This window comes from Choloepus didactylus, chromosome 14 (genome assembly GCF_015220235.1).
Source record: "Choloepus didactylus isolate mChoDid1 chromosome 14, mChoDid1.pri, whole genome shotgun sequence".
NCBI lineage: Eukaryota > Metazoa > Chordata > Mammalia > Pilosa > Megalonychidae > Choloepus > Choloepus didactylus.
Window position 1 is genome coordinate 47,602,633 of NC_051320.1, and position 288,358 is coordinate 47,890,990.

The following is a 288,358-nucleotide window of genomic DNA, read 5'->3' on the forward strand; positions in this document are numbered from 1 at the left end:
CCAAAAATATTTTGACTTTAAGATGCAGAATTAAGCCATATCAGAGCTGATATTATATCCATTGAAAAGGCCAGTCCCAAAATAAATGCTATTCTTTTAAAATAATGCATTTATCCATTCATCCATCAATCAAGTATTCATTGGCTACCTACCATGTGCTGGCACTGTTTTGAGTACTGGAGAACAAAACAGATAAGGCTCATATTCTCAGGAAACTTTTATTCTAGTCCAACTATAATAATAACAATTCCCTGTATTGAATGTCTATGCTACTCCAAGGGGCTTTCGCCCTAGAGAGATCTAGGGTTTAATCTCTAAATACTGCCATCTTTGCATGATGATGAGCAGGATATATACTGCTGCTTAATATTTTTTTTTTTTTTAAAATCATCATTTTATTGAGATATATTCACATACCACGCAGTCATACAAAACAAATCATACTTTCGATTGTTTACAGTACCATTACATAGTTGTACATTCATCACCTAAATCAATCCCTGACACCTTCATTAGCACACACACAAAAATAACAAGAATAATAATTAGAGTGAAAAAGAGCAATTGAAGTAAAAAAGAACACTGGGTACCTTTGTCTGTTTGTTTCCTTCCCCTACTTTTCTACACATCCATCCATAAACTAGACAAAGTGGAGTTTGGTCCTTATGGCATTCCCAATCCCACTGTCACCCCTCATAAGCTACATTTTTATACAACTGTCTTCGAGATTCATGGGTTCTGGGTTGTAGTTTAATAGTTTCAGGTATCCACCACCAGCTACCCCAATTCTTTAGAACCTAAAAAAGGTTGTCTAAAGTGTGCGTAAGAGTGTCCACCAGAGTGATCTCTCGGCTCGTTTTGGAATCTCTCTGCCACTGAAGCTTATTTCATTTCCTTTCACATCCCCCTTTTGGTCAAGAAGATGTTCTCCGTCCCACGATGCCGGGTCTACATTCCTCCCCGGGAGTCATATTCCACGTTGCCAGGGAGATTCACTCCCCTGGGTGTCTGATCCCACGTAGGGGGGAGGGCAGTGATTTCACCTTTCAAGTTGGCTTAGCCAGAGAGAGAGGGCCACATCTGAGCAACAAAGAGGCATTCAGGAGGAGACTCTTAGGCACAAATATAGGGAGGCCTAGCCTCTCCTTTGCAGCAACCGTCTTCCCAAGGGTAAAACTTATGGTAGAGGGCTCAACCCATCAAACCACCAGTCCCCTATGTCTGTGGTCATGCTAGCAACCATGGAGGTGGGGTAGGCGAATACCCCTGCATTCTCCACAGGCTCCTCAAGGGGGCACTACATCTTTTTTTTTTTTTTCCTTGTTTGTCTTTTTTCTTTTTTTTTTTTTTTAACTTTCCCTTCTTTTTTAAATCAACTGTATGAAAAAAAAAGTTAAAAAGAAAACAAACATACAATAAAAGAACATTTCAAAGAGACCATAACAAGGGAGTAAGAAAAAGACAACTAACCTAAGATAACTGCTTAACTTCCAACATGTTCCTACTTTACCCCAAGAAAGTTACATAATATAGCAACATTTCAGTGAACTTGTTCCTACTACATCCATCAGAAATTAACAGACCATAGTCATTTCTGGGCATCCCCAGAACGTTAAATAGCTTATCTGTTCTTCTTGGATTATTGTTCCCCCTTCCTTAATTGCTCTCTACTGCTAGTTCCCCTACATTCTACATTATAAACAATTTGTTTTACATTTTTCAAAGTTCACATTAGTGGTAGCATATAATATTTCTCTTTCTGTGCCTGGATTATTTCGCTCAGCATTATGTCTTCAAGGTTCATCCATGTTGTCATATGTTTCACCAGATCGTTCCTTCTTACTGCCGCGTAGTATTCCATCGTGTGTATATACCACATTTTATTTATCCACTCATCTGTTGAAGGACATTTGGGTTGTTTCCATCTCTTGGCAATTGTGAATAATGCTGCTATGAACATTGGCGTGCAGATACCTGTTCGTGTCACTGCTTTCCGATCTTCCGGGTATATACCGAGAAGTGCAATCGCTGGATCGAATGGTAGCTCTATATCTAGTTTTCTAAGGAACCGCCAGACTGACTTCCAGAGTGGCTGAACCATTATACAGTCCCACCAACAATGAATAAGACTTCCAATTTCTCCACATCCCCTCCAGCATTTGTAGTTTCCTGTTTGTTTAATGGCAGCCATTCTAACCGGTGTTAGATGGTATCTCATTGTGGTCTTAATTTGCATCTCTCTAATAGCTAGTGAAGCTGAACATTTTTTCATGTGTTTCTTGGCCATTTGTATTTCCTCTTCAGAGAACTGTCTTTTCATATCTTTTGCCCATTTTATAATTGGGCTGTCTGTACTATTGTCATTGAGTTGTAGGATTTCTTTGTATATGCAAGATATCAGTCTTTTGTCAGATACATGGTTTCCAAAAATTTTTTCCCATTGAGTTGGCTGCCTCTTTACCTTTTTGAGAAATTCCTTTGAGGTGCAGAAACTTCTAAGCTTGAGGAGTTCCCATTTATCTATTTTCTCTTTTGTTGCTTGTGCTTTGGGTGTAAAGTCTAGGAAGTGGCCTCCTAATACAAGGTCTTGAAGATGTTTTCCTACATTATCTTCTAGGAGTTTTATGGTACTTTCTTTTATATTGAGATCTTTGGTCCATTTTGAGTTAATTTTTGTGTAGGGGGTGAGGTAGGGGTCCTCTTTCATTCTTTTGGATGTGGATATCCAACTCTCCCAGCCCCATTTGTTGAAAAGACCATTATGGCTCAGTTCGGTGACTTTGGGGGCCTTATCAAAGATCAGTCGGCCATAGATCTGAGGGTCTATCTCTGAATTCTCAATTCGATTCCATTGATCTATATGTCTATCTTTGTGCCAGTACCATGCTGTTTTGGCAACTGTGGCTTTATACTAAGCTTCAAAGTCAGGGAGTGTAAGTCCTCCCACTTCGTTTTTCTTTTTTAGAGTGTCTTTAGCAATTCGAGGCATCTTCCCTTTCCAAATAAATTTTATAACTAGCTTTTCCAAGTCTGCAAAGTAGGTTGTTGGAATTTTGATTGGGATTGCATTGAATCTGTAGATGAGTTTGGGTAGAATTGACATCTTAATGACATTTAGCCTTCCTATCCATGAACATGGAATATTTTTCCATCTTTTAAGGTCCCCTTCTATTTCTTTTAGTAGAGTTATGTAGTTTTCTTTGTATAGGTCTTTTACATCTTTGGTTAAGTTTATTCCTAGGTACTTGATTTTTTTAGTTGCTATTGAAAATGGTATCTTTTTCTTGAGTGTCTCTTCAGTTTGTTCATTTCTAGCATATAGAAACATTACTGACTTATGTGCATTAATCTTGTATCCCGCTACTTTGCTAAACTTGTTTATTAGCTCTAGTAGCTGTATCGTCGATTCCTCAGGGTTTTCTAGATATAAGATCATATCATCTGCAAACAATGACAGTTTTACTTCTTCTTTTCCAATTTGGATGCCTTTTATTTCTTTGTCTTGCCGGATTGCCCTGGCTAGCACTTCCAGCACAATGTTGAATAACAGTGGTGACAGCGGGCATCCTTGTCTTGTTCCTGATCTTAGAGGGAAGGCTTTCAGTCTCTCACCATTGAGTACTATGCTGGCTGTGGGTTTTTCATATATGCTCTTTATCATGTTGAGGAAGTTTCCTTCAATTCCTACCTTTTGAAGTGTTTTTATCAAAAAGGGATGTTGGATTTCGTCAAATGCTTTTTCAGCATCTATTGAGATGATCAATTGATTTTTCCCTTTCGAGTTTTTAATGTGCTGTAATACATTGATTGTTTTTCTTATGTTGAACCATCCTTGCATGCCTGGAATGAACCCCACTTGGTCATGGTGTATGATTTTTTTAATGTGCCTTTGGATTCGATTTGCAAGTATTTTGTTGAGGATTTTTGCATCTATATTCATTAGGGAGATTGGCCGGTAGTTTTCCTTTTTTGTAGCATCTTTGCCTGGTTTTGGTATTAGATTGATGTTAGCTTCATAAAATGAGTTATGTAGTGTTCCATTTTTTTCAATGTTTTGAAAGAGTTTGAGTAAGATTGGTGTCAGTTCTTTCTGGAAAGTTTGGTAGAATTCCCCTGTGAAGCCATCTGGCCCTGGGCATTTATTTGTGGGAAGATTTTTGATGACTGATTGGATCTCTTTGCTTGTGATGGGTTGGTTGAGGTCTTCTATTTCTTCTCTGGTCAGTCTAGGTTGTTCATATGTTTCCAGGAAATTGTCCATTTCTTCTACATTATCCAGTTTGTTGCCATACAGTTGTTCATAATATCCTCTTATAATTTTTTTAATTTCTTCAGGATCTGCAGTTATGTCACCTTTTTCATTCATTATTTTGTTTATATGGGTCTTCTCTCTTTTTGATTTTGTCAGTCTAGCTAGGGGCTTGTCAATCTTGTTGATCTTCTCAAAGAACCAACTTTTGGTGATATTTATCCTCTCTATTGTTTTTTTGTTCTCTATGTCATTTATTTCTGCTTTAATCCTTGTTATTTCTTTTCTTCTACTTGGTTTAGGATTGGTTTGCTGTTCATTTTCTAGCTTCTGCAGTTGATCCGTTAGTTCTTTGATTTTGGCTCTTTCTTCCTTTTTAATATATGCGTTTAGTGCTATAAATTTCCCCCTTAGCACTGCTTTTGCTGCATCCCATAGGTTTTGGTATGTTGTGTTCTCATTTTCATTCGTCTCTATATATTTAGCAATTTCTCTTGCTATTTCTTCTTTAACCCACTGATTGTTTAGGAGTGTGTTGTTTAACCTCCAGGTATTTGTGAATTTTCTAAGTCTCTGATGGTTATTGACTTCTAATTGTATTCCATTGTGGTCAGAGAATGTGCTTTGAATAATTTCAATCTTTTTAAATTTATTGAGGCTTGTTTTATGTCCTAGCATATGATCTATTCTGGAGAAAGTTCCGTGAGCACTAGAAAAGTATGTGTATCCTGGTGATTTGGGATGTAATGTCCTGTAGATGTCTGTTAAATCTAATTCATTTATCAGATTGTTTAGGTTTTTAATTTCCTTATTGGTCTTCTGTCTGGTTGATCTATCTATAGGAGAGAGTGATGTGTTGAAGTCTCCCACAATTATTGTGGAAACATCAATTGCTTCCTTTAGTTTTGCCAGTGTTTCTCTCATGTATTTTGTGGCACCTTGATTGGGTGCATAGACATTTACGATTGTTATTTCTTCTTGCTGAATTGCCCCTTTTATTAGTATGTAGTGGCCTTCTTTGTCTCTCAAAACATCCCTGCATTTGAAGTCTATTCTATCTGAGATTAATATTGCTACACCTGCTTTCTTTTGGCTGTAGCTTGCATGAAATATTTTTTTCCATCCTTTCACTTTCAGTTTCTTTGTGTCCCTGTGTCTAAGATGAGTCTCTTGTATGCAACACATTGATGGTTCATTTTTTTTTATCCATTCTGCGAATCTATATCTTTTAATTGGGGAGTTTAATCCATTTACATTCAACGTTAAAACCGTGAAGGCATTTCTTGAATCAGCCATCTTATCCTTTGGTTTATGTTTGCCATATTTTTCCCTCTCTCTATTAATATCCTTTATTGTACCCATACCGAATCTCTTTAGTACTGAACCTTTCTCCAAGTCTCTCTGTCCTGTCTTTGTTTCTCTGTCTGTAGGGCTCTCTTTAGTATCTCCAGTAGGGCAGGTCTCTTGTTAGCAAATTCTCTCAGCATTTCTTTGTCTGTGAAAAATTTAAGCTCTCCCTCAAATTTGAAGGAGAGCTTTGCTGGATAAAGTATTCTTGGCTGGAAATTCCTCTCACTCAGAATTTTAAATATATCGTGCCACTGCCTTCTTGCCTCCATGGTGGCTGCTGAGTAGTCACTACTTAGTCTTATGCTGTTTCCTTTGTATGTGGTGAATTGCTTTTCTCTTGCTGCTTTCAGAACTTGCCCCTTCTCTTCTATGTTTGACAGTGTGATCAGTATATGTCTCGGAGTGGGTTTTTTTGGATTTATTCTGTTAGGAGTTCACCGAGCATTTATGATTTGTGTATTTATGTTGTTTAGAAGATTTGGGAAGTTTTCCCCAACAATTTCTTTGAATACTCTTCCTAGACCTTTACCCTTTTCTTCCCCTTCTGGGACACCAATGAGTCTTATATTCGGACGTTTCATATTATCTATCATATCCCTGAGGTCCATTTCGAGTTTTTCAATTTTTTTCCCCATTCTTTCTTTTATGCTTTCATTTTCCATTCTGTCATCTTCCATGTCACTGATTCATTGTTCAACTTCCTCTAGTCTTGTACTATGAGTGTCCAGAATCTTTTTAATTTGGTCAACAGTTTCTTTAATTTCCATAAGATCATCCATTTTTTTATTTAGTCTTGCAATGTCTTCTTTATGCTCTTCTAGGGTCTTCTTGATTTCCTTCATATCCCATACTATGGTCTCATTGTTCATCTTTAGTTCTTTGAGTAGCTGCTCTAGGTGTTGTGTCTCTTGTGGTCTTTTGATTTGGGTGCTTGGGCTTGGGTTATCCATATCATCTGGTTTTTTCATATGCTTTATAATTTTCTGTTGTTTTTGGCCTCGTGGCATTTGCTGAACTTGATAGGGTTCTTTTAGGGTTTGTAGACCTATTGGAGTCCTTTTCTCTAATTTATCAGATCTACAGCTTCGTGGAGTACACTTTCTCTAACTAACCAGCAGGTGGCGTCCACGAGCCACCTGTTCTCCACAAGCCAGTTCTCCCCTGCTTAGCCTTTTTGGTGAGTGGGGGAGTGAGTCTTGTGGGGCCCAATTGGTGTACCAAGCTTGCGTGTGTAGTTGGTGTTGCCTGCCCTGTATGTGGGGCGTGTTTCTGGGCAGTCGGGGAGGGGGGGTGGCCCTAACAATGAAATCTCCCTGATGATCCTAGAGTTTTAAAGCTGCTGCAATAGTCTAATCCTTCAGTTCAGTCCTGCCACAGTTTGTCTCTGCCACTGACCCACAAGTCTTTGGTATTGGCGTATGGCTCCTGAGACTTGCAAGTGGGCCCCTCTTCCAGGCCGTGCACCCCGGGTCCTCTGTTGAGGGATGACTGTGCTATGTCACAGGTGAGTGCCGTCCCCCCAGGGCAGTTCTGGGCTGCTGGGCTGTGTAGGGAGGCTCCCAGTCTGCTCAAATGATGGCTGAATGGGGCTTTGTTAATTCACACTGCTCCACCTTCCCAGCTCTGGGACATTCAGCTGAGGTTGCAGGGAAGGCTAATGTCCACGCCCAGTTTTGTGGTGTGTGCCTGTTATTTGAAGCACTTCCGTCACACTGGGTTGTCTGGGGCAGCTCTGGGCTATGGGGCTTGCGATGGGCAGGAGTGTTTCCTGTCCACCAGGATGGTGGCTGTGAGCGGACACCCCCCTTTTCTTGGGAAGTTGTGTTGTTTAGTGAATTTTCTCAGCCACTGGATTATTGCCTTTTGTCTCAGAGCTCTCTTAGCTCTGCTCTTGACTTGACGTGTCCAAATTGCAATTCTTTGAAGCTTTCTGTATTGGGCTTCTTAGAGTAATTGTTTTAGAAAAAGAAAAAAGGATTTAAAAAAAAAAAAAAAAAAACGGCCCTCCTCAGAGATCTAATGGGTTATTGAAATGCTAATAGACAAAGCAACCAGGGCCATTAAGGAAAGGTCCACAGGGCAGAGAGATCAGCTTTGCTTCGGGATTTGCATATGCGTCTCAAGGCCTGAGCTCCGCCCTTCCCCTTTCTGTGTTCACCAGAACTCCAAAAATCCTCTGCTTTTATTTTGGAGTTTTTCGTGATGTTTTTTTTCTATGCCTGTCTCCTCTCTGCGGGGCTGGCTGCTCTCAGAGTCTCTGGTGTCTGGTCTCAGTCTATCTATGGTTGGAGTTTGAATCAGTAGAATGAGTTTCCGATAAGAGCAGCCACTGCAGTTCTCCCTTCTCCTTCCCGGAGCTGACAGCCCCTCCTCCCCCGGGACTGAGCCTGGCAGGGAGGGGCGCGGGTCCCCTGGCCGCAAAAACTTACAGATTTCGCTGATCTCAGCAGTTCCACGTTTTCATGAGTGTTGTATGTAGTATGCCCAAAGACAGATTGCTCTGTGGTGTCCAGTCCACGCAGTTCCTGGCTTTTTACCTACTTTCCTGGAGGAGTAACTAAACCTTACAGCTCACCAGTCTGCCATCTTGCCCCGCCTCTCCTGCTTAATATTTTGATGATACACATTGCTACTGCCAGCATCATGACTATTACTTCATGTGGCAATATAATCTCTGAAACTCCGGGAGGATGAAGAAGAGGTTCAGCTCAATTCAGCCATTCTGAAGGTTCTGAGAGGAGATGGACATAATTAAGTACATCTTATCCTATGAATTTTTCCCTCTATGCTACATTTATTTTGTTGAAGAATAGGACCATGCCTTGTTCCCTTTTTCACTTTCAATAAATATTTATAAAAATGCCTACTAAATGCCAGGCACTGTGTGGGGTGCTGGAGATGAAATTGTGTCTGAGATAGGTATTTTAATATTTTAAAAATTTTATCAGTGTAATATATGCACATGGTTCAAAAAGACAAATAATGCTACAAAGGTTATAATAAAGTATAGTGGTTCTCTGTGCTTTCGTCCCCATTCACAACCAGACATCTTCCAACTAGCAACCACTTTTGAATCCTAGCTTTTTCTTCCATCAGACATCCTCATATTTCTACATAATATTTATCAACTACTCTTTGTTTTACATCCGAGTTATTGCTTCCTAAGACTTAGCTTTTTCCCATCCTGCCAATATAGTTGCATTATAATTTTGATTAAATCATTATCCATTGTTTATTATGTATTACTGTGCTGATGCAAATATTACTCGTAGCTGAGCATTGTCATACGATTATGTTTCCTTTACTATTTTCTATTGTTTCTAAAGTTAATCATTTTTCCATTTGCAGTTATTCTTCCCTTACCTTCCATTAGCCTTAGCATCATTTTCCTTAAATTCAAAGACATTAGGAAATTGATAGCTACATTTTTTTCTTAACAAGTTATTCTTTGAGCGATCCTTTCATCTGAGCTTCCCAGCTAATATCTTGGTTTTTCCCTTCACTCTCATTCTTGAGATATCCTTTATATTTCTCCTGAGATGGATTACCTATTTCTTGGATATTATACCTTCCTCCTTCATGTCTCCTTTCAGTAGCTGAGTCAGTTTAAAAAGAGGACACAAATGCAGGGGGTATGGTGATTCCTTCTGCCTATTTCTGGAGTCACGCTACTCCTGTCTGAATGAGTCGCCAACCCCTGGAATCTCCCTTCACTAGCACCCTGAAGATATTCTTTCTTTCTCTCCATTTTTGAATTTTCTCTCTCTGTATGTATATATTCTCATGCCTTGGCTTCCTTCTATATTTTGGTGAAGGACATTCTTCTACTCTGTCCTTTAGAAAACATGCATGGAGGTACATTCTTTCCTTCCTTCCTTCCTTCCTTCCTTCCTTTCTTTCTTTCACATTTAGCCTATCTAAAAATATCATTATTCTATCTAACCCAACACATGACTGATTTTTTGGCTATCCTATTTCTAGGTTAGAGATAATTTCCCTTCAGAATTTTTAAGACATTGCTGCACTGCCTTCTTGCTTCCAGTGTGCCACTGAGATTACTGACCTTTTATATGTGCTCTGGTTTTTCTCTTGAGAAGTTTATAGAAACTTCTCTTTGTTCCCAAGGTCCTGAAATTTCACAATGATTTCCCTTGGTATGGATCTATTTTGCTGGGCACTCAGTGGAACTTTTTTAATCTGGAAACTTACAATTTGCAGTTCTGGGATGTTTTCTTGCACTCTTTCTTTAATGATATCCTGCCCTCTGTTTTCTTTATACTTTCATTCTAAGCACCTATTATTTGAGTGTGGAACCTGACCTCTGGACATAATATTCTCATCTTTTGTCTCCTGTTTTCCATCTCTTCTGCTTTGGCTCTACTTTCATGGCAATTACCCCAACATTATCTTTCACCCTCTATTGAGTTTTTCATGTTTACTGTGATGTCACTGAGTTTCAAAGCCTTTTTGTTCTCAGTATGCTCTTTTATATGGCATCTGTGTCTTAGTTTGTGAGTTAAATATATTTTCCTATCTCTAAGAATATTAATGATAGTTTTTGTTGCTATTATTGTTATTACTGATTTTTTTCTCCCTGCATAGTTTCTGTGTCCTCCAAGTTGCTCTTTTGTTTGCTTGCTTGCTTGCTGTTTTGTTTTTCGTCTCTAGCCTCCATATTAGAGGTTTCTTTAGGATGTTTAGCTGTTCTTGATTATCTGCTTATGATTAGATTGGAGCATTAAAAAGCAAATAGGAAGGTCTGAGGGCTATCAGACTTTGAGCTTTACCATTAGATGATCTGGGTAAGATATTTCTTTGGGAACTCCTGACATCAGTATCTGTAGCTCCTTTTAGTGGGGTAGGGGTGAGGGCACTGGTTAGAACTTCTAAAGAAGTCACCTCCTCTCTCTTGCCAAGAGAGTAAAAGTCTAGCTGCAAAGGCTCTTGGAGCTAAGTGGGGGAAGAAGGCTGGAGGTTTCTTCACTTAGCACTGAGCACCTATATGGACTTCTAACTTCTCTCTATTCAGTATGGTACCCATATGTTTTTACTATGCCAGAGACCCTCTACTCTCTTCAGAGAATAAACTTCAAGTCTTCTTGGGGAGTAGGGTGAGAGGATGGAGATGAAGAGGGAGCTAATCATTTCCCCAAAGCGTTCGGTAATTTTCCTGAGGAGAGAAAGATCTTTGGTCTTACTGGCACCCTTTCTTTCTCCTTTCTGATGACTGGGCAGGGAGCTGGTCCTAACGGCTGATTCAACTCCGTAAAGCACGGAGAGGGCTCAAGCTGTTTCAGCAGGCTGGGTGTGGAAATCCTAAGCAACGTTCCAGGGTCAGGACACTCCTTTGTTTCAAAAAAAAGAGGTGTCTTCTCCCTCTTTTCAGCCAAGCTTATAAATATGTTTGTTCATGCTTTATTTGGGATATAAACTGTGAGTAGAGGGATCTTGCATATATTGGGGTTTTCTTAGTCTCCCCATTGTCAGTTCAGGATTTTGCTTTCTCTTGTCTCCTATATTCTTTCTAGCTTCTAAAATTTTACTGCAGATATCTCCCTTCTTGGTTTTCTCATTTTTGTGGCTTATACCTATTTACAAAAACTTTTTTGCTATAGTTTTAGTGGGATTTGAAGTGTGTATATGATCAATATGCCATCTCAACCCAGAATCGGGGAGTTTTTCCTTATTACAGTATCCCCAGCACCTCCTATAGAGTATGGTACACAATAGGTGCTCAATAAAGGTTTGTTGACCTCAACACATATTACCTTTAAGGCTAGTAGTACAGTCACATTCCTAGCTGTCTACACAGAATTGTTATTAGTCTTAAATGAAGTGAGATACTGAATTTGAAAGTGCCTTGTAAGTTGAATGTACAATTATGAAAGAAATGAAGGTGATACCTTTCCTTTATTTCTTGCTTCTTTTCCTAACTAGAGCTTAAATGCCCACTGCTATATTATCAGCTTTATACATATCATCTCTAATGTTTGTTAAAAACTTGTGCATTTATCAGTTTCCATTTTGTTTCCTTTCTCTCCTCATTCCGTATTCTCACTGTTCCTCTTGCCAATCTCAAGAAAAGTATTTTGTTTATTAAAAGAGTAAGCCACATAAAGGTCTTGATTTCTTGCTAAGATACATCACTTTTCTCTGTGTAGACATGGCTACTGAGATGACAGGGTCAGCTGCTAAATGACAACAACTCAACCTACACTAAATTTTCCTCTTCATTAAAAAAAAAAAAAAGAAGAAGAAAACAAAAAACATTATTTCTCTAGTGGTCCTGGCCTGAAACTTTATCCTCCTGGTAAAGAATGCTTGTGTCATTGAGCACCAGCCATGGGCTATTAATCAAAATCTTTGGGTCTCATTTTGGCCGAATATTCACATTACTTGATTCAATTTCTATTTTTAAAACAAAGCTAGCCCTAAACTGAATTAGATTTGAAGACTATATGGGAATTCACAAGGCCTCTAGGCAGGCCAAATAGGGCAAAAACTGGGAAAGAAAGCATAGTGTTCATGAACCTCTACACTATAAAATAAACATGCAAGTCCTCCAATATGGAGCAACTGTGGGGTTCTAGATGCACATAGCTTTCCCCACACTGCCTTGGTTGATTATAACTGATGAAACCAGGCAGAATTCTGGTATCGGGCAAAAAGTGTCTTCACCATTCAGGAAGCTTCCTTCCTCCAGTGAGGCTGCATTAGCATGCATTTCTTACGTTTCCAGGTGAATAGTGTCGATGTAATTACATTTTTTGCATGTAATCTTAGGAAAACTGAAAGAGCAATGTAGTCAATTCAAACGCAATGGGAAAATGCTTTGCTTTCTGATAACACAGGGCTTTGTTCCTCTTCAGAGACGCTTTCATCCCCTGCATCAGAAGAGAGAGGTGAGATTTCAGCAGAATACATCTGCTGCTCAGAGAGGTAGTTGCAAGAGGTCATACTCTTGCTGTAATGGGCCTCTTTTCAAACCCCAATCAATAGTACCTTGAAGCTTCCTCCTTAAACAATTCCTAAATAACCCAGCTTAGGTTGTACTGATGAATATTTTTGCTTAGTTCCTGCAAGACCAAAAGGAAGCTCAGTCCAATACAAGCAGGTTGCTTCTGCCCTTTAATACGTAAAAAGCAAAACCCAACAAAATGGTGCCTATGTTAATTGCTCCTCCCAATGGGGTGAGCTGGGGACAAGGAAATAAGAGAGCTTTTAAACCGAAGTCAGAGCAAAGACCTTGACTGGAAAGGTTAGCTGAGAAAGAAAAAACTCATCTAGTTAAAAACCTTACCAGTTCAATGGAATGACGGATGAATGATGGATGCAGGTGGGAAATAGGATTCCCTCCAAAGAAAAGAGTGTGATATGCAAGGCATTGGGGAAACTCAAGGTCCTGGGGTGTGTGTGGATGGGTGGGCGGGTGGGGGTAACTGGACAGATAATCCCTATTGTATGTGGCTCTTTGCATTGCTAGGAGCTGCTGGAATAAATCCTCTGGGAACTGCTATAAAAGAAGACAAAATCGACAGCAGTTTCCCATTTCGATATAAATGTAACGGAATTACAATTGTCATTGTGTGATTCTCTATGGTCAAGATTTTTTGAAAGGAGGAACAAAATAAGGAAAACTCTAAAGAACATGGGTTTTTGAACCAGACTTGTTTAGTCCCTGGCTTCACTCTTAACTAGTTATGAAACAGTTTTTAACCTCACCATGCCGTTGTGGTTTTTTTTTTTTTTAAATACAGTTTTATTGAGATATATTCATACACCTTACAGTCATCCACAGTGTACAATCGATTATTCACAGCACCATCATACAGTTGTGTGTTCATCACCAAAATCAATTTTTGAACCTTTTCCTTATTCCAAAAATAAAAAATAAAAGAAAAAAAGAACACCTAGATCTTTCCATCCCCTTCATCCCACCCTATTCTTCATCTAATTTTTGTCCCCATTTTTCCACTCATCTGTCCACACACTGGATAAAGGGAATGCAGCCACAAGATTTTCACAATCACAGAATCACACTGTGCAAGCTACAAAGTTATATAATCATCTTCAAGAATCAAGGTCACTGGGTTGCAGTTCAACAGTTTCAGGTATTTCCCTCTAGCCACTCCAACACACTAAAATCTAAAAGTTGGTATCTATATAACACATAAGAATACCCTTCAGAGTGACCTCTTGACTCCATTTGAAATCTCTCAGCCACTGGAACCTTATTTTGTTTCATCTCTTTTCCCCCTTTTGGTCAAGAAGATCCTCTCATTCCCACAGAGCTGGGTCCAGGCTCATCCCCAGGAGTTGTTTCCCATGTTGCCAGGGGAATTTACACCTCTGGGAGTCATGTCCCACATAGGGGGGAGGGTAGTGCGTTTACCTGCCGAGTGGGCTTAGAGAGAGAGGAGGCCACATCTGAGCAACAAAGAAACTCTCTTGGGGGAGACTCCTAGGTACAATCTAAGTGGGCTTAGCCTCTCCCTTGCAGCATCTAGCCTCACAAGGAAGAGCCCCCAGATGGAGGGCTCATGTGCCTTAGTTTTTTAATCTGTAAAATAGGAACAGTAACCATCTTCTTTCTGGTCTGCTATAAAGAGCTGTGATATTGGCTATAAAATAACTAAAACAGTAACAGAAATTTAGTAGGTGCTCCATCAATGGTAGCTATTATTTGGGAACTAGAAATAATAATAAAAGTAATATAACCTTGGATGAAGTCTTCAAAATATGTCTTAACTTGGGAATAGCCAATGATTCCTATTGATCTTAAGGATGTAAGGGTGGGCCTTTTTGTATGGATGAGTGCAACTCTACTGATCACACCCAATAAACAAACAAATAGTTGAAAACACACAAACAACAACAAAACAAAACAAAACAAACCAGCAACAAATCAAAACTAAAACCAAAACCAAACCAACCAAATAAACAAACAAAAATCCTTTCAGGTTTAACAAAAGAATTTGTGGTAATAAGGAAGATAGAGCCACTATTCTGATTCAAATCTTCATTCTTTCAAACTGAATTGGTCTCCCAATCTAATACGTGATAGAGTGCCTGGCACTCTATATATTTGTTGAATTGATGGATGAGTGAATGGATGAATGAATAAATGGATGATTGATGGATGATTGATACATGATTGAATACATGTATTCAGTGAATGAGAACTAAGGAATACTCATGCCACCACATTAGCTTCCCTGAATTTTTTATCATCACACCATCTTATCCTTGCTCTGGAACCAAGTGCTGTCTCTCTCCAGTGACACATGAAAGTCTCCTATAGTCAAAGCAATGATATGACATTTACAGCAGAGTGAAGTAAAACTTCCACATCTAATGAGTTTCAGCTACTTTTCTTCACCAATAAGACACTCTCAAACATCTCTTAATATTTCAGTGTCTCAGAACATCTGTGTCATAGAAGTAAACAGACAACCGATAGAATGGGAGAAATTATTTGGAAATCACATATCTGATAAGGTTTAAATATCCAGAATATATATAGAAATCTTAACACTCAACAACAAAAAGACAAACAACCCAATTTAAAAATGGGCAAAAGCCTTGAATACATTTCTCCAAAGAAGATATACAAATGGCCAATAAGCAATGAAAAGATTCTCAACATCATTAGCCATTAGGGAAATGCAAATTAAATCCACAATGAGATACCATTTTACACCCTCTAGGGTATCTACTGTGGTTATTTGAAGCTATATGTACCTCAGAAAAACATGTTCTTAAACTTAATCCATTCCTGTGGGTGTGGACCCATTGTAAGTAGGACCTTTTGATAAGATTACTTCAGTTAAGCTGTGGCCCAGCCCAAACAGGATGGATCTTCATCTTATTACTGGAGTCATTTATAATTGGAGTGAAATTCAGACACAGAGAGAGAAAGCCACGGAGGGAGCCCCCAGATGCTGACCTGGAAGAGAAGGGAGAGAATAGGAGATGCCGCCGTGTGCCTTGACATGTGACATAGGACCAAGAATTGCAGGCAGCCAGCCCTGGAATGCCACAGTCTTCAGGGAGAAAGCATCGCCTTGATGATGCCTTGATTGGGACATTCTTTAAGCTTCAAAACTGTGAGCAAATAAATTCCCATTTTTTAACCCAACCCCATTCATTTGAAGTTCTATGCATGCCACAACATGGATGTATCTTGAAAACATCATGTTGAGTGCAATAAGCCGGATAGAAAAGGACAAGTATTGTACGATGTCATGTGATGGTTTGCAGGTTTTAGGAACTCCAGAAAAGATCATGTTCTTAAAGCTAATCCATTCCTGTAGGTATAGACTTGTTGTGGATGGGCTCTTCCGATCAGGTTTTTTTAGTTGAGGCATGCCCCAGGTGGGTTTTAATAAGAGCATGAAATAGAGAGAAAGCATAGGAAACAGAGAGGAAACAACTGAAGTCAGAAGGTGGACGCAACGAAACCCAGAAGAGAAGGGCAAGAACAGCAGACGCCATGTGCCCAGCCATCTGACAGAGGAGTCCAGGTACTGTCTGATGATGCCTTGATTTGGGTCATTTACCCAGAAATGTTAGTTTGTAAGCTAATAAATCCCCATTGTTAAAAGCCAGTCCATTTCTGATATATTGCAGTTTGGCAACTTTAGCTAACTAAAACATGTCCCTTATATGAAATAATTAGAATATGCAAATTCATAGAGTCAGAAACTAGAATATAATTACCAGGTGACAAGAAGCTTTAAGAAATTAACGCTTAATTGATACAGAACTTCTGTTTGGTTTGATGGAAAAATTCTGGCAATAGGTGGTACTGATGGTAACACAACATTATGAATGTAATTAACACCAATGAATTGTATATTTGAAAGTGGTTAAAGTGGGAAATATTGGATTGTGTATATGTTACCAGAATAAAAACTTTAAAAAACCACAGAAATGTGCAACATAAGCAATGAGCCCTAATGTAAACCATGGAGTATAATTAATAGTAAATTAAAATAATATTGTTTTATCAATTGTAACTAAAGTATCACACTAATGCAGAATGTTAACAGTAGGGAAAACTGCATGTTAGGGTGGGGGTGTCTATGGGAACTCTACTTTCTACATGGTTTTTCTGTAAACCTACAAGTCTAATTAAAACAAAATCTCTTAGGAAAAAGGACAAATTGTGACATTAGCATCACTTTTCATTTTTATTTGCAATCATCCTCCTTAAATAAAATTATTTATAATTTGCCTCTATAAGGTTCACAATCAGTAAGCTATTTGCACAGTAGTCCCACCAGACGTCAGTGCTTTGCCCTCCTGCTTCTTAACGTATAAACTAGACTGTCAGTAGAAGCAGCTGAATGAGAAGCTGTCAAGAATTTTCACAAATAATTAAAGCATAAAAATAAATAATAAATGACTAGAGCCAGAGAATGCTCCTTTTCTCTCTATAATCCACTTGGTAGAGAAAGAACACTGGAGAGCCAAGGTAATCAAAAGCCCACAGCTGGTTTTCTCATACACATTTACATTGCTTCTTCATTTTTCTGCTGAAGCATCTATTGTCTCAAAAACAGTAACATTTTTATTTCACATTTGTACAGACACTGGGGTTTGGCTTGCTTTCCTTTAAAGGAGGAATGAGGCGTGTATGTTAAAGTAATTAAAATTCAGTTTTAGAATTAAAAAAAAAAAGTTCAATCCCATAAATATTCTGGCTCAACCCAGGTCTCTCTCTCTCTGTCCCTCTTTTTCTTTCAGAAACATTTTCCTCTCTATCTTTCTCTCCTGTTTACATGTATTTGTTATTCACAACAATAGAGAGAAAATAAACGTATGGGAGAAGGAGAGTGCCAGTAGGACGGTGTGGCATTAGCTGTTTCCAAACAGGACTTGGAAGGCATTTGCTGTTCTCCATGCTCATTTCCAAATAGCATAAAACTCCAGACTGGGGGACATCATCTTTTTTGGGGACCTTTAGTTGCCAGTTCACGTACTCCCTAGGGAGGTATAGCGGGAGGGAATCATACAACTTCCAGAGAAAATGAACAGCTCCCCCATTATAAAACAAAAATGAAAACACAAACAGTAATTTATCTGGGAATAGCTCATGCTTGCTTAATATTATTAGCCTGGTCCTTGTGTACTTAAAACTCGATGAGGGCAGTGATCATATTTGTTTTGCCCATTGATGTATTCCAAATGCTTAATATATATTTGATGGGTGAATAATAAAAGCTAACATTATTGATCAATTTCTATGTGCCAGGCCCAGCTGTAAGAACTCTGCACACATTAACCTATTCCATCCTTTTGTCAACCCTATTAAGTAGGTGGTGTTCTCACTGCTGCTCTAACACTTTCCATGAGAGATGTGCAGAGGTGGATAACTTACTAAGGTGTTGGCTTGTGAGCGGCAGAGCTGCGTGAGATTCAGTCTCAGGCTGGCACCAGAGCCTGTCCCCAAACGCCTACAATAGGCTTCTTCTCCTGACTGCAGAATGTTTGTTTTGAAAGTTTCTTGAAGGCAGGGGTCTTCTCCAGACTTAGTGTCTTATCCTATTTTAATTGGTAGTTAATAAGTATCTGTTCTGTGGTTAGATTATTAAGATCATATTTAGATGACGAGCTATTTCATATGTATCTTCAGCTGAGGGGAAGAGGCCTTATGATTTCTATCTCCCCTCGACAGAATCAATGATCTAGACCAAGCCACCATTCGGATCACAGAGCCAATATCTATTCCCAAAGTGACTTAGACTATTTCAATCTCCCTATGTGAGTACTAGGTTAGTCAAATCTTGGGAATCCTTGGGAATTCTTGCCCAAGTACTAGAGCTGTGTTCTGAACTATGTGTTGGTGGACCCACTAGACTGTAAATACCTTGAGGATATAATGATGAATGAATTCATTCACTTAATTAACTTCTGTTGCATACCTACTGCACACCAAGTCCTTTGCTAGGGTAAGGGAAACATGTCTTATGCATCTCTTTATATCTTTAGGGCTTAGCAGCATGTTTGGAATAGTGGTGTATTGGTTTCCTGTGGCTGCTGTAACAAATTGCCACAAACTTGGTGTCCTGAAAAAACAGACATTTACTCTTTCCCAGTCTGGAGACCAACTATCTGAAATCAACGTGTCTGCAGGGCCACTCTCCCTCTGTAGGATCTAGGGGAGAAAATGCTCCTTGAGTTCTGCAGCTTCTGGCAGCTGCAAGCATTCCTTGGATTATGGCTGCATCACTCCAATGTCTGGCTCTATCATCACATCTTCTTCTTCTCTGTGTGGGTATGTGTTGAACCTCCCTCTGTCTCTGTCTTATATGGATACATGTAATTGTATTTAGGCCTTATCCAGACAACCAGAATAAGCTCCTCCTCTAAAGAGCCTGAACTTTATCACATGTTTTGCCATATAGGGTAATATTCACAGGTTCCTGGGATTAGTATGTTGATGCATCTTTGGGGCCACCATTCAGCCAACTACAAGTTGGTACTCAATACAACTTTATAGTGAATGAATGAAATGAGGTGGGTATATAGGAAGAGAGGGAAGTTTGGGGGTGGGAGATAATGAGTTCAGCTTGAACTCTTTGGTTTTTGGTGGATCTATGGGACACTGACAGCTGTGTGAGATTTCCTATGAGAGCTCATAGAATCACAATAGAAGAGGCACAAGGTAAAACCCTGAGGCTTAACAAAATTTAAGGGAGAGGTGGAGGAGGCCAAAGAAAACTGCCTGGAAGAGTTGGAGGAACATCAAGAGAGAATGTTATTTCATAAGCACAGTTTTGTATTTCCCTGATTACCCTTGATGAGCATCCCCTTTACAGGTGTTTGTTAACCTTAATGGGTATCCTTAATATATGAAGTGGTCAATAGTGTCATTTTGGCAGTGAGGTCTTTGTGAGAAACATTTCTTACTTTAATTTTATCTTAAAATTCAAAAAATTGTGAAATATAACATATACACAGAAAAATGCAGAAAACATAGTGTATACCTTAATAAAACATTACAAACAATCATGTAGCCACCTAGCAGGTTGAGATGTAACATGTTGCTAGCATCCCAGAAGCCTTCTGCATGCCCCATCTCAATCAGAACCCACATCTTTTTCTCCCAAATGGTATTCCCTATTCTGACTTTTATGATAATTGCTTCCTTGCTTTTCTTTTCACTTTTTAAACTCTATATAAATAATATAATATATTTTTGTGTCTGGCTTCTCTTGCTCAACGTCATATTTGTGAGATCCACTTGTGACATCATATACTGCTGTAGTTACTTTTCTCTGCTGGGTGGTATTCCATTTTATGAATACAGCACCTTTTATCTATCCATTTTATTGTTGGACATTTAGCAGTTGTGAATAATCCTGTTGTAAACATTTTTATCAATGCCTCTTGGTACGCATGTATACATATTTCCTTAGGTAAATACCAGCGGTGGAATTGCTAGTTCACGAGGCTTATGTATACTAAACTTTAGGAGATATTGCTCAACTCTTTTCCAAGGCAGTTTTAGCAATTTATACTTTCACCTGCAATGTAGGAGAGTCCCTGTGGCTTCACAATTTCTCCAATGCTTGTTATTGTCTGCCTTTTCAATATTAGCTTTTCTAGTGGGTACAACATGGTATCTCATGGTATTGATTTACATTTCCCTGATTACTAATAAAATTCAGCAACTTCACATATTTTTACCAACCATATGACTATCCAATCTCTTGCTTGTTTGTTTTTAAACAGAACTGCCTTTCTTTTAAAAACAATTTATACAAAAAAAAAAGTTTTTTTTTTTTGGATTGTGCTCCTTATTAAATATATATATTGCATGTATCTTTTTCCACCCCATAGTTTGTTTTTTCATTCTCAGTGGTGCCTTTGGATGAACAGACATTTTTTAATGTAGGCAGACTTATCAATGTTTTTCTTTATAGCAAGTATTTTTTTTATTAGAGAAGTTGTAGGTTTATAAAAAATCATGCAGAAAATATAGCATTCCCATCTACCTCCCCTATTGTTAACAGTTCACATTCTATAGTACATTTGTTACAATTGATGAAAGAATATTATTATAATTGTGCTATTAACTATAGTCCATGGCTTACATAAGGGTTCCCTGTTTGTTTTGTACAGTTCTATGCTTATTTTAAAATTTTTATTCCATTAACATAAATAAAACCTAAAATTTCCTTCTTCTCTTAACCATGTTCAAACATTTAAGTCAATTACATTTATAATGTTGTGCTACCATCACCATCATCCATTACCCAAACTTTTCCATCCCCCTAAATATAAACTCTGTTCAATTCAAGCATTAAGTCCCCCATTCCCTACCCCTCTGCCCCTGGTAATATTTATTCTAGTTTCTGACTCTATGAATTTGTTTATTCTAATTTTTTTCATAAGAGTGAGATCATAGAATATTTGTTCTTTTGTGTTGGGGAGTGGTGTTTTTTAAAATACCCTTTACTGTGTCTCATCTGCTTCAATAGGTTTGGATAGGGTCTTTGTATATCTATTATGAAAAATTTCCCAAATGATGTAAAAACCTGGTTGTGAACTGCTGTTCTATACCAATGAAATAATGTGAAATACAAATCAATATTCAGTATAATTCAAGTCCTAAATACATTTCACTTTCAACTGTCTGAATAACTGAGACAAAAACATTTATTGTTTTGGACATGTTTGCTTGAATTTCCTTTTACCCTTGATTTGATAAGGGTGCACTATAAAAATACAATGAATAGAAATTTAAATGTTAAATTTGTTTGTGAGAAGAAAAAGGGATTTAAAGAAAAACTCCTTTGAATCTTTCACAAAAGATCCTGGCAGAGCAAGCCAAGAAATGGATGTCTGGAGAAGAAGTGGCTGGATGTTTTCTCCATTAGCTGAAATATCAACAAACAACAAGCTACAATGAGTAAATCATTTTTTAAATGGATAAGACTAGGAATCCACATGTTTGGAAGCAAGATACTAGCTGGTAATGTGCTGTAGCCATCATCCAGGCCCTTCCTGAGGGAAATGATAGCAAAGCCAGACTCTTTGCTTTCTAAATATCCTCTAGAAACCAATCTTGTTGTCACCAACATCACAACTTTGTTTCAGCTGGCAATTTACCAACATTTGTTTGGCAAGGACTTTTTCCCTCGACTCTCAGATATATATTTTCCCATTTTTAAGCTCTGAACCCAACACACAGCAAGAAAAGAGTATTAAAAATTGCAAAGGCTATATTCCAAGCCATTTGTAGGAAACCTTCCAATCTTCTTATTCAGTTTTCTATCTTCAACAATTTGGCAACATAAGTTATCAGTGTGTAGGTCACTGCTCAGAGTAATCCAAAGGAGTGAAAGCATATATGTACATACAACTATACAGGTAGCTCTCCACAGTGATTTTGAGTTTTGTAAAGAAAAGTGGTCAGGTGTAGCAGTTTTAAATTACAGAACATCAAAGCTGCATATTACTAGCATTTCAACTCCCAGGCCCTATGGATTTTAAAAATGAAATGAAATGGTTGGCAGAGGGAGTTTTACTAAGCATACAAAATCATCAACAAAGTCCATTACCCTTTGACTGCAATGTGGTCAAGTACACTTTTTCAGTTCTTTGACCACTTTTGTGATTGCCACATTTATCTGATCATTTGTTGAGTACAAAATTGTATATATTAGGAAGGAGACAGAGCCTCTTCTTTGGCTTCTCACAGTCCAAGTTGGACTGATAAATCATTTCAGCATTGCACAAGTCAGCTAGGAGATAATTAAGTCATTTGAATGTGAGGCTTCTTGGCTTCCCTTTCTCATTTTTTTTTCCTCGTCTCTTCTTGGAAACAAAAAACATGGCTCTTGTCCCATGTCCTTCCCCCAACTCTTCTTAATGTTTCCTCCTTCTCTCTGAGATCAGACCAAGAGATCTCCTCTTTTTGAGGAAAAGGTATTCAGAAAAATTACTAGTAAAGATTCATAAAATATAACTTTGATCCCTATAGAACTCTGTAAATATAATCTCTTAACTCACATTATCTTGCAATCATCTACTTATGTACCACTTCTTTAAACTGTAAATTTCTACAGGACAAGGCTATGTCTGATTCATCTTTGCGCCCCTAGCACCTAATGTAATAGGTGATGAAGAAATGCTCCTTAAACCAAACTGAACTGAAGGTCATCTAATCCACCTTCTTTATTTTATGGATACAGGAAGCGGACCCAGAGGGCAAAGTGATTTTCCCAAGTTTCCAATTTAATCAATGGTGATGTCCTACTTGGCTGAGGAGTAATTAAAAAAAAAAAAAATAAAGCCCCCCCCCCATCTTTTTTTCCCTACCACAAAAGATTTGCTCACTCTGTGTTGTGCAGACTCAGCCAGAGAGGAACACATTAAGCATATGAGGCCACTTAGAGACATCATAAGAGGTTTGGGGCAGTAGCTCCACCACTTGGCTGGTGATCCTTGGCACTCTATGCTTTGTTCTCTTAGCCCCAGATGGTAGCATGATTCCACATGCCCAGTGCCTGACTGAATGATTTTGCCTAAACTCAATAACAAGCAGATAAAATGATGCAATTTGGGTGGGACAAATAATTTGTAACTGCAACATAAATAATCTGGGCTCCTTCAATTAATGAAAAACTTTCATATCTTGCTACATAGAGGCTACATGTAGATCAATGTTATAATTTTATATCTTCAAATCTAAGTAACTTTGATTTTTTTTAACCTTTTCTCTTTAACCTCCAATTCTGTCTCTTCCCCATACCCTGCCAAAATAAATAGAGAGAGAGAGAGAAAGAGAGAGAGAGAGAGAGAGAGGGAGAGAGGGAGAGAGAGAGGAAAAATGTTAATTGTATTAAGATTGTTAAAGGTCTTTAAATTGAACTATCTTCTAGGAAATTTTTTGGAGTATTTTAGTACAAGTAAATTCCCCTTGAGTATTTGAAATGGTTTTTCTACATAACTAAAGGTTTGACTTACTTTCTATAAAAATAGGGTGTATTATTTGAAATAAAAGACATTGGTTGTTTTCCAAAAAATTAGAATCAACTGTTTAGTTCACATCCAAGCTATAATACAGCATTGTTCCTGTTTTGACTGCTGTTTTGACTTAAACAGAATCACTCTCTATTTAATGGCCAACAAATGTTGAATTTGGTGATAGAATTACATATATTGGATTAAATGCAGTATACAAATAAATACAGTATGCTGCTGTTTAAGGACTGCTGGTGCAATCTGCTGCCAATTCTTGAAACACTAAATCCTACTACTCCTCTACTAAATAATAATACAAGCTTGAGGTGTGCAGGAGAACAGGAGGTGATGCAGCTATTGAAATCAACAGAATCAGGCATCCAGTCACCAATTTGGACTGGAAACTTGCCAAGGTAGATTTTATTTTATTTTTTGTTAACTGCCGTTAAAGCTGGAAGAATTACAATACACACACACACACACACACACACACACACACACACACACACTCAACAAACAGGGATAGAATGAATATCCATCGAGTAGTCTAAGACATTGGGATTCCAGATGCTTCTCATACAATCCATCCTACATTTCCCTTTGGATGATTTTCTTGTGCCTCACACAGAGATACTGATTTAGAAGTATTGGAACTATCTTTAAAGATTTTATGCAATGCTTCTTTTTTTGGCTAAAGGCCAGTATGTGTACTCAGGTCTATATTATAGGTTACATATTGGTGAAGCTCAACTTCAAAATTTGACAATTAAAAAGCAGGAAAAACAATTGTAGAAATTAAAAAGTTACAAAAATATTACCTTTTTTTTTAAATAAAGATATAGGAGACTAGAAAGGTGTACCCCCTGGTACTTTATGCTATTTGGGTAGGTTAGCAAAGCATGAAACTTTTGTCATTCCGATGAGCTTTTGTTTCTATTATTTCCAATAGTTTCAGGTTTCAAAGAACAGTTTTCATGCTAATTACCAGATATTGACTTTTATAAAAACCCCATATGTCCTGATTTTATACCCAGTTGCATGTGGAATCTGAAATGTGGTTTTATCAAAATAAACTCTCACTTTGATGCGTAGAATTTCACTTGTAGAGATCATAATTTCAAAAACAAACACAATTCGCACTTGGTATTGCCTAACAAGATAAAATGCTTGGCTGTGATCAGTTGAAAAATGTTTTACTCAAGTACTGGTTTTTTTCTGAAAAGCATCTCTGTCTGGAGCCACGTGATCATGAACAGCATTATTTCCTGTGCTGCCAAGTACTTTGACTTCTCCTTATGTAATTAATATTTTGGAAAAAAAATTTTTCCTTAAAATTATTTTTCTTCTTTAGAATCCACACAACCATTTCAACATTTCCTATTTGTTTGTAAAAGGGCAGTGTTGGTTAGGACCAGTGATGGGAAGAAAAGATTTTTGAATTCTTAAGTGAAAGAAAAGAACTGAATGTATGGTTTTTTAATGCAGAAATATCCAGTTATTTCCCTGGGAAGCAGTTAGAGTAGTGGAAGCCTTTAGCATCAGACAGAACTGTTTTTGAATTCTAGTTCTGCCACCTACTAACTCTTTTACCTTGACCAAGTTACATATCTTCTCAAAGTCCAAGCTTCCTGACAATGACTACTTTAACAGAATAATTTTGAAAATTAAGTGAGGTACAAGACATGTAGCATCACTAGAAGTGCCTAGCTCATAGTAGATACTCAGTGAAGTTGCTGGTGCTTTTGATGGCACTGAATGCCCTCAGAAAGTAAACAAATCCTATCAGAACACTTGAGATACTTAAATTAAAAAAAAAACACAGCTTTCTATTGTTGTAACATATGTGGCATTAATTCTATTCACAGTGTTGTGGAATCTTCACCATCATCCATTACCAAAACTTTTTCATCACTCAAAACAAAAACTCTGCACCCATTAAATAATAACTCCCCATTTCACCCTTCACCCAGTCCCTGGTAACCCCTAATATTCTTTCTGTTTCTATGAATCTGCTTATTCTAGAGCTTTCATATAAAAGGAATGTGATAGAAAGAATTACGTACTACGATTTAGACATGTTCTTAACCTTAAATTGCATTCCTGTGGATATGAACCCATTGTAAATAGGATGTTTTGGAGATGTAATTTTAGTTAAGGTGTGGCCCAACTGAATGAGGTGGGCCTTAATCCAGATTAGTGGAGTGTTTTATAAACAGAAGAAATTCAGACATTATAAGAGAAAGCCACTGGAGCTAGAAGCCAGAAGTCAAGGGAACCTGAAAGAGGTGGGAGAGAACATCACCATGCAACATGACATGAGGCAGAGATGCAAGCCAAGGAACCCCAAGGATTGTGGCAAGCCAGCACCAGAACCAGGCTGAACATGCTAGCAAATTTTCTAGCCTCCAAAAATGTAAGCCATTAAATTCCCATTAAGCCAACCCATTGTGTGGTAATTAACATAACAGTCGGTTAACTAAGACATAGACTACTATATTTGCTTTTTTGTGTCAGGTTTATTTCACTCAGCATAATGTCTTCAAGGTTCATCCATCTTGTAGCATGTATCAGAACTTCATTCCTTCTTATGGCTGAAAAATGTTCCATTGTATATGGATACCACATTTTATTTATCCATTCTTCCATCGATGGACACTTGGGTAACTTCTACCTTTTGGCTATAATGCTGCTGTGAACATTGTTGTACAAATATCTAGTCAAATCCCTATTTTCAATCATTTTAGATACCTAGAAGTGGAGAGTTACTTAGATTTTTAAGTTTTTAAATGTGAAATTGAGAAAAGAGTTTGTGCTAATTTTACCTATAACCAACTCTATCAAAAATTTTTGATTGTGTTAAGCATTAAACCTATTCCAAAAGAATTAGCCTAGTGATACAAAGGATCCATACCCAGTGAGACAAGAATGCAAGAAAGGTTCTTGCAAGAAAGGACCATGCATTTCAGATTTGTTTTGTAATTTACAAGGTCCACAGGATATCCCTGGAAGCCTCTGAGGGGAGTATAGAGAGGATGGAGGTGTAGAGCTTGGTCCTGCTGTCAACAAAGGGCTGGGTTCAGAGCCAGTTCTACCACTTATTGCAGTTAGGCTTTCAGCAGGTTGATGAACTCCAAAGATGAATAGTAGTATTTTTCTCAAAGAGTTATTGTGAGAATCAAATGAGATCATATGCATAAAGCCTTAACAAGGTCCCTGACATGATAAATATTCAAAAGATAGTTTAGTTTTCAACACAATTATTGGTCCTTCTGTCCTTTGTAGGGCCATTTCTTACAGGCATCTACTTACCTTTTTGGAAGGAAGACAAAATGGAATAGAATATACAATTATGCTTTTAAAGTTTCTCTTTCTATCCAAGACCTTTATCATTTTATATTAGCATTGTTCTAGAAGGCTCAAGGCTATATAAAGAGCTAAGTTCCATTTCAAGAAGAATTATTGGGACTTAATTCAATGAATGATGTGAACATGATAATCCACCCCAGTTTCTTTAATTCTTCATCCTGAGCATTCTGCAGTAACGTGTACACAAGTAGCCATTGGCCTTTGGACTTCATCATGAACAACATTTTTATGACTCTGTTGTTAAACTCTTTATCTTTATGAGATTCATCAAAGGGAGTAACACAGCTAGTCCTGTAAGAATCTCTCACCCCATGAATGATTTATAACAAAGAGGGGCTATTTTATTAAAAGGTTCTTGTGCTCCAGAGGCTCTTGTGAACTCAAGGAGCTAAGAGTTGCCATTATTGCATTAGAAGAAACATGTGTTTATTCATGAGAAGTAAAGAATCTATGGGAAGTTTATCAATTTGTTGGGCTGCCCCAATTTTTCTTATCCTTCTCTCCCTTCCTTTCTTTTTCTTTATATTTTTCATTTACTCATTCAAAATATATTTCTTGACTGTTATAATGTCCTAGGCCCTGACAGAGAGGTGAATAAGAGACGTAGAGACCCTGCACTCAAGGATCTGTTAGTGGTTATCAAACTGGGCTGCACATTTGAATCACTGGGGATTTGTTTTAAAAGGACCCATACCTTACCAATTACATCAGAGTCTTGTGGGGATGGGTGAAGACCCTGAGCAGAAGGAGTCTACTACTTTGGAGGGTCTGAAAAGAAGACTACAGTGATTAGGACATGGAGGGTAGGAGATGGGTGTGTTGGGGAAGCAGGGTCCTGACCTCAGGAGAATCTTCCCGCTTTCAGAAACTCTTACTAAAACTTAAAACTGGGTTTCATAAGGCATTTTTTTAAATTATCAAGTGCAACCCTTTTTCAATTTTATAATAGTGGGATATTAAAAAGAGATTTTTGAAAGACTTGTGTCTCATTTCAAATATATGCTACAATTTGAAATCTGCCTAATGATGTCTTTGCATTAACTTTTCAAAGAGGGGAAAAGGTAGCTTCAATCTCTTGAACTACAAATGTCAATTCTTTCATCTCCTTTCTCTTGCAACTTTCTGCTAGTAGAATATTTCATATATCCAAATGCCATCAATTATTAACTAATTAAAGGTTATGAACATACACTTCTCTTTTACTTGGCTCTTTATATGTAGTTGTCCAAGTCCATTGGTTAATTTATCATTGTGAACTCACAATCATCACTTAGCTACTACAAAAATGAGATGACAAAATAAAGGAACATGAGAGTAGAGTGTGGGATTTTTAGTATTTGTCAGTATTGTTTTGGAGGCACATTTCCTGACTCCTATTTAAAATAATATCTGGATAAAGTTATGAGTTGTGATGCTTTTAATTGGTAGTCATGCCGTGGATTAGGTTTTACTTGATTGCATGCTTAGAAGGATGGATGGATGCAGGAAAAAGGGATCTAATGGTCTATTGATTCATTAATACATAATGAAATGTTTATTGTAAGGAACTACTGAAACATATTTCTTTGGCTATAATTCAAGAATGCCTATACAATTGGAGAGAATTATTTTTCCAGGGGAATAAAGTAAAATAATAATCAGAAGTTCATTCAGGAAGCACAAGGTTAGTAATAATATTGTTGGAAATCATATTCAAATGTTTGCCTTATATTCAGCCTGTTGTTTCTCCTGATGCAGAACTGACACTTTTGTTATAGGCTAAATCTCCAGAGTACAAGGAAGGGTAAAGCTTTCTTTTTCTGTGTCTTGCTTTTTCATCAAACTTCTTCCTGGGGTCTGAGTGTCAGCTCTAGAAGCCAGAATGAAGTTCCAGAGGAAAGTACAAGGAAGTCATGATATAACCTGCTCACCATTCTTGCAGGCTACCTCCACCTGAATCCAGGTGTAGGACTGCTGAGTTATACTACCCCATCAATCTGTATTTGAGTGATGCCCAGTTGTGTGTGCAACTCAGCAGCATTACTTAAGGAAAGGCACTTGGTGTCTGTGGCCTATTCAAACCTATGCTATTTCACACACTACTGAGGAGAGTGTTTCTAATTTTTTAAACTGTTGTACCACAGTCAAGGGGCTATCAGGTAAATCCACAAGCCGTTTTTCTTCCATTTAACTGGAGGAAAGATAAAGACAGAGGCATATGTGATAGTACACTGGTAGGTTTAGAAAAATACATGGAAGAGAAAGTCAAGGAATAGAATGTCCTGAGCTGGAAACTGACAGAAAGAAGGAGAATGCATTAAGACCTGCCAGTTTTATCTCCTTAAATCTCTTGACTTCCTCAGTCTCCTTCTGTACCTCCTTACTGCCACCCCTCTTAGTTCTTTCTTAGCTTCAACATTTCTGTAATTGTTCTTCAACCTCTAGTCTTAAACCAGTCTTATTTACTCTGCACTCTGTTTCCAGAGTGGTCGTTCAAGATAAAATACAAATACTTAGTTGTGCGTTGTGTCCTTGAGGACCTGACTCTGGTTGTCATTTGAACTTCATTCTGTTCTTGTCCTTCTAGGCTTCAAGCATATGACTTGTATTTTCCCCAACACAGGATGCTTTTCCTTTCCCACAGTCCTTTTCAACCCCCCTACCTAGTTATTATGACTAAAACTTTAGCACCTGGCTCTGACATCACCTCCTCCAGGAAGCGTTCCCTGTACCTAATTCTACCCTACCTCAAATAAAGGACTATTTTAACTTACTAAAAGGCTTTAATCACCTGTTCATCTGTAAGACTCACCTCACTGGATTTAGTCTCCTGAGGACTGTTTTATTTTTCTTATGTTAGCAGGAATGACACAGGGTTTGACACTATTCCTTGCTTAAAACTCATTTGTAGAATGAATGAGTGGTGAGTGAATAAAGAAATAATTAAATTAAAGAGTGAATGAAGGCAGGGGACAGGGTAGGGGTAGGGAATAGGAAGTTAATGCTTAAATTGTTCAGAGTTTCTATTTGAAAGATGGAAAAGTTTTGGTAAGGGATGGTGGTGATAGTGTGACATCAGTGTGAAGGTAATGAACAGCACTGAATTATATATTTGAATTTGCTTAAAAGAAGAAATGCTAGGTTGTATATACGTTGCTAGAATAAAAAATTTAAAAAATCCATGGGATGGTTCAACACAAACTGTGAAGCCTAAGGTAAACCATGGACTATAATTAATTGTACAATTATTAAAATGTGCTATCAACAATTGTAACAAATGTACCACACTAATGCAAGGTGTTAATAATAAGGTGGTACAGGGGAACTCTGTATTTTATGCATGATTTTTCTGTAAATCCATCATTTTTCCAATTAAAAAAAAGAGTGAATGAAGGAGTCTTACAGGAAAGAAAAGATTCTGGAAAGCAAAAGAGAAAAAAGAATCATTTTTCAGAGATTTAATTTTTCTCAACTTCTGAGTTTAGAATTTTTTAATAGTTTTGATTATTCTGTCAGTTTCAATATCTTCTTCCTTGTCTTAAGCTAGTAAATAAAATGTAGGTTATGTATATTTTTGCTTGTGATCAGAGACTTAGCCTGTGAGTATAATAATAAGAAAAGTATTGATTTCATTGCTTTCTTCTGAAATAATTAATTCTTTTTTTCATATTAATATTCTAGGACTTCTTCTATTTCTTAGCTCCAGGAGAAGTATAATTCATAAAGTTCCCAGATAGCAAATTACTTCCAAATGGCAAATCAAGTACCTTATGAAAAACTAGTGTGTCTCTATGTTGGGGTGGGAGTAGGGTGGAGGAGACAGAGGTCCCAAACTAACAATGAGGAATTGTAAGAAGTGACAATCAGCATCCCACACTTTTATCTTGTTCTGTCAGAATCCTGCAGTATCTACATATCAATTTTTTTTGTCTACATGAACCTTAGTATAGAATTGTTGTTCAAAAGAATATTATTAAATCTTTACTGGCGGAATTATATTATGGGGCTAGCATCCTGTGAAAGGATAGAAGAAGTTGCTAAGCTTGGTGAAAGATAATCCTGAGATGCAAGTCAAAATATTATCTACCTGGTCACCAAAGAGTGCTTCTTAAAAGGACTCTTAAAAAGCTAGGATTAAGAAAGACCCTGCTGATAAGAGCATGCAGCAGATCCATATATTGGAAGATGCATAATATGAATATGTTTATGTTGAACTACAAAAGCTCCACAAATGGTAGAGTAGTGCATTGCTGGAACCATGATCATGAATTTCACCTCAATGAGGTTCAATTGGCATTGCTAGATTGTGAAATTTTGCATGTGCTGAGCTAGGCATACTGTTAAGGATGGGTCCTAATATAAAGGTTGGCAAGAATGCACTCAGACTCAGATGAAAGTTGCTTCACCTCAATTTACTGTTAATCCAATAAACAAGAAGTATAAAATATATGAGGATATACAAAAGATGTACAAAAGGTAATGGATGCATGGGAGTGGAGATAGCTCTTCAATGGCTCCCTGGCTCCTTTCAGAGGAGCAGCTAAAATTCAGAGATCAGGGCATACAGCACAGAGAGGGAATTCACTTCAAAGCTTGGGATAAAGGATTGGATGCCTCTACTACTTATAGGCTGGGGGCACATTGCAGTTATACATTTTTGGGTCTAGTTCTTGCTGTATCACTAAGACTGAGGTAGGTTGACCATGGCTACATACCAGATTGGGTATTTCATTAATATATTTTATTGTTCAAAAATTAGCCCCAGGCCAGCAAGTAGGACAGTTAAGAAGAAATTGACCTCAGTTCCTAAAATGGGGAAACAGTACTTATTATGTTGTCATTTTTACTCCTTTTTTTTCTTTTTGGCCACCTAGCATCCTTCCTTCCTGTATGGTTCCTAATGTTCATTTGGATATCTTGCTTTTCCCAAATCTTGCCCTTTGCTCTGTGGTGATTGCTTTAGGAAGGGGCCCATGACTTACATTTGGTCAGTCTCAGAACTGGCCCCCTCTCACTCACACTTCCTTACTGACCTTGAAGAGGGGGTTGATGGAAGGTTGGAGATGTGATGGCCAACTTGGCACCAAGACAAGCCTCTTTTGAGAATGAAGCCAGAACACTGGAAGAAAAGTCCAATGGTAGAGGCAGAAAAATGTGACCTGGTGATGTCATTTGAGTCTTTATCAAGATTGCCCTACTTTGTGCTTGAATCTAGCCCACACTATGGCTTGAGCCATACTCGAGCTTATAAATCCTGTTGGCCTCAGGAAGTTTAGATTGGGTTTTTTGTCTCTTGAACCTGAATAGAACCCTAATTGGTACCACATGCCTGACTGAATCGGTAGGTCTGGTTCATGTATGAAAGAGTTGTAGGCATGCACCAGGTATACACCATGTTAGCCAGGACCTTCTCCATGGCCATCCACCCAAGCCAGCAACTTTGTACTCCCTCCAACCATAATCATATACATGGACCTCTCATATTAATGTTTCTCACGAGTCTTTCTGGTCTGCTGCCAGATAAGAGGTGGCTCTCCCTCCCATTAGTGCTGCTGTGGCCAGCGATCAAGGCCTCAAATATATCACTGCAGAGGCAGCGTAAGTGCTGGTGTGTGAAGACTCCAGCAAGCACATTCTGTGAGAGTCAGAGATGATCCAAGTCATCTGAACAGTCCTCCAGTGCATCTGTCTCATATGCCGCATGCGATTTGCGAGAAGTATCCCTCCAGTTTTCCTATAAAACTAACATCAGTGTTTACCTATAAACAGACACAGAAGTCATTGCCGACTGTACTCTGCTTTGTATACAATCCTATTATATAAAGAGCTCAAGCAGCATGTCTGTCTGCCTAGATGTGTGTGTTCTCCTTCTCCAGCTGCCAACCACCTAAATTATTCAGCAAGTCCTGATCATGCCAAGTTTTTAGTCAACAATGGAGATCCTGCCAAAGAGCTAATAATGTTAAAAAAAAAAAAAAAGGCAATGTTTGTGACAATTAACAGAGCCTGCAGCCTGCAACACGCGTTGGACTCATTTGTAAAGGAAAATTTAAATGATATGCTTCATTATAAATGGTCCCATGCTGCACATTGCTAATCAACCAAAGCAGCCTCATGTTCCCCCTCCCCTCCTCCCTGTTTCCTATCTGATAAACCCAAATGACAGCACTGACTCAAGGCTCTTGGCCACTGCTTGCTGTAGCTCTAAATGTGGTGTAGTTATCTATCAGTATTATAATCAGCTTAGATCAAACTGAATAATTAGCTCTAACGTGGATGAATAGAGCACCGGCCTCTTTATCTTGTCTATTAATAATCACAAGTATAACTTCACAGCCAAATCAAGAGGTATGTTACTGTTCCCCTGAGAGGCTGTTTGGGTAAAACCCCCTGTGACTGCACCAATCTAAGTAGTGCAGATGGGACAGTGAGCCCATAATGATGGGCTGACAGCTGCCAAACCCAGCAATTCCTCCCCCACTCTTGGCAGAGGGAAAGAGAAAAAGAGATTGATTGGGGAAGTGGGGCTGACTCTCCATGCTAAATAACCATTATTTCTCAAATAATGGTTTGAGATAAAAGGAGAGGGAGAAGGAGGAAAGAGGACAGAAGACTGTTGCTGGATCCCAAAGCCCCAGACTCAGGCAGACGAGGGCCCACCATCTAGCCCAGCCCAGCCCAGACTTATGTAGCTCAGGGACTGCATGTGAGCACATTGTGCCTTCATTGTAAAACAGGCCACTGTTCCTTCTGCTAAGGTACCTCACATCACTGTGGTCTTTCACTTATAGAAGTAATCCACCTGCTAGCTTGCATATTTAACACAAAGAGCCGAAATATTTTACAGGAAACACCACCATAATATTTTTAGTATCTTATACTTTTAAAACCAAGCTCTCACTCGCACTGTAGTACCTCCCCAGCTTTGCTTTAGTTCATATATTTCAATTTGTTGAAAGCTATGGGCCTTTTCCCCAGAAAAAATAATACACATATGTAAATTTAGACAACACTTTGCATAAGAATTTAGAGGGATTTATAGTCTCTCTTTTAAAGCCCATCTGTGAATTTTTGAGGGTGAATTTTTAGGCTCCAGCTTAAGAACACCTGGCTTAACCAAAGAAACTAAACCACAAAGACATCAAGAATAGAATTTGAGCTCCTAATTACTGTTTTGGAAATTGGGAAAATAATTTTCCACTGGAACACTATTGATGAAAGTTCATTCATTCAACAAATTTTATTTTCCTCCACCCCTTCCCATCTGCTTCCTTCTTCCAACTTCCCACTGCATGTCAAATATTGGGTTATGTGCTGGGAATACAGAGCTGAAAGTCTGGGTCCTCTAGAAACTCACAGTCCAGTGGAGTTCAGCAATATTGTTAAAAAATGTCTACAACCTAACATGAGAAGTACAGTGATACTGGTAGTGACTACCTGTTGTGACATGGAGGAAGAATTAATTAATTCAGCTTGGTGGTGAGGAGAGAGAAAGAGAAAGAGTGGAGATAGGAAGAGAGAAAGAGGAAAAAAAAAAAGAGAGAGAAGAAGCATCATCAGGTAAGGATTTCAAAGAAAAGCTAACAATTGAGTTGCCTTTTAAAGGGTGGACAGGAGTTTTCCAGGCAGACCAATAGTATTCCACACAGAAGGAGCTCAAAGACATGCACAAAGATGTGGGGACATGGTACAGCACGACATGCTTAAAGAGCCATAGGGAGATCAGTATTGCCGAGATGTGTGGCACAGAGCAGAGTGCTGCATAATGAAGCAGGTAGCAAGGCTTAGACTGCAAAGGATCCCATATGCTTTGTTATCCCAGGAGGTGACTGAGGGCTGCTGAAGGGTTTTTAACACAGGAATGACATGGTTAGGTTTGTCTAAGATTAATTTGAGAACTTCATGGAGAGTATTTTGGAGGCTGTGGGCCGCCTAAGAGATTATTGCTCCAGGTTATCTCTCCAGAGGTCTGTTTAACCCCTGTGGACCCTAGTCATGTTTGTTAGGCAATATAGTATAGTGTGAAGAGGGGAGAGATGATTGGATTTGCTAAGATGGAAGTGGCTGAAGGTCTTGGCAGGGGAGTTTTCAGTGAATTGCTAAAGGAATAACCTGACTTAAGTGGGTTGAGGAGAGAAAAGAAGGTGACGAAGTGGTTTCAGAGGGAGGAAAAATGGAAGTTTGCACATTGGTGAAGGCGTGAACCAGTTGTAAGGGGAAAATAATGATGTAGAAAAGGAATGTATATTAGAAAGGGCAAAAGCCTTGACCAGAAGAGGCACAGATAGAATCCAGTGCAGAAGTAGAGGGATTGGTTCTAAGTAGGAGCAAATGCATTTTGTTCATCCCTTGTAATTAATAGGAGAAAAATCCTGTCTGGAATTATAAATGTGGACACAGAGAGAGAAACAGCCAGGTCTTAAGAAAAACAGAGGCTAGCAAGAAGGCAATCCAGAAAGCAGAAGCTACTCTGACCTCAGCAGTGCTTTCCTAATACTTCAAACTCCCATGCTATCGCCACAAACTCCTGGGCCCTTCCCCAGGTTAGGAAAATCATCATCAATTGGTGGGATTACTCTTTATCTGAGAATTTAGAGGTTTTATTCCACTCTTTTTCAGGTTGTAGTTTACTGTGCAGAAATAGACTAATCTGAATTTCTCCCCCTATAAGTGATTTGGTCTTTTTGCCTTGATATTTAATGGATTCTTTCCTTATATTTGATGACCAGTAACTTTGCCAGGCTACGACCATTTGTGTCATTTTTTCCTCCTGGAACACAGTGTGCTTTTTCAATCTAAAAATTCAATCTCTCTCTCTGTCTTTCTCTCTCCCTTTCTCTCTGTGTGTGTGTAACATTTTCCTGTATTATATCTTTTCCTGTATTATGTATTTTTTTATTATATCTTTGAAAAATTTATTCAGATCTCTAGGAACACCAATTATACGTATATTGAATCTCTTTTATCAGCCTTTGACTCTACTATTTTTCCTTTAATAATTTTAAAGTTTTGGTTCGCTTTCATTTAATTTGTTTAGATTCCTCATTTCTGACTTACATATATACAACTGCATCACCAGCAGAGTTTATTTATTTTTGAGTTGCCTATAATGTTACATTTATTTCTATGATGAGTTTAGCTCTTCTTTCCAAATTTTCATCCTAGCCTTTACTGCATTGTGTTTGTCTTTCCTGTATATAGTGTCTTCTTATATCTTTCCTAAGTTCTTCTACTGAGTTCATGGCTATATATTTAGTCATGATTTTTATCTGCTCAATGGCAATGTTTTTTGCTTTTTTTTTTTTCCTCCTGTTGAGTGTAAATCTGCCATTTGTTTGCCCTTTTATTTGTGATTTTTTTTAGATTTTGTACTGGCAAGTTTGAGATAATTAGGCACCTTTGAATTTTAAGAATTCTTCCTGAATCAGTTGTTTACAGGAGCCGCATGAGGCAGAGTGTTTAATGGACTTTTTGGGCTAGTGTCCTTGGCTCACAATGAAAACTCTTTGTGTGTGTGTGTGAGAGAGAGAGAGAGAGAGAGTATGTGTATGTTTTAGGGCAGTGAGGGTTTACCTTACCCTTTACATTTTCCCAGTCAACAAACATCTGCAGCTCTGAGACTGCTCACAATTTGGAATCACTCTCCTCTATGAAGTCTTATGTATAGACAGCTTTCTGAAAAACACAGTCTGACTGTACATTTCCTCATTCTGGCTAGCACTACCTGCTACTTTTTGTGTAAGTAGGGTTCTAGTAAGCTACTGATTTCAACCATGCACTCACTCTCGTTGCTCCAAGAGGCATTTTTGTTTGCTTACTTTGATCCTCAGAGTACATCGACTATTTGGGAGAACTATGCTCTTTTTTCTTTGTTTGGGATCTGTAGTCATAAATATTTGTCTGCAACCCTACTTGATCTTTACCTTTCCCATTTAGTGTAATTTGGGGTTACAGATGACACTTAATTTTGTTTAAGATAGAGCCTTGTTTCCACCCTCCCTCCCAGAGAACCTTAACCTTATAGAATTAAAAATTTCTTTGTACACACAAGTAAAACAACTTTTAATTATTTGGGGGGGAATTTCCAAAAGGAAAAGAACATAAAGTTGTATTTAGTCTGATATCTTCAAACCAGAAGTCAAAAATAATGTCTTAATATTTGTTTCTTGTAGGAGACATCTGTTTTTGAATTGGAATGTCAGGGTTTATCTACCACCATGGCAAACTGATCAGAGAGAGAGTTGAGCTAGGGACAATTTCAATCTTTCCATCTGACATCTGGCAGAGACTACTAATTCTATTCATTCATCAGCTGTATTGGTCAGGATATTTTTTTTTTTTTGTCTTTGTTACATTTATTGGAAACATATTACAATGTTACTGTTGACCATAGACTTCAGTTTGCTTTGATTATAGTTCAGCATAATTTTTGCTGTAAGAGAGAAAAGCCTGTCAAGAAGGTATTTAGCAAACATGAGGGATTTGTTGCCTAACATGGTCAAATTATGGGAAGAGCAGGAGTGGAGCTGGCTTTGAGAAAAAGTGGAATTAGGGACTTAAATGCCATCAGACCTTCTCTTGCTTCATCTCTCATCTTTGTTCTCCTTTACACTGGTTACAATTGCTCAGATGGGCTGAAACTACTGTGGAGGATAAGGTGATTGGTAGCTTCAAATTCACAACCTTACAGCATTTTGAGAATTAAGGAGAAGACAGTTTTCCTTTGTCAGCATCAGTGTGAAAAATTCCAGGGGAGCAATTCTGCTCAACCTGATTGACACAAGCCCATCCCTTGGTGTTATCATTCTGGCCTTGTTTGCCTTGTTCATGTGTCCAATACATGCCCAAGTGAAGAGTGTCTATTACTGGAAGAAGATAGTGGAGGAAGAGCTGAGAAGAGCAACACAATAGCCATTGCACAAGTCTAATTGTGGTTGTAAGATGCTGTAAGGGCATTTTTCATGTTGCGTTTCCAGGATCCATTTTGTATCACTTGTAAAATATTATAGCCAAACTTCCTTTGCATACACAGATAAATACACATGCATTTGCAGGAGCATACTTTATGGTTATTTCACACAAAAGTGACATAGCTATTTTATTTTGAGCTGATAGGAAAAGCATAGACACATCAAATATGCATTCATTCCTCTACTTCTCTATTCCCTTTTAAGTCCATTTAGTTGGGGTTGTTTCTGACTGGACTGACCAATAGTTAGTTGAGACAAGGCTTAAGGGGCCCTTCTCTGAAATGACCACTTGGTTTCTGGAAACATACGGAAGTCTTTGGTTAAGTACATAAGCGTCATTAAGCTTATCTCAATAGACAAGAATTCAACAGAAGTGAAATGATTATATCCCTGGAGAGGGAGAAACCCACTCTGTTCAATAATCCTGGACAGTTGCATTTCACTAACAGCTCAGAGGGTGTCTTCACTTTTTATACTAAAAAAGCAAAAGCAAAAGGCAACAGGGAATTGATAAACCATCTTATTTTTCATCTGTTTAAATATATTTCTAAACTATCAATAGTTATAGAGAATACTCTCACTTCAAAGTGAGTGACAAGTTAGTTGCGAAAAGAAGGCAAGATGGTTGCTAGCTCTCAAAAGAAAGAAATACTTGAATTTTATTTTATTTTGCTTTTTTTTTTTTTTGCTAGCAGTGTACCTTCTTCCCAGTCAGTCATGGAGAAGTTTCATTCTATTTATCGAGGTAATGAAATTCTAAAAATTTCTTCTTTCTGTGAAAAGCAGCTGGAAAGAAGTAAAGTGAGCAATGTTTTCTTTTTCCTTTGTGAATTTTACAGAGATAGCACCTTGGCACAGAATCCACGTTTCCAACAATTTACCCCTAAGGAGCTAGTTAGTGTAAAAAAAGAGAAAAAGAAGAAGAAAAAAAACCCACTTGGGCAAATGTAAGCTTCAATTCCCTCTCTCAAAAACAAGAGGAGGGAAAAGTAATCCATTTTTTATGGTATATTACCTACAAGTGCAGGCATGACTTTGGTAATCATGCTTTTGTTGCACACAGACTGTAAAATATTTATGGAGACAATGTGATTTGGGTCAAGACATTAAATAAAGTAAAAGTCACTTTATTCAATATGTGATGAACAGTATCCATATTAAAAACCATTGGGAAAAGTGTTCAAATGAAAAAATATGCTTAAAACAAATTCATCTGTTCAATGTTCATAAATGTTTTAAGAAATGCAGACAAACAAGTCTTGAAATCCATATTTACCACTCACAGTTGCAAAAATAATAGTATTTATTTAATCCAGAGGGGGAAGTGACTCAAAATTTGGCTTTTAATGATCAACAGGAAATACTTTCCTGAGAAATTACCAAAGTGCTTGTTGTCAACTAAGCTACAATGAGGTTATCACTCTTCTCTTGGCAGATTGCTAATGCTGTTAGACTAACATTGATTCATAAAGGGAAGGTTTCTTCCAGACCTGCAGAAAATCTTAAATTCTGACTCAAAAATTCTGTCTAGATTGAAGGAATGTGTGTGTGAAGAATGCATAGCTGAGTGTTTATTTGAGAGTTGGGTATTGCTCAGTGACTATAATGCAGTGAATTAAGTAAATTATTCACTCAGGAATATTATCTAGTGCTGATTAGGGTCAAACTGCGGGGTTTTCTTCTGCTGGGTCATCCTTTCAAGTGCGTTCAGGATGAGAAAACACTCTACAATTTGGAAAGAGATGTAAAATGCAGCTACCCAGTGTTACTCTTTTTATGAAAGCTGCCCTCTGGACCCTGCCTTCTGGGCTAGCCAGTGAAATTTAAGGTCAAGTTGATTGTAAAGTTTTCACTTATTTGGTGTTTGATATATATTTATAAATTCCAAATTCGAGAAGGAACAGAATCATCCATTTCCACTGCAGCAAACCTCATGCAAGTGTGAATCCAAATTCAGCTTTAAGCATTATGCAAATTGGTGCATACTTTGCTTTCTTGTTCATGTAAATAAATGAAAGCTGTGGAACAGCTGATTTGACTTGGTTCGGGTGAATTGGGGCCAAATATGAGAAAAATACTGTTACCAGTTAAAGTATGCTCCCCAGAAAGACATGTTTAAGTCCTAACCTCCTCTGAATGTGACCTTATTTGGGAGCAGAGTCTTAACTCATAGTTAAGGTATGGCCACACTGGATTAGGGTGGGCCTTAATTCAATATGAATGGTGTCCTTATAAGAATGGGAGAACTGGACACAAACAGAGAGAGAGAGACATGGAGAGAGATGGCAGCCCTATAAGAATGGTGACAGAGACTGAATTATGCCACAGGCCAAAGAATGCCAAGGACTGCCAGCCGCCGCTCCAAGCCAGGAGAGAAGCAGGGAACAGAGCTCCCTACAGCCTTCAGAGGGAGTGTAGACTTGCCAACACTTTGATTTCAGACTCCTTGGCCTACAGAACTGTGAGCTGTATTTCTATTGTCCTAAGCCATCCAGTTTGTGGTACTGTGTTACGGCATTCCTAGGAAAATAAGACAAATACCAGGAAATAATAATATTATTAATAATAATAGCCAACACTTATTGGGGCCATGCTCTCTGCCAGGCACTGTTCTAGGGTCTTCCTTTAAGTTATTAAAGTGATTCAAACAATCTTCAGCTGTGGGTAAGTCTTTCATGAAATGTAATGTAATGTAAAATTGCAAAGCAATCTTCTCAGTTTTTTTTTTTTTTTTTTATTGTGCTCTTTATAAGCACGAAGCTTTGTGGAGTATTGTGAACTATTCATAGGGGTCATGCCTATCTGTAAGAAGGTTTCATGGAAGATGAGGATAAAAGGAGTTCTAAAGAATGTATACAAAATAATGCAAAAAATTGAAATTAATACTGCTTAAAGGCAATCTAAACATTCAGTGCTGAGAAGGTGTTTTAAGTTGGTAAGTGTCCCTTTAGCATGACATTTCCTTAGTGTTCACACAGCAGTCCTGACTGTTAAACAACAGGCAAACTGTTTGAACACCACAAGAATTTAAAGTTGAAGAGTGAAGGGTCCAGAGACAGAAAATTTCTATATTCTTTATACAACAATATTTCTGATCTCAAATATTTCAATTGCCTAGGGTTCTTCCAGACCAATTAGAACAGAAAGAGCAAAAAATAAACTAACAGGTTTATTTTTTTTCCTGGAAAGCATTTCCTAAGCCAGGGGTTGGCAAAGTATGGTCTGCAGGTCGCAACTGACCTGCTGCTTGCTTTTGTGCAGCCTGCAAGCTAAGAATGGTTTTTAAATTTTTAAAGGCTTGGAAAAAAAATCAAAAGAATTGTATTTTGTTATACATGAAAACTATATGAAATCCAAATTTCAGAGTCCATAAATAGTTTTATGGGATCACAGCTATGCTCAATCATGTATTTAATGTCACTGGCTGTTCTTGCACTAACTGCAGAGTTGAGTGGTTGCAACAGAGAATGTATGGCTTGCAAAGCCTCAAATGTTTACTGTCTGGCCCTTTAAGGAAGAGTTTGCCAATCTCTGTTCCAACCCAATAAAGTGGAAGGTTCATTACTAACCTGAACTAAGTCCAACTGATTGTTCAAGACTCATCCTTAATATGATACAATATGTCAACAACTGTGAAGGGTCTGAGATTTTACCCTCCTTGCAAGCTAATGAATTTGGCTGACACTGTTTCATGGATGCTGGTAGAAGGCATGAAATTCCTGGATCAGGGTCAGAGAACAGTTTGTTTCTCACAGCTATAGCAATAGCTTGAGTATCAGTGTCTCTGCACTGGTTTCCCAAGTCCTGGTCCCACAGGGTGAGAAGAAAAGGCCAGGAGACCTCTGTACACACAGTGTATTGCATTGCTGCAAAGGAACTCTGAGTCTAAGGACCTGGAATCTTTTATAATGGGCAGTAAGCATTCCTGCACCCTGGAGGCAACACTATCTCTATCTTCCAAGGATCAAAGGAAGGAGTCAGTACCTCACTTGCAAGACATGGAGAAACACAGAAGGTCTGAATTGTTTCCCAGCCCTGATTATTTTTTTTTTCTTTAGAGATAAACCTACATGGTGAGAAAAAAAAATTGCAAAACTGTTTAGGGAAATAGCTAAAAAATCAGAATTGTACTTGACTAAATTTCAACAGTGCAAATACTTTAATTTTTCTATCAGTATTTCAAGTTTGCTTAATTAGATAAAGCAAACTGGAAAGTGGATATTTTTAATCCATATAATTTGGGTTACACAGTCAAGCCTGTATAGCAAAATCAAATACCTCACTTTTTCTAATGAGTAGTGAGCTTTACTGCTGACATCGGAGTGGAGTTGTCTGCACTCTCTATGGTTTAATTTTCAGAATGGAATGTTATTATTTGGTATAGCTTAGAAGTCTGCCAAAAAATGTGGATTATTTAAACTGTATGTTTCCCTGTGACTATGAGACTCTTCACAGAAAAGTTTCAGTCTCTCATCTATTAAGGAGAAATTTGTTGTTGGCTCAGTGTTCACCAGAAGTCTGGGAAGGAACTACACTAGAGTTACAGTCTGGAATCCATGAGTAGGGGAGTCAGAGTGGCAAAGGGGTTGCATCTGAATCATAAATTGCAGGAAAAATGTTTAAAGAGTACACATACACCCCTTCACAAGTACACACCTCCTTCTACCAGTTTCTTTCTTAAAAAGGAAATAGTCTTGAACCTAGAGAGGTAGAAGATATTGAGAGTTTGCAAATGAAACTCCTCTGGGAACCCAAATCCATTTAAAGGAAATAACTATTGATTCCTACATATTTTCAAAAAATAATTTTAAAACTAAAATATAACAGAATGTGACTCTGCTGAACAGGTGAATGTTCTCTACTTGGTGTGTCCAGGGAGCAGACCTTCTTGGCTGGACCAAGTTGGCCAACAAATTTTGAGCATACTTCCATTGGGCTAAGACTTTTCTAAATGACTGACAACTTTGGGATAGCTAAGACAAAGCTCTTTTGCCTTCCTTGAACAGACACCATCAGGGTGTAATCCCAAGCCATTTTTGTTATTGATATATATATACACATATACATATACATACACATTTATATACATGTGCATATACATACACACATTTTCAAATAGTTGATTTTTTTTTTTTTTTTTTGGCCAGGATTGTCTTTTGTGGTTAATTCCTACTATAACTAACAAAAATAAAATGGTTTATTAAGACAGGTCAGTCTCAATCATCTCAATCATAAATAATATACTACACAATTTGTCCTTTTTATATGGCTGTTTTACTTCATTCTTCCTGCAGTTTGTTTTTTTTTAAACATGTTAAGTACTGAAACAGCCTGAAGTCAGATACTTTGTGATTCAAATACATTTCCTTTCTTATCACTCCTACTGGAGGGAAGGCAAGTTTTGAGATGCCTTAAATCACAAAGGATTTTAGGATACGATAAATTACATTTTGGGATCACCTTGGTGACAGTGTTCTGAAATGAGTTTCATACAATAAGACACAAGAAATTTAGTGGTAGGCATGGCTTTGGATCGGCTCTTTGGACATTGCCAGGTGAAGGGGGGAAGTGAGAAGTCTGGGACAACAGAGTATCTGTCTATTTGGGTAGGTTCTTCCTCTTGAAGTTGAGGGGTGTCATTTGTATATATCATCTTGTCTTTTGTGGCAACAAGAATTTGTGGTAGTATTTTTCAGCTAAATATATTGACCTCCTCCACTTCCAGAAACATGTTCCTGCCTGACTGACAGAGAGCAGAGGGTGGATGACTGTAGCTTCATGCATTTCCGCGTTGTAAAGATAGAGGCTATTCTACCTGGAGCTTGCTGTTGGCACCTGCAACTTCTTCCTCATTCATTGGAAGGGATGTCATCTTGAAATCAGTGGTGATATGGAGAGACTGTCAGCAATTTTATGGAATCAGAATTTTTTTTTCCAATATTCATTTTGCCTTGGGTGTTAAGTAGCACACATTATTTCCATCCAAAAGACAATACACTGGTAAATTGTGATATAAGGGAGCTTAGCCATTCCAGATGGAGCCTACTTTAGCCTTAAAATTTTTGCCATTCATTAGAGTTTAAGAGTAACTTGTAGTTTCCGTTTTCAAGTTTTCATTAGAAACTCTAAGATGAACAATGATTAAAAAATATTAGAGCTAACAGGGATACAGATAACATTTTTCCTATTAAAACTTGAGTTGATGGATTTTCCTTCCCTTCCTAGCTGACTTTTCAGGAGGAATCAACATACCCTCCAAGAAAGCAGCTAAAACTGTTTGATTATCTTCAGAATACTCCAGTGCTGGGAACTTGACACACAGATGTTTGAAAAGGAAGTCAGAAAAGAGAAAATGAAATAGTTAATAAGTGCATTGAAGAGTTATGCTCCTTGTAACTTTTTTGATTTCCTCTGACTCATATTGCTGGTTTTACTGTTAAATACTGTTGAACTGAACTTAAAATATGGTTATTTTAACTAGCCATCTATTCCTTCTGAGTGATTAATTACTAGGGATATGAACATTAATCAGAGATGGCTCTTATTATTGATGGGCTTATAGTTTAGCAAAGTAGACAGATACACAAATGAATAATTGCAATATATTCTTTTGTTTTTTTAAATATCACAGATGCACATTAGTAGGCATTCAAAAATACTTGTTTAAGGACTGTTTGGGAACACAGAAAAGAAATTGCCTAACTCTCCAGGGGTTGGGGAGTGGTCCAAACAGGCTTCAGAGAGGAGCAGCTAACTGAGTCCAATCTTGAGGGCTGAGTACAAGCTGGAAAATAGATAAAGAGGATGAGGTGGGGAGTGGGAGAGGATTACAGGCAGAGAGCAGAGCACAGTAAAAGGCATTAAACTGGGAAATAGCAGGGCATATTCACCCAAGCAGTTTAGCACCATTATAGCACAGAGTCTGTGAGGAAGTAAAGAGAGATAAGGTTTGAAAGACTTCCAGAGGCAAGAGCTTTAGGAGCCTCACATACCATCTAAACCTTTGGATTTCCCCCTTTGAATAAAAATGGAAAACACTGAATCATTTTAGGTTGGGGATGATATGTCAGCCTTATGTTTTAGGAAGCTTTATTATGCTGTTATTGTTGAAGGATGGATTGGAGGGGTGGCAAACTGAAGAACGGGAAATGAACTGGGAAGGATTTGCAATTGCTATGTCATGAAGAAAAGCAACACCAAAGAAAGTGGAGTTTGAAGGTCACATTAGGGTTTTTAGGAGCTAGAATGAATGGAGTTTATGATTAACTAGATGTGGGTGTGTGAGGACCCAGGGCCCCGCCGCCTCCTCTATTTGGAAAGCAGGTCACACACACAGATGCCTACATGACTTTGACAGACCCCTCAGGGGGGAAAGAATGAATCATCAAAGTCTTAAAATTCCCCTCCCCTGATCACTGTTAATAACCAAATCTCGCGCGCGAGACCCTGCTGAAACTCCGTTTTCACATCCTATGGACCTAAGGCTTTATAAGCCACCCCTGGGCATTCTCCACTTTGTTTTTTGCACTGTTTACTTTTCATGGTCGGCTATTACTGTGGGACCATCTCCTGTTAGTAAGCCCCAGTTAAACCCATGTCCACCTCCATGCCTGGTGTGTTCTTCTATCTTAGGGCTAAGCTAGGTTGGAACAGGGTGTGAAAGAAAAAGAAGAACCTAAGGTGAATCCTAAGACAACTAATTGCAGAGTGATTCCATCTATAAATATGGAGAACACTGGAGTATAATTTTGGGGGTGAAATTAAATTATACTTTTTTGAGCATCAAAATGCAGTGTCTGGGTAGAGTCCAAAATTGGAATTGAAGCAGTGTTGGTAATACAATAAAAAACAACCTTAAAAGCACAGTTTAAACTTCAAAGGACTGAGGAAGCACAATTCTACCATATATATGCCTAGAAGAAAAGTTGAGAACCAAATTATAGATGTATAGTCATAATGATTATCCATTGGCCTAAATTTGGGAATCATCAGTAATGATAAGTGGTGTTTGAAGATATTACAGTAGATAAAATTAACTCATGAATTATATATGGTGTGAAAATAAAAGAAGGCCAAGAACAGAATCCTGGGGTACATCAACGTTTAAATACAAGAAGAGTCCCTAACAAAGGCGACTAAAGAGGGGATGTGAAAGAGCTGGATGAAGAATCAATCACCAATACTTAATAAAATCAACCACTAGAATTTACAAAGTGATTTCTTATACAATCTCACTTTTAAATTCCCATTAAGACACTTCAGACTTTATGAGCTTGAGTGAGTCTTGCTCTATGGAACTGAAATTATTTTGCATTTTAATAATATTCAAGTGATTTATTCTTTAGGGAAGTGGGTAATCATTAATCGGGCAATGAAACTTTTTCCCTTAATAATATAAATAAGAAGCTTAATAGAGGGAAGAATGCATTGCAAAACATGTGTCTTGAAGAAAAGAACTCTCAAGAAATAAAGGAAAAACATGAGAAAGGGAAGGCTCTGCCACTGTGTTACTTGCATAATGCATGTTGGGCTGCTTAGCACGGCCATTGTAGGTGCAAAGCAGGCTCTGGGTGGCACGCCATGGTTGTGCAGGTAGGAGAAGCTTCTGGTACAATTTCCTAACAATAACCTTTCAGAAGTGGAATTGTAAGGTCAAACAGTTGCACTTTTTTAAAAAAATACATTTGATATACATGTCCATGAAGCTTCCAGAAAGTTTATATCCATTTATGCTTTTGTCAGCAATGTGTGACAGTGCCCATTCCTGAGTAGTTGATAACCATGGTTTTCATTTTTTAAAAAGTCTAAACAATAGTATATTATGTTTTACATAATGTTAGAATGCTTATTTCTATGCTTTTGGTTGTCTATATTTCTATTTTTATAAATCAAATTGCTTATTAATGTTCTTGTCTGATTTTCTATAGGGCTGTTCATCTTTTTTTCTCATTGAATTTTTTAAAAGCTTTGATAAATATGTGGTATTTTTGGCAAACATGTACATATATCCAATAACAGAAGATTGTTTTAATCAATTATGATAAAAACTTTCATACATTCAGCCAGAATATGTTGAGTCATATATTAGGGATATAATGGTGAACAAAATAGACATGGTCCCTGTTCTCACTGATTTTATTAGGTAGATAGACAAGAAATTGGTCAGCAAGCAAATAAATGACATGATTATTATTGTGACAAGTGCTGAGAGGGAAATAATAAAGTATCTGACAATGAGAGTAACTGTCGAGATGGGGACTCTACTTTAGATAGTATACTTTGTGAAGGATGCTTTTCAGAGGTGACATCTAAAATTAGGGCTAGAAGGTAGAAGAACAGATAAAGAACAGTCCAAATTGAGTGAGTGCCCTGTGAAAAGGCTCTGGAGCAGGGAAGAGATGTTTAAAAAAGGCTGATGTGACTGGATTGTGGCTCGTGAGAGGGAAGAGCCAAGAGACGAATCTGGGCAAGTGGCAGGAACCAGATCATCTAGGGTTTAGAGACCAAGCTGAGTTGCTTGAATTTTATTCCCAAATAAATGAGGAAGCCATGAAAGTGCTTTAAGCAGAGAAAAACATGATTTTATGTCCATTGTAAGACTATCAATCTGGTATATATATGTGTAGAATAGAGGAGTCACGAGTGAATTTGGCCTATGTGTGGGTGTATAAGAGAATATTGTGTCAGTCAACTCTTGTTCCATAGTAAACAGCCCCCAAATCTACTGACTTAAAACAACTTGAGCCAGGTCCTGCCGATCATCTAGTCTTGCTTTGGCTCACTTCCTATATCTGGTGGGCTGGTGGCTATTGGCTGGGATGAAAGGAGTGTCTGGGCCATGTGCCTCTCATCCTCTACCAGGCTAGCTTGGGCACATTCTCATGAACGTGTCAGGGTCTTTGAGGGAGAAAAAAAGAAATGTGCTTTTTCAGGCCTCTGCTTGCTTCAAATTCACTCCTGTGCTACTGTCCTAGGCAAGTCACATGGCCAAGCCTGGAGTCCATGTGTGAGGCTACAACCAAAGAGCACAGATAGAGCAAGGCATGGAAAGTTAGGGCCATATATTCAATCAATTTATCAATAAGCAAAAGGTACTTTATATATTACTAAGTGAAAATGACAATATGTATAATGTGACATTTTCAATGATATCATTTTGATTATCTTTGGGTAGTGGAATACAGGGTGGTTTGTGTAGTTTGTATTTGTTTTTCTATATTTGAAAATTTTTCTGCATTGTTTTCATTAACTTTGCAGAAGAATACTATTTCAAAATTTTAAAAATCTATTTTATCATAAAGAGTGAATGTAAGGGAATAAAGAGGAAGAAAAGAGAGGATTTGAATTCATTTCTCACACCAGTCTCAGAGGTAAGTCTGTACCCTGGTCAAATTCAGTGCCCTTATCTGTGAAAGAAAGCTACCTGGTGTTTGGTTCTACTTTGACATGTCAGCTTCTTATTTCTTCCAGGCAGCCCAGAGGAACTTGCTCAACCAATATATTCCCCGTGAAGCAAAAAAAGCACCAAACCTGCATGCCGTCTTCTATCCTTCTACTTTCCTCTAGCAGAACCATATCAGCCTCCGATCTAGCTACCTTCAGATTTCAGTGGAATGAAGTGACTCTTGTACGGATACTCCAAAGATGAAATAACGTAAATTTCTCCACTGTTGGTGAATCAATCTCTTCATGCTCTAGTTCTCAAGTTCTTCCCCTGTTCCTCACCCATTAGTGTCTGGAAGTGGGGGGTGGGGATTCACAAGAGGTAAGGCTGGTCAGTTATATAGTGAGAAAAGTATGGCCTTTGGTATGAGAAGACCTGTGTTTGAACTGTTTGACCACATAGACAACTCTTCTTACCTCTGAGATCTCAGTAGGCTTATTTAGAAAAAAGGGGGTAAAGAAACAATAATAATGCCATCTATACATGATTACCCAGAGAAATCAATGCAATACTCTATGTAAAAATTCTTTTTAAACTCTAATGCTTTCAAAACCATTAGTTTCTTTTGGTGCCAGTCATTCTTTGGATTAAGTATAGATCTTTTTGTTGCCCTCTTTTAAAAGTCAAATAGACCTGCAAGGAGTAAATGGTGAGTGTTCCTACACAACAATAAAGACCTGGCTACCAGGGAAGGAAAAATATGTCATGCACATGGAGTTCAAAAAGGAGAGGAGAAGAATGCTAAAGTCAAACTTTACTTGCTTTGACGTTTGCCTAAGGCTGACTTCCATTTCTTTGACAAAAACGCTTGGAGTATTGGTGGGAGCACATTCAATAGAGAGGTCCATCAATGTTAAATCCTTTCTGAAAATTTGCTCTCAATCAAGGTTGTCTTGCCTTGTGGTTAAAAAATAATGTAAACTTCATTGAGTTTAGCAACAAATAAATAATCTTTTAAAATAATCAGTGTGGGAGTTTGAAGCTGTATGTACCTCAGAAAAGCATGTTCTTAAAGTTAATCCATTCCTGTGGGTGTGGACCCATTTTAAGTAGGATCTTCTGGTGAGTAGGATCTTAACTCAAGTTAAGATCTTATTCTGGGTGGGTTTTAATCCTCTTATTGGAGTCCTTTATAAGAGGATAAAAGACAGAAGACACAGACAAAAGCCCCAGAGAAGCTGAGAGAGAAGGACACGAACAGAAACTCAGAAAAAAGCCACAGATGGAACAGCCAGAAATTGAAAGCAACACAAACTGAGAGAGGAGAGACCAGTAGACGTCGCCATGTGCCTGGCCATGTGACATGAGTTGAGGATCACCAGTAGCAGTCTTCGGAGAGAAGGTATCATCCTGTTGATGCCTTAATTTGGACATTTTTCATGGTCTCAGAACTGTAAGCTTGTAAGTTAATAAATCCCCATTGTAAAAGCCAACCCATTTCTGATATATTGCATTTCATCAGCTTTTGCAAACTAAAAACAATTGACAACTGGATTCTGACAAGAACATACAATGCATTTTGGAGTCTGAGCCACACAAACAGAAAGGGGATGCAGTATACACAGTTTCGCTAAATATATTTGAAGACAGTTAAGTCTAAAGCAAGGACAATTCATATTTTGAGTTTGCTTTACATATAAAGGAAACTTATGGAGCCCTACTATTCCCTATCAGCTCAGATGAAACGATTGATTTCTTTTCGGATGAAAGGAAAGCTTGTTTTAATTATTTTTAAAAAATTGTCCAGACAATCATAACTTTCACGTTATCAGAGAACACAGAATTGTGACAAGAAAAGTAATAATTCAGTTGTTCTGATGTACGTGTGTGCATGCACTTTTGTTGTCATGGGGCAGAAGGGAGAACAGAAGTAATACTGGCAAACATGTGAACTATTGATTGACAGCCAAATTAAAACATCTCAGGAAGATTGTAGGAGATTGCACTTTTGGCAAAAATTAAAGCTCCAAGTGAAAAATTCACAACAAACAGAAACAGTGTCAGCACGTTTTTCCTGGTCACTTGTTAAAGACTTGGTCTCTTTCTGGCTCCATCATTTATTAGATTGGTGGCCCAGATCAAGTATTTAATTTCTGAAAAATTCAGTTTCCTCTTTTGCAAAATTTACTCTAGAGAATTTTAAAAAATACCGTTTATTGAATAATTATGTACCAGGCACATAACATGCATTATCTCTTTTGATTCTCACAACAGTCCTATCTAATGAGTATTGAAACTGGGGCAGAATAGATGTTAAACTTACCCCAGATTATGCAGCTGATAGGTAGCCAAACTGGATCAATGTGACTCCAAATCGTACGGTACTCCTGCTACACCACAGTGTCCCTCAGGGCATGGTACAAAATAGGCACTTCCCAAATGTTAAATCTCCTCTCTTCATTCCCTTTTGCCAGGTACTACTGTTACTGGGGTGAGATTCACAACAAGATTCCTGAGGAGAAAGGCTGTAAGAGTGAGAAAAGATCAAGAATTCCCAGTGGTCTCCATGGGCTTTTTTCCATAATAATTGGTGCAAAGGGTGTTGGTTGGAGGAGTCATAAGATATTCCAGGTATCAGAGTGATCTGCCAGGCTGGTGGGTGGGTGAAAAAGAAATTTAGAAAGGGTAAGGAATGACAGGAGAGAAGGAGGATGTAAAGGGGTAGAAAGCAGGACAATAAAAATGCAGTGTGGAGAATTGGGGGAATGGGGCACGATACTAAGAGAAAGAAGGAGATTTCAGCAGAAGCTTTGAATTATTGGCTTATTGGAACTTTGAGGTAAGGGAGTTGTGTATAAGGAAAAATTATAAGAAGCCTTTCTATGTGAAAAGTTGTGTGAAACCCTTACAGCTCCCTTAAGGAAACGCAGAACCAACATCTAATTTGACAGGGAGTATGGATTTGAATTGTTTTTTTGAATAAGATGTCGTGCAGAACTGGATCAGCCTATTTATGCAATCTTCCTGTCCCAGAAGAGGGTCACTGCATGGAATAACCATTATCTGCCGTACCCAAAGAGGTGTGGTACAGAATGAGCCAGGGGGTAGTGGAAGACCAGTGAGAAAGAAGAGACGGGGTCAGGTTCCGTGACTTAATAGTAAAAGCTTAGTAACATACTCATTTACAAACAAGGATAATGATATCTGTCTCAAACAGATGTGAGGGTCAGACTAGATGATAGTACTTTATAAACTATAACTTCTCCATGAATGTAAACTATGACTATTACACAAACCCTAGATTTGCTAGTTCCCAGACTGGTCTATGATGGGCAAGGAACACCTTACTTAAAGGTGTATTTGGATTTTTCTTTCTTACAATTTAGTGGCTTCCTGTACATTACCAGCTGTTACATCCTTCTGTCTTACATGGGACTTGGAGAGGCAGGGATCACGGGGAATTATACCTTAGGGATATGTTCTGATGATGTCGGGTTGTAATGATGATAGTTTCCAAATCAAAATTAAAGACATATGGTCAGACCACAGGACAGAATATTTGAAATAGGATGTATCTGGAAACATCTAGGATACTTGATCACCAGAGTTATAAACTGGCATAGCCAACAAGGACCCTACAAACCCTTCATTTTCAAGGCCTGCTGGAGGGCAAAATGCCAAGTTTACTGAGAAGTGCAGTACAAGGCTTTCAATTTCCTCTTCTGCACCCAGGGGGACACATAATTAGTGCTTGCTTTCCTAGGTCTAAAGAGGAGACCAGAACCCAGAAATTCTACAATCAATGCTTGCTTACTAGGAAAAGACATGGTTGCGCCATGCATCACTGAGGATTATAACAGATTAGCAACTAAATTTGGGTTAATTAAAAATAATCAACTATAATAAGAAGAGAGTTTCCAGAAAATTACCATATTGATCAAGTTTCTGTCTAAACAATTTGGAAAATAAATAACAAATTTTGGAAGCTCAATGCCAAGTGTCAAAAGTAGGGAGCTCATTAAAATTTGCTTTAAAAAAATGATACTATTCAATTAATTTTATTAAAAAAAATCATTAAAATAGTTATCAATAAATTGTTTGGGGAAGGAAGTTTAACCTTAAATGTCTAGGTAACTAGGAAAAACTTAAAACATAAGATGTAACATGATTTTAAGAGGTTTGGATTGAAAGTGTAAGCTGAAGATTTTTTTTAATGAAAATAATAATGGTTGACAGTAAATATAACTGTATGAAATATTATGAAATCCTTGAATGCTGGCCTACATTTTGAAATAGGTAATCCTGTATTTTGGAAAATAGATGCTCTTAAGTTAGAGGGAACAGAAAGTTTATTTAGGGGGAAAAATGCATAAAAATGCATTTTAATTTCTTGTGTAGTTATACCCTGGTTGAGTTTAGAACTAGTTATGATCCGTGTACAATTTTTTAAAGGCTTCTCTGAAATTTCTTCTAATTTATCATAGTAGTATCTTGGCAAAATAAAGTGTCTGTTGCATGAATCTTTCAGTCTTCAGATGAAAAAGAGGTAGGCTTAATAATGTGGATTACCTGGTCTGGTTTTCAAAATTGTCATTAAAATTTTGGATTACACAAATTAACCAACTTGATAGTGTTTCTGTTGGTGTAAAATTTATTAATCTAAATTTCATTTATTGGCTTTACTCATACCCACATATTTCCTAAAAGAATTTATGATGGTTGTTTGTTTCCTTTACAGGTATTTCCTGAATATTGTTCTCTGTGCCCCCGTTTTATTTTTGTAACTCTAGTTCTGTTCTTCAATAAAAGTAAACATGGAAAACGTTGATTGAGAAAACAACCTGTTAGGTAAGAAAGGAAGAATCCAGACTTGGAGGATCACCTCTGCCAAAAGTCATAAGCAAAACTTTCTTTTGCCCCAGCGGCTCCGAGCTCACTCATAACCCATAAAGTGAAGATATCCATCACTTAGCCAGGCAGTACCTACACCAGTGGGAGGGTGAGAGCCAGCGGATACTGTGCTGGCTGATGAGCTCATAACTATAATGGGAGTTAGGTGCCCAAAGGAGAAAAAGACAAATACTGGCCCAGGGCTCCTTAGTAAGTTATTTCTGAGATATGAGGAAGAGTTCTAAGAAATTAGAACCCAATAATATGAACAGATAAACTGTCAGCTCTCATTCCTTCCAGGTTGTAGAAGACTGGTAATTGCTTGATTCCCCTTTACTTTCAGAAATAGATGAAGTAATTAAAAATCTCCCCCAAGAGAAAGTTCTTGGCCCTGGCGGAGCTACAGGAGATTTCTATAAACCTTTGGCTTAGCCTTCTCTGTACATTTTCTTGATGAGTGCAATCACTTGAGGGACTCAGGTGTATTATTCCTCCCTGCCAGCCCTTACATCCAGATTATCTTAATTGCTAAAAGGGATAAAGATACCAAAAAAAAAAAAAAAAAAAAAAAAAAGAAAAAGAAAACTGTACCATATTTAGGTTCAAACCCCTGATGAGAGTGGGTATCAACTCTTGGAAAAGATCCTGGCAGTTCTGATCATCTGGGACCTGCAGCACTGTAAATGAGCAGTTGTTTGGAGATGGATCATTCTTTGCATAAAACGATTGCTTTTACCTTGACCCCAGTTGTTAGAATGTTGGAATCACAGGCACTAGAAACCTAATTTCTTTTTTTTTTTTTTTGGCAGAGCAGTGAGTAGCAAGGACATACTATGGGACAAGCAACCCAAGACCTTAATTATTTACTAATACCTCTTTTGCTGGTGCTCCAAAGAGCAGGACATTCTAAATTTCTCTATTCCTCAGTATCTTCAGGGGTAAAGTGGGGAGGCTGATGTTTGTTTTATACAATTAGCCTGTTGCTAGACAGACAGACAGAAAGAAAGAAAGAAAGAAAGAAAGAAAGAAAGAAAGAGAAAGAAAGAAAGGAAAACAAAAGGTGTGGGGGAGGGATAATTGAAAATCACCTTGCAGAAGAAAACCTTGGTCCTTAGAGGTGAGATTTAGAGAGAAAGTGAAATGGTGGTAGCCAAAGCATACAATGTATGGAGAAGGCAGCACAGAATATAGCTGAGTCGAGTCAACAACAGACACTTGAGATCATTAAATTTCAGACACTGATGGGATGACAAAATAATCAGATGACTAGTTATGCTGATTTGTAATCATCTTCTAGTCCCCAAAATGTGTCTAGGTTTTGATGAGACGTGGTGATGCCACAGTTCTTGTTCTTCTGTTTTTAAACTGATTTTTTCGATGATGTTTAATGAATAAAAGAGAAAAACAGAAATAATTTATATAGAAAGTAATTTTCAGTTCAAGAAAAAGTAAATATGCCCGTATTGGAAGTGGGCTCAACAACGCAGTCTTGTACTTTTCACTCCAAAGATTATACTCTTTCCCCATAACATAAAAAAAAAGCAGCTTCTTAGAGAAGTTCTAAATTTGAAGAAAAATCACGCAGAAAATACAAGTTCACATATACCGCCCCTTCACACATGCAGTTTTCCTTATTATTAACAATGTTCAATAGTGTGATAATTGTCACAATTGATGAAACAATATCATTATAATTATTCTATTAACTATAGTCCATAGTTTACATTAGGGTTCACTGTGTTGTATGGTCTGATGATTTTTTAAAACTGTTTATTCTAGCAATAGCTATACAACTTAAAATTTCCCTTTTTAACCTCCTTCAAATATCTAATTTAGTGGTGTTAATTACATTCAAACTGTTAGGCTGCCATCACCACTACCCATTAACAAAACTTTTTAATTCCCCAAACAGAAACTCTGCACCTATTAAGCATTAACTCCCCATTTCCTACCCCACCCTGGGCTTGGTAACCCATATTCTAGTTTCTGACTCTATGAATTAGCTTATTCTAATTATTCCATATCAGTGAGATCATACAATATTTGTGTCTGGCTTATTTCACTGAACTTGATGACTTCAGGGTTTACCTATGTTGTTGCACACATCAGAACTTCAGTCTTTTTACAGCTAAATAATATTCCATTGTATGTATTCACCACATTTTGTTTATTCGTTCATCTCTTGATGGGCGCTTGGGTTGCTTCCATCTTTTGGCAATTGTGAATAAAGCTGCTGTGAACATTGGTGTGCAAATATCTGTTCGGATCGCTGCTTTCAGTTCTTTTGGATATATACCTAGAAGTGGGATTGCCAGGTCATACAGTAATTCCGTACTTCATTTTCTGAGGAACCGCCAAACTGTTTCCCACAGCAGCTGTACCATTTTACATTCTCACCGAGAGTGAATGAGTGTCCCTATTTCTCCACATCCTCATAAACATTTGTTATTTTGTGTTTGTTGGAGAGTAACTATTCTGGTGGGTATGAAATAGCATATCACCATGGTTTTGATTTGCTTTTCCCTAAGGGCTAATGATATTGAGCATCTTTTCATGTGCTTATTAGCATTTTTGTGTATTTTCTTTGATGAAATGTCTATTCAAGTCTTTTGCCCATTTTTAAATTGAGTTCTTTGTCTTTTTGTTGTTAAATTGTAGGATTTCTTTGTTTATTATGGATATGAAAACTTTATTGGATATGGGGTTCCCAAATTTTTTCTCCCACTCTGCAGGTTGTCTTTTCACTTTCATGATAAAGCCCTTTTATGCACAAAAATTTTTAATTTTGATGAAGTCACAATTTATCTGTTTTGTTTTTGTTTTTTTTTTTGTCTTATGTGCTTTTGGTGTAAAGTCTAAGAAACCATTGCCTAATATAATGCCCAGAAGAAGCATTCTTATATTTTCCTCTAGGGGTTTTAGAGAGTTGTTTTTTATAGCTTGGTCTTTGATCCATTTTGAGTTAATTTTTTATATGGTGTGGGGTATGGATCCAGTTCATTCTTTTGTGTGTGGATACTCAGTTTTCCAAGCACTGTTTGTTGAAGAGACTATTCTTTCCCAATTGACTGTACTTCGCACTCTTATCAAAAATCAATTGGCCATAAATGTGAGGTTGATTTCTGAACTCTAAATTTGATTCCATTGGTCTATATGTCTGGTTTGTGCCAGTACCATTCTGTGCTGACCACTGTGGCTTTTAAATGAGTTTTAAAGTCAGGAAGTGTGAGTCCTCCAACTTCATTCTTCTTTTTCAAGAAGCTTTTGGCTATTTGGGGCCCCTTACCCTTCCATAAAAATTTTTTTAAATGCAACTTTATTGAGATATATTCACATACCATGCAGTCATCCAAAGTGTCCAATCAATTGCTCACAGTATTATAATATAGTTGTGCATTCATCACCACAATCAATTTTTGAACATTTTCGCTACTCTAAAAAAATAATAAAAATAAAAGTAAAAAAGTACCAAAAAATCCCTTAAACCCCTTATCTCCCCCACACATTATTTATTCACTTTTTGTCCCCCTTTTTCTACTCATCTCCCCATACACTGGATAAAGGGAGTGTGAGCCACAAGGTTTTCACAATGACATGGTCACACCACATAAGCTATATAGTTATACAATCATCTTCAAGAATCAAAGCTATTGGGTTGCAGTTCAACAGTTTCAGGTATTTCCTTCTAGCTATTCCAATACACTAAAAACTACAAAGGGATATCTATATAATGCATAAGAATAACCTCCAGAATGTCTGCTTGACTCCATTTGAAATCTCTCAACCACTGAAACTTTATTTTGTTTCATTTCTCCTTCACCTTTGGTGAAGTAGGCTTTCTCAATCCCATGATGCCAGGATCTGGCTCATCCTTGAGAGTCATGTCCCACATTGTCAGGAGATTTACACCCCTGAGAGTCATGTCCCACATAGGGGAGAGGGCAGTGAGCTCACCTGCTGAGTTGGCTTAAAGAGAGAGGCCACATCTGAGCAACAAAAGAGGTTCTCTGGGGGTGACTCTTAGGCACTATTATAAGTAAGCTGAGTCTCTCCTTTGCCGTTACATGCTTCATAAGGGCAAGCCCCGAGATTGAGGACTTGGCCTTCTAAATTAGTAGTCCCTAATGCTTGTGAGAATATAAGGAATTCCCAGGTAGGGAAGTTTAATATATCCACATTTTCCCCCAGTTCCTCAAGGGGGCCTTGAAAATACTTTTTTTATTCTCTTCCTGAATTACTCTGAAATGTATTGGGGATTCACACTAACCTGTAAAAATCAACCAGATCTCACTCCCTATTCAAGTTTCCGTGTAATTATGGTGTTTGAATAAACTGACCATACAAGTTGTTTTATAGAGTGCTACAGAAAATATAGATTTTGCACCAAATAAACATCTCTTCCTTTGGTCTCATGCAGAAGTTGAAGTTTTAAAACACAATTGATATCATCCTCTACCCTTTAGTCTGATTCACCCCAGTCCTAACCAAGTCTATTTCACTCATATCTCTAACTGAAGTCTGATCTCTCTTTCAGCCTCTTCAACAGTTGCAGTATGGGGCAATGCTGACATTCACAGCTGCCAGACTCTGGCTCTGAGTCTCAGGTGCCACACAGAAACCCAAAGCTCCAGGGACAACCAGGTCATACACAAAGAGCTCAGCATCTCAGAATTTAGAAATAACCATTACAACTTAGGAATAGATGTGAACTGCTGTAAGAATTTACAATCTAGGAACCTTTACAATAAGCCTTACTCTGATCTATGCTCTCAGATTCAATTCTCAGAGTTTGCACATTATAGTGCAATATTAGTGAGGAATTATAATGTTTGTCTTTTTGTTTCTGGCATATTTCATTCAACACACTGTCCTCAAAGTTCATTCACCTAGTTGCAATGTCTCACAAATTCATTCCTTCTCATAGCCACTCAATATTCCATCGTATGTATACACCACAGTTTACCATTCTGTTCATCAGTCGATGTATCCTTAGGCCACCTCAGTCCATTGCAAATTGTGAATACTGCTGCCATAAACACCAGAGTGCAAATGTCCATTTGTGCCCCTGCTCTCAGTTCTTCCAAGTATATACCCAATAATGGGGCTGCAGGACTGTATGGCAACCCCACACTTAGCTTCATGTGGAACCACCACACTGCCTTCCAGATGGGCTGTACCATTCTACTTCCCCACTAACAGTGAATAGGTACATCCCTGTCTCCACATTTTCTCCAGCACTTGTATACCTCTTTTTATTTTTAAACAGTTTTATTCACACAACATACAATCCATCCTATTTAAACAATCATTGGTTCCCAGTAAAATCACATAGTCATGCATTCACCACCACAATCTATATGAAGACATTTCCATTTCTGATATTTATCTTCTGTCTTCAATTTGACATTTATAGGGAACTTCTTCAATCTGTATCTTCCTCCAAAGTTCTGAACGATTCAGAATTGTCCTTTTTATTTCATTGATTTTCTTGGGAGAGATTTTCAGTAGCTGTTTACATCGCCATGTTAATGAAGTCACCCTCCTTCCATTTAAATTTGATGGTTGTTTTTTCTATTTGTGCCAAGGCGGCAGCTGGACTTTTGACTGGGATTGCATTGAATCTGTAAATTGCTTTGGGTAGAATTGACATCTTAACAATGTTTAATTTTCCAGTCCATGAATGTGAAACATCTTTCAAGTTATTTAAGTCTTCTTTGATTTCTTTTAGTAATGTTTTGTAGGTCTCCATGTATACATCCTTTATATCCTTGGTTAAATTTATTCTCATATATTTCTATGAACCAAATTTTGGTTTCATTGACTCTCTTTGTATTGATTTTTTATTCTCCATTTAATTTATCTCTGCTGTAATCTTTTTCATTTCCTCCCCTTTGCTCACTTTGGGTTTAGTTTGTTCTTCTTTTTGAAGATCTTCCAGTTTTAAGGTTTAGGTCTCTGATTTGAGATCTTTATTTTTTTAATGCAAGTATTTAAAGTTTTAAATTTCCCTCTCAGCACTTTCTTTGCCACATCCCATATGTTTTGGTATATTGTGTTTTCATTTTAATTTGCCTCATGATATTTCCTCATTTCCCTTGTGATTTCTTCTTTGACTCCTTGGTTGTTTAAATGTACTGTTTAATTTCCACAAATTTGTGAATTTTCCGGTTCTCCCTCTATTATTGATTTTTTGCTTCATTTCATTGCGGCCAGAGAATATACCTTGTATGATTTCAATATTTTTGAATTTTTTGAAACTTGTTTTGAAACTAATGTATGATCTATCCTAGAGAATGATCCATGTGCATGAAGAATGTGTATTCTGTTGCTGTTGGGTGAAGTGTTCTATATATGTCTGTTAGATCAGATTGGTTTATAGTATCATTCAAGTCTTCTAATTCCTCATTGATTTTCTGCCTTGGTATTCTATCCATTATTGAAAGTGGTGTATTAAAGTCTCCTACTATTAATGTAGAACCATATATTTCTCCTTTAAAATCTGAAAACATTTGCTTTACATATTTTGGGGTTCTTCCCTTAGGTGCATATATATTTATAATTTATTGCTATGCCTTCTTGTTGAATTGACCGCTTTTTTAAGATGTAATGATCTTTGTTGTCCCTCATACCATTTTTGACTTAATATCTATATTATCTGATATAAGTATAGGTAACCCAGCTCTATTGGCTGTTATTTGCATGGTTAATTTTTTCCATCATTGTACTTTCAGTTGTGTTTTTGAATTTAAGAAGTCTCTTGTAAACAGCATATAGTTGGATCATGCTTTTCATTCATTCTGCCAATTTCTGCCTTATGATTGGAAAATTTAATTCTTTTACATTTAAAGTGACAACTTATAATGCAGAACTTTGGTCTTTGTAAGTTTTATACCTTTTATGTGCCTCAATTTTTCCATTAATGCCTACTTTTATACTTATTTGATTGTTAATATTGTGCCGTTTGTCTGGGCATGGTTCTCCTCTAATTTATCCTGTTTGTGGTTCATTGGCCTTTTTGAATGTGCATATTCATGTCTTTCACTAAATTTATGAAGTTTTCTGCCACTATCTCTTCCAATATTTCTCTGCCCCCTTCTCTCTGGGCACTCCCATAATGTGTATATTGGTATGCTTGAAGGTGTTCCACTGGTGTCTTAGGCTCTGTTTGCTTTTTAAAAAATTCTTTTATCTTTCTGCTCCTCAGCCTGAAATCATTTCAATTGTTTTGTCTTTGAGGTCACTGACTCTTTCTTCTGCCAGCTCCAATCGGCCGTTAAAACTTTCTAGGGAATTTTTCTTTTCAATTACTGTGGTCTTCAACTTCAATAATTCTGTTTGGTTCCTTTTTAATATTTGTTTAATCAAATATTAAAAATGGTAAACTCCATATATAACTCTCCTTACTTGTCTGCCTGAATTCAGTAATTGACTATTGTAAAGAAAAAAAAACAAAAAACAAACAAAAAACAAAAAAAAACTTCAGTATGATGCTTCTTCAAAAAATTCAAAAAAAATCTCTTTATTGAGATCCTTCTGTTGTTTATTCCTGACTTTCCTCATACAATTTAGTTCTTCCTCTGTGTTTTCCTTTATCTCCTTGAGCACACCGAGTATCATTTTTTAAAGTCTTTGCCCATTATCTACAAAGTCTGCTCCTCTTTGTTGGTGGTTTCTGGGTTTTTAACTAGCTACTTTGGACGGGCCATCATTTCCTGTTCTTTTTTTGTTGTTTGTCATGTTATCTTTAATTGCACACTGTACATTTTAATCTTTTAAAGTGCTAAGTCTGGGGTTTAGTCCCTTAGCTCTCATTCCTTAAGTTTGTATCTATGTAGTGATGACAGAGATTTCCTTGAGTACCAGGAGCTAACAAAAACAAACAAATGGGGAAAAAAAAAACCAAACAAAAAACTCTTTCAAAGTCTTTGTAAATTGGCTCTGTGTTGGCTGGTGCTCGCCTTCAGAGTTTAGCCTTCTTATCAGGATGATCAGGCTAAGGTGATGGTGAAGTGCAGGGCCCTCTCTTTTCTCAGCCGCCATCTTGTCCTGGGCTTGTGCTTTCTTGCAGCCTTAGGAATTCCCCTAGTTTCAGGAATCCAAATGCCCCCCTTCTACTCCCTATGAAATAGACTTTCTCCCCCTCTTGGATGTTCTATTTTATGAATTTAAAGCAGATAATCCTTTGCCCCAGACTGCTACAACTTAAATTGTTTCCTAGACTGCTTTAGCTGTCTGCAAACTGCTTTTGCCTGCAGGGTGGATTCTGGGAAGGCAAGCTGGAGAGGAGTGTCCTGGATTAGTCTTTCAGGCTGCTACCATCAGATGGGCACTGACATACAGGCACCACCGTATGCACATACGAGCGACTCTGCTCCCTCCAGAACCAGGCCAGGGCCCCACATAGAAGCAGAGGCCATCTCCACACCATGCCAGGGGGGAGGAGAGGGGCCTTGAGCTCTCTCTACCACTATTTCAAGGCTGTATTTTCTTGCTTCAACATTATTCCAGTTACTGCAACCCTTTAAATGTTTTCTGGAGTTCTGAGGAAGGTGGCTCTGTCAGTTTTCACTAGTTGTTCAATGATTCTGTGGGGAAATTGTCACCCTGGAGCATCTTATGCTGCTACCTTGGTCAAAGGGAACTCCATTTTCATTTTTGAGGTCAGTCTGTGTGGCTGTCCTAAGAGCCTATGTGGTCTGTTCATTCATTAGGTCATTTATTCAACCCATTATTACTGAATATCTACTTCATCCTGGGCACTTTGCTAGCAGCTGTGAGAACAGCACAGAGCAAAGCACACAAGGTTCCTCTCTCATGGAATTTATAGTCCAGCAAAGTTTAATAAGACACATCATCAAGCAGTAGATTTAGAGAGGTGCTAGAAGGAGAACTACAGGTACTATGAGACTTTTGAATAGTATGTGCTAGCCTAGCAATAGGACAAAGGGTAGGTGGTCCTGAAGGTCTTCCTTGAGGTTGAGATTATTGTTTCTTTCATTTCCATGAGATCGTTAGACTAGAAAAATCCCTCCATATCCCGAGTGTCTACAAACAAAGCACACCATTGCACCTGTGAATAAAATTATCAATTAATATAAAAAAGTGCAAATTTGCATTTTAAATGACTTGGCAGGAATACCTCTGAGGATATCCAGTGTGGAAATGTGAGAGGACTCTTTGTACTGTACATTTGCTTCCATGCTCTTCAAGTCAACATGAGCTCATCTTAAATGGAATAATTATTTTCCCTTTAAATAGTACTTCAAGTTCTGTTTTAGGAAACACATCAGTAACATCACCATTCCCTAATACTTCAAATATAATGTTTCTATAATATACCATACTCATTTTAGACTCTGTCTTCTCACCCTCACTAAACCAGGTGGATTCCACCTCAGACAAGCCTTGTCTCACCATTTTCTTTGTTATTATCTTAGGCTAGATCAGAAGTCAACAAGCTATAACCCAAATCTGGCCCAATGCCTGTTTTGTAAATAAAGTTTTATTAGAATAGAGCCACATCATTTATTTTCCTATTGTCTATGGCTGCTTTCATGCTCTAACAGCAGAGTTGAGTAGTGGAGACAGTGGCCATATGGCTTATGACTCCTAAGGTGCTTACTCTCTGGCCCTTTACAGAGAAGTTTCTGGACCCCTAGTCTAGACTAAGATATAGGACCTGTTTTCAAGAAGTTAATGATCTGTTTGCAAAAATGATATGGATATATATGGACACAGAGAAAATAATGTAAAAGAGAACTCAAATAAGAGAGGGAGGAAATTAAGAAGTGTAGGGGTTTCAGTGAGTACTGTGTCAGACAAAATGGTTTTGCAGAGGAGATAGGACTAGTTTTTAAGCCTCTTAAATTATCGATAGTATTTGGGGAAAGATTTAGCTAAGAAAATGCTCCACCTTTCTTTCTTTCATTCATTCTTTCTCTGCCTTCACTTTCCCACACCTCCAGCCTCCTCTTGCTTTGCACACCCAGAAAGAGTCTCGTTCTTCTTTGGCCCTGGGCCTTTGCATCCACTCTTCTTTCAGCCTAAATCCCAGTGGGTCCCTCTCCTTTCAACCTGACTTACCTCACATGCTTTCCATGTCAACACTTTCTACTTAGAGTGCCCTGACCCCAAGTTTGGCTTTGTTGTACCTCTCCTTTCACATACAGTGATACAGACAAACAAGTACCTGCTTACTTGGTTATAATCTCTCCAAATTGTTCACCTAGTATAGTAACTGGCCCATAGTATGCACACTAGTCATTTGCTTTTACTATATTTGACACACATTTTACTGTATTTGACACCTGTTAGAGATGAGGTACTAGAGTTAACATAGGTAAAGATTTAGGGTAAAAGCTGAGGGTACTCAAGATGAGTAAGAGATGTAGAAAAGCATTTAATTCAGTAGCTGAGACACAATTCATACTTGCAATATACTCCTCTTTAAGTCAAGAAGAAACAGATCTGGCACCATGTAACCTTACTTATCTCTGTGTACTCTGTGGTGGGGTGTAATAGGAAGAGACAGTGATGGCAAATGAATGAATGAATAAATGAGGGTAAGTTCTCAGCTTTCAGAATTCCTGGCCCTAATGTGGTATCTAGAGACCTGTGTTTTATAGCCACTCTTGGTGGAATTGTATCCCTTCATCTAAGATTTTAAACTTCATCTACCATCTAGCATGTTTAAACAAGGGGGTAGAGAGGAGCTTCTGCTAGTTTCTTCTGGGTACCAAGTGGCCAAATGTTTCCACATCTGCTTCTAAAAGTTTTGATGTCTTGAAAATAGAGTTAAGAGTATGGCATAGACAAGTGAGCAGGAGGGGAAAAGAATAGGCTAGAAACAACAACAAAAAGCCTACAGCTGTCAGGAAAAGTATTAAAAATTCATAACTCTTCCCAGAATTTGTCAAGAGCCTATAGCCCTACTGCCTGGAGTTAAGACTTCACAGATCACAGCATCTAAAAAGTACCTGGCCTTATGAGTATTTGGGGGTGGGGGTGGGAATTCTCCAAGGAAAAGCACAAAATGCTAGGGGAAAGTCTTGCTTGATGAATCTTTCCTTAAGAATTAGGACAGTGAGCCAAGTGATGTTCTTAAAGAAACTGCCCTTTACGTTGATGCCAAATCGCAAGTCAAGTAGGTGGGTTTGGTAATAATCTCAATCTTCTGCACGATTACCAAACTCTCCAAATTTTTGCTTGCCATTGTCATAGGCAATGGCCTGAATTCCAAAAGCCGAGGGCTTTGCCCAAGGCTCTGTGGTTTAATAAATTTGTGTTCTAGTTTGCTAATGCTGCAGAATGCAAAAACCAGAGATGGATTGGCTTTTATAAAAAGGGGGTTTATTTGGCTACACAGTTACAGTCTTAAGGCTATAAAGTGTCCAAGGTGACACACCTGTAATCAGGTACCTTCACTGGAGGATGGCCAATGGTGTCTAGAAAACCTCTGTTAGCTGGGAAGGCACGTGGCTGGAGTTTGCTCCAAAGTTGTGGTTTCAAAATAGCTTTCTCCCAGGACGTTCCTCTCTAGCAAGCTTGCTCCTCTTCAAAACGTCACTCACAGCTGCACTGAGTTCCTTCTCTTTGAGTCAGCTCATTTATACGGCTCCACTGATCAAGGCCCACCCTGAATGGGCGGAGCCATGCCTCCATGGGAATATCTCATCAGAGTCATCACCCACAGCTGGGTGGAGCACATTCCAAGCAAATCTAATCAGCACCAAAATGTCTGCCCCACAAGACTATATCAAAGATAATGGCATTTGGGGGACACAATACATTCAAACTGGCACAATTTGGCTCAGAAAACTGTACAACTTTTCTAGCTTAAGGATGTAGGACAGTAGAGTGATGAATAACATATCTATATTTTTAAGAAGTGGATTTGGTAGCACAGTCAGTCTAAATTCCCCCTTTGCTATAATTTTAATTAGTTGTATGAAGTCAGACGGATATAATTGGCAACGAGATAGACAATCTAATCTCAGGAAGTGCAGAACTTGAAGTCAGCTTCCAACTAAGGGAGAGGCATTAAGGTAAGAGCTGGGATGATAAGATCAAAATTCCAGCACTAATCCAGACAGCCATTCAGGGAGTGGGAGCCAAGATAAAAACTTAAAATGGGGGTTGCAGCTGGGTCCAGGTGGAGGGAACCAAGAAAGGAGGAGTAGTGTAATTAGAATGGGATATAAGTCCTGATGCATTTTGAAGGTTCAGGGCAAGTGGAGTACTTACCTCATTTAAACATCCAAAATATGGTGAAAAGCAGACTTATAAATTGCTAAGCAATATTGTAAGGATATTCATGTTTGAGAATGGTCCTGTCTGGTTACTCTCTCTTGCAAGCTCCCTATTCTTTTCTCTCAGGACTTGGTAAAGTAGTTCACTCCATGTGTTCATCTGTGAATGAATGGAAACCAAGGGGTCTTGCCTACGAACTTAAGGGCAAGAAAGGATCATCTTGCCTCATGCCTCTTATATATTTGATCTCTTTCTACTTGACTGGTTTGTATTTGTTGCCAGGAGCTTTTCTGCCAAGGGCTCCTTAGCTCATGAACAGCAATATTCAGATATCCAAGGATCTTGATTAGCTCTGTTGTATACTCCCAATTCACCTTTCACTATTACCTCATAGGGACTTTTATTCTAACAAGGGAAGTCATTTTCTCTTCTCTAGTGCCTCCCCTTTCTCTTCAGTCCAAAGCCTCCACTTCTTTCAAAGCTTGTGTCAAGTTTCATCTTGTCCAAGCAGCATTTCCTGAGTAAGTTTACCTTACAGTGCTTTTAAAAACTTTCTATAATACATACTCAATTTAACTTACATGTAACTTTAGAATTATTTTCAAGTTGGCCCATGTAGTGAAACGTTTTGCTCTAATTACACTAAATTCCTGACAACATCCTTTACTTCTTTTATATTATTTTTGAGCTTCTAATAAGAAGTTGAATACCTAGAAGGCATTCCAGTAATGTGTATGGAACAGATGAAGATACCCCTACACTACCATGACACCCTAGTGTATAGTCACATAAATTGGTTTCATAATAAAACATATACTCAATTTTTATGATCCCTAGTTAATAAGGCAAATGAACACCAATTATATAATTTATATTGCCCTAAGTTACAATGTATTATGTATTAATTTGGGAATTTTAAGATAAAATCATTGCATCTTTACCAGAATTTCAGCTCTAAATGCCTGACCTCCCAATTCCATATATTTTTGGGTGAAAAAGAGTTGGGCAGCTGCTTTGGTGATAGTGTGGTACCACAGATTTGAATGAAACTGGACGGTGTATCACACAAATCCATTGTATGTTTATTCAGTGGAGCATCATTTTCCAAAGCTTTGTCCACAGGCGGAAGGAGCAGTTGTTAATCTATGGGATGCTATTACAGGCATGTGTATGTGTTTGTGTGTGTGTGTGGGGGGTGTATACACAGATGGACATAGAGTTATATAGGTATAAACTCCCATAATTGCCTATGAATGGAACCCTTTTTTATATAGAGCTGTCTTCTTTGTGTCAAATCTTTGGTTAAGCAAAAGGTTGTTGTGTGATCCTTTATCACTGTCACTGGGACTCTAATAACTTTTTAAGGATGACTTGTTTCTGTGCCCCAGATCTTATTTCCTGTGTTTCAACCCAACAGTGAGTATTCTATTAATGACTGCTCTGCATATTGAATGGAGAATGTTTTGTTGAGAAGAACGTATTTTTCTTTTAAACCAGTAGGGATATCACGTGCCAGATGGTTAATTCCCATGGGTTAATGAGTATACTCACACACTTCATGATTTAAAATATCCTGCAGACATTTCTTTTGGTGAAAGGATTGCTAGATTTTAATTTACATTTGCATGAACTACTTATTCGCTTTCTTTTCCTGCTAATATCTAGAAAAGTAGATTTTTATTCATAATATGTGAAATATATTCCACTTTGGTTATATACTCTTTTCATGTTTGGAATTTAAATAATTTACAGAATATAAGTTCTGGTCAAATTTAAGATTACACTTTAATTATCAATGTGTTTAAATTAGAGAGTAAGAATATAGCTTTCTGATGAATGTGTAGAGGGCAGTAGTTGGAAGTATTCAAATGAATCATTCTTGCATCCCTGGTCCAAAAAGATTTATATTTTTAACTGATGGAAGTTTTTACTTTGTCATGTCCAATTAATAGGCTAATAATTTACAGCTATTTAAGAGAAAGGAGATGCTTATAAAGCAGTAATGCTAAAATGCCCAAAGATTGGCATAGGTAGAAAATTAAATTTGAAACTGCTTTGGGAAAAAGCCAAAATAAAAGCATGGGGATTTCAGATATTTTCACATAATTTGGTAACAGCTTTTTATTCAAATAGCTGAGTTTATGTAATAGTTTATGCTTTAGGGATTTTAGCATATGATGAATGAATAAAAAATCCAAATAAACTCATAACACACATTATTAGTACTAACAAACAATACATACATAGGTTTTTAACATAAATAATAAAATAATATTTTTACAGTACCCTATAAAGGATGGTAATTTGTATATGCACACAATTGTATGAACCATAGGTGGCCTGCAATTGATGGTATATGACATGACCTCAATAGCTCAGCAAATTCTCAAAAGCTGCAGACCTTTAAGAACAGCTCATTTCTAGGTGCAAGGGTTGCTTCAGGGTTTATACCCGGATGCAATTCCAGGCAACTTGGGCCAGCATAGTTCTGTCTTCTGTTAGATGAGAACTAAGAAGGTGACATCCTCTCCCTGGACAAGTAGTGGGTGAGCAACACACCTCAGTTCATTCCGGGAATGATGGATCTGTCCTTGGGGCTGCTAGTGGGGGATTTCAGGTGACCAAGTAAAGGGTCGGGTCAATTGAGGCAATAGCTGAAGAGACAGAGATAAAAAAAACTTGGGTGTTTCTTAGCTAAGTAGTTGTGAAGTTCCTCCAGCATTTTGCATATGCAGAACAAGACGAACTCAAACTGATAAAAAAAACAAACATTGCATCCCATGTCTTCCATATAGAAAGAAAATGATAATATGAAAGGGAGAGTTTAGGGACAAAATCTAAGTGAGAAAACTTAAATGCAATATATTATGCCTTTTTTTTTTCCTGGTGAGAAAAATAGCTAAATGATAAAATTAAGTGGTTCTTCTAAGCATTTTAACATAGACACATTAAAGGGTGTACTATGAGTATTTAATAAGAAAAATAAAATAAAATAACATTTGGACTAAAGCACAAGAAAAATACTTCAAGTTAGGGAACTTTAAAGTCATGGAATGTGATACAGAGAAAAAGGAATGAAACTAGGTGTTTGGTATCTATTTAATGTTGTACTTTTTTAAAAAAAGATTAGTTAATAACTGGTTAAGGAGATAAAACTAGAAGTCCATATGTTTTTGTTTTTTTTTTTGACTCATTCATATATGTCATATCATGTAAGAATCAATTCATATATCTGTAAAGAGAACATATGCTTTTCTCATATTTTTACTTTGCATTTAAAACCAAAATCAGATTATGGATATATTGCATTAAAGAATCCATTTCCCATTGATGTCTGGCTATTTCAACTCTAATATTTTCAACCACTTTATTCCTCCCATATTACATTTTACTTTTCCTTTATCTTTTTTTTTTCATCTGAACATTTCTTTGCTTCATTCAGTTCAATTTACTCTGCTAATGTTTAGAAAGAATATTGTAACTTAATCTTCATGTACTGGTTTATAACCTCCTGATTTTGTGATCTCTTTAAAGGCTGTTATATTGACAAGTAAATTATATCTACTTCTGCCAATTGTATGTACTTATGTCAAATTCTCTTCCATGGCCTTTTTAATGTTTCGATGCATTTGGCAATATATTTTTTTATTGACATTTCCATTTTGTTTTGCAGTGTGCTAAAGTTACAAGAAAACAAATGACTAAAAGTTAAACCTGAGTCAACACAGGCTAATGTTAAGTTTTAGGAATCTTTAGGAAGACTTTACATCTGTTGAATGCTTAGACTTTCGGAGCCACTAAGACCCAGAATCATTCAATCAAGATCTGAATGCTGAGTTCTTTTTGGTAGGGTATAAAATAGGAACAAGAGATCATCATGAATTAAGTCCAGGACTTAGATTTCCTTGCTAGATTTATGTCTTTGTTTTTGTTTTGTGGTGAGTGAAAGAAATCCCAGCTCATTTAAAAATTTTGGTGTGTTAGTACTTATCCTCTGTTACTGCATTAATTATTACTTTGCTTAATTGTTTTGCTCCTTATTTCATTTATCCCAGATGCCTATAACTTGCTTTTCACAGTCTTATCTATCTCAATCTCTGCTATTTTCTCCCACACTTACTCCCATGCAGTGTGCCTACTAGATGCATGCCTGACATATGTGTGATGACCTACGGTTACTATGTCTCTCACACAGATACTCACACATGAACATTACAGGGAACAGAAACATGGATTGCAGACTAGAGGGTACGATTTATATGGTTTTCCCATAATTTTATTAATTTTGGAAATCAAAAGCAATTAACCCTTTTGATTGGATACTTTTATTGGCTAACTATTCTCCAAACTCCTCTGACCTGCCTAGTACATTAGACACTAGCTACTAGCCACATGTATATATTTAAATTTAATTAAAATTAAATCAAACTAAAAATTCCGTTCTTCCACCACAGCAGCCACATTTCAAATACTCAATAGCTACCTGTGGCTTTTGACTGCCAAATTGGACAGTACAGATGACAGAACATTTCCGTTATTGCAGAAAGTCCTTTTGGACTTGTGCTCCCTTAGAATGTTCTTTTAGAAGAGCACTCAAGTGGATTATTGTAGAATGATAACAATTCTTTCCTTTATCCTTTATGATTTCAAATCAGTTTAGGAAATGTCTACTAGTTCAGACTGCAGTGGCATAGCAGGACCATTCCTGGTCCTAAGCTGATAAAAATGGCATTACATTGACTGCCACCAAAAGTCACAAAGATGAAAATGTCAGGTACCATTTTTGTCAACTGACTTTGTAGTTGTTTTCTATGTCCTTTTTCTAACAGTCTCAACTGTGCATCAACATCATTAGAGACCGGCTTAGCCTATCTCTAGGTAGGAATTGCTGTTGAATAATGGAGAATTTGTACATATGGCATAAGTTTTCCCAGATATTCAAAAGAGACAGAATGATTGGGAATATTGGAAATAGATCCCTCATCTCTCACCTTACATTTGTCACCTGCTACAGTCAGATGTTCAAAAGGAAGTGTCTTGGCATCTTTTACATAAAAAGGGACTGACTTTCCAGTTTAGATCCGTATCAGGAAGTTCCCCTTCCTGCCAAAAGGAGTTTTAAGTACTGAGTCTCTCTTCCTTGCAAAGAGAAAACACATTACCCAGAACCTAGACAGCAGATCACAAACAGATCACCCTAATTAGAGAAAAAGAGATGCTGCAGCCAACAAACAGCCCAACCACCCCTGGGCAGTAAGAAGAGTGAGCCTTTAAGGGACCTCTTTTTAATGCCTTTAAAATAAACTTTTATAAAATTGTACATGGAGACTAAGGTTAAGGGTCTCCCTATGAAAAAGTGACTTCCAACACAGACCACCAAAGAACTAGGAAGTGTGAGACGTGAAAAACAAACAAACAAAAAAACAAAACTCTTCTTTTTGCTATCCTAGCTAAAGGAGTTTCACCAGAGTTTGGTGAGAAGGATCTATAAGTTTGTTTCTGGTTTTTTGTTTCTTTGTTGTTTATACTTACATTGCCATTTCCAAAATGTGTTCTGCAGAACTGTTAACTTGCTATAGGCAAAGCTACCATTGTAAAAAAGTTTAGGAATTACTAAATTGAATAAGATTAGATATGTTACAAAAAAATAACTGACTTGTCAAAACTTTTATTATGTTAATGCATGATTTAATTCCCTAAAAGGTGAGGGAGGAACAAAGTATTTTTTGGTTTTTGTAATAAATAGTTGGAATTGTAGTTAATGCTCCAAGGTAGAGACAAATCGATATAAGTAGCTTCATATTATAAAGAGTATCTACTGTAGCTTTATATTATAAAGAATATCTACTAAGCACATTGCCACAGGACTTAACAATAGATGAAAACATGATGATGATGATGACAATGAGGTGAACATTCAGTGAGTAAATACATGTAAAACTACTAGATCAGTGCTTTGCATATAGGAAGGGCTAAAAAGAGTGATGGCTATTATTATTTGGGGGCTTGATGGTGCTGCCTGGTGGGAAAGTCCAGGCCAAGCGGAAGCAAGGATGCTGCATAAACGCATGTGACTTGAGGTTCAAAGATTGTAGAGTACCCTCAGCTGGCCTGGAGGGTTACTCTTGCCTTATTTGGTAATCGTGCAAATGTCCCCAACCAAGTCAAGTGACAGTCATGGTTCACTTGAAGTATAAAGTGTAGAATCACTGTGGCAGGGCGAGGGTGGAAGCAGAGAGCTGGCTGGAGAGGAAACAAGCCAAAGCTGTAACCAGAGTTGAGCTAAGGGCCTACGGAAATGGTAAACATTGAAATCAAAATTGAATTCACACCTTGGCAGCAGTGAACAAGCTCTCACTTAGTGATTCCAATACTGAAGCAAAATGAGCATGCAGTATTTTGGTATTTATTTTATCCAATGCTGAAAGAGCAGGACAAAACCGGACAGTCTCCATAATTTCTATCTCTGATGTCTCAGTTATGACTGCATTGATTAGGGGACTGTGTAGAACCCATTCTTTTATGCCTGAGTCTACCTAGGTGAGTGTCCCAGGGTAGGATAGTTGGGGAATAAAGTCTTGGTCAAGATAAATGTTATTCAGGGAGGAGTGGGCCAGACCATAAGAGATGGTCCTGAAGGGAAAAAATGAGTGAAGCAGAAGGACTTCAAGGGAATCCAGCTCTGGGGGAAGGGAGAAGTTGAGACAAAGAACCAACCTCTCCTCTTCCCTCCTCTTCTGTGTCTAAACTATCAACCATATTCTCCTCCTGCTTTCAGTATGGTCTCCCTCCCCCATTCTAGGATTCCATCAGACACCTGTGGAATTGATGGTAGCCCAAATTGACTCTGGGGAAAAGAAATGAATTATACACATAAAAGAGAAAAATTTCCTACCTCCAAAATGGAAATTAGAATAATGAGATAACCTGAAAAAAATTTAAACAAGTGAGAAATATGGTCAGAACACTGTCTAGATGAAGGCAGATTTGTTGGAATAAAAATTTTAAGGTAGCATTGATTCTCTGGGTAAGGCTCAAGGCATAAATGATTTGTTTTAATTTTTTTTAATACTCATAAAATACATGGCATGGCACCAGTAAAAATAGCAATAATTTGGTATTTAAAAATGCATGCATACAGGACAATAAAAATGAATGTTGCAGGTACTTTTATCACTGTGAGTGATAAAAGGATGATGGCAGCGTGGATCCTAGAATAAAGGTGTTAAGTCCTCCAGAGTATCCTCTGTCATATTCTTGACCCCTGTATCAGCTATCTATTGCTGCATAACAAACTAACCCAAAACTTAGTGGCATAAAACATTAACAAATTATTACTTGTGTTGACTGGATAGATCTTTGCTGTTCTCACCTAGATCACTCATGAGGCTACAGTCAGCTGGGGGATCAGCTGGGATAGCTAAGTGGCTGGGATTGTTGCAAGGTCATTCATCTCTGGATTTTCCAAAGCATTATGGTCTCATGTTCCAAGACAGCAAGCACAGAACCTGCAAGGTCTTGTCAGGGTGAAGCTCAGAAGTCACATGGCATCACTTCCACCATATTCCATTACTCAAAGCTAGTTCAATGCCAGAGCAGATTCCAGGCGAGGGGAAATAGACCCCACCTCTCGATGAGAGGGGTGGCAAAGAAAACATTGCAAAGAGGCGCATGTCTAAGGGAGAGAGGAATTTGGGGACCATCTTTGCAAATAAGCTACCACAGTCCCTAAGGCACTACTGAAGGATAAGTTGGGGCATCAAAAGGGAAGGGTGTTAGTCAGAAAGCTTTTTATAAAGAATAATGTTGCATCTGTTCATCGTTAAAATCTGGGGCTTTCAACCTTCAGACTTCCACGGAGCCATCTGTCTGATAATGTTGACTGTAATATTTATACTGATGTGTAAGTGGCAGAACTCTATTATACAACTGTATCCAGGAGGTAGATGATTTTCTTTCAAGATTGGTGCTTATTTTTATTCTTAAGTTGACTTTCAACCTTGTAATTTATAAGCTTAAAAGTAATAGTCTCCATCTAGCTTTCCTCCTTTCCAAAATACAATCTTTGTAATCATCAGAGAAGCCTGCATATTTTAATTCTAAAATTATGTTTTACATTATAGTCAACATTGTTGACATTGTGAGCTTTTAAATTGTGAGTTCGATAAAGCATAATACAGTTGATGTTTATATTTTAATTCCTTTTATCATTTGTATTACAAATGGCTAAGCAGGCTGCAATCCTGACAAGTTTCTTGTGCCTGAGTCTGCATTTCTTTGGATGTCAGGACAACGAATAGAATAATTTGTTGAAAAATAGAAGGCCTTATTAGTTCAGACTACATTTCTGGATTTCTAAGGGAAAAGAAAAGACCCTATAAATCTGAAGGCCTTCTGCTAATGGGTGATATCACCTGTCCCTTCTTTTAGATCCCCACCTCCTTCTTTGCTATCTTTTGATGACAAATAGGAAGAAATCAAGTTGTGGTGTGTGAGTGTATGTGCATGTCTATAAATGCCTGAGAAAGACAGAGAGAGAGAGAAAAAATGAGAAAGAATGAAAATGCCTTATTTCTCCAACATGTACCAATTCCATACCTGTTTTGTTTACATTCTTCTCCTTGCTTTCTGGAGACCATCAGGCCTAACTCAATTATTTAACTGTGAGTATGCAAAATCCTCAATAAAACCAGTTCAATGGCTTTCATTGTCCTTTCCAGAAACAACTCTGATTATTTTAAAACATTTTGGTAAATAGTACAGCAATATTTAAAGGTATGATGTGATAAGAAGAATAATGATGGTGATGAAATTGTGTCTTACTCATCAGTTCAACAAATATTTATTGTTAAGTATTAAGGATACAAAAAAAAAATGTGTCAATTTCTCTCAAAGAATTCTCTGTATCAGGAGTCAGAAAACTTTTTTTGTAAAGGGCCAGACAGTAAATATTTTAGACTTTGCTGGCCTTGAGATCTCTGTTGTAACTACTCAGCTCTGTGGATACAGTACTAAAGCGACCAATGATCCATAAATGAATGTACATGTCTATCTCCCAATAAAACTGCATTTACAAAAACAGATAGTGAACTGTATTTTCCCCTGGACTATGGTTTGTTGACCCCTGTTCTATATAATTGAAGGGCATAAAATTTAAAAGCAGTAAATTGTTATAAATAATATGTGAGTAATAGATATTGGGGCATTAAGAAGAAAGTGGCAGTTCTCAGGGTAGGAGGTGGTCAGGAAAAGCATGACTTGAAAGATGAGTAGGTGTCTGACAAGTGGACTAAGAACAGATATCCTAATGTTTCCATGGAATTACAAGTAATTTGGGAATGACTGGTCTATGGGTGTAACTACCATGTTATACTGTCAGTCATGGAATTAATTTTTAAGCCCAAAGAATCTTAGAGGTCCTCTAGCTCAATTATCCATCTATCCAGTGATTGTTTTATAACACCCCAGAGAGAATTTGTGAAAATAAGTTGTAGAGATCAGTAGCCCTGGATACTTTAAACCTCATGCACATCAAATATCTATTAAAAGAAATGTCTTCATATCAAACATAACTGAATCACATTGATAACTCACTTATTCCAAGCGACCACCAATACAAAACATTTCCTCCAAGACTTCTTTACTTTTTACCCTCTCCACACAGCTCTGTGAAGCACAACTCTCTTCACAGGTTCAGACTTACATGATAATTTGCCTATTAGGAAGGGGATGTCCAGGTTTATAGAGGCTGAAGCTTATATTTTTGGGTTTTCTTTCTAAAAAGTATTACTTTGAATACACATTTGCTAGGTCTGCTTTTCGTTTTTGTGTTTGCTTTTCTGTTTTCTTTTTTAATTTTTTTTCCTTTTTTTTTAAATAGAGAAGTTGTAGGTTTACAGAAAAATCATGTAAAAAATACAGAGCTCCTACATACCACCCTATGATTAACACCTTGCATCGTTGTGGTACATTTGTTACAATTCACGAAAGAACATTTTTATAACTGCACTATTTACTATAGTACATCGTTTATAATAGGGTTTACTGTTTGTGTTGTACGGTCCTATATTTGTTGCTTTTAAATTTTTATTCTAGTAACATATATAAAACCTCAAATTTTCCCCCTTTAAACCCATTCAAATATTTGATGCAATGCCGTTAATTACAATCACAATGTTGTGCATGGGAGTTAATGCTTAAATTGTATGGAGTTTCTATTTGGGTTGATCATAAAGTTTTGGTAATCGATGGTGGTGATGGTAGCTAAGTTTGCTTTGTGGCAAATCTGCTTCTATCTAATAGATAGCTATCTAAATTTTCAGGTCACATTGAATTCTACAAGTCTCAAAAAATAATCCATACTCTCCCTTCATAATGTGAGCCTACATTTGACCCATGGCTCCCCATAACCTGAAATCTATGGATTCTAGGAGTGATCCTATACTAGACCTCTCAATTACACTCAGACATTTCCAAGCAAGGTCTGGGGGATTTTATTTTACAAACAGCTCAAGCATCACCACCCTGATTGTTCCCATTTCAAGCCACTGTACCCATCTCCCTGCTCCAGTCCTGTCACCTTAAATTCATTCTAAGATGCAAACCTATTAAGATTATTTATGTGTTTAAAACCTTTCAGTAGCTCTCCATGATCTCATGGAAAACTTTATACTGACACACTGTCTTTCATGATCAGTCTTTGTCTGCTTCTCATTCTGGTTTAGGCTTTCTCCACACTTTCACTAGAAAAATCCTTGTAACCCCAAAATACAATAATGTCATTCAGTGCTTAAAATTTGTTTGGCGTCTCTCCATTCTCACAGGAAAAACATTTAAACTCCTTTGCAGAGTGTGCAAAAATTTCCATGAGCTGGTCTCTACTTATTTGTCCATCCTCATCTCTCTGCAATTCCTCAAACACATTAGTTCTCTCTGGCCTCACTGGTCTGCACATGCTGTTCTATTTGTGCTGTCCAGCATACCTTTTCCCTTCCTGCCCTCCTGGCTAATTACACAGAATTATCAAAGTTTTACATCATTATACTCCCACTTTCCTTGAGTTCTTCTAGGCAAACTGAGGTGGTGATTCCTACTATACTCTTTCTAAGTCTCCAATAATATTACTCTGTTGTCTTATAATTATTTGCTTTAAAAAATCTGTCTTTTGTATAATCTAGATATAAGGTTTATTAGGAGGAACAATACTTTTCATTTTTAAATTCCTCTTTCCCTGAACAATATTTGATACAAAGCAGCACACTATATACATTCCTTCGATGAATGAATGAATGAATGAATGAATTGATTTGAACTGAATAAAGTACACACAGATCAACTCACTCATAACAATATAAATCTCTCTGTAACAAAAAGTATCCTAGTCCGTGCATGTTAAAATAATTAAAAGAATGCCTTGTCATTTGAATATGAAACTTGGCACATATACAGTCCTTCTAGATCACTTATAATCTCCCATAATTTGTTCCAGAAGGAGCCGGTGTCACTTGAATGCTGAAGCCCTAATCAAGGACGTCCCTTCATTATGTTAGTATTAGTTCAACAATTAGTCTCTGAAATCAGTGCCACTGGAACACATTTCACCAGCTCCTGATCTGCATTTATTTGCTTTTCATTCTAGGGTTGAGGAATAAAGGAAAGATGGGGATTCTACACATATCAGGCCTTACCTCTTGGTGATCCATCTCACATTCAAAGGGACATGGGTCTGTCTCCTTACTGGGATAGCCGTTGACTCCAGCCAGTCCTCATCCTTATTTCCTAATGACAACTTGCTTCTTTCACTTTGAATGTGTTCCTAACTTCTTCCTATTATTATCATCTTTACACTAGAGTCTCCCATCTTAAAATAAAACTCTTCCCTCCTGTGACCTCCTGTAATTGGTGCTTCCTCGGCATCTGTGCAAGTGCTATAAGCAGGGGCTGAGACTCTGGCCACCTACCTCTTATCTGAGTTAACAGCAGGGTCAGAGCTTGAGAATGAGGGAAGATAAAGGCAGTGCTTCTCAGAGTGGGGCCCTCATCACAAGCATCAGAGTCATCTGGATGCTTGTTCTGGACCCCACTCCAGACCTACTAAATCAGAACCTCAATTAACCCACCTGCCTCTGAGACTCTCAAGCAGACAAAAATCTGGGAATACATGCATGATGATCATTTTAAAGTGTAATATTGAGAGGATTTTTATATTTGGTGTAATTTTTGGTTAAGCAGAATTTGCAAAACAATGAGCACCATGAAGGTGCCTGTAAACCTGCAGGTTAGTGAATTTCATTAGACTGTATATTCCTCGAAGGATGGACAAAAACCTGAGCACCACTAAGTTCAACAACACCTAGGAAAATATCCTGCCTATGATAGGAGCTCAGAATTAAATAGAATCTGAATTAAGTTGCATTTTGATTTAGTAACTCTGAAATATATTAAATTTTAATTCTGGCCCTAAAGCAATCCCCATAATCAATTAGTGATGCTAACAACACAGAAATTCCATCAAGTTCAAGGCCTAAGTTTAATTACATGTGGTGTTAATCAATTTTCTAATATCCCTGGGCCTCAAGGTTTTCTTCTGTCAAATGGGAAGCATACCTTTGGAATTTCCTGTCCGAGGTTTTGTTGTCAATATGAAATATGGCATGATACGGAAGAACAGTTTGGAAAAAGTAGCCTTTCCTCAAATAGATTTTACAATAAAATCTGCACCAAAGTGTCATTTACTTGTTTATCTCTTACATAGCAGCATTTGGTTACATGTTTATTTGTTTAAAATCTGTAAATCTTTTCTTCCCTTTTAAGCTTTCAATAAATTTCTACTTAATGAGTGAATGATGTGATGTTGGACCCATTTCCTGCAGTATGTGCAGTTTTCATGGTACCTAATAACCTTTCAAAACTGATATTTTAGGAATTACTTCAAGTTTTAGAGAAAAATATTTTTACTTTACCAGTATGTTGCGAATTTGTTTTATCATCACAGTAGCAACATTAAAAAGCTTTTCCACCCCCACTAGGATTTAGAATAGGACTTTTGATCTTATAGTTATTCTATTAATGAGTGCTAGAGATACTCATCATCCTGCAGTTTAAAATTTCAATTATCTTACATTTTCATGTTCTATGGGTGTTTGTTGTCTTCCTCTGCTCTGTCCCCACCTCCCTTTCCCAGGATAAAACTGAGGAGGATCAGATATCATGTCTTGTGTTCCGCGAGGATCACAGTTTGTCTGGAGTTCGGACCCTGTCCTTTCTCTCTTTTCCCAATGCCTCCGCACTCCCAGGTTTCCGAGATGGAAAAGAAAGGAGAGAGAAAGGATGAGTAAGGAGGATGGGAAAGCATAGGTACAGTTTCCATTTAACTCCTACTTTTGGGTTCCCTTGCTAATTCAAAGATGCTGCCTTCTGAGATCATCCCCAGGCATGAGGAAGAGAGGAGTCTAGCAGGCAGTTTCCTTTCTTGCCTCTTCTGGGGCCCCTCGCTGTTGGAGCACAGGCACCTGGGGCACTGCACCCCCACCCATGCCAGTAGGGGCTTGATTGACAGGCAACTGATAAGCAATTGAGCAAGGTGTCCTGCTACTATGCTGCTCTGGACTGAGAGAAAAGAAAGGAAAACTAACTTTTCTGACTCTTCTATTGAATAGAGACTCTATCAAGGACTTCACATATTTTTGCCACAATCCTGTGAAGTGGTTATTGGTACTTTTTCATTGGTAGAGAGATCATTTAAGCTCAGAGTTTAATCTACTTGCCTAAGTCACAAAGTTACTAAGGAATAGAACTGGAATTAAAGAAAATTAAGAACGGAATTAAACAGTGCTAAATGACTCCAAAATCCATGGTGTCCGTTATAAACATACATTTGTATATATGAAACATAACATAATATATAATATTATGTATATTTAGAATACATAGTAAATATAATAATTATATAAGGTTCAGGTGAACAAACTTTTAGAATTGTGCATAATTAAGCATTGATAGGCATTGATAGGAGGCTTAGGGTCCCTCCTATGAGTAACACTCATGTGTTTTACTCATCAGAATTTGTGATATTTATCTTGGCTCCAATCTATCTTTTCTTTTTACTCCTTGGCTGTGTCTGTAAAACAGAGCATCTAAGGCTACTGGCCTTTGGATTACTAAACAAATTTTCTGTTTCAGGGAGGTCACAAATTATACTTTTGTTCAAATTATATTTTTGTATTATGCATACTTAAGTATTATCAAGCTTATTTTTGACTACTCCTAGTGAATACTGAAGAGCAAGTTTGGTTAAATCCCCTTGCTACCCACCCCCACCCCCACCCCGCCACCTCCAAACTATGTTCCTTTCTCTGTATGGCTATGGAGGAATTCAGTTTCAAAATCTGTGCCAGTGGAGACACTGCTTTTGTTTCATGTCTCCTGATTTCTCTGCTCATCAGTTCTATAGTTAGCAGTGTGTATTTAATGATTCATATAAAGCAAGAATAGCATTTGTGAAATGGAAGAAAATATTTCATCCTATACACATTTAAGTCCTACACAAAGAAAACTATACAGTGTAGAGTGCTACATAATTTTGTACATATATGTTCAGGGCTGATGCTTGGGAAAATAATAAAGAGATGAAACTTGTCTTCCAATACCTTCAACTCCTACATTCTGAATTATTTGTAGCATTCTATATCAGATATCCTTATTCCTAATTTAAACAGCCAAATGAATGAATCCCTAATTGTTGAAATCTATGAATAAGGGGACAAATGAAGGAGATATTTGGGGGCTGGTTGATTTGTTCTGAAGTCACAGCATGGAGGCTGATTTCTACACCATCTATGAGAAAGAGCAACCTCCAGCATTTGCTGCACACAATCCTAGAGGTAAGGTCCTACATTTAAGTGACCAGAGTATAAACTGAAACACTGTTCAGAAACAGCGAAATCATTCTTTGAAAAATGGAGCCAGGCTAATAGAATGGCTGGTGTTCACTTCCAGCAGGGCTGAAGAGACAAAGGCTCCTCCCACATTGGTTCTGGTTGTCAAGATGCTCAGAGCTATTCCTTTACAGTATAAGTCAGTCATGCTGTAAGAAATGCAAGAAGACAAACTCCTGCTTTTCCCCCAAATTTGTTTGCTCCTACCAAGATAAGAACAGAAATCTTAGTTCAAAGTCTTCTATTAATATTCTGGAATAAGCAGGCAGAATTGTGAAAGGTTCTAGAAACCTTTAAATTGCCATTAGCTAATCAAAATCATTGTTCAGTGATCATTATCTTTTATTAAAAATGACCACTGAATCAGAATGTTCATACTGCTTTTCAATTAAAATGTAGAATAGCCAGAAATGACTCAATAGCACACAGAGCAGCAAGCCATTACCCAGAGGTAATTGGCCACTTAAGAACTTAAGTTAACTTCTTGATGCAGCCAGTTATTTCTGCCAATGTCATTTCTAAAGGCTTTTCCTACAGAAAGAGCACTTTTGTAAACAATATACCCTGTAACAGGGTGTTCAAGATAAAAAATGCTCATGATCTTCAAAATTCCATCCAAAGCATGATGCTTTTTTTTTCCCTGTCATTTGTTAGGGAAACACTCAGTATCGTAAGGTGAGGACGTGAAGAAGGGTGAAGGCAAAATAGAGGTGACATGGTAACTAAGAATATGATTGGTAAAGGATTTTGTTTTGAATTAAAATACATTTACATACATGCTCAGACACACAGAGGTAATCACAAACTGTCCAAAAGATCAAAGCAATTGATGGCAAAATGAAAAATCTAGTCCATCATTTAACTCTTTTACACATCACAGTAGACAGTATTTCACTATTTATTTATTTCTCACAAAATTGACATAATTGTCCTTTTTTTTTTGTCTCCATGAAATGTAGGAAGAACCTAAATACACCAAGACACGATGAAGTAGAAGCTACTAAAGAGTTAAGTTTTCCATAGGAAAGAGAAACACAGTTAAATACTACATCACAAATTACCATTTTTATGTCACCACCCCACCATGACTTTAGCACTAAGCCTGCTACATCTTCACACTCTCATTAGGATATAATGCATATTCATGGTCCTGATTATATAGCCACTTTCTTGACTTGTTTTAATTGTGCATAAAGACACTGTGACAGGAGACCTGACCTTTTCAAGATCATTTTCTCTCCATTGCTTTTCACAAAGCTATTAACTTGTCTCCTTCCCAAAGATTGCAATAATTTATTTCCCATTAATAAAAAATTCCTGGTGCCATGCAAATTAAAATTTATTCAGCAAATAGAATTCTTGGATTATTTTCTAATGGCTTTAAATACTTCCAGCTTAGGAAGAAAAATAAAATTAATGGGTACAGGCTGAGTGGATAATTGCATACATTGGTGAAAAATGAATATATAACCGATCTGTAGCTTACCTCACATCAGTTAGCTTTAGTTCTTTTATCAAAAAATATATTAAATAATTTATTTCAGGGGGGTATCATTATGGTCTTGAAATTATCCCCAATGTATGAAAAGCTCAGCAACTTACATGGATAAACAACACATGTTGGTATAAGAAAACCAGACCAAGTTAAACAAAAAACGTGTGTAGGTGTAAATGAGATTATTTAAGGGGGTCACTTAGCTAATGTGGCAACTGAATTGCAATATAATGTGAGCAAGGGCATAAATGAAAGGCAGGGAGCTGGATTTCTTTCCTTGCTAAGTGGCACCTGTCTTTCCCTTTGTAATCAAGTATCCCATGAGAGAACCAAATTTCCAGAGGATGTTGCTTTTGGATCTCATCATCCCGAGAGAATTTAAGTGGATCTTCTTCATGCTATGCCTTTTTGTGTTTTTCTTTGCATTTTATGTTAATGTGATGAAACTCAGGTGTTAAAATGTTTATACACAAAATGCTTTAGACTTAAACATATAATATTTACTGCCAACCTAGTTGCTCCATACTAAAATAATATCAGTGCCTAAAGGATGACATTTAAACTTTAAGCCATCATAAACATAACTTTTTCTGGTTCTTGACATACTAATTGCAGAGGACAAGAGGGATTAGAATGTCCAAGAGAACACCGTGGGTTTAAAGTTTTCCAATGGAAACCAAGCTCTTTGAGTGTTTTCTTCATAGTCTAGGAAATTAGGAAAAAAAAAGGAAAAAAGGAGTGGGTGGACAATCTCGTTAACTTGGCAACTGGGGCAATTTTTTCCTTAAGTGGAAGGCTTCATTGTCTGATTCGATCTAATTTTAAGGAGATTCTTTTGTCCTCTCTCAATGAGCCAAAAAGAAAAGGAAAATTAGAGGAAGGATTGCTATTTTGATGCTATACAGTTTACAGTAAGGTTTCAGACACATTATTTCATTGGATTCTCAAGATAATTCTTTGAGTTTGGAAGTGTATGTTAGCTTCCCATTTTACAGATAAGGAAACTAAGGGCCCATAGAAATGAAACCATGTGTTTAAGGTTATAGGCTAATCAAGATTTGGTGTCCCTTCTTAAGTGCTTGACAAATTAGCTCAAAAAAGCCAGCCTTACCACCCTCCTAGCAATGGCTCTCAACTGGCGGGAGGGGGTGGGTGGGTGACATTAGCCTCCAGGGAATATTTGACAATCTCTGAGGACATTTTTGCTTGTCACAATTCAATTATTGGGGAATGGGTACTACTGGCCTCTAGTGGGTAGAGGCCAGGGAACCTGGCAAACAAAGATCCTACAAGGCACAGCACAGATCTTAACCCAACCCTCATCCCCAAGGCCCAAGGTGTCAACAGTGCTGCTATTGAGAAATCCTTCTCTAGAAACTTGAAATTTAAAAAAAAAAGAGAGAGGAACTAGAGGAAAACAACTTTCTAAATAGAACATGTCATGGACTCTTGCATATTTAGTTTGGAAAGTGTTGATAATAGTGAAAATAAAAGAGGGAGAGAAAACCAAAGGCAAACAGAGCCAGAAAGTAAAAGCAAAAACAAGAGAGAGCAAATCCTAGGAGGAAAAAATACACATAAAGGAGTACAAAGGACATGTTTTGATTAATGATGCCGTAAGGCCCCAGGACACACAGTGGATGGAAAAAAAAAAAAAAAAAAAAAAAATCTAAAATTCCTCCAGAAATAAAGACCAAAGATGATGTGAGTCACTGGGTATCTATATAATCACCTTGACTTCTATGAGGATGGAGATATTGATGAAGCCCCAGACTTACAGGAAGTACTATTGTGTGAACCGATATGATAAATGCATAGAAGGAGAGGAAAGAAACTAGGAAATACTCTTAATGTCCCAAAGCTTGGGAAAGAGAAAAAGAGAAAGAAGGAGGGAAGATAATTGGGATAGTAATAAAAGCAAGGGTGGAAAATCAGCCCAAATTGTAGTTTAAGCTCAGCACAGACCATTCTTGTTGTGGGAGTTGATCTTCCTCATTCTGTAATCTTCCATACACTGTATGTTGTAATCAATTTAGTTAGAGGAGTATACTTTACCCTGTTCAGTTATTTTAATAAAATGAAGTGTTAGAGAATATTCTGATGTTTTGTGAAATTTAAGGTAGTCCTGAGATTTCCAACCCTACTAGGAAATTAAAATTATCAAGGCTCAATAAAATTATGGTATATAGATATGTGTGTGTGTGTTTCAAACATTAAATGAGACAGACTTAGCTTTGTTGAAAGTAAAGATTCTTAACAATGTACAGCCTCAGCTAAACCTGCATTGCCTCTTAGCTATCTTGTTGAATGCGATGGGAAAAGACTGATGAAAGGCTGCCAGTTTCAGAGTCAGACAGACTCTGAAAAGCATATGACACTCATCCCTGCCTGATTTCTGGCTTGTGCATTGCAAAAACTACTTAACCTTTTCAAGTGTCAGTTTTCAAGTGTCAGTTTCCTAGTCAGTAAACTGGGACTAATAGCACCTATCTCAGGGGTGGTATTAAAAAATAATTCACGAAGATCATTGTATGGGCCCTGACCAGACAGAATGGGCACCAGCTGTAAATTACCAATACCACTAGACCAGCCCCTGGATGTCAGCCCTGCCTGATATAGGGTTCTGGGGAGAATCTAAAGATTTTATTTGTTTGTTTATTTATTCATCTATTTATTATGCACATCCTGGGCTCCAGATGCTGTACTGGGCACTGGGGATACAGAGATGATTCAAATGCAATTTCATGTGTTAGAAGGACTAAAAATCTATTGAGGGAAATAAACATATAAATTAGTAATATCAATACATATATGTGATGTATTATTAATATTGTGCTTCATTCAATTTTTACCTCCTTTTGGGTTCCACTCACATCCAAGTCTCCCGCCTTAACCTTTCTTTGGAGGTCTAGTAGTAAAACTGCATTTTCAGCTGTCTGCGAGACATCTTTCAGTGAGCTGCAGGTATCTCAAACCAAATAATGTCCTTGACCAAATTTACCACTTTCTTTGCAAAAGCAGTTCCCTTTACCTCATTTTTCAGAATGACAGTCTTTGTTTTGCCCAAGTCTAAAATTGTGAGATCATCATCAGGTCTTTCCTTTCATTCAGGTCCCATATCCAATTCCTTGCCAATCCTGTTGAGACATCCCCTGGTGATTGTTCCCCATTCCTTTCCTGGCTTACGCTAATGGAGACCCTTAACCACTTACCTGGCTACCTCCAATAGACACTTAACAAGTCTTCCTCCCTACTTAATCCTTCCTCAGTTGACTTCCAGATTAATCATTTTTAAGGGCAGGTCTCTGCTCAACAAATTTCCTTCCCAGTAACCTCTAAACATTCACTGAGTAAGGTCCAAACTCATCACCTTGGCAATGAAGGATGCCCTTGATGCTCAACGTGCACTTCCAAACATGCCTGTCCTCCTCCACACACCACACATACCATCAAATATTTCTCACTGCATGCTGTGTCTCTACTTTTTCTAGGCTCCCTGCTTTTGACCCCACCATCCATCTTCCTGATTCCTAGCTTTTTCAACTGCTAACATCTAAATTTTATCTAGCCTTCAAGACCCATCGTAACATTTTTCCATTTTCTATGCAACAATTACTACTTTCTGAAATTAGCTTGTCCACATATTTGCTTGCAGAATTGTAACTCCCCCTGTCCTCCCTCCGCTTCTGCCTCATCCAGACTATAAGCTACACAAGAGCAAAAGCCTGGCACATAATAGACATTCAATAAACATGTGTTGAATGAATAGACACATGAATGGGTGATTTGCCACATCCTTCCTGAGCCATTCTTAATCCCTTCAGACACAGTTCTGGAATTTCCACACAATTTTATCTGTGCTTCTTTTTTTGTTTTTTGTTTTTTGTTTTTTTGAACCCAGCTCTGGATGTTCACAGTTTAGTGACTTTATCATTTTATCAATCATTGTTCCCAAGAGCAATCAAGAACCATACCAGAAAGTCAGTAGCACAAATATATAGTTCGCCCTATAACTAAAAATTATAATGAAAGTCATTTTGCTTGACCATTATTTTTCCTATTTGGATCATTTAAACATGGCTGCATAAATAAAATGGTGACTTTTAAAAAATATATAGCTTCAACATTAAAAGGCAAAGACGACTCAGGATTAGTCCATTAGCACAATCTACCAAAAACTCATTTCCTTCTTCACCTAGATGAAAGTAAATTAAAGAACATAGATTAACACTGAAAGTCTGTAAACCCTGCTGTTTCTCATTTGCTGTGTTAATCAAGACTGCAGGATGAAGTTTCTGCCTCCATTAGCCAACATTTCCCATTTCTGTTTCTCTCCCTTTCTCCAAGCCGTTGTATTCTAAGCCACACATCTGAGCCTTTGATACCTTCCCAGGATAGAAATCAATCTTATTTAAACATAAACTGTGCAAAACATTTGCATTATAATGCAGGTACAAGACCAAAGAATCATTGTAAGAGGAACACAGAGTAACCTGTTTATTTTTTATTAACTATTTTCCTGAAGTAAAAAATATACATATATGGTCATTTTTTAGCAAATTTGGAGAATATACACAGTGAACTAAACTGGACAGAACACACCAAGTCCATGCCAAGTGCCTAGTTAATGGTGCTGAAAATGGGTGGTCTGGGAATGCGGTAATGTCTGATTTCCCAATGAATTGTGCATGAACTGATGCTCTAAAGTTCAGGCAACAGAGGACTCTGACCTGTGTTTTCCTGAACAAATTTCCTCTGCCCTCACGAATCTTGATTCACCTACATTTTTACTATATTTCAAAAGGATTCCGTTATTCAGCTCCCTTCCTTACTCTGCACTTTCCTAGAGCTTTGACCCATTGCAAAATTTTATATAAGTATTAATTAAAATGCCCCTTATAAAAGACATTGCCATCAGAAAAGCCACAATGACTTAGCAGACTGGTTTGGGGAATCTCTATCAGCAAAGGCAGGGATATCATGAGCCATTATTGATGAAAGTGACTTGGCATAAAGTTTCAGGAGTCAGGATTTTTTTTTTTTTTTTTTCTTCCCCAGAAAGGCTCTTATTGGTGCCCTAATTTTGTGGCCATTTAAAATACTGTCTATTGCCTAGTGGAACTGAAGATATGGATGCTGAAATCAGAATTGAAGTATGGGTTTGGTAGTTGAAAAATTATGTGGTGGCTGCATATCTGTTTAATTCAATAGAAATCAAGCACTCTTAAGCAAGGCTCTGTTTCAGCGTTCCCTTTGAAGCTAGTAATAAAATCGAACCTGTCTGCTTAAGAAGGGAAAGGCAATACATTCAATAACAAGCCTGTAGCCATTGGTCAGCCTTAAGCACAAAAACACTCTATGTAATTCTATGTACCCAGCTGAGTTACTATTGTTTGAGTTCCACTTTTACCTCAGCTGGGAACTGTCTTAGCACTTCCTGACGTACCTGAATAATGAGGTTGTTGCACCTGTGAAATAATCATCCCACAATCCACCACCACCCATGGGATGCTCAGTGCAGCAGATGTTCCAAACGTGCTGTCTGCTGGTGGGCTGTCCTACTTCTTAGACCTTCTTCGGCTGCTTCTCTCTGATACGAACGTGTTATTTAATCAAACGAAGACTAATTCGGCACAAAATTTGTCTGCACCTTCTTCAAACAAACACTGAATACAAATATCCCCATCTCAACTTTTCTGTCTGAAATATGGAATGAGTGTGAGAAGGTCATATTCATGGATAACAAAGTTGCTCTGCTAAGAGGAAGGAGAAGGAAAAAACTGACAGAAAAACTCATGTATCAAAATTGTATTACTTGGAAAGTGAATCCACAAATTATAAAATCATTTTTCTTCCTTACCTGAGAAAATGGCATAATAGAGAGTGATATGCAAATTTCCCACAAGGTGCCATGAAAACTTTCCACATACAAAAGACATGTGTATATTAGGATGTTTTTAGACTCTAGGACATGACAGCCTTCACTGTGAACTTAACTTCACATATCCACACATAGAGAATGGTGATGTTTGATGTTCATGATGATGATTTTAGTACATTAAAAGTAATTGCAATATGTGCAGTAGAGTGTGATTAGTATAAAATATCTGGCTTAGCTTCCTCATCCTCCATTATAACCTTCTTCTGTTGGAGAGGTTAGAAAGTTAAAAACTCTTCTTATGCTTCCTCACAACCATGGTTCTGGTTGCAAATCACTTTCTACCCACCACACTCATAGGAGATTTGGGGGGCAGACGGAACTGGGAGGCCACCTTCCCACACCTCTAGGCCAGTGGTTCTCCAAGTGAGGTCCCTCACCAGCAGCGGCACCATCATCTGGGAACTTGTTAGAAGTGCAAATCCTTGGTTCCATTCCTGACTCCCTGAATCAGCTATCCTGGAGGGGGAACCAACAATCTTTGTTTTAACAAGCCCTTCAGCTGATTCTGTTGCCCCCTGAAGTCTGAAAACCACTCCCTAGGCTATTGGCAGCCAATTGACAAGATGGTGGAAACAGGAGGCTTCCCAGCAGAACTCTCCATCGTCCATTCTCCAGTTCCTGGATGTTGCGAAGCAGTGACAACAGTGGCATCATCTTAATCTGACTTTCTAATCCCTACATGGAAAAGGTGGGTGTCCATTCTCCAGTTTTCTGAGGCAATTGTACCCCCCGCATTGGTGTCTTGTGTTCCAGAGGCAGCCTCCAAGATAGGAGCTCCCCAGTGGATCAGGACAGTGTTGTTCTGGAAGTCATTTCAAGAGGACCTGCCTGGAACTTGCTTCTTAGCCCTTCCTGCAACCACGTAGCATTTGATTCCCTATATTAAACAATGTCAGCTTAAAATATCTAGGGTGGGTTCTGTTTCCTACACGGAACCAGGATTGAAACATTCACTATCTCAAAATTTAAAAAAAAATTTGTTGTAAACATGTTTTACAACACAACCCTCAAATTCTTTCAACTTCCTCCCATAGAGAAGCGGGATCAATACCCCTCCCCTTGAATTTGGGTCTTATGACTGTTTGACCAATAGAATGCAGTAGAAGTGACACTATGCTCAGGTTTTAAGAAATTGGCAGCTTCTACTTCCTGTCTGCTGGGACACTAGCTCTTATAACTCAGACACTGGCCTGTGAGGAAGTCACATGGAGAGGAACAGGGGTGTCCTCACCCCCACCCCACCCACAGGAACAGCCAGCACTGATTTACCACCCACAAGAGTTAGCCACCTTGGAAGTGAATCTTTCAGCCCCAGTCAAGCTGCCCCAGCTGATGGTATGTGGAGCAAAGATGAACCTTCCCTGTTGAGCTCTGCCTAATTAGATTCATGAGATAAAGTGATTAAGTTTACAGCATATGCTATTTATTTGTCTGCTGAAGAAGTTTGACTTTCCTTGATTTACCTTTCTCTATCCCTAATTAAAATTTTTTTTGTAGTGGAAATTTGCACTTAAATAATAAGCTGAAAGTAATTAAATGTGAATATCGGTCCCTTTCAGTTGGACAAAGATATCCTAAGTCCCTGCTGTTGTTTAAGTCACTAGATTTTACTGTGGTTTGTTATGTAACAATAGACATCTGGATATCCTCTAAGCCAGAATTATTTGTAGAATAAGAACGAAGAAGTCAAATCTGGGCCAAAGAGTTGACTTAAATCGGGTTCCTCCAAAGCAGAACCAGATATGAGGTGGCTGAGGTATGAAATTAGGAATAAGAGGAGGGGATTTTGAAGACGAGAGGCCCTTCCACAGCTTTCACACACACCGCAGAGACAGTTCTGATATTTTCCCTATTGAAGTTTGGTTACATAAAAATACCACATTTTCTGCCATGGAAGCACCTTTACAATAGAGGGAATATACTTATTTTTCTAATTTCAGCTTATTTACATGTGAATGTCCATAAAAAAAAAAAATCCTGGAATTAGGGATAATAGAAAGGTAGATGCAGGAATGTCAGACTTCGTAAGCAGACCAGATAGCATTTTCTGTAAACTGAGCCACTTCACAGCATTCAGTTCTGAATATCCTACCTTCCCCTGGTAGGACCCGGTGTTCTCCTACGTTCTTCTTTATATCAAACATCTCACACATTTTGAAGAAGATGCTATTATCCTCTTTTACAACCAAAGAAACAGAAGTGTAGGAAAGTTAGGTAACTCTCATGTATTAAATAAGTGAGTGAAATGACTGGGCACGTAGCCCTGGTTTCTCTGAATCCTAAGCAGTATTCACTCACACAGAACCCAGTGGAGTAGACACTTGGCCATTATGATTGGAACTATAGATTTTTCTTGGTGTGATTAGGAAAATTAGACAACTCAAGATCCAAATAATTAAAACATTTCCTATATTTATATAGTATTATTGATTTAAATAATTCACAAATATAGTATCTGATCTTCACAAAAGCCTTATGAGATGACTAGGATAGGGATTGGGCTTCAGATATTCTTTTACAGTTTAGGATTATAGGGCTTAGAATGTATGAGTGATTTGTCCAAATCAATGTTTGACTTGAATTATCTATTTCGATTATCAACATAGAGCAAATTACCTGCGTAATTTCTAATTTTCCACCAGGAAGACATGACAAATAGGTCATTTTAGTACCCTTTATTAACAACTCATTGTTCTATGTCTTAATGGCCTTTTCCTTTCAAACTCTTCATTTAATTCTGTTATTTATATCTTTAGTCACTGAAAGCAAGGATTAAGCATAATAATGGTTTTACTCTCTTCATTTCTTAAATTTAAAAAAAGTCATAGAAACATAGAACTTTAAACACAGGAAAGACTTCTGAGATCGATTCAAATGCTCCTTTCTACAAATAAAGAGACTAAGGCTCTGAGAAGTGAAATGACCTCTCCAAGGTCATGGCAGGTTGATGTGGAGTGAGACAAGGAACCCGTTTTCTGGCTCCTCCCCCTCCTGCTCCATACACACGCTGTCATCTTAACTGTCATCTGTATCAGCACCCGCCACTGTCTGGGGCCCTGATGTTTACTGAACAAACAGTATGAGAACTATCTTTGCTTCTGTAATAAACCACTTGAAGGCAAAAATGATGCTTTATTCACTTTGTATTTCCCACAATGCTTAGGACAGATTTGAAGCTCAAATCAAATACCCAGAAGGATTGGTTGACTTTGATTTGGGAACAAGGATTATGGCATCAGATGGGTACTTTTCAATAGTAAGCCATTTTCTCTCTTCCTTCCCTCAGGAAATTTGCATTTTAATATACACTCTCTCCACAAGCACTTTCAGTTGTCACAAAATAGTAACAACTAATACTCGTTTGTCTCCCTCCAAAGTGCTTTCACTTACATGCTTTTATTTGATTCTGTCACAACCATGTGAAGACTTATGTGTGAAGGAAGCAGGTTTTAGAGAGGTTAATGGATTTGTTCAAAGCTAGGCAGTGATTAAGTGCCAAGGGTGGGATTTGAACCCAGGCCTCATATAGCAGCATCAGACTCTTGTCAGGTCCTGTCTTCTACCAAGAGACCCCCTAGAAGGTCATCCAGTTAGGACAATGCATAAAGAAATAAGAAGTCACACTTTAGAAACAGTTTTACCAAATATGTTCTGCAGCCTTAGGCAACCTTTGATGTTCCTAATTTGGTTATGGAGAAATTCCACTTAAGACAATCCCAGGAGGAGGAAAAATAGTACAGAATAAATAGACACTCTTTCCCTTTTTATGTAGTAAATACTGCCCTTTGTTCCTGAACACTCCAGTGCAATCCTGGAAATCCTAAGTCCTCTGGAGTGCCCCGATATTTCAAACCTTGTCATTATTGAATACACATATTCAATTCAATATAAAACAGGAGATATTTTCTGTAAAAATATCCAGCCAGATATTTTTCTTCAACAAATTGAAATGTGAGAATACTAGTTCACAGTTAATGTGTTGCAGGAATATTCCTTTCAATTCTTCCAGAGAATAAATAGGTACATGTGCTGTGTTTCATCAACTATGCTGTTATCACTTTATTTGCAGTATATAATAAAACCAGAGGACACATCTCTTTTGTTCACAGTGTGACTCTCTGCAAAAGAGAGAACGTATCTGTTGGCCATTCTGATATTCCAACAGACAAGGGTTATCATTAAAATCTTGCATACTATCAAGTGGGAAAGCAGACTTATATTGCAATTATTTTCCTATTAGCTGCTGCCCATTGCTCCTGACAGGTATAAATTAGATCTCGGTAGGTTGCCTACAGATTAATGAGTTCCAAAATTGGCATTCAATTGTTTGGGAGTGAAAGGCAGAAAAGGGAGGTAGATGCAAAATCTTTATACACCTGTGATTAGAGGATATTTTCTTTCATTTCATATTTTTCTTCCTTCCTTGGTATCGCTTGGGTGATAACTGACACTTCTATCTGAGGATTCCTCTCCGCACAGCAGAAACTTGCAGCTGAGGCGAGGCCAGAATTAATAATTTGCGTGAGCAAACACACAGCTGCTGTTTGTGGAGAGAGATTCTATTAACGAACAGTGAATTCTCATAATTAGCTGAGCGGTTTCTGCAGCTGCCCGCCTGACCCCCAGACTACACAAATTGTGGGTGGTGTTCGGCCTCGAAATCAATCTTACCTAATTACTATAAGCATGTTCCTCCAGTCCTAACGACTGCAAAAAATTAGACATTTCTTACTCATTCAAATGCTCTTCTTATTAGATTTTCCTTTGTACCTAAATTTCTATTTGTCTATTAGCATTTCTAAGAGTGTACAGGTGTAGTTACAAATCAGACACAGGGAAGTATAATTCATGTCCCTGCAAGCATGCACCCGCAAATATCTGCTCTGCAGGCAGAAGCAAGATCCATGCTCCCTGAAAGCATCATTTCCCAAACTGCATTTAAAGAACACATTGCAGGTCGGTAGTCATTCAAAGCCCTGCTTCTTTTACCCTTAGGCCCCTTTCACTCATCTGCCACCCCTCCTCTCTTTCCCCATCCAACTCCCCAAAACTCTATTCAATTAAAACTGGAGAGATTGTGCATGCCACAGTAAGCCCCAACCTCTTGGGAACCAGGCTTCCATTTGTCATTCTGTCATCCTGCAATCAAACCAACTTGTTTGCTATTGATTTGCCTGACAAGGGTGTGGCTAAGGGTCCCACTCTCAATGTTGCCCACACACACTGCAACAATTTAGAAGGCATGCCTAACATTAGTTTGTTCAGGTAACTCACCATGTCTTTACAGAAGCAAATGTCAAACAAAGTCTCGATGCTGCCTTGAATATATTGCTAGTCTTCAGTCAAGAATAACCAGGCACCAGGATTTGTGTTTGTAGCCACAACATGAGCATGAGCCCCTATCCCAGATAAATTTTAGCTATAATAACTGTTCACTGATTCTTAAAGAATCCTTCCTTCCTCCCTTCTTGCCTTCTTGCCTTCCTTCTTCCCTCCCTTTCTCCCTCCCTCCTTCCTTCCTTCCTTCTTTCTTCCCTCCCATGTTAAATGCCTCCTATCTGCCAAACACTGTGCTAGGTATTATGTATACATTAATGAACAGAATCAACATAATCCCTCATCTCATGGAGCTTCAAACAAGTAAATAAATACTAACGTATATAATTACAAAATGCAAGAGGATGTACTATATTATTTGAAGAGCATGAGCTCTGGAACCATGCTTCCTCGGTTCAAATTCTGGCTCTATAACTTACTTGCTATTTGATTGTAGGTAAGATATTAAACCTTTCTGTCCCTCAGTTTTTCCATTTATGATATGTGGATAATAAAAATATGTATAGTCATATGGTTACAATGAGAATTAAATAAAGTGAGAAGCTATAAAAGAGTTGGAACAAAAGGGTCCAGTATGCAGAAATAACATAATACTTACTAGCTACTTTTACAATCATCATGAAGGAAAAGGCAGGTTTCCAGAAGAAACAATGGGGGAAGTTGCTTTAAACTAACTAGAAGGAACGGCTTCTCCTTAGAGGTGACATTAAGTGGAGACTTGAAGGCTGTGAAAGGGCTGGTCACAAGGAAAGGAACTGTATTTTCTAGGCAGTAGAAGCCATGCATGCAAAGGTTCTGAGGTAGACATGCTTGGTGTGTTCCAGGAACTAAATGGAGACCAGTTTGGCAAGGAATCCAACATGGGTAGAAAGTTGAAGACTAAATGCTCCAAAGGGTAAGCATGAGGAGTGCTCTTCAATGTCCTTTTGAGAAACCAGTGTCACAATTTCCTGGTTATAAATTCTATTGGAGACTTTTGGCCTAAAGGTGAGAGACAACAGTCCTCTAAAAAGGTGCTCTGAGAAAAATAGACATGATCTGAAGAAGCAAGTGGTCAAGTTATTTTTTTCTTCTTAATCAAGCCCCAAGTCCATTGTCTTAATGGCAGCTGCATAACAAGAAAGTTTGTATACAGAGCCTTCTTCAAGTCAAGAGTTGAAAACAGCTCATCAGAACTCAAAGGAACTTTGCAAATCAGACCTAGTGAGCTCTGGAGTATGGAAAATAAAACAGCATCCCCATGTCATAGGCTATGTTCACTTTGAGCCCAAGTTTTCAGAGCAGCCTTAATGTACCTTAGGCATAAACGTCTGCAAAAAAGGCTACCTCATTACATCTCAGTTAAGGAAGAGGAGTGCTATGTTCAAGTGGAAGGACAAGAAATAAGGGAGCACTGGCTTCCAGTTACTCAGGGCTACAAAGGCTGGAATGGAATTGCTCTCCAAGGGAAAGGCCATGGTAGTTTAACTACTTAACACATCTGTCTCCCAGCCTTGGTGGTTTGGGGCACCAGGTAAAGTGATTTCCTATGCCCTATGAGCAGAATTAAATACACTTTTAAACAGGCTGAAGTCATTCACTCAAAGTAATTAATTTAGCCTTACATATATAGGCAATGTTATGTAATGTTTTAAACTATATGAACTTGTCAAAATCGTCAATTCATATTTGGCCAGAAGCCAGGACTAGCTCTTAAAAGCAGAAGTTAACTTTTCAGTAAATAGTGGTAAGATAAGGGAAATGGGTCTTGAGGCTCCTCCTCTGTTGTAGGTAATCTGGGATCCAAGTTGGACCATTATCTGGTTCCCTTCTACAAAGAGGGCTGGGCATGAATGAGAGTGAATGCAATAAGGGCTATTATTTGATCCTGGGACATACATTCATATAGGAGAAACCATTTAAAGGGTTTCTCTTGAGAGTTATTTTACCTGGAACTCATGGCTGGTATCTGAGGTTACAGGAATGATTATTAAAATGTGATTCCTCCTATTGCATTGGAATCACTTAAAATGCACAGAGTTAAACTTCAGATTAATAGGTCCACAGCTCACTACCTTAACCATAAACTGAAGAGAGTAGCAGGATGGCTCAAGAATTCCCAGATACTTGATTTGCACTGAAATTCAGGGACTACTGTTCAAGGCTAGAAGACTGGGTTCATAAGATTTACTGCTGGAAATGAAAGACCTTCAAACACAAATTTAAAGGCTGTTTTTTAATGTTATAGAAATTGTTAAATTTTTGGTTTTATTTTAGAGAAACTATTTTATACTAGCATTTTCCAAATTCAAGGTTTGAACTCACCTTAACTTATCTTGCCTGGATGATATTCATAAAGTAACCACCACTGAATAATTGAGTCATTTGGAAATGCTCATTGGGTATTTGCTTCTGGAGGCACTATTTTAGGTCCTGGCTGTGCCTGGCACACTGTACCACCTTCCACTTGAACAGCAGCACCAAATACTGTGCCTGCCCCCAGCTACCCTGTGCAGATATTGGTTAAATTGATATCAAATATTCAAATTCAGTGATTCTTTGAAATCTGAATTAGAAACTGGTATTTCGTTGCTTCACCTAGTATACAAACTGGAAAAGAGCTGTGTAAGCCGAGGTGCTTTCCCGCATTCCTCCAGTCCCGAGCCTGATTCCTCTAGTTTAAATCAAAGATAATGAGAACCTTTACATATGCTGACAACAATAAATAGCAACTTTAGTAAATGTGTTTGAGTTAACATGGTAAACACATCTAATATATAGTTAATATACTTTATATGTATTTGTGAGTCAATTCCACTATGGTAAGTGCCTGTTTGATTTAATTAGGAGAAGTATGTGTACGTATTATTTCCCCCAATATATTAATGGGTTGGTATGAACTAAAATCTAAAACTGAGGTGGAATGTAAATTCCTCAATTTCTTACAAGTAATTTTCCTTAACTATTTAGGGGGAAGAGAGGTAAATCTGATGGAATCTATGAACTCTCTTCCTAGGAAATGCACGCACACGTTCAGGTGGCTCACATACACAGTCCCCTTGAAGTCCCATCCAGGGAGCCCAGGTTAAGAACCTTTGCATAAAAATATAACTCTATTCCTGGAGAAGGGATGCTTTTATTCACCAGTTCAATCATTCACTCTTCCAACATTTATCAAAACCTCTTGAGTACTGTGAATGCTAAATGCAGACTTAAAAGACAATAAGACATGGCCCCACCTTCAAAGAGTCTACAGCTTAGTGAGAAAGATGTTAATGTCTTAGAGTGGAAAGTGCCAAGCCAGAAGGAGAGCTAAGAGGAGTGTGAGGGTTCTGATGAATTGGAAAGTCTGCAAGAGGGGCTAATCCATAAGGGATGTTTTGAACATAAATAGAAGTTGCCCAGAGTGAGGGAAGGTTAGGATAAAACAGAGAGGAAGAAGGAAATTCCAGGGAGACAGAGGCATATTGGCAGAAGGTTGCCAAGGTTTTAGAGGGCAAGAGGAGCAGAAGGGAGAGACCAGGCTGGAAAACTTGGTAGGGGACAGCTCTTGAATGGCCCATTTGCCATGCCAAAAGTCCTGGATGCTACCTGGAAGGCTTGGGACGGTATTAAGGAGGAGTTTAAGTAAGAAGCAACTAATTCAGGTTTGCATTTTAAAATACCGTGGTAGCATCTTTGTCGAGTATAGATTGAAACAAACAAGCTACTGTTGCTTACTTAGAATAGAATGCCCCGGTTGTTACATTGTTCACTCTTGAGATAATGCTATTCTAAAAGACCCAGTAAGAAAAATGAATAACTGATTGAGGTTAGCTTGTGTCCATTTTTAAATGGCTGGGTTGGGGAAAGACTTTTGTTATCCCCCTCATCTTAGCAGGAAGTTTTGATCATCATTCTCTTTCCCAGACTTTTCCCATACAGAGGAACAGGCATAACTTCCTTCTGGTCTGGCAAGGATGACTTGCTCAGGCACATGGGCCAGTGAGTCCTCTGGCAGTTGAGAGAAGAAACATTTCCTCTATCTTTATTTTTCAGTGTTAACCAGAATGTCTCTGCTTCTCACATTTAACACTGAGACCCACATGTTTCAGGAACCCTTTAGGGGTTCCAGTGAGAGCTTATATTATTCACAGTAAAAACATATGTAATGCAAACATCCACCGATTAACCTAAGAATAATTTGTTGGACTCACTGTGGATGTTTGCTTTGCAGATTTGTATACTGGGCAGACATTCTTGCATGAAAATCAGTTCTCTGCGATGTTTCATGGCAAGAAAAAAGACATGTTTTCCCTGCTCATGAGAAGACGGATGCTAGTTTTTATGTGTACTCTGCTTTAGGCTTCAGGGCAGTCTAGGATTTCCCATGATCTGTGAAATCCTTTTTGCCTCACTGTCTCTATTCATGGGAAATAAGGCATTGGGGCCTTATCTGACAGCATTTCTTTCAGTGGGGGTGTTAAAACCAGTGGTATTTGATGATGGGACATACTGCCTTGAGCCAGAGTATTTTAATCTTACAGGCAGACCAATATTTATCATTCATTTCCTTCCATTTCAATTCCAAGAAAAGAAAGGCAAAACAAGGTAGGGGTTGTAGTCCAACCTTCAAAACTTCTGATTTCCTTTTTCTAAATTATATAGAAAGAATTTTAAAGATTTGTCAAGCCTCCTTCAAACAAGTAGTTGCCCTGGCCTATGGTTCTGTCTCATTTGTGGGAACACGGGATGAGCAATAGGTTATTAGTGTAGAGGCCGTGTTCTTTTCTCTCTCTCCTTTCATCTTCAGTAGTTTCATGCCTTCCCACCTAGGTCATGTTTCGAAAACGTTACTTTGATTTTATCTCCTGCTTAAATTAAAGCAGATATAATTGTAAAAATATTTGTAGATTTCATAAAAATGCATCCATACATCATTCACGTTGCATTTGAAAGAAAATCACCCATGCGAGTGTGCACACACACCCCCCCACACACATATATGCCGGCATGAACACACTGAGCTATTTTACATGTTATAATTCCCTCTGGGTGACTGGACTGGGTTTGAATGAGTTAGCACCCACTCAAATCCTTGGTATATGGGGCATGAATCTTGAGACCAACATTTGTTTACACATGAAAAAACAAAATACTATTTCAGAGGAAAAATCACAACCATCAAAAAGCTTTTGAACATCAAATAGATCTTAAAAATCAACAGTCTGATGAATTAACTCAAAATGAATCAGAAACATATGGATTAAATTTCTCTTACCAAACACATGAGTTTAAAAGGAAAAGAGAACTTAGAAAATGTGTTTTGAGTTTCCTCAAACTCAGAATGTTTGAAAATAATTTGAAGCAACTGGTGGAATAAAAATGTGCTTGACTTCTCCCAATCTTGAGCAAACCCCACTTACTGAATCTACAGTGATAATATTTCATTTTTTAAGTGAATAACAAATACTAAGGGAGACTGAGATCCTCCTGGATTTCTTCACAACATATGAACAACATGGTTGAACATTTTTTTATGCTCACCAACTATTTTTTAATGTCTATAAAATATAAATCATATTTTCTCTTTTGAACATATTTTATCTCAAACTGGAATTAGCAGAGGAGCAGTTAAATTTTGCTGGTAGTTGTGTATGCTCTTTGCTGTTCTGGGGGCAAATAATCAACCAACTTTTTCAGGTTGTTTGCATAAGTAGTCAAGGTGATTTACAGACCTTTACATACCAGAAGATTCTTTGTATCATGTTAAATCTAATGCTCTGGGTTATAATAAATTTTTACATCAATTAAAAAATTCTTTGGTTTCTGAATAAATACTAAAATAACCATACAATATTTACAATTGCTTTTGGTGCTTGTTTACAACTGATGTCTAGATTCTTGTCTGTATTGACTAAGATAGAGATTGATTTTACTTTTTGTCTTCTTACAACGCTACTGAACTCATTGATCCAAAGAATGCTTCACACTGTTGATCTTAATAATAATCACAACTACTATTGCTGGCCTTAGACGAGTCAAAGGGAAATTTTATACTCAGATTATGTGTCTTGTTAGAAGAACCATGGGATCTTCTTCACCTAAAAACAAAGATGGGTAAAGCCTCCTTATTTTCAAAACCTTCAGTTAAATGTGCCGTAACCTATGAACTAAAATGCACCATGAACACATGATGGAGGCCACAGGGTGACGTGCAAGTGGGTTAGTGGTTAAAAGCAAGGGCTCTGGGTCGAGCTTCCTATAATCAAATCCTGGTTCTGTCATTTATTAGCTGTAAATGACTTGGAGTGAGAGCCCTGTTTTAGTTTGCTAATGCTGCAGAATGCAAAACACCAGAGATGGACAGGCTTTTATAAAAAGGGGGTTTATTTGGCTATACAGTTACAGTCTTAAGGCCATAAAGTGTCCAAGGTAACACATCAGTAATCGGGTACCTTCACTGGAGGATGGCCAATGGCACCCGGAAAACCTCTGTTAGCTGGGAAGGCACGTGGCTGGCGTCTGCTCCAAAGTTCTGGTTTCAAAATGGCTTTCTCCTAGGACGTTCCTCTCTAGCAAGCTTGCTCTTCTTCAAAACGTCACTCACAGCTGCACTCCGTTCCATCTCTCTGAGTCAGCATATTTATATGGTTCCACTGATCAAGGCCCACCCTGAATGGGTGGGGCCACGCCTCCATGGGAGTATCCCACCAGAGTCACCTCCCACAGCTGGGTGGGGCACATCTCCATGCAAATGTTCCAACTTAATCCCCACTATTCTGTCTGCCCCACAAGATTGCATCAAAGAATATGGCTTTTTCTGGGGGACATAATACATTCAAACCGGCACAAGCCCTAAAGCCCAAACCTTCTCAAATACTGTTTCTCTCATCTGTAAAATGGAGCTAATAATAATATTTATCTCCTGGATTGTTGTGAGTGTCGAATGAGATAATACATGCAAAGTGCTTAGAATAGTACTTGGTAGGTAGCTATGAAATCAATAGGTGTTTTTTTTTTTAATATTATTAATAATGAAAAGAGCGTGGGTTGCAGGGAATAAATGAGCAATATATGAGAAAAGCAGTTTTAGGCTCTAAACTATCATACAAAAAATTAATAAATATTTCCCCAGAATTAACTAGAAGCATGGTCTCATGTTTGGGGTACAGAGGATAGTAATGTGAAAAAGAACAAGATAAGAGAGATTTCTGGTGTTATTGAATCAGTTCATGCATCCCTTCTAGACCACTTAATATAAGACACTTATCCGTAGAAAGGGTAATAGAATTCTGGTGTAAATTTTAATAATTGCAGCCGTGATTACCTTTAGATCTTGCAAGTTCATTATTGGCTGAACAATTCCAGAGACTCTCGTTAAATGGCCCATGGAATGAATCAGGCGTGGAATTAACCTATCTTTAGTTCCCTAAAGCTTATGTCCCATGAAGGAGGATTCGTATTGCTTTGTGTCTGTACATCCTATACCCTTGATCCTTTGGGGAACAAAAAAAAAATTATTTAAAGGAGTTAAACCCAGGATTCTAGGTAAACTGACCTATAAGTGATTATAAATGAAAAGGAAAATATTCCAGTGGCAGAAATTATTTTAAATGACTGCCATCTTCCTCTCACAGCTTCTTTAACTGCAAATCATTATCGGCTATGCCCTGTGGTTTGGATGCCAATTGCAAGGCGGCTGCCCTGTCCCAGCCTGGGAATTCTCTGCAGGGGATTCTTCAGGAAAAGAGGCATTGTGTGCAATGGAAGGATAAGTACTGGGTTAATAACCACTAAATATATCTTTTTCCAAAGCTCCAGTGAAATTCAAATTGCATTTTAGTTGCTTAAAGTGTTGCTCTTTAAATGGGGACACTGAATGGGGTTCACTGAATTTGTGAGAATGTTCCTTGGCCATGTAAAATTTTTACCATGGAAGGAGTGGGCATTACTGCTTTAGAATTGTTGTTCTGGAAGCTTCTTTGTATACACTTCTCTTTTAGAGACTTGCCACTTACTCCTTTTGAAATACGCCCCCCCCCAAACACACACACTTTTTAAGCCTCCTTTGGCTGCTCTAAAAGGTTGTAGATTCATAGAATCTATGAATCTCATCCACGCTCTCATCCCATACTTGAATCTTTCACCAAAACAAATCATTTTATAATCTGTACTTGTAATGTTAGAGAGCTCACTATATCCTGAAGCAGCCTATTTAATCCTCAGATAGCTATACTTGTTAGAAAGCTCTTTTTATGTTTGGGTGAAATCAATTCCTTGTATAACACCAACCAACTAGCTTAATTATTTTAATCTGGACCACACGGTTCAAATATAACCCCCTTTCCACATCTGCAGTATGTGTTCCCAAATCAGTTTAATTCACTTACTGAGTACTTACTGTATGCTGGCCATCACTGATCATTTGAGATGGTTTCAGCTCTATGATCATCTGGTTTACTCTTGGGATGCTCCAGTTGATCTCTATTTTTCCATGTAGGCAGTGGTATTCCAGGAGGAGTGTGATGAATGCATTAAATAGGCCTGATTATCATCAACCTTGTACTAGCTTCTATATGGACCAATGAAGAATATGATTACATTAACATTTTTTTTGGAAATCTTTATAGAGTTGACTCTAATAAGCCATTGAAGCCAATTAAAACATTTATGTTTATTTTGCCAGGATAGAGCTAAGTCACATTCCATTTCTTATGTATTACTGGAGGTGTTTATTTGATAGCATATTGACTCCCAACCCTTTGGTCTAACTGTGGTCTCAGAATTCAGATATCCTTAGCAGCTAGAAGTGAAAAAGATCTGTGTCATCCATGTCTGTCCTACATAGATTGGCACAGTTCAGGGAGAAATTTGTACATGTAGCTGAAAGGCCTCTCTTAATCCTCTCCATTACTTGCCAAATCACAGTGTCCTCATTGGTCCATGTTAACGTGATGCCTTCACAAGGCAGAGAAACAGAGAACAGACCTGGTGTCACCAACCTTCATCTCAAATACACATTTTAGCAATAATCTCTCTCACAGAAATAAGAACATGGTTCAAAGGTTAGGATGAATTCAACGATCCTAAAACTACCTCACCTGGAAACATCTTCAACTGCCATTTACCTCCTTTGTCTTTTCCCAACCATAGTTGCTCACTTTTCTACATAATTTTTCCCAAAGAATCAAAGATAGGATTGTGGATTTATTGCTGTCAAAATCATATTATGAGATTAGGCTGTTGTTCTAGCTCATTAGATCTATGGGAGTCTTTATTCTGTCATTTAATGCATTCACTAAACTCCTAGGTTTTGTCTTTCACAAGTTTGATATGCATATTTTCAATCAGCAACCATGGTTATTCCTATCCAACACTGAGCAATACCGAAGAAACTGCTCATATTGAAGGTACTGTGTCTGCCACCTATTTGACAACTTCAGAAAGAACAAGTTTCTTAAGATAATTAATCTCACTCTTTGAATTCAGTCTTTGATGCTACAGTCTCCAGCACCATGGCTTTATCAGCATTTCTTATAAGTCATTTAAAGTCTTGTAGATTAAGTAAATTAAACACACTTGTAATGCTAAGGATAGCATCCCAGTGAACTGAAACATAGTCACCCCCCAACCCCTGCAAGTGAAGTCTTGGTCAGACATCCTCTATCTGTCTTGTGATGGAAGTTTTCTCATAAGCTTGAAGTAGGTAAAAATAGGGCAACACATTAACTTATAGTTTGAAGAACCTCAGGCATAATCTCATATTAGATTGATTTTATGGAGCCTAACATCAAGGTAATTTATGTTCTTTGAGAAACAGGATCAAATAAACAGTCACAGAATTTAACGGAAAGTTTTTAAAAACACTTACAAGCCTCAAAGAATTGTTTAAAATTACCCCCCCCCCATACCCAGTGGTAGAGCTACTGAATCACCCAATCACTAATATTCCAGGCATTGATTTGTTGGATTCTTTCCACCAGCTGTTTGGAGGTTACAGAAAACACATTAGGCTTTGCTGGTGACCCCAAGTGCTTTAATTCCTATCCATGCATATTTTAACATTATTACAGAAAGGTTTCATTTGCAATTTACAGGCTCAGTAGCAACGAGTCCGTTTCAAAGAGGTCAGTGCTTTCACCATTCCTCCTAGTGATGGAATTATAGTTTAAACAGCTGGAGCACTGTCCCAGGAGGGACACTGGGGTATGACTCCTTAACGGCAGAATAAATCCATCAGACATATTTCATGTGTCTGATAACATTAATAGATACCAGGGCTGTTTAAATATTTAATGAACTCACTCAGAGGCTGTTTACCAAGGGGGGAGGTGGTTTGCTATCAGAAAGGACGAGCACATCCTTTTGATCTACAATGACAACAACCAAACCAAAATCTCAGCCAATGATTTCTCTTTCTTCCTGCAAACTCCATCAGGGAAACCCGTTTCTACATGACAAGTTTCATTTCCACAGTGTGCAAGAGAGTGTTTTCAGTTTTGTAGTTCAAAAGTTAATCATTTCCATGTGGCTCTCTGCTTAATAGAGATGCCAGAAGTCATAGAATAGCTTTCAGTTGGGATGGAGGAAACAGGAGGGGAGAGACAATCAGACACATAGAGCAAACAAATGGTGCACAGTGCAAACAGCCTCCACGGTCCTGGGGGTGCTAATGAACGGCACCCACTAGGAAAGAGGGAGCAAGCAGAATGTAAATTGTGGCTCCTGGCTACCTTTGCTAACAATCTTCAGGAAGATTGCTGCTGCAGAGTCTTCTGTATGGAACAAATAACAGTCATTTAAAATATATATATATATATGTCTGATATCTTGCACAAGTTTATTTTAGTCTAAGGGCAATTTTGCTTTAATTTACAAAATTTCACTAAAAGTGGTTTGGCTATGCAAAATAAAAATTGGCTTTATTCTGTGGTTTCAGATGCCTGTTTGGTCATGCAAAAATGAAACAATAGCTAAGTTTCAAATGGTGGGAAATTTCTGGCACTTGGGCCACACTGTCAGTTGGCACTGATGAACACTTGTGTTGGAAAATGGTCTACTGCATATTCTCCAGAGCATTTTTCTCAATTATATTTACTATATCTCTAATCCAGTTCTCTTTATGGAATTAAGGCAGGCCTAGGTCTGGTGTTCACCGTCTTGGTCTGTTCTAACACCTGATAAATTCAGGTAGAATAGAATGAATTAAGGGAGCTTCCTGGACCCAGTTGAAAATTCTGGTCATTTGGTAATTTAACTCTAGAGATGAGTGTGGAAAACATTGAAGTAGCTGTAATTTTCTTTGGGGACCAAGAGAGTATCTTGGCTTAATTAAAAATGGATACATTTCTGAACATCTCAAATGAATGCCATTAGCATTATTTATTCTCTTGTTTTCTCTCAATTCTGTTTTGCTATAGGTTTGTAGTTTGTTATAAGAGCATAGAAAAGCAGATGGTGGATTTCCTGAGTGCATAGTGTTGCTCTACTTTTTGAAGGGCTGTCATTCTCACAAATGAAAGACTTACACTAGACCATACCTTTCCAAACAAATCATTTTCAAGTATATAAATAGCATAATTAATCACAATGGAAATGTAAAATGTTTAATCAGTAGCAGATGGACTGAAACAAAGAAATCTTATATATGACTATTTGAAATGTTCAATGTTGCTTAATTTTAATATGTTTGTAAAAATAGATTTTGAGGACCATGTTTTTATTCAAACTTAATTTTGAGAATTTTAGTCTGTATTTTTTTTGCAAAAAGATTAAGCAGCCCATCCAGCTGCTGTTTTAAGAAAGCAACTGAGTCACTACCTGGCATAAGAGAAAAGCTGACTAAAATATTCATTTACAAGGGAATAGTTTAAAATCCCCACATCTCCCCTTTTAGAGAAACTGATGGTAGAATTTCTTCATGTCCTTGAAAAGAAGTAACCTGGGAGAAACACTATGTGGAAAAATGTAGCAGGGTTAAAAAGGTACAGGTCTTTGATTTTGATTATTATTATAAATTTTTTAAATGATTGTGCTTTAGAAAAAAAGAAAATTCTGACAGTAAAGGAGCAGGGACCTCCTTTCGGATATCGAGTCTGGTTTGAACTAAATTCTACAGCAATAAGAGCTGAAACTAATTTCCAGATGGAATAAATTGGTTCCAGCATTTCTGAAATTTTGGCCAGCATGTTGCACAGCTGAAGATGATCCTTGCTTAGAACTGTTACCAAAAGGGGGTGGGAAGAGAAGGGAAAATGTTATATGGGGATATATTTCCCAAGAAGATCATAGGGTTGGGCATTTAGTGTGTTTCTGCTTGCTTCAGCTATCCATTTCTCTGTGTTTCAAAGGGCAGAAGTTTAGACAAATTCTCTGAACCTTTTGTGGGCTCTTCCCCTGTTCCCCTGTGGATCGCAGCCCATCAAGGTAATTGTCCCAGCAACCTCGAGTCTAGCACTTGAAAGAGACGCACTTGCCCTACATTTTGTCAGATTCAAATCTACTGAAGTGGGACAATGAGGCACGGGGGCCTGAAAATGGATAGGTCTTTTCTTTCTAGAAAAATAGCAGAGGATTTCATACTAAACACCTTAGAAGTAATTTTGAAACATCCTCAAGTAGACGTAGACTGTACTTCCCCAGAATCTTGGTCTTCTCCTCACATTGTCTTCAGGAGGATAAGGTCTGGCAGAAGGTCTGGTGGTCGCCATCACAACCAGGACTTCGGGGGGTGAGTGCCAGCTACTTCTTACCATCAGTGTCACAGCAATGGCAGGGGAAGACCTCCCACCAAGAAAAGCCCCCCAAAGTGAAACCCTGATTAATGAAATGCAAGTATATTCCTCTTTGGAGAATTCTTGGAGTCTAGGTGATCTGAGGATTTTTTCCTTCACATTTTAAACATCTCTTTCACGGTGCTCAGTGGTTTTAATTCTCTACTTTTTTTTTTTTTTTTTTTTCCCTTAATCAAACTTCTTGAATGGTTTTAGGTGGTCAAATTCACTACATCTTCTTTGCTCTCCACCCATTGTGAAAACTCCCCAAATCTGGTTTTCTCTTCAACAATTCTATGTAATCTCTCCAAGTGTTCCTTCTTTCAAGAAACCACATAGCTCATGCCACTTCATGCTACAGCTACATTTTGAACAATGTAGAGAAGAGTTGTAAACAGATTGGTAACTCTCTAAGCTTCAGTTTCTTTAGCAATTGGGAAGAGTTGTAAGGACTAAATGAGATAAGGTATGAAATCTCTTAGCACAATGCCTGAAGATTAATAAGTGCCCTCCAAATTTAGGTTGCTATTACTTTGGGCATACTTATTCACAGAGTTAATTATATACTTTCGGGTGTGGGGGTTTGTTTATTTAACCTGTTTTCCTCTCCCTCTAGGACAATTGCTCTAGTGGCTGGTACAAAGTAAATACTAAATAAATCCCAGCTGAAGAAATGCTGACTTCTCTGCAGCATGTGCCATTACTTCATGGCCTGCTCTTCCTTGGCCTGTTCAATTCCACACTCTTCTGATATACCTTTCGTCAACCAAAGGCTTTTCAGTTTGATTTAGTAGTCTATCTTCTTCTTTATATCTTCTGAATGTGGCCTCCCTCCAAAGCTGTTCTACCAATAGTCCCTTCTACCTAGTTTTCTTACCTCTACTCCCCAACCATGTATTAATCACCCATAGGTCCATATGTCCATCACTTGACCAAAATTCCATGACTGATTTCACTCTTACCAATGCCTACTGACAAAGTTCCATTTTCTTCACACAAGCATACAGCATGATCCCCCCTCAAGTCCCCACTCCAGTCACTCACCAAGTATTGCTGATTTGACTGTAGTCCAGGCTCCCATCAATGTCCCTGCCTCCACTTTTGGCCCCTTCCAATCCATTCTCCATTAGCTCACAGAGTTGTTATTTCTGATCACATGACTACTTAACTTAAACTTTTTCAGTGACTCCCTACTGCCCTCAGAAAGTAATTCAAACTCCTTAGCATGTCCCTCAAGATCTGCGATGATGTAACTACCATTTATTGCATCAGCTTCATCTCCAGTTACTCCAGCCACATTGAAAAACACTGCAAAGCTTGTAACTCCACAGACTCTCATTGTTTCTGGGTCTTCGTATCATGCTAGAATCTTGTTCTCCCTTCTCCCACCACTCTCTGCCAGTCAAACTCCTTCAAATCCTTCTGTAATTAGGCTTCTTACAAGAAGCCTTCCCTACCCCACCATACTGGAGTTGGGTAGCTCTCTACTGCTTTTCATATTACTCTGACTATAATCTCATGTTTGCATAAAATTATGTTCTTTTCTGGTCTCTGTCTCTGGAAAGATGACAAGTTTTTTGAAGTCAGGGGCAACTACTGTTTGTTTCGTTTTGTTTTTCTCTTGTTGTTTCTTAAGAAGTTGTTTCTTAAATAGTTCCTATCCCAGTGCTTCATACCTAGGAGGTACTCAGTATGATTCATTGAATGAATAAACTCCCAATCCTTCAGGATGTCTTCACCTAGAACATTCCCTGGCGTGAATCTCTTGATAGAGTAGTCTCCTTCCTATTCCCATTCATCTCTTATTCATTCTTGCCTCTTCTGCTTTTGCTTGTACTCTTTCCCCAAATGAAGAATCCATATCTCTGCCCCCACGGTGTTCTCCCTAGCTGGTACAGCACCTCTGCGGGTTCCAACCCTAAGGCCGGAAATGCTCAAGTTCTCTCCACCCCCGAGTACTCTCTGGCTGTCACCTGGGTGACCATACCTGCCTACAAACTTCCACGCAGAGTTGGTTAGTTCTTGCTGCCACTTAATCCAATCATGCCTTACAGGGTTTTTGTGGTGAGGGAAGATCTCAGATGCAGAGGACTGAGTTAATCATGCTATTGTACTTTGTTTTAGCTTTGTGTGAATTTACAACTTATCTCCCAACAAGATGGTGAGATTCTTAAAGTCAAGTGTCAGGCATATGGGAAATAATAAATATTTGTTATATGAATGCATTAATTTTGATTATGCATCTATCATGAATATGTACTGCATAATAGGTAAGGCACTCTAAAACTATCTAAATAAAATAAACAAAAGTGATTAAATTCTTACCAGTTGATAATAACATGTTCAATCTAGGTTTAACCTAATGGCCAAGTTGTGGTTGAGGCCAAATGACCTATGGGTCTGGGCCCTTAAGTGAAAAAACTTCTTCCCAATTTAAAGAAGGCATTAAAATCTTTGAAACCATCGAGGCACCAGGGTCAAGAATTTTTTCTACAAGGTTATAACATAGTGAGTCGTATACAAGTAACTAAACCGTCCAGTGTGGTTTATTTAAACCAAACAAGTAAATTATTCACCTGAAGGATATAGAATGATCCCCTCTTTTACTCTTCCCTCCTCCCTGCCTCCTTCCACAGGTACTTACGAGTGATTACGTTGGGCAAAGAAGTAAATGCACATCTGTGTAGATGCCCAGTGGCTTCCTGATGACAGAGTTGTATTTCTGTGCCATGAATAAAAATAGGAAGAATAATTTGAAGAAATGGGTTACTTGTAGATTAATTATGTTTTCCAACCTATCCATGATTTCTTCCATTTGAGATTGTCATTAATCAAAGGAAAATGTTCTCAGTTTAGTTAAGTGTGATTCTATAGTAAATCCAATAATTCAAAGGAGGGACCCCAATTGTTCACTCTAAATCTTCCAACTGTGTTCAAACAAGATGGTAATTTTTGAAATCTTGAAATGAAGTTACTAACGTATTTCCATGCCATTTGAAGTCTATACACAGACATATACACATGTGATATATCTTTCATATTTGACAAATAGACCTATTGCACGTGTTTCACCTTCACTATGGAATGCTGTACCTCTTGATGTTGAGACTGCTTCTTAGTGTGTGTCTCTCAAGTGGTCTCTATATCAACAGTGAGAACATTAGTGAGAATATCCACCCCAACTCATTCCCATTAGCTGCATGGATAAACCTTGAAAACATTATGTAAGTGAAAAACGCCAGGCAAAATAGGACAAATATTGTATGATTTCACTTACATGAAACATCTAGAATAAGCAAATTCACAGAGACAGAAAGTAGATTAGAGGTTACACGGGTCAGGGTCAGTAGGGAATAGGGAGAGATTGCTTATTGGGTACAGTTTCCGTTTTGTGAGATGAAAAAGTTTTGGTAATGGATGGTGTTGACGACAGTACAATATTATAAATGTTATTAATGTCATTGAATTGTACACTTAAAAATGGCTAAAATGGAAAATTTTATGTTATATATATATATGTTACCACACAAAAAAATGCTATCAAATAACTTGCAGTAGTTTGTCTGATGTAACCCAGTTTCAGACATGTTAAGTTGTGAAAAAAAAATTATCTTAGGAATGATTAAATATGGAGCAGTGTCAGGCAAAGTGTATATGCTTATTAAATGTTATCCATTATGAACTGTAATGTTCAGGTAACAATTATAATAAGAATGATCAATAAAATGTGTTTATTTTGACTCCATTTTTCTGCTTTTAGAGAAGTAATAATTGCGGTCTTCCACAAAACAGCATCATTGGAATGATACTTATTTCATCTGATAATAATAGTGGTAATTCATGGATCTTTAAGGGTAACTCTGGGGAAGTGCTAGTCTGGAAGGGCCTCAGCTTTTTCAGGGTCCCATGTTTGCACATCTCAAAGCCACACACAGCTGAAGGAGACAGAGCTTTCCCAGGTGGGGAGAAAGAACTGACCCTCAAAATTAGATGCAGCCCTGCACTTCTTGCTGAAAGCTCCAAAGTATTCTCAGGGCTCATGTATAAAAATGAACAATATGCAATACAAAGACCATTGACATCTTCAGCAGAATAACAGTTGAGAAATTCAATAAATTCCTGAAAATAAGATTGATTTACTGAAGCAAGCAACTATTTATTAATGAAACTGGGATTTTATGGGCTCTGTGTGTGTATATATGCATATGTGTGTGCATATAAATATATATGTGTGTGTGCGTGTGTGTCTTCACACATATATTCTCAGACTAAAACTTGGGTTGACTTTAATAAATAAACACCTAAATATAGTAGGTTCCTAAATTCGTCTCCTAAGAAGGAAGCAATAAATATTGTTTACCGAAAGAGTGAACAAAGAAATGAACCAACAAATTGAGAGAATTAAATATAAATAAGTGAGGACATGAGTGCCAATGGAATAGCCAAGAGGGATGTTGCATTTCAGCCCAAAATGCTGGCTTTCTCATTTATCGCAGAACCAGGGTCAGAACACTTTTGGAAAGGAAAGCATATTACCTAGCAGATTATGAAAGAAAGAAACAGGGTTCAGCTAAGTGACTGAAACACTAAGCAAAAAACGTACACTAAAATGGAGAGATTTACTTTCCTGACTCAGGGCAGCAAGGGCAGGCATTTCCTTGGCTAATATTCGATGAACCAATGAATGGCATTCCATTAATAGATGTCTTAAGTTATGGGAAGGAATCAAGTTTCCCAGATGAATGTTCTTTCAATGCACTAAAAGGAAATGATCAGCGATCTAGAACTGGAAGAGCTCTCACATTAAAGAGTTTCCTTTACATCCTGAAGTGTGCATCTATAGTTTAGTTAAAAAGGAAATGAAAGATGACTAAACTCTTTGTAGGTAAAGGAAGTAGCATGCTCTTGGGGGCAAGTAGGGACAAATCTTCATTCATGGCCTGGGACTGAGTTCCCAGCTCTAGAAGCAAATAGAATTCCAAAGTCCAAAAAATCGAAGCAAAAGTGTTATTACAGTAAGAGAAAATGGCAAGGGAGAAGTGATGGGATTCACTTGTAAAAATTACTTTATATCTGTGGCTAAAAATTTGTCTAAAGGAAAACTGCAAGAATTTGGTTTCTTGGGCTTTCACTTGCTTAGCATTATAACACACCTAGAAAAAGAAGGTTAAAGCTGCAGAAACTCCCAGGAGGTTAGAAAGGGATTTCTGACCTTCACAGGGGATTTCTTAGTTGACTAGATACATGATACTATCGTAGGATTTTCTCTTAACCCTTAAGTACCTATCCTTATTGTAGGCACAATAAAACTCACAAGCACTATAACTGGGCATACAAAGTCCAATTTGTCACCCCATTTAATCACAACAGGGTTCTCATTGTGGAGCATCAAGTCAGGTTTCCTTTGTCAATTCCCTTAGCTGAGAGAAAGTGAAAAAATATCTTTGAGGAAGTTATTACACTATTGGCAAATGGCACTTGTCCTTCTTTGACAAAGAAACAACGTGCTTTCTAGGGTCACTGTTTCGCCTTTCTCCATGTCCTCTATTTCTGATTCAAGGATAGCGATACTTAACTGACTTCGAAGGGAGCTTAATAGTGCATAGCGAAAGACAGGAAACATGGCGGGAATATTTAAGAGATGTCCTTTTGAGGTCAGGTTTCCTTTCTGAGATTTCCTTATGCACATCACAAAAAGATTTGCCTTTCTTCTTTCAGGAACCAAGGGATATGTGGCCCCTTTATTATCCACAACCCCCATTAAAGTCATGAAAATTCTTCATTTGAATTCCACAGACAATATAATTAACACATACACTCCTCTAGTCTGTGCATACAATTCATATTACTTTGCTTGGAAGATGTCTCCTGTCAATGTCCTGTGGATGAAATCAGACTTTTGATAGCAAACTTATCATAGAGTCCTTGGATGAAAACAGGTTTGCTTAGATGAAAACCAAAAATTAAAATGTTGTTTTTCTTGATACAGCACCAAATTCAGTGTCGTCCATGATGCCTCTTTTAGTCATCTTCCCTCCCCTGAATTCACTAATGTGATCCTATTGATGACACTAAAGTGAGCGAATGGTTTTAAGTCCTTATTTTCCTTTGAGCCTTAGCATAAAGTGGTTCTAAAAACATATTCCATTTGTATAAATGAGTATGCATGCATACATAATCTCTACCTATGCTGAAACATTTTCTTTATTATAATGAGATGCATTTTTCTGGATTTTCTGCACAATCAGATTGTAATTAAGCACAGGAATATGCAGGTAAGTGCATGAGATGCATGTTTAATTAAAAGAGAAAATGCTGGTTAAGAATCAATTTGCACGGCATTCAATTTATAAGGAAGATTCAGAAAACTCCTCTCTCCTCATATATTTCCTTTTATATGTGTGTAAGTATTTACACACATGTATGTTTGCACACTGAAATCATCTTCTCATTCCATGTGCTAGAGTTGCTGCCACATTATACTGCCCCATCCAAGAAAATGTTGAGATATATTGAAAATCCCCATGAAAAATAAAATGCTTGCATAAATTCATGTACAGCAAACAAACAAACAAAAAGGCAGCCAGGACCCAGCAGGCTGAGTCAATGTATAGCTTGCATATGGAAACAATGACATGATTGTTTACTCACTGGTTTAATGATATTCACTTTCTCCTAATGGCAATGTGGAAAATGTGAGTGCCAGATGCTGCGCCCAGAGCGGAGAAGAGAGAACAGGGGAAGGTCTAGAGTAAGGAATTTATCCTGACACCAGAATGTAGTGTAACTCTTCAGTTTATTAACACGTGGTTTTTTTTTTTTTTTTTTAAGAAGACAAAATACTTTGGTGTCTGCAGCTTAAATTTCCATATTTTTATAACAGTTCAGAAGCAAATTTACATATTTCCTGGAATTTGCAGATATAAAAGCAGTAAAACACTCCAGGCATTATTAGCCAGTAGATTATAACCCATTACTATTGTTTCAATTAGCAATGTAAAAGTGACCTGCAGTGTTCAGATGACCCACTAATGGATTTAAACGCTTTCAAATATTAATGCAGGTTTTCTAAAGATGAATCCCAAACCCATTATTCCTGGAACAGCTATGAGCTGAAAAGCTGGCAATGATTGTGCATTATGTGGAAAGGCTCATGGTTAATTAAATGAATACCTAGCATTACACTATTCACTTTAGTACTACAAAATTATTTCTCATTGATTTTTACATTCTGAGTCCGTGATTCAATTTACTTCTGCAATTTGTGTTGCCATGTCAATAAAAGAGAACTGCTTGAAGATGGAAGCATTAGAGACTGATAAATACATTAAGATCCAATGAAAACTGCAGTTTTTCTATTGTTTTCCTCTATTGAAATATCATTTGTAGAAGCACTTTGTTATGTATTATTAATACAATTTTTGTTTGCTTCCATCTGCTCTCTTCTCCCTTTTTCTATTCAGGAACTGGAACGTTAGCAATTGCTTAAGGGTGAGTAGCTAATTTTTTAGTAACAAGTTCTCTCACTATTAAGAACAAAAGCACCATCAACACAAATCTGTTATTTCATGTTAAATGAACTAGAAGGCCAGATTTCTTCATCAAAGACAGTGCGGGGAGTTACCGTGTGTGTGTTTTAATTTCAAGGAGTAAATGACACTCCTGTTTGTTAAACATGAAAGTCAAAAGATAACAAATGGCTCTAACCCCCTTATACAATTTGTGAAATGTAATAAAGAATTTGATATATTTATGAAGTTCACATCTTTTCCCGAAATCTTATTACTCATTTTATGATTGTTTCTACATGTCATTTCTTTATGCAAACTATCTTGACTCAGTTCTGTAAAAGTCTGAAGGTGGAAGTTGAGATTTACTTTAATACTTTTCTTTACTCCAAAATGTTGCAAACTTCAGCTTCATAATCCTTGGTGACTAAAGAAGTATTAGATTTGTTATCTTCAGGTAATTTAGATCATAGTCTGGGACGTTTTTGCTATGTACCATAAATTTAACCTTTCCTGAGAAAAGCAGGTTTTCTATTCAAATGCAACAATCAATATCTTCTACCTAGGCTCACTTCATTGAGGTTTATTGTGCCCAAACAAATTATCTTGATGAAAATGGTAGCTAAGTCTCATCTCATTTCATAGTTGCATTTGTCTACCCTCTGCGTTAGACCCAATGGCAACTGAAATCTCAACACGGGTGGTATACTCATCCTTAAAGCAGCTGCCTTCCATTGTCTACATCCTTCTACATCTTTTGTGAGAATGGATGGAATGTCTTCAATCCATTACTTTTCATATTGAGGTTAATTGCTGATTAATTTAATTTGACTATTGACATGATACACAATGTACATCATGAAAATTTTGCATTGAAAATCATTTTGCAAAGAGTTTTAGGAAAAGATCATTCCATAGGCATAAGGTAATTAACAAAAGAAGAATACATTTCAGCTTCCCTATTAATCAATGATTGCTGTTTTAGAGCAATTAGTTCTTTTTGCCTATGAAATTGTTGAAAATGAGAAGAAATGATAATATTTAACATTGGTTATGGAAAATGAAGTATGCATACACTTAGGCCACTGGTGTGATGTACAGTGATGCAACTTTTGTAAAGTGTGTCTTGGTCATATATATGCTTTCAAATGTTGAGAATTTTGCATGGCTTTTCACCCTGAAATTCTACCTTGAAGAATTTAACCCCAGGAAATAATTTTGAATGTGAGCAAAGATTGAGCCATGTCAACTATTTATCTATGCCCTATGGTGTCATTTATGAGAGTGAAAAAAAAAAAAAAACCTGGAAATATTCTAAATATCTAAAATGAGGAATTAGTTAATAAATTATGGTATGCTGCTATAATAGAATACTATCTGATGATTTAAAATAATGTACCATATTTCATGATGTGGAAAGATACTCACAATCAGATACACACATGAACACACTCACAAATGACCAAACTGTATCCTATATAATGCAGGTATTTAAATAGCTATGTTAGGGTAACTTTAAAAATCTTACAAGGGATTAGAATTATAGTTTTGACTATATTTTTTTTCTTGCAAAAAAGTCAATTATTCATTGTAGAGCAATTTAAAATGCCTATAAATAAAACAAAAAAATTACATATCTCTGCATTCACAGGTAGATTCAAGGATGGGTAGACTGGAAGGATATATACCAAAATGTTACCAGAGGTCATTTTTTAGCTGACAGGTAATGAATTATTTTTTAATTTGTATTTTTAAATATTTCTATAAATACCATTGATAACATTTTCAGTAGTTAAAAAATATGGCTAAGAATGTCATTTTAAGTTATCCTACTCAGAAGATAAGTGGAAAGAAGCCATTTCTTGTGATTAGAAAGATGGAACAATTAGAAACAGCCATAATGGAGGGAAAAAATACAGGTTTACCTATTTAAAAACTTGGATTAGAATCCTAGCTCTAGAAGTTACTACCTGGGTGACCTTGGACTACTCAACTTCTCTGAACTTCAGTTTCCTCTAAATATACCCAAAATAGCAATAGTCAAATGAGAAAAGAAAATGCCTGGCGTGGTGGCATCTGATTATTAAGATGAGGTGACTTCTGAGAGGGCTGCAAATGTGTGTAAGAATCACTGATTCCCTCCTCCGTTTCCGTTTCCCTGTTTAATTCACCATCCTGAGTCATTTGCACTTAAAAACCAATACAACTTTAAACTTGTGACATTTGCTCCAAAGGATTTTCTGACATTAAAATGAAATATACCTTTACAGAAGAAAGCAGAGCAATAAGTAATATAGGAATGGGTTCGGCACTTTACCCCCAAATAATTAGTAAAACATCACCTTTGGAGTTGTGAACTTGGTACGTTCTGAGAGAGCAGGGGCTGCATTTTTGCTCAGCATGGTATCCCAAGTGTCTGCACGTAGTAGGTCTGTATTGACAAATGAAATTACATAAGACATCCAATTGAGAGTTTCAGACTTTGAGCAGTATTTACTCACCTCCCTTGCCACAAAATTGAAACAAGTAACTAATTAATGATTTTACAACACTTTGTTAATTATTTAACTGCTAAAGAAACATTATGTTATACTAGAAAAGAGTAGTTGTTGCTCTTAGAAGCTGGAGGACTCACATTTGGTAACCAGGAAACTACCTCCTTCTTTATCAAAGGCCCTATCACCCCAAGTCACAGTTCCACAGCTTGGAACTGGCTCCTGGAGCATACCTTTCAAGCAGTGCCTACTTGTTGAAGTGTTGCTGGCTCATGAGTTAGTCAAGGGTCTTTGGGTTATGCCTGTAACACCTTTTCTTAGGTTATTGGGGGTGGAGATTACCAAAGAAACATGATTTCTTGTAACAGAACTTTTCAGTATCCAACCAGATCACTTTGTAATCATTGTCACTGGAGGTGGACTCTGAAGATGAATAAACTTCTGATGTTGGTTCAAGTTCACACTGGTTCTCAGTATGATGTAGTCACAGGAGAAGAAACCCTAAGCATTGGGACCTCAGTTTGCTCGTCTTCAAAATGGGATTACCTAAGGATATGTAAATTGTAGGGTTACTGTGAAGATGAAATGAGCTCATATATGATGAGCACTTTAAACAGGAAGGGCACAGAGTAAGCACTCAAATATTAATTACTACATTACAACTACTGTACTACTACTATTGGAGATATTAATAATTTTCCAGGGGGCCTGGTCTGTTGCGCACAGAGCAAATGGTAGTCTCTAAAGACAAAGTGGTGGAGTAAGAAAAGGGTACTGATTACTGAAGCCATGAAGATATTTGACTAAATCTCCTTAGTAAGTGCCTTAATTCTTTACTTGGTAGGCACCAACACAGCTACAGATATCAAGATGGCATGGTTTTATAGTTGAGGGAAACCTTCCAGAGTATCTGATACATCCACCTGAGTTTACTCTTCCATCAGAGGTATAGAATGAATTGATAAGTGGTACCCAGTCAAGTGCCAGTACTAAACTTAGTTCTCCTGATTAATGGCCCTGGGTTCTCTCTACTCTAGGTATTTGTCTTGATTCCTAGAATACATTCTCTTTAAATACAATCAGAATTAAAAAACAAAAAACTGCTGTATTCTTAAATCTTGGAACACGAAAAGAGACACATTTCTTGCAGTCCTGTATTTTATAAATTACCCTATGTGTTAGTCACTATACATTATATATATCCTCCTATTTATTGACCAATAGGCTGCTAGAACTGGGGCTTACAAATACATTTTTATAGGAAAATTCAACGTCTCATGTGTAGCTGCTTTTGTCAGTAGTATTTGCAGAGGCATGGCTAGAATGATAATGGAGACTGCTAAATTGATATCCAGGGCATCGGCTGCCTACATGGCAGTTGTGTTGTCCCAGGGCTTTAGGAAGTATTATGGAAGATCTTGTTGTCTGCTACAATATAAAGAGAACCCCCTGCTCAGAGCATATCACCTTCATTCATTTTGGAAATAACCCATAGAGTTCAAAGGACCTAGTGCTGTGGCATGTAGCTCTCAATGCTATAGGAAGGAGCATTGTTGGCAGTAGATAGATCTTTATTCTCAGCTGACAGTTCAGGACAGTTCAGGGAGTACTCTTGACAAGTTAACTACATCAGGGGATGTGGCATATCTCAAATTTGGCCCCAACTCACAAGATATTAATTTTGTTTTTGCTTTTGCCTGGATTATCTTTATTTGCACCATTATCTTGATTAATGCCCAAGAAGGTAACAAGACACGAACACTGAAATCACTAATGTAAGTATCTAGGGTAAAGTAACTAAATGAAAGCAAGGTTGAATTAAAAAAAAAAAGAACATTTCATAATGAAATAGACAAGGAACACATTTAAAACAAGCATTTTTTCCTAAACGTTTTCTCAAATTTGATAATTATATTCATTCTATTTAAAGTTATCTAAAATTAACTTTTACCAAGAGAAAAAAATATATTCTCTGTACTATACTGTAAAAGATATAAAATCTAATTAGAAAGTGGAAATGCAATAGAAATGATTATAGCCATAAAGAATTAGAACACAATAAATAGTATAGATATTAGAAATTTATTGTCTAAGATAGATAGTACATACATCACTAAGTATGTGGAAGTCATCTGGAGAAATATTTAATCAGAAGTGAACTAAATGAGGCTGCTGGAAATTATTAAGGTAGCCATAAAGACATTAAACCAAGGAGAGGGAGGAGAAAGATTCAGAAAATAGACTCAGTGGAATGCTTAGTGTCAGAAATCCACAAAGAAGAGAATATGTGCTTCTCAATAGACATTGCATTAAGAAAAACACTTTTGAATAGATATATAAAAAGCTTCATTCTTCAAATGGAATAGGTTTTGCATAATTTGATCAGAAAAGGGAAACTGCATGTTGTGCAAAGCTTAATGTAAATTCATTTTCTTTGCTATGGTTTAACTAGACCCAGCTTCTAATCACAACAGACTCCTTCTGGTTTAATTATGTTTCAAGTTTTGAAGATGAGTTAACCACTTACACAGGGAATTTGACTTTCATTGATCAGGGGGAAAAAAAGTGATCTATGTTCTGATTAACCATTTAATGAACCACCATCTTATTTTGTTAAGTTGCTTCTCCTACAGGCCCTGGAATGAAAAGTCCAACAGATAGGACTGGAAAGGAACCTTTCAGTTACTACAAAGCAGTTGCAAATAGTGTTGTAAATTAGTTCTTCATTAAATGCACAGCAGATAGCCAGGAACTGAAATGGGAGAGGACTTTCACTCCACTGCAGAAAATTATACCTTTAGAGACCAAATGGTGAAGAAAATTGTCAGAAAGAACAGGACAATTTAACCTAAAACTTGATTCTGCATCATAACCCTTGGTCCAGATAAAAATCAATTCCTCGGCTTACCCTCGCCATTTTAATGTCAAAGCTGATAATATTACAGAAGAGCAAACATGAGATTAGATATGAAAATGTGATTTACTTCTATAGCCAAATAGCAACAAAACTATACAGCAACCTTTTCATTATACACTGAACGTGTGGTTTTTAAATTATATTCTGAAATATTTGTTCAATATACACACATGTTGCAGTGATTGCAGAATATAATTTTAAAACTAAACTTTGGTCTAAATAGCAGGGTCTTGGAAGAGGCTTCTGAATCTCACATTGAGTTTTGTGACTTTTTTTTTTCCTATTTTGAGGCTGTGAGAAAGAAGACTTTGGTACTTATTATCATGGCCTTTCCTGGGTTCTAAAGATAATAAACTAAGAATGATGATGGATGTTATCTGAAAGAGCTTGCTATTGGATGATTATTCTCCAGAACTGCAAAATTTGGAGCTACCTTGAATTAGCTCTATGAATGTGACCAATGTCTATTTTGCAGTATAATATTTGCTAGACACTATTTCAAATTTCCAAGTTCCTAGTGCTCAATGAAAAAACACAACTCCCTATGATCAGTAAAATGGCATACCTCTTAAAACAACCAAAATAACTTGCCTTTCAAATGAAAAAGATGGGGAGATAGAGAGTTTAAATCTACAAGGAGAACCAAGTTAGTGAGATTATCTTACAGGAATCACTTGATATTTTAAAAATGAAATAATGCAATGGCTATGGAAATCTTGAGTCCACATCATATATAGCAAACTTATTTAAGATTACACCAAAATTCTGCTAGCCAAAATTCATTTTTGATAAGCAAAACTAAAAGTGTTCAGTTCTACTGGACCTTACCTTTATTGGAGCTTAGTGAGTCTGACATAATAAATTCATACTTTGCCATGTTAAATTCTTTCATACAATAGGAGCATATGAAAAAGAATGTACACTAAAGTCAGTTGCATAATGAAATTTAATCTATGTAAAATATGTCCCAGAAGAAATGTCCTTTACTTTGATCATATCCCTTGAAACAAGATCCCCTGCTGGAAACCACAATAAAATCAGAGCTTGGGAAAAAACTCGTCTGGCGAGCAAGCTTGCTTTTTAAAACAAAAGTTCACCAAGCCCACCAAGCCCATGATCCTGGGGTGGGTTTAATTAATGTCAATGAAGTCTTGAAGGTTCCCTGAGGCTTAAAGGGAAACAAATCTCCCTGGGTTCTCCATGCCTTCCTCTCTGAGATACTCAAGGTTGGAAACACACACACACACCACACACCAGCCTGCATACATGCACACACACACCACACATGCATACACATGCATGCACACACAACACACGTACCTTATACACTGCATGCACATACACACATGCACACACACCAGACAGCACACAGTACAACACACACAAAAACACATAATTGCATACACACATGCCCACAGTAGGTGTCTATTTCATTACAAAATATTCTTTTTTATTTTATGTATTCAGAGTAGGTTCATACATCTCTTTACTATAATTTTCAACATGAATTCAGAATGTCAACAGCTACATTGTCACTTGTGATAAGAATGATTTAGCATATTTCTCTAAGTGGACATCGTTAATATTTCTGTCTTGCTTTTGGTTTCAGTCATGACTCATATTTTTATAGTGTCCACAGTGCTGCTCTTTCAAGCTCAATTGAAAAGACATATCTGGGTGGAATCTACAGTTACTTTTCATTAAAATTTTATTCCATGTTAAATAGTTCCTCACTGAATTGAAGGATTTGTTTTTTTTCCAAGTGCGCACTCCATTTCATTTTACTCAAGAGTCCATGAGATTCTGGGCCTGATTACATGTCCTTCTAGCAGGAACAATATAATATAAACTCCAATCAAATGTTTTATTTTCTTTTGTATTGATTATGTATAAAAAGACTTCCCAATAGCAGGTCAGGTTCACAGATCACAGCAAAAACCATGTAATCCCTGAAAAAATGAATGAGGAGGCTAGAGATCAGCTTTTATCAATACCTAAAAGCATGGTTAATTCTGATTCACTGGCCTGGAGATTACAGTTCCACCCTGTAAATAACACATAAAACTTTTAAAGTGCTCATGCACACACACACACACACACACACACACACACACACACACAAATACATGAGTTTCAGAACCTTTAAGCTGCTGTACCATGCTCAGGAAAACAATCATATTCATTCCCTATTCACACAATGAAAAAGTGATCATTTTTTTGAAAATTCTCTTAGTTCTCTTCTCCTACCTTTCGAATTATGCCAGCCACATCATTTTGAGCCTCTGAGTCACGTTAAAACTTTTGTTAGGCAGACATCGTTTTCCTAAAGATCTCAGAAATACACAAGTGGTCTTAACAAATACGGTGTGACTGCCGTGTGGTTTCATGTTGCCTTTGTAGTTTCTAAGACACTCTAACATTATTTAATTAGCTAAAATCTCTCCTCTCTTGAGACATGGAAACTCAATGAAATGTCAACAATGCTGTCAGTCTGCTTCAGGCTAAACTCATTACACAAAAACTAAAGGTAAAAATAGTCCAAGGCAGAATTCTTTGTCATAATTTTGAGGCCCACACCTAATGCCAAAGAAATCCATATGTGATTCTAAGAAAATGCTAAATTGGGAACAGTAGCTAATAAATTATCTCAACTGAGGCATTAATTGATCAATCCTTGCATAGAAATTTAGCTCATTAGCCAAATAACATATCAAATTTTGTCAGGGATTATCTGAGTACTACATTTATTGGTTGATGGACTCTTGCTTTTCAGTTCTGGTAAGATTGAGAAATTCTCTGTGCTGCCCTTTACTCCTAAAATGAATCTTTTCCTCCAAGAAAGAAAGAAAAAACACACACCGTTGTCTTTTTAAGCAAAGTACAGCTAAGAGTTGAACAAAAATGCCTCACTTTATCTGAATTATCACTGAGGGCTTAGGATCCATGTGCTTATTACTAAACATAATAAAATTTGGTATTTTCTATTGTCTGAGAGTTTATAAAAGCTAAATTTCTTGATTTACTTAACTAGAGGATAGGAAAGAGCAAACTACAAAAACAAGTGCTATATACTGAAGGCATGTGAATTACCTCCTTCCCAAAAATAATGCAAATTAGAAGTATGTAAAGCTTTGTCTGCACCTGGGATCTTTAATGAGGATAAAGAAAAATCAGCCAGAGATTCTCCTGGGGAAAGAGAGGATCGTTATTTGAATAACCTGCAGTGAATTCTAATCAATGCGACGTGACTTTGAAAATGAATGTGGTCTTTCAACCCGCTGTACTTGAGCTGTAATATTAATCATAGCTTCATGGTACAGTAAAGCTTATGACAAACGCTTATTCAGTGGACTCAGAAAAAGACTGGGTTGGATGTGTCAAGAAAATATGGAACCAGGGAAATACAAAGGCTCTTCTCCTTTCCCCACTAGCCCATTTATTGGCTGGTGTACCATGTTATCTTTCTTTGATTATCTCAAAAGAGGTTGATGCAAATTGCATGTCATAACTACATCTGTTTTCTTTTTTTCAAGGGTGACATTTTACATGTAGTTTATTTCCTGACACAGTCTTAGGAGTGTTATTTAACATTAAATTATACCAGGAAACCCGTGTGCCCGTGTGCTAAGGATGCATTAAGCCACACAGCAAACGTGCAACAAGGAAGGAAATTTAAGCCCTGCCCCAATAGTGCCCTGCATTCTTCCAAGCACATCCTGGACCTGGAGAAGGGTGAATACACACACGGCAGATTTCATAGAATGCTAAGTAGAAAAGTGATGCCAAAAAAAAAAAAAAAAAAAAAAAATCAGCTATCAAGTGTTTTCTGACCTAAAAGAAAAATGTAATTAGTTTTTGACAACTCGACAGTAAAAGACTTAGAGGAATACAATGTGTTAAAGCTAAATTCTCAATAATCACCTATGGGAGAAAGAAGATAAAATACACGTTAAAATAATTGAAATCACCTTTGGCCAGAAAGTAATTCCTGGGAAAGGCGAGGGCTGCCATATCTGCATTGGCCTAATGAAAACAGCGTTTGGTAATCAGAGCTGACACCCGGGCCACTGTTGTTTTCTTAATGTTCTGAAGTGGACTGCAGGAGGGTCCGACTCAGACGTGCCACCCGGCCTGCGCCATAACTTTGTGATGAAGACTTGTTTATAAGGGGGAACAGAGGTTAATTCTTCAAACGTATACAATGTATACTCTCACAGGGGAATGGGTTCTAGCTTTCAGCCATGAAGTAAAAGGAAACTTTGGGTGGTACTCACAAATCTAAGGGCAGCCAAGTGGATAGATGCACTCCAAACTTTCTTTTGTTTCACAGAATTTAAAAGCCAGGAGGTCTCTTGAGACATCATGTATTTCGTCTTCTGCTTTTGGATAATGTTGCACTCAAATCATCATCAAGGCCCTGGAATACACAAACACATACACGGAAATGGAAACTATACTGAAAATAAAGGAAATGAATGTGTGTATGCATGTGTGTACGTGTTAGTGTGTAAAAAATATGTAATATATATATATAGAAATGGTATATATGTGTATGGAGTGTACAAATTCATACATGCATATGTACATATAAATAAATGGGTAGAGTATTGAGCTTGAAGTCAGAATCAATTATATTATGGCCCTCAAATATGGTCCTTAATATGTGCTTTTAAGGGTCATTTTAATGATCTTTGATGGACAGTTTTATTCCTAGGTGTGATTTTAAACTTTTAACCCCAATGATGGCAATGCCCAACATTTTTTTAGCTTTTCCAATTTACTAAGAAGGTAGATACTATAAGAGGTAGAAACTATTTTTATCCCCTATTTAGAGATGAGAATCCACAGCCTTTGGGATTTTGAGTTACTTGCTCAATTTAATCCAAGTAGTAAGTGGCAGAACCAAAAATTAAACCTATATTTCTAATATTGGCACATTATGATTTTTTAAAAACAATTTTATTTATTATTTACATACCACAAAATTCACCCATTTATTAATGATTATCAGTAAATGTGCCTAGTTGTGTAACCATTTCCATAATCCAGCATTAGAACAGTTTAATCTCCCCAATATCTCTCATGCCCATTTTAGTTAATGTCTGTTCCTAGCCTCAGCCCTAGACAACCTCTAATGTATTTCTCTCTCTATATATAGACTTGCCTTTCCTGGATATCTCATATAAATAGAATTATATTTTATGAGGTCTTTTGTATCTGGCTTCTTCCACTTAGCATAATGTCTTGAAGTTCATCTACGTTGTTACCTCATGTTTTTAATAATGTATTTCTCTATTCTTCACTCTGTTCACTGCACCTGCTCTATTTTGCACTGCTTCTATTTTGACCTCAACTTAGGCTCAAGAGCACAGAGGTGCAAACTGGTATCAGAGAAAGGCCACTGAGATCGAGATCAGGGATTGGGTCCCATGACCAAGGTAGTTCTGTCTCTCAGCTACCTTGCCTCTAAAACCTTGCTTACAAAAAAGACCAAATGAGATAAGAACCCTAATAGTGCTGTAAAGCCATGTAAGATGTTAGGTTTTAACAGCATCATGAGGTAAATGAGTCGAGTTTTCAAGATGAGATAATCTCCCTATTCTTGAGGAATTCTGGATTTGGGATGAGAAAATTTGATTAACATAATGCCAACAGTGATGAGGAAGTTTAAGATCCTTCAGTTTGGATCACCATTCCCTGGTTACAAAGATGATCTAAACCTAAGTTCAATTATGTGCCACAAGTGTTAGGCTTTAATTATGCAGAACTTAGAAACTCATTTCCAAATTCTATCCAAAGTAGCCTGTAGTAAGGGCCACCAATCTCAAAGTGTGGAAACTCCCTAAGAATCACCTGTGAAGTCCTTACAAATAAGGATTCCTGCACCTACAGAGATTGAAACTCTCAGAATTCTGATGGTGATTCATGTACATCCTAAAATTTAAGATAGAGTGATATGCCCTCAGCTATGTTGCTCAGAGTATGTTCAAGATAATGGTAATAGATCATTCCAGAACCATATCACAAATTCTCATCACGCAGAAGCTACTGATGGCCCCCAGTAGCCACTCTCACTTTCTTCCTTTTAGTACTATAACCCCAGACTTTTAGCTGAGTGGTTGGCCAGCCTCCCTTGCTGGTAGAGGTAGTCATGTGATCAATTTCTGGTCAATGGGATATGAATAGAGGTGATGTATGCTATTTCTGGGACATGTCCTTATAAGAGGGGTTTGCTTTCTATTTTTCTCATCCTCTTTGCCATTAGCTAGACTATTACCAGGTGGTGGTGAGCTGTCACAGCCAGGTGGACGAGGGCAATACCTAGTGCTTGTCAAAGCAGTGGGACAGGAGTTTGTGTACCAAGTAGTTTCATGGACCACCTATCTACCAACTAAGATTCTTAAATGAGAGAAAGAAATATTTATTTTGTTTAAATTATTATTATTTTGGTCCCCACTAAATAACTAAATGAATATCCTAACCAATGTGCTTACTGGAAGGTGTTCTATGTTCAGAAAACTCAGGCAATAGCATTTGAATGTTTCAATTCCTAAAGCTGTTTCTTTTCTGGACACATTTACTTCACATAGTTTAAGACCTGGGTCTCTCAGCTGTTCTGTGCAATGAAGCATTCAAGTTGGAGATGCTGAGCTGGGTCAGGGAAACAAAAGCTTGTAGAGGAGGTGGCATAGAGAATCTCAAATTTGTATGGCAGAGATTTACATTTGGCCTTACATTTTTAGGCGTGAAGATAGTTTGAAATCACTGGTATGAAAGAACTGAGAGCAGATGACAAGTCTTAGTCAACTTTGGTTTCTGCAGAGAATTTGGCACATGGTACGCACTCAAAATATCTGTTGGTTTATACTGAGCAAAAGACTTCTATGTGTCATGAGTGCTGACATAAAGAAATTTATAGGTTTATCCACAGGTAAAGCACACCAGCCGTATGACTATTTTCTTTGAGAGGGAGCTATGAGAGAGTGTAGTATCAGGCAGGTGGAGTATGGAGTTGCTGGGTCCCTTTCAACTCTAACACTTTATGGATTTCTCTCCCTTTTCCAAAATCCATTGCTGATTCTCTGCTATGTTGAGAATAAAGTATTAAAGATTCGTATCCCTCCATAAATGCACCCCAGTTCACCATCTTTCTAGCTTTCCCTCTTTCCACCATTACCCTGAATTCTCTCTGTATTTTCCTGCCCTCACATTCTGCTCCTCCTGTATATACCTATCAAACTCCATCCACCCTGCATGAGCGAATGCCCTTCAGTGTTATGTGAACACACAGATCCCTTCATGGCAGGGGAGGTAAACAGCACTGACAGTTCCTAGACATCATTCTAATGGATTTTGAATGACGATCTCCCACTGAAGAGACTCTGTACGGCACAATTCCAAAGTCCGAAACTGGAGTAGTGAAGATGCCCACTGACTAAGAAAGGGGTCAGCCCCAAATCCTGTCTCTCTGATGCCTGGTCAGAAGGTTCGCAGTAGACTAAGGTCAGAGCTGGTTCCCTGGCACAGCACTTTCCTGATGGTTGTTTCCAATTAAGAAGTCCTATGGGCACTTTCACCAAAATACTTATCATTTCCACCACCACCTCTGGGTACCACCTACTCCTTCCCCACATTACCATCTTAGCCTGAGCCAACATCATTGCTTATCTGAATTTACCTGAACTACTGCAACAGCGTCAAACACAGTCTGTCTTCTTCCATTCTTATTACCTGGCCCCCAGGTGGCTCCACACAAAGGAGCCCAGAATGATTAGAGATCCTCCAGTTGTTTCCCATTCCATGGTGAATCCTAGTTACCGAACACTTTTAAATGACACTAATGATCTATATTCTCTGAGTCCCTCTGACATCTTGTACTATTCTCCCCTTGCCCACTACATTCTTGCCACAGTGACCTGTTCCTCAAACACACCCACCTCTCCATGATTCATGGCTTTTGCACTTGCAGTACCTTCTGCTGGGAACATTACCTCTGAGCTTTGCCTGGCTGGTCCCTTCTCATAAATCAAATCTCAACTCAAAAGTCACCTCTCAGAGAACTTCCCAGCCCATGCTAGCTAATACTTCCCTCTCTCACCATTACTAGACTTTTCTTCAGAGAATTTAACACTATTAGAAATTTCTCTATTTTAATTAAGCACATCATTAGATATCAATAAACTGTTGTTAAACGAATGAGTTTAGCATAATGGTTAAGAACTTAAGTTCTGGAGCCTGAGTCCTGGCTCTACGTGTCTGTGGACAAGTTACTTATCATCTTGATAACTCAGTTTCCTCATCTATAAAATGGGGACACTAATAGTACCTATTTTATAGAGTATTGTCAAGATTAAATAAATTAATACATGCAGTGGGTAAGAAGAATGCTTATATGGAACACTGAGTGCATCAGAAAAGTCAGCTATTGTTGTTGTTAATTTTATGAATTACACTGAAATTTCTAATCATGACTAAAGATGAAAATCATTTCAATAACTTCATAAGGTTTATCAAATGCTTGAGGTTTTAGGTGGAACAAGAAAAGTGAATAATCATTATATGCCAAGTTTTAGGTCCAGGGTTGACAAGGTAAGGTACTGATCATGGCTATGATTTTTTGTTCATTTATTCATTCATTTATCAAGAAAATTTGATAGTATACGGAAGGATCTGTGCTAGGCTCTCAAAAGGATGAATTGCTCATAGACTTGAGAACAGAAGTAAATAAGCAATTATAATATTAAGAACATCAAAACTTATATATGCAGAACCATGGGACTACTGAGCAGGGAGCATGGAGAAAGAAGGACATAACACAGCTTTGCTTGTGGGTGAGGATGTGGGTCAGGAAAAGCCAGGCATTACTAGGAAGGCTCTAGCCTCGGGCTGCTTGGTATTTTGTGAGCACCTGTGGATTCCCACTGTGGGCGAGAAAACCACTCAGGGAACATGTAGTCACTTCATGAATACATAACCAGGAAAGAATGCAGAGTTGTTTTCTCTACCCAGCAGTATGTGAATAAATGTGCCACCATATGTATTTACACAAATGCAGAATTACAGGCTTGCTCCAGAGGGGGGGAAAGGAGAAGAGTGTTGAAACCTGATGGCATATCAAGCATTTCCTGAGGGATGTTGTCTGTCAGTCTGTTCGTGCTGGCTGATTTAAAATCACATGTGGCTTTCAGATGTAGAAAAGGAAATTCATTTGCATATAAAAATGGGAGGGCTTTTTAAAAAATTATAATACCTAATGTAAATCACTGGGCAAACATGATATTTCTGGGAACATCTTTGGTCAGAAGTTTCTGGAAAAGCTACTGAAGGCCCCTCTTCTTGATTTCCCCCTTTCTTCTCTGAACCTGGCCATCTTTCAGGGATGGAGTTTATTTCTAACTGAGGCTTCCCCTCACGCCCCTGCCCGTTGTACTTTCTTTATTGCTGAAAGATGGTAACAGTATTCAATTTATTTTCATTCTGTTTTTCCTTCAACAATGACAAATATTACTACAAGAAAGGTGAGTAGGAAACAAAATTCTGATCAGAATTATTCCATGAATAAAAAGGTCTGTGAAAACGGCACTGTGCTGGTTTGAATCTATTATGTCCCCCAGAAAAGCCATGTTCTTTAATGCAATCTTGTGGGGGCAGACTTAGTCTTTTGATTAGGGTGTGACTTTTTGATTAGGTTGTTTCTATGGAGATGTGATTCACCCAACTGTAGGTGAGACATTTTGATTAGATATTTCCATGGAGGTACTCTGGGCCCATTCAGAGTGGGTCTTAATTAGATCACTGGAGTCCTTTAAGAGACCCTTGGGAGCCAACAGAGATGCGTAGAGATGCTTGGAGATGCAGACAGAAGGATGTTTGGAGATGCTAAGCTAAGAGATGAAGCCCAGAGTTTGCCCCAGAGAAGCTAAGTGAGGACCCTCAGACGCTTAGAGAGAAATGCCCTGGGAGAAAGCAGCAAGGATGCACAGGAGCCAAAAGAGAAGAGCTAAGACAGAAGCCCAGAGACATTTTGGAGAATGCCAGTTTGAAACACAACCCAGGAGCAGAGGACCAGCAGACGCCAGTCACATGCCTTCTTAGCTGGCAGAGGTGTTCTGGATGCCATCGGCCGTTCTTCAGTGAAGGTATCCTTTAACTGATGCCTTATGATGGGCACTTTTATGGTCTTTGAACTGTTAATTTGTAACCTAATAAATCCCCTCTATAAAAGCTGATTCATTTCTGGTATTTTGCGTAACGGCAGATTCAGCAAACCGGAACAGGCACTAAAGGAGTAAGCTCTCGGCCTTAGAAAAATTTGTGATTTACAGATGTGTAAGAGGAGAAGCAAATTAACAGTTTATACAAAATCTGCCCTAATCTAGAAGTAATTAAAGATTCAGAAGAGGAAAATGATTCAGCATATTAGTTGAGTGTGTTAGTTTTGGATTCACATAGACCTAGATCTGAAGGCTGCCTGTGCTATTTACTAATTGCTTTAGCTTGATGGCAGAGGCTTCAAGGTCTTCTCAGTATTTGTCTTCTCTTCTTCCTAGAAACATAGCCAGATTACATTTCCCACGTTCTTCACGGTTAGGTGTGGTGATAAGACTACCTCCACCCTGAGCCATAGTCAAACCACATCGGAATGTGACCTGAGAAAAAAAATTAAGTTTTGATGGGTCAGACAGCTGAAATTTTGAGATTGTTATAGCAGCTAGCTGCCCTAATACACTTGGATATGACATAAACTCCCTGCTTCCAGTTTAGCTGTAAAGTTGGGGCTTGCATCCTTACTTTAAAGGTAATTGTTAGGTTTTTTTGACTGGGAAGAGAAGAGATCAAAGCTCCACTGGAGAAAGTTTTATTGTAGCCATGTGCGGGGGGGGGTGGGGGCTGAAGCCTAAGAGTGGCACAGCCTCGAACAAAGGTGGGAGTACAGTGTTATAGCTTTTTGGGAAGGGGGGTTGGGGGAATAATTGCTGGTGGGTAAGACAGAGAAGTAAGGAGTTGAGTCAGGGGATTGGTTTGCTCAGGGTAGGATAAGGAGTTGATGACGGGTGTTCAGGGTAAGATAAGGGTTGACATCAGGGGGGTTATTTTGGGGTGGGGAGTTTTACCTAACAGTAATGTTAGGAGGATCAAACAAAGAAAAAGTTATAAAGAAGAGAGCCTGGCACACAAGTCAAGCATGATGTTATCATCATATATTTTGATTTTTATAGTTGTATAATTTATTCTTGCTTCCTAACCGCCTACCCACACTTCCCCAAATATAATACAATTTTTTTTTTTCTATAGCAAGCAGCCATAGGGCCCTTGGATGGTTCACTTTTCTCATCTTCCTGTTACTTTCCTCTTCTCTCAGGTACTTATATTTTTCCTAACCACAGTAACAAACAATGCCCTAGTCCTCATTTTCTGATGCCCACTGTGCTTGCTAGTTGTAGAAAACATTGTAGGAAAATCAGTAAAATAGTTCAAGTACCATGAGCTACCTCTATGAAAGAGTGGCAAACTAATTTAGGCCCTTAATGTAGTGAAAGATGGAAGCTGGGACCCCGTGGGGCCAGTGTCTGAGCAGAGTCACATTAAACGAAAAGACAAAGAGGACTCTAGAAACTTTGAAGGTTAATATGGAGCATCACTAATTTTCTCAAAGGATATGCCACAGGGATTTTACACAAAGTCCTTGCACAGAGTTTCTCAGAAATACTTTCTGGACATCAGACCCTCTCCTCCAATTTCACATTCTTGATAACCAATAAAGAGCTCTCTCATGCAAATCTACTTGGTGTCCTTTCTATCTGAGCCCTCATTGCCTTAACTCCTTCCTCTTCCTCATTGCTCTCTCCTTGCTGGAAGAAACCAGAGGGATTTCTGGTCTGACCTACTGATCAAGTCAGGTGTTGTGGTCTGAAGCTGCAGGTGCCCTAGAAAAATTTAATCCATTCCTGTGGATATGAATTCATTGTAAATAGGACCTTTTGATGAGGGCGTTCTGGTATGCTAATGCTGCCGGAATGCAAAATAACAGAGATGGGTTGGCTTTTATAAAGGGGGTTTATTTGGTTACAAAGTTACAGTCTTAAGGCCATAAAGTATCCAAGGTAAGGCATCAACACAGGGTACCTTCACAGGAGGATGATCAATGGCATCTGAAAACCTGTGTTAGCTGGGAAGGCACGTAGCTGGCATCTGCTCCGGAGTTCTGGTTTCAAAATGGCTTTCTCCCAGGACTCTCCTTTCCAGGCTTCAGCTTCTCTCCAAAATGTCACTCTTGGTTGCTCTGCATCCCTCTGTCTGTGAATTCCTTTATATGACTCCAGTGATCCAATTAACACCCACCCTGAAGGGGCAGGGTAACACCTCCATGGAAATTATCTAATCAAACATTTCATTCACAGTTGATTGAGTCACATCTCCATGGAAACACTCAATCAAAGAATTACAATCTAATCAATACCAAAAACATCTGCCCACACAAGATTGCATCAAAGAACATGGCATTTTGGGGGACATAATACATCCAAACTGGCACAAACGGTGTGTCCCACCTCAATCAGGACGAGTCTTAATCCTAATTCTGGAGTCTTTTATAAGTGGAATGAAATTGAGATGAAGAGGGAAAAAGCCACAGGAAGCAAGAAGCTGAAATAGAACTTGGAAGAGCAGGAAGGGCAGGAGACACCGCCATGTGCCTTACCATGTGACAAGCTAAGGACCAAGGGTGGCCAGCAGCCAGCCTCAGGATGCCACAGTCTTGGGGAGAAAGCATTGCCTTGATGATGCCTTGATTTGAATATTTTCCCAGCCTCAAAACTGTAAGCTAATAAATTCCCATTGTTTAAGCCAAACCACTTCATAGTATTTGCTTAAACAGTCTAGGAAATTAAAACACCTGGAGTCCCAAGCTCGCTGTCTTACTTCATGGAGGAAGGTGGACACTCCTTGGAATTACGATTCTCCTTCCCTCCAAAAGCTTATCTTATAAACTACTCTCATGGAACATTTCAATGAATAAAATTCCCCATCCTGTTATATGATTTGATCTAATGATACATGTGACCCAAGAAGGGAAAAATCCAAACAGAAATATTTAAATCTTCATCCTTACCATAAGCAGTGAGAATTCATTCTGAGAGAAGGAATCAAGAATCAAGCTTGCCTGAGAGGCCTGCATGAATAATGCTAATCCTTGGCCTCTCTGGAGGGGTAGGTAGGGCTGGCCAGGTGAGAAGGAGCTGTGCAGCCCCTATATGCTATGATTTAACCCACACAGGGAGAAACCTCTCATGTCAATGACTCCTATGTCAAGCTTCTTATGGTGCCTTCAACAGCCACATCTTAACTACATCAGGTTAAGCCATGGAAGAAGACTGTGAAAATGCATTTTATTTGTAAGAAGTTGTGCTTGTTTGGATGTATTATGTTCCCCCAAACGCCATTATCTTTGATGCAATCTTGTGTGGGCAGATGTATCAGTGTTGATTAGATTGTAATTCTTTGAGTGTTTCCATGGAGATGCGCCCCACCCAGCTGTGGGTGATGACTCTGACTGGATGGTTTCCATGGACATGTGCCCCACCCGACTGTGGGTGATTGGATAGTTTCCATGGAGGTGTGGCCCCACCCCTTCATCATGGGCCTTGATTAGTTTACTGGAGCACTATATAAGCTCAGATAGAAGGAGTGAGCTTGCTACAGCCAAGAGGGACATTTTGAAGAAGGCACAGGAACTGAGAGAGGAACTGCAGTTTACAGAGACATTTTGGAGACAGCCTTTGAAAGCAGACTTTTGCTCCAGAGAAGCTGAGAGGACAAATGCCCCAAGAGCAACTGAGAGTGACATTTTGGAGAGAAGCTGAAGCCTAGAGAGGAACGTCCTGGGAAAAATCCATTTTGAAACCAGAACTTTGGAGCAGACGCCAGCCACGTGCCTTCCCAGCTAACAGAGGTTTTCTGGACACCACTGGCCATCCTCCAGTGAAGGTAGTCAGTTGTTGATGCATTACCTTGGACACTTTATGGTCTTAAGACTGTAACTGTCTAACCAAATAAACCCCCTTTTATAAAAGCCAATCCATTTCCGGTGTTTGGCATTCTGGCAGCATTAGCAAATTAGAACAGAGGTAAACATAAGAATCATTGATATTATTTCAGACTAACCTTTAGACATCTTTATTAAGCCACTGTGGGATTGGGATATGAGTTAGCTAACTAGGTGAACATAGGAAGGGCCAACAATTTAAGGTCCCAGTGGAGTAGGCAGCCAGGGAGAACCCCAGCCTCCTAGGATGTCTCCTGCCTCTAAACTCATGGTTGTTACAAACTATGAAAGGGCTGAGATTTTACACCATTTGCAAGCTAACAAGAGACATGAGACTCCTGAGAGAGAGGCCCTGATGGTGCAGCAGGCATCATGGTCTTCACGGCTGCATTGGTTCTTCAGTCCCCCAGTCCCATGGGTGTGATATGCATGCAGTGGGTTTGGGTCCACTGAGGAACTCCAAGCTCAGCAACCCCAATCTTCCATAATGGGTTGTAAGTGAACTTGCCCAAAGTTTGCCCCAAATGGAGACATTATCTTTATTATCCTGGGCAGCAAACAAATCTGTTCTCTTATCTGGAAGGACTACCTCTAACTTCAAGGCTATTCACTACTATAGAGATATCCTAAAAATTACTGCCTGGAACAAAAGGCTGTCAGAGCCTCCAATCACCAGATGTGCAGATATGCCCGAGTCCCATGGAGACTTGTCTCCCAACAGTGTTAGCAGCATGTACTGGAAATAAGGCACACTGGGAGTCAGGTGAACCAACCTGGCTCCAAACCCAACTCCACCATTATTATTTAGCAGCTTTAAAGAAAGTTACTTAAACTCTTTGAATTTCAGTTTCCTCCTCTGTGAAATAGTGAGGATATTACCTATCATTTAGAATTTCTCTAAGGATTAAATAAGATGGTCTGTAAAGTGAATGGTAGCTATTATTATGTATGTATATTATTCAGGTAATGTATAACATTACATTCTAAATTTTACAACATCATGTTATGCAGTACTTTATGTTTATGTTAACAGAGACAGTATTTTAATTTTGGTTAACACATCTAGTTAGCTTTGAATTGCTATGTAACTTGTTTATATTGAGCAGTGTAAAGAGCGCTAGACAAGAGTACAGGATTCCTGGGTTCTAAGTCTATCACAAACCAGCTGTGTGACCTTAGCTAGTCATTGAAATTCACCTGTCAAATAAGGAGTTTAGACAAGAATTCAGGGAATTCATCTTTGTGCCAGGCCTAGCAGTGGGTAATGATTGCCTAGAGAGTTGTGTTGGGAAAAACTCTGAGCCTATATCTAGGGTGCCCATTTTGGCTGGCCCTATTTTCAAGATCTAGACCTGAGGGAAGATAGGGTGAGCAAGGTCTGGAGGTGGCCAAAAAGAGCTAGCATTGTTGCCATTGCATTACATGTAACAGTTTCTCAGTTAACATGGTGGACTAAATCATGTACCCAATCAAAAGAGTTCTTGTGTTCATCTTAATCTTTCTCGGTCCTGTAGGTGTGAATCCATTTGCAAATAGAACCCTTTGAAGATATATTATCAGTTAAGCTTGGGCTTATTTTCAAACAGGATCTTCTAAGATCCTGTTTGATTGCAGCCCAACTGAATGAGGGTGGGCCTTAATTCATATTACTGGAGCCCTATATAAGTAGAAGAAATTCAGATGCAGACGGTCAGGGAAGGCCACAGGAAGCAGCCAGACTTCCGTGAAGTCGAAGGGCAGATAAAAGGAGCGAGACCTCCATGTGATATGAAGCAGAGATGTAAGCCAAGGAACCCCAAGGACTGTGGCAAGCCAGCACTAGAACACTACAGACTTCACAGAGAAAGCAGGGCCTTGCCAACACCGTGATGTTGGACTTCCAGCTTCCAAAACCATGAGTCAATATATTCTCGTTCTGTAAGCCTTTCCATTGTGTGGTATTTGTCATGGCAACCCTAACAAACTAGCAGATTAAATGTATGTCAAATATATGTTAATTCATCAATTGATGGATTGATTAATAAGATTTCTAGAATCCTGGATCAAGAAAGGAAACATGAGGCATACATGAAGTGATGGGAGGTGGGAGCAGGTTGGGGAGGGGAGTCAGGTGGCCAAATGAACCACTTTACAATTTTACTTTGAGAAGAGGGGAGACCTACTTAGTAGGCCAAGACCTCTAAGACAGGTTAAGTACTTCTGGAAATCCCCAGCTGTTATCACATTGTATTCAGAGCCCAGCCGGCCTTTTTTCAAATGACCTAGTATGTTGATGCTGCCTCTGGTTTCTCATGGGCTCCAAATTACGGCTATGAAGCAGCTGCTCAAACGGTTTAATGGCCACAATTAAACAGTCCCAGAGGTTGACCTTTAGACATGGCAGCGGTTAATAGAGCCAGCTGCCCTGGGGTCTGCCATCTTTGGCAAAGCTTAGCAAGTCCAGTGTGGCTTGATCTTTTTTTGGTTTCCCAGCACGTGCTCTGATGAGAACTCTTACTTCCAATTGTACTAGGAGAAATGTAAAAAACCAAGGGATTGGGCAAGACTGCTTAGCATTCCAATGTCCTTATAAGACAAAGTCCTTGTAATTGGCAAGTTTGAAGTTCTCTCAGAATTGTCCAGTCTTATTAAATTCTTTAAACAGGTAGAGTCAAGATTTTGCTGGGAGAAAATTAGTGACTAGAACTTGGTGTTTCATCTATGCATTCAATTAGCATTGAATGAATGGTTAATAAATAGCAGGGAGTGCTTCAGATGTGAGGAGATGGCAGTGGAAAATGGAGACTGTTTTTATTTTGTTCACTGCATTTCCCAAATGCCTCGAATGCTGCCTGGTACAAAACACTTGCTCAACTAAATGGATGGACAAAAACTGCATTCACTGAGCTCACAAACTAGTAAGTAAATGAGTAGTATGTTTGTAGTTTGTGAATGAATTCTATGAAAGAAAGAAGTCCTGTGATATGATGTGACAGACCAGGCAGGGGAGGTGAGGAGCACTGTTAGAGAGGTTAAAGAAGGTTTCTCTGAGAGATACATTTGATCTGAAAGACACATGATGAGAAGAAGCCATCTATGGGGATGGGGAGGATAATTCTAAGCAGACAAAAGCAATAGGCAAAGGCCCTTGGGAAGGAAACAGCTGAGTGTTAAAGAAACAGAAGAATGACTGTGAGGAGAGGTTATCCAGTGAGATGGAGAGTAGTAAAAGATTTCCTCAGAGTGGTGGCAAGAACCAGGTCCTATAGGGTCTCCTGATGCTGTTAGGGGAATCTGGTTTTTACTCTCTTTGCAATGTGAAGCCATTGGAGGCAGCTGTGCAAAGGAGGACATGAGCTGCTTTATGCTTTGCTGGGTAGAAGAACTGGCAGTGCAAGAGGAGGTATTTGGAGATTGTCCCACCTGTGTGGAAGTTGGAGTTGAAGCAAAGTCTAAGCTGGGACGGAGGGCAGTGTGAAAACAATAGTCGGGGTAAAACGTGGGCAGTAGTAGAACCCAAGCAGCATCTTGGTACCAGGTGCAGCTGCTCTAACCTCACACAGAATGTGAGGTCTTTTGCTGGACATGAGTCAAACTCTTTCCTACTTATACTCTTCCTTGCCCCACTCCTGGCCTCTTGCAGACTTCCTTTTCTTCTGAGTAAGGTTGCTGGTTTTATGCCCTACACAGTCTAGGACTCTACCCCTTCCTACACAGAACTTACATAAATCTTCATAATAAGCTACAAAAAGTCCTGAAACACTAACTTCTCTGTTCCACATTGCCCTTTGGGTGTGCTCTGGGGTCTCCGTTATTCATTGCCTTTCCATTACAAGCCGAGATTGCCATAGGCAAGAAAAAAGAACCTTTTTTTTTTTCCTAGCTGAAAATTAGATTTTGGCAAGAAGCTCTTACTTTCCTTCTCTGGAAGCATTTCCAATAGCACTAATGGCAAACTTCCTTTAGAAGGGGGGAAATATCCAACCCAAATCCAATAAGCAGAATAAGCAGATAGTATGGAACAAAGCCTACCTTCAGTGATTTAATAAGCCCTTCCCAGAGGCATGGAACCAAAGATGGGATTTATAACTTGGAATTAAATATAGAATTGAAGTTTTTTTTTTTTTTTTCATGAAGTCTAAAGTGCAGACGTCCTAGTGCAGGGCTATTGAGAATTCTATCTACTTGTCATTCCAACTCTCTGATTAATGGGAGAGGAAGAGTAACTTTTTGTGGCACAGCAAGAGTCTGAGAGCTCCAAGGAAATATGGACCATTGCTGAAATTGCAAGTTTAAGGTTTAAGAGCAGACTCCCTGAGGTGTAGAGAAGGGTGTATCTCTTTAAGTTATTTTCAGCTGCAAGTGACAAGACAATTCAAATTGGCCTAGAAAATAGGGAATTTAATGGCTAACTTAATTGTAAAACTCAAGTAGCACAAGGTCCCAGGTGCTCAAACAATGTTCCTGGGACCCAATTTCTATCTGTGAGTTCTACTTTCTCTATGCTGGTGCCAGACGTGGACAGTTCTCACCTCCTGGGGACAACACCATCAACATGTCTCTAACTTCACAGTCAGCAACGTCACTGGCTCTGATTGGTTCATCCTTGAACCATTACCTCTGAGTAGAGGACCCCAATGCTGATTGGCTAGGCTTGAGTCCCATGCTGTATCCTGGATCTGTGGATTAAGTTAGCACCACAGGAGCTGCCTAGGCTAAAGGGGGGAAAGGGGATTCCTCAGAAGGAAATGAGAGCAGTCACCATAAAGGGGGAGTGAACATGAAGAAGCAAAATAACAACAGGGACATTTGCTCATTCCTGAGAGATCAGCTGAGAGCTTGAGAGGATGAACAGTAACTCTGCTACTCTGGTGAGAAAGGGGAATAGGGATTAGAGTTCAGGAACTTCTACAGGAGAGAAGCCCTTTACTTTGTGTTGGAGCCCTAAAGGCTGCACAGTAGAGTAACAGTGAATCATGGAAGAGCAGCAGTTCAACATTAAGTCATCTCCATCCCTGAAATTGAATTGAGAATATCGCTAGTGGTCCTGAGGGTTCTGTGGACACAAACATGAATTCTCTTTGGAGGAAGAGGATATCATCCCCAGACCTCAAATCATTTCTACAATTTTGCAATGTGATTTCCATCATTAATACAAAGCAACCAGAACAAGAATGAAAACCGTTAAAGAAAGAACAGACAATAAAGACTCATGAGAGCTTGAGATACTGTAATATCAGAAACAAACTTTAAAATAACTTTTACTATGTTTGAAGACATAAGAAAAGATCAAGAAATTCAGCAGAGAATAGGAAACTATTAAAAAGAGAAACAAATTTACATTCTTGAGCTCAACAATAATCAAAATTAAAAATTCAATGGATGGATTTAATAGATTAGACTCTGCTTAAGGTATAATTAGTGGACCAGAAGATACATCAGAAAAAAAATGGATGCAAAATTCAGTGGTAAGTGTAAGACGCATAGAGGATTCATTGAGTAGATCTAACAAATTACAGTCTAAGTCCCTGGAGGAGAGGAAAGAGAATGCAGCAGGAGTAGTCTTTGAAAGAAGTTTAAAAAAGTGATAAAAGACACCAACGTAAAGATCCAAGAGTCAACAAAATTAAATCCACAAAGAAAAAAAGATTGCTTTCAAAGGAACAACAATTAGACTGAGAGCTGACATCTCAAAGAGGCTGTGGATGTTAGAAAACAATGGACTGCTACTTTTAAAGTGATAAGAGAAAATAAATGTCAACTTAACATTCTAAATGCAACAAAAATATATTTCAAGAATGAATGCAAAATATGGGCATTTTTAGACAAAAACTGAGAATTTGTCATTAGCTAGATCCTTACCAAAGGAAATACTAAAGGGTATTTTTTTCAGATAGAAGAAAAACAATCCCTGGTGGAGAGTTGGAGATGCCAGAAGAAATGAAGAGCAAATAAAATTGTAAATGTGTGGGTAAATCTAAAAGAATATTGGCTGTATAAAATAGTATTATTAATAGGGATATTATTATTAATAAAATGTCTTTTTTGAATTTGAAATACATGTATAATTAAAATGCATAACAGTGATATATACATTGGAGTGGGCAAGAATGGAATTAAAATATTCTCATTGCATTATCCAGAAAGAAGAGGAAGAACCAATTAATATTTGAGTTTGGTATGTCAACGATGTAGACTGTAATATCCAGAATAAGGAAAGAGTACATAATTTTCAAGGTGATACAGAAAATTAGAATAGAGTAAAAATCAATCCAAAAAAAGTCAAGTGATAACAAAATAACATTATTAATTATGAATGGTCTAAATGCTCCAATTAACAGAAAAAATGTCTTATTAAATAAAAAAATTCAACTATGTGCTCTTTAAAGTTGTTCTGAAACATAATGATTAAAAAATGTTGAAAGTAAAAAGATGGGAAAAAGTCAAATATGCAAACATTGAGCAAAAGAAATCTTGTGTAGCTATATTAATATTAAACAAACTAGTCTTCAAAGGCAAAAATGCTCTAGTAGAGATAAAAGAGGGCAGTTCCTAATATAAAATGTTCAATTCCCTAGGAAGATACAAAAATTCTAAATTTGTATGCATCAAATTACATCGCCTCAAAGTATATAAAGCATAAATTGACAGAACTTCAAGGAAAAATAGACATCTCCATGATTACAGTGTGAGATCTTTACCACAACTTTGTGAGTAATTTATAGGACAAGCAGACAAAAATATCATTAAGGAAATAAACATTGAGATGGTTATATGGTTATTCATTTAAATCATGAAGATATATATTTTTAATCTTTTCTGTATATGTATTATATTTTCCAATAAAAAGTTTAAGAATAAAGTAAAATACTTAGCATAGGACCTTTCACTTATTCAGTTTTCAACTTATTTCTACCACTAAATGAATGTTCCACAGATATCTCAAGCTCAACATTTCTAAAATTGGACTCATCTCCTACCTTAAATCCATTTTTTTTTCTCATTGTTTAATGACACTACCATCCTATCCAGCCACCCAAGCTAAAATCATGAGAACCACATTTAACTTCCTCTTCTTACTCATTCCCAGAGTCCCATGATTGGGTGGTTTGGATTTTACTCCTCTCATATCCATCTCTTTCTTTCCATTCACACTAACAAGGTATATTAGTTCAGTTACTAACTCTGTTTCCAGATGACTACTCCTTCAATCCATTATACTGCTAGAGTAGGTTTTTCAAAGCAGTACCATAGTGTTTAAGAACATGGTGTTGACTTTAAATTTTGTCTTCACCACTAATTAATTACAAGACTTTGGTCAAACTATTTAATCTCTTTGAGCATCATAAACTCTTCTATAAATGGTTATAACAACTAACTCCTAGGATTGTTGTAAGGATTAAGGTAAATTTTTATATCTATGTCCATCTATTTGCATAGCTACCCACATATTTATAGGGATAGATAGGTATAACAAAACTGCTCAATATATGGCAGCAATTTATAGTTTGCTTTTATTTATACCCAAACCTCTGCTTCCACTCAGTTTGGAAAAAGCAAAGCTGTTTTACATCCAGGGTCATTATATATGTATTTGTTTTTTTCCTGGAAAATATTTTATTGTCTCACTTCTACCCTCAATTTTTATGCTAGCTACAGTTCTTTTCTACACTTCTCTCTATATTGGTGGTTCTCAATCTTGGCTGTGTATTGGGCTCACCTGTGGAGTTTTATAAAAATACAGATGTCAGGATCCTACCTAGAGATTCTGATCCAGAACATCTGGCTATTTACTTTTTTACAGCAATTTCTTCAAGTATGACTGGATGAGTAACCAGAATTAAGAAGCCATACTCAGCACTGTTTCTTTTGGTAACATTATCTGGGTGTCTGTTTTCTCTCGGTATCACTGGATTCCCAACTCCATGTCTACAGCCTTGATTTTTCTCCTTGACTTTTCTCCTGCGTTCCATACTCATACAGACAGCTATCTCTATTTGGATGCCAAAAGAATGCTCACACTTCACATGCAATCTCCCTTCCATCCAACAGTCTCTTCTTCCTGTATTTCCAGTGTCTGTGCATGGTATCATAAACCACCAGTTTAGGTTACCAACTTAGATTTAAATGTTATTCACAAAGTAAGATGACACACATATAACAATGAACTCAAAGGGTATTTGTAACAGAAAAAAATCATCTGTAATTCCACTTTTTGTATGTTATTTTCACATTGCTATATACAGTTTTTAAACTGAAGAATTAGAGTTTTTCTACATTCTCTTTCTAAAATAAGTCAGTTCATGGCTTATGAAAATGCCAGAATACTAGGACAAAAATATATAATAATTTATATATGATAAATGAGCCACTAAATATTAATTTGGTAATGATGGGATTATTGAATATCTGATGTTGGGGTAAGCAGTTAAGCATTTTGTGAAAATTTAAAATCATATTCCTTTCTCATACTGTAGACTGGAATATATTTCAGATTAATTAAATATCTAAATCTTACAAAATCTCTAAAAAATAAATATAGTTGCTTTAGGGTGGGAAAACTTTTACCCATGTTACTAAATCCAGGACCCCGAAGGTAAAGAACTGATCTATTTAACCACATAAAAATTAAAACAAAAAGCTTCTGTTGAATGAAAGTCACTATATCCAATGATAAAACAATAAATTGGTAAATATTCATAACATATATGACTGATCTTTAAGATAAATAGCTGATATAAGAAATAATATGTACATCAAAATAGAAAAATTTGAGGACTTGAATAAGCAAATTTATAAAACTAATCAAAAAATAAAATATTAAAAACCAACATAATTTTTACTAAGCAAAATGGCAAAGATGAAAAAATGTGGCAATAGCCTGTCAATGAACAAATGGCCTTTTCATAATCTCCTGTAGACATGCAAATTGACATAATCTCTTTAGAGGGCGATTTGGCATTATGCATCAAATTGCAAAACATGCCAGCCTTTGGTTATGCACTTCCATTTCTAGGACTTCAACTAGAGATAACTGGTGAAATAAACAAAAATATGTGCACAAGAATGTTTTATCAAAGCTTTGCTTTTAAGATCAAACATTATAAATAAATGTTCATTGATAGAGGATTAGCAATATATGTTTAAATCAAACAATATGCAAGCAGTAATAATTTTATAATATGGAAAATATCAATAAAAGAAAGAATCAAATGATGGTGGCATGGTCCCTGTTTTAAAAAAAAAAACTATGATATATTCCATAAGGTTCCCAATGGTTATCTGTGTGTAGTCGTGTTATATGAAGGTTTTATTGTGTTCTATTGCTTGTCTTGATTTTCTTTGTTTAGTCTAATGAACATGTATTATTTTATTATTAGAAAATACAATAAGTCTCTTTACCAGAGAAAAAAAATAAAAGAAAGTAAAACAGAAGGTTGCTAATCTCAGAATCTGGATCTTCTTGTTTTTGTAGTCTTTTGTACTATTGTAGCACGGGTAATAGCAACTTAAAGTTTGGAATATTGCTCTATCGGACTACCCTTACCATCTGTGGTGGGGTAGGATGTAAAGGTGAGAACATAGTTAAGTTTCAAAGATCCATTTAGTCTTTGTGCTTTCTTTTTAGAAAGAGAAACATCAAGAAACATGAAGTGATATATATTGATTGTCTCCTATGTGGCAGGCATTGTATTATGCCTTTGACATGCCTAAATAGTCTTTTAATGTTTACATTATGTCACATTTAGCAAATGGGCATCACTTCCTAGCCAAGCAGAAGGAATTAACAAATTGGGCATATTATCCTAAAATACAGAAATGATTTTCAGTAACTACCAAAAATAGGATAACTGCAATAGACTTTTTAAAAAAAGCTCGTTATTGCACTGGTGTATGCTTTAATTGGCAATTAAGGCATACCCAATGCACTATGGGGCCTGAGGATGTCATCTGAGAACATGGGCAGGTGGAATGGCTAAGACGACCAATTGTTCTTGTAATCTGTACCCCAAGATTTTCACCAGGTGTGTGTCATTACCTTAGGAGAGCCTGAGTGCTTTGGCAGTGTTTTGATCTAACTTGTTCATTTGACACATTCTTTCAAATTGGGATTACTTTGCATATTGCTAAATATGTGAAAATATGAGTGACTGTCTCTTTAATACCCAGGGGCCTCCTGTGAGGGAGGTGGAACTCAACAGTTTGTTTCTTCCCACCTCGACTCACGAGAGAATTGTTTAAGTTTTCCTCACAAGTTATTAGTAGTATAACAGAGTAGTATAACAGAGTAATATAACAGAGACAAATATAAGATTTAGGGCAATGTATTTTTACAGCAGACTGTAGAGAGCCAGGTGAAAAGTTGACAAGAAATAATTTTGATTGAAACTTGCCTCATCCTTGACTTACACCTTCAATTGTGGATTTATTTTGAGCAGTAGCTACCTAGCTTTGAACTTAAGCAGGCATCAAATCCTGATATTTTGTCATGAACCAAAGGTAAAATTTCTTTGAGTCTTGTCACCAAATCTGTAGATTGGGGATGATTTTCATGCATACCTCACACGGTTATAGTGAGGATTAAATGAGATAAATAATCAGGGAAATGTAAATCAAACTCGAAATATAATTTCATTTTCTCAAGTAATATTGGCTAAAATTAAAAAAACTAAGAAGATACAAGGCTGTTGGAATTGTATGGAAATAGGCACTCTCTAGCAACACTGTTAGGACTATAAATTGGTACAAGGTTTTGAAAGGCATTCTGGCAGTATATTTCCAATTTGCACCTCTTTCAATCCAACATTTTACTACTTGGAATGTATACTAGAGAAATACTCATGTGATTAGGTAAGGACAGATGTAGAGCTTGTTTATTGAAGCATTTTTTAAAAGTAAAAAAACGGGACCACTTAAATGTCTATCATTAAGAAAATGGTTAAACATATAGTAAAACCAAGCTATGGCATTCTATGCAGCTTTTAGGAAAAAAAAATGTGTATCTCTATAGACTGACTTGGAAGGCTGTTCAGAATGTATTGTTGAAAGAAAAACACTAGTTACAAAATAGTACATATAGTATGGTAACATTTATGTTAGAATGAATGAATGAATCGATAAAGAAAGGAAAGGAAAGAAAGAGAGGAAGAAAGAAGCAAGACAGGAGGGGAGAGACAGAAAAAGAGGTGGGAAAGAGAGAAAGAAAGAGAAGGAAAGAAAGAATCTTGTGTATACATTGTCTGGAAAACAAAACCACCATAATATTACTAATAATTAACTTGAATGGTATTGGGTGAGGGCTTTCAACATTTAAAAATATCAATCCTATAAGGTTATTTTTTAAATGAATGTGTACTATTTTGGTAATAATAGCAAAAAAGAATGGAAAAGGAAAAAAATATGATAACTATGTGAAAGCACTGGTAATTCAATAAATATTTCTAGTTAATTTTCTTTACAACCCCTTCTTTTCTTCTTCTTCTCCCTCTTCCCTCTTTCCCTCTGTCTCTTCCTTCCTTACAGTTTATTTTGCTGTTTGTCAGCAGTAATTCAGAGTCAAGTCTCCTTTTGCTGACTGAAGACGACCAAGGTCCTCCTTCATGCCTTTCTAAAGGCAGGCAAGGCCAGCCACACTCTAGATGATAGGGTTAAGCTATAGGTGATGGGCTTAGGAAAGTTTTCAGAGAAGTAATGAATTAACTACATAGCATAATGATTCAAATTCTTGTGGGCATTCTCTTAATTACCCCGTTATGTATGTTCCTTTTGTGTTCCTGGTATCTTACCACCAGAGGAATTTTTAAAACCTCCCTGCAACTATGATGCAGCCCCACTGAACTTCATGACCATCCTCACACAAGGCATTTCCCCTTATGCCATAAGCCTGCTAGGGAATTCTCATCCACATCACTCTCCCTTCTTTGTGGCACTATTGTAGCCCATATAATTAATTGTTATTAGAATACTATATAGCTGCCTCTGCATTAAAATGAAGGCATTTGATAATTGCTATTTGAGTGAGTGAAGGAACTAACGGCTAGCTCTGATTCATGAACTCACTGTGATACTCCTACTCTTTGGTGTGGCAACATGTAAGTATTGTGAACCTGCTATGTGCCAGAGTCTGCTCTACAGCCTGGGTATCCCACAGTGAATATGATTCCTGCTCTTTGGCAGTACTATCATCCAGTATTCCTTTCCCTTCTTTTGGCAACTACATCCTGAGTTTCCTTTTGGGACATAAGCCTACTCTTGGACTATATGTTTGGATGAAAATATTTCCATACCTGAGTCTGGAAGGATGGAGGCATTGCAGTAGCCTTGGCCAACTGGACATCATGTTCTTCTAGTTGCAGTGATTGTTGATGATGGGCTTGTGTTCCAAACCAAGGCAATCAGTGCTAAACTCAGGATTTCTGATGGAGAGATAAGACTCTTTTTTGACTTTTCCACTGAATTTAAACTTGGAAGGATTTAAGTCTAGAGCTGCAAGTGGGCCACTAGGTGAAATCTGAGAGTAAAGCCAGCATGCGAGAGAGCAGAGTGGAGAGATGGAGTCTGCACATTGGTAACTGTGTGAGCCCCTGGATCAATTCACACCTGAAGCCAATAATGACTCGGGTTTTCAATTAATGATCCAATATATATATATATATTTTAAATTTGCTGAAGCAGGTTTGAGATTTTTGCATGTGATTTAATCCAAAAGAGTTCTAATACAATACATTATATTATTAAAATAGTAAGTTGTAGCATTACTTTAAGCATCTGATGAGGGATTAAAACACTAAAAGAATTCTGGCTGTTCACCGAAAAGCTTTTTCTTTTCTTTTCTTTCTTTTTTTTTTTTACAAATATAAAATGTTTCCTGTTTCCTATATTTTGGAAGATGTGTCAAATGTCTTCCACTGGAGACAGGCTCAGAAATGCCCTTACCATCCAGTTAAGGGGACATCTCTTAGCTCTTAGTGTGACTATAATCTTTGTTATAAACATAATAAGTGCACACTAACCCGATAATCTTTATTCCAATGTCATTAGCAAGGTGGTCCCACAAACAGAACTGCTGATTAGGCATGTGAACAGTTTGCAGAGCTGGGAGCATTGCTTTCTTCTGACCATGGGCAGAATTTGTCACTTGCTCAACTTTGGATTTTTGTTTCTACCTTGCACCTGGCACATGTCCTTCAATGTCTTCATCAATGTAATCACCATCATTATAATCAATGTAGGCTCATATTCATTCAAGATGTTAAATGCTGTCATTGCCTTTGTGGAATTTAGCCTTGTACTTAAAAAGTGATAATATATATTGAAGATAAGATGCACTAAATGTAGATGGGCTAGTATCTGTAGAAGAGTACTGTCAAAAGATACATCATATTAATAAAGAAATACTTAACTATGTTCAATATTTTGTGATTATCATTTAGAACATATGAGGTGATAGGAAATTAAGACAAGATAATTTAAGAAGGAGGACAATTACCAATTTGCTCTTCTCTAGTTAAGGAGTGATGGATTTGGGAGTTATTTGGAGAAGGGGATGGAAGCTAAGAAAAAAATAGTTTTAATAATCTAGGCATTAGACGACTGGGGCCAGTCCAAAGTACTTGATAAATATTTAAATGGTGATGAAAACACAACTTTAAACAACTTGACAAAATTGAAAAGCATGAAAAAAATGTGTCAACATTGAAGTCTGTAGTGAGTATCTTAATGCCATGGTCATTCCTGTCAATTTGTAAAATCTTGCTGTTTTGGAATTTTCTTTGTTTTGTTTTCCCAATTCCAAATTTGGAAGACCTAAACTGGCAACATCACATTAACATACTTACATGATGAAATATGTAGATATAGTGTAATTTTTGCAGATTGCAGAGTTGGAGAATATTGATTGAATAGGAGGAAGTTCTGATATTTGAAACCTTAACCATAAAGCTATTTTAAAAATAAACTTCCTGATTGTTTCTTTATTAAAGGTGCTGACTTTCCTTTATTAAACTCATTTTACATAGTCATATAGATAGTATACACATATAGAGTTCTGAAAATAAACCTAATAAAGGAGGTGAGGTCAAAGACAACTTAGGGTGTAGGAGCAAATATTTATTATGCATATTCTATTTGGCAGGCACTCATTTAGTTCTCACAAAGAGATAGGCATTAGTTTCCCAGTTTTACAGACGAGAAACTAAAGAAGACAAATGACTTCCCCAAGGTCTCACAGGGAGTAAGAGATAGAAACAGGACTCAAGCCCTAGTCTGTCTAATGCAAAGCTCACATACTTGCTAAACTGCTCCAGAGCACGGTGCACTTCCAAATTCTTGTTAACAATATTTTCCGCTACCTATTCTGCCATCTCCTTCACCTTCATAACGATTATAACTCATGCTTCAAGAGATTCTCAATATAGTTGAGCTCTATTTCTTCATAATATTCCATTGCTTTATGCAGTCTCCCGAATGTGTGGTAGTAAACTCCAAATGCAACCAATGTCAACTCAGTGCGTAGAATTTCTACCGCCAATGATACTAAATAAAAGGACACGTGAGAGAACATATTTGGGAAATCTCATTTCTTTGAAGGGATTCTGGAGTCCTTTGAAACAGCACCAATTGCAAATGCTTTCTCTTACCCCTTAACAGCTATCATACAGAAAATGCAAAATATTTCCGAAATAATAATAATAGTAATAGTGATAATCTAGCTAAATCTTTAAAACTCTTACTCTGTGCCAGTCATTAGGCTAAGCACTGTTCCTTATCTCATTTAATCTTCGTAACAATCATATGTGTTAGGCATTATTTCTACCCTCTTCCAAGGATGAGGAAACTGATTCTAGGGAGATAGAGTTAACTCCTCAGGATGACCCAGTAATTGATGGAGCAGAAAAATATTCCCATGTTAAATTGCTATACAAAGGCAAGGGCTGTTCTTAAATATTTCATCTCATTGCCAGACCCACTTCTTTGTAGTTGTGATATGGACATTTAAGAAGTTTTGAGGAGTGCCATTTATTTTCTAACTCAAAAGAAACCAAACTTATCCCAAATATTCTGCCACTGTTCAGTTCTTGGCAATTTTTAGTGTCTGAGAAGCACGACTAAAATAATTTTGATTCCAGTTTCAGAAACTATTGTATATGTGAAAGATGCCCAGTTCTTGAAGGTTAATTTCAATTTATCATTTTAAAACAATTTTGCTCCCTTAGAAACTATTTTTAAAAGATATGCATTAAGATGATGTTTCAGTTTGATTTGTCAAAGATTGGCATTTTAAAACATAATAGACATTGCAAAGATGACTTGATTTTAAAATGCCTCATTGAAAAAAGAAAAAATATTTGAACTAGAAAGAGAAATTTGGCACGTGTGAGTTGTTAGCTGGTAAAAATAGGTGTCTAATTCTGGAGGAATCCATTATTAAGTGCTTCATAGCGAGAAGATAGAAATACATCATCCCACCACCCTGTGTGTTCGATATTTTGCAGTGGCTCATAATGTGAATTTTGATGTAGAAAGTTAGTATTCAACAGTAAGCAAAAGAAGTTACTTTTTTCTCCCTTTTGTACCCTTGAGATTTAATTCTCCAAACTGCCATCCACAAAAACACTAAAAAAAACATAATAAAGAGAGGTTGGAAGAAATGCAAGTCACGTTTGCAGGACTAGATGGACTTTTCTGCCTGAAACAAGTAAGGGCACTGTGGCTGAAGCAAATGGTCTTACATACATATATATTCTTTTTAAGATACAAGCAATTAAAAGTTTCAGAACTTTACATATACCATGTAAAATTTTTAAATCCCCTCCTACCACAGGAGAACACTGGAAGAGCCCCAAGATTTTCTTTCAAGAAACATCATGTTAATATTCTTGCGTATTTGAGATTTAATATTTCATATTCTTTCCTCTGCACCTTTTATTGTTCCTATTTACAGTGCACCTGAAACACATTGTGTAATTGGCAGAGAGCCCAGATTTTCCATTTAGGAACAGTTTGATGATTTCACTTTTTCTTCTTCCTTTCTTTTTTTTTTTCCCCAACAGCAGGTGCTCTACATTGTAAACAATGCCAGCCACCATAATATTATTAGCTTTTGAATTTTTATTACATTCTTGCCTCCCTACATATTTTAAACTTCAGTGCAAGGAATTTTTGGCACCAGCTCAGCAAGCTTCTTATTTCATAAGGAAGACAGACTCCAGTGAATAGAGCACTTCATTGTCATTTATAATTAGAAAGTGTAAGATTCACCTAATCATAAAATCACCCAGTATTTTCTGGTTTGTTTCTAATTTTCTAGGTAATACATTCACATCTGCCCCATGCAGAAAGCTAATTCTCTTTTCAGTTGCATTATTTTCACAAATATTTAACCCTTCTCTTATCCATTACTAAATATAACTCCCTTTTAGCCTATCTTTACTGTGAAAGCTGTGGTTAAAAGCCACTTTCTGTTGTTGTTTTACTTTTAAAATGGTCAAAGCTCATTAAAGCCAAAGCGTTCAATTGAGTTGTTTTAGCAATCAATGTGCATCGCTGCATGATGGATTGGACTTCGGCAGGCAGCCTAGCATGGAATAAAGAGCTGGCTGAGGTGATACTATTGGCTCTGTGTGCTGCCAAATATAATTTCTCATATTCCCAAGAATTTTGACCAATCACCCAGCACCAAAATAGTGATTTCCACATAGCAAGTGGTCAGTAAATATTTGCTAAAACAAATAAATGATTCAAAAAACTTCTCCATTGTCCTCGGAAGTTAAATTTTTATTCCATATAATATATGTGCAAACTTTTTTTTTTTTTTTGCACAAAAAACAGGAGTCACTAAATCAGTTCAAAGCACTCTTGGAAATACTGAATTAAGCAGGTTCAAAATGAATTAGCCAGTTAGTTGATACATTGCAAGAACTGCTGTGCATAAGCTCATGAAAAACAAGAGATTATTTCCAGCCACAAATCTGGATATTCATTTCATTTTTTGAGATGAATTTTAAAGTAACACTTAGCATAAATAATATTTAGAATTTTCCTTCTTCACAGGTTGTGAGGAACTTTCCACTAGCTAACCAAAGGGGGAGGGGGATGGTGGTGAAGGAAATCAAGCTATTTTATTTCTGCAGCTATGATCTTTCCGGCTAAACTGTATTTAGAGCTGCATTTTTTCCAGATCACTTCAATAAGTGAAAGCCCAACAGAGAACAGATGCAATATAAGAGCAATAAAGGAAGAAAAAAATTAAAAATCCTTTGTTCTCCCTGCAGTACATCCGTAAATCTATTAGCATTATTTTCCTTTCTTCTCTCTTTCTCCTTTTTTTTTTTTTTTTTTTGCATCCCAAGCCAGATCTCAAGTTCTCTGAAGCAACCCTTAATCAAGCTCCCCAAAGGCCTACGACTGCATGCAGCAATTTCTCCCCTGCTCTCAGCACAGATGTTTCGAGCACATTCCATTACACCTACATGCCATTACAGCTAATGGCTTATTCTGATGAAGAAAGCTGCTTTCTGCTCAGTGCAGCAAAGGGGAAAATTTCCTCCTGTACAGTTCGATCCCAGCAACAATGAATTGTGGGGGCAGGTGGTACAACAGAACTCTCTAATGTTAATTACATACTGTATTACCCCCAAATTTGGCTGGTCATTAATTATGCTAATTTACCTTCCTGAAAATTAGCACCATCCATGTGAACATTTGAGCAGATTATAGCAAAATGTAGTCTATCATAGTAGCTTGTAAACCTGAACCTTCTGAGCCATCCAAAGAAAGGATTACTGCTCTTGGATGTAACTAACTTAAAAGAAATGGTTTACGGCTACATTTGGTCCCCTCACAGTAAATTCCCTGATTTTTCAGGGAAATAATATGAAAAGGAAACAAATTCTTCGAGTCCTGACTAGAAATGCATTTTATTATTATTTTTCAAATTTCTGAATTGCTAAATATACTTAAATATAAGTATAAAATCTAAAGCATCAAAGAAAATAAGGCTAGTGTACTTTTCAGCTGAATAAAAATCATAGTTATCATTTGGGGGCAGAAAGAGTGGTGGGAAAATGGAAAATAAAACTTTAATGGCAGTGTCTGAAGTTTTAGTGCTATGGGGTACAATGATTTACTTCTATGCATTTTTCATGGAGTCTTGATAAAGAGGGATGCACATTGTCTTCAACTGCTGCTACAGTTATAGATTGTATTTTTTAAAATTTATTATCCCATAAAAAATTAACATGCTCTTCCAACTAAATCTCTGATTTTACCATATTGATCATAGCCTTAATAAAGTGTGTGAATCAGGTTATGCTTGTTTTCCATATAAATTAAATAACTACAATTTCATTTTACCCTGTTGAATTGATTGGATTTCAGAAGTAAATAGAATATCTTCTCTGTGGAGTGAACAGGCTCCATTTCCTCCTCAAGGCTGCTGTTTCCTTCTATCCATCTCCAAGAAGCCATCATCATATTAACATAGATGACAATCTGGCAAGGAGGTGCTGATCAAAGATAAATTTCACACTCGCACTTCGCATTTTCTAATTACACCATCTGTGTCAGACTCTTTCGTGGCAGTTCTGCCCAATCTGTCAAATGCTGCTTGCCTATGGGAATGCAGAGAAGCTGAGAAAATCGCCTTGTTTCCCCCCACCCTCCCAGCTGATCCATCACCTCCCAATCGGAGCTGGGCAGATATATTAGTCTAATTGGGGGCTGGAATGAAGGTTCCAGGTTGCATTGGCGATGAGGTGTTTGGGGGATGCAAGACATGAGACTGCAATTTGAATCATATTGCAGGGCCTGCCCTAGCTTGTCTGGGAGCAGGCTGAGAACAAGCCAAGCATGCGATATCAGGATGGGAGGGGTGAAGGCAAGAGAACAGTTTTTAAAAGAATCATGAATGAGAAAGTGTCTCCTTTCATTCCTCTCTGTTTCTTCCAGACACATTAAGGAGAAATGATTGTGAATAGGCTCTGATGTGAAGAGCTCATCCTTGTATTATAATGTTATAGAACATAAGTATAAGGAGTTAAACACAATGACCCAGTTGATATAGCCAGATCTAATCTAATAAAGTCCCAGCAAATAAATCCAACAGTTCTACCTAAATAACACAAATTAGTTCTTGTGGAATGTATATTACACTCACAATTGGACACAAGACTAAAAATGCGAGATACTGAAGGTTGCTAGCTATTTTAATAAAGATTTTTCAAATACATGTTAAACTTTAAGATCCATTTTGATCTCATCTTTTTTTTTTAATTTAGGGTGACAAAGTCCATGAAATAACAACGAAAAATGAAATGATCATCCTTTCAAACTAGAACCATGGCATAGCTATCTATTTCTAGTTATTGATTTTTCTCTGCCACATGTCACTGCCTTTAAGTCACATTGCAACTGATGCCAAGGTAGGCGAATCAGTGTAATAACTCATTTTTAACTCTTCAAGAGTGTGCACTTGTGTGTGTGTGGTTATCTCAAAATGGTACTGCCGTGAAACCAAGGAGCCATTATTTTTGTTTCTTTGTTTGATATAACAATTCTTATGATAATACTGCTTCTGTTGCTCTTGAGAAATTTGGAATCACTTTTTATCTTAGTCTTTCTCAAATGAGAAGGACTACAGTGAAACGGAAACAGAGAGATAATGGAAATTAGAAAATTTGACTCCAGTCCCAGCTCTGTTAATCAGTTTTTTGCTTCTCAGTTTCCCATAAACTCCTACTCTTCCCACTTCGTTTGTCTGTGGCATATGTATGTAAATGCATGTTGATTGTAAAATACCCCAAAACTATAAGATCAGATTATTTATACATTTATATACTGTCCCAAAATCACGTGGTATCAAGCAGCTGTCAGGGTTATAGTTGATTGGAGAGCTCTCTTGTCTAATACACTATCTCAACACCCCAATTCAGAAGTAGGATATTTTGTCCAATAAGAAATCAACCCTTTTAGGACAAGGACTATGTCTCATCATTTTTGTCTTGCCCATTGTACACGATTACAAGATGTTTGTTAAATATCATTAGCAAATGTATTACTTACAAAGGGAGGAAACTGAGTCCCTGAGTAAATCCATGGTGACATCAATGAATTTGTAGAGAATGAAACCTCCTAAACAACCTGTCCTTATAGCACTGTCCAGTGGCTGAAAAACTAGGATTTTGCCCATCAAATATTTATGCAAACTTTGCAGTTTTGCTTGGATTCTAGAATTTTTCCTTCTAAAGTAATGTACAAGGTGACCTCAATATAGAATATTCCTGAATGGCCTCATTGTAAGGGCAAAAGCAAGCAAAATTTCAGACTCTGCTTGCAGAGACTCTCTTCTCAAATCATTGTAATAACTCCATGGGAATAATAACCTATGAGTGTTTATAGCTTTCTAATTTATTAAGATGCAACATCATTAGCTGATTTTATATGTCTATTGATAGCTATAGCTATATTTATTTCCTTATGTGTGTAAACACACTATCTATATATCTATTATCTTATCTATCTATCTATTTACCATCTATCTATGATAATATAGCTGGAGAATTCAGTAACAATGTTGAAAGCAGCATTATAAATGACTGGGTAAAATCTCAGAGATTGGACATACTAAGAAAAGACTAAAGAAATCTATCCTTTCAACTGAAGAATAAAATGCTGAGGAAAAAAATTAAAAGCAGAATCCAATTTCATGAAGAGTCACTGACCACAATGAAGTAAGAAAGTGTCCTTCTTTTCAAGTTTCCTGATTGCCCTAAACATGGCATCCATGAGGGAGCCACTTAGTAAATTACTTAGTGAATCACTTAATCATTCCACTTCCTTCATTCAGTTGTGAGGGGGCACTGGATATTAGGAGAGGTAGATGAATTTTGTTCTCAATTATTGCCATGCAGCAGTGTCCATTCTTCAGATCCGATACTGAGTCTTCCCTATACTCATAAATTCCTAGACAACTAGAAATAAAATGTTCATAAAACCTGTGCATTTTTAGAGAGAATAAATGACCACTTCCAGAATTATTTGCACAATTGCACATTTCTGGAGCATTAAATTCTCTTCAAATACTTAAAGAACATTGGTTATAGAAGAGGTAAATACATGAGTCCTTTTATAACGGATAATCTTCAAATTTAACTACTGCACGTGACACTTTTCTTTACCAAATTGATAAGAATAACTTTACCTCTTAATCGATCTTAGCTAGATCTTTAACAACTTTAAAATATTTACAATAGTTTTAGGTTTGGAAATTCTCTTGGATTAAGTAAAGATCTTTGGATAGCTCACCAAAGTACTGCATCACAAACAGCTTTCAAACGTGCAGTGATTTACATCTTTTCTAATTCACAGGTAAAATTGAGAAAACAGTTGACATTTTGAAGAAGAAAAAAGATGCAGAGACTTGGGAAAGTAAAGAGCAGTTGCTAAACCATCCACAGTCATTTTCACAACTCTGTTTCTGCCCCAACACCCACTTCCATGTCATGTTTCCATTAAGCACTAAAAACTAAAAATAAGTAATTATGTCACAACTGTAATCCAATCCAAGCAATCATGCATTCTTATTTCAGTAATGATTCTATGTATAAATATTTCAAGAATAAAGATTATTTTTGTGCTCTCTGGCTCACTAAAACTCAACAACTCAGAGTATAATATTTACAGAAAAGAAAAGTAACATTTTGGACCAGTATTCACAGAGCTGTCTCCTAGATAAGGCATTAAGGATGGGAAACCTCCAGCTTCACCTCCATCATCCTGGAAACTAAACGGAGAAAAGCCCTGTTGCCAATTCTGTTTTGTCTTGATCACTGTCCAATCCCACCTCGGCAAGCTATGTTTCACACCCCATTTAGAGCACGCTTGGAGGAGCACCCAAAGATTTGGAAGTAGGCTCAAAGCTTATCTCGACTCTCCAGACATCACCAGTGTGAAAAACGGGACTTTTAAAAATAACGTTTCCTATTCTTCCTGCTTCTGGTCAAGCCAAAAATTCCACAGAGACTGTTGTTCTCATGGAATTTTGGCATTTCCTCTGCAAAGCACAGCTAGAATCTGGATGAGCAGAAGGAAGTGGAAATTGAAACTCAGTGCAAAGTCTCAAATCAAGACCACAGAAAATGTTAGGGGAACACATCTGACAGGGCCACAGTTCACAGGAACATGCAACCCATTTGCACAGCTTTCCAAATGGCATAGCTGAAGTCCCCAATCTCCCATGATTCGTTCTTAATATGGATCTTAATCTCAGAAGGGGCAGGATATCCACAGAGACCCACAACTGGCAATCTCACATTCAGTCTGATCTGGGGTTCTTAGGGAAAAAAAGTTAACATTTTTCTTTACAATTAAAGACTCTGTTTACCTGACGAAGACAAGATTGACTGTAAACAGAAAGAAAAGTAAATAAAATCAAAATGAGCCTGTGATTTTTTTTTTGAGACGTTGCTGGAATAAATAATAAAACATGAAACTGCTCCTATGAAGGCAGCATTTTTCAAAGAGCTGTCCACTGATAAATAGACTTAAGCATGAAAGTGTAGTTTTAGATATCAACAAAATACAGTAAAGGAACTATACACTGCACATGCTAATTGTTACTTGAAGGATGCAAGTGCAAATAAGTGAAAGTTTTCCTTTTTTATATTCTGAGGTAATCAATAAACTTCCCCCAGTCACAGACATTTTTGTTTGAAAATTCTGTACTAAACAACCATTTCTCTGTATGGTCACTGGTTTATAAACCAATTGGCATCTGAAAACATTGGTTAAGAATATCATACAGAATATATTTTTTATAACCCTTTGTCTTAGTTTGCCAGGGCTGCCAAGACAAATACCACAGTTTGGTTGTCTTAAACAACAAGACTGTTTTGGCTCACAGTTTAGAATCTAGAAGTCCAACATCAAAATACCTGCAGGCCATACTTTGTCCAGGAATTTGTAGTGTTCTGTTTGTGGCTTGTCAGCAATCGTTAGGGATGCATCTTTGCCTCTATCACAAGGTGCTCTCTCTCTCTCCACTTATGGCTTCTCCTATCTGACTCGGTCTGAATTTCCTCTGCTTACGAGGACTTCAGCCATATTAGATTAAGGCCCACCCTCACTCAGTTTGCCACACCTTAACTACAAACATACTCAGAGATCCAGAGTGGAGAGATTGAATATGTCTTTGAAGGAGGACCTGATTCAATCTACCACACCCTTTCTATGAAGGCTGTTTCTAGGTTTGAGTCAAGTTTCCATTGTTGGGACAAATATGCCACTGGGATGGTTGACTCAAGGGCTGATGCTTTAGCAAATGAAATCATGAATGAATATGTTCACTGCCGCCATGAACATAGGCCCATGCCTGACCACAAGTTGCACAAACCTGGGCACCTTTCACCTTTCAGGCATTGAATGCTTATAAAAAACATATTCTGATATTTTGAAAAAAAAAGCACTGAGGTCTTGGATTTGAGAGGACAATGAATTTTGGAAGAACCAAGGACAATACTTGAATTATTGTGAAAAGAGTTTCAAATCTGTAATTCACATTTAATACGGGTACTTGGTATCAGATGTATTACCTAGATGGGTAACATACTTTTTTAAACAAAAAAAATTGAGGTGGTGTGATGCCTAATTTTATGTGTCACCTTGGCTAGGTTATGGTATCCAGTTGTTTATTCAAACCTTGGCCTACATGTTTCTGTGAGAATATTTTGTAGGTGGGATTAATATCTACAAATAAGTTGACTTCAAGTCATAGAGATGACTCTTGATAATGTAGGTGGGTCTCATTTGATTGGTTGAAGACTTTAAAAGCAAAGAACTGGGGGTTCCAGAAAGAAGAAGGAATTCTGCCCGAAGACTACACTTTTCACTCCTTCCTGAGTTTTCCACCTAAGGAATTTGGAATCAAGAATTCCACATCACTCTTACTGGAATCTCCCACCCCTGGCCTGCCCTACGGAATTCAGACTTGCCAGCCCCCACAATCACATGAGCAAATTCCTTATAATAAGTCTCCTTATACACATACACATGCACATACACACACATATCCCATTTTCCTGCTTCTCTGCAGAACCTTGACTCATACAGCTAGGGTATTTGGAATTAAGCTTTTCTCTGTAGACCAGGTCTTCTGTAATTGTACGTAGAATGTTTTGAAAGATATTTCATAAATAGGTGTGTTTTTCCTGAATATTTAAAAGTCCAGAACATCCAAACTGGTCTCAATTCATACCAAGACAGTGGTTCTACATGACAGCGTAGGGAGGAGGCCACAGAACACAACAGCCGAGGTGCACTCTCTTAGGCTGAGTCCATGACCAGCAAGTCCAAGACTAAGTGAGCAGGAAACATTTTTAATGTTCTGTGTAGCAAACACTTATCACACTCAGGAATCAGACCCAAAAATAATTACTCAAAGGATCTAGAGTTCAATAACCCAATTTGGAATCTTCTTTCATCAGTTACTGGTAATGTAAGGCAGCAAGGAGGGGAAAAGACATGGATTTGGATTAAGCCATCCTGGGTTTGTATCATGGCTTTTCCCCTTATTAGCTGTGCAACCTCAGGGAAATTACTTAGCCTCTCTGTTCTTCAGTTTCCCATCCATAAAGTAGATATAATCATGCCTATCTTATAGGTTTGAGTGAAAATTAAGTCAGAGTTTCTCTCTCTCTCTCCTCTTCCCTCTCTCCCTCCCCCTCTTTCTCTCTCTCTCCACACACACACACACACACACACACACACACACACACACACACACAAACACACTTTCTCTATCTACATACATGCATATATTTAAAAATATATTTAATTCCTGGGCATGCTAAGTGATCAATAAATGCTGGTTTTGATTCCTTTCTCTTTCTTGCTTTTGGAATATTCTATCAGGGCCAGTATTAAAGTAGAACAGAAAGCGCAAAGCTCTTGCAGATCTCTCACTCAAGAGCCTTTGTAGTAGAAATGAAGGATATTCACTATGATTCAGGTGAGAATTGTGGAGAAAGTAACTTTCTCACTTTTAAGGCTGCCTCTTCCTGTTCTTAAGCCCCTATTCTTGTTAGTAGTGGTGATGGAGACGGGTGCAGAGTGGGTGGACTGGTTGATATTGTTTGATGTGGGATGCTGACAAGCTGGGCAGCTAAAATGACAGCCATATCTGGTAAATTCATAGTGAATTTAAAGTTCATTTCCTATTAGAGTTGCTTTTCTTCTAAACTCTCTCCCCTTCCCCATTTCCAAAATGGCATCTGGCTGTGGTCAGAAGCATTTTCGCCCCCTCATGAATGGATGCATGTCCCCTGCCCCACCCCTGGCCTCTGCACCCCTGCTGGTGATGCCCTTTCCTGGAAGCACCCTAAGTGCCCTTGTTTCAATGGTGGCAGCACCACAAACAGTGTGACTCACAGGAGAAGGGTAAAACTTCAGTTTACTATTTTAAATGTATATATTCCCAGCTTAGTATTCGTGTTATGATATTCACCAGTAGTTATACACAAATTTAGGAGAATGAGGAGGGTGTGCCTCTGTATCTAAGAGTATCACCATCATTGTCAGATGATTTCCAGAGTATCTGAAGTGTTTGCCTGTTAAAGTGATAGTTGAGAATATTTTCCCTAAAATTCTATGTGGACAATTGTTTCCTCTGCCTGAGAAATCTTGGGAGTTATTGGCTTTCTCAGAAAATTGCTGTAATGGGTAGTAAGTTTGGAAATATATAGCATGTCCTGTAAGTAGCAGACATATTTCCTCAGGCCACTTCTCTGACTATTATGGTGTCAGTGCTGGATCCTTGTATTACCAAAAGGCTTCAGAGGGTCAGGCATGTCTCCTTTCACTCTTTAACCTGTGTAGTAAATGGGGATCTAATCATCTAAGAGAAAAACAGAGGTGTCTTCTACAAAGGCAGAGCCATGCACAGTCTGTCTCAGAATTCAATAGCCAGGATACCGTCTCAACCCTTTTTCTTTAAAACAACCTGATACAGCCTCATGCCAGCCAGGTGTTAACGGTAAGCTTAGGGCAGGCCAGCGGAGCTCATGGCAACCATTTTAGACTCTCCTTGCTTGTTCTGAATCATCCACCATTTTGTTTCTATTTCCAAGTATACCAGAACCTTTGCATACATCTCCCATGATTTAGACTTTGCTTTTGGTTTCTCTTGCTTTTAATTTTTAGCTTTTACTCCTGATCTTTATTTGAGACTTGTTCCTCTGACTCTTTATACTTTGTGTCAGAGCACTTTGGTTAGTACATCTGCCACGGCTTGGCCCTTGTATCTCAATCCCTGGCTCTAGCTGACTGGTACCCTAGGGACAGCCCCAAGCAAAGGAATTCAGTCAAGAAAACACTATCAATTAAATTCTGGTCTTTTCTGAAATACATGTAGTATAGGAGAAATAGTAATATTCCCCTAAACCTCGCCTATCGCACAGTGTGTTGGTTTTGTTGTTCCAAATTACATTTAGGTTTATGACTTTGGGGAGCAATTGGTATAACGAGGTATGAAAAGGAAAGTTCTGAAAATAAAGACCAAAGGCAATAAAGAGATAGATCAGACATAACACAAGTATTCAGAACTAGAAAAAGAGCAATGAAATAGACTTCCTTTGCTGGTAAACAGAATTGGGTGGAGCTAAATTTATGGAACACCTACAACATGGCAGACTCTGAGCCAGGTGCGCTATCTGTCATATCTTGTTTAACATTCCCAGCAACCCGGGGTGATTGGTATTCATCTCAGTGCTTCACCCCAAAGGAAACTGAAGTTCAGAAAGATGAGGTAATTTGCCTAAGGCCACAATCAAATTGCCAGAGCAGGGATTCAAATCTACCTTTGTTGAATAAAACTATTCCTGTCTCTCATTCCCCTCCCACAAGGTATCCAAACAGAGAACTCAGGCCTCCTGTTGTCCTCATAAATGCCCTTTGCTGCAAATACTCTTGCTATATTAGTCAGGGTTCTTTAGAGAAACTGAACCTACAGGAGATATCTATAAATATTATGTGATTTTTGTAAGAATTGTCTCATGTGACTGTGGGGAAAGGCAAGTCCAAATTCCTTAGGACTGGCTGCAAGCTGGGAACTCTGATGAAGGTTTGCAATGAATTCCCCAGAAGAAATTGGCTGGCTGAAGTAGAAATGGCAATTCCCTCCTTTGACTGCTGAAATCATCACTTCTCCTTTTAAAGCCTTAAACTGACCAGATGAGACTTCGCTCATTGTTGAAGGCAATCTCCTCAGTTGACTGTAGATGTAATCAGCCATAGAGGCAATCAACTTACTGAAGATTCAAGTCCATGAAATGTCCTCATAGTGACAACCAGACCAGCGCTTGCCTGACCAAACCTGGGCACCATAACCTAGCCAAGTTGACACATGAATTTAACCATCACACTACCCATCCTTCCAGATGGATGACTGTTGTAGTTTGCTAATGCTGCCATTTTGCAAAATACCAGAGATGGATTGGCTTTTACAAAGGGGGTTTATTTGGTTACACAGTTACAGTCTTAAGGCCATGAAATGTCCAAGGTAATGCATAAACAATCAGATACCTTCTCTAAAGGATGGCCATTGGCGTCCAGAAAACCTCTGTTAGCTGGGAAGGCACGTGGCTGGCATCTGCTCCGGAGTTCTGGTTTCAAAATGGCTTTCTCCCAGGATGCTCCTCTCTAGGCCGAAGCTCCTCAAATGTCACTTTTAGTTGCTCTTGGGGTGTTTGTCCTCTCTTACCTTCTCTGGAACAAAAGCCTGCTTTCAAAGGTCTTCTCCAAAATGTCTCTGTAAGCTTCAGCTCCTCTCTCAGCTCCTGTGTGTTCTTCAAAGTGTCCCTCTTGGCTGTAGCAAGCTGGCTCCTTCTGTCTGAGATTATATAGTGCTCTAGTAAACTAATCAAGGCCCACGCTGAATGGGCAGGGCCACACATTCATGGAAATTATCCAGAGTTATCACCCACAGTTGGGTGGGGTGCATCTTCATGGAAACAACCTAATCCAAACACTCCAGTTCAATCAACACTAATATGTCTGCCCCCACAAGATCGCTTCAAAGAACATGGTTTTTTTGGGGGGGACACAATATATACAAACCGGTACAATGCTTAATCCTACTTGCACCCATCCTTACTTGGGCCATGCTCCCTTTTATGTAGTAGCAACAGAGCTCAGCACCATAGTATTTATGAAGTGTCCACATGGGCATAACATCCTGCCACCAAAAGGGAAAACAAAAGGCAAGTGAAAATGGCAAAGCCTCTGTCCTCTAGAACTTTACAATAAATAGCAGATGGGAAAGAGACATGGAAAAGGTGATCTAGCCCCCGAATAAGTACTCAGCAAACTGAGAAATGAATGGAAACCCAGAATCAAGCAGGCCATCCCTGGCTAATGCCACCACAGAATCAACTGAAGACATGGGGTCTCCCTAAGGAACCAACTTGCTAAGCTTTCGTCATGGAAGGGAGCTAGGTGGGGGCTGGGGCATGACCATCCCAACCAGGACAATGAATTCTTCCCAGACTTAAGGTTTGTGCAGTCTCAAAGCACCCATCCTGTACGGCAAGTTATGTTAAATAGGTTAGAAGCAAGGCTTTTCATCAGCTGTCATATTAGTGAATCCTTCAGTTCCTCTGAGCCTTTTGTTCACTACAATGTCATTCTTTGCTGTGCCACTCTTTGCTGTGTATGTGTGTGGTGTGGTAGGGGGATGGGGGTGGGACCCAGACTTTCCATCCTGCAGACTGTCTTGATGCATATAGTCCTGAAAAAGTGACTCAGACAACTATTTCAAAATGACTGTCATTTTTATAACATTTCAAAGTGAAATGAAATTAGGAGTGGAGGGGTGGTAAAATGCTTTCCACAGCCCTTAGGAAAAAGACATTTCTTCATATTTCAAATATGGAAGTAAACTAGTATAAATTGCTGACTTGGCTTCTTTCTAGTCAACATATTAAATAATAACATTCTGTATAAGGAAGGAAAGTTGTGCATTATATAAGGCTGTGCTTGAAATGGATAAAGTATAGTTAGACTGTTGTCCAAAGGCCAAGAAAGTAAAAGAGGAAAGCGGGGATATTCTGGAGAGCCTTCTCTTGTAAATGCATTAAATCTGATCTAATGGTGAAATTCTGCTAGCAATGACATCACAGTGGCTATAAAGTCTAAAAATTAGAATGGTTATTTTCAGAAAATTTTGATTCTTTTTCTGGTACATGGGCTGAAAGATTATTACTATTGCGTGCCCATATATGGTTTCCTCATACAGTTACTTAATCTATTGGAAATTTCAGTTCCACGTAGACCCAGAATTTAAAGTATTATTGTCTATCTCCTCAGTAGACTTTTCCTATTCAGGGATGCATTATTCATTTATAGTTTATTACCCAGAGAGAAAAGTGTTAATAAAGAAACTGTACCTGTCCCGTTCCTATGTCAAACTCTGCTAAGAAAATCCACCCTGAGCCTAGCTGGTCTAAAATCTATCACACTTTTCCTTTTTGTGGTAGATGTCATCCTGGGCATTGTAAATCATGTATGTGTACCATATAATTATATTGTCCATGGATTTATGCAAAGCTATTGCATATTTCATTATTTTTTCTTGGTCTACTTATTAAAACTACATTTTACATGTCTAATAATGCAATTCAAATTGCACGAAATATGAAACACTGACATGCAGGCATAGGGAAATGATGCTTGAGCAATTTAACCCGATTCATTGAAGGACAGGAGAATTACCTTTATTGTAATGAGCTGCGGAGGGTGGCTCAGACTGCGTTTTTACATTTGTGATTCTGCTATCCACCTTTCCCTGGAAATCTAAAGCTCCTGTCAGCTCCTACAGAAAACTTGGATGCGTTTCATACTATCATGCTCTCATCCAAGGGAACATGGTGGAGGGGAGGAGGGGGGCCGCTTGTTGGTTTACAGGAAATCCGAACACCCATGGGATGCTTTTCAGAATCCAAACAGAGTTCAAAACATAAACATTCCACGTAATTTGTTGTTTCCATACATCATTTGCCTCTTAAAAAAAAAAAAAGACTGAAAAAAATTTTTAATGTGTGACTACAACGACAAAGAGCGGGTGCCAACAGCTCTATGGATGGCTTTTTATCTCATTCCCTTAGTGAAAACAGTTAACTAGGCACTGGTGAGAGATTCTGTAACTGCACAACACAAAGCTGGCGCCAGCGCCAACCGTGGCATGCCAGATGTGTGAATACATTCTGCAGCGCGGCATCAGCAGCTCCAACAGCCCGTCATGGCCATTAATCTAGAGACCTCTGGGAGTTCCGGGTAGCGCTGTAAAACCCGGCCCCTGCCAAGGCTGCATCAGATAAAGCCATCAATGCATTGTAAAAAAGACACAAAACCTATTTCATGGGCTGCACTGATCAAGCAATTACAATCATTGACTACATTAAGCAAAAAAACAGCGGGGTGCCCTATAAAATTGACTGCCAACTTGAATAATCAATAGACTCCATGTAGAGTAAATTAAATAACTGAAAAACTATTTGGAAAAGCTGAAGTTAAAAAGCCAATCAGTAATCCCTCATCCATGGCAAAACAATCCTGCTTCCAAAAGATCCTTTGGTTAGCTTTAGATCTTATCACTGAGAAATACTAGAGAAGCGAACTTGGGAAGGGGAAGAATTCTTCCACCTCTTGTTATCAGTCTCTTTCATCACTGTGCATTTAATTTGAATGTTATTTATAATCAATGTGCTCTCCTGTCATCGGTAGCTGAGTGTACACTCAAGACAGGGAGGTTTTGACTGAAAGTCAAGATTCTGAAGAGAGGCATTAAGGTTTGACATGGCCCATGGTTTAAGCTGGAGTTTACAATACAAGCAGGTTTTTTTTTTTTTCCCTTATACATTTAGAATAATCAAAAATTGGGGGATAATTATTACATTTTGCATAAATTAAAGCCATAATGCGAGCCACAGAGATATATACATAAAACTCCTTTGATGCTTTTGCTGATTTACCTGGTCATCCCATACCTCTGTGTATTTTCAGAGGATAGAGTAATCATAACCAAATTTAACGTTTCCTTCTCACAAAGCAATTTTTATCCTATTTGCTCCACTGTAACAAAACACGTTCAGAAAAATAAACATTAACTTGCATTTTGTGTTATTGGTGCCATTAAAAATTTGCATTATGGTGCAAGAAATTATTTACTCATTTTTACACACAGTGCACATATTGGTTTTTTTGTTTGTTTGTTTGTTTGTTTCGGGCCAGGAAAAACACTATTCCAGAAGCTCTCTCTCTATTGTATTATTTAAAAATTCAGGAGAAAAAAATGGAGATGTGAAAATGATTTTTCTTCACACGCACACACAAAAGCAATAACAAAACACAAAATAAGGCATTCCTTGTGGGTTTACTTAATGATTAAAATGCAAGGATAATAATTCCAGATCTCAGAAGCCGGGTTAGCTTGTAACAATATATTTGGATCTGAAGATGATAGCATTGGAAAGATTACCAGGATTTATGTGTGCTTCACCAAGATATATTTCCAGCAAAAAGGAAAAAATATTTGAAACCATTATTGCAGAGACAATACAATTTTCTTTGTAGTCAAGCCTGTTTCCGAAAACAATATACAATAGTAATAGTATTAAGACACCTACGGCACTTATGAATACATCATTAAGCAGGCATTATTGCTGTTCTCACTGAATGTAAGATCACCCTGATATTATGAATGATTTGCATATTAACAAAAAATAATATTGAATTGTATTTAATGTGGCATTTGAATTAACTCTTAATGGCATGCAACTTCTTTGGGGCCAGGCTAGTGAATAAATTGCAGGATGAGTTTAGAAACAGTCATCACTAGCTAGGCTTTGTGAACCAAGGTATCTAGAAAATATTTTAATGGTATTATTTTTAACACATTGACATGTTTCATAGAGCATCCTACAGTGGAAAACATTAAATTAGTTGTCGATAAACAGCTTGTTTTAACAACTCTCTGCTTCCTTTCCCATTAAATCTAACAGGGACAAAACCCTCTGAATGGTGTACTTAATGAGCAAACTTTATTTTAAAAAACTGCACAAGGAAAAGGAGAAATATGATGAACTAAAAATGCTTATGTGTCACAATAAAATTCTCTAACTTGTCTGCTGATGAGATGATGTTACCCATAAAATCAGAGGAGTGAAAGTGCTGCTGAGCTCTTGATAAAATGTCTTATTGAAACCTATTGTATTTACTTCTTATTAGATTCAGAACTCAAATAGATCTTGATTGTTGAGAGCTTGGGTATTTAAAAGCTTTAAGATCATCAATTACATTACTCATAATTCCCACATCTGCCTTTTCCCCTGCAATTCAGGGAGAGAGAAAGACTATTATAACAGCTTTCCTGCAACTTGATTACTAGGAGACTCTGTTACAATGTGCACTTGAAATGCTGTTAAGAATGTGAACTTAACTGCAATTTTCAGTTTTATGGAGCTACCCCTACATGGATGGCTTTTGGTAATAATTGAAATAAAATGGTGAGAGACCTGCCAAATGATCAGGGAGAAACAGAGAGCCACCTTAAAGCCGGGCCCCTGTGGATCTACAAGGAAAGCTTCCTTTTTGTGGGCTCCCCTGTTTTACCTTCCTGCTAAAAATTAGCTTTGGGGGAGCTAATATGCATTTTGACTTAAACAAAAAATAATTAAAATGCCCATTATGTAACTGAACAGCAGTTCGGTTATGTTTATGCTAGGTAGAAGCAGACTCTGGGGAGTAAGAACCTGGAGCATCCCTGCTGTCAAAATGTTGCCCAAGCAGCACTGTTTTTTCTGACATACCTTGTTGTTTCTTAAACTCCTGACAGGAAGAAGATCTTGGGTATAATTTTCAGAACCTCCTCCTGATCATTTGCTGTGTTTTTGAAGTTCAGGTGTCCTGGTAGAATAGTTTAAAATAACCGGTCATCTTTCAGTAAATAAGTTCACATTCAAATGTCAGACGTCATGGTGTTTATTTTGTCTTTTTGGATCTCATTTTACCCAAGGAATGGAACATGGGAGAGTAAGGTCATTCCTGAAGTACGAGTTCTAGGTTTGACCTTTGATCAAAATTCTCTATTTGTTTTGGTTACAGAGACAGCTTTTTAAGACAGTTTATACACATGTATACAGGAATATGGAGGTGTTTTCTCAGAAGCAAAAAGACAGCAGACTTGAAAGCCTCATTGCAAATCTTACTGAGGGTGAAGGGTTCAAGAAGGCTGAGGAGATAATTCCCTAGAAATGACTCCTCCTGGGGAAAAATGTAGTCTCTGCAATTTTCCCTCTGCTGTTGCTTCTCACTAATGACCCTAAACATATAAATTCTTTTTTCCCTCTCTCTCTCCCTGAAAAATCAGAGATCACAATCTGAGCAAGCCCAAGGCCTCATCACCTAGCCCTTAAAAACAAAGGATTTGTTGGTTCTTGAAAATTCCTGTAGGAACTAGAGCATTTTATTTTTCCTTGGCTAAAGGTTTTATTCAGCACTTAATCTGTATGCATTTTAAAGCAATTAAGCAAATACAGAAATTGAACCCAAATATTTTGAGATTTTATTAAATTCATTAACTGTCAAGAAAGAAAATTTTCCTTCTGAGTGAGCTCTATTTCTTTCTCCCCATCAAGAAAAACATAATAGAAAATAACTGATGTCTTTTCACCTAGAGGAATAACAGTTTATAGGTCCCATGACTGTATTTACATGTTCAGAAATATACGGAGTATGTGTTAGAACTGATCAGGACAAAGCACAAGTGTTCTCAGTAGCTTCTCCATAAAAACAGACTTTGAAATGTGTTTCCACACACATGATCACTGCATAATTCAGAATCATCACAAACAAAAGTACTAATCACCCTGGTATGAACTGCTTTAGAAAAGTTTTTCATCACAGAAAAGAAACAGATCCCTGCCTAGGAAGAATTTAAAGTACAGGTGTTGATGTCCAGCAATGAAATTATTTAAAAGAATACATAGAAGCAGGATCTTTGGGACACTAAATTAGAATAATCTAGTTTAGGGAGACCCAAGGTATCCACTAAGTTCCCACGCTGAAAAAAAAAAAAAATACACCTGTAAAATTTCTACCTTCCATTCATAAAATCAGAGTTACCCAGCTTCTGACTGAGATTAATCTAACCCTTAAAAAAAAGTGGATCAGTTTCAGTTTTTCCTGTTTTAACCTTTAGTGGGCCTTCCATTCTCTCTCTTATTTGTAGAGCATCTTGTGTTTCCTTCAGGGATGTAGAAGGGACTCGCACTCCTGCGTGGTTTGAACTCTGCGATGCGCACAGAGCTTTGCCCCTTTCTTACAGGAACTGACTGTCACACATGTGAGAAATCAGGAAGTGTCTGAAGAGGACAAGCACTTTAGCATACACTGTATCATTGACTCAGTACTGTGTGTACAAGACAGAAACACACATGAAGATGTAAAACAGAAGTAATGAACAGAAGGCGGGAGGGCGTGTCCAGACCAGAGACTGTACCAAGTATAAGGCTTACCTCCTGCCTTATCTTTAACACCGGTCTAGATTTTCTATTCGAGCTGTCCCTTTCTTCATCTTCAACACAGATACAGTATTAACTAATCAACACAGGACTAGGTTTAGGGAGCAGTAATTAACCATTTTGGCCTAAAATCTGGGGCAGGACACATGAATCTGAAAATTGGAAAAGAAAAAGAGAAAAAGCAAGCACCCAAAGTACTCTGATAATGTCATCTGATTTTATTTAAAAAAAAAACAACAAACAAAAAACTATTGCCCACACCAATATGTGCCAGTTTAATTCTATCCAGAAGTGTTTGTGTTTGTATTTGGCAAGGAGTGTCAGGGTGACTAGTCTACTGGGAAGGAGCGGAACCTTCAAGGAAATCTATTTCAATCACCTCTCTGATTCTTGAATCCCTGCACTCAAATTTCCTTCAGATGACAGGTTGGCTCCTCCCCATCCAGCTCTAATAGGAGAGAATTTGTTACATCCTAATGCTGCCTGTTTCATCTGAGAACTCTGATTCTTAGGAAGTTCCCCTTTGGAGCTGACCTTGGCCTTCCTGAGTTCTCCAATCTTTCCCCTGTGACCATCTATGCACAGGTTAGCTCATTCTTCCACATGCCCGCCTTTCACGTATGGATGAGAGTGATCAATCTCCATCTGAATCGACTCTTTTCCAAACTAAACACTGATTTATTCACCAATTGTTCGTGTGACAGGTTTAGTGCCACTCACTGTTTTGACCGCTCTACTCTGAGTTAGCACCATTTGTTTATATTGTTGCAAGTTCCTCTTACTAATTTTTATTAATTTTTTACTTTTTTGACTAAAGTTAAATTGTGTGAGAGGGTGGAGAATTAGCTGGCTTTTCCCAGGTATATTTACTCAAACTGTGGATTTCTTTTCATTTGTCTGTTTATTCTATATTTACTAATTTTACTAAACAACTCCGAACAAATTGAGGAGGCGGGGGGTGGGGTGGGGTGGAGTGGGGTGGGGGGTGGACATGGATAAGCTCTGTATCCACCAGGACCAAAAACATGGCATTTTATAGAAGTCATTACAGAAAACAAGAAAATGTGGATTTCCAGGTTGAATTTTAAAAAGGGAATATGTATTCACATAGCAGAAAGAGCACAGGCTTCTGAGAAATAATCCTTATTATAAGTCGTGTACCCAAAACAGAGCATAGCACATTACAGGTACTCAATAGTTAGAGCTATAGCTCAAAAAGTGAAAGAATTGTTCCTAGAAAATGTTGAATAATGATGCAATAATGGGGAAACCCAAAAGGAGTACACTGCCATGAAGAATGACTTACAGTGATCACACATGAACGACAGATTTAAGCCCACCATAAATCACTTCACAGACACTGCTCACCTGGCCTCACACAGACAGCATTAGCAGTTTCCAACTTACAAACCTATTCTGTATTTAGTGGCAACAACACAAAGGTGAAAAGACCATTCTGTCCCTAAAGTATCGCAGTCCTTTAACATGTGAATTTTGCATCAGGTTCTTTCCTCATCAGCTTAATAACACTCGGTGAAATAGTGCTCCTAGTCAGGCTCTTATTTTATTTATTTTATTTTATTTTATTGCTTCTGTTTTTTGCTTCTTCTCCCCTTTTTATCTGTGGTGGTGGAGGAGATAAATTCCAAATAAATGCTTCAACATGAAACATACTGAATACTTGTTTTTCTTTACACAATGCAGCTGAGAAATAATTATATGGGTATTTTGGTACAGAAATACTTTCCACCCTATCAATATTCTTATTAAGAGTAGTAATAAAGCAGCATGTCATGAGGCTATGCTGTCACAGAGTCTTACTTTTGTGTATTTTCATCTTCTCCATCCTGGATTCTTTACACATAGCATGCTGAGTGCAACATTATCTCTGCTTTGCTAAAAGACAGTGTCAAATAAAATCAGTCCTCTCAACTCTGTGCCATAACAATGTCTATAAAGGTGTATTATAGTCTTTATTTAATATATTAACTATATTTGTGCATATGTGTCTTTATAAATCATAATGAAAGCCCTAATGCATTTTGGAATCCAGCAGCATATTCACTGAAGATAAAAAGGCTTTATTCTGAATGAAGTCTCCTTTAAATGGAAGGGAAATGAGGATATATATATATATACTCAGAAGGAATTGCACTTGGAGAAAATGTAAAGTACTACCATTGGGGAAAAGAACTTGTGTGCTACACATGATGTAGGACATCTTGGGATGAAGCATTTTGATTTATATCCATATTCTGTTCTATCATGTGTGTGAGTCTATGTGTGTGCTCCCATGTGTTAGGGATAAGGTCAGGAGGTGATATTGCAACATAGAAAAAGAGACAGAAAGACATCACCTTTACAAGGATAAGGTTGTCTGGTCTCTTCCTCACAGGGCCAATGAGTTATCAAACCAACGGAGAAGGTTCTGCCTGAAGGGTAAATTGGATGCTGGCCCTAACTGTGGATTCCTCAGACAGATAACAAAGATTACTCTGAGGGGGCAAGAGAAAAAAGCTCTACTCTTCAGTAGGTGTAAAAGGTAAATAGCCAAGCCACTGGAATAAACTGAGCTGAACAAGTGAACAATCATAAAACCCAGCACATTAAGCCCCTCCTCACAGCCCCAGGCAAAAAGCAGCTTAATGAAGACTACAAGTGAGTCCAGCTCATGTTTGCATTCTCAGTTCTGTCTTATCATACCCTCTGCGGACTGGACTAGATGTTCTCAAACTCCCCTTCACTTCCAAGCAGAGACCATGACTTTCTGATTCCAGGATATGCAAAATGAATATCCCATACAGCTGAAGTTTTGCTTTCTTGGTACTTCATCTAAGGCTGTTGTTTTTGAGTCAGACGTCTAAGGGTGGTAACTTCTTTGTTTCCTGACTTGCTAAAGACGCTTTATGATTGAACTGGCAACTCAACTGATAAGAAAGAGTTAAGCAACAAACCAGGCTGTCAGCCTCAGGGCAAGACACCAAAATAGGACCCCCACCCCCATCCCAATCATTCTAGCAAAAGTCATTTCTAAAGAGAGACAAGAATAATTTTAAGAGAAAATCTTTAAGACAGCACTTGGCACATAAAATAGCCTTTAATCTTTAAAATATCAGATGTTTATAACTCTGTTCAACAGTGGTGATGGAAGTAAACATTCTGAGACATTTCTTTGCATTTGAGAGAAATTACTTGAGGGACAATCCCTGAGGCAGTGAAAAGGACATGGGCTTTGAGTTGAAGGCTTAGTTCTTCCACTGACTAGCTTTGTGATTTTGGTTAAACTTAATTTTTTAAGAAAAGCAGTTTTATTGAGATGCATTCACATACCATACAATCCATCCAAAGTGTACAATCAATGGCTTTTAGCATATTCACAGAGTTGTGCCTTCATCACCACGATAAATTCTAGAACATTTTCATTACTCCAAAGAGAAAAAAACCCATACCCCTTAGCAGTCACCTCTCAATCCAGCTATCCTTCACCTGCCCTAGGTAACCACCAATCTATTTCTGTCTCTATAGATTTATTTATATTTACATTTTATATAAATGGAATCATACAATACAAAGTAGTACTTTACTTTGTGTCTGGTTTCTTTCATTTAGCGTAATGCTTTTAAAAATTATTAATTTTTAATTAGAGAAGTTGTAGGTTTACAGACAAGTCATGTAAAAATACGTCCCATATATTCCCCTACTGTTGACACTTGGTGTTAGTGTGGTAGCTTTTTACAGTTGATGAAAGAATATTAAAATAGTACTATTAACTACAGTCCATAGTTTATATTATGTGTATTTCCCCCATATACCACCCTATTATTATTAACACCTTGTATTAGTGTCATGCTTTTGTTATAATTCATGAAAGAATAGTCTTATACTTGTACTATTAATCCCAGTCCATCCTCCACAACAGAGTTCACTGTGTTATACAGTCCCATGTTTTATCTTCTAACTTTCATTCTGTAACATACATGACCCAAAACTTCCCCTTCAACCACAGTCACATATTCAGCACTGTTAATCACAATCACAATAATGTGCTACCATCACCACCATAAACTTCCAAACCTTTACAATCAATCCAAATAGAAATTCCATAAAAATTAAGCATCCTTTTCCCATTCTCTACGTGAATGTATTCCTTGGTAACCTATGTTCTAGATTCTAACTCTATGAGTTTGCTTTTTATAATTAATGTCAGTGAAATAAAACAATATTTGTCCTTTTGTGCCTGGCACAATTTCCTCATGTTTCATCCATGTTGTCACATGTATCAGGACTTCATTCCTTTTTACAGCTGAATAATATTCCATTGTGTGTTTATACCACAATTTATCAGTTCATCGGTTGATGGACACTTGGGTTGCTTCCATCTTTGGGCTATCGTGAATAATGCTGCTATGAACATTGGTGTGAAAATAACTATTCAAGTCCCTGATTTCAATTCTTTTGGTTATATATACCTAGTATTGGGAATGCTGGGTCATACGGTAATTCTGTATTTAATTTCCTGAGGAACTGCCAAACTGTTCACCACAATGGCTGCACCATTGTACATTCCCACCAGCAGTGACTAAGTGTTCCTATTTCGCCACATCCTCTCCAACACTTGTATTTCTGTTTTTTTTTCATAGTGGCCATTCTAGTAGGTGTGAAATGGTATCTCATTGAGGTTTAGATTTGCATTTCCCTAATAGATAGTGATGTTGAGCATCTTTTCAGGTGCTTTTTAGTCTATTATATATCCTCTTTGGAGAAACATCTATTCAATCCTTTGCCCATTTTAAAATTGGTTTCTTTAATCTTTTTATTGTTGAGTTGTAAGATTTCTTTATATAGTTTGGATATTAAACCCTTATTGGATTTTTGCTTTCCAAATATTTTCTCTCATTGAGTAGGTTATCTTTTCACTTTCATGACAAAGTCCTTTAACGCACAAAAGTTTTTAATTTTTATGAGGTCCCATTTATCTATTTATTCTTTCATTGCTAGTGTTTTGGGTGTAAAGTCTAAGCCTAATACAAGATCCTGAATATGCTTCCCAACATTTTCTTCGAGATGTTTAATAGTCCTGGCTCTTATATTTAGGTCTTTGGTCCATGTTTGAGTTAATTTTTTATACGGCATGAGATAGGGGTCTTCTTTCCAAATTTAACTTTTATATGCTGCAATTTCTCACCTATGTGATAGTCTTGAGTCATACAGAGATTGTAAGGATCCAGTCAGATTTTATATGCGAATTACCTAGCATGGTGCTTATCATATAGACATGACTCTATGAATGTCTTGCTTTCCACTAACCATCCTAAATTTCCTTTATTTTATGAATTTCTTCAATACCAATAGCAACAACTTGTGAATAGCAGAAACAGTAGTATTATGGCTGTTGTACCTTCTCTTAGTGGTATGAACATATGCATTCATATTCCTGAAGTCCCTTTAACATTAATGTAAAGCAATTAAAATATGACCCCAGAAATTTAAAGAGAATAGGAGAGGAGGCAAAAGTAAATGAGACTTGTTGATGCTTACATGGAAGAAGGAAAGAAGATGAATAAGAAGTAACTGACTTAAGAGAGCAGAGAAAGCTGAACTCCAAGTGCCAGCAGAAAGGGATACACATGAGAAGCTAGTTTATTCAAGTAAAGAAGCCCAGAAAGACCCTTCAGTTGAGGCACTGGCTTTCTCCCCTAGAAGACAAGGGTGATAGATGGGGCTGAAAAAAGGAAGGTTACCTCAGAGTCTGAAAAGTTGTGTAAGAAGCAGTTCAACCTTCAGGTCCTGCACGCCATCCCCATCTCCAGCCAGGTGATTCTGTTTCTTCACTCTGCTAAGAAAACAACCTATCAGCAACCTGGTTGATGGACCATTCTGGGATGTACAAACGAGCTAACTGGACAGATGACAGAGGAGTGCAGAAACAGATGACAAAAGACCACTACCCTGGACTATCTTAGGGAAGATAAGTAAATCAATTTACATCACTATCAGACTGAGGTTACTACAGCAAATTAATTGAACTTGTGAATGATGGATATGGATGTGTGTTAGATTATATATACACATTAAAGTTAAAATTCTCTTCTCCATAAACTCCAGAATACTTCTCCTGACTAGCTTGTAACTTCTCTGCTTGACATTGCCATGCCTCCTTTCTTGGAACCCATGCTAACTACTCCAGATGATGTTTTTTCCCCAGTGCCCTCTCTGCTTTTCATTCTACCTTCTGCCTTCTGGCTCTCTTTCCCAGCCCTTGGTTTCAACTGCTCAGATCAATGGAACGCACTGCTAGCTTTATATTAGAATCACCTGTGGCACTTTTAAGCCCCACCAAAGTTGGGGTTCCACCTTCCCTCACCCAAGATTCTGCTTTAATTGGTCTGAGGAGTGGGATCTTGTCATCAGTTGAGATAGAGGTTTCCCAGCTGATTCTAATCAACAGCTAAATTGAGACCCATTCATCTCACAAAATGTTATATCCAGTCCTTACCTTTCTACTGAGTTTCAGATCCATATTTCCAAATGCCATCCGTGAAGCAGCATAGGGTGGTGATTAAGACTATAGGTTTTAATACTGTAATGGAATCCTTCAAGCTCTTCTATTTGCTAACTGTGTGAACCCTGAGCAAGTTACTTATCCCCTTTAAGCCTTTGCTTTCTTATCTACATAATGAGGCTAATAATTTCTTCTCTTAGAGTCTGAGGATCAGATACAATGTTTGTAAAGCCCTTAGAATAGTGTTTGGAACATAGAAAGTGCTGGAGAAATGGAAGTTATTATTATCATCTCCTATGGATCCTTGTTAGGCACTTTAATTTTATTATGTTCAAAATGAATTTGTAAAAAATATGTTCACTACAAATATTTAAATAAAAATTGAAAAATCCTAAGTACTTTACAATGGGAATTAGGTCAAGTAAACTTTGAGATACCTATATGATAGCATATTCTATTAAGACGTTTAAAAATTATGGTGTAGAAAACCTTAATTTGGGAAAATGTATGTAGTATATTATATATGGAAAATCAAGCCATGCTTCCAGTTACATGAAACAAAAACAAACAAATAAACAAACAAACACAACAAAAACCCTCTCTCCCTATGCATGGACATACTGCCACATACCAAATTTGTATTAATGATAATAGGAGGTAAGATTACAGTTGATATTTTCCTTCGCATTTCTTCTGTGTATTCCAAGTTTTCTGAATTATGTTTTTCTACTTATTTTGAAAAAAAGTTATAAGAAGTAGAAAACAATTGCTGGTATGATCTCTTTTACTCAAATTTGCATTTCTCTTTGTTCTTGAGTTTAGCTGGTTGCATAACCACCATTCAGTTCTGTAAATGAGGAACCAGGATTCACCTCTGTCTTCCTTCCCAGTTCATTCACTCCCTACTGGTCTTCACTGCCCTCACTTCTATCTCAGTAATTTGCTCTTTTCTGATCCCTTTTCTTTAACTTGCCACTGTTGCCTTACTAACTTCAATCCTTCATCACTTGTTGACTGCCTGACTACAAACTTTTCAAAGTATTTTCCTCCTCTCTCTCTCTTCTCACCCTAAACTGCCCTTTGTCACATTTATTTTCCTAAAATTCAAATCTGGTCATATTATTCCCCTATTTATAAACATTTGCTGTTTCTCTTAGCCCACTAAATAAAGTTCAAACACCTTAGAAAGTTATATTAACTCTTCACTAGCTGGGTACAATTTTGGCTTCATACACTGCACTCCATCAATCCACTGTATGCTCTTGGAATCTTAAAAAGTGAAATTCCTTGGGATAGAGCTTTGACATTATTCATAGTTTTGTTACTGTGTGGAATAGCCCCTATAGTTCCTCTTTTTGATCTGGAAACAGCCATTTTATCCTTCTACAAGCATCCTTTGATTTTCCTGCTCCAAACAGCTTTCTTTCCTTGCCTTCCTATGTCACCCCTGTCTCTGGGTCATTGTTACTTTCACTTTCTTGTGTACTCTTACCACCAGATTTTAGCAACCTGTGAACAAATTGTGGCTTACATTATTCACATACTTGTTCAGTCAAAAATTTTGGGATACCTATGTTATAATAAGCACTATGCAAGATGTGTGATTAGAGCAATGTGCAAGAGATAAAGGACATGTCCTGATGGAACTAAAATACTGGAGGAGGGGGGATCAAATGGAAAATAAAGAAATCAAGTAAATCATTAGAGTGAAGGACTAGAGAGTAGCTTCAAGAAGCTGCTTTATATAGGGTGTGGAGGGCAGGCCTCTCTGAGGAGGTGACATTTGAGTTGAAAACTGAAGAATTAGAATGAGTGACTTATTTTGGAGAGCTAGGATGAATATTCTAGGCAGAACACTGCAAATAAATCACAGCCCTCCCTGCATTGTGGGACATGACTCCCAGGGATGAGCCTGGCCCTGGCGTTGTGGGATCGAGAATGCCTTCTTGACCAAAAGGGGGAAAAGAAATGGAAAAAATAAAAAACTAAAGTTTCAGTGGCTAAGGGATTTCAAATAGAGTTGAGACATCATTCTGGAGGTTATTCTTACGCATTATATAGATATCCCTTTTTAGTTTCTAGTATATTAGAACAGCTAGAAGGAAATACCCAAATCTGTGTTGAACTGTAATCCAGTAGACTTGATTCTTGATGAAGATTGTATAACTATGTAGCTTTTATCATGTGACTGTGTGATTGTGAAAACCTTGTGACTGAAACTCCCTTTACCCAGTATATGGGAAGATGAGTAATAAAATAAATATATATATAAATAATGGGGAGGGGGTAGGGGTATGGGATATTTTGGGTGTCTTTTTTGGTTTTAGTTTCAGTTTTTTCTTTATTTTGGAGTAATGAAAATGTTCTAAGATTGACTGTGGTGATGAATGCACAACTATATGACGATACTGTGAGTCACTGATTGTATACTTTGGATGGATTATATGGCCATGTGAGTATATCTCAATAAAATTGCATTTTACAAATATTCCAGGCATAATAAATAGGGCTAAGGCATACAGAACAGAAAGGGTAGGTTGGGTTCTTGGAAAAAAAGGCTCAATGTGGCAGCAGTATCCTGAAGGATGGAGTGTGGAAGGAGATAAAGTTGGAGAGGGACACAGGGCATTGTAGGCCATGGAAGGATTTAGACTTTATTTTACATGAAATGCAAAATTACTAAAGAGACTTTTAGCAGAGGAGTAATATGTTTTTATTTTTTATTTTTTGTTTAAAAACATTACTCTAGTGCTTTTGTAAAGAAAGGATTGGAAGGGCCAGGAGTACAACAAATCTCCAGTAACCTGGCTGAAAGATGATGTTACCTTACACTAGAGATGTGCCATTGGGAATTGGGAAATTTGAATGGATTCGGAATATTTCTTGAAATAGAAGTGACAAAATCTGCTGATAAATCAAATGATAAGGATGAGACAGACTTGGGCTTCAGATGCTGGTCAGTGAGGCTGCTACTTACCAAAAGGAGACTGGGGATGCATTGCAGAGTTAACTACCTGTTCTTCTCAATGCTTTCAATTTGACAAACCAAAACCAAGCATTGGTCTTTCCCTTTTCATTAGGGCCATGCAATTTCAGTTTGAGGATCTTCAACCTATAAGCTCAGCCCTGGACACTCAAGCCCAGGCAGTTGCCTAACTGATGCTCATCTCCTCCCTCAATTCCTAGCATCTGTTGAGCTTCTGGTCTGGTTTCAACTATAGCCATCATTTATTCCTCATCACTGTATCCTCCGCATCTAGCACAAAATATAACAGATCCCTGGTGCTCTGGAATGTTTGCTGAGTTAATATATGTATGAGTAAGTCAATTGCCAGTAAACTCAATATAGTTTACTCTGATGTGAGGGTTTGGTTCTTCTCAATGCTTACATTTGCTGAGTGCCTTATTTCCTAGGGTCACTGTAACAAATATCAAAAACTGGGTGGTTTAAGACAACAGAAATTTATCATCTCACAGTTCTAGAGGTTAAAGTCAGAAGTCAAGGGGTCAGCAGGGCCATGCTCCATTAGAAACCTGTAGGAGAGAAACCTCCCTTGCCTCTTCTAGTTTCTGGTGTCTGCAGCAATCTTTCATTTGATTTTCCTTCTGTCTTCACCTGGCCTTCTCCCCTGTGCCTTGCCGCTGTCTCTCTATGCTTCTATTAAGGACACCAATGACATTGGATTAGGGCCCACCATAATCTAGTTTGGCCTTATTTTAATGAATTACATCTTCAAAGACCCTGTTTCCAAATAAGGTCACATTCACAGGATGAAGGATTCAGACCTCAACATTATATTTGGGGGGGACACAACCTGTAAAACCAAGCTGAAATATTTCCAATTAATCAGATTATTCTAAGAGGAGGGAACTCAACTCAGTACACCCAAATGATAAAAATATCATCTAAAGGTCCTGATTAAGTAGATCAGAAAATGAGGGTTGCAGCTTTAGTTGCCTAAAGGAGAACGTGCATGTTTGAGTCACTTATGCAAACACACTTCCATTTATGCTTTCAAATGTATTTTCTAATTTTCATAATTAATTAACCTTGTGAGCTAGCAGGAAAGATATTATTCCTCCACTTTTGCGCTAGGCCACTGAGAACTGGAGAAGTAAAACCATTTGTCCAAAGTAACGAGCCTGTTGGGTGAAAGAACCAGGAATGTAACCCACCCTTCGTAACTTTGGGTCTGGGCTCTTTCTTTCTCTGTGCTGTGTGTACAATTCCCCTCAACTGTGTAAACGCGATGAGTTGGCATGCCCATCTGAACCACCTTTGGAATTTAGCCTTGTATCTTTTCTTTTTTATAATTCAATTTTATTGAGATATATTCACATACCATACAGTCATACAAAGCGTGCAATCAATTGTTCACAGTCCCACCATATAGTTGTGTGTCCATCGCCAAAATTAATTTTTGAACATTTTCATTGCCACACACACAAAAGTAATAAGAATAAAAGCTAAAGTGAAAAAGAACAATTAAAGTAAAAAAGATCACTGGGTGTTTTTTTTTTTTTTTTTTTTTTGCCCCCGTTTTTCTACTCATCCATCTGTACACTGGACAGAGGGGAGTGTGGTCCATATAGCTTTCCCAATCACATTGTCACCACTCATAAGCTACATTTTTATACAATCATCTTCAAGATTCAACGGTTCTGAGTTGTAGTTTGATAGTTTCAGGTATTTACTGCTAGCTATTCCAATTCAGTAGAACCTAAAAAGGGCTGACTATATTGTGCATAAGAGTGCCCACTAGAGTGACCTTTCGGCTCCTTTTGGAATCTCTCTGCCACTGAAGCTTATTTCATTTCCTTTCACATCCCCCTTTTGGTCCAGAAGATGTTCTCCATCCCATGATGCCGGGTCTAGATTCCTCCCTGGGAGTCATATTCCACGTTGCCGGGGGATTCACTACCCTGGGTGTCAAATCCCACATAGGGGGGAGGGCAGTGATTTCATCCGCCAAGTTTAGCCTTGTATCTTTAATTCAATGTCTTAAAACCAATATTATACTTTTATTGCTGAAGTCATCATCTGCTCCCTTGTCTAAAGTCAAATTTTAAATATCCAAATTATTTCCTCTTTCAGCAGACTGTAAGGCACTGCACACATTGCTAGAAAACTGATTTAAGAGACTGAACAGCTCTCTTCTGTCCTTCTGGACCCTGGATTTCATACCTTTGCAGTCCTTCTGCTCCCTTTTCAGTAAATCCTTCAGCCTGTGGATCCGTGAGAGAAACAGAGTTGAACTCCTCTGAAGGATACTATATCACTGCAAAACAAGCACATGTCTCTACATCCATAATCATCACCAGCCAGGTTTGTGAGGGCCACCAGGAAGGAGAGACAATCATATAACAACACCAAAGAGGGAAAGAAATTACCTTAGTACCCCAGTCCACAAGATAAACCCTTAGACAAGAGAGTTCATGGGGCCAGATTTATTTCTAATACTTCTGACTGTTTTATAGGTCACAGATTTAGCACTCAACCTCATTCTGCTTTATTTTCTCCACCTTAACTCCCATGATACTATTTATTAAGGGAGATGTCAGGTATCTGCCTGTCTCCTTCAAAGAGACTAAGAACATTTCAGAAAAGACTATAGGCACAGAAATATTCAAACAAAGCACATTTCCTTTTATCTGGACTAATCATGCTATTTATTAGCAATCATAATTGTACTTCCTACAAGTCTGACTGTAAAATACCAGTGAAGGTTGAGGTTTTAGCTGAAACTACAGGGGAGCATATTAATTTTAGATGAGTTAGTTTGAGGTCACATCTCCTTCCAAAGAGAAAGAGTTCTGATGAGTTTTCAGCAGTGCAGATCATGACCTGATGCAATGTGTAGCCCATCTTCAAAATTCACTGTGGTCTGATTTTACTTGTCCTCAAGGATAGTTATTAGCCTGAGCTCACACTATTGGAATCTGGTTTTAAGGATAGGGCAAAGTTTCCCTGCCATAATTGCTTCCATCTGCTGCACTAGCACATGTGTTCCTGCAATAAAATGTTCTAAAACCCTCCAAACTCCACGTGCCCCCTTCTGACTGGTCTCTTGCTGTATTGATGTTTCACCTGCATTCTGTCTGGGTGGGAATCTGTCTTGCAGCTGGCTGCAGCTTTGGGGGTAGGGGTACTGGGGGAAATACGTTTGCTGTAAGACTTCAGTGGCAAATTGAACACAGACTTTGTCTTGAAAACTAAAAACTGTGGTCATGTGTGTTACAGCATACACCCTGCTCATGTCTTAGTTCATGCCAATGATTTCTTTTTAAATTATTCACTTTAAATGACACAAGTAATACAGAAATGTATTCTTACTGTAAAAAGACTCGAGCAGAATAGAAAACGGAAAGTTCGTCTGAGATACTCCTACCTCCCTCCACCCCAAATCATAAATGAGCCATTTTCTAGGGAGTTGGAATTTCCTTTCCTTAAAAAACAAGCTTGTTTTATATTCTGAACATGAAAAGATATTCACAGACTTCCAAAACTTCTCCAAATGGAAGAAACCAAAGGAAAATACTTCATGAAGCCATCCCAAATCACAAATTTAAAATACTCTATAAGAAGTAAAGCTGTATAACAGTGTGTGTAGGGGTGGGGTGGGAGGAAGAGCAGGGAAATAACTGAATTGCTTTGATGAACCTCAAAAGTTCCGTATGTGGATACTTGCGTACCTGACCCCAATTCTTTAATAAGAGTATAAGCTTATCATCAAGTGTCCTAGTGTGGTGAATACTCCTGCAGTTGTGATCCAAGCGAGAAGCCCTTGGCTGGTTTCAGGTTCTAAAGCAGTCTCCCTCCATGTTCAGGATGAGCTCAGGTTCATTGCACTCTGAAATGAGTCTGAGCTGGATCCTGAAGCATCACTGGAATCCAGGGACACTGGGTTGTTGGGTTCTTGATTAAGATACTGTTGAGAGTACCGCTGAGAGATCAGCAATGTAGATTTTGTCACTTTATTAAGCCTCTAAACCACAGTTTAGAGGACTTTTGTTAGAAATTGCTTTGTGTGTGTGTGTGTGTGTGTGTGTGTATGTTTGTGAGTATGCATACATGGGTAAGAGTTATATATATATATGTATATGTATGTTAATTATATTTTATATTTGCTGATATACATGCTCTCAATTTATTGTGTATAAATACCATATATGGAATTTTTAACATAATGCATAGTATGAAAGTGTGTGCACTCTGTTAGTCCCTGTGGATGCTAACATTCTTTGATGAAGGTGAAAAGTTCAAAGTCCAGGGTTGCTAGTTTAGGTTGTTAGATTTATTCACCTCCTATGATGAATGTTTTGTCTGGGAGATAGCATTCACTTGAAACTAGAAAGTCTGCTCCCCCTGGCAGACTGTTTAGGATAGATGGAGATGACACAGAGGGAGGCAGAGAGTAAGGCTGGGCTGCTGTCAGGGACGAGAGAAGCACAAGATGGAAAGACCAAGGACCACATGCTGAAGAGGATCAAAGAGGTCATCGAAGCCATCCCTTGAACATCAGTCCCTGCCTTGGACAGGACCACTCCTAAACCACAGAAGACAGATGACTGTCAAGCCCACACTAAAGTGTCTCAGGAGACACGCCCTCCCCCTGTAACTCATTCACAATCCAATCAACCTGCCAGGAAGTTCTTTGCATCCCTTCCCTCTGCCATCTATTACTTATTTCATGGAAATTAAGAAACTTGTGTTAGCATCTACCTCTATAGCATCTCAGGGTTATTTTTCAGCCCTTTTATTTCCTTAGATTTCATTATATAATATTTGATATATATATATATATATATATATATGTGGGTGAAGAAGCAAAATAATGAAATAAATGGATGTAAACTCACTGCCTCACTTAAGAACTAATTCAGTTACAGTCATCTGCATGTTCTTTTCTGAGCCCATTGCTTTGTCCCCAGGGATAACCATTACTCTGAATTTTGGATTTTACATTCCTTTGATTTTTTTTTTTTTTTTTTTTTACCATATGTCCTAAACAACCTAAAATTTAGATTGTTTAGTTTCATTTGTTGTTTAGCTTTACAAAAAAAAATTATATTTTAAGTATTAAGCCATGCCTTGCTTTTATCCTTCTAAGTAGTATTTCAAAGATTCAAAGTAATATTTCAAAGATAATGTTGCAATAATTCACTTTTTCATTATTATATGATATCCCTTTGCCTGAATGAATCACAATTTAATTATCCATTCTGTTCATAAATGTTCCAATAGTTTCCAGGTTTTTTTTTCTTGTTGTTATAAACAATGTTGTTATGATCATTTCTGGAATTTTTGTACCTGTTTCCAGGGTAACACATGCAAGAGTTGCACTAGAGTAATGTCTTTCAAACCAGAGGTTAGAGTTGTTATTGGATCACAAAAACAATTTTATGGGCCTTAGCCAGAATTTTTAAAAATGAAACAATTAAATAGAAAACATCAGAGTAAGAGTATTCATAAAACTTTGTTTTAGTTTTATATAAGTATGTTATGAATATAGTTGATAGCTAACAACTTCACACAGTAGTCATGTTCAGAAAAGGTAAAAAAAAAAAGAAAAATTGAAAACCTCTGTTCTCAGGTACTTAACCAGAAGTGAAATTTCTGGGTCATAGAGTGTATACAAATTCAACATTAAAAGGGAATTCCAAACTGCCGTCCAAAGCATTTGTACCAATTTTCATCCCCAAGAGTAGTAGATATTTCCCTTTTTTCCTTGACAGTGCTAGACATTGCCAGATTTCTAAATTTTTGCCATTGTAGTATGAAATCTCAGTGGGTTTTAATTTTCATTTCCTTGATTACTGATTAGACTGAGCATCTTTACACATGCATATTTGCCATTTATGCATCTTCTGTAAAATACTTCTTATGTCTTTTGCCCATTTTCTTTTAGATTGTTATCTTTGTAATGCCTTGATTCAAGCACTTTATATGCTATAGATATTAATAGTTCATTTTATGTTTGGTATCTTCTCCCATTTTATGGAAGATTTTTTGTTTGTTTTCTTTATGGTCTCTTTTGATAAACAGAAGTTTTTAATTTTAATTGTAGTCATATATTTTATGGCTATTGCTTTGGGATCTTCTTCAATAAACCTTTCTACAGCCCAAAGACATAAAATAAGTTCATAAATTTCCTTTTAATCATTTAAAGGATTTGACTTAAAATGTGATGTGAAGTAGGGATTGAAGGACATTTTATTTCACGTGGTTTCTCAATTGTCCTAGTACCATTTGTTGCATAGATCATTCTTTACTCAGTGATTGGTAATGCCACTTTTAAAATATATCTAGTTTCCACATATACGAGAGTCTGTTTTTTTCCATTGGTCAATTTGCCTGTTTCTAAACCATACCACACTGTCTTCATAACATAGCTCAATGTTTCTCGATCAGGGAGTTCCTGGCATTTTGGGCAGTTTTACATGGGACTGTCTTATACAGTGGAAGATGTTGGTCCTTGGTGAGTAGCCTCTCCCAGCCATTGTGACAACCAAAAATACCTCCCCCCATTTTAAAACACCCTGTTGGCACCATGGCCAATTGAAAACCACTGTGTATGACTATACAACAATGTAGATATCTGGGAGGGCAAGTCCTCTATACTTCTTCTTCTTATTATTATTATTACTATTATTATTATTATTATAGTTTGACTACTCTTAGACCTCTCCACTTGCTCTCCCCCCACCCCCATATATTATATATATTTTAGAGTCATCTTAACAAGCTCCTCAAAACATCTTCTTGGAATTTTTATTGGAATTACAATGAATCTTTAGTTCAATTTGGGTAGAACTGATAAGTTATTATGTCTTCCTACCCACAAACATTATATATCCATCTATTTAGGTATTCTCTAGGTCTTCAATAAAGTTTTAAAACATTGTTTTTTCCATGAGGCTCTCATTTATCTTTTGTTATTTCTTATATTTTTGACAGCTTTTATACATGGTAAAATTTAATCATATTCTCTATTTCTGGTATACAGATAAGCAATTGATTTTAATATATTAATCCAGTCACCATACTAAATCTCATGATTAGACTACATTCTTTTCGTTTTTTTGCCTATATTGGCAATCATATCATCTGTGCTAGTTCTATTTCTTTCTTTCCAATTTTTATGTTTTATTCCCTTTTCTTACTGGCTAGGACCTTGTATGCACTTCCTAGGGCTGTAATAACAAATTACCACAAACTTGACAGCTTAAGACAACAGAAATGAATTCTCTCACAATTCTGGAGGCCAGAAGACCAAAATCAAGGTGTTGGCAGAGTTCTTTTTGAAGGTTGTGACGGAGAATCTGTTCCATGCTCCTTTTCTAGCTTCTGGTGGCTGCTACCAACCGTTGGCATTCTTTGGCTGCTAGCTGCACATCTCCAATCTCCATCCCCACCTTCATGTGACCTTTCTCTCTGTGTCTGCATCTCCAGTCTCCCTCTCCTTTCTCTTACAGGAGCACCAGACATTGTATTTAGAGCCTATCCTATGATGATCGCATCTTGAGATTCTTAACATCTGCAAAGACCCTTTTTCCAAAGAAGGTCACATTCACAGATACTGGGGTTAAGACTTGGGCATATCTTTTTGGAGGACAAAATTTAACCCACTACAAACCTCCAGGAAAATATTGAATAGAAACAGGCTACCATGTTAAAGTACTTCAGTTCTTAGTTTTTATTTTTAATTGTTTCACGCACATGGTATATTTAGACAGATAATTTGGAGACTGTGTTTGTTTGTATTGCATTGTCTAAATTATTTGATTGCCTTTTATTTTTGTATCTCAGACCTCACTTCTAAAGTCTTTTTCCTTTCCTTGTGAAATTCATCTTATAGACGTTTCTTTAGTAAGGTTCTGCTGGGGGTAAAGTGTCATGGATTTTGTTCTTTAAAAATGTCTTTATTTACCATCATTATTCAAAAAAGAGTTATGTTGGGTACAACATTCTAGATCGATAATTATTTTCTCTGTATACTTAAAAAATATTATTCTGTTTTCTTGGCCTTTGTTGCTGTTAAGGAGTCACTTATTGGTTTAATTATGATTCTTTCATAAGTAATTTCTTTTTTGGCAGCTTTAAAGAGTTTCTCTTTTTCTTTGATGTTCTAAAGCTTCACTACAATATGTCTGGGTGAATTTATTTTCATTTATGCTGCTTGTTGTACATTTTGGTTTCCAGTTTTCTAAATTCATGGCTTTTATTCGCTCTGAAAAATTATCATCATTACCTCTTGACTATTGCTTCTCTTTCATTTTTTGTTTGTACTTATCTCATATTGAAACATAGATTATTTGTTCCTCATTCTTTTCTTCATGTCCTTTAACCTTTCTTTCATTTTTCTATCTCCTTGTATCTCTACGCAAACTTCTATGAATACCTTTCTCAGACATATTTAATTTGTTGCTTTATACATCCATTGTGTTTTCCACTGATATAAATGGGTAGATTTTTCATTTCTAAAAGTTGTACATGGCTCTTTTTAAATGTACCAGGTTGTTTTTTGAGAGAATCTAGTTACTTGCTGTGGTAGTTTGAAGCTGTTATGTACCCAGAAAAGATCATGTTGTTTAATCCATTTCTGTGGGTATAAACCTACTGTGGGTGGGACCTTTTAATTAGGTTATTTCAGTTGAGGAATGCCCCAGGGTGGGTCTTAATCCTCTTAATGTAGTCCTTTATAAGAGGATAAAACACAGAAAACAAAGCCCCAGAAAGCTAAGAGAGCTAGAGAAGGTGAGACAGAAGGATGCACAGAAGCTGGGAGAGGACGCCACTGAAGCCAGAAGCTGAACGTGCAATGAAACCCAGAGAAGGACCAGTAGACGTCGCCATGTGCCTTCCCATGTGACAGAGGAGTCCCAGATCGCCAGCAGCCTTTCTTTACAGAAGGAATTGCCCTGTTGATGCCTTAATTTGGACATTTTCATGGCTTTAGAATTGTAATCTTTTAAGTTAATAAATCCCCATTGTTAAAAGCAAGTCCATTTCTGGTATATTGCATTCCAGCAGCTTTAGCAAACTAAAACACTTGCTCATTTAAATTATACTTTAATTTCTTTTAACACTTTATACATAGTTATTCTACATCTGACATTTCCAAAACCTGAAGTGCTTGAGAATCTAATATGCTATTTTTTGCTTCTACTGACTTTCACTTGTGGATTGTTTCCATATTATTTGTGATTCTGTGTGTGTGGGGGGTGGGGGGGTGGGGGGTGTGATAGAGAGAGAGAGAGAGAGAAAGAGAGAGAGAATATATTTGCATATAACTTTAGATTGTTTTATCTTCCAGGTAAGTTGAATCTTACATCACATAACTTAATCTATCAAAATTCTGAGGACCTAACTTGGCAATGCTTTCATCTAGACAGAATTTGTGTTTCCTTCACTTGTGATCTAAGGGCTGCTTCCAGTCTAGCACCTTCTTAGCTCTCCTATGCTTTTCAGGTTCAGCTCTCCTTCTTGGTGGAGCTCAAGTATTTGAATTTTCTCCTAGGAGCACATTGCTTTTGCATTACTACCCATTGCTCCCCCAGCTCTGTTTTCAGATTATTGTTGTTTTTAAAAATATTTTATTTTGAAATTTCCTTTACTATTTGTGGTCTAACCAATACTTAAAATATATTTGTGATAAATTATTGTAGGAGGGTACTTCAGAGGTTGATTCTGGCATATTTCAAGAAACAGAAGTTTGAACTCACTTTCTGTCTTTTCACCATTGCTGTGCTTCTTTTTACTGTTGCTATGTTTCATTTAATAGAACTGGGAAGATAGGCCACATTTCTCTTTACCTTCCCTTTTATACAGCAAAGTGATTTTCTATTATTTCACTAAGCATGAGTTAGTAAAGATGTTATGAGTCATTTAGAATCTGGATCTCAGATTCAGATATGTATTTTAATTTTTATACTTTGGTTCTGTTTATTCATCATAAATTATAACTCCTTCTTTAAAATGAAAGATAAGGATTCTTAGACCAGCTCTAAAGTCTTCTTGGAAATCACATTATTCTTGAAACAGATTTTGTCAAGTTAAGTTCAAATGAATCAGAACATACGGATTACACTTTCATTAAAACACACACATGGGTTGAGAAATTACAGCAAAATGTGTTTGGCAAAACCCATTTGGGAACTTTCCAAAACCAAAACATTTAAAAAATAGTATTTAATCATTTTTCCAACCTAGAACATGGCCAGATTTTTCAACATCTAGGAATTATTTTCTTTGATATACTTATCTGTTATGGAAGAGAATAATTTCTTGTAATTTTAAATACTTGTTTTATAACTATTAGTAGTAAAATCCAGTATATCAGGCCCTTTCTGCACTGACTCTCCCAATAGAGCTCAAATTGAGCAAGGCCACAAATGACATAGAACAAGATGCAATTTATTATTTTGTACTTAAAAGAATGCTTGTGTTCAAAGGCAAGCTACTACATGTGCAAACAACTCAGCCATGATCACATTCCAAATCTAACTGGTATTTCTTTTTTATTCTACAATTAATTGACCAAAAAGACCAGGGAGAATTTTGAAAAAGGCCTTTGATAATCACTTTAACTTTAGTGAAGTAATCATTGTCTTCTGGGTTCTTGGATTTAAGCCATTATTTCCACATTCATGTGAATCAACAATACCAATTGCAAATGGGGCTATTAGACCATGTGAGATTAGTTTGATTGAGAAAATTAGGTCTACTTACCGAGTGCTTAATGTGGCTGGTCTAAAACTTGTTCATGTTCCCCAGCGTATTCACTTCACTTTGACTCCAATGTTGTGATTGAGACTGTTCACATCTAGCACATTGATGGAGAATTACTGTTTCCCAAAAAGAAAAGCAGTTTTAATCCTCCATCCATTCAGTTCCTTGCAATGAACACCATATCATACGCAAATTTTCCTACCCTTCCTACATTCAGTGAGACTACTCTTGAGTTTGGCACTCAGAGGGCACCTTCAATAGCTCTTTTCTAGAAAACTGAAGCCACAAAGGAAAAATTGTCCTAAAATCTTAATAGCCCCATCAGAGGACTTTCTCTCAAACAATAACGGCAGTCCTTGACTGAACATCTACTGTGAGCCAAGGGCTTTATACATGTTGTTTCTAATCCTTACAATAATCCATAAGGTAGATAGCATTATCCCCATTTCACAGTACAAATAAACTGAAGTTTTACTGTACTAGGTGAATTATGATAGCTATTTGATCTCCATTTGAAGTGCCAAGTCCTACCACCCTACCTTTCTCCCTCAATGAGGAGGCTGGTCTGCCTGTGTGTCTTCCGTTTGGCCAGATCTTTTGTATGTACCCACGTCTCCACCCATGGGTCTCTAGCAACCAAGTTATACCAATAGCCTGGTTCAGATCTAGCATACTCATACTCAACCTGAAAGTTGTTTCCCAGGGATACATCCTTGATTTTGATATCCCTTGGCTCATACAGAAAGAAGATTCACAGAGAGCTTCAATTTTCCTGCCTGGACAATGCCCAAACCAACTCTCCTTCAACCCTGAGCACTGCAGTTAATGTAAAAGTTGGGTCCAAACTCTGCTTTGCCTATCAAGATCAGGCCCAGATCTCCCCAACCCCCAACTCCCTGCCCACACACATAAATTACTAATGCATGCCCAGAATTAGACCAAGGATTGGATGCCCTCCTAAGGTAAACCTGTCTTGCAATCTTTCCAGAGGAAGTAAGTGCTGCAGTTTCCAGTATACCTTGGCTTTGTTCCTCATGCCTGATCAGTTTCTCAGTATACCAAGAGGTTGAATACACTGCACATAGCATCATGTCTAATTCTCTCCTCAGTCATGTTAGCAATTCTGGAAAAAAAAAAAAAAAAAGATTTCATTTCAGGTTTCCTGTTTTGTTTTCTAGAGAATATAGCAAACATGAAATTATTTTTTCCAAGCAGCATCTATCATACTTCAATTGCATGTCTGTTTTTATCACTGGGAAAAAAATGATTCATTGATTTTTTTGGTAAAAACTATCAAGTTTATTTGTAATTTGGGTCCAGACAAATTAGCTGTAACTGTCCTTGGTCCTTAAAATTCTTACCAGAAAAAAGACACTACTAGCCCTTATTGCATATCAGATAATTGCCATCTATTTGGAAGCAGGGGCTTCCTGTAATGCTACTTTTAGGGTCTTGCATGTATTAGACACTAAAAAGAGGATATGAATTGAAAAATCTGTATTTTTAATTTATTTCAGGTTATATGTACAGGTATATAAGCATGAAACCACTGGATTGAGTACTTTGATAAGATGTGTTAGTGTTTCAGTCAAATAGCAGAATGTCAGGCACATAGAATATTATGTGTTGTTTAAATTCATTAATAGTGGGGTGAGGTCCCATACACAGATGCTAATTTGGTCCAAGTTATTGCAGTTAAGTTGCAGAAGTTTGTTCAGGCATGGGGTCTGGTACAGGACAAGACTAGGGAAATCTGACTATAATTCTCCCTTAAAAACTTTCTCATAAGAATTTGAGAACTGTAATCTTATAGCAATAGAGAAGAGGAGCCAGAAATTTTAAAGCCGGATCTGTACCTACTATATTCAAGGCCCAAATAGAATCACTTCTTCAGAAAGTTTCATCTGAAAAATACCACATTTTTTGAATCTACAAAGGTATGTCACTCTATTTTCTAATCCTCAAATATCAGTGGCTGACATCATGTGGTTGGTGTTGACTGATTTTTTTAATGCAATTTTACTGAGATGTATTCACATACCATACAATCATCCAAAGTGTATAATCAGTTGCTTACAGTATCATCATACAGTTGTGCATTCATCACCATAATCCATTTTTGAAATTTCTATTACTCCAAGAAATAAAAATAAAAGTAAAAAAGACACCCAAAATATCTCATACTCCCCCTTCCCCCATTATTCATTTACTTTTAGTCCTCCTTTTTCCTATTCCTCTGTCCATATACTGCATAAAGGGAGTGAGGGCTGGTGTTCACTGACTTTTGTGGCATGACATAAATAGCTAAATTTCTCATAGGATACAAAAAAAAATTTGCAAATAGTTCAGTGAATTATATTTTTAATATAATGTGTTATCTGTAAAAATGGAAACTCATTATTTAAATTAACCAGGTTGACAATTACTCACTAATAACATTATTTCACGTATTTAACTAAATAATCCATTTTAAAGCCAAGAAATACTAATAGGTAAAATCTGGTACTTCTGCATCAAATTTCTACTATTAATTACTGGGTAATATAATCTTTCTTTCCCAGTTACACTTGAACAAAGTGCAACAAATCCTTGAAATCTATCATGCTGGCTCTCAGCTTTAATTCTGGATCACTTGATGATATACATTTTTTCATTCTGTTCATTGGAATTCTCTGACTCTTTGCCCAGAAGACAAATAATTGTTTTGTCTCCACCTGCTCCTCGTATTTTGGTTTAAGTTATAAGATGGAAAGATTGTCAGCCCTCACACGTTCACATAGGCAGACGTTTGCTTCCTACCCCAGGAGTGTGTAAAACCACACACTGGTCTAATAATGATCTCTTTCTCATCCAGAGAGAGCTATTTTCTTTCCCTTCACTCTTTTCCCTCAGCTCTCCTTTCCTTCTGTGTCTAGAGCTGGTAGAAAAAGTTAATTTGTATTGAAATGTTTAATATCACTTTCAACCATTCTAGCAGAATTTCAGTTCTTTTAAAACCTGCATCTTTCTTAAAAGACCTGTGCAACTTTTCCAAAGAATTTAGTAATATATTTAAGCTAAATGACATGCAATGTTTAATATAAGCCACTAGCTGTTTCTTCATAGCCCAATCAAGAAACAAACCCTTTTTAGACTCCAGTGTCTAAAATCGATATTTGAAAGTAAGAAACCAGTCATTTCAGAGATATGTTTGGTCTATTTTCTGAATCTTTGCCATTTTGATTTTAAAATGTAAGATGTTGCAGGCCAATCAATCAAGAGAATGAACCTTAGACAGCATACCTCAGCGCTGCACGGTCATTTCATTGTGTCTCTGGCAGTGCAAGCATGCCTGGAAGACTTTGTTAAACAATTCCTTTCTTGCCTCCCCGGTGTCCACATGAAAAAATAGCTTACCAGAGAAACCTTTTCTCATCACAAATCCCAACATCATTCACTCTCTTCAACCAAAGTGTCTTGTTTTAGTGACAAAATAGGATCGATGGGGAGAACTCTCCCACCTTTCCATCAAAGGCCAAATCCTCAACTGGTATTTTGAATCCCGTCCCACTCCCACCTTCTCAAATAATTTGCTCATGCTGTTATTATCCATTTCCCTTGAACCATCTATTCACTGTCAATCATTTGCATCACACAGCTCTACTCCAGTGACACTGTCCTTTTCAAGGTCATGAACAACTCCCATACTGCCAGATCCAAAGAACACTCTATTGTCACCAACTCAATCTATCTCTCAGCAGCATTCTTTACTGCTGAACTTCCCCCCTGCTTTTTAAACACTCTTCTGGATTGGATTCCATGACAACACACCTTCCTGGTGCATTTCTCAGGTCATTCCTTCTTTATTCCCCATCTCCTCTGAAAGTGCTTCCTTCAAACATATCTCTAAAAACTTGGTGTTCTTTGGGCTCAGTTCTGAGATTTCATCTCTTCTCTCCTTATTCTCTCCCTAGGTGACTTTAAGCAGTTCCACAGCTTTAAATGCCATCTCTTTTGCAATGACTCAAAATTTATACTTTGAATGTAGTACCCTCCTCGTCCAGTCAGCTGCCTGCTTGATTTCTCTACAAGGATGTCTCACAAGTATCTCAAGCTTTCTTAATGTGCCCTTTTTATGCCCATGTTTTCCTGTCTCAATAAATAGCACTGTCATCCACTCACTTTCTCAAGCCAGAAGCCTGAGAATTATTCCTATTTCTTTCCTTTCCCTCACCATCCTCCCCATTCCATCCCATACAATCCATCAGCAAGTCCTATAATTTCTACCTTTCAAATATACATCACAGTTGTCCATTCTATGCCATCCTCTGCCACCTTTCTGGCCCAGGTTTCAGTCATCACCGGCCATGATTACTGCAAAGGCTAAGAAGTGCATCTTACTTTTTCTGTTCTTATTCACCCACAATTGTGTTATAGACGTCTTTTAAAATAAAAACATCTGCTCCTTTCAGTCACCAGTCAGTCTGGTGGTTATCGTCATCAGATAACCAATGAGTTATCCTGGTTCTGTAATCAGGTCCCAGCTCATTTCTGCAGAATCATTTCATGATTCACTCCTGCCCTCACTGTGCTCAGCCTCACCGACTTTCTCGAGGTGCCTTGGACTCCTGAGCTTGGAGTTCCCACGTAATGTCACTTCCTCAGAGAACACTTCCCAACCACGTCCAAAGGAGCCTGCCTCATTAGTCTTTAGCTCAGCCCACTGTTTGTCTTTCATAGCATTGATCTCAATTTCTGATTACTGTTTTTAATTTACTTTGAATAATCTGCCTCTTCCACTGGACTGTAACCCATCCTGTAACCATGTCCAGCTCAGATACTCCTACATACCCCTCACCCAGTTCCTGGCATGAAAGGGTGCTTGGAAAATACTTGAATAATTGAATGCGATGCAGGGTGCTTATCATAACAGAAATTTTTCTACATTGCACATATGATATTGGGTTGCTAATTGGGCTTCTAAATATAGAGCAAACAAATAGCATAAAATAAGCCATGTGAGAAAGTGAATATTTCTTGGAGAATGTGAACTTTGCATTCATTTCGCTTCTAGGTCCCAATTTGTGATCCAAGGGCTGCATTAATGTAGGTTTTTTTGTGATTAATTATTTATAGGGCATTCAAATGATCTGTGCCAAAAAGCAGATCCTGCTTCAAATAGCTTTTATCTATCTGAAGGCACTACAAGACACATTTCACAAAATCTACATGCAGATTATTACAGTTTGGTGGAATTGTAATATTTATCACTCTAACTATCCTACAACATGGGAAAAGGAAACACTACCTGAAGGAATTTGTAAGTCACTAAAAGGGCGGGCTGTTTCAGGATCCAGGAATGAACGTGAAAATAGAAATTTACATACAATCCTTTTATTCAAGGCCTCTGTTAATCATGAAGTTATGAGCCTGGCTTTCATATTGACTATACAATCTAGATTTTATTTATTTCTAGGGTTAATGATATGTGTTCTAACTTCCACATTATTTTCTTAAACAATCTGAGGGAAGTTTTGTATTCTCATTGTGGAAAGGAGGAATTCATAGAAAAATATACATAAACATTTGGAACTTTCTCAGACAATAAATAGAAATTTATGTACAATAGAAAAAGAAGAGAATGAACTTCAAAAAATTGGGAGAAAAAATAAATCTAAATCGGTGGTTTTCAAACTTCTTATTTTAATTGTAGAATGCTTTCTTCAAATGAATTCTGTTTACAGTATGAGTGTGTTGTATTTATACATACACATTATGTACACATATACACACACACATACACAGAAACCCCTATAAAAGTGAGGGTGATTTTTTTAACATGCAAATGGATGACTTGAATCCTCCCCTTGGCCCCTGCACACACCTACGGCAACGTTTGAAGTACTTGCTGGACCACCTTACTCTTTCTCAATCTGGGAACATTTATACCCTAATGCCCTAAGGTATCCATTGCAGGTAATGAATTAACTTCTCTCCTATGTTCTGTGGTTCAGATGAGGAAACCTATAAGGTTAGGAGTAATTGAAAACCACTGATATAAGTAATAGGATAAAACAACTATAGCTTTATATGGAATAGAGCTGTCAAATATACTGCAAAGGTTCTGGCTGAGCCCTTTGCTTTCCCACAGCAGATACTGCTAATCAATCATGACACTTTCTTGCTTTTTCTGGGCAACACCTTAGAATTCCCCTGAACACTATGTGTAGGTAGCCATTACCAATCAAGGTGAACCCAAACTGCTATCCAGATGTGGAGATATTTATAGTTATTGAAAAGGTGGATGAAGAAAAGATTATATAATCAAATCAGTCTTCCAATGAAAGACCTGCCTTCCCTACTGCAAAGGCTATAACTAGGAACAAATATATATGAAAGTATAAGGCAAAGAATAATGCCATGGAAGATATTATTAGTTATTTTTTATTTTATCTGAAAATGCATTAATTCTCTAGATTGAGATGTTATTATTCTGCATTTCTTGAAAATGGTCATACAATTTGGCATGTAGATGGACAGAAAGAAAAATAAAAGAAAGCAAAATTGCACACCTATTTAGAGGGAGAAATACATCATTGTTAGTGACTAAGAAACAGAGAAAATTAAACTTTTTTAAAATATGCAAATAAGGGTAAACTTTGAGAAAGAGATCAAAATTAAAATAAGCCGTATGAAGTGGCTGATTCTTTTGCAAATTCTGAGATAGCACCTAACCTATGATCTCCTTAACATACTTAATGACAACTCAATAAAGACCCTATAGATAGAAGGAACAGCCGTGTTCTCTGCCCCATAACCTCTTTCTTTTGCCAATATAGCCATATATTTCTGATACTCTGTAAATTTATTCCCATCCAGACTCTGGGGATGGATAGGAACGCTAGGTAAGGAGCTCATCACTTCACATCAGCCCTGTCTTTTCTCACATTCTACCCATTTTCCTTTCAGTAATGCCTAGACTTCTTCCCACACAGCTTTATCCTTGAAGCTAGTTCCAATGTTTTTTCCCCCTGTGATTGAATTCCTGTTGGGTTTCTCTGTCCTGATCCCTTGATTTTTCTTTATTCTATTTTGCTGGTTTGTTTGCTTTCTAGGAATTGTCTAATATCTTGACCTTGAATCTGAAGCTTTTATCTTACCATTTAGTTGGGTCCTTGTCACATATTGTCCCACCCAACACTGAAGTTTCCTCTTCATGCACTGATGATAACGTTGGAGATGATTAATAAAATGGCAGGATTAAAAGGAATTCTACATATGAGTTTCATATACATTAATTGTGATTATGCAACTCTGCAAGTTAACTATAATGATCTCCACTTTATGGACAATGAAACCTAGGCTCAGAGGGATTAAATTAACATCCAAGGTCCAATGCTAGGAAGCAGCAGTGCTAGATTCCAACCCAGAACTGTTGATCCCTAATCCTCCTTACTTCTTCTGACACAACACAAAGGAACTCTCTGTTTGCTGTCCCTCCCCTTAGTGGGTCTATCCATTATTCAGTAATTTATTTATCCATTCAACATATATTTACTGAGCAACTATTATGAGTCAGGCAGGGTGCTAGATACTGGGAACACAACAATGGTATGTAAGATAATTATGTTTTTTGACTTTACAGACCTGTAAGAACACTCTAAGATCTCTTTTTGTTCCAGATAATTAAAAGGTATAAAAGGATTTTTAAATAGAAATTTGTATAATCAGATATCTATTTTATAAATACTATTCTAATAACAGTGAGTAGGATATATTAGATGGTGAAGGAATAAAGAACAGTAGATAGGTAATTAATAAATAATCTAGCAAGCAACAATGGACCTAACCAGTGGCATGATTCAACAACGAACTGAATAGGGGGCCTGAAGGAGAGAGAATCATCAAAAGTGGTCCCAAGGTTTCTAGGTTGGGATGCTAGCTGTGAAATGACACAACTCACAGAGGATGAAGGTTAAAAAGAGAAAGAGAGACAGGTTTGTGGGCATTTAGTTTTGAACTTGTTGCATTTGAGGCATATCTGGGAATCCAGTCTGGAGCTCATGAACAAATTAAGAGTTGAATATAGAGGGAATCATTTGTGAGCAAGTGGCAGCTGAAGCCATGGGGATGGGATGGATGTAATGGTCCAGGACAAGAAGGTAGAAAAAGAAAGAAGCCATGAGTGAACATTAGAGATGAACATATATTTAAAGGGCAAGTGAAAGAAGTGGAATTCACAAAGGAGATTGTAGTAAATTAAAAAAAAAAAAAAAAAATCCATGCTCCCATGTTCCTTCCTTCACTCTTCCCTATAGCTATGTCCCATGCAATATGACTTTGAAGCTCCTCCCACTAAGAGGTGGAGCCAATTTCTACCTTGACTATTGGTTGACCTTGGGACTTGATTTCTCAACACAATGCAGAAGTGGTGGTTTGCCATCAAGTGGACTTGCATGTTTTCACATTCTATCTTCAAACATTGAGCAGGAGCCAAGTGTACAAGCCCAGTTTGGCCTTCTGTAGAATAAGAGATCACTGAGCAGAGACCAACTCTTCCAGCCATTCTAGATGCCCCACCCCCAGCCAAGCTGGCAGCCAATACCAGATCCATGAAAGAGCCCAGCCAAGACCAGAAGAACTGCCCAACTGAGCACAGCCCAAGTTACTGATCTGTAGAATTGTAAACTAAATAAATGGTGCATGTTTCAAACTACTAACTTTTGAGGCAGCAGGCAGTAAAAGATAACTGATACAGAGATTGAGATAGAGAAGGAGGAGAACCAGCATAAAGAGGGCCAAGAGGGAAGAAAGGCAAGAAGTACAAAAAGAAGAAGGTGGTCAACAATATGAAATGCTCCAAATATGCCAGGCAGATAACTGAGAACTCAGAAAAGTCTATCACATTTGGCAGTGAGCAGGACTTCACTGATCTCTGATAGAGCAGATTACATAATGAGGTGGGAGGGGAAGCCCGATGGCAGGATAAATGGAGATGGATAGTAAAGGCTCGACATTCAAGATATTTAAGCAAAAGTTCCCGACCTTGGAAAAAGGAGATTAAATGCAAGAGAGTGACAGTTTTTCAACATATATTCCCCAGTATTTTCAAGTATAAAATAAGGAGTTTGGGCTTGATGATTACAGAAATCGTTTCCTTTTCTAATACTCCGTTATAGTTGGTAAGCATTAGAGCATAGTGGTTACATTCATGGGTTATAAAATCAAACAGGCAGAGCTGTTATTCCCAACTCCTTCCTCTAATGTTATATAATTAAAGTCTGAATTTTCTCACTTATAATAATAACAATAACAATACCTACCCCATCTGTATAGCAGATGGCATTAAATGAAATGCTGTATAAAATGAGTTAGCACAGTATCTGGCACAGAGTAAGTGGTCAACAAGATTTTTAATCAACACCATCATTTTATATCTCAGTATTACTACTAAAGCTTGAATAACTTTTCTTTAGTTTTAGTTTAAGTCTGCATAACCATATTTCACACCTGTTGATCAAATTCTGTTTAATGGCACTGCTTTATGGTTTTAGAGTATTTTGAGTATTCAGAAGATGTTTTCACATTGTGAAACTGTCACATGACTGAACTTGGTCATATGGTTTCCCTTGCCCACATTCAATTCTTCTCTGGCTTGATAATAAATAAAGTAGAATCAAAGTTAGGGATATCTTAACACTGTGACAGTAGATTTAAGTTGTGGTTGTTATAATGGAGGAAACAAGAATTATTAACCAGAAAACCACAGACATCTGAAGCCATTTAGAGTAGGGGAAACATGAAAAACCCTTAATACTAATTAAACCATTATATTTCTGCAAAGTATAATAATTGATGTGCATAATGATGATGCTACTTAGTTAATAAAACATTAAATTATAGTATGTATATTCTGTTTTCTAAGGTGGGGATTTTTCAAGGCTAAAATTGAACACCAAAATATCTTATTTAGTGGAATCTGAGCCCGGTCCAGTAGAGAAGCAGAGAAGCTTCTGCTCTTGGTGTGGTGAGTGGGCATTCTGACATAACTGCACCTACCTTCCTTCCTTAACATCCCTGATACATGGGAGGGGATCCTCCAGAACCTCAGGGAGCCATTAGAAAATGATTAATTTTTTTTTGTAAAATCCTCACCAAATATATTTAAAGTACAGTTTTCCTGCCTTAAGGGGTAAATTATCTGGAGAAACAACAACAAAAAAACCTCATACAGAAAACTGCAGTCCTTTACATTTCCAGATAAATAAGGTTTAACTGTTCTTTTTAAAGTAAGAAACACCTCAAATCTCATTTTTAATTTTTTATAGAACAATTCTATTGACACTCACAGAAGTATAACTTCAATGGGAAAAACTGAAATAAGATCCTTTTATTTCTACTGCATAAAACATTCTTCCCATACATAGTATCTCCTCACCTAAGAAGAATGCATTACTAGTCTCTTGAAACACAGCTAATACCATGACATTTTCCTCCTAGTTACTAGCTTTCAAATGTTTCATTTTATTGATGAACTTAAAAGCAAATCTGATAAACATAGGTCTTCAAGAATAAGAAAAAAGAATTAAGCAGTGAACTAAAAAGTTATGAATTAAAGTTGAATGATACCAGGGGAACTTCTGGGGCAGATGGCAGAGTAGGGAGCTTCAGGACTCAGTCCTTCCACCAAAATACCTATTAAACACGCAGAAACATCTGAAACATCTCCAGGGCTCTGGAGTCCAGAACACTGTACAGTATCCAGGGAAGAGTAGAAGGAAGAGGCTGATAAACTCTGGTAAAGAACAGAGAATTGCTCTTTCTGCGTGGAGGTTGCCAGTGACCACTCTCACGGTGGGTGGCCTTTGGGTCCACTCCCTCACTCACAGGGGACAGAAAGGGACATAAAAATCCTCTTCCTCAAGAATAGGGGTGGACACAGCAGATCACTGATCAGGGTTTTGATTAGTGAATTTGGATCCCTGGGTCCTGGATCTGAGCTAGTGTTTCAATCCACTTTGGGCAAAGGCAGTGGCAGCCTTTATTTCAATCCTGCCAAAACAGGGGTGGAAGTGGTGAAGATTTAAAGACACTGTACTTCCTCAGGGCTCCAGGGGATGGTGAGCTGAAAGACTGCAATTGCTGAGCAGCCCAGGAAAGCACGGATTTTTGGAGCCATCACAAAGACTTTTGGTGCCCATCCTGATCCCCTCTCCAGGGAACATTGGAGCTGGTCTGCTGCTCCCTTCGTGGATCCCTGACCTGGTTTTGATTGGGAAATACTGACTTGGGAAAGTCCTCTCTGGGGTGACCCTCATGCCAGAATTTTTCCTCCAGGCAAAAGCAGCTAGAGGCAAAGAAAGGAGTATAAGTAACTATAGGGACAAAACAAAAATAAACAGACGTGAACAAGATTCCTGGAGAAGGAATAGAAGAAAGGAATTTTTCTCTTGGAAGTGAAATAATTGCACAAAAAGTGAAATCTTAAAAATTGTACTGCATACCCAGGGCAGGAATCAGATGAAGAGACCTGAAAAAATCTAATTAAACACAGGCTATTCTAAAGGTTTAGAAAAAGTCAGACTAAGCATCAAATAAGAGCCTTAACACAAATTCAATCCACAATAAAACCCTAGAAAAGAGAGTGAAACTGACCCTCAGGGTAAACTCATCAAGATTATCAGATGCCTAGACATCAGCCAAAAATTACAAGTCGTACTAAGGAAAAAGAAGATATGGCCCAATCAAGGGAACAAATTAAAACTTCAGAGGAGACACAGATTTTGGAAAAACTAATCAAAGCAGTTCAAACAAACCTCCTAAATCAATTCAAGAAGATGAAGGAAAATATGGCTAAAGAGATAAAGGATATTAAGAAGACAATGTATGAACATAATGAAGAATCTGAATGTTTAAAAAAAATCTAACAGAAATCATGAGGATGAAAGGCACAATAGAAGAGATTAAAAATATACTAGAGGCATACAAAAGCAGATTTGAACAGGCAGAAGAAATAATCAGTGAAATAAAAGACAGGACATTTGAAATCATACAGAATAATAGATAGAAAAGAATAGAAACAGAGAAAAGAATAATGAAGATTAAGTAGTGTCTCAGGGATTTGGGTGACAGTGGTAAGTGCACAAACATGTGAGTCATGGGTATCCCAGAAGGAAAAGAAAAGAGAAAGGGGGCAGAAAGAATACTTGAGGAAATAATGGCAAAAAATTTCCATACTCTTATGAAAAACATAAATATACAGGTCTAGGAAGCACAACATACTCCTATCTGAATAAATCTTAATAGACCTATTCCTGAGACATATACTAATCAGGATGTCAAATGTCAAAAATAAAGAGAGAATTCTAAAAGCAGCAAGAGAAACATGATTTGTCACATACACGAAATCCACAACAAGGCTAAGTGCCAATTTCTCATCAAAAACCATGGAGGTGAGGAAGCAGAGGTGTGACATATTTAAGGTACTGAAAGAGAAAGATTGCCAACCAAAAATTCTTTATCCAGCAAAATTTTCCTTCAAAAATGAGGGAGAGACCTCAGGAAGATGGTGGCACAGAGAGGCATGGAAGTTAGTTAGTCCCCCAGGAACAACTAATAAACAACCAGGAACAACCAGTAAATAATCTGGAATAACTGTGGGGGAACAAACATGACCGTCCACTCATCATACACCAACCTGAATTGGGAGGAATGCCCAAGATCGCAGCATAAAATCTGTAAATAAAAACTGCAGACCTGAGCTGGGAGCCCCTCCCCCCACAGCCCGAACTGCAAAGCCTCACAGTGCTAGAGAGCAGCATTCTCCAGGCAAGCAAATATAGCTCAGCTGAGCTCCAACTGGGTTTTTAATTAACAAACATGGACTGCTCAATACAAGCCACAAATTCCCAACAAGCAGACAGAGGGTTTTGGTGATGACTGACCATGGAGAGCCAGAGGACCTCTCTGGGAGGGAGGGGAAGCCCAGAGGACCTGGTGCTATCTCTGGCCAATAGGTGAAACTGAGGGGGGCTGCAGGCCAGCCTGAAAGGGGGCTTTCTGTCCCTTTTTCAGCTCAGTGGAGAAAGCCTCAGCCATTTTCAGTTCCCAGCACTCTGATCCAGACAAGGGTGGAGATAGCAGAGGCAGAAACTATTCAAATGCCAATGAACTCTCCCTAGGGAGTGTATCTTCCCTAAGAAGACGAAGGTGCTGCCAAACTCTACTATCCACCTTCCATTCAGAACAAGACCCCAGAGCCTGGGGGGATGAAAGCCACAGGCCACACCTCCTTACACCAGTCTGGAGCTACAGGCTGACAGGCACCACCTGCTGGGCAGAAAAGCACAGTGACTTGAGGCCTCACAGGGTGTATCAATCTCCTAAGACTCACGCTCAGGGAGACATGATACTATTGCCTCCTTCTGAGACCTGAGCCCATTCAGATCTGGGAAAACCTGATTGGGGTAACCAAGGAAACCAGATGCCTAGACAACAGAAAACTACAACTTACATTAAGAAAAACAGTTATGGCCCAGTCAAAGGTACTAGCTTACGCTTCAACTGAGATAAAAGAATTTAAACAACTAATGCTAAATCAATTCAAAAAGTTTAGGGAAGATGTGGCAAAAGAGATGAAGCATATAATGAAAACACTGGATGTACATAAGGTAGAAATCGAAAGTTCGAAAAAACAATGGGCAGCATCTATGGAAGTGAAAGGCACAACACAAGAGATGAAAGACACAATGTAGACATACAACAGCAGATCTCAAGGGCAGAAGAAAACACTCAGGAACTGGAGAACAAGGCAACTGAAAGCCTACACACAAAAGAAAGATAGAGAAAAGAATGGAAAAACATGAGCAATGCCTGTGGGAATTGAATGACAAAATGAAATGCAGGAATGTACATGTCATGGGTGTCCCAGAAGGAGAAGAGAAGGGAAAAGGGGCAGAAGCAATAATAGAGGAAATAATGAAAATTTCCCATCTCTTATAAAAGATAAAATTATGTATCCAAGAAGAGCAGCGTACCCCAAACAGAATAGGTCTGAATAAGCCTATGCCTATTATCAAACATCAAAGATAAAGAAAGACTCCTGAAAGCAGCAAGAAAAAAGTGATCAATCATATACAAAGGAAGCTTGATAAGACTACGTGTAGATTTCTCAATAGAAACCATGGAGACAAGAAGGAAGTGGTATGATATATTTAAGATACTGAAAGAGAAAAACCACCAACCAAGAATCCTGTATCCGGCAAAACTGTCCTTCAAATATGTGCAAGAGCTTAAAATATTCTCTGACAAATAGACAATGACAGAGTCTGTGAAAAGATACCTGCTCCATAGGAAACACTAAAGGGAGTACTACAGACAGAAAGGAAAAGACAGGAGTGAGAGTTTTGGAACACAGTTTTGGGAGACAGTAGCACAGCAATGTAAGTACACTGAACAAAGATGACTATGAGTATGGTTGAAAGAGGATGGTTAGGAGCATATGGGACACCAGAAGGAAAGAGGAAAGATAAAGACTGGGACTGTATAACTTAGCAAAACCTAGGGTGTTCAACGATTGTGATAAAAGGTAAAAATATATTTTTACATGAGGTAGAACAAATGAATGTCAACATTGCAAGGTGTTGAAAATGGGGTGGGATTAGGGGAAAAATACGATCAATGCAAACTGGAGACTATAGTTAACAGAAACATTGTATTATGCTTCCTTTAATATAACAAAGGCAATATACCAAAGCTAAATGCATATGGGGGGGGGGGGACATAGGGGAAGGGTATGGGACTCTTGGTCTTGGTGATGTTGTCTGACTCTTTATTCTACTATAGTTTAATGCTATCTTTCCTTTTGTTGCTCCCTAGCTGTCATGTTTTTTTCTCTCTCTCTTTCATTTTTCTTTTTCTTTTGTCTCTCTACTTTCTTTGACTCTTCCTCCTTCTTCATGGAAGAAGTAGAGATGTCTTTATATAGGTAGTGGCAATGGTGCTAAATACATAAATATGTGACTATATAGGGAACCATCAATTGTTTACTTAGGATGGAATGTATGGTGTGTGAACAAAACTGTCTTAAAAAATGGGTTGATAAAGAAAACTTGAGGGCGCTATATTGAGTGAAACAAGACAGACACATAAGGACAAATACTGCAGGGTCTCACTGATATGAACTATTTATAATATGTAAACTCATAGACATGAAATATAAGTTACCAGGATATAGAACAAGGCTAAAGAATGGGGAGCAGTTGCTTATTATGAGCAGAATGTTCAACTAGGGTGAACTTAAACGTTTGGAAATGGACAAAGATGATGGTAGCATGTTGTGAGAATAACTAACAGTGCTGAATGTTGTGTGAACTTGGTGGAAAAGGTACGCTCAGAGTCACGTATGTCACCAGAAGGAAAATTGGAGGTTAAAAGATAGGAATGTATAAAACAGTGAATCTTGTGGTAGAAAATGTCCATGACTAATTGTACAAATATTAGAAATCTCTCATGAACTAGAACAAATGTATGACACTATAACTAGAAGTTAATAATAGAGGGGCATGTAGGAAAAAAATATACCTATTGCAAACTATATACTACAGTTAGTATTTTAACATTCTTCCATCAACAGTAACAAATGCACTATACCAATACTATGAATCAGTAATGGAGGGGGGTGGTTAGGGGTATGGGAGGATTTGAGTTTCCTTTTTTTGTCTTTATTTCTTTTCTGGAGTAATGAAAATATTCTAAAAATTGAAAAAAAAATTGTGGTGATGGATGCACAGCTGTATGATAGTACCATGGGCAACTGATTTTTATACTTTGGATCTTTGGATAATTGTATAGTATGTGAACAATCTCAATAAAAAAAATGAGGGAGAGTTTAAAATATTCACAGATGAAGAGAAACTGAGAAAGTATGTTCACAACAAACCAGCCCTACAAGAACTACTAAAGGGAGTCCTGAAGGCTAAAAGAAAAACAGAGGAGAGAGTGGCTTAGAGTAATGTAAAGAATGAAGATCATCAGAAAGGGTAATGAAAAGGGTTAAATGAGAAACAACAACAGAAAAAGATATGACATAGAAAATCCAAAGGTTAAAAGGGCTGAAGTAAGTACTGCCTTTACAATAATAACAATGAATGTTAACGGATTAAACTCCCCAATCAGAGAAAGATCTGCAGAAAGGGTAAAAAAGCATGATCCAACTATATGCTGTATTCAAGAGACTCATTTCAGACTCAAAGACACAAATAGGTTGAAAGTGAAAGGATGGAAAAAGAAAATCCATGCAAATAGTAATCAAAAAAGAGCTGGGGTAGATATACTAATATCAGACAAAATAGACTATAAATGCAAAACTGTTGTAACAGACAAAAAGTACACAATATATTAATAAAAGAGGCAATTCACCAAGAAGGAAAAACAATTATAAATATTTATGCACCAAACCATGATGCCCCAGAATACATGAGGCAAACACTGGCAAAACTGAAGGAAGAAATAGATGTCTCTACAATAATAATTGGACACGTCAATACACCACTCTCATCAATAGATAGAACATCTAGGCAGAGGATTAATAAGGAAACAGAGATATTGAATAGCATAACAAATGAACTAGACCTAACAGACATACACAGAAAATTGCACCCCCAAACACCAGGATACACATTCTTCTCAAGTGCACATGGATCATTCTCCACGATAGACCACATGTTGGATCACAAAACGAGTCTCAATAAATTTTAAAAGAATGAAATTTTATAAGTGCTTTCTCTGACCATAATGGAATGAAACTGGAAATCAAGAATGGGCAGAGAACTGGAAAATTCAGAAATGTATCGAAGTTAAACAACACACTCTTTTTTTTTAATTCAGTTTTACTGAAATATATTCACATACCATACAATCATCCATGGTATACAATCAACTGTTCACAGTACGATCATCTAGTTATGCATTCATCACCACAATCTATTTCTGAACATTTTCCTTACATCAGAAAGAATCAGAATAAGAATAAAAAATAAAAGTAAAAAAAGAACACCCAAACCATCCCCCCATCCCACCCTATTTGTTATTTACTTTTTGTCCCCATTTTTCTACTCATCCATCCATACACTAGATAAAGGGAGTGTGATCCATAAGGTTTTCACAATTACACTGTCACCCCTTGTAATCTACATTATTATACAATTGTCTTCAGGAGTCCAGTCTACTGGGTTGGAGATTGGTAGTTTCAGGTATTCACTTCTAGCTATTCCAACACATTATAACCTAAGAGGTGTTATCTATATAGTTCATAAGAATGTCTGCCAGAGTGACCTCTCGTCTACACTTGAAATCTCTCAGCCACTGAAACTATTTCATCTCATTCTGCATCCCCCTTTTGGTCAAGAAGATATTCTCAATCCCACGATGCCAAGTCCAGATTCATCCCTGGGAGTCATATCCTGTGTTGCCAGGGAGGTTTACACCCCTGGGAGTCAGGTCCCACGTAGGGAGAAGGGCAGTAAGTTCACCTGCCAAGGTGGCTCAGTTAGAGAGAGAGGGCCACATCTGAGCCACAAAGAGGTACTCAGGGGGAGACTCTTAGGCACAATTACATGCAAGTTCTGCCTCTCCTTTGCAGTAAGAAGCTTCATAAGGGCAAGTCCCATGATCGAGGGCTCGGCACATCAAACCGCCAGTCCCAATGTTTGTGACAACATCAACACCAGTCCAGGTGAGGAAGTCCAAACCTTCTGCATCTTGCCCCAGCTCTTCGGGGGGGGGGGGCTGTAAATATATTTTTTATTCTCTTCCCAAATTACTTTGGGATGTTAAACAACACACTCTTAAACAATCAGTAGGTCAAAGAAAAAATCACAAGGAAAATCAGTAAATATCTTGAGATGAATGAAAATGAGAACACAACATATTAAAACTTATGGGATGCAGTGAAGGTGATGCTGAGAGGGACATTTACAGCCCTAAACCCTTACATGAAGAAAGAAGAAAGAGCTAAAATCAAAGACCTAATCGCACACCTGGAAGAACAAGGAAAAGAACAGCAAACTAATATCAAAGCAAGCAGAAAGGAAGAAATAACAAAGACTAAAGTACAAATAAATGAAATTGAGAATAAAAAATAAAACTAACAAAACCAAAAGTTGGTTCTTTGAGAAGATCAATAAAATTGACAAACTCTCAGCTAGAATGACAAAGAAAAAAAGAGAATTTGCAAATAAAATCAGAAATGAGAGTGGGAGCATTACTACTGACACCACAGAATAAAAAGGATCATAAGAAGATGCTATGAACAACTGTATGCCAACAAATTAGACAACCTAGATGAAATGAATAAATTCCTAGAAACACATGAACAACCTACAATGACTCCAGAAGAAACTGAAGACCTCAACAGATCAATTACAAATAAAGAGATTGAATCAGTCATCAAAAACCTCCCAACAAGGAAAGCCTAGGACCACATGGCTTCACAGGTTATTTCTATTAATCCTTCCAAGAAAAAATAATACCAATCCTGCTCAAACTCTTCCAAAACACTGAAAAGGAGGGAACACTATCTAACTCATTTTATGAGGCCAACATCAACTTAATTTCACAGCTATTTAAAGATACTGCAAGAAAGGAAAATTATAGATTAATTTCTCTTATGAATATAGTTGCAACAAAATATTTTCAAATTGAATCCAATGGTACATTAAGAGAGTTATACACCATGGTCAACTGGGTTTTATCCCAGTTATGCAAGTGTGGTTCAGCATAAGAAAATCAATTAATGTAATACACCATATTAGCAATACAAAGAGGAAAAACACGTGATCATTCCAATTGATGCAGACAACGCATTTGACAAAACCTAGCATCCTTTCTTGATAAAAACACTTTGAAGAATAGGAATAGAAAGAAACTTCCTCAATGTAATAGAGGGCACATATGAAAAACCTACAGCTAACATCATACTCAGTAGTGAAAGACTGGAGCTTTTCCTTTAAGATTTGGAACAAACAAGGATGCACACTTTCATCACTGTTATTCAGCATTGTGCTGGATGTTCTGTCCAGAGCAATTAGGCAAGAGAAAGAAATAAAAGGCATCCAAATTGGAAATGAAGAAGTAAAACTTTCACTATTTGCAGATGATGTGATCCTATATACAGAAAATACCAAAAAATCTAAAGCAAAGCTACCAGAGCTAATAAACAAGTTCAGTAAAGTTACAGGATACAAGATCAACATGCAATGTGTTTTTATACACTAGGGATGAGCAATTTGAGGAGGAAATCAACAAAAAATTCCATTCATAATAGCAACTAAAAGAATCAAGTACCTGGAAATAAATTTAACCAAGGATATTAAGGAGTTGTACACAGAAAACTATAAAACATAGCTAAAAGAAAAATGGAAGGACATTCCATGTTCATGGACTGAAAGATTAAATATTATTAAGATGTCAATTCTCAGAGAACCTAAGATGGCGGCTAGGTGAGACAGGGCAAAAAAACACCTCCGTGAAAAATACTAGATAAAAACCAGAAAGTGACCCAGAACACCACTCCCAGCAATGCACCAGCTGGACAAGGTCTGCTAAATCCACAGGGAATGTGCATTTGGTGAAACCAGGAGCCTGCATTCTGAAACTAGTGAGTGAGTTGGCTAAAAGTTCTGCGGCCGTGCTGTGGTGTGGGGAAACAGTGGGCTGGCATTTGGAGATGGACTAGTTCTTTAAAAAAAAAAAGCCCGGGAGTGGCTGCAGATACGACAGGGAGAGCCGTACAGTGAAGCATGGTAGGAGTGGGCTGGGCTAAAGCCTCGGTGTCTGGCGTGGAGGACACCCCTTCCCACACCCGCTACTGATTGTCTCGAGACCAGAGGAGCAGAGGGGAGTCAAAAGGAGAAAAAAAAACTGTATTCCTTGCAGCCATCTCATCAGTGGGCAGGGGATGCTCCTGCCTGGAACCAGACCCACAGCCCAGAGCCACTCCAGGAAACCCAGTGTGATGAGGAATCTTTCCATCAGCACTACACACAAGCCACAATATCAGCCATGAACAGTGGCCTTTAATACACCCACGGCTGATTGTCCCAGAGCTGGGAGGGCAGAGCTGTGTGAAAAGGGGGAAGTTAATGCTTCCCATTCAACCATCTTTGAAGCGGGCTGGGAGTGCCCCTGCACGGCCCAGTAACCCAGGGCTTCCCTGGCAGGCTGGCACACACTAGTGACGTGGCGCGGCCCTCCCTCAGCAGAGGTCCTGGAAGAGCACAGCTGGGAAGCGGGAACCACTTGGAAATCCCAGGGAACCTACGCCGATACCAAGGACTTGTGGGTCAGTGAAAGAGAACAGCCTTAAATCTCTGGGAACACCTGGGAGGTTTGATTATTAAAGCTACCCTGCCTGTCTAACCACCCAGATACATGCCCCACATTCAGGGCGGACAGCACCAGCAACACACCCAAACTTGGTGCACCAATTGGACCCCACAAGAATCAGACACCCACACACCACAAAGACAAAGTGGGGAAGAACTGACTTGAGGGGAATAGGTGACTCACGGATGCCATCTGCAGGTTAGTTAGAGAAAGTATACGCCACCAAGCTGCAGTTCTGTCAAATTAGGGATCAAGTAAAGCAAATGCCAAGAGGCCAAAAACAACAGAAAATCTTAAAGCATATGATAAAATCAGATGATATGGAGAACCCAAACCAAAACATCCAAATCAAAAGATCAGAAGACACACAGTACTTGGCACAATTAAACAAAGAATTACAGACAGGCAACAAGAGCATGGCTCAGGATATAAAGGACATGAAGAATAGCATGGCACAGGATATAAAGGACATAAAGAAGACCCTAGAAGAGCATAAAGAAGAAATTGCAAGAGTAAATAAAAAAATAGAAGATCTTATGGAAATAAAAGAAACTGTTGGCCAAATTAAAAAGACTCTGGATACTCATAATACAAGATTAGAGGAAGTTGAACAACAACTCAGCCTCCTTGAGGACCACAGACCAGAAAATGAAAGAACAAAAGAAAGAATGGGGAAAAAAATTGAAAAACTCAAAATGGATCTCAGGGATATGATAGATAAAATAAAACATCCAAATTTAAGACTTATTGGTGTCCCAGAAGGGGAAGAGAAGGGTAAAGGTCTAGAAAGAGTATTCAAAGAAATTGTTGGGGAAAACTTCCCAAACCTTCTACACAATATAAATACACAAAGCATAAATTCCCAGCGAACTCCAAATAGAATAAATCCAAATAAACCCACTCTGAGACATATTTTGATCAGACTGTCAAATACTGAAGAGAAGGAGCAAGTTCTGAAAGCAGCAAGAGAAAAGCAATTCACCACATACAAAGGAAACAACATAAGACTAAGTTGTGACTACTCAGCGGCCACCATGGAGGTGAGAAGACAGTGGCATGACATATTTAAAATTCTGAAAGAGAAAAATTTCCAACCAAGAATACTTTATCCAGCAAAATTCTCCTTCAAATTTGAGGGAGAGCTTAAATTTTTCACAGACAAACAAATGCTGAGAGATTTTGCTAATAAAAGACCTGCCCTACTTCAGATACTAAAGGGAGCCCTACTGACAGAGAAACAAAGAAAGGAGAGAGACATATAGAAAATTTTAGCAGACATATATAGAATATTACATCCCAGGTCACTGGGACACACATTCTTCTCTAGTGGTCATGGATCTTTCTCCAGAATGGACCGTATGCTGCGGCATAAAAACAAGCCTCAATAAATTAAAAAAAAAATGAATTTGTTCAAAGCACATTCTCTGACCACAATGGAATACAAATAGAAGTCAACAACCATCAGAGACTTGGAGAATTCACAAACACCTGGAGGATAAAAATGAGGGGGAGATAAAAACATTCCTGGATAATCAAAACCTGAGGGACTTCATCACCAGTAATTGGTCCTATAAGAAATACTAAAAGGAGTTGAGCAGGCTGAAAGGAAGGGACACTAAACAATTGACTGAAACTACATGAAGAAATAAAGATTTTCAGTAAAGATGACATGGTAAATATAAACACCAATACTACTGCATTTTTTATTTATAACTCCACTATTTACTTCCTGTACAGGATCTAAAATACATAAACTGTAATGATAAATCAGTGGTTTTGGACTCAGTGTAAAATATGTAATTTTTTACAAGAACTACCTAAAGGAGGGGGAATGATGGAGTATACGAACATAGTTTACATCATATTGAAGTTAAGTTGGCATCAAAGAAAAACAAGATTGTTATAGATTTAAGATGTTAAATTTAAGCCCCATGGTAAACACAAAGAAAGTATCAGAGAATATGACCATAGAGATGAAAAGTAGAGTAGGGGTCCCGAGGAGTGGGGGAAGGGGCAATTGGGAGTTAAGAAATGAGAGTATGGTTTCTGTTTGGGGTGAAGGGAAGCTTCTAGAAATGGATGGTGGGAAGGTGATAGCATTGCAACATTCTAAATGTGATTAATCCCACTAATGGAATGCTAGGGAGGGGCTGGAATGGGAAGATTTAGGCTATATATATGTTTCCACAATTAAAAAAAAAAAAGTCTAAACAGATGACAATTAAATGCCAAGGATGATCCTGGATGGGATCTGAGGATGGAGGAGAGGAGGCTCAAAGGGACACAGATGGGACACACACACACACACAAAAAGGAATTATAGAATGTAAGCTTTGTATCAATGTTGAATTTCTTGAACTTCTTAGCTGTGCTTAATGAGATTGCATAAAAGAATGTTCTTGTCCATGGGAAAGGTATATGTGAATTATATTGTTTGTTCAAAGATATGTGCAGCTTGCTCACGTATGTTCAGAGGACAGAGCAATAGATGATGCAGGGAGGGAGAGAGGGAGGGAGGGAAAGAAAGAAATGGTGGTGTGACAGGATGTTAAAGGTGGTGGATCGGGGTTTCAGAGGAGAGGGGTCGGGGTATGATGGAGTTCTGTGTATGGGGTATGTACTGTTTTTGCAACTCTTCCTGTAAAATTGAATTTATTTCAAAATAAAATCTATTAAATTTTAAAAAAAAGCAAAAAACAAAACAAAAAAATGGATTGGGGTGATGAACACACAACTATATGATGGTACAGTGAACAGTTGATTGTATACTTTGGATGATTGTATGGTATGTGAATATATCTCAATAAAATTGAATTAAAAACAAAAAACACAAAACACAAAAAATATGTCAATTCTCCCTAAATTGATTTACAGATTCAAAGCAATCCCAATCAAAATTCCAATAGCCTACTTTGCAGAAATAGGAAAGACAATTTTCCTATTTATTTGGAAGGGTAAGGGGCCCCAAATAGTCAAAATCATCTTGAAAAAGAAGAACTAAGTTGGAGGACTCACACTTCTTGACCTGAAAGCATATTGCAAAGCTACAGTGGTCAAACAGCATGGTACTGGCATAAAGACAGATATATAGACCAATGGATTGAACTGAGAGTTCAGAACTAGACCTCCCATCTATTGGCCAATTGATTTTTGACAAGGCTGCCAAGTCCATTCAACTGGGTAAGAATAGTCTCTTTAACATGTGGTTTTGGGAGAAATGGATATCTATATGCAAAAAAAAAAAAAAAAAAAAGGAAAGAAACAGGACCCCTGTCTCATATCATATACAAAAATTAACTCAAAATGGATCAAAGACCTAAATACAAGAACCAGGACCATAAAACTCCTAGAAGAAAATGTAGGGAAACATCTTCAGGATCTTGAGGTAGGCAATGATTTCTTAGACTTTATAACAAAAACACAAGCTTTAAAAAAATAGATAAATGGGACCTCCTCAAAATTAAAAACTTGTGAATCTAAGGACTTTGTCAAGAAAGTGAAAAGACAACCTATTCAATGGGAGAAAATATTTGGAAACCACATATCTAATAATGGTTTAATATGAAGAATACACAAAGAAATCCTACAACTCAACAATGAAAAGACAAACATCCAAAATAAAAAATGGGCAAAAGACTTGAATAGACATTTCCCCAAAGAGCATATACAAATGTCTAAAAAGAACATGAAAAGGTGCTCAACATCACTAGCTATTTGGGAAATGAAAATCAAAACCACAATGAGATACCATTTCATACCCACTAGAAAACTACAAGTGTTGGAGAGGATGTGGAGAAATAGAAACAGTAATTTATTGCTGGTAGGAATGTAAAAAGGTGCAGCTGCTGTCAAAGTTTGGCAGTTCCTCAGGAAGCTAAGTACAGAATTACCCTATGACCTGGCAACCCCATACTAGGTATAAACCCAGAAGATCTGAAAACAAGGATTTGAATGGCTATTTGCACACCAATTTTCATAGCAATGTTATTCACAATAGCCAAAAGATGGAAACAACCAAGTGTCAATCAACTGATGAATGAGTCAACAAATTTTGGTATATACATATGATGGAATATTATTCAGCTGTAAAAATGAATGAAGTCCTGATGCATGCAACAACATGGATGAACCTTGAGGACATTATGCTGAGTGAAATAAACCATACTTAAAAGGACAAATTCTATACGATCTCACTGATGTGAACTAATTATAATAAGCAAACTCATAGAGTTAGAATCTAGAATATAGATTATCAGAGGATACATACGGGTAGAGAATGGGGACCTGATGCTTAATTTGTACAGAATTTCTTTTTAGGTTGATTGTAAGGGTTTGAAAATGGATGATGGTGATAGCGCATTATTATGAGTGTAATCAACAGTACTGAACTACAGAAGTGAAAGCGGTTAAAAGCAGAAACTTTAGAATGCATATATCAATAGAACAAAAATTAAAAGATAAAGCATGGGACTGTACAACACAGTGAACCTACTGTATGTAGACAATGGACTATAGTTAATAGTACAAGAATGTTCCTTTATGAATCATAACAAATAAACGATACTAATATTAGGTGTAAATAATAGGGTAGTGTATGAGGGAAAATACACCTAATGTAAATTGTGGATTTTAGATAATAGTACAAGTTTAATAATTTTTTAAAGGTAACTACTGTTAAAAAATAGAAAAATTATTTACAAAATGCTATAACAATTCTAACAAATGTACCATGCCTATACGTGGTGTTGAGGGGTGGGTTGATAAACGGGAATCCTGTGTTTTATACATGATTGTTTTGAAGCCAGAACTTCTCTAATATAAATAAATAAAAATAACCCCCACTCCCAAAATTGAGTGACACAGAATAAAAGAAAAAGAAAGAAAAAAATGAATGGATAGACACATGACTTTCAAAAAAGTGCAGTCACTCAGCATGACACACATATAAGTTTTACAAACATAATTTCTTTTTTTATTACCTAGGAGCATTAGGATATACTTTCTAGACTGTAATAATTGCTTGCAGTTAATTACAAATGAAACAGAAGTGCTGGTAATATTAGAGACTTGTACCCTGCATAAAACTGGAAATGACTGCTATTACTCTTGGTTGCTAGAGAATATTAGGTCCTAGATGCTAATTAGCAGTTCATAGCCCTCCTACAGGGGGGATATCTCATTAATGTATGAAACTATCTTGGTAGACAAACCCAGCAGTCATGTCACTCTGACCATTTTTGTTTGAGCAATTATAAGGCATAATAAAACTAAAGAGTGACTTTTTGTGAGAACAAAACCATGAAGGTTAAACTGCACAGTCTCACATTTGCTCACTCGTCAAAGAAAAACAGCTGTATCACACCTTGAGCCTCAGTCAATGTGCAGAAACCAATCAAAAACAAAAGACAAAAGTTTTAATCAACACAGGGCAGAAACAAAATTTTCTCCTAAATGCCTGTTTCCAAAACAAAAAATTTAGAAGAAAAACATATATTTGGGGTGGGGAGAAATTAGAATGGTTCTAGGATTGTGCCAATGTGTAATTTATCATTAGGGCTGATTTTGCTTATATATATATACATGTAGATATATATTTATAATTTTTATCCCTTTTTATACAGCCAGGTCCCTCAAAAAAAGAGATATATTGAGCTTGCTCTGGTATTTTGTTTAAAAAGATGGGTTTTTAAAACAATATATGATGCTATGATTTATCAAAATATATTGATCTCCTCTAATATACATGTACTTTTACTTAGCACATAACCATCTGGAGAAAAGTTGTACTGAAACAAAAAAGGAGCATGTTAAAATTCCAACCTGAATATAGTTTTACTACTAACACAAAAGAAATTAGGTATTGCATAAATCCTGGCTGCTTAGTCAAACTAGGTTTTATATTGAAATATGAATTATATTTGTATTTTCTAAAAGAACATTAAATCCTTTATATTTTTATCATGGGGCACATGTGTGTGTGCACATTCATACACACACACAAATACTAGTGATCTAGAAAGTTCCTTAACAAAGAGCCACAGGAATATATAGATTCTTTATTTTAAAGAAGACATATTCATTTCTCCTCAGTGTAATGACATGCCCCAGTTTTAATTGGCCTCTTTTCTTTTCCCAGGAATGGTACATCCATTTCACCTGTGGAAGTAAAATTAATTAAAGGAGCTATAACTTGTAAAAATTGGAAGAGTAAATCTTTCTTCTCTGTATATTATTGGAGTTGCCATGTGATACCACCAAAGAAAATGTCTTTGCCTTCCTCCTAAGCTCTTGTAAAACCCCAAACACAGGCTAGAATCCAATATAAAAGAACCATGATTTCATTAAGCAAAGAAGAGAAAGAATTGGAGGTTTAGTGAGGAATAGTGAGGGGGAAAGGCTCTGAATCAGAAGACGGAGTTGGGATATAAGGAAGAGCTAAAAGCCTTCATTTTTAATCTACACATTTGCCTTACTAGAGGAGGAGGATTATCTCCGTTGTCTCAAAGTGAATCAAACCTAGATGTCACGGGCAGTCTCAGTTCCAAATATTATCAGCCATTGTACCCTTTAACTTGTCGCAACATGTGCCATAATTTGTACATTTAATAATATGCCACCATATGTCTGGGTTAGCTGTGGCTATCCACCACTAAATAATGGAACTTTGGTATTTCATCATTTTCTAATTTCTTAGCAAAACATGTTAATTGAAAAAAAAAATTAGAAAATTTAGCAAAGTAGTAATACCTAAATTTTGACCATATGGATAATTACATAATACTTTGTTAACATTTTGATGTCTGTCTGCTTCTATGTATGTATGTATGTGTCTATATATCTAATCATCTAGAAACAACTATTGTAGCACCTTACATTTGTAATTCATAGTTCACAGGCACTTTCAATTTTTTTATCTTCATAATAACCGGGAGGAAGAGCCCTATAAAATTGCGCATGGTGTGTGTGCAGTGTATTTTACTTATCATTTTACACTACCAAGTGTCCCACTTGTTCCATCAAAAGCAAAGGTTAATTACACTTCTGTGGAGCTATCCAGTGGAAGTCTACTTTTCTCTCACTAAATTACAACAGGAGTAAATTAGAGGTTTTCAGAATTTCAGGGTTTTGATTGATGAACTCATTAATTCACCTTTTCAAAGTCAGGGCTCACATTTTAAATATTTTATGTACAGTTTGCATGTTGGCATTTTTAAGGTCTTTTAAAAAAATTAGACAGTGCTTAAGAGAAAGGTCAAGCTTATCACTCTGGAGCCTGGATGTCTTTGTAATACACAGAGCAAGAGTCAGGATTAAGTCTTCCTGTCTTCCTCTTACCTGAAAAATAGTCCGTGTTGGGTAGATACAAGAACAGTAACAAAGATGGTTATTATTTCATTTCCCAAAGTAAGATTCTCTTTTCATCAAGGTAGATATGGACACTACACCACAGAAGCTTGGTTCTTATTTCACCTTGCGTATCGTTAGCTGATAAGTGGTTATGGTATTGCCATTATATCCAAGTTTTATGCACTTCAGGACATTCTACATCCAGGCATTGATGCATAGGCATCTCCCTAAAGTCCTCAACAAAACTGAGCATGTGCCTGTAGACTCTGCTTAGGGCAGACAGTCTTCCAGTCCATTGAACAAATTGTCCCTGATTTAAAGAACCATGCATCATTTGTATACAGATAATGTGACACCAGAAAACAAGTAAAAGCAAGCAACAATTCCATAAATAGTACATTGCTTCCAAAGCTTCCTGTGTAGTATTACATTTGTCCCCCTCTTTATCACCCTCTAACTTATTTAGGCTATTTTTGAGAATTCATGTAGAAATAAAACCATTATAAAATATATTCTCAGTTTTTACCCCCAGCTGACCATTGTTAAGCCTGTTTAAAAAAATAGTAATAAAGAAAACTCAGGAGAGATGGACAATCAATATAAATAGTTAAAAGTACACAAAATGACCATTTAGTCTTCCATCTACGATCATGCGGGGTAGACATTAATGTGTATGCAGATATATATCTTGGCACAAATTGTAGGATAAGTCATATAAAGCAGGCTCTCTTTTAAAACATCTTAGCAATAAAAGAGGGGTCTTATTTTTAATGCTTTTAATGCTCCAACTGCTTCATGGGACCTCAACCCAAATTGGTTTACACATGCAGAAATTAAGCAGGGCTCTAGTGTAAAAATGGAGGATTTCAAGACATAGAAGGAAGCATTGTTAATGACATATGGAGCTTCGTCCGTGTTAAAATCTGAGGCAACATTTATGCTTGTCCCTGTTGGTGAGTCCATCCTACTGCTGCAGACAGCAGTGCATTCCTGGCCTCATTCTCAGTCCTTGATTTGTACTTGAAAAATATGTACGTGTTGAGCCAGATGCTTCCAGAGCCTAAGGTAACTCTTGTGATCAATTCAGCACTCGAGGAAAGAGAATTAACTCTTTCACTAAGAATTCTGCATATAGGTCCACTCCACTTTAAATAAATGCGGTATCTGAATATCTAACAACCCCCAAAAGACAATTAGAATTTACTATACTTTTATATTCAGCGAAGTCTTTTTCATAATGCTTAAAAACTACTTTTATATACCAAACTGGTTTCCAAATAATCCTTCAGAAATTTGTCTACTGGGTCAAGCTACATACTCTTAAAGTGGAGAATATTCTCCAGTATCGCGGAAAAAAAAAAAATGATGGCTCCCAAATGTGCTCCACAATGTTTTAAACCCACAATATTAATAGGCATTCACCAATAAGGCATTGAGAAGCTGACCACTAATTGTCAATGGAATGTCTGGAGCAAATCCTTACCTGTCTCACCATGAGGGCCTGCTCCATCTTAATTCAGAAAAGCTGAATTATTATATTACTGAAAATGTTTCCTCTCCAATTCTCTTTCAGAGAAGATAGTCCTTTCTTTATCTAATCTTCTCTCTCTTGAGTTCAAATGACTGACTATTCCTTGAAAATATTGACTTCATGTAGACCTGATCTAAGTTGTTTATAACATTAAGGGTATTTAAGTCACATTTTTAATACTCAGATTTTAGGCAGGTACTTGAAGGGATTAAAAGGATTCAAAAAAACACTAAACAAATCCGCAATAAATATAACACAATAACTACAACAACACAACAATATTGCAGAGTGTCTTTAAAAGTTCTCGTTTACCCTTTTGCACTATGCTGATTTTTTGAGGATGGCCATACCTGGCCTTGGCCATACCATTTAAAATACTCATGAAGCAAAGTTCTTTCATGCCCAGCAAACTCACAGCAAGTTATATATCCCTTACGTCCTCAACCTCCTGATAGGAACTTCTGTAAAAGATAGGTCTACATGGGTGTAGCAAAAACAAGCTTTACCCATTAAGCTAAACTGGATGTTGCCCCTTGAAAATGTTGTGGGAATAAACATCATTTCTTAGCATTCCAAGTGAGACGCTCTGACCTAGTCAACCCGTTGAGAAATTTCTAAAGCCCTAAAGCCCACACACTGATCATTTACTATTCATAGCCTTATGCCCACCTTTATGCTGGGTGAGGTGGGATGGTGGGTGAGAATGGAATTCTATAATCAATTTCATGAGATGTTGAAGTTGGGCAGCTAAATTTTTTTTTGACAAAATCTTGCCATTTGGTCCTCCTTCCCCTTTTCCCTGATATACACCACCACCCTACTTTCTCATTCATGTCAAGTTTTAATTTCTTATAGCACTTCTGTAGGCTAATAATCATGTGTTGTATTTATTCCCGTATGCTCCCTTTTTAACTAAGTCTAATTTGTCCTCCTTTTGTTGTCGTGAACATCTGCCCCCTCACAGACTGTTGAATTCATTTAAAATAAGATCATCTGCCAAGTGCAAGCAAATATGTGCCACTACAAATCCCCTGCAAAAAGAAATGCTTTTACCCCATTTTTTTCAACATTAAGGTTACCAAACAAATACAAAATTTTTTATCAGTTCAAGGGTGACATCACAGCAACTTTTTGAAAAGTTCAGTTCTTATAGTAGCCATATTCTGCCTTATCTTGTTCAGCATGAGAATGAATGTTCTTTGGTATGAGCTGTAAGCCAGACTTACATATTTCCCAAAATTAAAAATCCATTGGGCAAGCCAAGATTTACTATGTAACTAAGGCATCAGATTTTAGCATGGAGTCACAAGACACAGGTTTCAAATTCTACTTGTATCTCAACAAATACTTCTCATATTGCAGACATAATGCAGTGCGTTTCTTAGAAGTAAATATAAAGTGAAATATATTATTTAAAAAGCAGTGTTTTAAATATAGGAGAGTAGAATTAAAAATTGAAAACATTTTACAACTACATTTAGGGCATGTACAAATGGTCTTTGGGGATGATTTTATTGATAAGACAAATCAGGTGTGGTAAAAATTTCTTAAGGATAAAAATGGGCCTTGGCGTGGCAGGACAGGACAAAATAGAGGACACTGAGTTCCAACAATGTCACATATATGACTTGACAAGCCACAGGGCAAGCCACTTAACCTGTCGAAGCTCACTGTTGTCATCAGCTAAATTGTGGTGGTAATTCTCTAACAACTGTCCACCTTCCAGAGGATCAAAGTGATCCAATGTTTATGAACATTTAGAAATTTAAATAAAAAAAAAATTTAAAAACCATGAGCTATAAAAACATACAGTATTATTATTACACAGCATTAAAAAAAATTAATGTATGTCTACAAGATACTCAGGTTTGGTTTATATTTCAGTAACCCCAACTCTATTATAAGACAAATTCCTTTGAAAGTCCTAACTCGGACACACTTATTGAAGCTTCATTTTATTTGATGGCATTACCACTTCACAGCATTGTGTTATGTTTTATTCACTTGCATTACTATCCAAACTGATGTGTGTCCATTAAAAGGAACAAAGTATGCCTGAGAGCATACATACATATCTACCCAAGGTTACATCCATTTAAAATATGCTTTTTTTGGTCAAAACCTACAACTACATTCAAAATGGTGGATTTGTAGTTATAACTTTTTGTAGTTCTAAACAGTAATATAAGTTGCTTTCTCTTTCCTTTTATCTGATTTATAATTCCAGATTATAAATTATACAAGCAAAAACTGTATTGTAAAGTCTGTACAGAAAGCCTACAAACATATCACTGAAATCCAAGGTTGGACAAGGCCAGTGGTCCTTCATTATCTTTGTGAGGCTTTCCCTTTGGTAAGTAGCATCTGACACTTTTGAAGCAGAGATGCAAAGCCACTAGTTGCTGCTTATGATTGAATGTCTGACTGGTTGTTTTTGTTTTTTAATTTTCTTAACTCTCCCATTTTAAGAGCTTTACTGCAAATATGTTTGTTTACAAGTTCTTTGTGTGGAACAGCTTAAATGATTATTTTTGAGGCATAATTTAGGACATCTGGGAGTGAATTTGTGTAAACAAATTCCTTTTGCTCCCTCCCCTCCCACCCCCAAACCTCCACAGCCATAATACTTTCTTATTCATAGTTCATAAAAAAAATAGAGAATTTCAGCCAAACAGTTCTGTCTTGAGAAGGGTTTCATCACCAGTTCAGCCATTACAATGGCCTTTTGAAATAAAGATGAGTCTGACCCACTTTGGCTTTCATCCTGGTAAATTACTGTTACCACAGTGGAAAAGTTGATTTTCTTTTCCTGTAAGCTCCATATTTTGTAATATATTTCTGACATTTCCACTAAGAAAAATTCTGGACCCACTACTTACTCAAACACGAAGGCCAGGGTCCAGCCATCCTGGCAGCACCACGGGCTGCTCTGTCCACTTCATCTCCAACACCTTGAGCCCTGAAGGAAGAGAAGTCACTGGGTGGAAAAAGGGAGAGAAATCTTGCCGACACCTAGGATAGGCCCTATTGGTTTTAGAAAACCCCGTCAGAGCAGTCATTGATTAAATCTACTCTTGAGATCAAGTCAGCATTTGATGAATTGATCTCAGAAGTTCCAGAAATGTGCCATAGCATGATTATTCGCTGGATTCTAGAAGATATTTTAGAGAAACAAACAGATAGACAAATGGAGCTTGGCGTCAGGACCCTGGGATTGAATTCCTGCCTCTGCTAGCTGGATGCGATTGGGCAAGTCACTAAATCCCCTGGGCTTTATTCTCCTCATCTGTTAAATACAGGCAGTAATAGTTACTTCCTGTATTTAGGTAAAGGTAAATATGAGGGTATAAGGAGATAATAAATATAAAAGGGCTTGGTAAATAGTCTTGGGGGACAGAAATAGGATTGTCTGTATAGCATAGGCCAATGTAAATGAGATGACTACAAAGTAGTATCATTATTTCTAAAATAATCATTAAAAATACAGTAAAGGGCTGGTTTGATTCATCCACTTTGAAGAGACAGGGGAGCGGGGTGCTCGTCTGATCAAGAGACCCTGAACCAAGGAGCGGTGGAGTTTGAGAAGCCAGCAGCTCGGGGTTCAGCTGCAGCAGCCCCATCACGTGGGGTGGGATGAGGTGGGGTGGGGTGGGGTGGGCTCCTGGTCCCTGGTTTCCACAGCGAACGTGTCTCAGGATGTCAGAAATAGGAACGCCTTTGACTATTCACAGTTTCAGGAATCTCATGATGCAGATGAAGATTGTGGAAGAGATTTGGGCCCTCTAGCTAAGAAAATTCAATCATCTCTCCAAGAAGCTAAAAATAAGAGGTGATCTGGAAAGAATTCACAGAAAGATAGTAAGGACTCAGAAGAAAAAGATGTGAAAACCAAGAAGGATGATTCTCATTCAGCAGAAGACAGTGAAGATGAAAAAGAAGATCATAAAAATGTGCGCCAGCAATGGCAGGCAGCATCAAAAGCAGCTTCTAAACAGAGAGAAATGCTCATGGAAGATGTGAGCAGTGAGGAAAAACCAGAAGAAGAGGGTGAAGCACCATTGCAGGAGAAAGATCCTGGCAGCGATGAAGATTTTCTAATGGAAGATGATGACGATAGTGACTATGGCTGTTGAAAAAAGAAAAACAAAAGATGGTTAAGGCGGCCAACCCTGAGAGAAAAGAAAAGAACATGCCCAAACCCTGGCTAAAGGCTACAGTGATGCCAAGTCCAGTGAAAGGCGAAGGGAACGTGGGTCACCCCAGCTTCAGAGGCATCTGTGCTGGTTTGAATGTATTGTGTCCCCCAAATGCCATTATCTTTGTGGTCTTGTGGGACAGACATTTTGGTGCTGGTTAGATTTGCTTGGAATGTGCCCCACCCAGCTGTGGGTGGTGACTTCGGTGGGATACTCCTATGGAGGTGTGACCCCACCCATTCAGGGTGGGCCTTGATCAGTGGAGCCATATAAAACATGCTGACTCAAAGAGACTAAACGGAGTGCAGCTGTGAGTGACGTTTTGAAGAAGAGCAAGCTTGCTAGAGAGGAGCGTCCAGAGGAATGTCCTGGGAGAAAGCCATTTTGAAACCAGAACTTTGGAGAAGACGCCAGCCACGTGCCTTCCCAGCTAACAGAGGTCTTCCGGACGCCATTTGCCATCCTCCAGTGAAGGTACCTGATTACTAATGTGTTACCTTGGACACTTTATGGCCTTAAGACTGTAACTGTATAGACAAATAAACCCCCTTTTTATAAAAGCCAGTCCATCTCTGGTGTTTTGCATTCCACAGCATTAGCAACCTAAAACAGCATCCAAGACTCCTTCCCCTGAAGAAGATGATGAGGAACCAGAAAGCCGTCCAGAAAAGAAAACATCTGCCAGCCCCCCACCAGAAAAATCTGGGATGAAGGATCTGAAGATGAAGCCCCATCTGGGGAGGTTTAAAAGTGATGATGGTTTCAGGAGAGATTTTATTAAGGGAGGACGGAAGGAAGGGAAAGGGAGGAAGGGAGGAAGGAAGGGAAAGAAAGAGAAAAAAAGAGGGGAAGAAAACCTACTTAAGATAGAACATGAGTTTAGCTATGGCTTGACTTTTGGACTTTAAATGCTTTTTTCCATTTGTTGATGCATTTTCTCTTTTCTTCTTTTTTTTTTCTTAAGAAGACCATTGTATGCTTCAGTTACTTTTTGTCTATTGGTCTTCTCTTCTCCACCCCTCCCCTCCAACCCCAGAGAAAGCCATGTCACATTAATCACTGGATTGACCACTTCATCTTTTTATTTTTAATGGAAGGTATACCACAGTTGGAAAGCAATAAGATCTGAGGTGAACACTACAAAATTTTGCCTTTACTAAATGAGAGCAAGTTGAACAGTAATCAAAAAGTGTATAAGGGTTTTAGTTAGAAATGATTGCTTCTTCCTCTACCTGGACTTTTTAGAAAATCAATTGTCATCTAATATAAATTTATGTGTCTATATACATGAGTATAGCGGTCTAAAAATATCATGACTTCTGCTGATGAGGCAGGTAGGAGATAAAAATGAATTCTGAATTGTTACTAAAAGTATTCATAGTTTTTGCTTGGGGAACAGGGTGGGGAATGGGGTTACCTGACCTTGTGTAAGGGTATGGGTTTTCTTTTATCATTTCATCACTTGTTATCTCAACAAGACTTGGAGCCAGTGATTCTTTTATCCCACTACAGTCTTTAAGAAGCTTAAAAAAAAAAAAAAATAAAGCAGAAGTGCCAAAACTGAAATCACTCCTGATTTCAGATCTCATTCTCTAATGGTTCATGTTTTTAAAGTAAGTATGTATCTATTCTGTTTTTGTTTTTTTTTTTTTTTTTGGATAAATTTATCAAGGATCAAAAAGGAAAAAAAATAAAACCCCTAGAATTTAAATGGCAAGATCAAGTTATATATACATCACAGTGGATTTCTTTTCAAACTGACAATGTTTAGGTTTTAAGCAAATAAAGTACCAGTTAACATAAAACTAAAAAAAAAAAAATTCAGTAAAACCTGCAGCTTCTTCTAAGTCATAACTAATAATTTTGCTATTTTTGTTCTGTTGCAGAAAAGAAATGTTTGGGGAAAATTATTTACTCATGAGTGCCAAGAAATAACAATAGAACCCTTGAATCTGAGCTATAAAGAGATCCATGTCTATCCTGGATGAACAAATCAACCTATGTGTTTTCTTCTATTTCGCAGGACAACCAAACCTTATGCTTTGGCTTTCAGGTCCTCAAAACAGAAAGACTTGGGAACCTCAATTGTTGTATGAGGTTTGGAGGTTGCAGCTTGGTTGAGCTGTTAGCCATACGCTCTGAAGTGTGAGTGTAAGTCTGTGTTTAGTTCAATTACAAAACGTAAATGATCAAAAAAGAGTAGGAAAAGCTGCCTTTTCTCAATTTCAGATTTGCTCACAAAATTCATATAATCAAAGTAGCCAGATAATTGCCAATCTTACAACAGTTTTTGTTGTTGTTGTTAGTTTTTTATTTTAATTGAGCAATCTGCTTCAGATTTAGGTTTTACAGTATTCATTTTGAACATTTTTTTCCTATCCTGGATTGCTTTTGACCTTGTCTGCAAAACCCATTGACAACCAACATTTAACTTTTCCTCAAGTCACAACTTACATGTGAAATCTCAGAACAGCTGAGCCAAATGAAGACTCTCAGTTCCCACTAATTCCTTTCTAGCCATTGTCTTCCCCCATACTATTTACTTAAACACTATGACTGACAAACTAAGTTTTAATCAATATATGCTTATTTAGGACCTGTGTGGTTTTTTAATGTGTAATGCTTAAGCCAATTTAGTTTATCAGCTTAGAATGGATTTTGTCTATATTGTATTTGATACATTGTGGCCTATTCAATAAACACTTAACAGCATCCAAAGAATTGAACCAATTGACACATTAGCTCTATGGATTTAATGGATGGCCAGGACTTAAAAAATCCCTTAAAGGTAGAGTAAATAAAGCATGAAGCATTTGAATGAACTTGTCCCAGGATATCCTAGAACTTCAAATATTTCTGTAACCAACATACAGAGAAAGAATCAAGCCATCTATCCACCTAAAGCTAGACTTTTGAGGCTTCATGATTTGCAGCCTTTTCTGCACTAATCCTTACTTGTGTTACTGTTGGAGGTCCTGAATGAGAAACAGTTCTATTTTAATACTCAATTAGGATGAAGTTAGTGCTGCTTTTGTGTTGTTTTAGATACAGAACCACCTTAAAATCATATCATGTTTATCCCCTTCAAGCTTCAGGTCCCAATTGGCAGGCACAACCCAGCCCCATAAATGTCTCATCATAGTTTGGCACCATTATTGTTTGATGAGTCAACTCTTCATCTCCACTGGTCATTGGTGAGGTTATCAATCCATCAGGTCTCCTCACTGGACACAATGTTTCATGCATATGAGACCTGCAGCAGATTTCACAAGAGTCCTTAATATCCAAGGAACAACCCAGGTTGATTCTAAAAATCACCCTTGTTCCTCCTTAATTTGGTGGCATACTTCAATTATAATTTTCTAAAACAGAAAGAGACTGGGGAATGCCCCTTGATGATGACAGTGTGCAGGAGGACATCTGTCCCAACATTCATAGAAATAGACCTGTCGGTTTCCAGTTTGTTGTAAAAGCTCTGTGGCCTTGATGACTGTTTTGGTGGGCCATCTGATGAACATGATAAGGAGTCCACTAAGAGGGCGTGTGAGGTCACAGTGGGTCTGTGGCTTTTGTTCTTTTCTTTGTTGAATCATCAGGCTCAATAAAGGAAAGTCACTATTGACACTGCGTATGAACACGAGTTAATTCTCACCCTTCTTGAAACAAACTTATTTTCCTTTTATAATCCAGAGACTACATCACCCAAAAATCAGGAAAATTGATTTTGTGAGGGGCATGAAATGGGTTTTCCCAAAAGATTAACCACATTTTTAAAACCCAGACATCTTACTCATCAGATCCAAGACTTGTAGTGTGTTTAAAGTTTGAGTTGTTAAAAATAGTTAATGGCAGCAGTTGACCAGTTAAAATACCATATCAAATAATCATCAGCAAACATTCCTGAGCATGGATACGTGCACAGCGCTGTGCTAAGGGCATTAGAGATCCAAAGACGCTCGAGACACGCCCTTCGTGTGTGCATGCTATAATTAGGAAAATAATGTATTCACAGGAGTAAAAATTAAGTGACTATTCAGGAAAGAAATAACAGCACCCCAAGATAATGAGAGTATTTGTTTTGGAAAATAAAGCCACAGACTCAAAATTTGCTAAGAACTACATACAGAGAAGAAGAGAAACCCAAAAGTACACAGCTTCAACTCCCTCAGCTCTTTAACACTTTAAAATTATAGGCTTTATTTTATTTATAGACACAACCTAAAATCCCTTCTGGAGAATTGTTTTGTGGTCAGTAGTAAGGGTGAGAGGGGGAAGATTTAGGAACATTTAAAGGAGGGGAAAACTTATGGCTTTCAGGTAGGGGAAAGGAAAATTTTTGGTCATAGAGCTCTTTTAGGGGATTAATGGGATACTTTCCAAAGGGGCCACAGAACTAACCGTTGCTCTAAATGGTTTATCAGGCTTGCCCTAGACAAGTATAATAATTAACATAAACACATTTAGTTTACAACTCTGAGGGCATTCTTATTATAATTTATCACATAGAGAAAAAAAAGGTTATGGATTTTATCAAGAGTCTATGGAGATTTAGATGTGACCCTTGCCCTCAAGGTCATCCTTGTCTGTTTATTCCTTAGGCACCTAAAACTCAACAAGTGGAAACTAACCTTATGACCTTCCCCCTGATCCTCTTGTGTATCCCACCACTGGAAGGGCACCACTAAAAATCCATCCTCTTTCCTTGCCACACCCAAGCGGCTGGCATTACCTTTCGGTCTGAATTGTCTCTACGTATGCCACCCTCCTCCCTGACCCCTACCTGGTCTCCAGGCTGTACTGTTTTTAAATATCTTCCACACCACCATTAGAGTTATGTTTCTAAAATGCAAACCTGAATATGTCATAACTCTACTTTAAACCATCAAATAACAATGCATTGCCAATAGGATAAAGTCCAGTGTCTACAGCATAGTAGAAAAGGCCTTTGGCCATCTGTGTTTCTCCTTACTTTTACTGTTCAGCCTCTTCCCCATTCATTGTCTCCATCCGTAGGTTCTAGCCTCACTGAACTATTTGCAGTTCCCCAAACTTGTCAAAAGATACCTCTGCCTTTGAACATGATGTTACTTCCTCTCATCCTTCAGTCACAGCTCAGCTATCACCTCGTTTGGCCACTGCTTTCCTAGTGGGAGTCAGCTGTTTCCCCCTCTGTCCTTTATCCTGAAACTTAGAACATGTCACTGGAACTTATCAGCTCTCTAGACTGTGTGCTTTTCGAGAGCAGAGACCATGAAGATGTTCATCTTGGACTGTCCATCATCTAGCATTGCTCAGTAATTTTTGAGTGAGTAACTGAATGACCTTCATGACTATTTTTCTTACATTGAACATGAGTTGCTCCTTCATGGACTGTATCTTATTTAACTTTGTGTTCAAAGCATAGTGTCTGGGAGAGAGTAAGCACTAGCCAAACATTTGCTGAACGCATGAATTTAAAATGGCCTGACTACCTGGAGATTGACTGACTGACTAAATTTATAGGATAATAACTTGTCATAATATTGCCCCCTAAGGTAGCAAATATTTAAATTATTTTAGTATAGTTTGTTTTCTAGTGTAATGAATTGTATAATTCATTTGCAAAAGAAAACACAATTATTTTTTAAAAATCAGCACTTAAAGGCTAATGTATCTAGAATTTTTACTCAAAAACTGGTAGTGATTCAAATCACTCATATTAAAAGACAAATATAGCACTTTTCTCTAGCACCTTATAATAAAACTATTTCGCTTTTTAGTAATTAATGTATTTTTGAGCTAAACCTTATTGAGGTCTTAAGGCACTGTGTTAAGTACCACGTTTGCCATTTAAAACTTAAAGTAAACCTATACGGTTTAAGGTCTCTTTTTAACCTCATTTTGCAGATAGAGAAACTGAAGCTTAGGAACATCACCATGCCCAAAGTCACACCAAAAAAAAAAAATAAATAATAATAAGACAGTAATAGCCTGGGATTTGAAACCAAGTTTATCACACACAAAAACAGAGAATTTCAGCCTTAACCCAATTAAGGCTCCCATTTGTTATAAAAGAATATGAAGGAAATCCTAAATAGGTTACTTTTATGTAACATTTCTTCATTATTGAAATATTCTTGGTATAGCTTCATCACAATATATGTTATTTACACAACGAGAGCAAACGACTTGCCCAAAGCAGCACTGAGAACACCATTTATCTATGAAGTGCCCAGACTTATCTGTCTCCTGTTTATTGAATGTGCCTTATGTGCAAATTGCTCTGTTAGGTACCTTACATTTATGACCTCATTAAATACTGAAAAACCCTGAAAACCAGTGTTGCTACCCCCATTTTATAGATGAGGAAACATAGTAAGAAACTCACACAAATGGAAAGAGCCTTTTAAAAAAAAAAAGTTTTGTTTTTTCAAATCTCTATTCATCAGGCAGGAAAGCACAAATAGAGAAAAGTGCACAAACTCATAAAAATTCAGTGCAATTGATCATCACAGAGGAGCACTTCAGTTATTACAAACCAGGTCAAGAATTGGAATATTGCCAGGATCCCAGAAGCAGCCTGATACACTCCCCTAATCACAACCCTCCTCCTCAGAGGTCACCGCTCTTTAGAGTTCAAGACTATAGTTTAGTTTCACCTGTTTATTAAATTTACATAATGAAGTCCTAGAGTAGGTGTTTCCGAGTCTCACTTCCGTCAGTGTTATGTTTGAAACATTAGTCTATTTTATGACATGGTTGTGATTCATTCCTTTTCATTGCTGTATAGAATTACACTGTATATGAATTTAAATGTGTGTGCATACATGTGTAAATACATGTATATATTCTACTGTGCATAAACATTTGGATTGTTTTGGATCTGTTATGAATAATTTTGCTGTGAACCCATTTTATACATGTCCCTTGGTGAATTTCTGCTGGATATATACCCAGGAGAAGAACTGATGGGTTATATGGTAGGTGTATGTCTAACTTTAGAGGAAAATACAAATAGTTTTTCAAGGTGGTTTTACCAATTTATACTCCTACCGACAGTGAAAAGAATTTCAATTGCACAATGTCTTCATGACTCAGTATTTTCAGTCATTTTAATTTTAGCTATTCTAATGTCATGTGTAGTGGAATTTAATTTGTATGTTTCTGATTAATAATGAGGAGGAACACATTTTTAATATTTTTATTAGTCATTTTGATACCATTTTGAAGAGTTTGTTTAAATCTTTTGCCCCTTTATGTATTGAGTTGTCTGTCCTTAAAATTATTATTGATAGACATGTTTATATTCTTTTTGTAGAGGTCTTAACACATTTCTTATTAGATTTATTTATAGGTAGTTGCTATTTCAATGCTATTTTAAATGATTTATTTTTCTTAAATTTTGTATTCCAAATAACTTTTGCTAGTATATAAAAATACAGCTGATCTTGAAAATGCTATTATATTCAGCAATCTTGTAAAACTCACCTATTATTCCAATAATTTATCTATAGATTCTTTTTATTTTTGACATGCACAATTATATCATCTATCAAAATAACAATTTTATTTCTTCCTTTCCAATATGCTATTTATTTATTTTCTAGATTCACTTAATTAGCTAGAATCTCCGGTCCAATATTGTTTACCCTATTTACATTTATATAACTACTGATATTCTAGTTTGAGTAAATCATCAACTGTTTGTGTTTTATTTGCTCTGCCTGTTCTATGTAACGTTTTATTTCCTTTCCTGCCTTCTTTTGGATTTATTGGCTATTTCTGTTTTATTCCATTTCTACCTCTATGAGATTTTTCCTATTCATTTACTGTTTATCCTAGAGATTGCCAGGTGCACCCTACACTTAGTAATGTGGTTGCATAAATTAGTAATTTTACCACCGGCCTGATAATGTAAAGACCTTGGAACATTTGGACACCATACACCATTCTTTTTGCACATCTAAATTCTCTCTGTATTTAACTCCACAAATCATTATTAATATTGTTTTTTTTTAACTTAACATTAATTTAAATTTAACCAAATTTTACTTGATATTGTTGGTGGTGGTGTTTTTGTTGTTTAATTATTTCCTGAATCTTTACCTTCCTCTCTGTGGTCGGTCACTTTACTTCTGCTTGAAAAACATCCTTTCATATTGTTTTTAGTTCAGACCTGCAAGTGATGAACTCTCTCAATTTGTTTATTTAAAAATGTTGTTATTTCAGTGTCATTGTTGTGGGATATTTTCACTGGGTATAGAATTGTAGTTGGCAGTTATTTGCTTTCATCACCTTTAGAATGTTATTCCATTTCCTTCAGCTTCCCATTGTTTCTTTTCAGAAGATATCAGCTAAATGTTTCTCCTTTCTTGTTTTCTCCCTATCCTGTGTGCTTTTATGATGTTTTCTTTTTTCTCCTGTAGGTTTTAGTAGTGTTACTATGATATATCTAGATAAGAATTATTTTAATACTTCTTGGTGTGGTTGATTCTTGGTACTTCTCGAATATGTAGCTTGCTGTTTTTCTTAAGTTTGAGAAAATCTTCAGCCATTATAATTTTATCATTTATCACTCATGACACATTTTCTTTCATCTCTCCCTCTTGGATTCAGATTCCATATCTGTTAGACATTCTCACACTATCTTCTATGTCTCTTACCCTCTACTTTTTTTTTTTTTTCTGTTCTTCTTGCATTTCATTTTTCTTTTTGGATATTTTCTTCTGATCTATCTTCTGGTTTATTTACTGATTTTTTAACTGTCACTAATATGCTGTTAACCTGATTGAGTTTTTTTTTTAAATAGTTTCCAGTTCTCTGATGAACTTCTCAATAATATTTATCCCTTTAAGTATATCCAGCATAGCTATTTTAAAGTCTTTACCTGTATCTCAGAATATTTTTATCAATGGTATGTTTTTTCCCCCTATGTTTTCTTATCTTTCCATATGTCTGATTATTTTTGATTGAATGCTGTAAATTGCAGATAAAAATTATACAGGAAGATTAGTCCTATACTGATGTTACCTTCTCAAACAGATGCTTTATGATGGCTTCTGACAAGCACTAGCCATAGAGTCTCACTTTAGTCTATTTTTAAGGATATATATGATTTAAATCTGTGCTTCAATCATTTTGAGAGCTTGTGTATTTCTGGTTCACACTTAATCCTAGAGTTCTTACTCCTAGAGCTCTTTGAGATTTTAACCAAAAGCATTTGGGGTTTTAGCAGCACCAGCAATTCCTTTACTCTGATTTTTGTCCTCCTAACTCCAAAAGACACTATTGTAGTATTGTGGTTTCTTGGCTGCTTAGCCACCCATTCTGAAATAGGCAGATGCCGCTGGTGGAAAAGTGGACCCAAAGGAAGCATTCCTCTCTCTGAATGTCTGACTTCTTCAAAATCTTGGCCCTGTAATCCTTCCACACCTATTGGCTTTCCAATGCCTTCAAGCAGATTTTTAAAATATTTTTTGTGCTTTCCTGGTTGTCCTTAACAGGAAGCTGACCTTCATTACTGAAAGTAGATGTCAAAAAGCCGCCTTTAAACTCTGTCACAATGACCTTTTAAATAATTCTACTAGAATGTAAACATCCAATAAATATTTGCCTATCAAATCACCTTTGGTGATTTTATCATTGGGCAACACATTTCAAGAATTCTTTTTAGATCACTGTTTTTAGAACCACTTAGTAAATTTGCACACATACACACCTCAATTTAATTTTGTTACTTTTAATGTTACATAGGCCTTTTTACCCCTGTATGCAACTCCTTTATCACACACCTTAATCACAAGGCATAGGACAATAACTTCTCGCTATTTAGAAGAAGCCAAATGCACATTATATACATAGAGAAGAGCTACCCTTGAGAATATTTAATACAGCATGCCACAGTTTCCGAAGGCACTTCTTGCAGAAAAGTTTCATAGGCCATTGGAAGAATGGTAATTTTATCAGGATGTGTGTAGAGCCTCCCAAATTGTCAACTTTGGGAAGAATTCCAAATATTTGATATATTAGTGTTCTTGTCTGTTTTACAAGAAAGTTATACCCTAAATACTATAGCCACCAATTTGTTAAAATTTCAGAAAACTCTTTCTTCACCTTTCATAAAACAGTGTACAAAGCACTCGTCACCACTGGAGTATTCATTTACCAGCACTTTTGTTACTAAAAATATTTCAGTTGTCTTTTAAATCTACTGAATGCCTTTCATCCTTTGGCACTGTAAATTTTGTTCCATGTTCGACACAGTGCCTTGGGATTGTGAGAGTTCTCCGTCCGTAAGGCCACAGATTGCAGCTGACATATGGTCGAGCAGAGTTGAGCATCTCTCACATTTACAGGAAGAGGCTTTCTTGCCTATTACCAGTAAGGCCCTTGGTGCCCCCTACTGCATTAGCATTCATCCCAGTTTGGATCTCCTCTCTGATCTGCCTCAGATGGGTTGATTAATTTTTTTTAAAGCTGAGTCTGGCGAAGTACTAAGTAACATGGAAAACGTTACGAGGCCTCCATAGTTTCTTAATCCCCTTATTACAGCTTCCTGGAAAGGAGGCTACTTTGTTTCTGGATCACCGACAATTCCACTTGGAACCAGCCACAGTTACAGGAGAGAATGCACACGAGGATAATCCCACATCGTGGTACATATTACTGAACCAGCAGCCTGCATCGTGGATGTGGGGTGAGGCCCTAGGCAGATGTTCCCGACAGAAAGTATTATTAACAGGGCAGCTGGGCACACAGAAGGCAGTTTAAATTTCCATCACAGGCACTTTTGGATCTAATCTCCAATTTCCCCCATCCCATAGCCCTTTGAAAATTTTAGAGTCAATTTTTAAAAATTGAATTTAAAGGCCTTGGGAGATTCACCAATGCAGGTGCTAAAGGACAACTAACTGTAATATTGGTTGAGATAGGGCTGTAGTACAGCTGGGAAAAAATATATAAGGATTTTCCCCTTCCTGAGAAAAAGCTTAACTGCTAGAAGTTAAAGTCAGAAGGGAAATGCCTGCTTCCTTTCTGAGACCTGATCACCCAAGGCTATCTGGGGAGAGAAAAGGTTATTTCAAGTACTTAGGTACTCCTTCTATGCTTGTACTTCCCGAGAAAATAAAACACTTCTTCAAAAACTTGACCACCTGCAGGCTGGCAGATGTTCCTGTGTGGCCCTAACTGAAAGTGCCTTGTCCAAGTGAATTTTCTTTTTCAGCTTGAATTACCTGGTTTCTGTGGCTATGGTGAGCATATTGCATGAATCGAGGTCAAATTTACACTTCATTTTTTTTCTTTGTTTCACAGATGTATTTTTAAGCTTAAGCAAAGAATTGTAGACATGTCCAATGGATATGACTTAGGAGAAACAATCGTTACAAACATATTTTGTCATCCCGCAAGCCTTTGAAGATCCTGAGATATTAGGCCAAATGTATCTACTCTCAGCATGCAAGAAAATGTCCTGTGAAGGAGGGTGCAGGGAGAAGGGCATGGAGAGAGTTGCCTCTAAGGCACAGCAAATCAGAATTATTGATCTCTACCTGGTTTTAAATGGTACAAAAGATTGTAGGATCCTTTAGAAGATGTCCATGCTGCATCCAGAAAATAGAGCAGAAGGCAGCCCAGGTAGACTTTCTTCCCTGACCACAATTTCAGAAGGACAGGGTCAGGCTAAAGAGGCACAGTGTCTTCAGTTTTTACCTGTGTTGGCTGCATGTGAGCTTCCCTGTTGCCTGCTGATTTTCCTTTCATGGTGGCCATTTTCATGGATTTTCATGAGTATGAAAGGATTAAGGAGCATCGAAATTGTCAGGTTGGGTTAATTGGTCCAACAAACCACCCCAAACTTCAGTGGCTTTCTACAATACAAATTGATTTCTTGCTTATAGATGATCCCAGTGTTAGTCTGTAAAGAACTCTACTTGGGCTCCTTCCATTTAGGGCAGTGGAGTCCCTGAATACAGCCCCTGAACCAGGGGGTAGAATGTGGAGGACTGAACAGGAGGTTTTATTGGCCAGGTCTGTAAATGGTGCACATCACTTCTGCCAACACTGCATTGGCCAGAATCCAATCCTATAGCCGCTTCTAACCATAAGGGGGGCTGGGCCATGTGGTCTAGCTGTGTGCCCAGGAGGAAAAGGCCAATCAATTGGTGAACACCTGGGCAGAATCCGCCACAGCAAAAACTGAGAATTGTTTTTCTTAATTAAAAAAATGATTTGCAAGAACTTTTTGCATTCAGATACACCTTTCAACTTTTTTCAAGACCTTGAGAATGTTTCAGGGTATTTGTTTTTCTTATTCCTTCGCTATGTTTTATTTGGAAATAAATTATTTTTTTGACAAATCAAGTTAATAATAAAAAAGACCTCGAGAAGGAAAGCCATTCCTTTTAATAGAGAGATTCAGAGGGTATGGAGAATAAAAGGAAATCACACAGAGCAGGCACATGGGATGTGTGTGCCAGGTCTGTTGGAGAAGAAACCACACCATCTGGGTTTAGTCCTTTGCATTCTAATGTTATCAGGTGATATTTTGTGAGCATAAAAATAAAGAAAGCTGTGCTTTTTGTAAATGGAAAGTGTCATAATTGAGGTGAGTCAGGAAGTGAAGTGAAGGGGAAAAAGTGTCTATTTTTGGGTTCTGAACACAGCTGAGGAGTCCTTGATGCCGGCTGGAGAGACACAGCTGCAGGAGCGAGCTCGGCTGTTGCTCCACCTGCACCCCAAGCCATGCACATGCTGACTTCCTCACCGTGTTTCTGGTCCCTTTATCTGAAGGTTATAAGGAGCAGAGCCAAATCTGACAGTATTTCCTAACGTGTTAAGTAGCCCTTATATAGTTCTGATAAATAAGATATTGCAGGCAAGGAAAGCACTCAACTGCATAAAAGAAACTTCATCCAGTTTGCCAAATTTAACTTGCATGTACTTAAATGTCAACTCTTTCTGAGTAGCCAACTATCTTTGCCTTGCCTCTAATCCTATTTACCCAGCGGTGGTGGTCCCTCGGTCATTAGTAACCACATCCTATCTAAATACTTTTGAAGCATATGACAAGGACAGTTGCCAGGTACAGTAAACACTGGATTAAAGTGATATTACCAAGCACTATTTTATGAGCCCATTTAATACGGTAACCTGGCAACCAGCTTGCTTTTGTCCAAATGGATTACATAGCCATAATTTGCACTCAGAATTAATTTCCAAATAAGTTTCTTAAAAACAAAAGAGACTTCCAAGTAAATATTTAAATGGGCACACACTTGGAAAATTTTCAGAGGGAACTTGCCATCCTAAAAGAACTATGCTGTTCTAGAAGAAAAAGGTTTGTTAGAATTTCTTTAATTAAGCAATTCAAAATGAAACAAGGATTATGATTAACCCAATTTTATATACTGAGACTTTCCAAAACTTTAAATAAAAAAATAAAAACAAGAAAACCAAAGTATATAAATAAATTAGGGAAGAAACAAACAAACAGGAACCCACTATTCCATTCATTTGGGAGAGGCTGAGTTCCATGCCCCCTCACACAGCTTACCAACAGGAATTCATTCATTCACTAATATTTGATGACCACTGTAGTAGGGTTCTCCAGCGATGGCCAAAAAGGCTATTCCACTTTAACAAGAAACATTTTTTGGACAGACACGTAAAGCAACTGCAATTTGAAAATAGAATCACTTTCCTAGTAAAGTCCAAGAAAAGGCTTTTACTAGAGATTAGACCCAAGTTAGTAATGGCCAATGGTCTGAACAAACAGCCAGCATTTATTGAGTGTCTACTATGTTTCCACGATGTACTAGTTAGACAACCAGGTGTAAGAAAATAAAATATATTTGCTGAATCAATTAATAAAAGCAATTTAAGACATAAGCCGCTCTCCTTAAAATACTTAGTTGTAGAGATAAAGCCAGAAAACATGAAGCCATTTGGAATAACAGAATGTTGTGCTGGGCTACAGAGTCAGAATCCAGGGAAAGGAATAGTATAGTGGACAGAAAAATCAGGCACAGGTCATGAAGGAATTGATGATTGAAGTGGGCCTTCAATTACCAATGGAGAGTAGATTTGGAAGAGAAAGGGGAGTCTGGGTTATGGAGAAGGATGGGCAGAAGCCAGAAACAGGGAAGAGAAAGGCCCAGGAGAATGGCCACACGGATGGAGAGCATGTGAGCTTCAGAATACTGGAGCCAATCAAGAGTCAGTGGGCTTATCAGCAAAGTGTGCTTACCTGAAGTGCATAAATATGCAAAAAAAAAAAAAAAAACTACAGAGAATCTTATAAACTAGTAATATACAAGGGGACTCGAGAGGCAACAGGTACTTGGGAGAATGGACTTAACATCAGAGGCAAAATTTTTGATATGCAATTTGAGCTTGAACAGAACCTTTGTAGCTGCTTTAGAATAAAGCAACTCTTTACAATCAATGCATCACCAGATATATCTTACAAATGTAAGCGTACTCCTGGTTATGTTATTTTAATTGATAGGTGTTTGCTTTTCTTTTTAAATAATGTTCAATGAATACTTTTAGCTTGATCTCCTATTTGTTTAAGGTAGGGAGTTTTTATGCCAGAAAGATGCTATGTCTGTCCTCTGTTGTACTTGAACTAAATGCTCAATTTCAGGGGGTCAAATATAGGTATATCCGTGCAAGTTTTTTACTATGGCTGATGGATGAGAGCTGTGCTGATGTCCCAGGCAATGAAGATAATCAAGTCAATTACAGAAGATGTGTATAATTCTTAAAAGCATATTGCTCTAGGCAAGTCTGTCTCACAGGGATCAGGTTAATTAGTGTTTATTAAGGGTTCAAAGATTAAAAAAAAAAAAAAAGGACAAGTAGTAGTAGCAGGGCTGCAAGGTGATAGATTTTCTTTTTCTGGTTCCCACTTTCCTTCTGGAACCCAAGCTTTCAGACAACCTTCTGCTACATCTGGAATCTCTTAACTTCTTTGACCCCTTTCCGTCTGTTTCTAGACTTAAGTTCTGCAAAAGATGCATTGATTAGATTCTTCCTTGCCATCTTTGAACATAATAGTTACTGTTTGGAGAGTGCTTTCAAAATGCCAAGCACAGTGCTAGGTGCTTTCACAGACATTATCTTATCAGATGAGCCCAACAAACCCAACAACTGGATGGGCTAAAACCCAGAGTGGTTAAGTAATTGGTCCAAGATTACACAGCAAATAAATGGTAAAGCCATGGTTCAGATTTAATTCTCTCTGGCTCCAAAGCCCATGTTCTTTCTTCTCTTTCTACTTATCTGTCTTTAGATATTAGATTAATAATAAGGTGTTCAGGGCACTTTGCAAGCTCTTAAACAAATTGCGATATCAATACTTTCCAATGGGTAGAGCATCTTTTGGAATCACTGAGGGCAAAAATTGACAGTGCAAGGTTCAGTCAAATTCTGAATACATCTTTTTTGGGCAACTTTGAGGGAGTGTGAAATCTCATATATGTTCCATTTCCTGCTCAGGATAGGATTTTTCTAGGTTACCTGTGTGATTCACATGTCAATGCACAGAAGTCTCCTTTTAATGCTCAGATAGGCCTGCAGGCAGAAGGGCTTGGTCCTACCAATGCCTTCATCTAACTTTAGAGTCTCGTTTGGGGGGGATGCGATTTTCCATAGTGGTGATAACATTATTTCTCTTGAACCTTAGCTTATTCATCTCTAACTTCTACTCTGATTCCATCCCAGAAGTGTTGTGAGAATTAAGTAAGAAAATAAATATGAAAACACTTTGAAAATCTAGACTTATAGCTTTGTTAAGTCACTGAAAACAGAAAAATAAATGTGAATAATATAGAAACTACTGATATCTTGAATATTTCTGTTGCTCACAGTTGAAACTAATTTTAATTGATTTAGTACACATGTCAACAATAAAAAAAAAAAAAAAAAAAACAAAACTCCAAACATTGAAGCATCTTGCACAAAGGACTGAGGTTTGGGGAGCTAATTCTTTGATTTGATATGATGCATCAGGGTGTATACAATCTCTGTACAAAGAATAATGATTAACTTATAGATTTCTGCTAATTGCTGGCATCAGATTTTTATCTGTAGCTGTATAAAAGTGACCTTATAGTTTTTTGCTTTAAAAATATGTAATGATGCATTTTTGTGGAAATACATTGTTTTATATGCATTGATTATGAAGGAAAAATAAGATCATCCAGTGACCAGTATATTACGCAAGACAAAATTAATTGGCAAGACTCACTCTGTAGAGCAGGACAGCAACTTTTAGTCTCTGTAGTATGAAGTCTGACAAATTTTCTCTATTCTTATTCTCTACTTAAGTCATTTTACGAACCTCATAAAAGCTAATATCCCAATTTAGCAGTTCCCTCCTTGTTTTTCATTAAGAAAACAGATCTTCCAATAAAATAAACATGCAGAAGGGTTCAGGGCAGAGGTACATTCGTATGTGATTTTAATAAACACATGTTTTATTTTGTTGGGGAAAGAAAGAAAAAACACACCTAGTGATAGCCTAAAAGTATAAAGCAGAAAAACTGTGAACAAAGATCATCCTTCTCAAATATCAGAATTATAACACTACCATTTCCCTTCATAAGTTAAATTCAAGATAGGGTTTACATCTAAAACAAAGACAGAGCACACATAAGGTGACCCTAGTATGCTCAAATAGCAATGTGAGAGCATTAATGGAGAAGTTGTTTGGAACAAAAACAATATGGTGAAACTCATGCATATGAAATTCTGTTGCTTTCTAGTCCACACTAGTCATTGCATCATTGCATGGGAAGGAGCTGGGAAGATATCAGTCCATCCCAGCAAAGTTTAGAGTCATGTTTCTGTCTGAAGCCACCAAGGAGCAATAATGAAGTCTCAGAGGAATTCTGGGGCAGGTCCACTGCTTCCAGTCCCCTTCCCATTCAAAGAATCTGATCTGCTTGAGAATGGATTTGTCAAGTCCCAACAAAATGGTGACTTTAAATGGATCACAACCCTCATCCCCTCCTCTGGAGAATGCAGATTGGAATCCAGTGGGATCTCTTAATCTAGAGAAAACTTATGGAGATGAGGTGTCTACTTCTGAGAGGACAGAGGCATCCCCCTAGCTGAGTAGGGCTTTGAAGAGTAACTAACAATTTTTATGTGCCAAAGTACTTGACAGATTAAAAAAAAATCTTATAGTTAAAAATCTATATATTGGTTAAAAACTATCAGTGAAAAATGAATCAGAAATAATACTATTTCAATGCAAATATTCATCTGACTGCTTGTGTTAGAGGCACAGTAGCATAACTGATTACTTTTCTTGTTTCAAAATAACTATATTTATTTTAATTCAACAACAGCCTCCACACATGCTCTTCCCTCCCTCTGGCTCCCCATTGCCATAAGTGCCTCTGCTACCCCTTTGCCTGCCCTTGTTCTCATTGCACCCAGTACCTTAATGGCACTAAGTCAATTGGGATTCTATAAATATTTCTGTAATTAATTAATATTTACCTATGCCACATCACTGAAAGTCCATGATGACAGGAACTGCATTTTTTTACATGTCACTGTGACTATCTTCCGGTATATAGTAGGTGCTTAGTAAAATTTATTGAATAAATAAATGAGTTTATTGAAATTTAAGTCAATTTTTTTTTGCAAACCACTGTTGGGGATTCATGATAAATTACATGAGACTTAGAAGGAGAGCTATGACATGTACCCAAAGAACCACATGGCAAAACAGAATGCCACCATTATTAGAGTGGAGCTATAAGTACTAAAGAAGTATTAGTTGTAAAGGGGGTGATTAATTCTGGCCACTAATAAAGACAGAAGGATTCCATTATATAAACACCCATGAGCTAGAGTATAGATGTGTACACAGTGTGTAATCCACTAACTTATTGATGGCTGATACAGAATACCAGAGTTTTACATTTGGTAAATACATCAGGTAGTAGAACACTACCCTGAACTTTTACTTTATATTCTAGAAGAAGATGGCATTATACAAACAACCATACATCATGGAATTGAATTACTAATTAGGAAAGAGTGACTTCTACATCATTGTAATTTTGCTCTCTAGATCACATTTAAGAGTGAGCATTCTGTAACGAATAATATTAAACTCTTTTAAAGTTATTTGCTTAATGTTCTTACTCACATTTGAGCATTTCAAATAAATGGGATGTTTATTATTTCAAATGTAACCAAAAGATTTAAAAGAAAAATAATACTCAATGAAGCTAAAATTGCTGTAAACATTCTTATATTCTGCTGGTAGGAGAGAAAATTGATATTTCATTTCTGAGAAAATTAACCTCAATATATTCATATACTTTGCCTAAGAAATTCCATTTCATTGTATTTATATTTCTAAATATTTATAAATGAGATATTTATTAGAGTTATTTTATCTATATCAGTAAAAAATTAGGAACAACCACAATTTTAAAAATAGAAAATTGGTTAAATTATGGAAATTATAACACCATGATTGAAGAAAATGTTTTCATATTTTTTAAACCAAATGAACTTTTATGTGAAGTCCTAATATGGAAAGAATACGGAAATTAAGGCGCTCTGATTAAAATCTCCCACTGGTTAAGAAACACTCAATGTCTTGTACACCCACTGTTCACAAGTTACTTCTGAGGAAGAGTACTGATTGATGTTGGAATGTTTTTTTTAAAATAGGCTGTTAAAAAAGTGCTACAGGGAAGACAATCTTGTGCTGGTTTGAATGTATTAAGCCCCCCAAAATGCCATTATCTTTGATGTACTCTTGTGTGGGCAGACATATCAGTGTTGATTAGACTGTAATTCTTTGAGTGTTTCTGTGGAGATGTGCCCCACCCAGCTGTTGGTGATGACTCTGATTGGATAATTTCCGTGGAGGTGTTACCCCACCCATTCAGGGTGGGTCTAAATTAAATCACTGGAGCCATATAAATTAGCTGACAAACAGAAGAAACTCAGTGCAGCTGAGAGTGACATTTTGAAGAGGAGCTACAGCCAAGCAGGACACTTTGAAGAATGCACTGAAACTGAGAGAGGAGCTTCAGCTTACAGAGACATTTTGGAGACGGCCTTTGAAAGCAGACTTTTACTCCAGAGAAGCTAAGAGAGGACAAACGCCCCAAGAGCAACTAAGAGTGACATTTTTGAGGAGCTGGAGCTTAGAGAGGAACATCCTGGGTGAAAGCCATTTTGAAACCAGAACTTGGAGCAGATGCCAGCTACTTGCCTTCCCAGCTAACAGAGGTTTTCCGGACACCACTGGCCATCTTCCAGTGAAGGTACCTGATTGCTGATGTGTTACCTTGGACACTTTATGGCCTTAAGACTGCAACTGTGTAACCAAATAAACCCCCTTTTATAAAAGTCAATCCATTTCTGGTGTTTTGCATTCTGGCAGTATTAGCAAACTAGAGCAAATCTCATATTGAAATTTATAGTAAAATATTAACTGCTTATCTTTCAATAATGGGATTATTGTTCATTTGCCTCAACTTGTTTATAGTTTTCAAGTTTAAAAAAGTGAAAATGTATTAATTTTGTAATCATGGGAAAAAGCCATTTTTTTTTTTTTGGCCTTTTTTTTTTTTTTTTTAATCTTCATTTTATTGAGATATATTCACATACCACGCAGTCATACAAAACAAATCGTAAAAAGTCATTTTTTAAAATGGGCTTTTATTTTTTTATTTTAATATTTTCATTTTCCAAGTCCAGCCCTGCTAAAGATGTGATATTCCCACATTTCCTCCAAGAATTGTTTCTGCTAAGTTTTCTTCCAGGAATGGAGAAGAAAATATCTGCAATGCTTCTGTGGCCCTAATTCTGGGCATTTCCTTTTCCAGCTGAATTCATGTAGTCCAGAGAAATATATGCCAATACAATGTTCTAATGATTATACAAGAATTTTATTTTGAAAATTTAAGAGTGCCTTATGAAGGAAAACCATCCTCTAAGCAAATCAACTCACAACAAAATTAGCTCATACAAATATTTGGCTAAGCAGATGCTATCTGAGTTTGCAAGTGCCAAATGGGAGGTATTCTTTCCCAATATCAATTATCATGCTTTGATATGTTTTTCCCCAGAATAAATAAGTTTTCTTTAATGGCATCACACCAATAAGCAACTCTACCATCAGTTATTCCTTTTTGGTGTGTGCTTAAAGGGAGTCTTCCAGGCCCTCCACTGCTATAGTCTGAATATTCTTAGTTCACAATGAGGCAAAAATAGAGAAATGCCTCTTCATACTCACTGGAAAGTTTATTCCTTTGGTAGAACCAACCAACACCAGCTAGGTGATGGGGGCTGGATTTGCAAGAATTGTTAGAATTCTGCCTAAATATTCCCCTTTTCTGTGCTGCCTCTGCAGTCTACTCCAATTTATTTAAAAATCTTCATTAAATAGATGCAAGTTTTTGGCAAAACATTTCTGAAGGAATCTTTATATCATGCCATAAATGGACAACTTTAATGTCATTTGCCACAATAGATAAAATTAGAATAAAGGAAAGCAACCAAATTTTGGTTGGATGATATTATCTACTACCCAACCACCCAGGAAGGCTCTGGGCATGAGACCTTCTCTCTTTTTTTAAAAAAAGGAGATTAGAAAGTGCTACAGGGATGTTAGGGACAGAGTAGCTCTAACCTGAAACTTTCTCTTAGATTTCATAAGAAAGACGAAAAGAGGATTATAAGGGAATAATTTTTTGATGATGTGATTCAGTGATACTCAATATCATACCAGTGGAGCACACAAAAAACATCCCTTGTACTTCCAGTGGTTTTTGTTTCCTACTTTGGGTACCACCACTCTAGAATGATGCCGTAACTCCATGTAGTTGCTAACTATCATCTCACTTCCCATTGTAAAGAGACTCTAACTTCTCTCAGGCTTTTGCTTTAGCTCATTCACTCTTATCACTCAGCGTAGTTCTCATGCTCAAGGAAAAAAATGGGATTCGATATCTTTTTGGCTCTCATATTTTCTCACATATCTTTTTGTAAGCCCTTTAATTTTTAGCTTTCTTTGAGACAAACTCTATATTAAAATTCAGCCAGGTGCTCTACTTGCCATTAAGCATGGCGTATTTTGAAAGAACTAAATAAATAATAAATAATGCCAAGTATTACTTTACTACACTTACGTGCTGATAATTTAGTATCTGCATGGGTACCAGATGATGTCATTCCTGTGAGCTTTAAGACTTTCTTTATTACAGCCATGCTAGCATTATTTTTAGCACAGCAGGTGTCAAAAAGGTTTATTTTGAAAGAAAGAAAACATAAAAATGAATTATTTATGTGAGTTAAATCAAAATGTACTTGATATAAATGTTTAATCAGTTTTTCACCAACTTCTTTCCATATGCTCTGCCCGGCTTGATGGTGCAGTTCTAATGGAATTACTAAATATATCTTAATAGCTCAGCACACAGCATTATGCAATGGTACTTACACAAGACGAATTTTTCAACTTATATTAAACAGGTCAAATGGTAAAAAAAAAAAAAAAAAAAAAAAAAAATCTGTTGAGTGCTCACTGTTTTTCCAGAAGATTATTATTCAATTGGCATAGAAAATTTCAGTAAGTTTGACACTTAAAATGTGCTACATTGACCATATTTAAAGTTTCGCATTCCTTAAAAAAGATGAGAAGATTAGAAAATAACTTTAATTTCGACTGTAATTACAAATGCTGTTTTTTCCTGCTTTCTTAAGTAATCAGTAGATTTGCCATTACTCCTGGAATATAAATGTTACAGAATTAAAATAAGGATTCCAAGAAAGATTACACTGTGACTAAAGAACAATTTTTATATTATGGAAGAAACTGAAAACCTGAAGACAGAACCAATGTTTTGTAGTCTCTGCCAACTTTTTGACTAACCTTCAGCTAGTTGCTTCCATATTTCTGTCCCTTGAATTACTTTCTCCATTGAGACTGGTAAAGTCCAACTCATTTTTATTATGTGCCACTTTTTCAGCCAAAGCAATCTCTGCTAAAAGCACCTTATTACTTCTTTATGCAGACACTTTGCACATTAAAATTTTCCATTTTTTAAGGCTATAATTTGAGGAAGAATCACTTGAGTGGAAGGCCAGTGTCTGAGTTCAGATGCTGGTTTTATAAAAAGGTTCTTAAACTTCATCTGAGCCACTATAATCATAATGATCACAATTATAATGTTAGCATATGTTTTTTGAGGGCTTCCCATGTGCCAGGAAGCTGTTTAATGTTCTCTAAAAGCTCAAGATTTTTTCCATATAACCCTGTGAGAGAGGTAACCAATTTTCAGAAGATTGTGTGTATGTGTTAAGGAGAGGTAACCAATTTTCAGAAGATTGTGTGTATGTTTTAAGGAGAAATTCTAACATAAATCAAATTCAATGTACACATTGTACAAAGTCGTAAAACTTCTAATTTTAACATAACTGTACTATTGCATGCAGCCTGCTCACCATACTTTAATAGACCAGCAGCAGAGACAACTCAGGAAATGACAACTAAAATGATCATAAGACTAGAGGCTTTCATAAGGGGACAGGCTAAAACAGTTATGGTCTTTCAATGTAGAAGGCTAAAGGCAAAGAAGGAATACTTAATAGGCAATAAAATAGACAATGTGGGTTTGGTAAAGAATTCTTTGCCAAATTCTGGAACAGTGGCAGTTGAAGACCCTTGTTGAAGTTTGGGAAAAAAAAAATACACTTGGGGAAAAGAGTGGAAATAATTACTGTGCTAGTTGATTCAGTAGATAAACTTCAGGTATATATTTTTAGAAAGCATCAAACAAAAGCAAATGAGTCCAAAAGGGTCAGGCTGAATGATCTATTCTCCAACCAAGCACATTTTAGAGTATGTAGGAATAGTTCCCTAATTTTCTGCAGTTTACATCTTGAAGCATCAAAATTCCGTGTCACATAGCAGTGACAGCATCTACAAACCCAAGGAATATGGAACTTGACCCAGTGAAGGGGAATTTAATATAGATAGAGGCACATGGTATCAGGGACAAAGTCTCTATTCTATGGTTGTGCATTGATTTTTTTCCAGAAAGTTGATGAGGCTCTCTCTCATTTGGACATGGTAGGGGCCCAGAGAATTTGTGGTGATAGGACAGACTGTACATGACCAGGGTATGTGTTATCAGTGGAATCAAAGGGAGAATCTGATTTCCTAAGAATCTCTGGACATAGTTTTTAGTAGGAAACCTGTTCTAGACACCCCCACTTCCTACTTCCGTTCCCCATTCTCTCTACAGTGGAAAATGCAACAGTAAGTAGTGGCTAATGATAGAAATAAATGAGGGTTTATATATGCCAGACACTGTGCTAAGAACTCTATATATGTTGCCTTATTTTTCTCGCTGGACACATATAAAGAGCATCTACGACTTTAGATTTTTCAACATCTATCCTCAATTCTCCCAGAGATAGCACCTACAGCAGACTGAATCCTTTTCACTCTCTATTTATGGGACCCCACGTTCCCCTGGCTTCATATGTGAGAACGTGACCTGGACGTGGCTAGGTGAAATTCTGTTTACCCGGACATGATGAAAAGTTTAGTCAATCAGTGATAATATTACAGGGAACCTTTGGTGGAATGATTGGAAAAGAGAAACTCTTTTTGCTGAGACAGCATGTGTAAGGGTGATGTGTGCTTGGGAAGGTCAGGAGCCACCAGGGGCTGCCAGGGAAGAAGGTCAACAGCAAAGACAGCAGAGCTGAGAGATGGGAAAAGAAATCATGTCCATGAGAGGGAGAGGGAGAGAGGGAAAGAGAGAGAGCAAAGAAGCTAAGTTCCAATTTCATTCCCTGCATCCAGACAGGCTTGAAGTTTTCTGGGATGTCAGCCACTGAATTTTTTTGTTTTGTTTTCTTAAACCCTTTTGAGTTGAGTGTTTGTTACTTACGTAGTCCTGGCTATTAAAACAACTTTATGATGGATATATTATTATTACCATTTTACTCATGAAGAAACTGAGCCTCAAAAAGATTCATTCCAGGACTCACCATTCTACCTGTTATTGTCTGTCTGGTTTTTTTTTTTTTTTTTGGTAACCTTACTCCAACATTTCTCAGATCTTGATTTTCAATTTTTATATTTGAATTTGTTCCTTCATTCTTAATTGCATTTTTAACCTATGTAGTTAAGCCTAATAAAGAATTTCAACAATTGGCTGAAATCATGGTCTCAAAATTATCCCTAGAAGGTTTTCTTTGTTTATTGTCCTGACTCACCTAGGCAGAAATCCACCTGAAAGATGGTTTGCATTCACAATTTCTTCATCTCATGGTTTGTAGAACACTTGTAAATGAGATGTGAATATTTATAGACATTTGTGACATTACTACTGCATTTAGAAGCTTTTATACCAAATTATAGATTCATGTAAAGGTTATAAATTAGAAGCTTTACAGAAAATGTCTAAATATTTATGAATTTAACTACATTTAGGAATAAATTTGCAAATTTTACATTTGCTATTTTTTTCACATTTATGAGCAAATATGAGTTTTCTAATAATCTATCAAAATGAGTCGGCACTCAGAGAAGCACAAATCCCAGATGGAAATGTTGTCTTCATTTTCTCTGGGCATGTCCCTCCCCCTCTGTCTCTGTCTCTGTCTTCCTCCTCTTTCTCGTCTCCTTTCTCTACCAGAAATAAAATATGCAAAATTCACTAAGGAGATTTCAGTGCTTCCAACAATCCCTGGTAGTTATGAGTTGTCAATCATATTATCTCTTTATTTTTAACTCTCTAATCAGTCATCCATCAACCATCAGCATCCATGGGAAAATATTATACTCTGTCACTCTTAAAACATCATGTCCTAATCATTTAAGTTGTATTATGGTCCAACTGAATACACTTTGTGTGGGCTCAGGCAAAGCCCCTGCTCTTGTTGGCCACATCCCTGTAAAACTGGAAATAAACAGAAATCTCAAGGTTCTCAGCTTTTATAGACCTCACTACAGCTCAGAAAAGGAGAATGCCATATCAGCTTCTTGTGTTTCAGGTTAGACTGCCCCTCTGCCTGCTTACCACCTCACTTACTCAGAGCCCCAATGGAGCTGACCTTCTAGCACCTGGGTCACCCATGGCATGACCTTCTCATATTCAGGATTCTTTTCCTGCACTTCACCATAGCCACTTCACCTCAATATCATGAATAAGTGAAATCTCCACCATCAGTGATATCTCAACTGGTAAGCATCCTACTCTTTGAGCCCCACCCACAAGTCCCCTTACTCTCAAGCATCTCTTTGACATTGTTGAGACTTTCAATGCACAAAAACTATTATTTCATTACTGTCCTCGTTATTGCTTTGCTCCTTACTCAGCTAAGAGCCCGTGGTCTTTATAATCATTTCCATGCAAACCCTGCTAACTGTCTTGGCCCTGTCTCCCTTTTCCATCTGGCCAAAATCCAATCTTGGTTAAACCCAAGTACCCAAGAGACTAGCTGAAAACTTCTAGAAAATAGCACACCACTCTGTTGACTTTAACTTTAGAAATAAACAAAAAAATCAAGTAAATACTCAACAGTGCTGACTTATACCATCAGCTCTAGACATGTCATCCTTCCCCTGTCGTGATAGATCAGTTCAGGTAGCTCAGCCCAAAGTAGCACTGTGCATGGAGATGGTCTGATGAATGAGACTGGTTCAGGGATGGGAAGATAATCCAACTACAGTGGATTAGACAGAAAGTGAGATTTAATGAGGTTTCTTACTCTTTTCAGAGATACCAGACACTCACTATCATGTTCTTCCTCTTTGATGAATTACAGATATAAAGACTGGAGAGGCTGCAGCCACTTTACCACCCATCAAGGGAGCAAAGCAGCCTTAGCATGAAGCTAACACCATGGGAGACAGAGGAGAAAAATGAAAGACCTCAGATTCTTTATGATATTTCTGAGTTGCTTAATCATTCAATGCTGAAGCTCACGCTGCCTTCATAGCTACCGGTAACATTAGACAAAAAATACCCTTTATTATTTAAGCTGGTATGAATTGAGTTTCCTCTCATATGCTATAAATAAGAATCCAAAACTGATAGACTTTCTTACTGTGATTACTTTTTTGCTCTCCAAAATTCTTGAATTCACAATCTCTTCTTTCACCAAACAGGCACAAAAAGGATGCACAATAAATGTGGAATATTGTTAAAAGGATTCCATAATAGTTCATCCCCAGTCTCCAGGGTGCTGTAGTGAGGACAGTCACGAAAGATGCTTGAGAGTAGCATGCAGGAAGTGGCCATGGATAGTGGTTTTCATGGTATTGGGGATATGCTTTTTGAAGGAGATCCCAGCCTCAAAATTGTTCTCTTCTTATCTGGAGTCAGAGTGGTCATAAATTCCCATCTCCCTCATCTGTGAAGGGATGAAACCATCCTCAGAATTTGGCAGGTGGCTGAAGCAGTCAACTGTGAAGCATCAGAAGAGACCTACACTTGTTTATTGCATTAACATAAGTGATGAATCTGTACAGTAGACATGAAAAGAACTAATCCTTAACAATTCTAAATAGATATTCTAATCTCTACTCCACAGATGGTGAAAACCAGGGTTCCACAAGTTAAGTGACTATGTAAGGCCACATGGATAGTGTAGTGGGTTGAATGGTGGCCTGCAAAATTTATGTCCAGATCATAATTCCCAGAAACTATGAATGTGACTTGATCTGGAGAATGGTCTTTGCAGATGTAATTAAGTTAAGGATCTTGAGACGAGATCATCTTGGATTTAGGGTGGGCTCTTAACCCAATGATGTCCTTGTCAAAGAAAGGCAGATGGAAGATAGTGGGAAGATGGCATAGTAGGAAGGTCCAGGAGCCAGTCCCTCCACTAGAACAACTATTAAACAGAAAGGATCTGTCTGAATCAATTAATTTGCTACTCCAGATTCTAGTAGAACACTGTGCAGCATCCAAACAAGAGCAAGATGTAGAGGCTGGTAAATTGCAGAAAATTCTGGTGAATTTCACCCTCTGTGCAGTGGGTACTATGACTCATCCCTCAGGCTCACAGCAGGAAAACAGTGAGCTACTCAACCCCAGCTCCTGGTGCAGCTTGCAGGTATCGGGGTGGTATAAAAAGACCTACTTCCCCAAGATCCCGGGATGTGCAGTTCAATCACTGCTTTGATCACCTACTTCAGACCTCTGGGGGCCCAGCTCTGATGGCAGCCATTGTTCCAACCTGCCCTGGGCAAGTATCAGAGGAGTCTTAAAAACAGTATCCTTCCTCAAAACTATGGAAACTAGTTAAAGGGCTGCATTTACTGGGCAAATGCCAAATCAAGAAAACACAGCTTCAAACAGCCGTAGGAGGAGCACCTGGCATCCTTGCTGGTGCTTCCTTCCTCACCTTCCTAGAGTAACCTGGCAAATCCCCTTGTGGGTCCCTGGCCTTCTTTAGTTGGAAAAGACTAACCTAGAAAACTCCTCTCTATCTCACCCCACCCCCTGAATTTGTCCTCCAGATAAAAGCAGTTTGGGACAGGGAAAGCCATGGAAGAAACAATTAAGTCAGATGGCCAGGGGCAAAGGCATACCTGCTTAAGTCCTGCATGGTAGCACCTGGAAGGAGAAGTTCTGTTTCCTGGGCAGTAGAGGGGGCATTCAAATTCCTGTAAACAGGGGAACCCCTAAGGCTACTAGCAAGCATGACCCCAGAACAAGACACAACCTCAGAACAAACAGGGAGGAACCTTCACTTTGCATTCACCTTTAGCTGACCTTCTAGGAAGGGGTGCTGAACTCTGACAGAAAGAACCAGCCAATGCATAGCCAATACGCAAAGACAGTGAAAGATGTTTTTTTTTTTTTGCATTGGGTTGTTTGGTATTGATAGCTCCTTGCACTCAAGAAAATCCCTGTCATATAATTAGCTAGATACAAACTCAACAACAGACAGCTCTGGGACTAAATTCCAGAATTAACATTTTTAAATATTAAAATGTATAGTGTGCAACAAAAGATTACAAGACAAACAAAGAAACAGGAAATGATGGCCTATCCAAAGGGATAGGATAAAAATCCAGAAAATACCAACAAAGAAGACCAGATTGTGGATATACCAGACAAAGACTTCAAAAAATTATCTTTAGTATCGTCAAGGAGATAAAGGAAAATACAAAGAAAAAATGAAGGGAAATCAGGAAAATAATGAATGAACAATGAAAATCTCAATAAAGAGACAGAAATTTCAAAAAGGAACCAAACAGAACTACTGTAGTTGAAGACCACAATAACTGAAATGAAAAATTCCCACAAGGGTTTCAACAGCAGATTGGAGCTGGCAGAAGAAAGAATGAATGAACTCAACGACCAGACAATTGAAGTAAGTCAGGCTGAGGAGCACAAAGAAAAAGAATTAGAAAAAACAAAAAATAGCCTAAAGACCTGTGGGAACCATCAAATGTACCAATACATGCATCATGGGAGTTCCAAACGGAGAAGGAAAGAAAGGAGCAGAAGGAATATTCAAAGAAATAATGACAGAAAACTTCCATAACTTGACAAAACATGTGAAATGAACATCTAAGAAGACCAACAAACACCCAAAAAAAAAGGATAAACCTGAAGAGAAATATGTCCAGATAGATGGTGGTCACACTGTTGAATGCAAAGCACAAGGAGAGTGTTCTGAAAGCTGCAACAGAAAAGCAGCATGTTACATACATTGGAGTCCCAATTAGATTAAACATTGATTCTTCATAAGAAACCATGGAAGCAAGAAGGCAGTGGGTTGAAATTCTTAAAATGCTGAAAGGAAACAATTTCCAATCAAGATTTTTATATCCAGTGAGACCTTCTGTCAAAAACGAGGGAGAGCTGGAGGCGGGGCAAGATGGCGGACTGGTGAGCTGTATGTTTTAGTTACTCCTCCAGGAAAGTAGGTAGAAAGCCAGGAACTGCGTGGACTGGACACCACAGAGCAATCTGACTTTGGGCATACTTCATACAACACTCATGAAAATGTGAAACTGCTGAGATCAGCGAAATCTGTAAGTTTTTGCGGCCAGGGGACCCGCGCCCCTCCCTGCCAGGCTCAGTCCCATGGGAAGAGGGGCTGTCAGCTCCGGGAAGGAGAAGGAGAAGGGAGAACTGCAGTGGCAGCCCTTATCGGAAACTCATTCTACTGATCCAAACTCCAACCATAGATAGACTGAGACCAGACACCAGAGAATCTGAGAGCAGCCAGCCCAGCAGAGAGGAGACAGGCACAGAAAAAAACAACACGAAAAACTCCAAAATAAAAGCGGAGGATTTTTGGAGTTCTGGTGAACATAGAAAGGGGAAGGGCAGAGCTCAGGCCCTGAGGCTCATATGCAAATCCCGAAGAAAAGCTGATCTCTCTGCCCTGTGGACCTTTCCTTAATGGCCCTAATTGCTTTGTCTCTTAGCATTTCAATAACCCATTAGATCTCTCAGGAGGGCCCTTTTTTTTTTTTTTCTTTTTTAATCCTTTTTTCTTTTTCTAAAACAATTACTCTAAGAAGCCCAATACAGAAAGCTTCAAAGACTTGCAATTTGGGCAGGTCAAGACAAGAGCAGAACTAAGAGAGCTCTGAGACAAAAGGCAATAATCCAGTGGCTGAGAAAATTCACTAAACACCACAACTTCCCAAGAAAAGGTGGGTGTCTGCTCACAGCCACCATCCTGGTAGACAGGAAACACTCTTGTCCATCGCCAGCCGCATAGCCCAGAGCTGCCCCAGACAACCCAGTGTGACGGAAGCGCTTCAAATAACAGGCACACACCACAAAACTGGGCATGGACATTAGTCTTCCCTGCAACCTCAGCTGATTGTCACAGAGTTGGGAAGGTGGAGCAGTGTGAATTAACAAAGCCCCATTCAGCCATCATTTCAGCAGACTGGGAGCCTCCCTACACAGCCCACCAGCCCAGAACTGCCCTGGGGGGACGGCACTCACCTGTGACATAGCACAGTCATCCCTCAACAGAGGACCCGGGGTGCACGGCCTGGAAGAGGGGCCCACTTGCAAGTCTCAGGAGCCATACGCCAATACCAAGGACTTGTGGTCAGTGGCAGAGACAAACTGTGGCAGGACTGAACTGAAGGATTAGACTATTGCAGCAGCTTTAAAACTCTAGGATCACCAGGGAGATTTGATTGTTAGAGCCACCCCCCCCTCCTTGACTGCCCAGAAACACGCCCCATATACAGGGCAGGCAACACCAACTACACACGCAAGCTTGGTACACCAATTGGACCCCACAAGACTCACTCCCCTACTCACCAAAAAGGCTAAGCAGGGGAGAACTGGCTTGTAGAGAACAGGTGGCTCGTGGACGCCACCTGCTGGTTAGTTAGAGAAAGTGTACTCCACGAAGCTGTAGATCTGATAAATTAGAGATAAGGACTTCAATTGGTTTACAAATCCTAAAAGAACCCTATCAAGTTCAGCAAATGCCAAGAGGCCAAAAACAACAGAAAATTATAAAGCATATGAAAAAACCAGACGATATGGATAACCCAAGCCCAAGCACCCAAATCAAAAGACCAGAAGAGACACAGCACCTAGAGCAGCTACTCAAAGAACTAAAGATCAACAATCACACCATAGTACGGGATACAAAGGAGATCAAGAAGACCCTAGAAGAGCATAAAGAAGACATTGCAAGACTAAATAAAAAAATGGATGATCTTATGGAAATTAAAGAAACTGTTGACCAAATTAAAAAGATTCTGGACACTCATAGTACAAGACTAGAGGAAGTTGAACAATGAATCAGTGACCTCAAAGATGACAGAATGGAAAATGAAAGCATAAAAGAAAGAATGGGGAAAAAAATTGAAAAAATCAAAATGGACCTCAGGGATATGATAGATAATATGAAACGTCTGAATAGAAGACTCATTGGTGTTCCAGAAGGGGAAGAAAAGGGTAAAGGTCTAGGAAGAGTATTCAAAGAAATTGTTGGGGAAAACTTCCCAAATCTTCTAAACAACATAAATACACAAATCATAAATGCTCAGCAAACTCCAAATAGAATAAATCCAAATAAACCCACTCCGAGACATATTCTGATCACACTGTCAAACACAGAAGAGAAGAAGCAAGTTCTGAAAGCAGCAAGAGAAAAGCAATTCACCACATACAAAGGAAACAGCATAAGACTAAGTAGTGACTACTCAGCAGCCACCATGGAGGCGAGAAGGCAGTGGCACGATATATTTAAAATTCTGAGTGAGAAAAATTTCCAGCAAAGAGTACTTTATCCAGCAAAGCTCTCCTTCAAATTTGAGGGAGAGGTTAAATTTTTCACAGACAAACAAATGCTGAGAGAATTTGCTAACAAGAGACCTGCCATACTGGAGATACTAAAGGGAGCCCTACAGACAGAGAAACAAAGAAAGGACAGAGAGACTTGGAGAAAGGTTCAGTACTAAAGAGATTCGGTATGGGTACAATAAAGGATATTAATAGAGAGAGGGAAAAATATGGCAAACATAAACCAAAGGATAAGATGGCCGATTTAAGAAATGCCTTCACGGTTTTAACGTTGAATGTAAATGGATTAAACTCCCCAATTAAAAGATATAGATTCGCAGAATGGAGAAAAAAAATGAACCATCAATATGTTGCATACAAGAGACTCATCTTAGACACAGGGACACAAAGAAATTGAAAGTAAAAGGATGGAAAAAAATATTTCATGCAAGCTACAGCCAAAAGAAAGCAGGTGTAGCAATATTAATCTCAGATAAAATAGACTTCAAATGCAGGGATGTTTTGAGAGACAAAGAAGGCCACTACATACTAATAAAAGGGGCAATTCAACAAGAAGAAATAACAATCGTAAATGTCTATGCACCCAATCAAGGTGCCACGAAATACATGAGAGAAACACTGGCAAAACTAAAGGAAGCAATTGATGTTTCCACAATAATTGTGGGAGACTTCAACACATCACTCTCTCCTATAGATAGATCAACCAGACAGAAGACCAATAAGGAAATTGAAAACCTAAACAATCTGATAAATGAATTAGATTTAACAGACATATACAGGACATTACATCCCAAATCACCAGGATACACATACTTTTCTAGTGCTCATGGAACTTTCTCCAGAATAGATCATATGCTGGGACATAAAACAAGCCTCAATAAATTTAAAAAGATTGAAATTATTCTAAGCACATTCTCTGACCACAATGGAATACAATTAGAAGTCAATAACCATCAGAGACTTAGAAAATTCACAAATACCTGGAGGTTAAACAACACACTCCTAAACAATCAGTGGGTTAAAAAAGAAATAGCAAGAGAAATTGCTAAATATATAGAGACGAATGAAAATGAGAACACAACATACCAAAACCTATGGGATGCAGCAAAAGCAGTGCTGAGGGGGAAATTTATAGCACTAAACGCATATATTAAAAAGGAAGAAAGAGCCAAAATCAAAGAACTAATGGATCAACTGAAGAAGCTAGAAAATGAACAGAAAACCAATCCTAAACCAAGTACAAGAAAAGAAATAACAAGGATTAAAGCAGAAATAAATTACATAGACAACAAAAAAACAATAGAGAGGATAAATATCACCAAAAGTTGGTTCTTTGAGAAGATCAACAAGATTGACAAGCCCCTAGCTAGACTGACAAAATCAAAAAGAGAGAAGACCCATATAAACAAAATAATGAATGAAAAAGGTGACATAACTGCAGATCCTGAAGAAATTAAAAAAATTATAAGAGGATACTATGAACAACTGTATGGCAACAAACTGGATAATGTAGAGGAAATGGACAATTTCCTGGAAACATATGAACAACCTAGACTGACCAGAGAAGAAACAGAAGACCTCAACAAACCCACCACAAGCAAAGAGATCCAATCAGTCATCAAAAATCTTCCTACATGATGAATGTACCACTATGTAATGGTGCTGTAAACAATCGAAAGTACGATTTGTTTTGTATGACTGCGTGGTATGTGAATATATCTCAATAAAATGAAGATTTAAAAAAAAACAAAAAAATCTTCCCACAAATAAATGCCCAGGGCCAGATGGCTTCACAGGGGAATTCTACCAAACTTTCCAGAAAGAACTGACACCAATCTTACTCAAACTCTTTCAAAATATTGAAGAAAATGGAACACTACCTAACTCATTTTATGAAGCTAACATCAATCTAATACCAAAACCAGGCAAAGATGCTACAAAAAAGGAAAACTACCGGCCAATCTCCCTAATGAATATAGATGCAAAAATCCTCAACAAAATACTTGCAAATCGAATCCAAAGACACATTAAAAAAATCATACACCATGACCAAGTGGGGTTCATTCCAGGCATGCAAGGATGGTTCAACATCAGAAAATCAATCAATGTATTACAACACATTAACAAGTCAAAAGGGAAAAATCAACTGATCATCTCAATAGATGCTGAAAAAGCATTTGACAAAATCCAACATCCCTTTTTGATAAAAACACTTCAAAAGGTAGGAACTGAAGGAAACTTCCTCAACATGATAAAGAGCATATATGAAAAACCCACAGCCAGCACAGTACTCAATGGTGAGAGACTGACAGCCTTCCCTCTAAGATCAGGAACAAGACAAGGATGCCCGCTGTCACCGTTATTCAACATTTTGCTGGAAGTGCTAGCCAGGGCAATCCGGCAAGACAAAGAAATAAAAGGCATCCAAATTGGAAAAGAAGAAGTAAAACTGTCATTGTTTGCAGATGATATGATCTTATATCTAGAAAACCCTGAGAAATCGACGATACAGCTACTAGAGCTAATAAACAAGTTTAGCAAAGTAGCGGGATACAAGATTAATGCACATAAGTCAGTAATGTTTCTATATGCTAGAAATGAACAAACTGAAGAGACACTCAAGAAAAAGATACCATTTTCAATAGCAACTAAAAAAATCAAGTACCTAGGAATAAACTTAACCAAAGATGTAAAAGACCTATACAAAGAAAACTACATAACTCTACTAAAAGAAATAGAAGGGGACCTTAAAAGATGGAAAAATATTCCATGTTCATGGATAGGAAGGCTAAATGTCATTAAGATGTCAATTCTACCCAAACTCATCTACAGATTCAATGCAATCCCAATCAAAATTCCAACAACCTACTTTGCAGACTTGGAAAAGCTAGTTATCAAATTTATTTGGAAAGGGAAGATGCCTTGAATTGCTAAAGACACTCTAAAAAAGAAAAACGAAGTGGGAGGACTTACACTCCCTGACTTTGAAGCTTATTATAAAGCCACAGTTGCCAAAACAGCATGGTACTGGCACAAAGATAGACATATAGATCAATGGAATCGAATTGAGAATTCGGAGATAGACCCTCAGATCTATGGCCGACTGATCTTTGATAAGGCCTCCAAAGTCACTGAACTGAGTCATAATGGTCTTTTCAACAAATGGGGCTGGGAGAGTTGGATATCCATCTCCAAAAGAATGAAAGAGGACCCTTACCTCACACCCTACACAAAAATTAACTCAAAATGGATGAAAGATCTCAATATAAAAGAAAGTACCATAAAACTCCTAGAAGATAATGTAGGAAAACATCTTCAAGACCTTGTATTAGGCAGCCACTTCCTAGACTTTACACCCAAAGCACAAGCAACAAAAGAAAAAATAGATAAATGGGAACTCCTCAAGCTTAGAAGTTTCTGCACCTCAAAGGATTTTCTCAAAAAGGTAAAGAGGCAGCCAACTCAATGGGAAAAAATTTTTGGAAACCATGTATCTGACAAAAGACTGATATCTTGCATATATAAAGAAATCCTACAACTCAATGACAATAGTACAGACAGCCCAATTATAAAATGGGCAAAAGATATGAAAAGACAGTTCTCTGAAGAGGAAATACAAATGGCCAAGAAACACATGAAAAAATGTTCAGCTTCACTAGCTATTAGAGAGATGCAAATTAAGACCACAATGAGATACCATCTAACACCGATTAGAATGGCTGCCATTAAAAAAACAGGAAACTACAAATGCTGGAGGGGATGTGGAGAAATTGGAACTCTTATTCATTGTTGGTGGGACTGTATAATGGTTCAGCCACTCTGGAAGTCAGTCTGGCAGTTCCTTAGAAAACTAGATATAGAGTTACCATTCGATCCGGCGATTGTACTTCTCGGTATATACCCAGAAGATAGGAAAGCAGTGACACGAACAGATATCTGCACGCCAATGTTCATAGCAGCATTATTCACAATTGCCAAGAGATGGAAACAACCCAAATGTCCTTCAACAGATGAGTGGATAAATAAAATGTGGTATATACACATGATGGAATACTACGCGGTAGTAAGAAGGAACGACCTCGTGAAACATATGACAACATGGATCAACCTTGAAGACATAATGCTGAGCGAAATAAGCCAGGCACAAAAAGAGAAATATTATGTGCTACCACTAATGTGAACTTTGAAAAATGTAAAACAAATGGTTTATAATGTAGAATGTAGGGGAACTAGCAATAGAGAGCAATTAAGGAAGGGGGAACAATAATCCAAGAAGAACAGATAAGCTATTTAACGTTCTGGGGATGCCCAGGAATGACTATGGTCTGTTAATTTCTGATGGATATAGTAGGAACAAGTCCACAGAAATGTTGCTATATTAGGTAACTTTCTTGGGGTAAAGTAGGAACGTGTTGGAAGTTAAGCAGTTATCTTAGGTTAGTTGTCTTTTTCTTACTCCCTTGTTATGGTCTCTTTGAAATGTTCTTTTATTGTATGTTTGTTTTCTTTTGAACTATTTTTTCATACAGTTGATTTAAAAAAGAAGGGAAAGTTAAAAAAAAAAAAGAAAAACAAGGAAAAAAAGATGTAGTGCCCCCTTGAGGAGCCTGTGGAGAATGCAGGGGTATTCGTCTACCCCACCTCGATGGTTGCTAACGTGACCACAGACATAGGGGACTGGTGGTTTGATGGGTTGAGCCCTCTACCATAGGTTTTACCCTTTGGAGGACGGTTGCTGCAAAGGAGAGGCTAGGCCTCCCTATGGTTGTGCCTAAGAGCCTCCTCCCGAATGCCTCTTTGTTGCTCAGATGTGGCCCTCTCTCTCTAGCTAAGCCAACTTGAAAGGTGAAATCACTGCCCTCCCCGCTACGTGGGATCGGACACCCAGGGGAGTGAATCTCCCTGGCAAAGTGGAATATGACTCCCGGGGAGGAATGTAGACCTGGCATCATGGGACAGAGAACATCTTCTTGACCAAAAGGGGGATGTGAAAGGAAATGAAATAAGCTTCAGCGGCAGAGAGATTCCAAAAGGAGCCGAGAGGTCACTCTGGTGGGCACTCTTATGCACACTTTAGACAACCCTTTTTAGGTTCTAAAGAATTGGGGTAGCTGGTGGTGGATACCTGAAACTATCAAACTACAACCCAGAACCCATGAATCTCGAAGACAGTTGTATAAAAATGTAGCTTATGAGGGGTGACAATGGGATTGGGAAAGCCATAAGGACCACACTCCACTTTGTCTAGTTTATGGATGGATGAGTAGAAAAATAGGGGAAGGAAACAAACAGACAAAGGTACCCAGTGTTCTTTTTTACCTCAATTGCTCTTTTTCACTCTAATTATTATTCTTGTTATTTTTGTGTGTGTGCTAATGAAGGTGTCAGGGATTGATTTAGGTGATGAATGTACAACTATGTAATGGTACTGTGAACAATCGAAAGCATGATTTGGTTTGTATGACTGCGTGGTATGTGAATATATCTCAATAAAATGAAGATAAAAAAAACAAAAAAACAAAAAAACAAAAGAAAAACGAGGGAGAGATTAAGACATTCCCAGACAAACAAAAGCTGAGGGAGTTCATCACCACTAAACCTGCCCTAGAAGCAATGCTAAAGGGAGTTCTTCAGACTGAAAGGAAAGGACACCAGACAGAAGATTCAAGCAGTATAAAGAAAGAAAGACCCAAACTTAAAACTTATTGAACGGCTACATTAACATAACAGCATGGTGTTGGCACCAGGACAGACATACAGACCAATGGAATTGAATTGCAAGTTTAGAAATCAGTCCTCACATTATGGCCTACTGATTTTTGACAAGGGTGCCAAGTCCACTCAATTGGGAAAGAATAGTCTCTTCAACAAATGGAGATGGGAAAACTGAATGTCCATATGCAAAATAATAAAGGTTACCCCCACCTCATACCATATGCAAACATCAACTCAAAAATGCCTTAAAGACCTAAATATAAGAACCAGAACAATAAACTCCTAGAAGAAAACAGGGAAGAATTTTCAGTACCTTGTTTTAGGCAATAGTTTCTTAGAGTTTACATTTAAAGCACAAGCAACAAAAGAAAAAATAGACAAATGTTACCTCATCAAATTTAAAAACTTTCATGCCTCAAAGGACTTTAACTGAAAGTAGGAGAAAATATTTGCAACCACTTACAGACAAGGGTTTAATATTCAGAATATATAAAGAAATCTGACAACTCAACCACAAAAAGACAAACAACCCAGTTAAAAAATGAGCAACACCTTGAATAAACATTTCTCTCTAAAGAAGATATGCACATGGTCAAAAAGCAAATGAAAAGATCAACATCATTAGTCATTAAGGTTAATGCAAATGAAAACCACAATGAGATACCACTTCACACCCAATAGAATGGCTACTTTTTAAAAAATGGAAATAACAAGTGTAGGAGAGGATGTGGAGGAATAGGAATGTAAAATGGTGCAGCCTCTGTCAAAGACATATTGGCAGTTCCTGAGGAAGTTAAGTACAGAATTATCATAAGACCCAGCAATCTCACTGCTAGGGATATTTAACATACAGACACAGAGAAGAAGTCCATGTGATGACAGAGGTGGAGATTGGATTAGTGCAACTACAAGCAAAGGAATGTCAAGAATTGCTAGCAGTTACCAGAAGCTAGGAGAGTGACATGGAAAAGATTCTCCCTCAGAGCTTCCAGAAGAAACCCACCCTGCCTTGATTTTAGATTTCTGTTCGCCAGAACTGTGAGAGAAAAATTTTCTGTTGTTTTAAGCCACCTAACTTTGGTAATTTGTTATGGTAGCCACAGGAAACCAATACAAGCTGAAATTTAGGATTATCTGGCTGCTGGGCATTCATGCTTTTACCAAAAGAACACATTGAATTAAAAAAATATACTTTAAAACTGGACTTTAGATGAATAAAAATGAGAGATGAATATAGATTTTGGATGTCTATAGACTTTAGGTGAACATAGATGAGAGAATTGTGTCTTTACTGAAATTTTCATAGATGTTCTATGAAAAAATGAACTGTTCTCATATACGCAGAACCCAGAGAGGAGCTTAGGATAGCCTTTAGTGCAGAACAATACAAAAGATAATGACCAGGGAGGTTGCATAAATTTGTTTGCTAAGAGAAATTGGAATTTAACATCTCCATTTCAGGTCCGTTATTACTTAAGATATTTGTGTGTGCTGTTCATGGACATATGGATATAAACAGACACATGTATGTTTTAACTATTTAATGAATATTAAAATATTATGGTTCAGGTGTCAGCTAATATTTTTATTGTCTTTTCAAAGTTCTAAGTGTAAACTTTTGTTTTCAGGAAAGGGATTTAACAGGTTTTGAGTCCTATACTAGACACTATTATCTCAGTCAATATTTGGAGCCACAAGCACTTTTCCATTTTCGAAAGTGAGGACACTCGGCTGCACCACATCTAGCCTTTTGTTGAAACTTTGTGCCAAATACACATGTATGTGCCAGGAGCTTTGTACAGAGCTGCACAGCTGTACACAGTGGCTCCAAAGCTGAAGCCCAGAGAAGCTCGGTATCTGTGTTCAGGTTCGAACAACTGCAGATATGCATGCTATGGTTCAAACCCACTTTTATCCGACTCCAAACTCTGGATTTTCACTACTCCACAATGATGTCTTCAAGCTGCTTCAGATTTATTACAGATTTCTAAGCTGATAAATAGAAGTGACAACAGCAGTCAGTGTGCTGGGACAGACTAAGTGAGTAGCCCTTTTGAACAATGGTGCCAGAAGAGAGGCTCTCCTTGTCCAACTACATAATTTGCAGGGCCCTGTGCAAAATAAAAATGTAGGGCCCCCGTTAAAAAAGTTATTAAGACTTTCAGGATAGGAACAACAGAGTATGGAACCAAGCCCAGGGTCTTTCTAAGCATGGGGCCCTGTGGGACTGCTCAGTTTTCATGCCACAAAGCCAGCCCTGCAGGTGGGCTGCAGCAGCTGAGCTCCTGGCTTGTAGAATAGCCATCCAAAGGACCTTGGCAGAAAAAGTCTCAGCCTAGTTCAGTACATTCTCCTCTGTAGCTTCTCATGCTCACGTAGGTTCCAGCAGTACTAACAAAAAGTTGGGTCAGTTATAAGTTATACTTTCTCAGTAGGAAGGATCTCTTGGCTTCTAAACAGTAGGCTGCTGCATTCCAGTCTGTGGATCTTCATGTAACCTTAAGGTTAGGGGCTAGAAAGTCAAGTCCTTCAACAAAAATAATGTGATCAGAAGTGGTGTCTTATTGAAATAGTTAAGAATAAACTCAGTTGAGTTAGGTACATGTTTTAGTTTCCTGACTTTTGAAGCAAATACCGTGCAATGAGTTAGTTTAAACAATGGGCATTTATTGACCCATGGTTTTGCGGCTAGGAGAAGTCCATAGACAGGGTGCCATTGAGGCAATGCTTCCTCCCAGAAGACTGTGGTGTGCTGAGGCTGGCTGTCAGCAATCCTCCGTCCTTGGCTTCTCTGTCACATGGTAGTGCACCTAGCAGCCTCTCCTGCTTCTCCTTTCTCTTCTGGGTTCCATTGACTTCAGCTTCTGCTGTATCCTGCGGCTTTTTCTCCATCTGACTTTCAACTCTCCTTATAAAGGACACTTGTAATCTGGATTAAAGCCCAAGCTGATTCATTTGGGCCACACCTTAGCTGAAGTAACATCTTGAGGAGAATGGTATTAAGTTTAAGAGCATGTTTTGGGGGGTACATAACAACAAGCCACTACAGTATCTATTAGATCTAAGCAAGTAACAATATAAACAATGCCTCATATTTGAAGGATATTAGTATGGGAAGGTGGAATACCAAATTCCATTACCCCATGGGAGTCTAGAACCTCCATTTAATTAAACTTTTTGAAGTCTCAGAAATGCTACGTCTTCGTTTCTGTAAGGTGCTATCTGTATATGAATTGCCTTTTAAATCAGCATTTCCCAAAGTATGCACAACCAACAACTGATTTCAAAGATGTTAAAAAGTAACTGCGCAAAAATGTTTTTACTGTCAAATATGTTGAGATTCTTTGTGCTAAACAGATCTTTTTCCTACAGACGCTTCTGAGTCTTTCACAGGCCAGGGTGTTCTATGATATGCAACTTTTGCATGGAGCATCTTGCGGCCTGTGCTCCATGAAACACGCTTTATGAAGTGCTTCTTTGTGTGAAGCTACACTGTTGGCAGTAGGCCAAAGAGGGCTTTTTCAGGCTCCATAAGTCCAGGCACACTTGTTTAAGAGCCCGCTTACCTAGTAACTTCTGATTTGGCCATTCGTAGCTCATTATTTCCTCTCCCCAAGTCCCAGGCAGAGGTTGGTACACCTGTTCTCACAGTGTACTGGCATTTGGTGCTCAGTTTTCACCTGAGGATAAGATTATGACTGTGAAGATTGAAAACATTCTCAGCTAATCTTAGCTGTGGGGTTAATATCGTTGTGGGGATCTTTTTGCAGTTTATGCAACGTGCACCGTTCATAGATCCATCTAACACTCAAAATGAGTCTCTCCTAGTCTACGCCCCAGAACCTGCCGTCTCTGTGGGAGCTGGCTCTGTGCCTTGCTGCTCTTGTGTGGCCCAAGGCAAGGCACTCCGCTTCCTAAGACAAGAGACTGCTGTGAGTTTCCTAATTTTAAATACACCCACAGAGCAGAGAGGGACTCACAGCTTGATAGATAACTATTTAGTTTGAAACAAGAGTGACTGAGTTTTCCATTCCAGTACACTTGAAAAAAACCATCAGGGTGTAAGAGCAGCATTCAAATAGCAAGTGGCCAAACCAGCCCATGTAGGAACACCAAGTTCGCAGGAAGGGCAAGGGGCTGTGGGATGGGTGCGTGCCCGTCTCAGACATCAAAGTTCCCGGAAGGCTTGTGCGTAAGATTAATAAATAGGACTTTAGTCTTTAATGGGGCTACTCACTTTTGGCACTGTGTGTATGTGTGTATGTTCAAATAAAGGGATGCTGAAATCACAAGTGTGCATTTTACCAATATCTGGGCTACTGAAAAGGAATAATCACAGAAATTCAACTTGTGATGTTTGAATGTAATTTTCTTTCTTAGCCTCAATCAAAAAAGACATATTATTAGAATGATTATCTACACTCCTCAATCCTTTCAAAGGAAAAGTAGCAAAAAAAAAAAAAAAAAAAAAAAAAACCCAGATATTATTCAAGAAACTTTTTTTTTTTTTTTTTAACTGAAAGAACCCACAGTGTTTGCTAGTATTGTTTCTTGAAAACTAAGATCCATATTTTTGGTAATTCCTAACTGGCAGATACTGGCTACTATCAACTGTAAAGAATTTGCCACTATGACCACTGTCGAAAATCCTATAGGAATTCAGGGCCTGCCTGGAATCAAAAGATCCACAATTCCTAGTAAAAGCAGCATTCTAGCATCCTTTTTTTTTTTTTTTTTTTTTTTCCCCTTTAGCCCATCTATCAAGTCTCCACTTTGTATCAGGAGCTCTAAGAAACCCGCAGGATAAGTAGAAATGTGATGGACAGGAGCCCCAATCTCCCATTGCTTATTAGCATCTGTGACATTGTCTGCTAAAGGATACGATCATAAGAGGGTCTGTGACCACCTTGGCTGTCCCTGCTTCCATTTTCCCCAATTTCCTATTCCCTGCATCCTCAGAGCATCACGGCTTGCATCCCCACTCACTGGTTCGGACTTCCCCGATTCCTGATCCAATTATAAGTGAAGAAGGTTTAAATCAATGGTTCTCCATGTTCTTCTTAGTAGGACTGGGATTATTTTAGGAGCTTGTGGTGCTTTTAAAGTCACAGCCTTTGACCTTGGTCCTTACTGGCTCATTGTTGCCAGTGAGAGCCAAGACTTAGTCTTTTTTATGGATAACCCCTGGATTCCTGGGCTACCCCCTCTGCGTCAGCCTGTCTTTTCCTGTGTCAACTCAATCTGCTGTATCTTTTGAACTTCTTTTTTAGTTCAGATCTGTTTGGTTACCATGGTTAGTAACCCCATTCCTTTTTAGGACTAGAGCCTTACCCTGAATCTTATCCTAATTTTTTGCCTTCTAAATCCCACTGGGGGAAAGCTATTCTGGAACTGGGAAGGCTCACAATTCAAGAAGTCAACTCTAAGCACAGGAAACCCATATCCTTTATAGTCCGCAAGAAGCTTTAAGTTGTCATGGCATTTTGTTCCTCATAAGGAAAAAGATGAACCCATAAGCAGAAAAATACTAATATTGCATTTCTTTGCTGACAAATGAGAAAAAGGAGTGTCAGCAAAGGAAGACGGTGTTTCTTGCTGCCTTTTTTGATGACCAGTAACAGAAGCAACTGGAAAAATATTCAATAAATCATATCTTGACTAAAAGGGAAAGGGGGAGTAAGAGGGACAAAGAAGGAATGCAGAAATAAGTCATTGTACTTTAATGAATAAGCAGAAAACAGCCAGGCTGAGTAATGTGGAGTCATATAGAGCAGAGGTTAAAGGATAGACTGGATTCAACAGATGTGGGTTTGAATTCCAGTTTGTCACTTCAGTCTTGTATTCTTTCATTCAGTTGATCAACAAATATTTATTAAGCATATATATATATATATACACACACACACATATATATATGGTATCTTTAAATATTTTTAAAATCTTGGGGAGAACATGGGCATCTCAACAGACAGTTTCTCTCCTTATACAGCTTATAGACCAGTGGGAGAATTAGTCAATAATCAAAACCATGCAAATAGATAATTAGTGGCTGTGTGATCTTGTACACTTTACTTCAGCATACTAAGCCTCAGTTTCTTTATCTGTAAAGTGTGCTAGTAGTGTTGTCTAAATTGTAGTGTTTTGTGGGGAGAGAACACAGGGCCAGACACACAGGTAGCGCCAACAAGCAAACACCACCACCTCAGGAGGCACACTTTCAGGAGGAACAGATCGTAAAATGGTAGAAACCAGTGAATCCGTAGTGACTAGAGCATTCCTTGTGTGAACCGTCACTGAGGAGAAAGATACAGAAAAACAAGTTTTCTTCTCCAGCCCTTGCCTGGCCGGGTAGCACATTTCCAGGAGAGTACAGGGACCCTGGCAAAGCCACAAATGGAAGATGGTGGTCCTCAGTTCATCTGTTCTTCCTGGCTTTTAAAACAGACAGTCTGCCCTTTGTGGGTTCCCTTTCATAATGAATGGTGAAGCCAGGATGATTAAGCATGGACCTACCGTGTTTCCTCCTCACTCAGCAGGCCGGGGTCATACGCTGACATGCTGAGACTACAGGGAAGAGCCGCTCAGTTATAACTGTTTTCCCAAATCCTTTAAAGGGATGAGCATTAAATACATGGAAATGGAAACAAAGCAATCTAATGTGGAAAAAATAGCTCTGAACTTGAGGGTAGGAAATCAGGAAATCGGAATTCCAGCCCCTGCATGACCCCAGGAGATAGCTCTGTGAGTCATTTTCCTCATCTGTAAAAATAAGAGTGCGGGAGGGAGAATTCTGAAGTCTCAAAACCCTAAGCTTTAAATAAAGTCAGTGGTCGAGATTAATTAAACAACATATGGGGACATGGCTTTCTTTTATGTGGCATAGGAACTTGATAATCAGACCACAAAAAAATTACTTCAAGTTGGACTTAATACATGAGGTTTGCAACTTCTAGTGACTCCAAGTACGTGCCTCCTTCTCTACACCTTCAAGTAGAGGGAGGTTTAAAGTAAGCAGATCCTCAACTGTTGAGCAAAGCTGTTAAACGGAGGTGCTTTGGAGTAGGGCCAGCTTGGTTTGCAGTCAGCTTGCACATAAGCCTGTGCCTGAGGCATGGTGAGCTTTCAATACAATGGGCTTAAATGATGTTGAATCATTAAATTCTAATTCTGTTCTTTTCCAATTGTGAATCACTCATCCTCTCTGTGCCTCAGTTTCTCCTCTGTAAAATGGGAATAATAGTGCCTGACTCAGATTTGTTTTCAAGATGCAATGTGAGAATGCAGACAGAGTGCTGCACACACCAAGTTTATGCTAAAGGTTAGTTGCTATTGCAGAAGGAATTATCTCAATGGTTCTCTGGGTTGTTTCCATTCAAGGATTTTTAGCCCATCCAAACAATTTTCTAGGGGAGCAATAAATGCAGGTCAATGTCCTTGCTAAAAGTGAAATCTCTGGCCCTGAAGAGAGAAGCTGTCACATCCTGAACTTATTTTGTTAGCAAAACTGCCTGCCATATCCTCCCCTCACCTCAGGTCTGCATCCTTTGTTTCTCTTTCCACCGAGTAATATTCCGATCAAAACATTCTTGCCCTGCTGATCGTCTAAAGCACATCAGATCAGCGGGTTAATAGTTGAAGGTCGCCAGCCCGTTGCACCTTGTGGTGGCCGGGCTCGGTGGCAGCCCAGGCCCCAGCTGGCGTGGGGGATGCTGCGGCGAGCACTCTGTGCGCCCAGCAGATGTAGAAAGCTTGGTGCTGTGATCTGGATGCACCTGTTGGTTTGTCACCATCTGTTAGCCAAAATGTTAAAGAGCCACACCCTCGGACAGCCAGCTGAGGAGAACGTAATCTCTTCCCCCACAGGCCCCCAAATACAGGCTGCTGATCACATCTCACAAAAAAAGAGAGTCCAACACAAAGAAAAAACTGTTTGAACCCAGCCTCAGGGGAAACCTAATCTTCTGTCATTGCTGGGTTTTGTTTCTTATGCTAACAAGAAAGGGTTTTAAAAATAAACCTAGATAGCTATTACCTGATAAGAAATCCTGTTACAAACTGCTTTTTTTTTTTTTAAAGGAAGATACTAGTTTAACACAGATACTAATATTAAGCAAATTAAGTGGTAATGGTATTTTAGATGACGACTCAGTGAGGTGGAATTATACTAGGCTGCCGACATTCACCTCCTCTGAGGGAGATACAACTGGAATCCCAGTAGCAAAACACTTGGGAAAGCAGCCCAGAATAAACAATTTCCTAGGAGTTTTAGACCTCGGAGTCCTGAAGATTAGAGAAACATCCTTCTAAGTAAAAACAGAAATATGTGTGGCCTTTATCAAGTCCTAGGGTGGGCTTTGTGCACTCGTGCCTCTCTCCCTGCTGCCCAAATCTTCGATACACAGCAAAGTTTCACACTCCAGCAGGGTCAAGAAGCACACTATCTAATTGCAGTTAGCCAGTGGATGTCATTTCAGAGCCAGGTGCTGCTCCCTTTCAGCTGAACATCAGATGTGCATATTTGAAAACAATCGGAGAGGGCAGAAATCTTTTATTAAATGACCACAGCCCACCCTGAACCTTGACAAAATTAAGTATTCACCTAGAATATGCATAAAGCAACTTCCTTGAATCTACACACCCAGGATAAGTCAAAGTGCAAATGTTAGCAGGCATTCTTGCTTTTATTGAGAATAAATAGGGAGCAAACAACTGGCTTCCAACAAAAGTTGTAAAATAGGAAAGGTTTACTTTGTAATTGAAGCTTTTAAAAAGAATTTTAAGTTAGAAATTACTCATCTACCTAGCACGTTTAATTTTTTTTTTTTTTTATAAAAATATGTTGGCCTGGTCTTTTATATGGCTCCATACCTTTTATGTTGATTCTGTATCTCTTCCCTTTTTGCCAACCTATAATTCAACCTAATACTTAAGTTACATTGAATAGAATTAACACCTTTATGACAATCCCATTAGTGTGCTGTTAAATTAATGGTTTCATTTCTGCCCTCAGGCAAGATATGGATTATAATCTTGAGACAAGCTACCTTTAGGCAGTAGGCAATCTCTTTAAAAACCTGAAAGCAGGCAACATATGGCACACTACACAATATAAAAGCGTTTGAGAGGTACAAGTTTCCACCCTCCATGATACATGCCCAGCTTTAAATAAAATATAGCGTCATCTGGTTCACACTTAAACACTGAAATTGAAATTATTGGCCATACTGTCATTTTCAAAACAATAGCTAACGGTTTGCACATGTGCTGTTTACGGATCCACAGCCTGTAAACACAGTCCCCAACCACAACTTTGCAAAGGTAAATGACAGCTTGAAAATTTCAAGTCTCCAGAACTCCTGGGAGTTCCTCATTTTCCCCGTTTTCATTCACTTTCTTCCCACCCCACCCCAACTCTGCATTCATAGACACAGCAGAGCGTCCTCTGCTTGCGCATGCGTAACTTCCTAACCATGTCACCCCTCCTCACCTCCCCCCCTCCCCCGATTTTCCTGCTGTTGAGACCAGCTGGGATGTATTAGTCATGCTGAAGCACATCATGTAACACAGCAAAATATCAGGCAGCCCAATGTCATGGGAAAAGTGAATCTACTTCATTATCTACCTAGGGAAAGGAAACAGAAAGTAGCACTTAAATGGGCCTGGTCTTCCCTTCTGCGTTGTTAATGTATGCTCTATTAACATCATTAATGCTATCCCAAGGTCCTGGTAGAAGGGAACACATTTCATCATCCATGCAAAGAAGGGAAAGCATCAATGGGAACACGGCTGCACATGCCTCTGCTCTGGGGTGTTCTACCCTCTTCGCTCACACACAAATCCTGTAAATGTTAAAGGATTTTTATTTACACAAATAGGAGAGAAGGATATAGTTAACAGAACAGGAACAGATAGGATCTAAAAAGAGTTGTTTTGCAACTGGTAGCAGACAAGTACTGTGGGACATCACTTTGGAAATTTGCAAGGAATAACAGTACTGTTTTGTATAGCACTGCTTCTCAAACTTTAATGTACATCCTAATCATGTGGAAAGCTTATTGCAAATACAGCTTCTGATTCCATAGGTCAGGAATGGGGACTGAGAGTTTCCATTTCTAACAAGCTCCCAGATGATACTGATGTCGTTGGTCCCCAGACTAGCCTTTGATTAGCTTTCATTTAGGAAAGCTCAAAGAATACAGCTTTTTAGAACTTTATTGTGTACTGATGTCAATAAAGAAAAATGGATTTAAATGAGTTGGGAAACATCTAGACCCAGGTGAAGGTGAAGGGAAGGGGCTATCACACAACCTCTGGGACTTGTCTGGTAGACATAAAGGAAAGGTCTATGGACCAGGCATTGCAAGACACAAGGAGGATGCCTTGGTTAAGTTTTCCTTATTTTATTCTTAAAGCTATGGATTTGCCTAGAAACCCTCCAAATTCTCTTGAGGAGATTCATGCTGGTATCCCCAATTTTTTCATGGAGATCCAGAGATATAAAGAAATTTTTCATAAACAATATCTAAAGACAAGTTTAAAAATGGCATCGACACTTTACTCTGGTTTTATAATTCAGGAAAAGCCAGGTTCATCTTAAAGCCCTATTAAAATTTAGTCCTTTGGTCCCTATAAGAACAGTAAAATCTCTGGGGAAAAAGCAAGCACATGATTTCCTCAACAAAAGATGGGTAAAAACGTTATGGTACTGTAAAACAGTAGTTTCATATTGCTCCCTGAAATAATTTTCATCCAGTATTCCCTCTGTCATTATTTTCATGTCATTTATTATGGTAGTTTTAAACCACTTTACATTAACACAATTATTTTGTTTTTATGACAATTTCAGAAACATAAAAATGCCAGTGGATGTTCTCTTTCACAGCTCTAAGAAATGCTAGGCCTTTTTGACTCCTACGTTGAATTGGTTTTGGAAATTAAAAAAAAAAAAATTGATCAAACTCTCATTTTTATTCTTTAAATTGCTGTATGATATTATGGCATAGGCTCTTTATACTTTGGAATGTTGCCAACTTTAAGAAATACAAAATTATTATGGAAATTCCCAGTTTTTTCAACCACTTAAAACTGGTGTTTTTGTTTGTTTGTTTGTTTTTGGAAAGCAAAAATGAGAGTCTTCTTTGAGGCTGAAGTGATGTATTTATGAATTTAAAAAAAAACCTTAAGAAATGTCATGTTTAGTGTAAAAAAAAATGAACTGCTTAGCTATGTTGAAGTCCTAGAAATCTTTGCTTTCTTTTGGAGCTAATGCAATTAAAAATGTTCATTTTTATGGAGATTTGTGTGTTTTTATCTGGCAGTTGTTTCACTGTTAAGAGCTATACCTGGAAATGCAGCAGGCTACCTTATCACATTGTGTAATTAATAGATTACAAGTGTGTTCTCAAGAAACAAAATCATTATTTTGATTCTCTCTCTATTCCTAGAGGTATACTTCCAATAAATGTTTATTGAATATGGGTTGGATATTTTCTCATATCAAGTTGCAGCTAATAATTCTGAAGGCAAAATAAAACTTGTTCAATCAGCATCAACAGCAGCATGGTGTTATTCTCTGATGGATTTTGGCAAAAATGCTTATCAGAAAAGATGAGTGACATTTTAATAAATGATTATTACTTTTACTCTGCTATTAGCATTAAATTACACAATTACAAGCAACAAAAAATTGGCATCCTCGGTTTATCTTCAAGTTTCCAAATCCATAAACTTAATATCTTATCCTACAGGGTGAGTCCTAGTTACTTGGAAAATTATGATGGTAGCTAATGTCATACTCAACTTGTCCAATTGTGAGCTATTAAGTCAAACAAGTAAGTTGCACATAGACTGTAGTCCATGGTTTATGGGTGACAAGGTGAAGAAATTTGATATGAAGATTTAATAATACTCTCTCAGAATCCTTCTCCTAACCTCTTCCTCTCCAATCACACACATGCAAAAATATTCCAAGAAGAATCTTTGTGGTTAAGATTCAAAAACTCATCTTGAACTTAAAGCTAGCAAATGTCAGCAGTTTCACATTAGTTTGTCCTAATGTTCTCAGAAATCTAAACTATGGTATCTTGCCACATTTAAAATTCTTCCCTCTTGCTGCAGTCCCTAATAATATCCTGGCCATGTACCTTCATCTATATTCATGAGAGTGCAGATGCAGCCAAATTAGTGGCAGCAAAGCACATTTTACAGTGTAGAAAATACAATCTGGCTTCCTTTAAACATTTTTGACAAAAAAAGTTTTATTAAAAAAAAAAAAAAGAAAAGCAGACAGATTTAAATTCACCACCACCCGTCGGTGGAGTCTGTTACAAATGCACAGCTGGCTTGATGATGAGTGACAAATCAAAAGTCAGAGAGAAACTTCCCGATCATCTGAGCCCTTGCCACCCGATTAGCAGAAGAAAAACAGGGCAGATGGAGGGAGACGCAGCAGTTCGGAGGGAACAGATGGCCACTACGAACTTGATATATGAAATTAATAACACTTTCTCAAATACAATTAGTAACAGGAATACATTACCTGAATTTTCATAACTGTGAGCAAGCTGACATTAAATGAGGTTTTTCAGATTAACAGTTGATGTGGCACTGATATTTGGAAGGAAATAAAAATATATAGCAATAAGAGAAACCTCTTGCTTTTTGGTGCCATTGATCGCGATGTTGTAGCATATGAAAGAAGAATTGCTATTCAAAGAAATCCCATATTTAAATGTCACAAATTGGGATTTTCTTTTTTTCCCTAATGTAGCCATTTGGGCCACATAATGCATGAGATACTTAAGGGCCTTGCAGAGCTATGCAGCATCACTGTCCTACATGGATTATTCTTCAGGAGGAAATTAACTAATATCCATCTCCCTGAAGATAAACTGGGAGAAAGGCAAACAGGAACAGGGCAGTAAAAGTCAAGGTAAGATGAAATCAAGAGCCTAGCTCCCCCTGCCCCCAAGCTTCCTGATAGTACAGTAAGCAATTTGAGGAAAAGCAGTAAGTTTTCTCTACTTTGATTTCCAGTCTCTAGAATAGGCAAAATGTGTAGGCTATATGTTTTATTTGATGTGCCATAAACTAAAAAGCTATTTAAATTTAAAACCCATGACGAAGACACCCTTGGACTGTGTTAACCAGCCCTCTAGGAGGCCAGAAGCTCCAAGAGCTCAGTTGTGCGGTTGTGTCATACCAGACTGTGGGAGCTCCTGAGGCATGGAGCTTTGATGAAGGAAGCCCAGCCCTGCCCCTGCAGGAGCTGACACAACCTGTGGAGTTAACAGATAAGTTAAAAGATAACTGCGGCAGCAGTTGTGTGGGCTTTCTGATCACAGAAAAGGATGCACCCACAGTTACAGATGAGAGCTACTATGGGGTCAAGCCCATGGGACAGCTGGGCATGAGTGTCCCTGGAGAGGTGCGTAAACTGGGTCTGGTACAGGGATCGAGCCGAAATACGCATGCATACAGCCATATGGGCTTATCTAGGGTGGCAGGGAGCCTTACAAATCCCAGGAGGTAAATCATTAGTTCTGCTATAACATGAGGATGACTGTTCCCACATCTGGTTGCCTTGTAGAAATTGGCAGACAGAGCAAGTAAGAACATTTCCTCTTTCCTGAAAAGAATAGCCCTGGGTATGCAGGTAAACTTAGAAACCATGAACAGGAGGCTGTTCTGTGTTCAGGAGCTAGCACCCTCCTGTTTGTAAAGGGGTGAATACAGGCCAAGGAAATAAAGACATGTTCCCTTTTTCAAAACATCCAGGAGCATGCACATTACAAACTGCCCAAACATGTACAACAGGGAAAGCCTCAAAGAGAGAATGCATATAGCATACTTGACCAGGCATCAAATAATATTAATTCTTAGGTAATAAATGAATTTAACTAGTGGTTTCAGTTGTGAAGCCATTTAGCAGTGAGACCTTAGATAAGTCACTTCCCAAATCTAAAACTGCCTAGGGAGTTTTCATTGGTAAAATAAAAGGCATGGGTTTTTTAAAGAGCAACCTTATCTAAAAACAATTTATTATATTAAGGATCTAAAAGTTAATATATTATTGGTTATTTTGTTAATTCTTTCCGGTTGCAATTATATGACCCCTGATAACCAAGAATAAGAAAGTTACTGAAAGGGCTAATACTAAATGTTTCAAAGGGTTCAGTCTACTCTTAAAAAAGAGAATATGGCATTTCAGGGTGAATATATGTTTTCCCTAATATCTGGACAAAAAATAAGATCTTCACACAAATCTAAGTTAGACTAAAGGAATTAAAGATAAGAATAAATTGGGGAGGCATGTTTCTTAGTTTGGGTTTCTGCAGAAGCAGAACTTGACACAATGCTTTGAGTGCAAGTAGCTTATTTGGTAAGTGAAAGAAAACACCAATGTGGTGGGATGTGGAGGAAATAAGACAAGAAACTAAAGGCAATCAATAAATGTCACATTATCAAACCAGTCACTATGCAGATGATTGGTGCACGATCTCACTGTGAAACTTTGGGAGTGCACGTAAAACACACAACCCAAGGTTAACCCACTGGAGGGGCGAGGGAGCTGGGGTGCTTATGCACCACCTTCTGTCAGTCACTGGTTAAAGGAGGCACTTCTGGTCTGCGCAGGTGGCTAAGCAGGCTCCAGCAGCAAGAGAAAACCCTCAGGCTTAGAAGAGCAGGTGCTGAAAAAGTTGGAAGTTGAGTTGCTGTGCCTCATTGTGTTAAGGGCAAGGGGACATGGCAGGGCACTGGCAGCATCTGCTATAGCTTCTCAGGATAAAATCACCTTCAGCAAACTCCCCCTGCCCAGTAGCTATTTATGCAAATAGACATTGTGATGTGAGATATTTTATATCCACCTCTTCTCCCCTGGGGCCAAAAGCCGCTGGGATGTCCCTCTCCTGCAGCCACTGCAAATGAATGAAAACTATCCCTTCACTCCCACACCTCTGGATACCTCTGTGTGTTACCTGAACTGCTTCCAGCCTTCTGAAGGTAATAGTCTTCCTGTTCCGAATGGTCGTCATTCCACAGGTGGCATTGCTCACTCAGAGAGGGAAGGGAGAGACAACAGAGGAAGCAGGAAAACTGCTATCATGATCCATCTAACATCCTAGGGAAGGGAGTGGAGTGTTGGGACATCCCTCCTTTTTATTATACTCTCCTCAAGGCATAAGATTTTAGTCCAGGGTGAAAGTAATTAGAATTTCCTTTTACCTTGCTTGGAATATTAAAGGATATTTCTCTGTCTTTACTGAAATATACATATTGAAGAGAGCTGGCAAGCAGGATATGTGACTAGACGGGCTTTAAGCTGGGCATTTGCTGATATTTTCCATTCTCCCTTGGTGCTGGTAAGCAGCATGTCTTTCTGAAAAGGTCATAACAACCTTGACATCCTGTTCTGTGTGCTGTTAGGATCATCTGATCCGTGACAAAGAAACCTCATTAGATAATAGCACAGGAGCCTCTTTGGGGGATTTTCCTAAGAATCCCCCCCCCCCCAGCATTGAATAATGATGCTGTTTCTTATTTATATTATTCTCTAAAATTTAAGATTTTTAATTTGTTTCCTAAGAAGCTGTCATTTGCTCATTCTTTCAATAAATATTTATTGAGCACTTCCTATATGCCTGGCAAAGTACCAAGTAAACAACTCAGGTAAAGATTTCTGTCCCATGGAGTTTTCATTCTTGTGAGAAGAGCCAGACAATAAGCAATAAAATGATTAAGAAAGTTTGGTACTATATAAGAAGGCAGTAAGTTCTATAAGGTAACTAAAATCGATAAAGCAGGGGAAGAGGAAATGGGAGTGACAGAGTGGTCAGGAGAGGACAGATGTCAGGAAATTGACACTTAAAAGACTTAAGGAGATAAGAATACAATTCTGAGTTTCTGGCAAAGTTCTAGGACTAGTGATGCAGCAGTTAAATATGACAAAATCCTGCTCTAAAGAAGCTTATATTCAGGTGGAGGAGCTCAATCCTGAGTACATAGACAAATAAACATAATGGGACATCAAGAAGTGATAAGCACTGAGAAGAAAAACACAGCAGGGTAATGAAATAGAGCTGAGGTTAGCAAAGTTTTTTCTGTAAAGGGCAAGATACTAAATATATTAGGCTTTCTGTGTCAGGCAGTTTTTGACACTACTCAGGTCTGCCATTTTAATGCAAAAGAAGCCATAGACAAGAAGTAAACAAATAGGCATGTCTGTGTGTCTGTGTTCCAATAAAACTTTATTTACAAAAATAGGCAGTGCTCTGGAATTGTTCCATGGCCATAGTCTGCAAACACCTATCCATGGGAATCTTTGAGGATGTACTATTTTAGCAGAGATCTGAAGAAATAAGAGAGATTTGTGATAATTTGGGGAAAGAGTATCCCAAGCAGAAGAAACCACAAGTTCAAAGGCCCTGAGGTGGTAGCTTGATGAGCAAGTGTGGTCAAGTGAGCAAAAAAAGAGAAAGAGGAAATTGGCCCTCAGTATGTGGTAGATTGCATTACTGGTCAGTCATTCACTCCTCCCTGTATACACCTTTGCCATGTGATAACGAAGTTCTTCCACTAAAGGAGAGTGGTACATTTCGTAACCTTGAGTCTGCCTTTGGCCATGTGACTTGCTTTGGGCAATGGAACAAGGTGGAGTGACGAACACCAGCTGCGAGCCTTGTCTCCTTCTGCTCTCCCTCTGCACATCTGCCATTGCTACAAGAGAATATGTTCAGGTGAGCCTTCTGGTAGCAGGAGAAGCAGAGCCACTCAGCCAAGCCTCCTCAGTTGAGTACAGCCTGGTTCAGTTAACTCCTAGCCAAGCCACAGACACATGAGTGAAAATAAATGAAAGTAAATATAGGAATAGTTAACTGATACAAAGAAGTGATCAAGGAGTGGCCTGTGGCCATGGTAAGAATTTTGGATTATATTCTGTGAGAAGGATTATATTCAGGATTATATTCAGAATTATATTCAGAATTTTGGATTATATTCTGTGAGAAGGAAAGCCATTTGAATATTGAAAGCAGAGGTAAGGCAAGATTTATTTCTTATTTTAGATGTTTTACTTGGGTTACTGTAGAGGAGCTTCACTGGAATAAGAGACTAGTTAGGACGGTTTTGCAAATGACAGGAGATGGCAGCTGAAACTAAAGGAAGCAGCAGTGAGGGGAAAGAGATTCCCCTCAGATTCGGGATATATTTTGAATTTAAAGCCAATGGGATTTTTTACATGGATTGGATGTGGCATTTAAGAGTCAGAGAGCAATCAAGGATGGCTTTAAGACTTGTGGCCCGAAAAAATAGTTAAATATCGGTGCATTTGCTAAAATGGAGGGTGCTCTAGGGGATGAGAGGTTGAAACTGAAAAGGAATACTCAATTGAGACTGAGATCAAAAGGACAGTGAGGAGCATTTTGGCATATGAAACCATTTAAAATAATAAGGACTTCCACTTTGAACAAGACTTTGTAAGTATACAATGTAAGTTACCTTTTTTAGTAGTATGCTTAATGAATTAAAGCAATTTGAGCTCAACTCCAGTTACCTTGCAACTTCTTTATTCCCTTCACAGCAAACTTCTTGAAAGTATTGCTTTTATTCTCTCTTCCAGTTGGGTTTCTTTTTTGCCATTCCACTACAATGCCTCATTAGGATCAGCACTGAACACCATAAAGTTAATCCCCTGGTCCTTTTTCTTCCCTCTGTTATCTTGACTTCTCTTCTAATTTGACACATTAGACAACACCCTCTTTGAAACACTCTCCTCTCCTGACTTAGGTGACCCTATGCTCTGTTTTATTCCAACTTCTCTGGGGGCTCCTTTGCTGGCTCTTTGGCACTACCTCTAGATGTTGGGATGCCTCAGCGTGTGGGCCCAATTCCTCAGTTTTCTAGAGCAGTCTGGCCCCAGGTGATCTCAGCAGCTCTTCTGGTTTTAAATACAATCTGCAGGTTATTGGCTCCCACATTTAACTATCCAACCCCAACATTTCCACTTGAATCCAGATTTTTGTATCTAAACGCATCCTGTACTTCTTCATTTAGATGTTAATAGACATCTCAAGCTCATCGAGGCCAACCCTGTTTACCCCTACTACTTTCCATCTACTTCTTAACATCTCCACTGCTACCACCCATTGTCTGTCAAAAACAAATTTGCTGTTTAATAAGAAGGTTGCCAGCACCTTGTGTGACTCTTCTGTAACTCACTCTCTGAAGCATTTGGGCTAATACAACGAAGAAATGAAGAAATAAGAACATATGTGCTTTAATAAGGAAACCTTTCTAAGATTTTTAAGAATCTCAAATATGAATGGAAGGAATATTATTTATATCCCATGATATTTTTTGATTTGTGGAGAGCCAATATTGAACAGAAAAGAAATACACCTGAGACAAAATTCCTTTTGGGAGAATTTACACTATTATCTAGCTGGATCTTAGGTTTTGATTAGAAAATCCTGTCAAAAGTCAAGTTATATGACACTCTGTCCTTCCAAACCTAAAGGAGCCATTTATGTTAATCAGGGACAATACCTTATAGCAAAGAATAATGCTCTTAATGGAGGAATATTAGAACATTTGGGGGCAAATGCTGGGCTACTTTATGGAGCCCTTCAAGTTCAGCTTCACCTACATATGAGATGGGCTCTATTATTATGACTATTGTAACAAGATACACAAAAGCAATTAAAAAGAAAAAAAGAAACAGACAAAAGTAAGCAATGCTCTTAAAAATCTGTAACATCATTGTGCAGTTTTAGCCAATTACAAGTCTGCTTTCATTAAAAAAAAATGCCAAAAGCCAACCACAGAAATCAAATTGGAGAGTGCCCTAAAACAGCCATTTTAAAGGTTATTTTTTAAAAATTCATTTTTATTGAGATATATTCACATACCATGCAGTCATACAAAGCATACATTCAATTGTTCACAGTACCATTATATAGTTGTGCCTTCATCTCCCAAATTAATTTTTGAACATTTTCATTACCACACACACAAAAATAATAATAATAATTAAAGTGAAAAAGAACAATTAAAGTAAAAAAGAACACTGGGTGTTTTTTTGTTTTTGTTTTTGCCCCCATTTTTCTACTCATCCATCCATACACTGGACAAAGGGGAGTGTGGTCCATATGGCTTTCCCAATCACATTGTCACCCCTCATAAGCTACATCTTTATGCAATTGTCTTCAAGATTCATGGGTTCTGGGTTGCAGTTTGATAGTTTCAGTTATTTACTGCTAGCTATTCCAATTCATTAGAACTTAAAAAGGGTTGTCTATATTGTGCGTAAGAGTGCCCACCAGAGTGACCTCTAGGCTCCTTTTGGAATCTCTCTGCCACTGAAGCTTATTTCATTTCCTTTCACATCCCCCTTTCGGTCAAGATGTTCTCCATCCCACTATGCCAGGTCCAGATTCATCCCCGGGAGTCATATTCCATGTTGCCAGGGGTATTTACACCCCTGGGTGTCAGATCCCACGTGGGGGGAGAGCAGTGATTTTGCCTGCCAAGTTGGCTTAGCTAGAGAGAGAGGGCCACATCTGAGCAACAAAGAGGCATTCGGGAGGAGGCTCTTAGGCACAATTATAGGCAGGCCTAGCCTCTCCTTAAAGGTTATTAGGAAAGCTGGTTTAGATCAGTATTGAAGCCATATTTGATTTACCTTAGGAAATGTTACTATTCAGACCAGTGAAATAGCCTTTTCTACAGTACAGCCAACAAGTCCCTTGAACTATATTCTCCTTCAGTTCCACCACTGCTTAAAGTTGAAAGAAATTAAGAAAAATCAGTAATCTACTGAAAGCAGAGCAGGTTACATAATTTGCAGGGCTCAGTGTAAGGTGAAAATGTGGTGCCATTTGTTCAAAACAGGAAAAAGTGACATTAAAGCAACTAAAACATAAACTTTTTCTTTTCTTTCTCTGTTTTTTTTTTTTGATTTTTGGTGTTTCACATTTGCTTTTTAATACTGCATTCCCTCAGGCACGCAAATGCACAGCGGGTGAGCTCAGACCCTCACTGGAACCTGGAAGCTCTGCCCCAGGCCACCAGACCAATTTGTCATTCCTTAGCTTGGGGCAGGGAAGCCAAATTCCTTTTCCATGGCCCACCACCTAAGCCAAGATGGATGGGTGACTCCCCAAAGGACTGCCACCTCCATGCAGGGACATGCTCAGACCCTGATAAGGAGTGGGCAAAACCAACGAGTCATCCATCAAATGCACTGCGGTGCTGCTAACCTAGGGTGGGGACAGACACTGCCATGCCCTGCCCTGAGGCGCCATGGGGTGCAGGCATGTCTAACCCCAAACCTCCTCATGCCATGTCCAACTCAATCCCTGGGGCGGAAGCTAGGATGGAACACGGGCCTCCCCTTGCAAATGAGACTAGTCCCTTTCCCTGGCCCCTGCCCCACATGGAGGGTGTCAGGAGCCCTGGGACTGGGCAGGAAGGGGCACTAGGTATGTGAGAGTGGGGACCTGCTGCCGAGAACCCACTCGAGGGAGGTGGGGAGACACACGTTAGCTGAAGTTCCAAGCCCCTGGCTCATTTTCCACTGTCCTATCAGACTCAATGTACAAAACACAAATTGAAAGATAAAATTATTAAGAATTTCAAGGCAGCAACCACAGATCATGGAACCCCCAGTCTGGGACCCTCTGAGCCTGGGGTGCTGGGTGGCTGGCTGTTCTGCTCATGTACCCATGAAGCTGACCCCCGATTGGAAGTGGATTTGCTGTGACATCACAGTGTCCTGATCTAGGAGGGTCTTTGAGGATCACGACATCGGAAACATCTGCCAAACTGGCTCTCATCCAACATATAAAATCTTATTTTTGAAACAGATCTTTCTACCTTAATAAGGCAAAACCCAATTTTAGAAATTTGAAAAACAGTACACCTTTCATTTCGTGTACTGATGCACATCATACATAGCTGTACTAGAAGAGCTTCCTGAAGAACAAAAATGACTTAATTTGGAATCTGTTTCTAGGCAGTGCCATTCTAATCAGAATGTAATTAAGGCATTGCTCCAAGCAGTCTTGGCTAGGTTCAGTGAGCTTAGGCAGATACGGCTCTCTGAGTCCTTTGCAGCTTGGATTGGATTAATGATCATCAAAGCCTCACAGTGACTATTTTTCCTCTTTTCTTTGTGGGTCTATTCCTTTATCACTACTACAGTTCAAACCATATCCAGCAGACCCCAATGTCATTTGTTTACAAAGAATCAGCATACACATTTATCCTGCTATAATGTTCACAATGTTTGGTTGAAAATTTTCATTGCAGTACATATTTGAAATACCCAATTAAAATCACAAATTTAACAAAAAAATTTTGAGGTTCCTTATAGCTATGCACATATGGTCTCATAATTTTAATTCTTTTCTTTCCCAGTGTGATGGTGTTTCTTAGGGGAGGGGCTAGGAATAATCCATCATATGTAATTATTGTAATTATATACACAGTTATGTACATATAATTCTAATGATATGTATATAATTATAATTATATATATGTATTTTTTATTGAATGCTTAATATCTATCAACCATAGTTAAGCTCATTTAATTCTCAAAACAATCCTTTGAAGTAAGTACTCTTATCACTATTACACATATAAAGAAACTCAGCTTCTGAGTGATTAAATTGCCTAAATTCACACAGCTAGGCAGTAGCAACATTTATTGAGGTCTTATTATGAGCCAGGCATCATGCTAAGCATACTACATAGATTATCTCATTTAATCCCTACAACTATCCTTTGGTATTGTAATGTAATCCCCATTTTGCAGATAAAAAAACCTTGAGATTAGAAAGGTTGATTTTCTTAAAATGTAGCAGAGCCACGAATTTACCACAAGTATTTGGACATCAGAACCAGTGTTTTCATCCATTACATTATTTGCAGCAGATTTTCTTTTCCAAAAATAGCCAGAATAATATTTCTATTCCCACATAATCTTCTGGAATCTTGCCATACCTTTATCAAGAGGTGGAATCTATTTTTTCTCTTCTTAAAGATGTGTGGGGCTTATGGCTGCCTTGATGAATAGAAATGTGGTGGAAGTGATGCTGCATGTCTTTCGAGGTGAGGCCGTAAGAGGTAATCTGGTTTCCACCCAGGTCTTTCTCTCAAGATCCTTGACACTGGAACTCAGACACTGTGATCAGCAGAATGATAGTCCCCCAAAGGTGTCCACATCCCAATCTCTGCAATCCCTGAATGTGTTACCCTCCCTGGCAAAAAGGACTTTGCAGATATGCTTAAATTAAGGACCTCAAAATGAGGAGATTATCTTGATGGGTCTAATGTAATCACAAGGGCCCTTCAAAGTGGGAGAGAGGACAGAAGAGTTCAGAGTCAGAGGGCGATGCGACCACAAAAGGATGACAATAGAAAGGGAGGCAAAAGTGAGTCGGTCAGAGGTAGATGTAATTATCCAAAAAAAGCAAAGAAAGATGGAATGTTGCTGGCTTTGCAGATGGAGGGAGGGGGCCATGAGCCAATGTGGGAAACCTCTACAAACATGAAAAGGCATAGAAATGGATTCTCCCCTAGAGCCTCCAGAAAGGAATGCAGCCCTGCCGACACCCTGATTTTAGCTCAGGGAGACTCAACTAAAGTTGGGAGGCCAATTTCTGGCCTAATAAACTGTAAGATAACACAATTGTGTTGTTTCAAGCCACTAAATTTGTGGTAATTTGTCACAACAATGGTGGAAAACTATTACAGTCACCATGTTTTGAGGAAGCCCAGACCTCATGCCGTGTCTTCAACTGACAGCCCCAGCTAAGGTCTAGCCAGTAGGCTGCATCAACACCAGAATATGAGTGGCTGAGCCTTCAGCTGGTACCAGCTCCCAGCCTTTGAGATGCCTTCCCTGACGCCAAGTGGAGCAGTGGTGAACTGCCCCTGTAGAGCCCTGCTCAGACGGCAGATGGGCCTGTCCAAAGAAACAAGCAAGAGGTTTTGTCTTACTCCATTTCTCCCATACTTTTCTCAACTTAGGGAAACTTTCCAGTAGTTATTGATTACTGGGTTTCATCATCATAAATACCAATAACATTAACCTTTTCCTAACTGATGAGCATTTCCTATCCTATTAAAGGACCAGAAACATGCTTAGGCACAAAATACCAGAACATCGTGAGAAATGAATCAGGAAGTGTATCACCGAAGAGGGGGCACCTCATTGTTCCAAGAATAAATCTTCTTGTGATCATTTAGCCCTTTATGAGTTCTATTGATCCAAATCCTCTTTTAGGCTAATGTTGCAAATATCTCAACTTTTGAAAAACATTGTATTTGGATGATTCCTTCATCCAAATGAGCTTCATATGAATAACTGAGAAACCTGATTCCATATATACAGTATACAGAAAACACAGAAAATTGTAGAAAACTATCTAACAAAAGTGTGTATCTGACTCGATTCAGGTTTATTTTATTGTTTTTTGAAGAAAGAAAATATCATAGCCAGAGATACTATAAACATGAATTTGGCACTTATTACTCCCAGACATCCATGTTTTTATTCTTTTACTTCTTAAAGAAAACCAATACTGCTTTGCATCTATCTACACTCTATTTTTTAGCTACTATTATATTTTTTAAATTATACATGTTGATACTCATAGGTTAAGTTTATTCATTTTTTGGTGCTTATCCTTTCTTTGTTGACAGATATTTATGTTTGTTGTTTCTTTGATTTCATTATTCATTTAAATAAACAATGGTGCAATCTTTATTCTTTACACAGCTCTTTTGGAACATGTATTAGAGTTCTCTGTATTATATGTTTATGGATGTTATATGTTTAGGGACAACTTTTCTTCAACTATTTTTTAACTTGGCTAGATAATGTCAAATTGTTCTCCAAAGTTGTTGCATTTCCAATTCCACCACAGTGTATGAGAGTTCTGTTTTATATTATTGCTCACATCTGGCATTATAAAACATTTTGTGTTTTGGCAAAGTGATGGCCTGAAATATCTAATTGTGGTTTTCCCAATTTTAAGGGAGATTAGGCAGCCTTTCATTTAAATATAGGCCAAACTTTGCCCCCTTTCTGTGAACTACCTATTTATATCCTTTGCCTATGTTTCTATCAAGTTTTTTTCTGTTTTTTTTTTTTTTTTTTTTTAATTGATTTGCAAGCATTCTTTAAAAATTCTGGAAATAATTTGTTACATGCTTTGCAAAAGTCCTCTCTAGGTTGTGCACTTTCTCTTTGCCTTATTTGTGGTGTCTTTTATTTAACATTGGTTTAAATTTGAATATAGTCATATATATAGATACTTTCCTGGATAGTGTGTGCTTTTGTTGCTTATTTACCCTATCTCAAAGTTATAAATATGACTTTCTGTATTTTCTTCATGTTTTTTGCATGTTTTTTTATCCATCTAGAATTTAATTTTTTTGTGTAGATGGGAAGTAGAGGTTTAATTCCCCCATCACCCCCCAGGATATCTTTAATGCCCTTTAGCATTTATTGAATAGCCTATAATACTCCCGCTGATTTTTAATGCCATCTCTCTTGCATTATGCTTTCATATCAATATACTATTATATCTCTATGACTTTGTTAAAGCTATTACTTCTGTCTGGAACAGTCTCTCCCCATTTTGTTGATGTGTAAATAATCTACTCTTCCATCAAGTCCTAGTTTAAATGTTACTTCTTTTATGAAGTGACTTTCACCTTTCTTCTCCCTTCTCCATGTTGATTACAACCTTCACTGCAACATGTACTGTATCATAGAGAGATATTCATATGGAGAGAGTTTTACTGCCAGATTTCTAGTTTTTTTTTTTTTTTAAGTGAGACACATTGTCCTGTTATTTTGTACTGTCAAACACCTTGTAGATATTTAATAAGATTAACTAAATGAATATATTAATGAGCGAATCTTCAAAACGGAGCAGCTTGAGTGACACTTGGTAGGTCTGAATAATTCATCTTCGTATCTCCGGCCTATCTTTTCCCTGTTTTGCTGACTTTGTTGTGAAGAGATTTTTACATAGCTTTATGGATTAAATCTTCTTTTTAAAAATTGCTCCTTATGTCTATTATTTGCAGTGATATTATCTTACTTGTTAGGGTCTTTTTCATTTCTGTTTTTTTTTTTAATAAATTATGTCTGAGAACTAAATTAGCAACTTCACCCACCCTGCAATTTTGCTTTGTCCCCAAATCCCTAAAGCTGCCATGTTGAGATAGAAGACAATATCTGCATTCTAAGAAAACTGCTGTTTGGTTCATATGGCTAAAATCTAGAAAGCACATGAGAGACTTTAAACTTACCAAATTTTGCATATTTATTTTTGGATCCCCAGTAATCCCACATAAAATGTAGGAACTCCATAAATAATTATTGAATATTAGCATAATGATAAATACGCTTTAAATTCTATATGTTTCCAATCACATGCCTTTTTCTTGAGGGAAGTAAAGGTTTTACATGATCCTATGGACCTCATAGGCAAAAAGGAGCATAAGAGATTTCTATGCTTTTTTTTTCCATTAAAGCATACCCATGCCATGAAGCAGGCTAGATGAGCACTGCCAATGTGATCTGGAAGCCACCATGGTCACTAGTTTCTGGTATTATTTGGAAGGAGATTTATACCACTAATTGTTATAGTCATTTTCACTTATAGTAAGCATTCAAATGATTAATTAGCACTACTTTTTTTTTTTTTATTGCTGTCAATTTTGCCGTTCACTAAACTCGCAGTAAATAGATGTGATCATCAACTCCAACAACCCAGGTGAGTCAAAAACAATCTACATAAGAGAGCAGCGTAATCTGGAATCTCAACCTTGGCCTGTCGTTTAGGCTGCAAAACTGACTTTACCTCAGATGTGGAAACTTGGATTACACATTGCTTAGAAGTCAGCAGATTATGTATATTAGCTCTGCCTTGTTTAAAGGAATCTGGTTACAGCCTGCTCCACATTATTTCGACACAAAACTAAACTGTGTCCCTAATTCCTCTAATTCGTTTGAGAAAAGAGCAATCACTTCCAAGATTTCACCCCAATTGTTCCCTTAAGCCATTGTTAACACCCCAAGCTTTCCTCTCGATCTTTCTTTTTCTTATCTTCAGTAACATCTTTTTAATGTTGGCTTTTCAAGGTGTTCAGCCTACATAATTTCTGAAATTTGTCATTTTAGTTCCTGCCCTGGTTAAGCTATAAAGCCACTTAGCTTGTCATTCTTACAGTCTTAAACTCTTCTGGTGAATTTCTTTTCCGACACCCTTTCTCTCCTGTCTCCTATGCCTCCCTCTGGCCACATGCAAAGGTTTCCCACTTCCTTCCATTCCCCATTCCCAGTCACATGGGGTCCAAATTCTGTCATTCCCTTCTTGTTTGTTTCCCTGTCAAAAACTCCTGTTTTATCTCAAATTCGTGTTTTTAAGTCCCAAATTTACATTTAAAGGGCATAAATAACTCTTATCTACAACCTATGCCAGACCCTTCCTCTCTTTAGAGCTCAGTTTCCTTGTCTGCAAAATGAGGCATTTGGAAGAGATCTGTAAGGTCCGTTCCAGCATAAACATTGTGTGGCTCTGGATCCAAGAAGTTTTGTCATCTTTTATACTCCTCAATTGATTACGGGCATTTTTGTCATATATAATATATTGGCCACTGGCACGTTAAATGCAAAACTGGATCGGGAAAAAGGAAAACCAGCCAATTCTAGCATCATAGATGCATTTGTCTTAGTAGAATATGAAGTGGGTTCAGCTGGGAGAACAGAAAACAGCAAAAGTACCAGAAACAGCTAAAAAGTGAACTGATATGAGACAGTCACAGGCACAGATGCAAACAGAAATGTCTTTGTGACACCTCAGAAGATGATAATCAAAGGAATAGGCCAGTCATGACTTCAGGGAGGGAGCTGACAGAAAGGAGCAAAAGAAATTTAGGAAAAGAAATACTTTTCTCTTTAGTTAGATTATTTCACCAGTTTGTGAGTTTAGTGGTCAATGAGATGGAGTAACAGCAAGCTCTGCCTACAGATACAGCATCAAATTTAAAAATGTGGCACAGGAAAGAGCACCAGCTCAGAATCCTCAGAGAGCATCAGCCCAGAATATTTAGGGAGTATCAGCCCAGAATCCTTAGTCTTTTTGTCACCCCCAAAATAAAAATCACCAAAAGCATAATTTGGGAACACAGCAAGCAGAAATAGATGTACTTCATCTGTAACTGAGATATTGTTAGATTGTGAACGAAGAGCTACTTCTGATTTACTAAATCCCTAACTGCAAGAGGAGACTAGTATGTCATGCAGGTGACCCAAGAAACACAATGATATATCTATCTGCCATTCTGTTTCACAGGCAGCATATCAAGGGACTGAAAATGATTGACTTCAGAAGAGAAATCTTCCTGAAGAAGTAGAACTCGTGAAAAGAACTTTCTATTTCCTGAAATGAAATTTGGTAAGTATCAATATCTTCTAGAAGTTTGATTTTTTGAATGGAAAATAACTATTCCTTGCTCACTATTCAAATAAATGAATGCACTAATTTTTCCTCTGATTTCAGGGATATGTTTGTTATAATCCTTCTGGAAAATGGGTGATTAGATTGAAACCACCTTAAATTAAAAATATACAAATTTATATAGCCTCTCTATATGGAGTAAGATGACTATTATTCCTTTTTCCGTTTTGCAGATGAGGATATGGAATGCAGACTGATTAAGTGACTTGAACACGGTCACAAGAAGTAAGCTAAGATTTAAACCCTGGTCTTCTGACTTCAAATCCTGTACTCTCCATAGTACACTCCCAGCAGCTTTTACCCAATGATGTATTTAGAAGGGTGTATTCCTTGTAGATCCTTAACCTGAATGTGAAACTTAGTGAGTCAGTCTTGAGAATATAACAGACACCATGAGCATCCCAGCAGAATCACTGTGTGAATACCCATCCTAGCCCTTACATCTCCTCTCCCAATCCCCCACCTCCCATTCTGAAATAAGAACAGCTTTCTTTCTCTCCTTGGCAGTGGCATTTTAGGGTTTATATGGACAACAGTGCCATATATTCCAAAGTTTCCTTGCAGAAGGAAGACCCATTCTTTCCTTTATGCTTGGTTTAATCATTCATCATATATTATATATAAATACATATATTAATATTATATATATATTCATTCCTTGGTTAAATAATTCATTATATATTAAATGCCATCACTCCTCGTGGGTCACTGTGGAAAGTACAATGAGAGATAAAAACGAAACTGAGCATCACAGATTGTTTATGCTAAAATACATAACAGTCTAGTCTCCTTTGCTTTGTGCAACTGGAAAAGGTTTTAGATGGTTGAGGGTGGAGGAAATTAAGAAAATGGATTTCAGTCAAATAATCAAAAAGCCCTATATGAAAAAGAAGCCGAGTCCTCAGTCAGCTCTGAAATTTAGTCAAGCTCCTAAACACATGCTTTCAAATCTCAAAATGGAACAAATACTGCAAATGCCAAAGACAACGTGAACTGGTACAATGTGCATCTCTCCCCAGGGGAGCACATTAACCTAAGACTGTTTCTATTCTTCTTACTCTTCTTGCCCCTCCCTCTGCCTGAAGGAAAATGCCGGCCGATGGCACCCCCTGGCACGAGAGCAATTTTGAAGTTTTCACTGCACTTCACCCTCTGGTGCTCCCTTCACACGGTGACCCACCCGTGCTAGCCAGAGCTACATTAACAGGGTCCCGCCTGCACTGGAAAAATTCCTTTCATTCATTAACAGATAAGGAGCTTTGACAAGTCTCTCTGGGAAGCAAAAGGGGGAAAACACACACACAAGAGATCGCCCTTTAATATCGAGAAACACAAAGTGAAGGAGCCAAAGAAAGACTGGAGGAAGCTTTAAGGCAGCCAGGGCAGACAGGGAGTCTGCTATCAGAATTAAATGCGATACAGTCCAGAGCCCCTCTCTCTGCCTCTACCTGCTTCTTCTCAATGTCACTATCGGCCAACAGTTTGATGCAAAACAGATCCCCAGAAGTATTCCAGTAACTCCTCAGGACCACCAGCGCAAAAACAAAAACATTCAGGGCTTGACACTTACCAGGGCAGCTTGCCAAGCTTATCACATGTGAAAAGAGCTGCTTGGAGAGAATAATCTTGCTCATGTTCACAGGCCCGGGTGTTAAGTCTCTAAGAACTCAGGGCATTTTCCATCCAGAGCAGCCTGGAAGGGTTGGGAATCGCACTCTTCTACGAACTGTCAGAAAGGGAAATTATACATTTTATGGACATAAAGGCTGAAAGAGAATTCAAAAGGTCATCTGTGGGGCAGAGGAGTGGGGAAAATTAGTCTATTCTCTTGCCCTCGAGTCAGAGTACACTGGAATGACCCCATCTTTCAAGGACATTTCACATATTCTTTAAGTAAATCTTTTCTGCACACCTGACCTCGAGAAATTTCTGACATCCAACCTCACACTTTCATGATGCATTCATGTCTGTGCATGCAAGCTTCATTGGAGAGTACAATAGCACCCACTCTCACCATCCCTACATGCATACTATGTGCACACACGGTTCTAAGCTTCTTACATTGGATCTTTTTCATGTGATCCTCATAAATTTCCTAAGAAGTAGATTCTATTAGTATCTCCATTTTTTTCAGATGAGAAAACTGAGGTATGAAGGGTATGGATGAGGTCATAGGGCTCATTGGCTCTTTATACTCTAACAAATTCATAAGGGTCATTTCTCCCTTCCCATCTCAGGTTTCTATGTTAGCTCAACAGCAGGTTTGCCTCTAGACCTTTCAGCTTCTATGACTTCAGTCTAATACCACTTCTCTAGGTTTTCCATCTCTCAAATAAGATTCACCTCCACCCCCAAACTGTGCAAAACTTCTAATGTGTGTTGAGTTAGGTTTAAATGTAGTCAGTGGGTGTGTGTTATTTAGTGTACACCTTGTATCACATTGCTATATATTTTTTCAGCTGCAGAATCACCTATCTGATCTGTATTCCTTGTAACTGCTATAAAGTTTCAAGTTTCGGGTCTACTAAGATAAACTTTTAAATCTCAAATTGGAACCTCATCCCTCAGATATGATTTTTCCTGTTAACATTTGCAACCTTGCATTTCATCTTTTATATAAATTTGTTAAGAGACTTGGTGAGGCTTTACATTTTGCGCCATTGCTGCTTTCCTTAGGCTGCAGGCAGCCATCACGGTTGGTTAAGATCACAGTAGAGATCTTGAAGTCTTGGAGACCTTCCTGGATCACAACCAGTTTCATTTCTTCCTCCAACCTTAAGAGGCA

General features: G+C 37.8%; 1 pseudogene; it reads left to right on the forward strand.

The window, feature by feature from the left end:
- Positions 1–80,225: 80,225 nt before the first annotated feature.
- Positions 80,226–221,787, forward strand: LOC119508840 (annotated as a pseudogene).
- Positions 221,788–288,358: the final 66,571 nt, after the last annotated feature.